This window comes from Ochotona curzoniae, unplaced genomic scaffold (genome assembly GCF_017591425.1).
Source record: "Ochotona curzoniae isolate NIBS_2020 unplaced genomic scaffold, NIBS_Ocur_1.0 scaffold_2453, whole genome shotgun sequence".
Classification (NCBI taxonomy): domain Eukaryota; kingdom Metazoa; phylum Chordata; class Mammalia; order Lagomorpha; family Ochotonidae; genus Ochotona; species Ochotona curzoniae.
Genome location: NW_024467094.1, coordinates 30919578 through 31160555, shown reverse-complemented (window position 1 = coordinate 31160555; position 240978 = coordinate 30919578). Strand labels below are relative to the sequence as shown.

Genomic DNA, 240978 nt, shown 5'->3' with positions numbered 1-240978 from the left:
AGAAAGGCCTGGTATGAGAATAAAAGGAGGGCTGGTGACCCCAAGATATCAGTCAGCTGGGAGCTGTGGCCCCCTGCAACTTCCGCTTCCCCAGGAGTCCACCAGGGCTCATCTGGATCCTGGTCCACTTAGCTGCTTTCTGAAAAGCAAGCAAGTTCATTCCCGGGAGGGAAGTGCCAAGCTTCATCCTCTGTCCTGGGTATTTGCTTCTACTGCCCTCTCCCACTCCTGAAGGGAAACTGGCCCGTGGAACTGCCACCCACAACATGCTGGGTACTCCCTGAACACCTCCAGAGGGCACCACTCCCACAGTCACTGTATATTTCCGTAGTTGTGTAGATTTCCCAGCAAGTGGCAGTTAAGGGTTTTGAGGAAAGTGCCTTTAAAAAAAATTTATTTTATTTTTATTACAAAGTCAGATATACAGAGAGGAGGAGAGACAGAGAGGAAGATCTTCTATCTGATGATTCACTCCCCAAGTGAGCACATCGGGACGGTGCTGTGCCGATCCGAAGCCGGGAGCCAGGAACTTTTCAGGTTTCCCACGCAGATGCAGGGTCCCAAGGCTTTGGGCTGTCCTCGACTGCTTTCCCAGGCCACAGGCAGGGAGCTGGATGGGAAGTGGAGCTGCCGGGATTAGAACCGGCGCCCATATGGGATCCTGGGGCGTTCAAGGCGAGGACTTTAGCCACTAGGCCACGCCGCTGGGCTTGAAAGTGCCTTTTTCTAAGTGGTTCCATGTCCCCGCTTGGGCTAGCTTTTGGGACTGCCCTAGCCCTCAATGACATCCTCTTGGCACCCATATCCCCAGCCCGTGCCCCAGTTCTGCTAGGATTGAGAGGAGCCAGAGAGTAGCACTAGGTGCAGAAACTCATCTCCAAAGGTCTTTCTCAGACCTCCTCACCCAAAAGTTTCTGCTGTCATGCATCTCATCTTAGGATAAGGGCACCTGTCCAGGCATGACCAGTGAGTGATCCACTGTGGACTTGGTTTTTGTTTTTTGTTTTTTTCTTTTCTGGGTTGATAAGCAAAGCTGTGGGGCAGCCAAGCTGAAGTGCAGATCGGAGACCTCCCTTCCTGCTTCTTCTCCCAGGACAGGGGGTCTTTGGGCCTCACAGAGACAGAGCCCACTTTCTGCAACTGGAGGCCACCAGGGTGGTTGGAGGAAGAGCCGGGCAGGAAGCCCTGAGCCATGTCACAGAGCAAAACATTGCAAACGACGGCACCTACTGGCCACCATCAGGACTGCAGGGGGCTGGAGACATGGCCAAGGTCGAGCTCTGGGATTCTCTGCATCCCCTCTGGTGGTCTCAGACAGGTCCCTCCAGCCCTCATCTGCCTTGGAAAAGGGACAGACAGAGCCGGATTCTTCATGTCCCCAGGAGAAGTTCAGCCTGCACCTCATTCAGAAAGTGTCCCCTCAGGCCTTCCCTCTCCTCTGAGGTCGGCCTCCCAGCCTATCCTGTGACCTTGAAACTTAACAGTGTCTGTGAGATGGAGGTACATCAATTGCATCCATCCTGCCTCTTGAAGCTCTTGTGAGAATAAAATGGTACCAAGAAGGATAGTTCCCATCCCTCAATTATCTGGCTTATGTAGGCAACAAACCCAGGAGATGCAAAGGTACAGCAGGAAGGCAGGAGAGGCTGGGCAGAGAGAGCCAAGTGGCACATTTGGAGGAAGGATGAATGCAGGTATGTGTGGACAGCTGAGACAGGGGCTCACACCTCGACTCCCACACCTCCCCAGATCCCCAGTCCAACCTCTGGGAATCTGTCCACCAGGCAGGAGGATGGACAAGAAGAAGCCTTCCAAGTCCCTCCCCAGCATTCAGGCAGCACACATCTGACCAGGCATAAGCTTTGTGCCATACATTGGCGACCTGCGTCTCCTCCGTAGAACTGGAGAGCCCTGGGAGAGCAACTTGGTGCTGCCTGCCCCCAGCTCAGCTGGTAGTATCTGGGAGAGGCTGTAAATAAAAGGCATGGGTCATGGAGTACAGGGACCTGAGTTCAGAGTTGTAGTGCAGCCACTTAGCTGTGCAACCCTGTACCTAACCTTAAATATCTTAGAAGGTCATGTTCTGAGCCCAGCGCAGTAGACTGGTGGCTAATGTCCTCGCCTTACACATGCCAAGATCCCATATGAGTGTTGGTTCTAATCCTGGCAGCCCCGCTTCCCATCCAGCTCCCTGTTTGTGGCCTGGGAAAGCAGTCAAAGATGGCCCAAAGCTTTGGGACCCTGCACCCATGTGGGAGACCCAGAAGAGGCTCCTGGCTTTGGATTGGCTCAGCTCTGGCCATTGTGGCCATTTGGGAAGTGAATCAATGGAGAGATCTTTCTTTCTGTATCTTATTCTCTCTGTATATCTGCCTTTCCAATAAAAGCCAATAAATCCTTTTTTTAAAAAAAAAAAAAAAAAAGTGGTCAAGTACACCTTCTGTAAAACAACTGAGCTAACCCCGCACAGAGGAGCTGAAAGAAAAAAATGAAATCATGAGAAAAGGCAGTGGAGGCCCAGGAGCAAGGTCAAGTGCAGTGTTAGTCATTGGTGTTCCCCACCTGCCTGCTCTCTCCTTACAGAGTTCCAACAGAGAAACCGTCCAGACCAGGATCCTCTCCTCCTTCCCCGCCATGTTTCCCAGCCCGACCAGACAGTAAGAGGGTCCACTCAGCCTCCTGGGTACCCTGGGGGCCCTCCCGGCCTGCCTCTCCCACCCCCCACCCCCCCCGCCTTCATTGGCTTCTTGCTTAGAGTATCCCCAGCACCCTGGTCTCTACCATTTCAGACCTCAGTCGGCCTCCTTAGGGAATAGATAGGAAGAAAGCACTCCATTCCCAGGGAGATGATGCAGACCCAACACCAGGACCAGGTCTGGTAACTCTCCCTAGTGTAAGAGTTACCCCTCACTGCAGTAGACACAATTCTAAGTACCTCATTCTGTATCTTGGGGGAAGTGGGGAGACAAGGGGAGAAGCCACACCTAGCCTCCCAAATATCTCTGCACCCTGGGATGGAGGACAGCCACCCGACACCATCCCAGGGTCCCTGATGTGGGGCATGAGCATTTATTTCTATAAATTTTCCCTATGTAAGTGGAACTTAAATTTTTTCAAGGCAAAAAATAGACATATATATTGTATGTATGTAGTATTTAAAAGAGTGTTAAGTTAGCCTGCCCAGACTGTCCTGCTGGCAGTATTCAGTATGAGTAACCTGTGCCTCACTGTCCTCAGCTTCCTGATTAAGTGAGTCCCATACAGAGTGGCTATCAGGATGAAATGAATCTTGTAAAGTGCTTAAAATGGTGCCTGCCACATATTAAGTACCTAATGATTGTTGGTTATTAGCCATTACCAGCCAAGTGAGAGAGTCCAAGAGCCTGGAGCCAAAATGCCTGCAACTGGATCCTGGATTTGCCTTTCACTGGCTCTGTGACATTGGCAGGAGTGACACTCCCTCTTATCCTCAAAAGCCCTCATTTGTAACAGAGGATGATGCCAGCCTAGGCTGCCAGGGCTGCACAAAAAGAACAAAATATGGCACCTGGCATGGAATGAATGTTCAATATATGTTAGCCATGATGAGCCTACCACTCAGTGCAGTAAAAACACTGGCCTATGGTCACATGCACCTGAATGGTTTACTCCCCAAATGACTGCAACAGCCAGAGCTGAACCCATGTAAAAGCAGGAGCCAGGAGCTTCTTCTGGGTCTCTCACATGGGTACAGGATCCCGAAGCTTTGGGACTACTGCTTTGCTAGGTCACAATCAGAGAGGGAGCTGGATAGGAAGTAGAGCAGCTGGGACATGAACCAGTGCCCATATAGGATCCTGGTGCTTGCAGAGGGTGCCTAACCAATTGAGCCATCATCCCGGGCCCGACATGGTTGTTATGACCCTTTGAGTCTCTTCAGATTCTGTAATGACTGAGAATGGAAGAACAGAGATAAGGGGAAGCAGGGTTAACAAGGGGAAGGTCCAGGAATGGAGGGGCTGAAATACAGAGCAGGACAAAGATGAAATTGTAGAGAAGGATGGATAGATGTGATGGGAGGAAGAGCTGGGGTGGTGAGAGAGCTGTAAAGACGGAGAAGAAAATAAAGATCCCATCATTGAATCCCTTCTCTGTTCATCCAGGCCCAGGTGGTGACATTTTTTAGGTAAAAGAGCAGTTGAGGGGCTCAAGGCAGCAATAAGGATCTGTAGCTAAGAACCCAAAACTCCTGAGCTAATCTCTACATTTAAAGCCAAGGTCTATGGTAGGTCCTAGGGTCCAGTTAATATTAAGAACTTCCAGACCTGGGGCCCGGCAGCGTGGCCTAGCGGCTAAAGAACTTCTGGATCCAGGTCCAGCGTGATGGCTCAATGGATAAATTCCTGCCTTGCAGACACCAGGATCCTATATGGATGCCAGTTCACATTCTGGCTGCTCCCTTTCCCATCCTGAGATAGCCTGGGATATGCCCTGGGATAGCAGAAGAGGATGGCCCAAAGCCATGGAACCCTGTGCCAGCGTGGGAAACCCAGAAGAGGTTCCTGGCTTTGGATTAGCTCAGCTCCAGCCGTTGTGGCCATTTGGGGAGTGAACCAGTGGATAATGGATTTTTCTCTCTTTCCTTCTCACTGGAAATCTGCCTTCCAAATAAAAATGAATGTTAAAAAAAATTTAAGAAGTCTGTGAGTGGTTCACCTGGTGCCCCAGCCCCAAGATCATCATGGGTTCCCTCAGTGACCCCGTGGGCATGTTTCTATACACTCACTCTTCTCCCAACAGGGCTGCCAGGCTTGGCCCCATTAGCTTAGCCTGTAAGAGTTCTTGCCCCTACACACCCCTGCTTCTGTGATCCCCCGTTCCCCCTCCTCCTTCCAGGCACAGCATGGGATGGAACCTTACAATCACCCCTGTTTGCCTGAGATCCCTAAGACCACCCTGCCCCCAAGACCTCAGGGCTGTTACAGTCATGAAGTACACTCAAGACCACTCTGGATACCTAGAGCTTCATAGACCCCAAAGCTAGTCTAACCTTAACCCTGAACAAGTTCCTGGAGCCCAGAAACCAGTGAGGTCTCTGGGCCGGAGTCTCCTCTAGGACAACCGGGCCAGTGGCCACAGATAAGAAGCCTCTGGCCAGCACCTACCACATCTGTCCAAAGCCCTCCTGAATCCTTCCCCAACAACTCCCTTACCTTCACTTTGAGGACTGTTCCTCCTCTTTTATTTCTTCATTTCTCCTTCTCTCTCTCAATCTATCTCTTTATGCCCCCTATATCTTTTGCTATAATGAGTGTTGCTAATGCATAAGACACTGTATGGCTGGAAACAGGCATGTAATAGGTATTCAGCCACCCATCTTGGCTCACCAACCCTGTATCCCACCTCCCCTGGAATCTCCTCCTGAAAGTCTTTCCTCAAGGCTGGAAGTTCATCTCATCCTGTCTTTGACCCACCCCTCTTCCCAATACAGGCTTGCCCAGTGGGAGGAGGCTTGCAGAAACCTCCTGGAACCCTCCAGATCATTGGTAAGGTAATGTCTGCTCTGCTCTCTCCCAGAAAGGGTTAGCATCCTCAGACCAAAGCTCCCTTCCCTTTCTGGCTGTCTTCACCTCTTTTTCTCTCCTCCTCGATGCAGCCTCCTCAAACATGCCTCTCAAATCTCACAGCCACATCCAAGACCACTTCCCTTGGCTTTGAGAAGGCAGTGTTGCAGAAGAGAACACCCGATAGTCTGGGAACTGTACCTTGGCCACGTCACTTCTTATATATCAGCGAGGCCTAGGAGAATGTCTCTCTTTTCATGGGATAAGTAATTCCAGATGTTTCCCCAAACCTCTCTGCGTTCATCTGTGTACTCAAAATTGAGCAATCAGCAATGCCTTGCCATCCCCCTGCCCTTCATTTTCTCTGCTCCTCTAAAAGTTCTCTGGCACCAAGGGATGCTCAACACCCCAACCTTCTGCCTCCAAAAAGCCCCAGGTGCCCTAAGCAGGCAGGCAACTACAGTAAAATCCTGTGACTGCCCTGTCTCTGCTCCCGGAGAGCAGACTTATAATCTGGTCTCCCACCTCTCTGCAGAGTTCAGATGAGACATGTGGATGCAGAGGCATCCATGCCCACTTGACTCCATCCTGAGACATGATCTGGGAATCACAGGACAGATTCCCAAAAAGTAGAAGGAAAAGAAAACTGCCAGAACTCCAGCTACTTCCCAGTTAGGGGCAGGATCCCTCTGCTCTGGTGGAGAATTCTCCTCTCCCTTTCAGCTCAGAGGACATAGCCCTAAGCAGGAGAAGGACCCTGGGACCCTGGCTGCTAACCCTTTTGACCCCCTGTGGGTTTTCCTTCCTGTAGCTCCCTTATTGGGTCTTTGAATCCAGGTATAGATGCTTAGGATAGCCCCAGCGTCCCAAGAACAACCAGTCAGCAGTGGGTAGGGCACCATCCACTGAATCCCCAAGGAATGGAGTAAACAAACTGCAGATGTAGCTCTCACCACCTTCGCGTGGGTCTGAGCAAGGCAGGTGTGAATCTCCTTTGCTTTAGGGATTTACTCTGCCAGCCCCAGGGCCCAGAGTCCTGGCGTCCTCGCACAAGGCGCTTTGCAGCTGGCTATGCTGCCCCCAGGTGGACAAGAATATTAATCGCACCATTCATGCACCAGTGCTGAAGCCCCCACAAGAACAGGCTAATCCTTATCTCCCCAAAAGCTTGAGGCCTAAACAGCGAGACCTTAAGGTAAAGGTACCTCATGAACAGTGAGCAGTGCTATGAGATGGACAGAAGTGCACAAGGTGCCAGGCAGACAGAGCCCAGGTGATAAGGGAGAGCTTCAAAGGGAGGTGACATCAAGTCTGAAGAGGGAACCATGGTGTAGTGGCATACACACTGATCTTCCACCTGAGGTGCTGGCATCCCATATGGGCTCCCGTGAGCATCCTGACTGCTCCACTTTCCCATCCAGCTCTCTGCTTACAGCCTAGGAAGGCACCAGAGAATGGCTCAAGTCCTTGGGTCCCTGCACCCATGTGGGGGACCGGGAACAAGCTCCTGGTTCCTGGCTTCAGATCAGCTCAGCTCTGGCTGTTGTGGTCACTTGGGGGAATGAACCAGTGGGTGGAAGATCCCTCCCTCTGTGTCTTTCCTTCTTTCTGTAGATCTTACTTTCAAATAAGAATAAATACCTCTTGAAAAATAAAGTGGGTGACTTTGAGTCTGAATCTTGAAAGACAGGTTGAAATTCACAATCCTAGGACTAGGACATACTGAATCCCTTTCAGCCTCAGCTGCCTCTAAATTTCTGCCTTTAATTATTTTGTGCAAAAGGTTGTGTATTTTTCCTCTTTCAAGCTCTAGTTAACAACAAAACTAGGAAGATCATATTCATAAAGTGAGAAGAAATCTTGTAGTTCTTTGAGTCCAACATTTACTCTAGAGAGAGATTCCTTGCAACATACCTGGAAAATGGTCATCTAGATTCTTCTTGAACATTCCAGTAATGGGAAACATCCCTATCTCCTAAGAATGTCCATTCTTGGTCCAGTGTCATTAAAAACTGTTTTATGTGGTACTCTCTTAGATGTTCGCCTTACTCATTAATTCTTCCTTCTTATTGTTGGAAGAGCCAACCTTATCTTTTTTCTCCCAACCTTAACTTGAACATTTCGTTCAACAGACTCTAAATGTTCATCTATTAGGTCAAGCGCCCTCTTGGACACCCCGGAAGCTTCATGAAGCTTGATTCCTAAAGTCCTGCAGGCTTCCTGCCCTCGTGGGTAAAGGGCCAACTGTTGCTCCGAGTGATAGTCCTCTGGGCTCTGGGAAACTCGCACCCTTCTGCTCCTGCAGCGTCTCTCCTTTCAGATCAACAGGGAAGACAGAGGAAAGGCGAGCAGTGTTCCACAGCCAGCCTTTGGAAAGCACTGTGATTATCTTCATCATAAACACATGAACATAGATTTTCATTTTATTCAAGCTGCCCTTAGCTGCTCTCCCACTATGCCATAAGGGTGGCCCCTCAGAAGGAAAATTGCAAGTCTTTTTTTTTTTAACATTATAGAAATAATATGTGTCCATAGTATTACATTTTTTAAAACAGGATAAAAGGGAAGATATGAACCATGAGTCTTTGGAGGCATCATTGCTGTGCAGTAGTTAGCCTTGCTACCCTCATTGGCAGCATCTGATCTGTGTCAGGCTGAAGCCAAGAGCTAAGAATTCTAACCTAGTCTCCCACATGGTTGGCAAGAACCTAGGGTCTGAGCACATTATCTGTTGCCTTCCCAGGAACACCAGTAGGAAGCTGGATCAAACCCAGAGAAGTTACAATGCCCACCCCTAAATTAATTATACAGTTTTATTTAACCCAGCATAATAATAATGTTTATACTCTCCTTCACCTTATTTCTTAATAATAATAATACAGCTTAGTGATATTTCCATATCAGAATACTTAGATTGACTTTATTGTCTTCAATAGCTACATTACTATATTCATTTGCTACTAGCTCTTTTCTATTAAAAATAATTTATTTCTTGGGGTGGGCATAAAGTGCAACAGTTAAAAAGACTACTTGTGACACGTACATCTTATATCATATTGCCTGGATGTGAATCCTGAAATTGCTTTTGATCCTAGCTTCCTGGTAATATACACCCTGCGAGGTAGCAGATGGTGGCTCAAGTCCTTGGGTCCCGCCATCCAACTGGGATACCAGGACGGAGTTCCAGGTTCTGGATTTTAGCATGGCCCATCCCTCACCCATACAGGAGAAATCAACAGTTGAGGAGTGAATCAACAGATAGACGATCTCTGTGTCTCTCTTTGTCTTTCAAATAAAAATGACAATTTAATGTTAAATAAAAACCATATTGCAATAACCCCGTGTGTGTGTGTGTATTTATATGTGTGTATATGTATCTTTGCACAACTGGCAAACTGCATCCAATATACCTAGAAACTAATTGCTGAGCTAACTAGTGTGTGCTTTTTTACATACTGCTGAAAGAAATATCTGAACCACTTGGAATGAATCTTTCGGGGACTGAGCTACTCCTGTCCAGCACCTCTCTGGCCCTCCTTTTCCCTCTGTCCTTAGCATTCCCAGTTCATTTGCTGGGAATCACCCAGACACCACACTGTAGCACACTCCAGGTTTTCCAACCCAACACTAGCATTCCTGACAGGAAAACAAACAAACAAAAACAAAACAGACTTACCAAAACCCACTACTTGTCAACCTCAAGGTAAATACAGTCTCTCAGCCCAGCCCTACCCACCTGAGTGCCCTGGCAACTGGCCCCCAAACCTCATATCCGGAGCCACTTGTTTGGTCTGGCCCCCTGCAGCTCAGTCAGCCTGCCAAGGGAAAAGATGCGGCTTTCTCTGGGCACTCCTAATCCGGATAGCATCTTGAAGACCTCCTCTCAGACTGTGATTGGCAGAGTGGGGAAAACATGCAATGCCCTGGAGAAAACAAACAAAAAATGCACCTTGAAAGAGCTCATATGCATATGCTAATACTCTCCACAAAACCCGGAGGAGTTTCTGTTAGAGGCAAGGTATGGAGATCTGGACTGAATTCCTGATTCCCTGCTTCGATGGCAGGCATTTGGGGTCTGAACCTCACGGAAATTCATCCTCTCTGCCTCTCAAATACATTAAAAAAAAAAAATGTGCATGAAAGGGGCCAATGTAATGGCATAGCCTGCTAATCCTCTGCCTGTGGAACCAGCATCAGATAGGGACACTGGTTTGAGTCCTGGTTGTTCCACTTTCAATCCAGTTCTGTGCTAAAGACTTGGGAAAGCAGGGAGCATGGCCCAAGTACATGGGGGCACCGTAAGCAAAAGGGAGACCTGGATGAAGCTCCTGGATCCCATCTTTGGATTGGCTCAGTTTCAGTTGTTGCAGCCATTTTGGGAAATAACCCAGTAGGTGGAAAAAATTTCTGTCTCCCTTTCTTAGTCTGTAACTCAAGTAAAATAAATAAATCTTAAATAAATAAAAAGGCTGTCTCTCAAAGGGATAAATTTTGAAATGATTTAGGAAGAAGGTTTTACAAACGAACAGAAATAATCATTGCTGACAGAATTTCAGTACTTGTTTATTTGCCAGGCAATACTCTAAACCAACACTTTGCTTGTGTTATTTCACCATATGAAGAGACACAGATATTTCCATGATCCCCATTCTAACTTTTGTATTGCACTTTTGTAACAAAATTGTACTTGAGAGACAGAGAGCGAGTCAGCTCTGATCCCCTGATTCACTCTCAAATCCAAGCAGCTGGAAAACTCAACGCAGGTCTCCCATGTGGGTGGTCAGGACCCAGTGACGTTAGCCGTCGCTGCTGTCCCCCAGCACGTGCATTAGCAGCAAGTTGGAATTCAACATAAATGCAAGAATTGAACCCAGAAAATCCAATCTGGAATGCAGGCATTTCAATTTGCATCTTGATGCCTGTCCCATCCCCCTTTCTTCCTCTCCCTCCGACCAATCTCTCTTTTAGATGAAGAAATGAAGATACAGTGAAACCGAGCGACCTGTCCAAAGTCATAACCCGGGATAGCTAGTTCTGAGTAAGGGCCTGAACCAGTTTTCCCCCCACCCACACCACAGCCCTGAGGAAGTGAAACCCACCCTCTTTTTGCTCAGCAGGGTGTAGCTGGCAGGCATCTGGAATTCCCTCTCAAACCCATCTCTCCCAGACTACCTCCTCCTTAAATGATCGCCTGATGTCCTGTAGGTGCCCCCGGGAAAGGGTCAGGCAGGGTGGGAAACGGCTGGAGCCATGAAGAGAAGGAAAAAGTGGAGGCCATCATTCTAGGTGCGCTCTCAATAAACCCTCTGTAGCTTTGCTAAAGGACAATGACACAGGGAAACAAACTGAGAATACTCAGGTCTGTGTGATTCCAAAGTCCTTTGGATGCCACGCTGGTGCTTCTGGATTTTGGGGGGGGGGGGGCACAGATCCAGTCAGGATAAAGTTGACAGGTGAGATTAAAGGTGGAGTGACAGAACCGAGGGTTGGAAGTGGTTATAACTTTCTGTCAGATGAGTCCAGCCGCGGGGGGAGAGGGGCTGAAGTACGGGATGGGAGTAGAGTGGGGGGGACGGCTATAGGGTTTGATGGCCACACTTGGGTAAACCCTGTCTCCCTGGGGACACTTTGGAGACTGGGAGGTTGGCCCTGGAGCCCAGGGGCTGGTCAGCCTTCTGGCTGGGCAGAAGATGCTGGAGAACCCGATGGAAGCACGGGGAAGATTCCTCCCTCAGGATGACCCGCCTGGCAAAGGGACTGAAGGAGTTAGAAATGGCAGGAGGTGGCTCAGGAGTCTTTCCCGCTGATTTCCACCTCCCCCAAAAATATGCTGAAAGGATAATTAAAAACCTTTGGGAGCTAAAGAGGAGCAAGGACATTTTAACGTGCGGCCTGAGAAATACGAATCCACTCAAGCATCCTGGCCCGCGGGGTTCAGAGGGGAGAGCAGCGGGGCGTCCCTCCGCCTGCTGAGGGGACCCAAGTTGATTCTGCCAGCTGCAGACCAAGCCTGCTCCACTCGAACGCAGCTCGCGCTCTCGGTACATCCAAAATCCACACCGACGGAACGTCTGTGTGTTTGGAAACTAAATGCTTGGTGGAGCGGGGACGGGAGGAGGGAGATGCCGCGAAGGGGTCAGGCCGAGGCAGCCACCAGGACGCGTTTAACTCAGGCTGCTGGTCCAGAAATCAAGCGCTAGAGGAATCCCCACTCGCTCGCCAGCGACTTTTATTTCAGCGTTCTGAAATAAGTTATTAGCACCTGAGGAACAACCTCCTCCTCTCACTGAAGTAACGCACCGGCACCTCAGGAAACCCGGCTCCCTCAGCGAGGATCCTCAGGGCTTTCGGCGCCGAGAGGCCAAAAGAACGCTTCTCATTGGCCAGGCTCCCTTTCAGTCTCTGCCATTGCGCTCCCAGAGTGCCTCAGCAGGCCCCTAAGACCCGCCTCCCTCACCTAATTGGTTGATTCGAACACGCCCGGCCTATTTGGCCAGTCAAAGGAGGAAATAAAAGACCAGCTACGATTGGTTCTTATGGAGGGAGTCAATGAGAGCGAGGCGGCGATTGGCTTACTTGGTTTGAGCGGGCTAGAGGCTTGATTCAAAGGAGCCTAGGCAGGTTTCCCCTAACCGCCGCGCGTCTGTGGAGAAGCGGCTCCGTCCCCATCGTCTCGTGGGTCCCCACCGGTTTGGTCGCTTTCGGGGTTCTCGAGCCCCTTGACGGCCGTCACCATGGAGGTGTCACCACTACAGGTACAGCTCGTGAGAGGAACCGGAGCGTGGGTGGAGCTGCCGGTGAGGGGTGTAGGCTGGCCCGCGACGACCCCGGGCGTCCATGTTCCGCGTCGACCCCCATCTCCCGGCCTGGGGTGATCGCTGCGAGGGTGAAGGCCCCTTAACGGCGCTGGCAGTGAACCCATACGGGCCACCCTGACTTCAGGGTGTTGTGTGTCGTTTTGTTGTTTCTGGGGACGTCTCGCCCCGCGGTCAGTCTCTGTCACTTGCTTCCTGCCCTCTGGTTGGAATCGGGATTAGGGGTCGCCCGGCTCGGAGGCTACAGAGCCGGGCCCAGGGTTCCCATCGCTAAGAAGCCGGCCGGCCCTCATGGCTCAGAAAGTGTCTTTTCCGAGTTCAAAACGTGGCCAACGGCTCGGCTGGCAGTGCCGCCGCCGAGCTCCTAGTGCGTGCCTGGCACATCGTGGGCGCCCAGGCACTGTCCCTGCAGCAGGTGACAGAGGTGGCTGACTAACACGGTTGTCCAGGGGGAAGCGGTGTCCACATCAGATACACGTGCTGAGAGAACGCAACTGTCCATTGAAAACAGCCACCCGGGGGAGAGGGCAAGAAGCTAGCCGCCCTGAACTTGACCTTGCCAGGCTGATTCAAAACCAAAAACTGCACCAGTAGCAACCGAAAGATTGCAAATTCAGGCAGGGGGTAGACACTTTTTCATACTTTCTTATAAGCCTAGACTTAACTCTTTTTTTCTTCTTCTAATGGTAGCCCGTCAATGAAAATATGCAAGTGAACAAAATAAAGAAAAATGAAGATGCTAAGAAAAGACTGTCTATTGAAAGGATCTATCAGAAGAAAACGCAACTGGAACATATTTTGCTGCGTCCAGATACCTACATTGGCTCTGTAGAGTTAGTGACCCAGGTAAAACTGAGCTCGCTGAAGGCATTCAACTTAGCAGTTGGAATGTTAGACTTCCCCAGGTTGATTTAAATTTCATAATACTAAGTGGAACTGGAACTGGTTTAAATGGTTGCATATAAAACCAAAAATCAAAAAAAGCTTCACAATGATCCTAATGACAGAATAATAAATATAGGATGAAAAACACTCATTTTCTTTGCCTTCTAGCAAATGTGGGTGTATGATGAAGATGTTGGTATGAACTACAGGGAAGTCACTTTTGTTCCCGGTTTGTACAAAATCTTTGATGAGATTCTCGGTGAGTAACGACTGCGCTGGTCTCATCCTTCTCCGGAGTGCTGTGCCTTCCCCGCCCTCTGAGCTGAGCACCTGTCATTTCAAACCATCAGCTGGCAAAACGGGCAGTCTGCTGAAGTCCAGAAACCTGCTTCCTAGAAACAGATTAAGAATAAAACTTGGAAATTTTTCACTAATCCCATGCTATTTGGGAAATTGTGGGGGTATTTTCCTGTATTTTGAAAAAAAAAAAATGTTTCTTTAAAATGCTTCGATGCTTTGATTTCTTACAGATGTGTATTTTACTTTTCTTTCAGTTAATGCTGCGGACAACAAGCAGAGGGATCCAAAAATGTCTTGCATCAGAGTCACAATTGATCCGTATGTTGCTTGCTTGGGTTTTGGTTATAACCTATTGTTAGTTACAGTAACTTTGGTAAAAACCTATGACATTCACTACATACACCCAACCATTGTCAATATTTTTCCATGTCTGTCGTATCTGTTTTTTCCTGAGTCATTTCAAAGTAAAGACATTAGGACACTAATCTCAGGAAACATATAAAGATTGCTGTATTTTAGGGCTCAGCACAGTAGCCTAGCAGCTAAAGTGCTTGCCTTCCACTTGCCAGGATCCTATGTGGGCACCAGTTCTAATTCTGGAGACAGGCCTGGCATGGTAGCCTAGTGGCTAAGGTCCTTGCCTTGTAAGCACTGGGATCCCATATGGGCGCCGGTTCTAATCCTGGCGGTTCTGCTTCCCATTCAGCTCCTTGTTTGTAACCTGGGAAGGCAGTCGAGGACGGCTCTAAGTCTTGAGACCATGCACCCACATGGGAGACCAAAGAGGCTCTGGGTTCCTGGCTTCAGATCGGCTCAGCTCCTACTTTGGCAGCCACTTGGGGAGTAAATCAGAAGATGGAAAATCTCCATCTGTCTTTCCTCCTCTTTGACTTTTCAATAAAAAAATAAAATAAATGTTAAGGGAAAGTCAAAAAGCAGGAGAGACTGAGGAAGATCTTCCATCTGTTGATTGACCACAACAGCCGGAGCTGAGCCAATCGGGAGCCAGGAGTTTCCTCTGGGTCTCCCGTGTAGGTGCAGGGTCCCAAAGCCCTGGCTATCCTCGACTCCTTTCCCAGGCCACAAGCAGGGAGCTGGATGGGAAGTGGGACTGCTGGGATTAGAACCAGTGCCCACATGGGATCCCGGCATGTGCAAGGTGAGGACTAGTCACTGTGCTACTGCGCTGGGCCCTAAATTTTTTAAAATTGCTGTATTTTGGACACTTCCAACTTTTTCTCACGATGCTGTTCAAATAATAAGCCAGCAGGTGGGAGTAGAGAATATTCTGATCTCACATCTCTTTGTGGATGGGCAGAGTATTGGTGTCACCTCTTAATAGCCTACTCGGTTACAACATGAACTGTACTAGTGACTCTTGCTGGTGTATGTAAGGATTCAGTATCATGAGTTCACAAATACTGGGCTAATTTTAACCTTGTTTATTGATAAGTTTAGGTAGTATTTAGAATAAGAACCATAGCATGTGTCTAGTTGTAGCTAATATATATTATTTTAAATTTTTATTTGTTTGGAAGAGAGAAGCAGAGACTTCTCTTCCATATTTTGGTTCACTCCCCAAAATGCTGCATGAGATCCTGAAAGCTTCTTCCATGATTCCCATGTGAGTGCATTGGCCCAACCACTTAGTCTGTGCTTTCCTTGAGCATGGGGGCCCAGCACCATTGCATAGCATGCTAAGCCTCTACCTGTAAAGCCAGCATACAATATAGGTGCCATGTTGACTCCTGGAGGCTGCACTTCTGATCTAGTTTTCTATTAATGGCCTGGGAAGGCAAAGGAGGAGGACCCAAATCTTTGATCCTCAGCACGCAGGGAGACCTGGAAGAAACTCCTGGCTTTCAACCAGCCTAGTTCTGATTGCTGTAGCCATTTGGGAGTGAACTAGCAAGTGGATGATCACTTTGTCTCTCAATAACTCTGCCTTTCAAATAGAAATAAATTTTTTTTTTTAAGGTTTATTTTGTTTTATTGGAAAAGCGGATATACAGAGAGGAAGATCTTCCATCCTATGATTCACTCCCCAAGTGAGCGCAACGGCCGATGCTATGCCGATCTGAAGCCAGGAGCCTCTTCCAGGTCTCCCACGCAGGTGCAGGGTCCCAAAGCTTTGGGCCATCCTCCACTGCTTTCCCAGGCCACAGGCAGGGAGCTGGATGGGAAGTGGGGCTGCCGGGATTAGAACCGGCGCCCATATGGGATCCTGGGCGTGCAAGGCGAGGACCTTAACCACTGCACCACTGCGCCGGGCCCCTCAAATAGAAATAAATCTTTAAAAACAAAACAAAAAAAAAGATCAGAGGGTCCGGTACAATAGCGTAGCAGTTAAAGTTCTCACTTTGCATGCTCCGGGATCCCATTTGGGCACTGGTTCTAATCCTGGCAGCCCCACTTCCCATCCAGCTCCCTGCTTAGGGCCTGGGAAAGCAGTAGTGGATGGCCCAAAGCTTTGGGACCCTGTACCTATGTGTAGGGTGAGACCAGGGAGAGCTCCTGGCTTGGGCTTCGGATCAGTACAGCTGCAGCCGTTGCGCTCACTTGGAGAGTGAACCATTGGACGGAAGATCTTCCTCTCTGTCTCTCCTCTCCTCTGTCCTCCTCTTCCTATCTGCCTTTCCAATAAAAATAAATAAATCTTAAAAAAAAAAATTGGAGCAGCAGGTGAACCAGTGCCCAAAAAGAATGGCAGCATTGAAAGGTGGAGGCTTAAAACATTGAAAGGTGGATGCTTAAAACATTATGCCACAACGCCAGCCCTAAAATACATTCTAAAAATTAGCTAAAAATAACCAAGAAGTGAGTAAGGCCAAATGAATTTTCAGCACTTCATCGGTGAACAGACCATTTTATTATCGGTAATGAGTGTCATGTTTTCCCAGTTTATATTTGTTTTGGGATGCGCTTTGTTGAGTGAGAAAGCTAAAGGAACTGGGGAGTCATAAATAATGCCCTCAAAAGGTACAGGATGCCATTGCTTCCAAGTTTGTTCTTTTCTTTCCACTGGGCATAGATCTTTTCCCTTTGTTGATACTAACATTTCAAAATTACATCGTTTTTCAATGTTATCAGTGACTTTCAGTTGCTGGAAAAGTTTTTTTTTCCCCTCTTTGCTCCTATTTTAGCAGTATCAAAAACTAATACCTGAATGGTGGGAAAAATTGTTCATGATAAATTTCAGAAGGCTCTGTAAATAAAAAATCAAAGAAATTAGCCTATGAATTTATTTTAGAAAACATATTTAAGTTGTTTTTAAATATTAAACATTACTGTAACATTTGTTTTACAATAAAAATTTTTATTTTCTTTGCCTAGCGAAAACAATTTAATTAGCATATGGAATAATGGCAAAGGTATTCCTGTTGTTGAACACAAAGTTGAGAAGATGTATGTTCCAGCTCTCATATTTGGACAGCTCCTAACTTCTAGTAACTATGATGATGATGAAAAGAAAGTGACAGGTAGAGCATTGGTATTTGTTGCTGTGTCTTGAGGGTTGAAAATACGGAATTGTTATTTAAAAATAGAACTTTCACTGAGATATTAACAATGAAATGGTGTTTCATATTTATTTGCCTAGGTGGTCGAAACGGCTATGGAGCCAAATTGTGTAACATATTCAGTACCAAATTTACTGTGGAAACAGCTAGCAGAGAATATAAGAAAATGTTTAAACAGGTAAGTAAATTGGAATCTTGCGTTTGGTTAGATTATATTATTGTTTATACTAACATAGTTGGTTCAGCTAACATCATTTATAAGCTGGGAAATAATGGGAAATGATTAGATTATTTTCTAGGACTCGTGTGTTGTGTTGCTCGGTGGTTGTTTACCGAAACGACTAGGATTTTTCATTGTTCCTCTTCTTGACTGCTTCAGACGTGGATGGATAACATGGGAAGAGCTGGTGAAATGGAACTCAAGTCCTTTAGTGGAGAAGATTATACGTGTATCACCTTCCAGCCTGATTTGTCCAAGTTTAAAATGCAAAGCCTGGACAAAGATATTGTTGCCCTGATGGTTAGAAGAGCATATGATATTGCTGGATCCACTAAAGATGTCAAAGTCTTCCTTAATGGAAATAGGCTACCAGTAAGTATTTTTCCTAAGGTGTTAAAAGGACTTTGATCATTGTTAAATGCATTTTTTTTTTAAGATTTTTTTTTTTTTTGGAAAGCCAGAATTACAGAAAGATCTCCCATCCACTGGTTTACTCCCCACGTGGCTGCAATCAATGACCAGAGCTGAGCCTATCTGAAGCCTCCAGGAACTTCTTCCTGGTCTTCCATGCAGGGTCCCACGGCTTTGGGCCATCCTCTACAGCTTTCCCAGGCCAAAAGCAGGGAACTGAAAGGGAAGGGGAGCAGTCAGGACAAGGCGAGGATTTTAGTTAGCCACTAGGCTACTGTGCCAGACCCTAACCCCTGTGCTTTTCTTACTGTGTCACAAATATGTTCCTAAAAAGAAAAGTGGTGAAAAAAACAAAATGGTATATCACATTTTTTAAATTGGCTCACTTGAAGTAGGAAAGGAATTTTTTTTAAATAAAACAGCTAGAATACATTTTTAATCCCTTTAATGACCACTCTCTTATGCCCATCATTGAGCGTTATTTCATATAGTTTTGAAAAATCTTTATAGACAGTTATTGACTCTATTTTCAATAACTTTATTACTTCTAATTCCCATTCAGATAAAAGGATTCCGTAGCTATGTGGATATGTATTTGAAGGATAAAGTAGATGAAACTGGCAACCCACTGAAAGTCATACATGAGCAAGTGAACCACAGATGGGAAGTGTGTCTGACAATGAGTGAAAAAGGCTTCCAGCAAATTAGCTTTGTCAACAGCATTGCTACTTCCAAGGTAATTTTAGAAGTGTTCTTGTTGCTTTTAATATAAAATGGATTTGACCATCTGGCTACCTTTATAAAAGGAATCTAAACTAGCTTTCTTTAAGTGTTTGATTACAATGCTGAGGATACTGAGTTTTTGTCTGGTACATTTCCCCATTAGGGTGGCAGACATGTCGATTACGTAGCCGATCAGATTGTGACAAAACTTGCTGATGTTGTAAAGAAGAAGAACAAAGGCGGTGTTGCAGTCAAAGCACACCAGGTATGGCGCCTTCCTCTTTCCAAAGTCAAGGAGCAGAGTAGCTGTAAATAGAACATAAGCACATTTTTAGTAACTATATCATCTTTCATTGCAGGTGAAAAATCACATGTGGATTTTTGTGAATGCCTTAATTGAAAACCCAACCTTTGACTCTCAGACAAAAGAAAACATGACTTTACAAGCCAAGAGCTTTGGGTCCACTTGCCCGTTGAGTGAAAAATTCATGAAAGCTGTGAGTACTTAAGAGAAAATAAAAATAGAAGCACCTTGCTCTTTTTTTCCATTGCTCTTCTCATCTCTGCGGAAACAAAGATTCCTCCCACACAGAACATCTGCACATGAAAAAGAAAAAAAAACAAAGCAAACTTCATTGGCTTCACCAAGGCCTTAATTACCATCTGCAAGCCTGCGTTTCCCAATTACCAAAGCCATTCAATTTATGTCACTTTTTAGTTAATCTGATTACTTAGCAAAGACTTTTTTTTTTTAAGATTTATTGTTATTTGAAAGGCAGATTTATAGAAAGAGAAACAGAGAGAGATTTTCTATCCCTTTCACTCCCCAAATAGCCACAACAGCTGGAGCTGAGTCAGTCCAAAGCCAGGAGCTCCCCTCAGGTCTCCCACATGGGGTGCAGGGTCCCAAGGCTCTGGGCCATCCTCCACTGCAGGGAGCTGGATGGGAAATAGAGCAGGGACAAAAACTGACCCCCACATGGGATCCCAGCACATGCAGGTAGAGAATTAGCCAATTGAGCCATCACACTGGGTCCTCAGAGTTTTCATTTAAAAGCTTAATGTTATTCTCGGTCAGGATATCCAAAATTGGATCAGTAAGATTTCTCTCTGTAGAACTCGCCTTTCAAATAAATGAATGCTTTTTTTTTTTATAAAAAGTCCAAGTGAATAAGAACCATCTCTCAGGCACTTTAGTATCCTTCTACTATTATCCCTTCTAAACCACTATAATAGATTCTTAAACTTCAGTCCTTTGCAATGATTTTTTTCTAAAGATTTACTTATTTTTATTGCAAAGTCAGATATATATAGAGAGGAGGAGACACAGAAATATCTTCTGTCCAATGATTCACTCCCCAAGTGACGACAACGGCCTATGCTGAACTGATCTGAAGCCAGGAGCTTCTTCCTGGTCTCTGACACAGGTGCAGGGTCCCAAGGCTTTGGGCCGTCCTCCACAGCTTTCCCAGGCCTCAAGCAGGAAGCTGGATGGGAAAAGGAGCTGCCTGGATTAGACCCGGTGCCCATACGGGATCCTGACGCACTCAAGGCAAGAACTTTAGCCACTAGGCCACAGTGCTGGGCCCACAGTGATCTTGAGTGACTTTTTCATTTAAGTATTTCATCTGTATGAAATAAATCTCTGTCCACTAGTGCACTCCCCAAATTCCCAAAACAGTCCGGGTTTGGCCAGGCCAAAGCCAGGAACCCGGTATCCATCCACTTGGCCCAAGCACATGATTTGCCATTTGCTACTTCCCAGGAAGCCAATTTGGAAGCTAGGTATCCAAGACTCACACACAGCACCCTCATAAGAGATGTGGGTGTCGTGAGCAGCAGCTTCACCTGTTCCGCACGAAGTCAACTTCTGAGTGAGCATTTTGTGGTGTAAAGCACACATTTGAACTCTTCCGATGACTTCTACTCAGGAAAGTCCTTGTCCCCCTTAGTTCAGCTGTATTATTTAACAAACTTCACCTAATCATGATATTCATCACACTTAGAATCATTTTACTTTTTTCTCATTTTGTCTTAAAGTCTAGGACAAGGACCATGTCTAATTTATTTAACCTCTGTATTTCCGACAAGTAGCAAGAGTACTTATTTAGCACGATATAAATATTATAAGCAATATTTATTGACTGAATGAATAAAAGGAACCAGCTCCCTTAACAGCGATTGTCTGATATGCCTTCCCTCAGCCTATCCTGCATCTTTTCAGCCTTTGCATTGCTTTGATTTTTGTGGGGCCTTACTTGTGTTCTAGATTTTTAACGCAATCCTCCTCATTTCTAGGCAATGGGCTGTGGTATCGTAGAAAGCATACTGAATTGGGTGAAATTTAAGGCTCAAGTCCAGTTAAACAAAAAGTGTTCAGCTGTTAAACATAACAGAATCAAGGGAATTCCCAAGCTGGATGATGCCAATGATGCAGGTACCTATTCTAAATTTTCCCACACTTTAAATCTTGCAATTTATTTGTTTTATATGTTAACAACATAGCATGGAGATTTTCCCCTTGAACAGAATAACTTTGTTAAGGATAAAACCAGTTCTTATTTGCTGAACATTTATTAGGTAATTTCCAAGTATAAGCTATTTTAAATAACGTTAATACTTAATTTGAGTCAAACAGAAAAATTCTGATGTAGCACACCACTGCCTAACAACTGTTGCTGGATTGGGCAGTGTGGCACAGCGGGTCTGCCACATGCCGTTGCGCAGTGCCTGGTTTGAGTCCCAGCTAGTGACTGTGTGCTTCCAGCCCAGCTCCCTGTTCCTGCACCCGGGAGGCTGAAAGTGAAGACTCAGATGCTGAGTCTCTTCCACCCACGTGGAAGATCTAGATGAAGTTCCGGGCTTCCAGTTACATTTATATATCAGGCACAGTGAGATATTAACAGCAATAATGAGTAGTCATACCATATACTGTAATAAAAAACATATAAATGAGGGCCTTTTCTCTCAAAACAGCTTATTGCTCGGTAGTCACACCCTTCTTGTGACAGTGTGAGGTGATGCAGTGTTTACATATGAAATGAAGTGAAGTCAATGACGGGCATTGTAACTAGGTTGCTTGATTATAAGCACTGCAATACTCCAGTCAGCCATCCGATAACCAAAACAGACAACTATTAAATGACTAAAGCACAGGTTACATGTATGGCATAGTTACATTAAACAAAAGAATGAATCATGTGCCAGGCAGCATAGAGTGGAATGGCTAAAAATTTCATTATGCCACTCCAAACACTGCACAATTTAAAGCTTATAAAGTGGGGCTAATGTTTTAGCATAGCAGGTAAGGCCATTATTGCCTGCAGCGCCAGCATCGCTTATGGACTCTAGTTCAAGTCCATTTCTAATCCAGCTTGCTGCTCATCCTGGGAAAAGCAGGGAAAGTTGGACCAGGTACTTGTTTTTTGGTTTTTTGGGTTTTTTTTTTTTTTTAAGAAAAACTTACAGAGTATTCATTTCTGAAATTTTCCCATCTATTTTTGTACCATCATTGACCACTAGTAACTAAAACCAGAAAGTGAAACTGCAGATAGATGACTGCTGTGAACATTTGGAATTTCCGAGACACACAGAAAAACTCCTATTTGCTAGTTGACTCATCCAGTGCCCACAACGGCCCCAGTGGAGCCGAGGACGGACACTGAACCCGGGTCTCCCACATGAGGGACAGGAACCCAAGCATGTGAATGCCACTGCTTTGCACAGTCTGCATTAGGAGGCAGCTGGAACGAGCAGTGGAGAAACGACAAATACACCCGGAGATTTTGATATGGGCTACAGGTATTTTAACCTTTAGGTCAAACACTTACTCCAATATTTTAACATTTTTATGAACTTTGGCTAAAATATATCTTTAATGGTAGCGTTAAACGGCCAGCTTGCGTGTTACAAATCACTTGTTTTACCAACAAGCCTGTTAATAACACATGCGATTCATGTTTGAAGTTGAACTAACTGCAATGTTATTATTTCAGGGAGCCGAAACTCTGCTGAGTGTACACTTATCCTGACGGAGGGAGACTCAGCCAAAACTTTAGCTGTTTCAGGCCTTGGTGTTGTTGGAAGAGACAAATATGGGGTCTTCCCCCTTAGAGGAAAAATACTCAATGTTCGAGAAGCTTCTCATAAGCAGGTAAAATATAAAACTTTCTAGAATCTAAATATAAAATTGCATGCTTAATTTTGCTCCCTCATGGGTACTTTAAAAATAATTTTAGATAAGTTATTAACAAATTTTTTTTGTTTGTTTTTAAGATTTATTTATTTTTATTGGAAAGGCAGATTTGCAGAGAGAAGGAGAGACAGAAAGATCTCCATCTATTGGTTCTCAAGTGGCCACAAGGGCCAGAACTGAGCCGATCCAAAGCCAGGAGCCAGGTGCTTCTTCCAGGTCTCCCACGCAGGTGCAAGATCCCAAGGCTTTGGTCCATCCTCGACTGCTTTCCCAGGCCACAAGCAGGGAGCTGGATGGGAAGTGGAGCAACTGAGATTAGAACTGGCACTCATATGGGATCCTAGCACATGTAAGACGAGGACTGTAACCACAAGGCTACCACGCCAGGCCCAAGAAATTGGGTTTTTATTAGGACATTGTAGCATGTCCTAGTAGATCTTTCTGACTAACTAAATTATCAGTCAATAAATCAAAATATTGAGGCTCAAAAAAATCTAAGTGACATATACTGTTATATTTGTTTGTTTTTTTCAAATTTATTAAATTATTATTTGGGAATATATGTCCATTTCAGATTATGGAAAATGCTGAAATTAACAATATTATCAAGATTGTGGGTCTTCAGTACAAGAAAAACTATGAAGATGAAGATTCATTAAAGACTCTTCGTTATGGAAAGATAATGATTATGACGGATCAGGTCAGATGTGTTATTAAGTATTTTAGATTATTAAACTCAACTAAACATATCTTGTTTTCTTATTGTTTCATCTCATTGCTTTCCTGCTATAAGAAGTTACTTAAGTAGCTGTGCTCAATCAACATCTAATCAGATATTATATCATATGTAAAATAAATATGCAGATTAGATTGAATCCAGATTTGAACAACTCTGATTTAAGCTATTTGATTTTTAAAAAGTATTCTCAGAGAAAAACAATGGAGAAATTGCCAGCGATTCAATTATAATTTTGTTTAGTTTCTAAACGATCATTTTGTGCTTTAACTTTCTAAATATTTCTAGGACCAAGACGGTTCCCATATCAAAGGCTTGCTGATTAATTTCATCCATCACAACTGGCCCTCTCTTCTGCGACATCGTTTTCTGGAGGAATTCATCACTCCTATTGTAAAGGTATACTGATCTTTGAGGTACTAAAGGGAATATTTTAAGGCCCTTTTCTTCAAACCTGGTGTGCATACAGCTCATTCATACATATGGTTTTGTGGGCTGGTCTACAAGGGACTCCACAGTGTACAAGGCAACATCAGTGTGTTCTTTATTACAGGTGTCTAAAAACAAGCAAGAATTGGCATTCTACAGCCTTCCTGAATTTGAAGAATGGAAGAGTTCTACTCCAAATCATAAGAAGTGGAAAGTCAAGTATTACAAAGGTTTGTAATGGAACCATGTAGAAATGCTCGTTTGGTTGTATACCATTGTGCAACATTATATGAGTATTCTTCGCTTTGCAGGTTTGGGTACTAGCACATCAAAGGAAGCTAAAGAATACTTTGCAGATATGAAGAGACATCGTATCCAATTCAAGTACTCTGGTCCTGAGGATGATGCTGCTATTAGCCTTGTGAGTTCATGATTTATGTGTACATTCTCACTTTAGAAGTCATTGCTTTAACTATTCAATTGAAACATGTAAGTTTTTAACTACAAGTGTTGTAAAAGAGATTATTTCCAATAAGTATATTCCACAGAGGGAATCAGATTATTTTAGGTAATAGGATTTTTAGTTTTTGTTTTATGGGGGTTTTTTTTGAGAGAAATTTTAGAACCTATTAGTGCCATTGACACATTTTTCTTGTCTAATTTGTAGGCCTTTAGCAAAAAACAAATAGATGATCGGAAGGAATGGTTAACTCATTTCATGGAGGATAGAAGACAGCGAAAGTTACTTGGCCTTCCTGAGGTAAATATTTTAAATCTGTCCCACAAAATGCACTATTGAAACCTTTTAGGATCGATACTAAACCAAATTAAACTAACTGAATAGTTATTTCAGTAAAAATTTAGTATAATAGGTAACTATGTAAATTATTTCCACTGCTGTGTGAATGTGTGGAGGCCTAAGACAATTTACAACTATTAAATTTAGGTCTTTTTAAAAATACATAAAATACTTCCATATAATTTATATATTTTTGCTTGTTTTTTATATTATATTGGCTTTGTATTTATTAAGACCCTTTTTTAGACTACATAATGCAATATTTTCCTTTTTTCCCTCAGGATTACTTGTATGGACAAAGTACCACATATCTGACATACAATGACTTCATAAACAAAGAACTTATCCTGTTCTCCAATTCTGATAACGAGAGATCTATTCCATCTATGGTAGACGGTAAGTCCAAATTTGATGGCCTGATTTTATTGTAAAGCAAAAGTCAGTGCCCGGAAATGGCTATATAGAGAATACCATTTGCTCTGCTTCATTTTACAGGTTTGAAACCGGGCCAGAGAAAGGTTTTGTTTACTTGTTTCAAACGGAATGACAAGCGAGAAGTGAAGGTTGCCCAGTTGGCTGGGTCGGTGGCAGAAATGTCCTCTTACCATCATGGTGAGGTAAAGTAACAATCCACATTGTTAAAAAGGGTGATAGCCGAAATCTCTGCAAAATCCAAATGTGCTTGGCAGAAATGTTGACTGCTATATCCATAGTACATAACAGTTTGGTAAAACTTACTAAACTGTAAAATGTGCTTGCTTTTTGATCTAACAGTTGTATTTCTATAAATAATATTTCCTACAAGAGTAACCTTTAGTCTGCCAAGTATTTAAAGATATTTAATGATGCTAATTATAACATCATGATGTCAAAATTTGAATTCCAAAGTATTCATTGACTTGAAAATTGTTATACTACAGTGTGACCTGTGCATGCCTGGGAGCTATGACCCACCAGGTGTGAGTGTGCACTGGAGAGTGCCCAGCGTCTGCTGTCACACGGAAAAGCAGAGACAGGAATTATTCTTTTTTTTTTTTTTTCTAAATAAGAAAAGCTTTATTTGTTTGAAATTTAGAGTTACAAAGAAAGAGATCTTCCATCTGCTGATTGACTCCACAAATGGCTACCCCAGCCAAAAGTAAGCCAAGGCAAAGCCAGAAATCTGAAACTTCATCTGGTTATCCCATGTGAGTGCAGGGCCCATGTATTTGGGCCACGTTTTGACCTGCTTTTCCAGGTGCACTAACGGCAGTGGAGCAGCCCAGATAGGAAGTGGCACACACAGGGAATGCTGGCATCAAAGGCAGCAGCTTAACGTACTATACTGCAGTGCCAGCCCCCAAAGCAGAATTCTTAGAGCAAATGTCTCAAAAATAAACTCCAAATTTTTTATCATCTTTGTCCCAGGAAAAAGCGACTTTTTATATCTGACTTGCTTAAACTTTACATTTTATTTCTTTTGTATTTTGTGACTGAATTGCTTCTTTGCAGTTACTATGTGAAACAGTTTTTTAAAGAATTAGATGACCTGTACACGTTTCTAACATAATGATTATCTTGTTGCTTTACATTGAAATATAATGTGGATTCAAATCGGTAAATATTCACCCAACAGATATTTTTTGATTGTCTACTTTGTACAGTATATACATGATAAGTATGTTCTGTCGTCAAATAGAATCACAATGTAGTCAGATGGCCACCACACACTATTGTAGGATGAAAGATAAATGCTAGAATAGAAGTAAGCAGTGTTTTAGCATAAAGATGAAAAGGTTTCACTTTGCTAAGGAACCATGTAACTTATTCACTTAATATACCATAATTATTGGAGGGTAAGAGCCCTGAATTTGGAACCAGAGGTCTTGAATTTAGGTACTACTTCTGCCATCTGTTATCTGGGAAACATCTGAACTCGTAGAACCTTACAGAGTTGTAGTAACTCTGGGGCTGATGTTATGTTATGACCTAGCAGAATAAGCCTCTACCTTAGTAGACACTGAAATCTTGAAGGGTTCCAGTTCAAGTCCTGGCTGCTCCACATCTGATCCAGTACCTGCTAGTGTGCCTGGGAAAGCAGAGGAGGATGGTCCAAGTGCTTGGGCCCTGCATCCATGTGGGAGAGCCGGAGGGAGCTCCAGGGTCCCACCAACAGATGGAAGATTTCTCCTCTCTCTGACTTTCAAATTAAAACATGAATCTTCAAAAAAAAAAGAATCATAGTAAAACTTAAACATAATTACTGTATATTACATAGAATCTATAAGGTGAGATTAACAAATCTTTTTCTTTCTAGATGTCGTTAATGATGACCATTATCAATTTGGCTCAGAATTTTGTGGGTAGCAACAATCTGAACCTCTTGCAGCCCATTGGTCAGTTTGGTACCAGGCTGCATGGTGGCAAGGATTCTGCCAGTCCTCGATACATCTTCACAATGCTTAGGTGAGTGTACTTCTTGAACTTCTAATACATTGCCATTTCCAGTTTGGAAACAATATGAGGCTTAAAATATAAAAATGAATTATAAAATGGTAGCATCTAGTGGTCCAAGGTCAACGGTTTTCACATGGGATGAGATGCCGGCATCATGGGTGACCACTTGAACCTGTTGCACCATCACGCCAAGTCTCTCCCCTTATCTTCTGAGTCTTCCTCATACCTCTCTACTCCAACCACACTGGCCTCCGCCTGTCCCCAAACATTCCAAGCCCCTACCTTCCCGAAGGCTTTTGACTTACTGTTCTCTCTGCCTGAAGCACTTTCCCCAGAGTCACCTGGCTCAGTCTCTTCCTTCTCTGTGTTCACGTATTATCCCATCTGGAAGGGTTCAAGTTCCCTTAGTGCACGTCTCGTCATACTTTAATACTTTTATCCTTTTTTCCTGGCGTTTACACACCACCTTACAAAACAGTGTGTTCATTTTCCTTCTCCCTTCTTGAGAACTGACTCTGTCCCAGTGTCTAACATACAGAAAGTATTCATACCAGTTAAAAAGTAAAGCCAAGATGAATTTGCTGTGTAAGTGTGAGATGACATGTCCTTTCCATGGAAGTGAAGTGTTTGTAAAATAGCATTCTTTTGCTTTCTTTAGTCCTTTGGCTCGGTTATTATTTCCACCAAAAGATGATCATACATTAAAATTTCTGTATGATGACAACCAGCGAGTTGAGCCTGAATGGTACATTCCCATTATACCCATGGTGTTGATAAATGGAGCGGAAGGAATTGGTACTGGGTGGTCCTGCAAAATCCCCAACTTTGACATTCGTGAAGTTGTGAATAACATCAGACGTTTAATGGATGGAGAAGAACCTTTGCCGATGGTAACTATTGGGTGCTGTAGGGGTTCTTGGTTTTCTTCTACTTCAATTGCATAAGCCTATCTGATTAAAGAGGTTGCAAATAGAATTTGTCTCATATTTTACAGTTTTACATTGATCACTATTGTGGATTTTGTCTTTACTATCACATTTAGAAAAAAATGTGTTCTTTTTTTAAATGCCAATCTAGCTTCCGAGTTACAAGAACTTCAAGGGTACTATTGAAGAGCTGGCTCCGAATCAGTATGTTATTAGTGGTGAAGTAGCTATTCTTAATTCTACAACCATTGAAATCTCAGAGCTTCCCATTAGAACATGGACCCAGGTAAGTAATAATAATGTGGGTTTTGGTTTTAGTTTGGTTTGAGATCAGAAGAAAACTGTCCTATTACTGTTGTCTATTCAGGAAGCTCTTTTTTTTTTAGAGAAATATTGCTTTCTCTCTGTAGACGTATAAAGAACAGGTTCTAGAACCCATGTTGAATGGCACCGAGAAGACGCCCCCTCTGATAACGGACTACAGGGAGTATCACACAGACACCACTGTGAGGTTCGTTGTGAAGATGACTGAAGAAAAGCTGGCAGAGGCAGAAAGAGTTGGGTTACACAAAGTCTTCAAACTTCAAACGAGTCTCACCTGTAACTCTATGGTACGTCTTGTTTTGTGAGATATATAGCCCAGTTGACATTGAAGACTAAAGTCCATCTGAAAAGGCTGCCTCGGGCATCTTACAGGGTTTACGAACCATTCATTATTGGCTCTGATCTTGTTTTCCTCTTTCAAGGTGCTTTTTGACCATGTAGGCTGTTTGAAGAAATATGACACAGCGTTGGATATTCTAAGAGACTTCTTTGAACTCAGACTTAAGTATTACGGCTTAAGAAAAGAATGGCTTCTGGGAATGCTTGGTGCTGAATCTGCTAAACTGAACAATCAGGCTCGTTTTATCTTGGAGAAAATAGACGGCAAAATAATCATTGGTATGTTTTTGGAACAATGTCTGTACTAGAACTGTGGTTATAAACATATTTTTGAAAGTAGCATTGGGAAGGGAGCACAAAATCTGTTTGGTTTATCTTGTACAAACATTTCTTGAAGTATCTACATGGCTGTTTATTTATAGTTTCAAAGAGGTAGCTTTAATCAGATTAAGCATCTTGAGAAGTCAAGATTTGGTTGACATTTAGAAGGAAAGAGAATCAAGAGTAGTTGGCCTTGTGTAAACTGATTGATCAACGGAAGAGATAACGGGCTGGCCTTGTGGTCACCATCTGATATAGGCCTCCCATATATACCGGTTCAAGTCTCAGCTGCTCATCTTCCAGTCCAGCTCCCTGCTATTTTGCCTGGGAAAACAGCAGATGACCCAAGTATTAGGGCCCCTTCACTCGCATGAGAAACCTGGAAGAAGTTCCTGACTTCTGCCTCGCCCAGCTCTGGCTGTTGTGGCTATTTGAGGAGTGAACTAGTAGATGACCCTTCTGTCTCTCTCTCTTACTCTCCAATTCTAACTCTGCCTTTCAAATAAATAAGTCTTTAACAAAAAGAAGAGATAGCAAGTCTAAAAAAAGAAGAATCATGAGACAACTTCTATTTTTATTGGAATGGAAGATTTACAGAGAGAAGGATATGCAGAAAGATTGAGAGAAAGATTTTCTGTCTACCATCTCACTCTCCAAGTGGCCACAAGAGCTGAGCTGAATCGATCCAAAGCCAGGGGTCAGGAGCTTCTTCCAGGTCTCCCATGTGGGTGCAGGGTCCCAAGGCTTTGGGCCGTCCTCCACAGCTTTCCCAGGCCTCAAGCAGGAAGCTGGATGGGAAATAGAGCAGCCAAGACATGAACAAGCACCCATTTGGAGTCCTGGCATGTGCAAGACAGGAATTTAGCCACTCAACCATTGTGCTGGGACTGAAGGAATCTTACAAATGTCTCACATTATAAGCACATTATGTTCCCAAGAGTTAAGTTGTAGGCTGTCTGGCTGTTTTAGAACTCCAGAGGAGGGCATTTGACCCTGTGGTTAAGATGCCACTGGGATACCATATCCCAAATGAGGTTCAAGTCCAGGCTCCAGCTCTTTGTTCCAGCTTTCTGCTGATGGTCACCCTGCAAACTGAAGCAGCTGGTGATGGTTCAATTACTCTGGTCTCTGCTAACCCCATGGGAGACCCAGGATGAGACTCTTAGCTTCTGGCTTAAGCTTGACCCAGCCCCGTCTGTTGTGGGCACTTAGGGCTTGAATCAGCAAATGAAAAATAACCATTTCTCTGTCTCTCTGCCTTTCAAATAAATGAAAAAAAATTTAAGACCTTTTTTAAAAAAGAAAAAAAAATCCAAATCAGTTATATCAGAATTTAAATGACCAGGAAGAAAACAGTTTTGACAAAAGCAAAGTCTCAAGTACAGTCGCATAAGTTACTGATAATCAAAGCATAATTTTTCTGATGGTACACAAAAGTGTTTAATAATTCATTTTCATGTAAAATTAAAGAAATTACACAAGCATGATAGCCCCCTCATTCATGGATAACTTGCTTCAGGCAAGACTAAAATGAGTAATAGTAAAGATGATTTGAGAGAATAGGTTGGACTCTAAAACATACTTCAGCTGTGACTCAGTATTCTTTATTCTTTAAAGTGGATTAAACTGACTCCAGAAGACCTCAGAAGAGATTATAGAAAACAGAAACAAATGCATCATGGACAGTCACAGTTAAGAGCATTCGCTCTTTGCTGAGATGGTACAAAAGCTTACCCAATCCAATGATTTTTTTTTTTTTTAGTGAGCTTATTTTTGAATATGTTTTATCATATACTAAGGTTGTTATTCATTTGAAAGGTAGAGTTACAGGGCCCAGCACGATAGCATAGTGGTTAAAGTCCTCACCTTGAACATGCCCGGATCCCATATGGGTGCCAGTTCTAATCCCAGTGGCCCCAATTCCCATCCAGCTCCCTGGGAAAGCAGTGGAGGACTGCCCAAAGCTTTGGGACCCTGCACCCTTGTGGGAGACCCAAAAGAAGCTCCTGGCTCTTGGTTCCTGGCTTCAGATTGGCTCAGCTCCAGCCATTGCGGCCACTTGGGGAGTGAACCATTGGATGGAAAATCTTCCTCTCTGTCTCTCCTCCTCTCTGTATATCTGACTTTCCAATAAAAATAAAATAAATCTTTTTTTAAAAAAAAAAAAAGAAAAAAGTTACCAAGGGAAGATGGGACCTAGTGCAGTAGCCTAGCAGCTAAAGTCCTGGCCTTGAATGTACCGGTCGCTGGTTTGTATTCTGGCATCCCTGCTTCCCATCCAGCTCCCTGCCTGTAGCCTGGCAAAGCAGTCGAGGATGGCCCTACGCCTTGGGACCCTGCACTCACATGGGAGACCCAGAAAAGGCTCCTGGCTTCGAATCAGAGCTCAGCTCTGGCCATTGTGACCGCTCGAGGAGTAAATCAACTGATGGAAGATCTTCCTCTCTGTCTTTCTTCCTCTCTATATATCTGACTTTACAATAAAATAAATCTTTAAAAAAAAAAAAAAAAGAGGTGAAGACAGAGATGGATCATCCATTGCTTCACTCTCCAAATGACTGCAGTGGCCAAGCGGGGACGATCAGGAACCAGAAGCTTCTTCTGGGTCACCCATGCGAGTGCAGGAACTCGGGACCTCTTCGGCTGCCTTCCTTCCCAGGCCATTAGCAGGCGAAGGCATAGCATGCTACACCACATCACTAGCCCCACAGTCAGGTTTTAAAATAAAAACCCAAGGAGTATAATTGAGATAGAAGCTTATTAGAAATAAAGGTTTTGATTCTCTTCTGTTCTTTCAAAGGTTATTAGATCACAACCTCATGTGTGGTTTGACTGCCCCCTTGTGGTAATCTGCATTTGTCGGCGCTTTAAGGAGACGTGTCTGTAGGATGAGGCGTTCAAATGGATACGAGACAGTTTAATTTCTAGTTGTAATCTTCTGACTTAATGTAGTGAAATCTCATCTGTTTCTCAAAATATTTCTAGAAACTGTAATCTCTCCCTGTCACTCATGGAAAAAAAACTTTCCTTTTTTCTTATCTTTGTTTATATTTTCATAGAAAATAAGCCTAAGAAGGAATTAATTAAAGTTCTGATCCAGAGGGGATATGACTCGGACCCAGTGAAGGCCTGGAAAGAAGCTCAGCAAAAGGTACCTTGTTGGCTGGCGCTTTGTTTCCTGCTGCTGAAGACTGCGTTGTGCTCCGCCTTCCCTGGCCTGTTAAACCTGCATGTCGGTTTATACCTCAGGTCCCAGACGAAGAAGAGAACGAAGAGAGCGACACGGAGAAGGAGCCTGAGCGCAGTGACTCCGCGGCCGATTCGGGGCCGACCTTCAACTACCTCCTGGACATGCCTCTCTGGTACCTGACCAAGGAGAAGAAGGATGAGCTGTGCAGACTACGGAATGAAAAAGTGAGCTGTTGACGAGACCTCGGATGCTGCATGTTTCTTAATTTTGCTCTATAATAAGAATAAAACTTGTGTGCTGCATGAAAATGCAATTTGTATACGCACTAACTCAATTGTCTGATTATCTAATGAAGGAGCAAGAGCTGGAAACATTGAAGAGGAAGGGCCCGTCGGATTTGTGGAAGGAAGACCTGGCTGCGTTTATTGAAGAACTGGAGGTAGGTGGCTTGTAAGTTCCCATGTTCACATTTTTATTAGTAAAACAATGTAAGATACTTTTGTTTAAAAAAAAAAATATTTACTTGGTGGGCAGAGCTACAGAGATCTTCCATCCCCTGGCTCACTCCCCAGATGACTGCAACGGCCCGGGCTGGCCCGGTCCACACCCGGGAGCTCCGTGCAGCTCTCCCTCAGGCGGCACAGGGGCTCAAGCACTTGGGCCATCCTGCATGGCCTTCGTAGGCGCATCACAGACAGCCAGGGCATTAGTGCCCACTTTGGACACCAATAAAATAACATAAAAGAATAAATTGTAGGGGCCTGCTCTGTGGCATAGTAGATTTAAGCTACCATCTACCAGCATCTCTGGGTACTGGTTCGACTCCCAGCTTCAGTCCAGCTCCCTGTGGATGCATCTGTGAAGGCAGCAGCAGATGGCCCAAGTGCGTGGACCGTCCTAGGGCGGGACATGATCCTGGTTCCTGGCTCGGAGCTAGCCCTGTCCTGCCTGTTGTAACCACTGTGGGAGTGAATCAGCAAAAGGGAGACTTCTCTGCCCCTGCCTCTCTGTAGCTTTGTTGTTGTTGTTTAATGATTTATTTATTTTTATTGCAAAGTCAGATATGCAGAGAGGAAGATCTTCCATGCAATGATTCACTCCTCAAGTGAGCGTAACGGTCGGTGCTGTTGCCAATCTGGAACCTGGACTCTTCCGGGTATCCCACACGGGTGCAGGGTCCCAAGGCTTTGGGCCGTCCTCAGCTGCTTTCCCAGGCCACAAGCAGGGAGCTGGATGGGAAGCGGGACAGCCCGGATTAAAACCAGCGACCCCCGCGCGTTCAAGGCGAGGACTTTAGCTGCTAGGCCACCACGCCGGGCCCAGCTTCATTTTTTAATTATATATTTTTTTAAATCACTAAATAAATGATGCCAGGAAATAAAGGGAAAGGACAGTAGTTGTTTTTTGCTAAAGAAAAAGACATATTAGACCTAAGAAGATAAAGATCATCATTGTGGAAGTAAGCCTGCACTCTGCTGTGTCCACCTGAAAGGACAGAAGCTTGAGTATAGATCTCTAAATCACCTTAATCATTTATAGGATAAGCTGATTCATTTATTGACTTTTGTTTTTACTATTTATCATTATATTCATTCTTATATTTGAGTTTACAGATAAAAGTATGCATTTTATTCTTAACTCAATTTCCTCTTTACCTTCAGAAAGGTTAAATCACAGAATCAGGAGTAGATCCCCAAAGTGTCCCTACACACCACCTACCTTTTCAAAGTATTCCTTGCTCATCTCTTTACATTGCAGTGTGTGGTGCGGGGGAGAGAAAGCCCCTGTTCTCTAGCTCATGCCCACATAGCTAGGGCTGAGCCGGGCCCGGCGCCAGGAGCTCCCGCCTGCCTGCCTTGGTGCCCGCGACCCAGTTGCTGAACCATCTTCAGTCTTCCTGCATCGGCAGGAAGCTGGAATTAGGAACCTGCTGGGAATCAGAGCCGAGCACCCTGCGGCAGGTGGACGGACGCTTGGTGACCACCCGTCCTCCTACTGCGTGATAAGACACATTAGCACAAATTTACCTTGCGACATAACCAATTGAAGTCAATATAATCTGACATCTTTTAGGTATTGTAATGTCCTTGTTTATAATAAACTTCCTTTCTTATATCCGCTTTCTAGGCCGTTGAAGCCAAGGAAAAACTAGATGAACAAGCAGGACTCCCCGGGAAAGGGGGGAAAGCAAAAGGAAAAAAAGCACAAGTGGCTGAAGTCTTGCCTTCTCCACGGGGACAAAGAGTCATTCCCCGAGTGACCTCAGAGATGAAAGCAGAGGCAGAAAAGAAAATCAGAAAGAAAATCAAGGTAAACCTCTTGAATTTTACACATGTGCTAAGTGCCTTTCTGCTTAAAGTCAAATTGATTAAATTTCTAATCCCACAGTTTAGAAATTTATCCTGTGCCTAGCATTAACTTTCTTATTGTGCCTAGTTGTTGCCTTTACAAACCAACTATGTAAATAAATAAATAAACTTTTATTTAAAAGGCAGAAGTGAGATAGACAAAAAAAAGACAAATTTTCCATCTGTTGGTTCCAGCCCCAGATGGCTCTAGCCAGGAGCCTGGGATTGCAACCAGGCCTCGCAAATGTGTGCAGAGACCAAGAGCACGAGGGCCTGCTTCGCTGCCTTCCCAGGGGCGTTTGCAGGCAGCTCGATTGGAAATCACTCTCATGGGATGCCAGCATCTCCGGCAGCAGCTTAACTCTCTGCACTGCAATGTTAGCGCCTTGTATTGATTTACTTATTTAAAGATTTAATTATTTTTATTGGAAAGGCAGATTTACAGAAAGCAGGAAAGACAGAGAAAGAATCTCTGCAGGCTTACTACCCTAGTGGCCACAACACCCAGAGCTAAGACAACCAGGAGCCAGGAACTTCTTCCAAGTCTCCCACACAGATGCAGAGTCCCAAGGGTTTGGGCCGTCCTCCACTGCTTTCCCAGGCCACAAGCAGGGAGCTGGAAGGGAAGCAGAGGAACTGGTACTCAAGCAAGCACTCCCCCATGTTTTCAGGGGGCAGCGTCTTAAACTCTTGAACCAAGCCATGCCCAATATTTGTTTTTTTCGCTTTCATGTTTAATGATCTTGGGAAAGTCATATATATTTTTTTTAAGATTTATTTATTTTTATTACAAAGTCAGATATACAGAGAGGAGGAGAGATAGAGAGGAAGATTTTCCATCCAACGGTTCACTCCCCAAGTGACCGCAATGGCTGGTGCTGTGCTGATCCAAAGCCAGGAGCCAGAAACCTCCTCTGGGTCTCCCACAGGGGTGCAGGGTCCCAAAGCTTTGGGTCATCCTCAGCTGCTTTCCCAGGCCACAAGCAGGGAGCTGGGTGGGAAGTGGAGCTGCTGGGATTAGAACCGACGCCCATGTGGGATCCCAGTGTGTTCAAGACAAGGACTTTAGCTGCTAGGCCATGGCGCCGGGCCCAAAGTCATATATTTATTACTCTTTGATCATATAAGGGGGCTCCAAAAAGTTGTTAGAAACTGGAATTTAAAATATTGCACATTTTTCATGCTCCTATGTTAAGCTCCATTGCAAATGTTTATATATTTGAATACAGAGCATTCTAAATAATGGAGTGACAGAACTTAACTGTTTTTGTTTCACTTTCTTAGAGTGAAAATACTGAAGGAAGCCCTAAGGAAGATGGTGTGGAAGCAGAAGACTTAAAACAAAGACTAGAGAAGAAACAGAAACGAGAGCCAGGTATGAAGCATTTAGGGAAAGTGGGAGAGTTAAGGCCAACTCATGCTCATGACCTGTACTGCACACAGACGCTTAGAATGCTTGTGTTGACTCGAATCAGCTAACTTGAAGGAAAGCCGAGTTAGACTTCAGCCATTTGTTGGCCTTTGGATTTGATTCATTTTAGAAGAAATTTTCTAATGAAGCAATATATTTTGTAACTTGAATTCTTTAGTTGGGAATTTAAAAAAACAATGATGTCATGTACTGTCCAATTTTACAGTTCTAGGATGTGAAGCTTCTCAAGGGCAGTAACTCCACCTCCCCCCCATCTTCTTGTTTTCTCTTTTGATAAGGTTCTTTTTATTACAAAGGCAGATATAGAGAGGAAGATCTTTTCCAGTGATTCACTCTCCAAGCGGAGCTGTGTCAATCGGGAGCTGGGAGCCAGGAGCTTCTTCCAGGTCTCCCATGTGGATGCAGGGTCCCAAAGCTTTGGGTCGTCCTTGACTGCTTTCCCAGGCCACAAGCAGGGAGCTGGATGGGAAGTGGAGCTGCCGGGATTAGAACCGGTGTCCATATGGGATCCTGGCGTGTTCAAGGCAAGGACTTTAACTGCTATGCTATCGCCACCGGGCCCTAGCCAGAGTCTTGTAACAGTTAGTCACCCAAAAAGAAGCACTTCATCCATTAAATTACTCCTTATTTCCTAAAGCACCTTCTTCTGCTAGACAGTCATTCAAAAGTCTGTCTCTAGAGATACCTATTCAAGGCATTTTTTCATGTTTTCAAGGGTTATCCATGTGGTAATACAGATCATATTTTGGGTTTGTTTTTTTTTTTTTTTTTTTTTTTTTTAAGGCACAGAGTGTTCCATAAATACCCTGTGACATTAACCTCCCATGGAGGTGACAATCCACATGTCTGCACTGTGAGCGCTGCTTCCCTGGGGCCACGCGGGCCAGAAGCCTCCGGGCGTCACTGTTCAACTAGTGGCAATATTTGATACCAGAAGTATTTGAGATTCCAGAGCTTTTCATATTTTGGACATATTTTTCTGTTTTAAGTACTCCTAATCTAAAACCCTGATATGTTCCAAAGCCTGAATGTTTTACTCATAGTGAATTTGTAGCTTTGTTATTCCAGCTCAACATTTGTATCTCGGACGTCTTTCTTGGAGATGCCTCATTTTTATAGATGGCTACCATATACCTTGCATAAGCACGTTGTTTATGAGATTAAATAACCAGGCTGTACATTCCACAAGAACAAAGACGCTGTCCTTCCCTTTTTACTACTGTGGTTCTAGTGCTCAGTAGGGTCTTAATGCTGAAGGGGTGCTGTATGGAGTGAGGCAAAGAATATATATCGCCCCTGCAGGGACCAAGGCAAAGAAACAAACCACACTGCCATTTAAACCAGTGAAAAAAGCAAAGAAGAGAAACCCCTGGTCTGACTCGGAATCCGACATGAGCAGTAACGAAAGTAACTTTGATGTTCCTCCACGAGAAGTCGAGCCACGGAGAGCAGCAGGTGAGGGCCCTGCCGCGCGTGCGTGCTGGGAGATTGAAAGACCAGTGCGTTTCAAGGGTTACTTCCAGAAGTTACCGTGTCCTAAATTTGTGAAGAACCGAAACATCTTCTAGGAGATTAAAATGGAGCTTAAATATTCAAAATATGTAACCTCTGTTAACCAAATGTTTCTTTTCTTACCCTCTCTTGATTCTTTATGTATCTATTTATACTTTTAATAGCGAAAACGAAATTCACTATGGATTTGGATTCAGATGATGATTTCTCAGATTTTAATGAAAAAACTCAAGATGATGATGATTTTGTCTCATCACCTGCTGATCTACCCAAGACCAAAACGTCCCCAAAGTAAGTATTTGATTTAATGTGAAATTCATCATTACATTCAATAGTCTATGACAAAATTTTTGTTTTGTTTTTTCATAGTACATTTTTACAGGTATAGGAACAATTCTTTATAGTTTGACGTATTTAGAATTGATTATCTGGATGTCGTTTTATTCTAGACACACGGACAAGGAACTGAAGCCACAGCAAGGTGCCATGTCAGGTATGTATTCAAGTGCAGAGTGACGTTCCTGCTTTCCTGGGACGCTCAGGTCAGTTACAGACAAGCAGTCGTCCATATGATGCCCAGGACTGGGCACGCCACAGCCAGGTGTCAGGAGCTTCTCCCGTATGAGTAGCAGGATCCAAGCCCTTGGACCATCTTTCACTGCTTTCCTCACACCAACAGCCGGAGCAGAACTGGAAGTGGAACATCTGGGGCACATCCATTAAGGATGCTGGCATTGCAGGCGGTGGCTCTACGCACTATGCCAGCCCCTAATTTTTTTTTTTTTAAGATTTATTTATTTTTATTGGAAAGTCAGACATACAGAGAGGAAGATCTTCTGTCCGATGATTCACTCCCCAAGGGGCCGCAACGGCCGGAGCTGAGCTGATCCGAAGCCAGGAGCTTCTTCCGGGTCTCCTCACATGGGTGCAGGGTCCCAAGGCTTTGGCCCATCCTTGATTGCTTTACCAGGCCACAGCATCCATGTAGGAGACCTGGAAGAAGCTCCTGGCTTCGGATCAGCTCGGCTCTGACCGTTACAGCCACTTTAGGAGTGAAGTAGTGGACAGAAGAGCCTTCTCTCTGTAAAACTGCCTTTCCAAGGAAAATAAATAAATCTTAAGAAAGAAAATAAGAGATTGGCATTGTATGGTGGGTTAGGCAGCTGCTTACAATGCCAGCATCCCAAATCGGAGTGCCAATTGCAGTACCAGCTGCTCCACCTCTATTCCAGCTTCCTGCTAATACATCTGGGAAGGCAACAGAAGATGATGCACGTTCTTACGCCCTGCCAAGCGTGTGTGAGACAAGGAGAGTTCCTGGCTCCTGGCTTCACCTTGGTCCAGACCGGGCAGTTGCAACCAGTTAGAGGTTGAACCAGCAGATGGAGAGCTGTTTCTTTTTGTCACTCAGCCTTTCAAATAAATTGGTTTTGTTTTAAGATTTATTTATTTGTTTGAAAGGCAGAGTTACAGGGAAAGAGATACTCCATCCATCGGCTCACTCCTCAAATGGCTGCAAGAACCAGAGCTGGGCCAGTTCAAAGTCAGGTGCTTCCTCCACATCCCTCGGGTGCTGGGGCTCTAGCACTTGGGCCATCCTCCACTGCCCTTCCAGACACATTAGCTGGGAGCTGGATCAGAAATGGAGCAGCCCAGATTTGAACCAACACCCATATGGAATGCTGGCACTACAAGGTGACGGTTTTGCACACTTCACCACAGTGCCAGCCCCAGAAAAAAATCTGGTTTTAGAAAGTAATCATTGTGCTTGTCAGGTATTACGCTAGGTGCTAGAGACAGGAAAAACTTTTGTTGCTGATGAAGAATTCAGAAATAAGAACAAGATTGTAAAAAGCATTGTTTTAAGTTGGTTTCAGTAGAAATCCATGTGAGGAACAAAGTGTGTTCTTAGTGCTGCTTTCCTTCCCGCGCAGTGGCCCCTCCAGACAGTGATACGGAGGGCAGTGCCCCGCTTGCTGCTGGGGCCCCTGATGAGACTGAAGCTGTGAAGCCGGTACCTAAAACAAACGTGGCAATGAAGAAGACAACAACAAAAAGTACGTTCAGTTGAACATGAGCTGATATTGAGATGAACTGTCTTCAAAAACCAGTTTCAATCTTATATTCTTTTTTTTTTTTTTTAATTACATTGCATTATATGACACCATTTTTTAGGCACTGGATTCCCCCTACCCCTCCCGACCCTCCCCCCATGGTGGGTTCCTCCTCCTTGCTGCATTGCCACAGTTCTCCATCTTGTATTCTTAAAACTGAAAGCTAAGCCTTTTCAACTTAGTCGAAAAATTGTGTTTCTCAAAATGCCAGATATTCTCCAGTGCACTTCTCATCACTTCTCGGCCCCTTAGCTAAGATCACTTATATTCAGTTCATTTCTATGATAGGGATACGGTTTGTACGTAGTTGCAGATGTTTAACATAAATGATTTGTAAAATTGAATTCTTAATAATACTTTGATTTGCTAATGCATCTTCAGCTCTGTTGTCTTTTCCAACGTTAGTTGCACACAGTCATCAGATCGCCAGAGAGAGTTCATAAAGACAAAACTTCATCTATGATTACTGGCCTTGATCAGTGCCTTTGTTGACTTGCAGCTCTGTCTTCCACCTCCATCACGGGTCCCAAGAAAAGGGGGCCGCCAAAAGGAACCAAAAAGAATCCAGCCCCCAAAGCTGACGTCCCGCAGAAGCCCGAGGCCCCCAAAGCGACGAAGAATCCGCGCAAGAGAAAGCCGTCCATGTCCGACGAGTCTGACTCCAACTTCGAGGAAGTTGTCTCCAAAGCAGTCGCAAGCAAGGTGAGTCCAGTTACTCCTTTTGCTTATATGTTTTGAAGCACATTTAAAAATAAGGATATTTTATTTAAATAAATCTTCCAGTTAAGAAATGGAGAATTTGTTGCGTTTACTTAGGATCAGGGTTTGTAAATAATTACCTCTGTCAGACAAATTTACATATGCAGCTCACCCATATTCCCTGTTGGAAACGTTAGTATTTCCACGTCGCAATTCCCAAAAGGTGTTTTAATAAAGCTTCAAAATGTGGTGTCTCTTTTGGCTTGTTTCTCCCTCCAGTCCACCCAGGCCTTATTAAGCTTGCTTCCTATCATCATCATCTCCATCTTCACAGATTTTCTCTAGAATGTTCATTAACCCTTCACTAGGATCTGCTTCCGTATCGTAAGAGGCCTTTTCTTTTTCTCTGCATTCTTTTCCAGCCTGAGTCAGATACTCCCACTGTGTGTTTTCTTCCTTTTTCCTATATATATAGTAAGAACTGTATCCATCTTTGGCTTTTTCTCAACTGCCTTCCACAGAGATGGCTTTCAACAGATTGTTCTCAATCATGACAGAACTCTTGCCATTTAGTTCACAGGACCTTTTGTGAAATGCACTCGCACGTTCTCTGTGGGAACTTGGTGAACTCGGATTAGCGTAATGTAGACCTTCACAGGCTTGTCTGATCCCATCGTAACTGCTGCTTTTCATGGATGTCCTGTGAGCGACCACAGCAGCTGGCTAGTCATGGTCGAGACGTTCCACTTTCTGCTGTGACTTCTGCTGCATCTTGTTGGTTTCTGTCTCAATCTTGGATTTTTCTGCTGTAAGGACGTCATGTGTTTTTCCAAGTAGCCTTTTCTCAGCAATACGTTTACCTCTTCTAGATCTTTCCGCAGCCCTTCCAAAGCTGATGTCATGATCCGGCTGGGTCAGGCCCAAACACCCAAGCTGCAGCCACGCAGGAGAGTGAGCAGGAAACGTCACCCTGGGCGTGCCCCACAGCCCGTGCCTATGCCCAGCCCTGAGCCACACCGCACAGCCTGCCTCACACGCGCAGCCTCACAAGCTCTTGCTCTTAATTTGACCTGGCGGGGTGGCATTTACAAGACAGAGCCTTTATCCTCAGTTCACTTCCCAAATTTGGCCCAGGACCGAAGCCAGGAGGCAGGGACCCAGTCACCCGCGTCGTCACCACTGTCCCCCAGGATCTGTGCCAGTAACGGGCAGGCAGATGAGAGCTGGGGATCCGGATGCCCAGGGCACCTGGACGTCGGACACAGCTATCTTAACCACTATGCTAAATGCAAACTGGAATCTGGCGTATTTTTAAGAAAATAAATTCAAATTTCATAATCCATTAGTCTTTACCATGGATAGTGCAGTGGTGACACAGTGAAACTTGTCACTTATCTCTAGTCACTGAGAGGCGGGTTGGCTGCCTGTGACCCATCTAGTTCTTACTGCTTAGCAGAAGGTGGGAGCTCCTGGAATTGGAATGTGTTTCTCACCGAGCTGCACTGTCGGGGTTGCACTGCCCCAGTTAACTGAGCTTTTCTCCTTCTCAGAAATCTAAAGGGGACAGCGATAACTTCCATCTGGACCTGGACTCCGCCGTGGCTCCTCGGGCAAAATCCAGCCGGGCAAAGAAGCCCATCAAGTACCTGGAAGAGTCAGACGAAGAGGATCTGTTTTAAAGTGCCAGGTGAATTTTTTTAAATAACGAGCCGAAGACTGGTTTTAAAGTTACCTGGAGCTCTTAATTTCCTCCCCAGGTATCTAAAGAGTGACCATCCCATGAACATTATTTTCTTCTACTTTGTCTGTGTTTTAAATTTGTTTTCTTTTGTCCTGGAAATCTCATTTTAAGTTCTGGACTCTAAGCTGGGTATTTCATCACTTCAGTATAAAGTAATCAACTAACCACTCACTGAGCTAAAACTGGAACACTTTGATTTAAAAGTGCCACCCTGCTTCCTTTCCTGTTGTCAGCCACCACGAGACAGAGCATTTTCGTTTTCTAAGTAATTTTCCATCAGATAGAACTTTATGGTGCACAGGCTGTTGAGCCTTTGATGTGCTGAGACGTGGGGACACTGCTCAGTCTTTGTGTTTCCAGAGTATCACTAGGACTAGTCGTGCCTGTGTGGCCTCACCTGGTCAGCAGGACGAAGATGAGGCCGGTGCGTGACTGTCTCGGCGCTGGCCCCGCGCGAGCGTGGAGGCAGCAGAGCCTGTGCGTCAGGCGGATGCCGTGTGTGCGGTAAGGCGTTCAGTCCATCTGAGAAGACTGGCATGTTCTCAACTTGTAAACCTCTTAAGACCTTGCATTGTTTCATGTGTGTGCCTCACGTGATGTTATCCGTGTTTGTAAATATTTACTATGTTTTTCTGTTCAGCTTAACTCCAACAATTTTGTACTTTAATAAAATTTTAGTTCTATACATTGCAACCATTCATTATCCTTTTTTTTTTATTCCAACCCAGACTGTGCCCTGTTCTAAAATACAGCCCCCTGCTTCTCTTCCTTTGGAGAGCTGTCCCAGTGCTCTCAGGGCCTGGCAGCCCCGGGACGTGGTGACAGATCCACAAGGCAGAGGCTGCAACCTCATTATGGCCAAGAAGGGTGTTCTGTTTCTGGGATTTTAGGAATAGGATAAATCCTTCCTCTTTTTTTTTTTTTAAGGATTTTAAAAAATATTTATTGTTATTGGAAAGTCAGATTTACAGAGTCATCTGCTAGATCACTCCCCAGGTGGCCACAGTGGCCACAGCTGAGTCCATCAGGAGCCAGGAGCGTCTTCTGGGTCTCCCACGCAGGTGCAGGCTTTGGGGAGTCCTTGACCAACACAAACTGGTGCCCATATAGGATCTTTGTGCATGTAAGGCGAGGATCTAGCCCCTGAGCCATTGCGGTGGGCCAGCAAGCTACTTTCCAAATTGCCAAAAAAGCCATGGCCAGGCTGGGTAGAAGCCAGGAGCCAGTGGTGGCACCGGGACCACCTGCTGCCTTCCCAGGCACATTAGCAAGAAGCTGAATTGGAGGCCGAGCAGCAGTGCTTGAGCTGGCGTTCCAGGGTAGGAGCCTCGTGCTGCAAGATCAGCCTCTCCCAAATATAACTTACTGATATCCTCAAGGAGCTGACCAGATTATCAAATTATTTGTTCATGGAGGGAATCACTTTTAAAGCGGTGCAACCATCTTAAAACTGTTGAACCAACTGATCAAGTGTGGATAAGATGGAGGACTTGGGCCTGGTACAGTAGCCTCACAGCCAAGTCCTCACCTTACCTGCACTGGGACCCCATGTGGGCGCTGGTTCGTATCCTGGCTGTTCCACTTCCCATCCCGCTCCCTGCCTGTGGCCTGGGAAGGCAGCAGAGGACGGCCCAAGGGAAGGAAGGGAAAGGGTTTTGTTTGCTCAAGCTGAACCAGAATCTCCAAGATGAAAACCACATAGCCTCCCCGGCTGAAGGGCGTGGCCTGCGAGGAGGACAGTCCCCTCCGCCCAATGAGGTCACCTGCTGTCCTGTCCCAGTTTCTGGGGCCTATGGGTCTGCTGGAAGCACCAGGCTCAGGCCTAGGGATAGAAGTGGGGGCGAGCCGGTGACCTGGAGGTCCTGGGTTCAGAGTCCCAGGCTACCTGGAGGGTCGGAAGCCATGCAGCCACGGGGGTCTGCGGAAGGCCATGATGGGGCCACCGCGCCCCCTGTCCTGCTGCAGCGTCCTCCCGGGCCCCTGGGTGAAGCTGGGCCCTGGGAGGCCCCTTGTCTTCAGGCAGGGCCAAGGATGCCACAGGCTCTGGGCAGCGTCAGCGACACCTCCTTCCGAGCTGGCCGGCGGCGCCATCTGGGGAGAGGACGGGGCCCCGGAGATTATGGAGGCCCCTGTGTCTGGCCGCGAGCCACGCGGGGCTCCAGCCCAGCCCCTCTCCCCCACGCCAAAGCCACGAGGGTCAGGTGGATTTTTCCAGGCCGGGCTGTTGTCCTGACGCAGCAGGAGCCCTGGGCAGGGGAGCTGAGGTGTGACCAGGGAGCCCGCGCTTGGGGCTAGTTGAAGGGAACAGCTTTCCGGGGCAGGTGGAGGTCAGCTAAGCCCCCACCCCACATCCTGTTTTTGGACCTGGTGGGGGGTGGGGAGGGCAGGTGCTTTCCCTTTGGTAATTTGCCCCCCACCCATCTCCACTCCCTAGGGACTCCCCCATACCTCCTGCGCTCCCCAGAACGGTTAACATTTTCCACGGTGGGTCAGGCCCCTAAGCCAGGGGGTGAAGGGTGTGCATCCCACCCCTTCCTGTAAGTGGGCCAGGCGGGGGACAGTAACAAATGGAAAATAGTGCGGGTCCCCAGGGAAGTCCAGTGCGCATGCCGGCCCCACACAAGGCCTTCAGCCGTGGGACCGGCGGGGGGGACTGACAGTTCCGGGATGGGCTTACCAGGGGCTGGCGACCCCATGGGGCGCGGGGGCGCGGGGGGGGGGGGGGGGGGGCGTGCGGGGTCAGGGCCGGGGCTGTTTTCCTGGCTGTGGGCAAGCGCCCTCTCGTGGCCGTGCAGGGCTGCACAGCCTGGGCCCAGCAGGTGCACAGGTGTGGAAGGAGTGGGTTGGGATTCAGCAGGCTGCTTGGGAAGGCAGAAGGGACCAGGAGGGTCCCTTTCTTGGACACAGATCCCCACTGGTCACCCATCTCCCTCGGGGCACAGAGCAGCAGCGAGGCGCTCAATCCGGAGCCTTCTGCTGGAAAAGATTTGTTCACTTTGTTTTCCTACTAGGAAAGAACATTGACTATAGAATCTGCAGGTTACGGAAAAGAACACACAGCCACTTTATATATATATTCCAAAAAACTGGAATAGCAGGCTGAGGCCAGGAGGCAGGAGCTCCCAGGTCTCCCACACGGGCGCAGGGACCCACGCCCCGGGGCCGTCAGCTGCCGGGATTCCCGGACTTTCTGCCTCCAGGTTCAGCCCGGACTGTAGCCAGGAGCTGGTTCTTTGCCAGACCTCAAACTGGGACACATACAGCCGACCACCAGTTTTTCCAGGCATGATTTTATTGTTTTGTTCGTTCTCTATAACGTGTTTGGAACCATGTATTAAGGTGTGGAGCTAAGGGTTAAGCTGCCACTTGGAGCCCTGGCATCTCATATGGGCACCACTCAGGTCCCCGCTGCTCGAAGGCAGCAGGAGTTGGTCCGGGTGCTTGGGCCGCTGCAGCATGTGGGAGACCCGGAAGGAGCTCCAGGCTCCTGGCTCTGGCCTGGCACAACCTTGGCCATTTGGGAAGTGAACCAGCAGATGGAAGTTTCTCTCTCGCATGCTTGTTCCTCCTAACTCTGTCTTTCAAATAAACAAAATTAATCTTTAAAAAAAGCAGAGCTAAAAAAGATGTGGAGGTGAGCCGGGCCAGCCTCCTCGAGGGACAAGCCAGCAGGTTCCGGCCAGGAGACCCGAGTGACTGCGAGGTCAAGTGGTGGCCAGGCTGGACCCAGGGGCTCTCGGCTTCCTGCCTCTCCGCTGGCAGCGCCAGCCGATGCCCACCTTCCAAGGGCCCGTCACTCAGCCCAGCTGATCACCCCGGCTCCCTGCACCCCCTTGTTCCCCGAGTAAATCCTGTGGCTCCGGTTAACCCCCTCCCCCATTTGCAGAGGGAAAGAGCTGTGGGATGGGGCGGGGGGAGCGTGGAAAGGGAGAGTTGGCAGAGCCCAGCGAGAGGCGTGGCCTGGATCTGTTCCCAAGGGTAGAGCCAGCCAGCGGGGTCACCCTGTCCCTTTAAGAGAAGGGGGAGAGCTAGCCCCTCGCAGCCATCCCATCCTGTCATCCACCCCAGCCAGACCCAAAAGGGAAAATGAAAGAGGGACCAGGAGCGACAGGTCCCAGCTGGCTCCCGAGGGCCTGCGCTCGGCGCTGAGCTCCTGGCCGCTGCCCCGAGGTGAGAGGGGTCCGGGGGGGCTCTGGGGACCAGGGAGTGTGTGTGTGCTGGGGGGGCTGCCAGGGAAGGGGTGGGAGAGGGCCAGGCCGCAGCCCCTCCACGCTGGGGCAGGAGTGACGGCCGACACCTGGACGCAAGCCCCCCGAGAGGGCTGGGCAGGGGGGGCTCGCTCTGCGTCAGGCCTTGCGAGGACCAGGGCCTGGGGAAGGGGGCCCGCCTTCCGGGGTCCCCTCCCCGCTGCCCCAAGTCCCTCCCGGAGGCCCAGGCTGGGCGCACCCAGCACCCACGGGCCCCCGCTGGAGGCCTGCCTCCCCAAGCGCGAGTCGGGGAGCCCCAGAGGGGTCACAGGCCGGCACCCCGAAGACAGAGTGAACCCCTGGGAGAGAATCCCCTTGTGAGGCCTCACCTGGAGCTCCCCGTCCCCTTCACCCTGCAGACAGACGAGGTCTGGCGGGCGCGGAGGGGCCGGGGTCCCCCCGCCCTGTGTCTGCAGCGCCATGGGCGAGTGGGCCTTCCTGGGCTCGCTGCTGGACGCCGTGCAGCTGCAGTCCCCGCTCGTGGGCCGCCTCTGGCTGGTGGTCATGCTCATCTTCCGCATCCTGGTGCTGGCCACGGTGGGCGGCGCCGTGTTCGACGACGAGCAGGAGGAGTTCGTGTGCAACACGCTGCAGCCCGGCTGCCGCCAGACGTGCTACGACCGCGCCTTCCCCGTCTCGCACTACCGCTTCTGGCTCTTCCACATCCTGCTGCTCTCGGCGCCGCCCGTGCTCTTCGTCATCTACTCCATGCACCGAGCCGGCAAGCAGGCGGGCGGCGCGGAGGAGGCGGCGGCCGGCGCCTGCGGGGGGCCCGACGGCCCGAGCCCGCCCCGCGCCCCGCGCGCCCCCCGCGCGCCCCGCGCCCCCCGCGCCGCGCGCCGCTGCTACCTGCTCAGCGTGGCGCTGCGCCTGCTGGCCGAGCTGGCCTTCCTGGGCGGCCAGGCGCGGCTCTACGGCTTCCGCGTGGCCCCGCACTTCGCGTGCGCCGGCCCGCCCTGCCCGCACACGGTCGACTGCTTCGTGAGCCGACCCACCGAGAAGACGGTCTTCCTGCTCTTCTACTTCGCCGTCGGGCTGCTCTCGGCGCTGCTCAGCCTGGCCGAGCTGGGCCACCTGCTCTGGAAGGGCCGCCCGCGCGCCGGCCAGCGCGACAACCTCTGCAACCGCGCGCACGAGGAGGCGCAGCAGCTGCTGCCGCCCCCGGCGCCCCCGGCCCCGCACGCCCCGCTCGCCCCGCACGCCCCGCGCGCCGACCCCGACCCCTACGCGCCGCCCGCCTACGCGCACCGGGCGCCGGCCGCCCCGGGCCACGAGGGCAGCGCGCGCGGCAAGGCGTCGCTGGGCACCGACCGCCGGGACCTGGCCATCTAGCGGCCGGCGCGCCGGGACGCCGCAGCTCGGGCCCCACCACGCGCGCGGCCGAGAGCGGGGAGCGTCGCGGGGCGCGTGGACGGGGCGCAGACGCTTGCCTGCCGATCCCGGCGGGAAGACAGGAGGGAGGCCCTCCCCGAGAGGAGGAGGAGGGAAGGCACGCCGGTTGATCCGCATGTTTAATTGGGGACCAAAACAGCCGTGACAGCAGCGTCCCTCCCCCCGCGCGTGTGACTGTGCCCGCGAACACGCGTGCTACACTGCGAGCTGCGGTGTGAGGTCTGTGCAATGTGCAGCTCCCACGTGCGTCCCGGGCATGCAGGCGCTCTGAGCTCCTGGGGAGATGGCCCCGCGACAGCCACCGGGCCCCTTCGAGCTCTGCCCTGCCCAGGGGCATCCTGGTGCCACTCCCTCCCCAAGAGGGCCCGGCTAGAAGGCTGAGGGCGGCGGGGCGGGGGCGTGCAGCCCGGGTCCCACCTGGCACTGGCAGGGCCTGGGCGCTGCAGGGGGATAGCTGGGACGTGGGCACGTTGCCTCCCCCCGCCCCGCCCTGGCGCTCAGTTTCCCGCCAGAATGAAGGTGCCCCCGGACCTACCCTGCCCGCCAGCCCCTGCTCCTCGCCCGTCTCCCCCCACCACCTCAGTGTCATAGTTCCTGGGACACTTCCCAGAACCCACGTGATGATGTGACGGAGCAGGGGTCACTGTCTGACCCCTGGCCCCTGCTCTGCCTCACCCTCCCCCAGAGGCTGGGCTCGGTGCCTCCCTGGGGAGAGACCCTGTACCCAACGGCTACGTTCCCTCCCAGCTCCTGGCACCCAGTAGGTGCTTAGTAAGTATGTGGGGGCACACGACTCTGAAGATGCCCCACGCACTGAGTCTGTCACCAGCAGCTCCCCAAGGACAAGCGTGCGCATGTCCACGATGCATGTGCAGCTCACGTGGGCAGTCTCCAGCTTCCCATTAGCCACGTGACGAGACAAACCAAAAGAGGGGCTGGCGTCAGAGCACAGCGCCTTAAGCTGCTGCCTATGACGTCAGCATCTCATTTGAGTCCCGGCAGCCCCACTTCCCGTCCAGCTCCCTGCTGAGTGCTGGGAAAGCAGCAGAGGAAGGGCAAGTGCTCCCTGCACCCGTGCGGGAGACCAGCTGCAGTTTCCGACTCTTAGCTGTTGCAGGTGTTCAAGGAGTGAACCAATGAATGAAGATCTTTCTTTCCCTGACCCTGACAGTAATTCACATTAAAAAGTTCTTTTAGCCCGGCATTGTAGCCTTAGAGGCTAAAGTCCTTGTCTTGTACACGCTGGGATCCCATATGGGCGCCGGTTCTAATCTTGGTGGCCCTGCTTCCCATCCAGCTCCCTGCCTGTGGCCTGGGAAAGCAGTCAAGGACGACCCAAAGCTTTGGGACCCTGCATCTGCATGGGAGACCTGGAAGAAGCTCCTGGCTCCTGGCTTCAGATTGGAGCTCAGCTCCAGCCGTTGTGGCCACTTGGGGAGTAAATCAATGGATGGAAGATCTTCCTCTGTCTCTCCTCTTCTCTGTGTATCTGACTTTCCAATAAAAATAAATTAATCTTCAGAAATACTTTTAAAGGGAAAATAAAATAGATGAAATGCACACCCCCCCTATATTTTCCCTAACACAGTATATGTCGATGTTGCTGTGCCCACATGCCCTCAGCGCCAAGAAGCCTGCCTTGCGCTGTGTCTCGGCCTCCAGGCGGGGAAGCGCACCTCGCCGCAGACAGCCTCGCCTCCAAGGCTCCCGCCGCTGTGGCCAGCAGGGACAGCACCCGGCCCAGGCCACATGGGAAACAGAAAACAGCTACATCAGCAAGTGCTGAGGGCGGTGGGAGAACCCCCGGGGGTGGGCAGGGCCTAGCCAGGAAGCAGTTTCAGGAAGAAGCTGCAAGTAAGTGGAGGGGGCGAGCAGGTGCCTAAGGTGGAAACGCGCAAGGAAGGGCAGGTGGGCGGTGGAGGCCAACAGGAGGCTGCTGAGGGGCCTCGCTGCTGGGCCCTCTGGCTGGTACCTGCATCCGCTCGCTTGCCTCCACCCAGCTGAGCCCCTGTCCGCGCCCAGCTTGCTGTGCCCACTCCTTCAGCCTGTGGCGTCCAGGTTTCCCTTGCCACTCTGCTCCGACCTCCGCCCCGCCACAGCCCCCCCAACCCCGCATGCCTCACTCACCTGCTGTCACTCCTGCCCGCCAGGTCCAGCCCCGGGCCGGCTTTCACTTGAGCCGCTCCCAGCCTGCAGAGCCAAAGTGGAAAATGCTTAAAGCGCTGGGGCAGCTGATGACTTCTGGCCCCAGGAGGCCACTTCTCCCCACGCCCTGACCCGCTCACACTTCTTGCCCTCAGAGTTGCAGCTGAGAGCCACCTCCTCCAGGAAGCCTCCTGGGCTCTGACCCCAGCCTGGTTACAAGCTCTTGAGGCAGCCTCCCGTCGGCCATGGCAGGCAGGACTTGGTCAGTGCCTTCCAGGCTGCACAGTGGGCATTATCTCTGGCCAGGTTCTTCTGGAAAGAACTTATGAGCCACCCATGAGCAGACTCAACAGAAGTTCTCGGGGGACCCAGCACTGTAGCCTCGCAGCTAAAGTCCTTGTTGAACACAGCGCTGGGATCCCATATGGGCACCAGTCCAGGATCCCCTTCTTGGTCTCCACATGGGTGCAGGGTCCCAAGGCTTTGGGTCGTCCTCTACTGCTTTCTCAGGCCACAATCAGGGAGCTGGATGGGAAGTAGAGCTGCCTGGATTAAGAACCGGCGTCCATATGGGATCCTGGTGTGAAGACTTTAGCCGCTAGGCCATGCTGCCGGACCCCAAATAAGGCTTTTTAAAAGAAGAAACTATACATGGAGGTGCCTCCAGCCATGCGCTCTAGCTTGAGTTATGTGAGGAACGGCCGCCACCTGGTGGTTCAAGTAGGAATGGCAATGACCTGCGGTGCAGTCCCCAGTGAGGCTGTTTGGTAATTCTACTGAAGCTACTTCTGAGGCTTCAAACATCCGGGTAAGGTCCCTGGGTTGGCGGTGGGAGCCCCGAGTGCTGGTTCCAGATCAGCCAGCACCCTGCCGCGTGATCCTGGGCAAATCCTCCACCCTTTCTGGGCAGAACTGGCCTGTGAGGGCCATCGGGGGCCTGTCACACAGCCCTCCCAGCTGGCAGCATCCAGGCTGTCTGCCATCTGCCCTCTGCCTCGTGCCCACACAGTGACCTTAATAACAGGGCAAGTGGCATAAGAGCATCTCCAGAAAAGGACGGAAGGTGGCCTGGCCACCTGAGTCCTTGCAAGCTGGTGTTGTTGCCAGCCCTTGACCCCACTCACGCTGTGGAAGCCAAGTCTGTGGTCACTGCCAGGAAGCAGCTCCTAGCGCTAGTTTCCTAAGGGCCAGGGAGCAGGGGCAGAGCTACAGTCCCCGAGGGAAGAGGCCTTTTCTCCCCTGCCGTCCCCACGTCCACACGGGGGCTCCTTGGTATGGGCAGTGGGGAGTCCCAGAGCCAGGGCTCCGCAGAGTGGGCCTGCTCCCCTTCCTCAGGACCCCCAGGGACCACCCCCCAACAAGGCAGGCCCAGGGCAAGTATCACTGGCCAAACCCTCAGCCCCTGGGTGTTCACACTCGACCCCTCTGGGCCGTCACCCCACCCATCCCCAAGTCCCCAACCCAGAGACAGAGAGGGCGGAGGCAGCAGGCCGAGGCACAGGTAGAATAAATAGAACTTTATTCTTTATCCAGTAGATCTCAGTGGAAAGTCCAACAGTAACAGGTGCACCAGCGGGCTCCAGGGGCAGGAGACCCCACTCCCTGGGCGAGGAGGGCAGGGCACAGCCAGCTCCTCCCAGCCCAGGGGTGCAGGGACACGGGGCTGAGGGACCCCCCTGTAGGCCCGTCCTGCGGGGCAAGGAGGGGGCGCAGGTGGGGAGCATGGGGGGCAGGCCAGGGAAATGGAGGAACTCAGGCCAAGGGTGGGCCATTTACTGTCCACAGTGTGTGTGTGTATTGTGTGTGTGTCTGGGGACCCCGTGGGGTGCTGGTGCTGTGAGGGAGGACATGGGGCAGCTCAGGCCTCCCCGACCCCCAGCTGGCCCCTTCACAGTGGGGCAGAGGGGCATGGACACGCTGGGTCCTGAGGGGAGGGGTGTGAGGAGGTCGGCCCAGAGACCACAGGGGGTGCAGCAGGTGCAAGGGCCAGGAGCCCCTCCTGCTCGGGCTGCCCCCACTCAGTGGTTGGGAAGAGGTGGAAGGGGCATGGAGGAGGGGCGCTGGGCCTCGGGAAGCGAGCATTTCACAGTTTTAAGGAGAAAAGGGAGGAGAAAAGGAGGGGGAGGGCTGGGGGGCGTGAGGAGTGGGCGGGAGAGCAGGAGCCCCTGTGAGCCACGCCCCTCCCCCAGGACCCGCACCCCCAGCTCTGGATCCAGCTCCCCCCAATACACAGCACAAATTCCTTCAGTATAAATGTGCTTAAAATGAAAATTCTTATTTAAAAAAAAATCAAAACAAAAAAAATTAAAATAAAAACAAAACCAGCAAGAATTAATACCTGGGGTTGGTATGGTATATACAGGGAAGCCCACCCCGGCCCACCCCACGAGTCCCCGGCCAGGGGGGTGATGATGGCTTTGTGAGCTGGGCGGGCAGGGAGCCAGGTCCGGGTGTTTGCTGGTGATGAACACGTGCGAGGTGGGCAGGCAGCTGTCCCGAGCCACACGAGGCACCCCCATCCTGGGGCCAAGCCCGGGGCTCCACTCAGGTCACAGCTTCGCCCCCGACGTCTGTCCGTCCGGGACACAGGCCTCGGTCTGGTCCGAGGAGTTGCTGCCTTTTTCCTCCTGCCTTCTGGGGAAGGCACCCCAACCCATGCCCCACAGTGGGGGACAGGGCTGGCAGGGGGCGCATGGTCGGTCGGCAGAAAGGCAGAGAGAAGCCGGGGTGGCGTGGGAGCGAGGGCCATGTCCACAGAGCACAGGGGTGGTCACGGGGAGTGGGTGGCCGGGCTGCTCCGGGTGGAACTGGGGCTGAGGCTGGGACTACAGCTGCCGGGCGGGGGCCCCAGGCCGCCCTCGTCCCTTCCAGGGCCGCCCTGCTGGCTGCCCAGAGTGTCCAGGCCCTCCGAGTTCTCCAGCATCTCCTGGATGAGGGGTGGCATGGAGCCCGGGATCTCCATCTTCAGCGTAATCACCCGCTCAGCCCCTGCAGGGAGGGAGGGCGGCTGGAGGTCAGCGAGCGGGTCCCGCTGTGCCCTGGCCTGCTCGGGGCAGCTAAGAGGGATTTGGGGTGGAGGGTAGCACGGGTGGAATCAGGTTGTGGGATCTCAACCTGGTCAGGGGGTGGGGGGCAAGAGGTACTCACCCTTTGCGCTGATGCTTCGCAGGTCTGTGATCTTCATCAGCATCTTGGGGAACATGTGGGGGCGGCTGGGCCTCCGCTTGCGCACGTAGACCTTCAGCGCCTCGAGCAGCGGCTCCTGCAGCATGTCCACCCGGTCTGGCTGCTCCAGGTCCTGTCGGTCTGCGGAGCACAGGGCCGCCCTCCCTGAGCAGCTGCACTTCCACACGCGGACACCGGGGGGCGTGCTGACGCCAGGCCAGAGTCCGGAGCCGCCCTGCAGGGGCTCAGGCAGGGAGGGCTGGGCTGGAGGTCCGGGGGTTGCCAACCCCCGCCCAGGGAATCTCAAAAGTGAGATAAAAAAGCTGCAGGTGGGGGTGGCCCCAGAGTCCTCCCACCAAGTCCCAACACAAGGCGGCACCCTCAGTCCAGCAGTGGAGCTGTCCGGGCCAGCCTCCCACCAGCAGCTACACAGGGCAGAGATGCCAAGAATAACAGCCATGGGGTCTTTCTCTGGGCACCCTTGTTCACCATCTCCTCTGCCCCCCATTTCATCTTCCCATCAATTCCAAGGAGGCCAGCACTGCCCGCATTTTATTGAAACAGAGGCCGAGATGGGACAAGTTTGGCAACCAGCTCAAGGTCACAGGGCCAGCCAGGCTGGAAAGCTGGGTGCCCAGACCTCCAGCCCTCACTCCCAAAACCCACCAGCAGGGGGGCTTCCAGGAAGCACCTGGACCCTGCCCCTCTGGGCCTTGGGGGTCCTTGAGTGCATGATAGCTGAGCCTTCCCAGGGCTGCAGAGCCTGCCTGCACCCCACCCCACCCCGCCCCTGGGCCTGGCCCTTCAGCGCCCACCCTGCCCACCTCCACAGATAAGGCAGATGGCACTGAGCAGCCCGGTCTCGGCATCGTCCATCTCCAGGGGCAGCAGCTGGTTAGCGAAGGCAAAGACCAAGTCGGTGAGGGGTCCGAAGCCAGCGTTGTGCATCTGGGTCCGGTTCAGGGTCAGCCCGTCTGAGAAGGTCATGGTGTCCTGCTCAGGCGTGTACCGCGTGCAGATCCGCAGGATCTGAGGACAGAAGACACACAGGTTTAGGGACACGGGCCTCATTCGGCTCTCCAGGCCCAGGCTCTCCAGATTCCCAAAGGAATCCTCCACTGTGACAGCCACGTGTGGCCAGGCAGCACCTACCTACCGCGTGCTCAACACGACCTAGGAACTAAGTTTGGTGCTAATTCATGTGGTCGTGAACAGTCACACGTGAGAGTGGCGGGCGCCCTGGGCAGTGTGGCCTCCGTGTGGGGAGGCTGTAGGGACCCTGGGGTTTCCAGGAGGTAGGGTCTGTGGCGGGTCTCAGGCTCCAGTTCCCAGGCCCACCTGAACACACACGTGTACCCGAGCACCTGCTTAACCATTACTGCTTCTAGAGCGCAGGGATGAGCGGGGCGGGAGATGCGGGCAGGGGCGGGCAGGCTCCTGCAGAAGCACACACTCCCACCCCACCAGACCTTCCAGGCCAAGCAGAGCACACAGCAGCTTCTTCTAATCCCTCCCCACCGCAGCAGGCAGGCCTCCCGGCAGCAGGCCGTCCACCTCCTGCTCTTCATTCAGGAACTCCCTCCTGCACAAACTGCTTGGTGCTCCTCCTCCAGGACCCCTCAGGCTGGGAGATGATGCCTGGCAGAGGCTATGTACCCCCAGGCACAGGTGGACAGCAGGGCCAGGAGCAGCTGGGGGGACTGGGGGTCCAGGCTCTGCCCCTCACCAGGATGTCCAGGCAGGCCGCCTTGAGGAGCGTGATCTGGTCGGCGATGGTGAGGGTGGTGAAGCCGGGCAGCTGCTTGGCGAACTCCACGGTCTTAATGATGCACTTGGTGGAGAGTTCACTGAACTTGTCCCAGAGGTCAATGTCCAGAGAGACACGTTGTTCTGAGCTGTTGTTCTGGGGGAAGGGGAAGAGTGAGGTCCTCCTTGCCGCACTGCCCACGGCCGCAGCCCCCGCGGGCCAGCCCGCTCGAGGACCCGGGGGCAGGCCGTACCGTAGTGTACTTGCCCAGCTGGCAGAGGGCGGGGAAGGTCTCCTGGTGCGCTTTGCGCACCTTCTCGATGAGCTCCCCGACCTCGGGCGTCAGCGTGTAGCTCTCAGAGCACTCGGGCTTGGGCACCTCCTTCTTTTTCTTGTTCCGGTCGTTCCGCACAGCTGTGGATGGGGGGGTGGGGACAGGGGCCAGGCTGGAGGACAGCTGTGGCAGCGGCCCGGCCCCAGCCCCAACTCTTCTTCCATCGAAGGAGGTCACCGTGGCCGTCCACACACACACACACACACACACACACACACAAGCATATCACAGACACACCATGCACACAGCCAGGTGAGCATCAGCACACATTCCAGCCCCGCACACCCAGCTGACCCACACACACAGCCCTGTCCCAGCGGCCTGAGCTGTCCCCCCAACAAACCTGGAAAGGTGTACCCCACGCAGGACCCTGCTCCTGCCTTCTGGAGCCCTGGGGGATGCCTGGGACGCACTAGGAGAAGTCCCTTGGGCAGGCAGGGAATGGGGCTCCCCAAGCTGAGAGTTGGGGCACAGGGCAGGAGAGTCCCTGGGCCCATTAGCCGGGGAGCTGACAAATCACCAGGGGCGCTGAGCCGCACACACCACTCGGCTTTAAAGAAGCGATGGGGTCGTTACCAGCCGATTATCCCAGACACACAATCACTCACAGGGCCAGTGGTGGCGGCGGCTGCCACGGGAAGAAGGGGGGAGTTGGGGGGGTGCAGGGGCACGGGGAGGGGGGTGGGGGAGGGGGTGCTGGCATAATTTGGAGATCACTCATGTCGATTCTGCAAATTCAATAAAGTGCAGGGGAGAGGAGGCAGAGGGAGAGGGAGAGTGGGGGGATAATTTGGGAAGAGAAAATTGCAGCTGTGACAAGACGTTTATCATTCGGAAGCTTTAATTCTATTGAAATGGCAGCTGCTCAGCTCCGGGGCAGAGAGCAGCCAGCCGGGAGAAGGGGAGGAGGGAGAGAAAAGGGGGGTTGCTGGGGGGGAGGGAGAAGGGTCCCCACCCTGGTCCTTCTGTGATGAAGGGAGTGGAGAGGTGGCAGCAGAGGGAGGAGGAGGTGAAGGCCCTCAAGAAAAGGGTCCCAAGTTGTCACCCACTGGGCATCAGCAAGCCACCGCTTCTGGGGTACGGGACAAGGCACCCTGGTCTCCGGTGGCAGGAGGAAGCGGGATGCTGCAGGATGTTCCACTTCTATGTGAGTCAGAAACCACTTCTGCTCCCTCATGCCCCCACCCCACTTCCTCCTGCACTACCCTCCCCACAAAGGGCTAGGGGGTCCTGCAGACCCCTCCCCCTTCTTCATCCCCCAAGGCTCGGGCTCCATGGCAACGGCCACGCAGACAAGGAGGCGTCTGTCAGCGTCATTTATCTCTGACATCATCAATCACTGGTCACCAAGGCAACACCCATGCTTCAACACAAGAGGGTCTCCCTGTCCAGCCCTTCCTCCTCCCTCCCTCCCTCAGGCCTCAGCTGAGCGCAAACCAGAAAGCCCCATTCCTGGGGGACCTAAGAGGTCCCAATGCAGCCTTCTTCAAATTCCAGATCGCCAGCTTAACCAGATCCCAGGCCCTCCCCACCCCACTCCTGGCCCCCATAACCCATGTATCCTCAGACACTGAGCCAGCACCTCTGGGACTTCAGGCTAGGAAGGGACTCTGAAAGAAAACAACACACGGGTACACACACGTACCAACAGCCCAATGTGCAAACGGGAGCAGTTACACACACACTGGACTCTCCTGTCAGCCTGCACACGCATATGCAGCCAGTGAGGCCCGCTTACACTCAGGGATTCAGGTCCCTGCAGGCACACACACATGCATGCCCAGACAACACATGTGCACACATGGCCACACAGCCCAACTCGCCCGGCCTGCGTGGACACCAAGGGTCCCAGCTGGACCAGCCTGGTCTCTATCCCCACACCACTCACATTCCTTGGACATGCCCACTTCGAAGCACTTCTGCAGCCGGCAGTACTGGCAGCGGTTCCGGGTCACCTTGTTGATGATGCAGTTCTTGTCACGGTGACACGTGTACACCATGTTCTTCTGGATACTGCGGCGGAAGAAGCCCTGGGCAGGGGTGGGAGATGAGGGGTTAGCCAAGTCACCGACACCCAGGGCACGCAGCGCCCGGCCCAGAGGCTCAGCTAGGGGAAGCGGGCCAGGTCAGTAGCTGTTCTTCCAGCCTGTTTCCCAGTACCCACCTGGTGCTGGGGGAGCTAAGCCACCCCTCCCTCACCCCGCCCTGAGAAGTCTGGTCCCTGCCTCAATGCTATGGGGTGGCAGTCTTCTACCAGCCTCCACCTGCACACACCTGCCTCTTCCCCTCGAGGGACAAGGGCCGTGGGCTGCAGGAATGGGAATACATGGGGGGACCAGCTGGGAGAGGTGAGACCCTGGAACGTACAACTGGCATTCAGAATGCAGGAAGCAGAGAGGCCCGGTGCAGGCTGACCAGGGCCAAGGCACCTTGGGAGCCAGGCAGCATGACGTACAGTCACCAGCCAGCCAGATGGGCACCAAGCACTCTGGGGAGGCCTTGGGCTGGGCAGAGGCTCCACACACCAGGCAGAACGAGCCAGGGCCTATGCCTGTACCCCTAACCTGTGCCCCATACCTGGAACAGGGGCAGGGGCAAGGGGAGCTTCCCTAGGCTGCAGGACAGCCCAGAGCCCCAAACTGTATCTAGAAACCAGTAGTGAGGTTCTGTTGCTAGAAAGGAGGAAGAGGAAGATCTGGACTCAGAGCTGCTGGGAGGGCTGGAGCCCGACCCAGGGTGGCAAAATGCAGACGCTGGGGGAGCCCAGAGCCGCAGTACCTGAAGGCAAGGCCAGGGCAGGGTGCCCGCTCCCGCCTGCCGCCTGCCAGGCCGCCATGGTGAGGTTCAGGCAGGGCCGCCGGGGGCAGGCCTCCTGGGTCCCCAGCCAAGAGCCGGTCTGCAGCCAGCTCACCATGGCAACCTGGGCAGCGGTGGCAGAGCAGAGCACGCCCTGCCAGCTGAAGCGTAGAGCCAGGGGAAGAAGCTGAAGCAGGAGAGGACCTTTGGTTCTTGGGGTGGTAGTGGTGGGATGGGGCTGCTCGTCTCTGGGGGGTGTTCTGTTGCTGGCACCCCCTCTCTCCAAGGCCCATGTCCACAAAGAAGCAGGAGTGCTTTCAGGGACAGTCGCTGCCCTCAGCCAGATACTCCTGGCATTTGGTGGCGAGGACACCCCACGGATCACATCTCTTAGAGGGCCCTTCCCAAGGCTTCCCCATCTCACCTTGCAGCCCTCGCAGGCGCTGACCCCATAGTGGTAGCCTGAGGATTTGTCCTGGCAGACAAAGCACGGCTTGTAGATGCGGGGAAGGGGAGGTGGGGAGGGGGGGCTGGGCACGATCTCCTCCGAGCTGCTACTCTGGGTCTCGATGGCTGCAGAGAGAAGAGGGGAGGGGGTGGTTGGGGGGTGCAAGCCCTTGTGTCCTGCTCAGGAAAGGCCCCTGCACCCATCACTCCTGTCTATACACACAGGACTTCATCTCCAACCCAGAAAGCTGGGAGATCATGAACCATCAGACTGTGTGTGTGTGTGTGTGTGTGTGTGTGTGCGCGCGCGCGCGCCCATGCTATGCCAAGGGGTGGTGGGAGGGGGTCATACACCCCCCAAGTTAGGAAGGAGTTAAGGCTGGATGAGGAGGGAGGGAAGACGACACAAGCTAGGGGCAGAGGAAATGGGGGTCAACAGGATATTCAAAGCCAGCTACTCCCTCACCCCCTCTGCTTCCGCCCTCCACCCCTCTGCCAGCAGCCAGAACCCCTCCTCCACTCAAACAATCCCCCAGGCTGCCCTAGCACCCAGGAGGGTGTGCAAAGCAGAATCAGGAAGGCTCGGACCCAGCCAGTGGGGACTTCTCCAAGAGGTAGCAAGACCACCTGAAGACACAGTTATCAGGGGTCCCAGAAGCTGATTGCTCCAAGTGTCCCTGGCTTAGGGGAGGCTGTGTGACAAAGGGGGTCTGTTCCCATCAATGGTCTGTCTGTCTGGCTTCAACACTACATCCGGGTAACCACCCTCTCCCCTCCCAGAGGACAGCCAGGAGGGGTGACCCAGCCAGCAGGAGTTGTCCCCACTGACCAATAGCTCCCCAGGGCCTGGTGCCATGCCATCCCGGGCAGACCAGGGCTCGGTTGGGGTCAGTGGTGCAGTGTGCTAGATGAGAACCATCCAGCCATCTCCAGGGGCCCTTGCCACATCTACCTATCCAAGACCAAGGATGGGCAAGGATGCGACTCTGATGGGCCGCCTCCACACCCCTGTGCACAGCTGCTGGGCCAAACATTCTGCAGACATGTCCCTCAGAGCACCCAGCTCCCAGCTCTGGCAGTCCTGGCATCCCTTGTCTGGTCAGCCTAAGTTAAAAGCTCTGCTGGGGTCCCATATCCCCTTTTCCTGCCAAGAGATAGTGGGTGCCCACCACCACCACTGCTGCTCCCACAAACTCAGCCCTGATCTCCCTAACCTCTGCCCTTCACCCAACACCCAGCTGCCCTGATCCGCCCCCCCACTTCACTCTCCCCAGGCCAGATGAGCAAATCAGACAGGCAGGGAGGCTTGAGGACGAGGGGGCAAGTGGACAGGGGTTGGGGGGTATGGGGGAGGCAGAGGGGTGAGCCACAAAGCAGCTCTTTGTTGTGCTAACTTTTTCCAAGACGTAAAAAAGCAGTAACAATAGACAAGCCAGACTGGTGTGCGTGTGTGTGGGGGGGTTCCAAGGACAAGAGGGTAATGGGGGAGCATGGCCCAGAAGCCTGGTCAGCATTCCAACAAGAGGAAGCAGGCCCTGACCTCCCTCCCCACCTCATCCACCCTTTGCCCTGGCCCCACCTCTGCCCAAGGCCCCACCCCTAAAGTAAGCCAGGCTGGAAAAGGAGGCAGGTCCCTGTCGGGAGGAGGGAGGCACTGGGGCCAGAGCGGAGGCTCCCACACTTTGGGAGCCCAGGCAAAGTCCTGAGGGTGTGTGTGCAACTGGAAGAAAACTGCTTTTGAAAATGGTTCTTGGCAGAGATGACCCCAATTCAGGGGTAACATTTGGCCCAGGGACGGCGCCACTGACTGAAACACCCCAATTTGAGAATGTACCCCACCTGTGTCCCAGGTAACCCAGCTCTAATATTTCTGGCTTTGCCCTTTGAACCCAGAACTGGGGGCCTCAGCCTCCAGCCAGCAGCCTGGGGCGACCAGCGGCAGGACCAAGGCACAAGTGTGTGTGTGGCGGGAGTCGGGGGTGGTGATGCTCCAGGCAGGCCTCTCACCTCTCCTGCACCGAGCTAAAGCTGGAGCTGCCCCCATCTGGCGTTTCCCCTGACCTCACTGCCCACAGGCCCTGGCCCACTGCAGAGGGCTCAGGCTCCAAGTTCCAGAGCCTGATGGAGGGCTGGACGCGGCCCAGGAAGCCAAGAGTTCTGCTCCTCCCTCCTGGGCGGCAGGCCCCCCCCCCCCATTCCCCACGCCCCAGAGCTGTTCGCAGGCTCGCACAAGGGGCCGATTTCCTGGTGGAGATCAGCAGGAAACCAGCCGGGCCCCAGGCCAGCGACTCCCCTCCCAATCCAGCTGGCGCCCGCCCCTCCGCAGCTCCCTTCACAGCCCCTGGGGTGGAGATGGGGGCTCCGGGCCCTTAGCACCGCCCTTCCTCCTCTTAGGGAGAGAGGGTGTGGGTTAGCGGGGCTGGGGCAACAGTCCTGGGTGTAGCCCCAGCGGAAGCAGGCCCCTGGCCCAGCGGCCGCCTGATAAGCATCTCTCCCCTCCCCCCACTACGGGCATCCACGTGCTTCACATTCTTGGACGTCTGGGAGCGGGCGGAGGCGTGAATGTTGCAGACTGGTGGGGGACAGATGGGGAGCCACATCCTGTACACCCCCTGTTCTCGTGCAGCAAGAGGGGGTGCTGAGGGAAGGGGAGGCAAGGTTCCAGGGCTCTGCAAGACCTAGGAGGTCTCCTCCCAGCAGCCAAGCCTCTGTCCTCTCTCCCCACTTTGGCGGGAGGGGTCCGGGTGGGGGTGGGAGGATGGAGGGGTAGAGAATTCTCTGCTAGGGGGCTGCAAGGCAGGGCCAGTCACCAGAGGCCTCCACCCACGCCAAGCAGTCCCTTCTAGTAAGGCTGGTCTTGCCCTTACAAACTCCATAGGCATTTTTCCAGTACCTCAGAGCAGCTTTCTACCCGCTCAGGCTTTGGGCCCTCCTGGGCACCCTGCACCTACCCAGGAACAGGAAGCCCAGGTCTCCAGCTCTACCCTACCCCAAACCCCACTTCCCCATGTCCAGTGGTTGGAGGAGTTCTCGCCTGTTCTGCTCCTCCTCCCCCTCTGGCCAGTGCCAGGAAGAAGTGAGCTGTCCCCATCCTTCAGCTAAGGCAGCCCCAGGGCTGGGATCCCAGCTTCCACCCAGTCTAATGGAGCCAGTAGAGGAAGGGACAGCCCTGCCAGCACAGAAGGGGTGGACCCTTCCCTCCAGTGCTGAGAGAATGGTCCTGGTGTGATACCCCCCCACACACTTCTGTGGCTCCTTTCCCCAAGTCGGCAGAGGGACAGTCACTCTCCCCTGTGTAGCTTCGTGGGCTTTTTCTGCCCTGGGGGTAAAGGTCATGAGGCAGGACCACAGGGAAGGCAGAGGTGAGTGGGTCAGCACACCTCCAGTCCCATCCTAAACCCAGGAGAGAGAGGTGGGGAAGAGGAATCCTTTGCCATTTGACCTTCTTCAATCTCCCAGGGTCACTCTACTCCCTTCCCTAGCCAGCAGGGGGGTGGGAGAAGCTGGGCAAGAGCTGAGCCCAGAGCTGTTAGCAACCTGAGCACCCTACAATAACCTCTCCCCGTGTCTGCTCCCACAGCCCCAGAGCAGGGCAAACACAGGCCCAGATGCACCCGTGGCCTCAGGGCCCCTGGGTGAGCACAGAGTCCCTCCCCCCCGGGGGGGACTCGGGGTGCCAGGGCTCTCTCCTCAGTGCCCCTCTTAGGAAGTGCAGTACCAGCCCTATCCCCAGGTGGAGACAAAAAGGTGGGTAACAAAAGGACACCAGTGCTGGGCTGGGAGGTGAATTCCTTATTTCAGAGCAGTCCTAGACCCACAGGAACAAACTCACCCCCAGAGGGGAAAGAAAAAAAAAACGGATTAGGATTAGAGGGAGGATTTTTTTCCCACTGGACCATTTATAGGACAGAAGCCACCCAGATGCCAAGCAAGTGTCGTCCCAGGACAACCCCAAACAGCCCTCCCCGAGGCCTCTGCACAGTGAGGGTGGCAGAGGGTGTCCGGTGAAGTTGCTCCTTTCTGCCACACCCCACTGTCAACACCACAGACGGGGAGAGCTCCCCAACACCGCTGCGATGACGCAGGCACAGCAGCTGTCACCACCACCCGGGAGGGGGCTCTCCCCCAGGGTTATGCGGGGGGTGGGGTCTGAGCAAGTGGGCCCTCCCCCTAGGAGTAGACAAACCCAAGGCAGGACCCTCACCCAGCCCCCAGCCTGCGGGGAAGCAGCTAGATTCCAGGCCAGGCGGACAGAAACCAGACAGGGGGCTGGGGACTGGGCTCTCCTGTCCCTTGGAATGAGTGGGAGAAAAGCGCGAAGTCTCAAAGTCCATAACTGAAATAGCTGCCGGGATTACGGGAGCAGGGGGAGGGGGTCCGAGGGTCCCGCTGCAAGACAGACAGGGAGGTGAAGGGCAGACACACGACACCCTCGCCCCCACAACTCCAGGACCCACGTCTCCCGACATAGGCACGGGAACGCCCACTGCCCACCCTCGTCCCCGCTTCCTACAATGGCAGAGGGACGGCCGGTACGTACAGTGGTTTGAGCCATTCCAAAGCGGAGTCCGGAGCGGGGTGGAGTAGGGGCCAGGGGCGGGGAGCCCCTTCTCCGGAAGCAAACAGGCCCGGTTCTGGTTATAAAAATCCACCACTAGGAAGGGGTTAGGGGTGGGGGTGAGCCCCCCCACTTCCACACTCTCGTACATCGTCCCCCACGACGAGGGGTCCTTGTGGGAAAGAAGCGCGCGCTGCCTCGCTCACTCAGCCAGTGGAGCCATCCAGGCACAGCAGGTGGGGGCGAGGGGTGCAACACCGTCCCCTCGCCCCGACTGGCCACCTGGGCAGGGGGCGCCCGCTGCCCTGCAGTCCCCGCGCCAGAGTCCGCCAGTCGTCGTGCGCCAGTCCAGGTGAAAAGCGCAGAAGTTGTGCGTGCGGTGGAGGGTGGGGGAGAGGTGAGTCCCTTGGTTCTCCCGGGGAACGCCCGGCACAGGTCTTGCAACCCAGTGGCTTCACCTCGAGGGGCGCTCCGGTCTCCCCAAGTCTCGATGTCCCACACGGAGCACCCCGACTCCCCAAGCCTGCAGCCCTGGGGGCGGGCTCGTCGCACGGTGCGGGGAGGGGGGGTGTCACCCAACACTTCCTCCTGCTGGCCGGGGCTCCCGGGCTTCTCCAAGGCGAGGATTCCGGGTGGGGGTGGGGACCCCGAGGGCTCCGCCTCCGCAGAGCCGGGGGCCGCAGCGGCTCTCTGGGGCTCGGCCGGCGCGCCGCGCCCCCTCCCTCCGCCCCGCCTCGTCCAGGCGCCGCCCCTGCCTTAACCCTTGCCTGGCAGCTCCAGCCGCCGCGGTAAAAAGCACCGAACCAAGCGAAAACCGACATGCGGACAGGCGAATGAGGGAGAGCTTGAGAAGGGGAGGAGAAAAAAGAGGAAGAGAAAAAGGCACCAGAGGGGATGGAGGCAGCGAGTGGGGAGAGGAGGGGGGCGCAGGCGGAGGCAAGGACGGAAGCGGGGTGGGCGTCTTCCCGCATCCCAGTTCCGGCTGCTTGCCTCCCCCGGGATTTGATCGTGTCGGCGAAACGGCGAAGCCTGCGGCTGGGGAGCTAGTGGGGCGGGGAAAAAGGGGGGTGGTCCCGGTGTCCTCTCCCTAACACACCCCGCACCCAGCCCTGGCCTCATTTGCCTAATGCAATGCGGCTGAACTCTCGCTGAACTCGCCTGGCGGCGTCTCACCTCCTGGTGACCCACCCACCACTGCCCGTCACAGCACCCGCTCGCCAGTGCCCGTCCACGGGGGCTGGCTGGCCAAGCCCCCTACCCAGCCGGATCGGGCCAGCTCCCCGGGAAATTTAGAGAGCCTGCTGCAGAAGGCGCAGCGCCGGGGTGCACATGGCCAAGTGTTAATGCCGCGAACGTGGTGCGCCGGGAGTCCCGGGACTGACATTGAGCAGCTTGGGCGCTGTGCCGGCGTGAGACAAGCGTCTCGTGTCCACGTCTGATATCATGTGGGACTGCGGCCGCCGGAACACGCGCGCGTACACACACACAGCAAAGGGGCTCTCCTCCTGACGTGCGGCGTGCTTCCGGCGCGCAAAGCCCCGCCCAGGGTGTCTCCCAGCTAGAGAAGCACTGGCAGCACCGCTCAGCACGGTCCGCCTCCGGAGAGATAAAAAGGAGGCTGGTGCCTTCTAGCTGACCACTTCTTCTCAGATGTCTATCCTATCGGAAGGCAAGCCCAGGCTGGGTAGGTCTCTAGAAGGAGGGGCACAGAGGGAGGAGGGGATATCCTAAGCCTTCGTTCTCTCAAAGCAGAGGGGAGAACCTGCACGCACATGGAGGGCAAAGAGTGGCTATTTGAGCTTTGCTGCCATCCATGCCATGCTTCCATCAAGTTGCGCCCACTCAAGGAAAATGCTCAGAGTGCCTTCCATGGGGACGCCCCTGGGGGCCTGTGCTCCGACGTCTTAGGAGCAGCAATCATAGATACAGGTAACTGCAAGTTGAGGGCAGTGGTGCCATGCACAGAGTGGGCTCTGAAGGAGACTTCACGTACATTCAGGCTAACAGGTCAGAGAAAAAATAAAAACCAAAGTTCTAAAGAAATGGAAACAGAGGAGTCACAGCTGGAAAGCGAAATCATCCCAATGAAAGCAAGCTCAAGCGGGAGGCAGCACTGTGATATATGGGGTTAAGCCACTGCTTGTGATGCTGGCTTCCTATAGTGGGTGCAGGTTAAGAGTCCCAGCTGTGGGGCCAGCGCAGTAGCCCAGTGGTAAAGTCCTCAGCTTGCATACACCAGAATCCCATATGGGTACTAGTTCATGCCCTGGTTGTTCCACTTCCCAACCTGCTCCCTGCTGGTGTCCTGGGAAAGCAGTGGAGGATGGTCCAAGGCCTTGGGACCCTGCACCCACATGGGAGACCAGGGGAAGAAGCTCAGCTCCAGCTGTTGCAGCCACTTGGGGAGTAAGCCAATGGACAGAGGATCTTTCTGTCTCTCCTTCTTTCTGTAAATCTGCCATTCCAATAAAAATAAATAAATCTTTTTTTAATCTTTTTTGCCACTCCCACCTTCTGCCACCATCACCTAAATAAATAAATCCTTTTTTAAGAAAAAAAAAAAAAAAAAGAGCCCAGCTGCTCCACTTTCTGGTCTGGCTTACTACTAATGCCCTGGGAAAAGCCACAGAAAATGGCTGAAGTACCTCGGCCCCTGCCATCCACTTGGGAGCTAGGATGCAATTCCAGGCTCCTGGCTTCAGCCTTGCCCAGTCTTGGCTGTTGTGGCCATTTGCAGAGCAAAACAGCCGATAGAAGATTGATCTCTCTCTCTCTCCCTACCCCCTTATTTATTTATTTTTTTTTACAAAGACTTGCTTATTTTTATTAGAAAGGCAGATCTACACAGAGGAGAGACAGAAAGGTCTTCCATCCGCTGGTTCACTCCCAAAGTGGCCACAATGACCAGAGCTGAGCTCCAATCTGAAGCCAGGAGCTTCTTCTGGGTCTCCCACTCAAGTGCAGGGTCCCAAGGCTTTGAGCCGTCCTCAACTGCTTTCCCAGGCCACAAGCAGGGAGCTGGATGGGAAGTAGAACAGCTGGGACACAAACTGGCACCCATGTGGGATCCCGGCAATTGCACGGTGAGGATTTATCCACTGAGCTAAGATTTACTTTATTTATTTGAAAGGTAGAATTAGAGAGAGGGAGAGAACCTTCCATCTGTTGGTTCACTCCCCAAATGGTAGCAACCATCAGGGCTGGGCCAGGCTGACACCAGGCTCCTGGAGCTCCATCCAGGTCTCCGAAGTGGGTGACAGAGGTGCAAACACTTAGGCCATTATCTGCCGCCCTCCCGGGCCTATTAGCAAGGATCTGGATCAGAGGTGATGCAGCCTGGACATAAACCAGTGCCATATGGGTTTCCAGCACTGAAGACGGCCACTTAATTTGCTGCAGCACAATGCTGGCCCCTAAATAAATCCTTTTCCAAGAAATCTGTGCACAGGTCCTGGAGTTACAGAAGTTGGTTGAGTTCAGTTAAGGAACTGACAGAAGACTGGAATGAATGGAGCATAAAATTCCAGAGGAGAAGGCACACAAAAGCAAGCTCAAAGGGAAGGCTAAAGCAGAGCAGGTGGGCTAGTAGGTCTCAGTAAGGCTTTTGAATTCATCCTAAGTTCAAGGAGAAACCATGGAAAGGTTCCATGCAGAAGACAGGTAAGGCCCAAGTTAGGGCACTGAGAGCCCTTTCCAGAAGCTGCTCCTGCAGCTGGGCTGACAACAGCAGAGTGGCTTATTCTAAGAAACTGGTAGTAGCAGTCAATAGAAGAATGCTGATTCACAAGATAGTCTGAAGGCAGATCAACGGAGCGGGCAAGGAAGTGGTGGAGAGGACTCGCCTGTGGCTTACACAATAGCAGGGGGTCCAAGACTGCAAAGCTACTGGCTGCTGGGGGGTCTGAAGCAAGGGAAGACCTGCAGAGTCTTGACAGTGGCTGAGACCATGAGCAGCATGCCAAGGGCTTCCATGCCCGTGTATTGTTCCCCTCCACCCCCAAGTGACATGGCACCTGGCACATGAGGCATGTGCTTCCAGTCAGCAGGTGCCTAGGGACCCTAGATTCTTCCCCCGTTATAATAAAGGAAAGATCCCTTAAATGATGCACTGGGAAGAACTAACTTTGTGGAAGACAGATGAGTGTTCTAAGAGAAAATATCAGGAGTCACAGGCATCCAAAGGCGGGGGTGGGGTAGGGGCAGGGAACAGCGAAGAAGGGAAACATCTGTGTGAGGGTTTCTGAGATGAGGCAGCAGTCAAGATGTTCCTGGAGGCACAGATAGGATTTCTGGAGCTGGAGTAGGGGAGCTGGGGTCAGATGCCCATTCTGGGCAGTGGCAAGGCCATGGGGAAGGTCAAGGGGGAACACGGTGTCATGGGGGGATGAAGGCCCTGGCCAGAAGCTGGAGCCAGGGAATTTCTGCTGGTGGCTGTGTCTGCAAGCCTGGGGACTGAACACTCACCCTCATTCCCCCCAAACTCTGGGGCTTCGTACTTAGCGAGCCTGCAGCAGGTATGGGCTGAATCAGTCCCTCTGTGCCACGGCCATTCCCAAACCCATCAAGAGCGGGACAATAGCAAGCATGCGGTCTGGGACCTGCTAGAACCTGTGTCCCAGGAGAGGGTGGCAGTTCCCCCAGACTCTTGCCCAGCTCCCTCCAGCCCTCACCACTTCTGCCCTTCAAGGGTGCATGGAGCTCATGGGGGCCACCTCCAGCAAGTGGGTCACTATGCCTGAGGACAATTAAGGAACCTTACTTTAAAGAGGAAGAAACAGATTCAAAGGGAGGCTGGTGGACCTGCCCAAAGCCACGAGGAGAAGCTACCTGACGAGGCTTGAAGAGGCAGGGGATTGTCTTTGGGCTGGTGGAAGTTTCCAGCAGCACAGAAGACAAAATGTAGAGGAAAAACCTCTACTTCTGGCCGAGCCAGAGCTGAGTGGCCTCCAGTCTGTCTCCAGGGTGACCCATCTTGGCTGTACCCCACTATGCCATGGAGGGAGAGAAGGAGGGCGTCACCCTAAAATGATTGACAGAAGACAACCACTTCCTCTTTCTTCGGATGCTACCCTGCAAAGTGCAGTCAACAGGGCCTCCAAGGACAACCATGGCTGGCATGCAATGGACGCAAGGCCTCCGAGAACAGGCTTTCTCCCCCAGGTCCCCTCACCCAGTCCATGCCCAATTCCTGGCCTGAGGGGGGGGTCTGTACTTGATGTATGCTGGGAGATGGCAAGGTGTAGGTACCCATTTTCACAGAAAACTCCCAAGGTTTTTGTCTCTTGGCTGACTGCATTTTGGACCCCAGGAAAGGTTGGGCTTGGCAGCATCCCCTTCCCTTGGGCTGTCCCTCTGGCTGTCCAGGGATACAGTGGAAAGAAGAGAGGGACAGAGGACACACAGACTACACAGGGACAGAAGTGGCAAAGGAAAAGTCTCGCCTCTCGGCTGCATCTCCTGCCAGACTGCACCCCAACCCTCAGGCCACAGCCTGTTCTCTAGGTGCACACAGCTGATGGTTAGATGGGAAAATCTGAGGTTGCTCTTTCCAATCTCTTCTACCATGGCTTCTGGATTCCCTGTCTCCACCACACAGACTGGAGGCTAAGAATGTGGCTTTTACATTCTGTTCCCTCAGGGCCTGTCTGCAGGTGGGGGAAGGGGGCCTGCCGGGCATCCCTCGGGCAGGGCGGGAGAGGTGTGGACAGATTGTATCCACAGCTTCCAGCTCTGGATGCTGATAGGGCCCAGGCCTCTTATCTCTCCCTCAGCCTGCAGGATTCAAAACACAGAGGAGGGGGCGTGGCTTGGGGGTCTTCCCTGTTCCCCTCCCGTGGCAGCGGGCAGAACCTCAGCAATAGGGGAGAGGGGGCCTCTTGGCCTTGGCACTAAACCCTCTCCTGACTGGGCATACCAGGAGCCCCAGGGCAAAACTGCCTATGGGAACAGTGGAAAACAGCCCCCATCAGTCCCCGGCTGCTGCCGCACTTCCCCAGACCTGTTTCCTCTTCGGGGTGAGGTAACGTCCCTCTCCCAGGACTGTAGAAATTAAGGCCTTTAAAACAGAGGACCGGGCCAGGTGCAGTGGCGCAGTGGCACAGTGGTTAAGGTCCTCGCCTTGCACGCCCGGGATCCCATATGGGCGTCGGTTCTATCCCGGCAGCCCCACTTCCCTTCCAGCTCCCCTGCCTGTGACCCGGGAAAGCAGTCGAGGACAGCCCAAGGCTTTGGGACCCTGCACCCACGTGGGAGACCCGGAAGAGACTCCTGGCTTTGGATCGGCATAGTATTGGCCTGTTGCGCTCACTTGGGGAGTGAATCATCGGACGGAAGATCTTCCTCTCTGTCTCTCCTCTCTGTATATCTGCCTTTCCAATAAAAAAATAATAAAAATAAATCTTTAAAAACAGAGGACCCCCTCCCTGCCCTGTTCTCTCCAGCTCCCATCTGCCGAGGGCCTTGGTCCCAGAGTGTACCGCAGTGATGATCTTGCCTAATTGTAAGCTCTTTCGAGCAGCTTCTGTTCATATCCCTGCTTTGCAAATGAGGAAATGGGCCTCTCAGAGGGATTTTCAAGACACAGTAAGGGGTTCAACTGTCCACGTTTGAACCCAAGCTACAATACCTATTCCACAACCCTTCGCCAGACTTTGAAAAAAAAAAAACCAGATTAGTTCTTCCCTCCAGCCAGAGTGATAGGAAATAGAGACACTCAACTGCCAAACTAACAAAGCAAACTGAACACAGCCCCCTCCCTTACAACTTAGGGCCCTAAATCCTGTCCCGCCCTAGGCCGCTCCCAGCTCTAGATCCTCCCCAAACAAGTGGACCCTCTCACCCAACACACACAAGCCATTAACACCCTCCCAACACACACACAGCCTTGACCCCCCCCACCCCTAAAACACACACCTCTCTGACCCTCCCCACAATGCACACAGGATTGCAAACCAGCAAAGTAAACACCAGGCCCTAGAGGCCGTGCTCCAGGGGCTATTGCTGGGGGCACAAATGGCAATCCAGTCCCTTTTCTGGGGCAGGGCAAATACTCCCCCCTTCTCAGGGACAGGAGAACAAGGGCTTTCTGCTGCCCATGTCCTCAGGACAGCTAAGGTGCTATCTCCTTCCCACCTGGGGAGAGGGTGAGGAGGGGGAAGGAGGGACTACTCCCACAAGATGGGGAAGGGTGAGGAGACAGGACTAAAGCACCCCACTCTTCCCTGCAGGGATGAAGGGCGACCCACTTCCACTCTCCCAGGGACTGCCTGAACCCCTGCAAAGAGGAGGCGAGCTGCCCCCATTTCTGTGGCTGGCCTATCCTTCTTTCCTAGAAGTTGAGGGGCCTTGCACAAGAAGGAAGGGAGTGGGTGGACATTGTGATGCAGCACGTTAAGCTGCCGCTTGCAGGGCCTACATCCCATATTCAAGTGCAAGTTCGAAATCCAACCATTTTCTTCCATACACGTCTGGTCTGGTTTATTGCAGGCATATGGAGAGCAAAACAGCACATGGAACATTCAGATCCCCCCACACACCTTTCAAGTAGATGAAAAGAAACTTTTTATTTAGAGAAATTATTCATCTGACATGTGGAGAGAGAAAAGATCTTCCATCTGCTGGTTCACTCCCCAAATGGCTGCAATGGAAGGGTCTGTCCCAGGCTGAAGCCAGGAGGCAAGAGCTCCATCCAGGTCTGCTACGCAGGTGACAAGGTCCCAAGGACTTGGACCACCGTGGGCTGCCTTCCCAAAATGCATTAGCTGGGGGCTTAATCAGAAGCGGATTGGCCAGGACTTGAAACAGTGATCTGGTATATGGGATATAGGCGTTACAAGCAGTGGCTTAACCCACAGCACACACATTCCCTTTTTTCCATTTATTGATTTATTTAACAGGCTGAGTGACAAACTTTTTTTAACTGGAGGGAAGGAGATGCTTGTCTCCCTCAGCATCTCTGGTCCTAGGTCCTCAGAGGCAGATTGTGAGAGTTGTTGTTTACTATGGAGAGGGAGGAGCTCCTAGGGGAAGGGGCCGGAAGGGGCATTGCCTAACCTGGGTGGGGAAAGCCAAGAAGGCTACACTTGCCTGAAATGTGGGCACCCCACCCTTGGGGGGGGTAGAAGGTTACCAGGGTGGGAAGCTCTCTCCACCCAACTCTAGGAAAGAGGAAGAAGTTTGCAACACTCAGGGGAGGGTCATGCATTTGCTCATCTAGCCCAGCAGAGGCGAAGACTGGGGCCAGGTCCTAGCAGTCCCACCCTGCACTGGCCCCAGGTGGGCAGTGTGTGGCAGCTCTGTGTCAGTCACCAGTGGAAGCACGAGTGGTCCACAGGCACCAGGTGGCAGGCTCCGGCTCCTCCCCTGGCAGGAAGCAGATGCCCTTGGGGCTCCAGGACCCCAAGATTGGAATAGGAATCTCAGTCCCTTTAAACGCCATGAGTGAGGATTCCACTCAGATGCTCTCACAAACCTGCACCCCAGCAAACCTGCACCCCAGAGGCTGGTCTCTGCCACCACTAGCCCCAAGTGGGCCCAAGGCAGAGCTCCCAGCCTCCATCAGCCTCACACTCCCAGGTGAGGAGAAGAGCAAACAGATGGAAGGATTGAAACCAGATGGCGGGGGAAATTGAGGCAGCCCCTGCTGTCCCCCCAAAAAATTACCATTACCCAGGAGAAGGGGGTGCATATAGGATGGGAAGCTCATGGAACACAGACATGGAGTTCCTGCTCCTGGCAGCTGGCGGGGCTAGGAGGAAGGGGGCTGCAGCAGAGCCAGAGGCAGAGATCCAGGAAGCAGTGGTGGCGGTGGGCAGGCGGCCAGTGTGGGCAGTGAGGCGCCCGGCCAGGGCCTGCCCCAGGGACAAAGAGACTCCCTGGCTCCGGGGAGGGAGAGCACTGCCCCCGCACCAAGAAGGGGGCACTGACCCAGCCCGACTCAGGGAACACAGGGCAGTGGTGCCAGGCGGCTTGCCAACAGCCATGGGAGGGGGTGGTGGGTGCCCAGGGCAGGGTGTTCAGTCCCTGTTGGCCAGAAGAGGTGGGACATGTTTCACAGGTCAGCAGCTGACCAGCCAGCGGCTGGCCGTTGCCTTTTCGACTGCTTCCACCCCCTCCCGCCCTAAGCCAGGCCCCGGCTCCCTCCTCCCCAGCCCTGGCCTAGAGCCCAGCTGGGCCCTGGGGGCCAGAGTTACTGTAAGCGGCCTGGCAGGCCCCAGGCCTGGACTCTGCCAGCTGGCCATAGCTGCTGCCACCTCCCACTACCTGGCTTGGCCAGCCAGGAAAGGTTATTGAGACCCCCGCCCAGCCAATGGGTGACCCCCATGGCAGCAGGCGGAGGCAGAAAGAAAACACAAACCCTGCCAAGACCATGCGAGCTTCCAAGGACAGAATCCAAGCTGAGCGCCCCCTCCTGGAATGCTCGCAGGGTCCATCAGGCTAAAGGGAAACACATCCTAGCAGTGGGGTGGGGAGTAGGGCTGGCCAAGTAAGGGGTGGGTTTGTGCCGCCTCTGCTGGTGGGGGATGGGGGTGGAAGCCGGAGGCGCACTCCGCAGAGCTGCCATTTCCACCAAATGCTGAGAAGTTTGTTTACTGCTCCCTGGCCTCTGTGTCCAGTGCCTGCAGCTATTTATAAGGCCCTCAACAGCAGAGCCCAAGAGAGGGGCCCCAAGGGGCACCCCGGACTAAAACAGCATACATACTTCCATCTCTCCCTCTACCACCCCACCCCCATCAAACAGGCCGATTGGGAACACAAGCCCCCGCGCTTCCCATTCTTGGGCCCCCAAAGTGATGGTGCTCTCTGTATGGATGAAAGTTACTCGCTACACATGCCGCGGAACACATGTGACTGGAGCCCAAGCCCCCAGTCCTGCTGCCCCCCTCCCTGACCCCGCAACCCCCATGACTTACTGGCTGGGGATGGTGTGCTGTATCCGCTAACTGGAAGCTGGTGCTGAAGAGTGGTTAGAGCGCCTGGTGGAGAGAGGCCCCCCAGCATAGGGGGGAAGAAGAAGGCGTAGGGGGGTACTGGGTACCCATTGAGGTGCCCACCCCCAGGTGTCGGGCAGGAGCTACTATTGCTGGCCATGCCAAGTGGCCACCGTCAGCAAGGCAGGCAAACAGTCCGGTGTAGGCTCTGGCGGGCTTCAGGCCGCCCCTCCTCGGGGCATGGGGCCTGGGCCCGAAGGGGGTTTGGGTGGTCAGCCCACCCCACCCCCTTCTGTCCTGGTCAGCAGGCTAATAATCTCAGTCTTCTGCAGCTCCCTGTCCCCCCGGCTGGGGGCCAGGTGGGTTGGGGATATTCCACAGGCCGGTCCGTTGGTCAAACAGTTCTGAGAGCTTGCCTGGGAAGGTCCAGAGTTGGCTTTCAGGATGCCAAAAGAGAATGCTGGTCCTGAATGGGTCCCGGCTAGGCAGGTGCGGGGGGCATGTCTTGTGACACTGTGAAAAGAGGAAAGACAGGTGAGCAGACTCTGAGAAGCAGGCACTCGGGCATTCCCCATGGAGCTCCCCGACCTCGGCGGCCCAAGAGCCTCCTGTGGCCCCCAGCTGAGCAGACGCCTGGCACCGGGCCTGGCTGGCAGAGTTGGCCCAGCCTGGGAGCAGGGCCCAGACACGGCAGGGGGGTTGCAGGAAAGCACAGCCTGGCTGGGGAGGCAGGACAGAGCCCAGAGCCTTGGAAGGCCTGCTACTCATAAACCTGGGGCAGGGGTCCACGGTGCCACCCTACAGTAGCACGGCCCAAGAAGGCAGCAGCTGGCCTCCTTCCCCCAGTGCAGGTTACCTGAGGTCAAGATGCAGGGAACGTGTGCTTTGCTGGTGGGGAGGGAGGAGGGAGTGGGAGGACAAGCCGCTTCCCTAAAGCACTGGCACTTCTCAGAAAAATGACTGCTAGATGGTGTGGGGGGGTACTTCTTACACCACTTCCCTCCCCCCCCAATCCAAGCCCCAGCACTCAAGATGGGTTGGTCCCACAGGCCTGGGGAGGAAGCCTACGCACACATAGACCAACAGGGAAATGGAGAGCAAGGACTGTCAGGTTATTGCCTCCAAAGCACAACAGCATTCATGGTGCAGAGGCAGCTCCAGGAAGGCTGGGACTTCCCAAGGCAGGGGCCTGCCATCTGCAGGCAAGGACGGAGCCAGAGGGGGTGCTCTCAGAGTTTACTGCACACTTCTGTCAGCAGAAGCAACATGCCCAGCAGGTGAGGAGGTAGGCAGAGACGAAAGGCCAGAAGCCCACCTCAGCATTGCAGACAGCCCTACACCCTATTTCAGCAGACATACTTAACACCAGGAAAGAGAGAGACATGTGAGCCCAGAGACCCCATGGCCCTGAGAACAGGCAGGCAGTGACAAGAGCAAAGGAGCAGATGAGAGTCACAGGAGGAGAGTTCAAATCTGTTCTGAGGCACACGTTCTGCATAAATACACACACACACACACAAAGAAACCCACAAACAAACCCAAACGAGGCGGCACGTCACACACACCGGGATGGTTATAATCAAGAAGACAGGTAGTAAGTACTGGCCAGGAAGTAGGAATGCGGAGTCCTTACCACTGCTGGCGGGAGGGTAAGGCGGTATGGCTGCTCTGGGTGACATGTTGGCAGCACTTCAGAAGGGTCAACTGAGTCCCCACAGGGACCCAGCAAAGTCCACTGGCAGGTGACAGCTCAGACAACAGAACATTGCTGCACATGAAGGGGCACGGCGGCCAGACGGTAGGACAGCCCTAATCTTGCCAGCTGGTGAACAAAGCATCGTCCCAAAGGAATGGTATCGTGTCAGGGAATGAAGTAGTGACACACTACAGCATGGTCAAAACCTAAAAACCCAACGCTAGTTACTGGTGATCAAGCAGAATTCTGTTTACATGACAGGTCCACAGGGAGCAAGTCTAACCCAGACAGAAAGGAGACTCATGTTAGCAGGGGCTTGGGGGAGAGGGCCAAGGGGGAGTGCAAGAAAATGGGAAGAGACTGCTGACACCCTGGGGGCTCTGTCTGGAGTGATAAAAAATGTTCTGAAGTTGATTGTGGGTGGTGGTTGCACAACTCTGTACTAAAACTACTGACTTATTTAGTTCAATGGGTGAGTTTTATGACATGTGAATTACATCTCAATAAGGCTGTTAGAAAACAGGGTCAAAGAGACCCAAAATAAGATATGACCTTTACCAACATCCTCGCCTACCCCACCCTAGCCCGCACCCCAAGCTCAGGACAACACCAGGCTGCAGGCTCAAACCTGGAGCTCAGGGGATCCACACAAGGCCAGCCTGCGGCGGAGGGCTGGGCTGGGACGGTGGGGGAGGAGAGCTCCTGCCCAGGCCACTGTGGAAGAGACCAGAACTCCTGGACTGGGCTGAGTTGAGCTGGGCTAGCCAGCCAGCCAGGCCATGTTGGACTGAGGAAAAAAGGGCAGGTATGGGCCAGTGAAAAGACAGCTGCCTCAGGGCCTTGTTAATGACCATGATGTCCACCGGTATACCCTGACAGCCATGGGGCCTCTCTCCTGAATGAGGTGCCCCTTTCTCTTCCCAACACATTCCTTCCCAGGCTGATGTCAGAGGAACAGGGGCCCCACCCACCAGACCAGTTGCTGTCCTGCCCCCTACACACACACACACACACACACACACACACACACACACACACACACACCTGTGGGGCCCCTCACAATAGGAAATTGAGATGGGAAAGCCAAGCAAAGGAGGGAGGGGACTGGCTGAATCTCATCCATGTTTAGTTGGACACACACACACACACACACACACACACAGAAACTCCCATATGCAGATCTAAAGAAAGCATCTCTGGGTGGGCAAGAGCATGCTTGCAGCCCCAGTCTGTGTGTGTGCAGGCATGCACGTGAGGAGAGGGAACCTGCAGATAGCATCTCTCCACACCTGGGTTCCACACAATGAATACAGCTAAGGGCCTGTGTGTATGGGCCCTTGTCCACAGTCCCCTGCAGACACCTGGCTTGCCACACGGCACAATCCCTCACCCTTGCAGGATGACACTCCAAGGCCATCCCCATGGATCAGCCCACATACAGTGCCCAACAGCACACACCAGGACCCACAAACACTCAGGCGAATGCAAATGTACACACAGTACTGCCTCCTCCTCAGAGGTGAGGCTTAGCAGGGCAGCTGATCCAATACAAGGCCCAGAAAGCCACTCACTCGACCCCAAGCTCCTAACCCAGTTCCTGGTTGGGCTGGGGATGGGCTCAGCCACTCCTGCGTGGCTCCTTTGCAGCTTTACCCCTTGCTCCCAGATAAGAGATAACCACAGCTACCTTAGACTTAACAGCTCAGTTCTGCTCCCAGAGGAGTTTGTAACTGGACCAAACTTCAAGCTCCCCAGCAAATGGACACCTCTGTGCAACAAGTTAGAATACTTTCCCTCCCTCTAGGGAAGCCTCCCCTAGTCTGACCCAGCTAAACCTGCAAGCTTCAGTGCAAAGTTATTGATCTCCTGGGAGGGAGGGTGCAGAGCCTTGAGTGCCAGAGAGGGTAAAGGTCACAGAAATGGGCCAAGGCCCAAGGGTCAGGTTGACCAGAGAACAGGGATGGGCAAAGGCAGGGACAACAGGGCGAGGTAGACAGAACATGGGGCCTGCCTCAGAAACTTGAGAAATTATGACCTTCAGGGACGTACCTGGGCCCCAGTAGCTACACCCCAGGGTGGAGAAGGCCCCGTCAGAGAATTGAAACCAGCACCAAAGAGAGGGAAAATAAATTACCCACATCCCACCTCCACCCTGTGCCAGCCACCTCCACTGCCCGCAGACACCCTCCCTTGATAGTAAACCACAGGCCTGCACCTCCAGCATGCAGAGCCCAGCCCAAGCACAGCAGGAAAAAAAAAAAAAGTGGGGGGCAGGTGTTGGAGGGCCTACCCAGGCGCTGAGCCCTTGTGCCCCAACTTGGCAAGCCTCCCACATCCCTGGAAGATGCCAGGATCCTGTCCCCCAGCTGCCAACTTACACACCTAGAGAGAAAAGTGAGAGCTGCCTGAGGCCTGAGGAGGCTAGCAAACCCAGAGGTGTGAAGGGTCGAATCTCAGCCCTGCCACTCTGGGTGACCTTAGGCAAGTCATTCAACTCTCTAAGCATCTGTTTACTCGCCAGGCAGCCACATACCTCCTCCACAAGCGCAGTGCGACTGCAGATGCAGTCCTGGAAAGCACCTAGTCTGGCTGTGGGAGGCCCCAGGCCATCGGGATCCTTCCCCCTCCCCTCCTCTCCACCTGGGCCTACTGTGGGGCCCCAGCCCAGCTTGCGCTGCTTGCCTCCCCTCCCCCACCAGCACAACCTGCGCTAGCAAAGGTGGGCAGGGCCAGAGGGAGGATTACCCATTTCCCAGGGTCTGCTTCCCCTCAGACAAGCAAAGGGATGTGGGGAGAAGGATACTTGAGGTGTAGGCGGAGATGTGACCACAACCCTTTCCCAAATTCCCTTTTCATTTCACACACCAAAAAAGGGAAACCTTTGGATTTGGGGAGGGGCGAGGGGGAAGAAAAATAAGACCATTTTCTCTTATTCTCAGAGGAGAGGAGCAAGGGGGTTGACACACCCAGCAGGCTTAAACCCCCTCTTCTTCATTCAGGCCTGCCCTATGCTTCCCTCAAACAGTGGTGGTTCCCAAGGAACAGAAGTCAGGCAGTCCTGGAGGGGCTGTGAGAAGGGGACAAAGGACTGGGGACACTCAGAAAAGGGGGAGACGGGGGTTTCCTAAGCAATAGAGACAGTTAGTGAATCATATGCAAATGCCACCCAGAGCACAAGTTTGGGTAAGGACGGACTCTAACCCTGGCAGTAACCAAGACCTGTCCCCGCCTTTGGACCCCTACCCTCCCAGGAGCTGGCCCAGGAGGGCGGGGCAAGACAGATTTCAAACTAGAACAGTGGGCTGGAACTATTTATAAACTTTCCAGGAAAGCAGACTCATGCACACACTAACCACAACCTTGCCCCTCCCCCATGCGCGGCAGATCTGCTGAGATGAGAGAGCAGTGATGACCACTACTAACCCGTTTCTCCCCTTTTTCCAGCCGCCCCCCCCCCCATCGCCCCTGGCTGAGGCTCTCGCTCCTTTCCTCTCTGGCAAGCCCACAACTCTGCCACTCTGCTCTCTGTTTCCCATCTGCTCACCAGGACCAGGACCACAGGAAGGCAGGCAAGCCCAGCCTCATTTTGAAAGAGACCACCCTAGGAGGACTGGAGAAGAATCCCCTGGGAGACGCTGGCACAGGTGGGGGCATCCACCGTGATAGAACCTTGCACCCCCACTCACCTCCACCAGACCTGCCTTGCTGGAACTGGAGCCCATATGAACATCAGCCCCAGCAGGTCTTCAGCCATACCCTCAAAGAGGCCAGGGAAGGCCCCGAAGTCCAGCATCTTGTTTCTGGGTGCTATCGCTGCCCGTGTGTTGAGACACAAAGGCATCTTCTGTTACTCCTCTACCCAGCCCAAGGTTGGACCCCAGTTATACAGAACTATCTGATCCCACATACACCACCATCTTAGAAGTAACTGGACAACTGGAGACAACCCAGGCCCAGGACAGGTCAGGTAACAGGGAGAGGCAATGGGCACTTGTTCTGGGAAGGTACTTTGCCCACCTTCTGTACCCCCAAAGGATGGCATCCCAGAAACCTCTGCTCAAGATGCCCAGAGCTCAGATGGCTCAGGGCAAGGGGAGCGGGGTAGTCCACCCAGAACCACAGCTGAAGCCTTCCACGGGGTCTTGCTTTAGAAGCAAAGAGGAGTAGGTGAAAGGGCATGGGGCAGTCCAGGCCTCAAGGAGGGGGACCAACCCATAGGGAAGGAAGAAAACAGGAAGAGGAAGAGACCAGCCTGCCTAGGCCACAGCCAGACCACAGAAGTGTGCGGACCAAACAGAGGCAGCCGTATGTGTGTGTATGTGTGTGTGTGTAGCGCGTGTTCGCGTGGACGTGGGGAGGAGGAGCAGGGACCAAAGGGGACCCCCCCCAGCTTGGAAATCACCGTTCTCATACTCAGCCTGGCACGGGGCTTTCCCCACCTTCACCTTGGCAGCTGCCTGCCTTACCACTGCCTCCCCTCCTCTGCCAGGCAGAGAGCAGAGCACACCCACAGCAGTGCATGGTGGCCACGGGGGCCCAGGTTGGCCACAGACACCTCCCAGCTGGCCACTCCACCCAGCCCCACACCCCGAGACGGCAGTGCCTTCCCAACAGCCTTCCCAGGGGACCCAAGCTGCAGGGAAGCCAGGAACAATCCCCCCTCCTGCCTCAGGATATCCTTTTGGCTCTCACCCCAGACCGGGCCTGAGTCATACAGTGCCCCTCCCCTACCCCCCAACATACACACCCATCAACCCCCCAGGAACTTCCTACTCCACACACTACTGGGTGGGATGGGGGTGTCTAGAAGCAAGGGGCATCTTTCTCCCTGATCAAGAAAGCCTACACAGTGGGCAGGCTGGGTCACAGAGCCCCATGACCTTCCCCTTAAAGAACAGGGCTTGTGGAATGGGGAAGATGCTGGTTCCAGCTGGGTGTAGTGGGGAGAATGGCATGCACAGCTCCCTACTTCCTCCACACTCCGGCCGGCACCATAGAGAAGCCACCCTCTCTGGTGAGGGTGGTCTCCATCAGGACACGGGACAGGAGCGTGCTCTCCAGCCATCAGAGGAGGACACAAAGTGCGGTGTCTGGGGCCCAGACAGTGAGGACTATGCAGTCAGTCAGATCACAGTCACACGCACAGTCAGGCACAGCCAGACACGGGCACAGTCCCCCAGGCCTCAGTCTGAGGAGGTGGCTGTGACTCACACAGAAGTCTGGATGCCCCCCCCAAGGGATCTAGGGCATCAGAGACCACACACAGCCTGAGAGGGCCCCTGGCCCCCCCCCAACAATTGTGGGCTGTAGGGGGGGAGGGCCGGCTCCAAGAACCAGGGTAGTGCCAACGGTGGTCATCACCATGGCAACCAACAACAAACATCCCTGGAACCACAGTGGGACGGGAAGTGATGACCACGTGACAGGAAGATTTTTTTTTTTTTTTTTTTTTTTGCTTAGTGCTGGGGGGAAGGTGAAGATTATTCTGCAGCCTGAGGAATTGGCTATCTACCTCACTTTTCTCCACTGGAGGGAAGGGGGCCAGTGGGAAGGTGGTCACCCTCCACCTAAGTGGGCTGTTCGTAGGTGGCAGGGCAAATAGGCCCTCCCTCCTCACCTGCCACTCACGGTCCCCCCTCAGCCCCCCTCCTCTCCACTTCCTGCCGTGACTGGAGATCACAGAACTCCCGACCGCAGCTTCCCCTTCTCAAGTCTCGATTCCTGGGCTAAAGGTTTCACTGTGGGGCGAGGGACAGAGGGAAGGAGGGCTGGGGACCTAGGGTAGGAGGAGAGAGACTGGGAGGGAGAGGATGGGAGAAGGGCCAGGAGGAAGCCACTCCAAGGTAGACGGGCACACACAGCAGCGAGTGGGTCATGGTGACACACCACCGGATGGGCGCAGGGACACATGGAGACGGTCTGACCTCAGGCAACACTGGGGGAGAGGGAACAGAGCCAGAGGCACCTGCCTGCACACTCGACTCCTTGTGCTGAGCCTCCGGGTTCATCTCAGGCGCCTAGCCGCCTCCAGGCAGCCAAGGTCCTCCCAGTGCCCAGCCCTTGCCGCCTCACCCCTGCCTTTTGTGCTGAGGAATCCCCCCTCCCTGCTCCAAGGTGCCCGCCCAGAGGAGGGCACCTTGGCCAGAGGTAGGGGGAATGGAACCTCCCTCCGTCTCCCCCTCCCCTTCTCTGCAGATGTCCCAGACTATATTTAGCCCAAACCGGGCGGCCAGCCAGACCTAGACTCCCCACTGGCCTGGAACTGAGCTCCCAGTTTTTATGCAATTAAAACATTAACAGAAAACCACCCCCATCCACACACCCTCACCACCCCTCTCCCCTCCCCCACCTCTAGGGGCAGCAGAGCTCTGCAGCCAATGATGGAGAGTAGGGGGTGGGGAAGTCATCAGACAGGGGAGGGTCATCACCCACGAGATCAGGTGGACTCTGGGGAAGGTGGCAGGGGTGGAGGGGGGCAGGCTTCCTCTCTTGCAAGCCAGAAGAACAAGGCATATGTCGAGGGGCAGGGGTTGCCTGACTGCAGAAATTCCACCTGTCATTTTGCAGCCCCTCTCCCTGGCCAGCTCCAGTTACAGGACTGGAGTTGGCAACAGGTGCTGGTCAGGCTGGCAGCAGCCTAATCCCCCCTCCAGCTCCCCAACTGACAGTGGTGCCTGAAGGTCCAGCAGGGGCCCTGTGGGACATGATGCTAAGCAGGAGGTGGTTTTGCTGTCTGGAGGAATAGGCAGCCCATGGACCTTCTCTAAGAGCTGGCCCCCAGCCCTGGTGATGTGTGCTGGAGGGTCTGAGGAAGCCAGGGAAAACTTAGTTCCATAGCACCTATTTCATTTCCCCACGATGCCAGGCAGGCGGGCTAGAGTGTGGGAGGTCTGTCTGCCTGCCTCTTCCTCCTCCTTTCCAAATTCCAGGAACAGGCAAGGGAGGCTCCAATTGCGGGGAGAGAGGGAGAGTAAGCAGGCGGTCCCAGCTGGGGCGGGAGAAGGGGAGGAGGGAAGGACCAGAACCAGAGCTGGCGGGAGGCGAGATCCAGATGAAGCAAGGAAACTGGGGACAGACCCACCGACGCTGACACATTCTCACACTGTGGGCCAGGTCTCTACATGCCACCCACCCTGCAGGGGACACCCAGACACCCTCAGCCAATCCTGCCAATTCCCAGAACACTCCCGAACACACACGGAGATGCAGGCCCTGCCCCCCACCACCCTGCCTTCCCCCACAAACCCGTGTGGGCTCCAGACAGCAGCCGGAGGGTGGAAAGAGGAGCAGCAGGAGGAAAGACAGCAGGCGTCAGAGAGGATGTGCAGCCAAAGCCCTGGGAGCCTGGGTATCAGTTGCCACACTTCCTTTCCCAAAACCCAGTAAATTAAGACAACCCCAGTCATCTCGCCAAGGGCCATGCCAGCTTCCCACACTCTGAAAATCACCACTACCAGGCAGGGGTGTGGGTGATAGGCGAGTGGAGATTACCCCATTTATAGGATTAACTTGTCTAGATGTCCATCACGTCACATCCCAGACACAGCTTCCAGAAAGATCCCACGAGGTCCCCAGACCACCCACCCTTCCAAGTCCTGCCCCGTTCAACCGTCTTGAGGTACAGGGATCTGCACATGGAAGCTAGGAGGACCAGGCCATCAGAGACCCTACGGTTTGGGCAAGAGGTGACCCAAGGTTGGGAAGGGGGTTCCCAGAAGGCAGAGCCAGTTTCAAAAAGCCAATGGCTTTAGAGGATGGGGAGCTGATTAACTGCAAACTGGGTCACTGTTTCCCAAACAGACCTGAAGGGTCATCCAGACAATGCATCTCCCCCCCACTCCACCAATACACACTAGACTGGGTGGCAGGAACAACAACGTCATGGCACGTGTGGGTGACTGTGCCCACGGGGGAGGCACAGGGTAATCAGGATGGGGCTGCCGACAGCTAGCTTCCTGCCAAGCTGCACCATAGCTAGGAGTAGGAGGGGGGACTATAGGGTGCCATTAGGGGGGCACTGAGGGTCTGACTTAAGGGGCAGAGATCTGGGGCAACCGGAGGGGGTGGCCAAGATGAGCCCATTCCAAACCCAGCATCTTTTCAGAACTGCTGCTACTATGTTCCCTCCTGAGCTTGTCGGTATAAGCCCTGCAGTAGCCACCACGGGCACACTTACTCAGAGTCCCTGCAAATCCAAGTTCCTCAGCTCCCAAGGGCCTACTGGAGCCTGACCCTACTGACCTCTCTGTTTCAGGTCACCACAGGCCAGGATTCCCAAGCAGGACTGAGGTAGTAGCCACTCCCCATGCACCCTGACTCCACAACAATCCTCCCCCCAGCAGAACCACGACCTGCTACTCCAACTACTTTCCTTTGTTCCCTGAACTCATCTCAAACACCCTCCCCTCCAGGGGAAGCCCCAAGGCGCCAAGCCACCCCCCTACTCCAATCTGGGCCTTTTCTGACCCAGCCTCCCCTCCGCCCCTTTCCACTAATCCCTAGGAGGAGTGGCTGAGGCCTGAGCCCCAATTTTCTAGCAAAACCTAGGCGGGGTTCCTTACCAAACCACTTCCCCCACACAATCCTGCCTGATTAAGCCTGAATCTTACCATGAGAAAAAGGGTAAGAGACATCCCTGGATGGCCCCCACTGGTGTGGGGGTGGTCAAGAGCAGAAGCAAGCAAGGGCTGGAGTAAGCAGCAGGGGGTGGGCAGTGGGGGAGTGTTCTCTGGAACAATCTCCTCCAAAAACAGACACAGACACACACACACACACACACGTGCACGTAGCCAGTGGGCAGAAGCCAATCTGGGCTTATGGAAGAAGGAGTCGCACCAGGTGTGGGGAGAGAAGGTACCTTCCCCAGCACATTCAGCATTCTACCAAAGACCTGATGGAGGGTGGAGAGAGACGCTCCAAAGCTGGGGAGCACTTTCAGCTGTGACCTGGAGCCAGCAGCGACTCGCCAAACTAGTATTCAGTGCCCCCCCCCCACATACACATAATACCACTTCCCACCTAACAGACTGGCACCACGGTAGCACCCAAGAAGCAGAGTCCTAGAGAACCAAGCTTGTCTTTTTTTTTTTTTTTTTGCAGCACAACCTACCCCCTCTCCACGTACCCCAGCCCAACACACACATCTGGCTAGCAGCTTCCAAGCCTCGTGGGTGGCACTAGGTCCCAGACACCCTCCGCAGTGCAAGGTCGGACAGTTTGGTCTGTCCTCCCCTCAGCCTCAGCAGCTTCCACAACACTAGGGAGCCCCGAGTCCCGGGGACGTCCCGTTACCCCCGCGGCCCTGGATCCTGCATGCCATCCTGCCCACGGCTCCCTTCACGCCGCCGCCACAGTGGGGGACAGCAGTGAAGCGGCCCCGCCCCCCAGCCGGCTCCGTCTGGTGGGGGTGGACTCCCCAGGCTGGTTCTCCCCCAAACCACAGGGCGGCTCAGATAACAGGAGGGAGTGTGGGAGGGGTCTAGTCCGTTGGGCATCTGATCTCTCCCCAAACAGGTTTGAAAGTCTTTTTTTTTTTTTTTGGCTTTTGCTTGTTTTTCAAAAAGAAAGCAGGAGTTCCGAGCGGCTGGAGCGGCAGGGACAAGCGCAGCAGACGGATCCCCCCACCCCGCCGCCTCCAGGCTGCGCGCGAAGGCGCAGACAGACGCAAAGACGGGGCTCCCCCACTCTGGACGCGCGGTAGTGGTGGTGGCGGCGGCGGCGGGCTGGGAAGCCCAGGAAAGCCCGGGTTCCCTTTGGAACCCGCCCGGAACGCGGTCCCCACCCGCAGCTCCCATCAGGAGCAGGCCACGAGCCCCGATGCATGCAGGACCCAGGGGCTCCCCAAAATCCCCCGAGGAGAGGTTACCTCGCAGCACGGGAACGCCACCCATGCGGGGTTCCCGCGGATACGGTGTCCGCCCTAACCCGGCACCTTGAGGCTGCAGTGTGGCATCAGGGGTGCGGGATCCCAGGAGGGAGGCCGTCCGGGGGGCCGCGGCTCAGGGGCGCGGGGCGACGGCAGCGGCCATGGCGAGTCACGTGCGGAGGCTGAAACTTTACCCGGAGCCCCAGACTGCAGGGGGGCGGAGGGTAGGGAGCACGGGTGGAGGGGGAGGCCCTCTCGGTCGGACCCGCCCCGGCCCGCCCCCTGCCCAATCCCCAGACAGGGGCGTGCTCTGGGGCGCACGCCCGCCCACCTCTCCTTAATAGACCCAGGGAAGGACTAGTCTTAAAGGAGCCGCTCCCGGCTCAAGAGGAGACCGTGGGAATCTGGGATAATTCTTCCCACAAACCCCCAAACAGGAGATTCCAAGCGAGCAGAGGGTTAAGTTTTGGGGAAAAGAATGGAAATAGGACTCGGTAGAGAACAGAGCGCCCTGTGAGATACCCTACACTACTTCCAAGCTCAGGCCAAATCTCACAGGGAATAGGGATCCACCTAAACTTTAACGCGGAAGAACACTGACTCCTACCTGGCGGCCAAGCCCCTATCTGCTGTAATTATAACCTTTCCGGGACCAGTTGGGACTGAGATCTATGTGACCTTGAGCAAGTCACTTCCCTTTTCAGATCTTAATTTTCTGCAAACACACACACACACACACACACAACCTCCCCCACACACATCAGCTCTTTCCGGAAACACCTCTTCAGCTTGAGTATGTTGAAAGAATTTTGCTCCAAACTAACCCCTCAGACCACCCCCACTCACCCTAGGACCCTCCCCTGAAAGGGAAATTAATTGTATCTCCCAATAGTGGCGCTCAGGAGTGACCCTGACTCTCCCAGCTAGAGCTAGAAAATGAGAATTCAAACAGGAAAGCTCCTAGTCCTGGTCCTGCTGCACGGGAGCCAAGCCCCCACACAGCCGGAGCCCTTCCTGGCCTGCTGCTCTGGTTGGGAGGACCAGACCCAGCCCTCAGCAGTCCTGGGCTGGGGCCGCAGAATCACTAAGAACACTCCCCTCCCCCAATCACCCCCCTTCTTCCTTGGCAGAAAAGTGGCCACAAGTGCCCCCACAGGACTTCCTGTGAGAAAGGGAAGTGCCACACTCCCAGGCCTCCACCCCAGTGAGACTTTTGGCTTGACCCTGGGGGCTGAGGCTCCCCACTGTACAGAGACCTGCCAGGAGGCCCCTCGCCTGGGCTCTGGGGTGGGGGGGTTATCCGAGGTCTCACAGGCTGCAGAGCCAAGATCAGAATTGAGGCAGCCCCCACCCACACCCCAATCCATGGATAAGGTGGGTTGGCTGCACACTGTGTCCCGGGCTGCCAGGACCATTTTGCCCTATGCTGGACTCTGGGACAAAGCTTCCCCAGGCCTCTTCCCGCCCGCTGGCCCGGGGCTGTCTCCCGCTCCAGTCTGGGTTTCCGTCCACCGGTGCGAACTGCCCGCCCAGCCCCTCCCGCCCAGTCCCGTCCAGATCCATCCGCAAACATGCGCTCAGCGGGTAGGAATGCGCCAATGGCTCCCAGATGTGGACACCGACGCTTAACCCCTTCTCCCCCAACCCCGCCCCCAAAAGGCCTTCCAGTTTGAGCCAGAGCCAACAGTATGGGGCTCCGCCCAGGTGAGGAGCCCGCCCACTTCCAGCCCCCACAAGGCTCCTCCTGGCCCAGATCCTACCAGTCTTCTCTCCTGGTCCTGTTGAGGTTAGAGGAGGAAAGACTTATGTACACAAAGACCCAAATGTTAATGCACACAGCTATAGGTCTCTTGTGTGGGATGATGCTCTCTGCACCTGCCAGCACATGGATTGAGGTACTTGTCTGCACAGCAAGATGCAGGCACACCCATCTGCATACTCGGGGTACACATAGATGTACCTCCAGGATGCATGTGTGCGCATCCGTGCACCAACAAGCACAGACCAACAGGCATGTCTGCAATGTAAAGGGAAGGAAGCAGGGGAGGGGTAGGGGCACACTTTTGAACAGCCACAGTAGTAGGTTCTGGTGCCTGCAAAGGATGCACCCCCTTTAGAAAGTCACTCATAGGGGACCAGCACCCCCGAGCCTGCACACCTTTAGGCACTACTTCCCACCCAGGGCACTGTTCCACCTGGGCAAAGTCCAGCCCTACCCACGCTGGACTCCAGGGGCAGGAGAGGTCCCTGGCTTGGGATTCACAAGTCTAGTATCCACCAGCAGCTGAATTCCAGCTGTGCTGGCCTCACCCACCACCCCCCTACAAGGGATCCCCAAGCCAAGAAAATTAGCACCCAGAAGGTAGCAAGGGACCAGCAGACAGAGAGAAGCTGTAGGCTCCCTGACACTTCACTCTGTAGCAGACACTCCTATCCTTGCCCAGGACACCAGAGACAGACTGTGGGAGGAGCCTGAGTCACTGGTTTCCCAAGACAAGGAGTCCTCTTCCAACTAGGTAGAAGCCAGAAGAAAGAGGCCAGACAGGTACAGAAGGCAGGCTGCTCTTAGTGGTCAAAGAAGATACAAAACAGCCCTGAGACACACCCTAGGGGGGCTAACTCTCAGCAAAACAAGGCCTCCCTTGCACAGTCTGTGCGAACAGCCCAAGTGAGAGTCTGAGGAGAGGAAGGGAAACAATTGTTCCTCCAAGACCACCTGGCTGCAGGTGGAGTGGGGGATGTCTGCTAGCACCAGCCCAGCCCACTCCCCTGCCTCTCCCAGTTCTCCCAGTTCTCTCCCAGTATGAGCTCCTCCCACAGTTACCGTCCTTGCCTGACCCCATCTGATTCCCACAGTCCTAAAAGAGCAAGGCTCCAGCCTCCACTGCACAGATGAGGAAACTAAGGCTGGGAAAGGATTTTGCTGGGTCTGTCATTGGGTGCTGCTACAGGTGTCCCCGCATATGACAGACACCAATATCCACAGCGGAGTCCAGGCTGCTCCACTGCTGAAGAAGCTCCCTGCTAACATGGCTGGGAAAGCAGCAGGAGATGGCCCAAGTACCTGGGACCCTGGCTTCAGCCTGGCTCAGCACTGGCAGTTGTGGCCATGTTGGACAAAACCAGCGAAAGGAATATATCTCTTTCCCTCTCCCTCCCTCCCTCTCTCTCTGCTTTTCAAATAAATAAACAGATCTTTAAAAAGAGAGAGAGAGAGATTGCTTTGTCCAAGGTCACACAGCTGGCCAATAGCAGAGCTGAGCTGGGATTGTAACCCACAGTTTCCTTGCCAATTCCTCCCTTTCCATTTATTCTAAATCAAGCCTAGTCCACCCCACACTGTACCCTGCTACCTCTTTCGTTCCCTTAACAGAGCCCATGGAAGAAATACTATCCTTGCCTGGCTCTACAAGTTTATGGGTGGGGCCAGGGCATGCCAGAAAGAGATCTGAACAGGCACTGGGGGCTACACACACACACACAGCCCTCCTCTCCCTCCCCCATTACACTGGTGCCCACCTGCCTTGCAGGCATGGGGTGACTCAGCTACATCCGGGGGAGATGCCAGGGCAGTGACTCACCTCCTGAGAAGAGCTGAGCCTGGCACCCTGCCAGCCTCAGGACTGAAGCAACTTAGTCACTACCAGGACCGAGATGCCCTGAAGGCTGGACCCAGAGATCAGGGACAGAGGCAGTGTGTGCCCTCACTGCTTACAGGCACTCTCTGCGGAAGACGGGCTTCAGCATCCCGGGAGAGCAATGGCCATGCTCCCCCTTGCCCCTTCGCTGTGGCCCCCACCTCATCCCCCCCACTCCAGGCCCTGCTCCAGTGCTGACAAGTTTTGTGAGACCCCTGGCTGCCTTACCTCGCGCCACCTCACCCCCTGCAGCCTGCCCCCTGCCCATCACTTACCACCCACTCTCCCACCTGCCGCACCTCCTCCTCCTGCCACCCAGGTTGTACCTAGGTTGTAAGTCTCCTTTAACATGTCCTGGCAGCACCTCCTGCCCCCACAGCCCCTTGCGCCTCCCCTCAACATACACAAACGCACTCATACAGGCTGCTGCCAGCAGCTGCTGAAGCTGTTGAGCAGGAGAGAAATCGGGAGGGTGGGGTGCAGGGATTGAGTTACCAGAGCTGATGGGGTGGGCTGTCACCCAATCCTTTCCTCCTCCCTCGCCCACCTGCCTCCCTCCCCACCTCTGGCTGATAGCCACTGTCCTTTAAGCCCCTCCAACTCCCACTCCACCCAAACTAGAAAATAAATGTTCAAGAGTATTTATCATGCCAAGGCATCCCAGTATATTTGAGAAAATGAGAGAAACAGAGAAAATGAGTGAGAGCGCGTTTCCTGTGCTCAGGACCCTGGCGACAGCACTAGGTGTGTATATTTATGTGTAGGTTGAACTGGAAGAGGACTAAGTAACTGCAAGTCCCACGAGAGCTGATAGGGCCCATAGGGAGTCGACAGGCCGATCAGCCTCAATCCATTTGCACTATTGATTTCTCACACACTGCAGCAGGACTGATGGGGGGGGTGGCATGATAAATCAGTCCCCCCACCCTGACACAGAAACTGAGTGGAGGGAGGGGGAGGGGCACCTGCATCACAGTTGGTGGCCCACTGAGACCTGCTTGGACGGGTGGGGGTAGGCAGTAGGCACTGAAAGGTGGGAGGCAGGGCTGCAGAATGGGGCGCTGGACTAAGCCTGTGTTCTACACCTCCTTCCATCTTGTGCTCAAACTGATTTGAAGAAGGAGGGTGGAGAACAGGTACACCACAGGGTGCCATGTAGTTAGGGCAACTCCAGGGGCACCAGTCACACGATAGCCCATGGAAAGGCTCTCCCTTCGTCTGTAGGACATCATCGTGGTGGCCCTGGAGAAGCTGAGGCAGGAGATAATGCGGACTGCATTCTGAGAGGCGCAACTCTCCACTGAATATTCTCTCCCACGCGGGCCCCAACCTCCCGTAAACACGTGTCTCGGTCTCCGAGCCACAGCAGAAGGCTCCCTTCTGACACTGATCAGAAGCCCGCCAGCCCACTCCTTAGCCCTGCTCTCTTCCTGTGTTGAAGGGGCTGGTCAAACGCCAGCATGAACCACAGGTCTTGGCCATGGCCAGCAGGAGGGCTTACAAAGGGCTCTGCAGAGACTGGAGACCAGCACCTTACTCTTCCATCTTTCCCATTCATCCTGGACTGTGGACAAAGACCTGGCCCTCTATGCATCTCTAAAACAAGTTAGCCAAGCTGGAGCTGACTGTCCCTCCCCCAAGGTACTACAGTGTGCTACAGCTCACCAGCTTCTGAGCCTGCTGGAATGCACCTCAGTCCACAACTGTGGTCACAGGCCATCCAAACAAACTCCAACCCAACCTCCAGCCAGCCTGGCACAGACTCTCCACACGGTGGGAACCTATAAACAAACCAAGTTGGGGTTTACCAGACACCCTGCACAAACAAATAGAAAGGGAAGCAGGCCAGGTGTGCCCAGCCTGAGGTCCTCTTGGTTCCAGTGGGACATGGGAGGGAACGCTAGGAGAAAGAAGTGGTGCAGGATGGCCTGGGTTTCAGGTTGTAATGCAGCCAGTGATTGACCGAGTATCCCAGGGCAGACCACAGCCTTTGCTGCCCCTTCTTAAGGGGAAGGGACTGCTTAGGTGGCCTCAAAAGCTCCTTCCATTCTGAATCCAGATGGCCAAAGGTCAGGGGTGCAGGACTCTTCTGCCACAAGCCCAGGCTAGGCTACCCCCACCTGGGTGAGAGATGGGTCTACGTGGGTCAGACCCCACTCAACAAGGTCCTGTCCCTCTACCCAACATGCTTCTCTCTCCTTCCTTGCTCCTCTGACTGCCTGATTTCCCTCACCTTGGCCAGCCCCTCTTGCCTGCCCCGTGCTTTTCTGCACGTCCCTCCTGCCAGGGGACAGACCAACTAAAAATAGTCCCTGCAGCCTTTCTCGCCCACAGCTGCCCAAAGAGCAGGAAATGAAGGGGGCAGGGAGGCCCACGCCTTGCCCTCCCCCAGCTCAGAACTACGTCCAGCACTCCAGCCTGGGACTGGTGCCAAGTTGGCCATCTCAGGGGCATCCCACACCCCTTCCCTAGGGGGAGGCCTGCCCATAAGTGCCTACAATCACAGAGCTGCCCCTACCCTGTGGGAGGAGAAAGGAGGCAAGCGGTCTAGAGGGAAACCTTTCCAATTTCTGACAAATCAGTGCCAACCACATTGTGGGCACCAAGAGGGCAGGGTCTGGCTCGACTGACTGGTCTTTTGAGGGTAGAGGCAATTGGCATGGGGAAGTTTTGCCAGTTTTCTTCATCCTGGACCAGCTAGAGGGAAGACAAAATAGTGCCCCAGCCTCGGTTATGTTAATCCCTTGCTCTCTAAAATATGTGGGTGCAGACATGGAGATTTCAATGGCCAGCTCCAGATCCTACAGAGAAAAAGGCTAAAAAAGACAAATCTTGATATGAATGTCTGGAGGTAGGAACAGGTCATGCTTGCCAGGCTGGGCATGTGCCACCCCGAAGCTGAGTCAGAGGCCAAGAGGGAGAAACTTAGTACTATGGTGCCAGGGACTGCGGCGATGCCCACCTGGGATTCCTGACACCTGCCAGCCCTGGGGGAAGGCCCTCCCTCCCTCCCCACACAGAAGGAAACAGAGCAGCTTAGTGACTCTCTGGAGGCCTGCAAGGGAGCTCAGCACCGCGAGGCAGGCGGGAAACCCAGAGTCCTGGCGACCAGCCCAGAGAGTGAGTGAGAGAAATACCTCAGAGCAGAGGAAAACAGCCCAGATCCAGGCAGACACATGGCATCCCCAGCAGCTCCCAGATGTGACCCGAAAGGAGGTACTGGCCAAAGGGGTTGAATGGGGAAAGGGAACACACTTTTGAACAGGAGGGAAACTGGAGCCACAGCACTGGGGGAGAGGTGGGCCAGCCTGGCTCACACCTGCTGGGTCAAGAGTCACAGACCCCAGCATGTAAACCGTGGGATATCAACCAGGTCTTCAGGTCTTGGGCATGTTGCCCTCTCCTCAAATCTCCATCCCTCCTCCCCTCTAACCCCTCTATTCTGGAGCTTCCTCTGGCACCCCTTCCCTTGGGGTTGCACCAAGTGAGGAGTCAGCAGACACGGGGTGGTGTTCAGGAGGCGCGGGCAGTGCCAGGGGCAGCCCTCACACTGTCCTCCCACTGGCTTTCCTCCCGCTTCCTCTCAGCCGCCACACATATCTCAGCTGTCGAATCCGATTAGGGTTCCTGCCCAGTGAGCCGGACAAGGAGGCCACTGGGCAGGGGAGAGACAGAGACAAGGACGCCGGGCAGGGCAGGGATGACAGAAGGAAGGTAGAGACAGGGCTCAGGGGACAAGGTGCAAAGCCTTGGAGGAAGGAAAGCCTGGTGGAAGAGCTAGAGGCTCCCCGGCGACAGCTCCAGCTTGTGTTGGGGGAATTCTGCAGTACCCGGGGCAAGTCCTGCCTGGTTTCTCCTTCCCCTACATGGACACGGAGGGGGGAAGGAGACTGAAGGCAGAGACTGACCTAGATTTAGGAAAAGGAACTCATCTACAACATCCCCACTCCCTGCCCAGCCACAACCACCATGGACCCTGGGCTTATAATACATTTTCACATGGGGCCTTTCGTGCATTGTGCCTGTCAGACAAGCAGAGTTCATTGCTAATCGCCATTTTTGCAAGCGAAGAACCTGTGACTTAGAAGGAGATGACACACGCATGTAAAGGACCATGGGCTGGGTCTGAAATCCAGGCCTCTGAATGCCACACTCGGAATCTGCACTTTCCTTTTCCAGTCAAGAGCAATGCTCTTATCCACCACTTCCTGCAAAACCAACTCACGGAGCCACAGAGCACAACCCACACCCACACTGAGTTTCCAGAGGGGCACATGCCACACACTGAGAGCTGGAGGGGTTCCCTCAAACTGTGATCAGTTTCTTCTCTCATGCCCCCACTCTGCCAGGCAAGACACCCACTCACAGTTGCTTGGGCAAGTCACACACCCTTCCTGTCGGCCCACCAGACCAGAACGAGATGCCCTGCATCTTCAGTCTGCAGGGACCGTCAGCCTACCACAAGAGGATAAAATAAGCCACCAGCAGCGGCAGGTGCCAACCAGCTCTTTCTCAGAGCTTTCAGGAGGGCACAAGTGTGGGTACCTTTCAGCTCAAGGTTAAACCAGGACCCTGAGATTCTGGGAGGTAGGTATTCCTGGGCAACCTCCCAGTCTGGTCCATGTTCCTGCCCCAGCCATCTGGACAAAGCATGTCCTACTCTGGGCCACACTGCGGGATCCCTCCCCTCGGATGCTTGAGGTGACCTCAATCCAGACACAGATTTTACAATCCCATAGACACACACACCACACCACACACAAGGGGGGGGGGGGAGGTTTCTGCAATAGGTGCAAATGTTGGCAGAGGTGGGGGCTGCAAGCTCAAAGAACTTGCCCTAGAAAACAAGGCCACCCAAACACCTACTACCTCTCTTCTGCTCCACTCCAGCAAATGGGGGACACATCTCAAAGGGGACATTAGTCAGGAGTAGAGGCAAAGTCCTGGACTCCCTGGATGGGAAGCAGACAGGCAGCAAGGACACAGACCTTCAGGGAAGCCCAGGTTCCCCTCTGGCTCTCCCTTGCCACCCCTCCCCCATCACTTGCCAATTCTTCAGTTTAGGTTGAGGTGGGGGAAGGGGTACTAGGCAATACTGCAAAGGAGGGTGCAAGGGCGTGGGGCCTGGGCAGACTCCCCCCAACCCCATTCTTAGGTAAGGAATGGGGAATGCTCTCAGGGAAAATCAGGAATGGTCCAGGAGGGTGCTGAGGCTCAAAGCTTCTAGACACCCCGCTGTTTCACTGCTCCCACCTCCCAGGACTACAGGGCGAGATGGGGGAGGAGGGATGGGGGAAAGCCTGAACTGGCGAAGAAGGAAACGGCAGGATCCGAAGCAGAGAGGTGGGGGTGAAAGGCGGCAGAGGGAGAATTGGGAAGGGGTGTACAGGATCCTACCTGCTCAGGTGTGCTGGCAGGGGGGCGATGGGGTTCCCAGGAGAACCGGGGAAGCCCTCAGCTCGATTCAGGATTCCCCCCTGCTTCTGGGTTAGGCTGCTGCAAGAGACACGGGTTCCCGTTGGGTCCTAAAGACCTCTGTCTCAATGGTAGACACTCCCCGCCCTCTTCTACCAGCCCTGACTAGGTCAGCGGGTGCACAGCTGACAGCAGAGAAATGCTCGCTGGAGGAGACAGGGGTCTGAGTCACACGCTGGGACCAGACCAGACACAGTCCCCAATCTCAAATATGCAGCGCATGGATGCCTTTAGCGAGGCTGAGGAAATCACTTCTGCTGGCCCTGAGCAGATGAATGTAGTTTTTGGTGCTAAACGAGGTTAGGATCCCTTTCCTTCCTGTTTCTGCTGAGCCATTGAGCATTCTGAGTAAGTAATATTCATTTTGGACAGGTGCTGGTCCCTGGTCTTCCTCAGAGATTAAAGTCTAACCCCTCCCTGTCATGCTTAGGAAACCATCCCACAGGGCTAAGCCCCCGGTGGTTTTCAGCAAATAAAAAAGGGAAGGGGATGCCTTAGGTGGCCAGTGGAAACTGGTAGTTGTACATTCTTAGATTGTAAGATGGGTGCATTTGATGGGAGTATATGGAACATGCAAATCCACAGGCCAGCCTGAGCAGGTAGGGCTGAGGAGTGAAACAGGCTTTGGGTTACACCAATGACAAGAAAGGGCGATTGCCAAGGGAGGAACAGGATGCAGAGCCAGGAGGTGAACCGGCACCCCTTCCTGGCCCTCTGTAGGAGCAAGTGAAAGGCGGGCAGTGCTTCTCCAGGTGCCATTTTGGATAACTACAGGGGACAGAAAGCACTTAACACTACAGATCAGTGTGAAGGTCACTCACTCAAGCTTAGGACACTCAGCCTTTGGAGGCCAGGTGGGCAAGGGGAAAGCAAATAGAGAAGTTCAGAGTGCTGGTGTGAGAACATCTGGCAAGGGAGTCGCAGAACAGGGAAAGCGTCCCGGGGTAAAGGGCCTGGGAAGGCCAGGAGGGACTTGAGGCAAGGGACAGCCAGGCAGCACTGCCTCCACCTCTTGCCGTCTCGCAGGAAGAACCGGGAAAAGGAGAGCTAAGGATGGAGAGCGCCAGGGTGGAGTCCAACAGGGGTGAGCTTAGGTCAAGCCTTTCACCCTGATGTGCCTCAGTTCTCTCCCAGCTGTTAAACAGGGCTCTGGGTTCTTCCCAGGCAGTTAATGAGTGTTTACCAAAGGGCTTGGAGATCCTCAGATCTCAGCTGGGCCACCACTACAGTTAGAAAGCTCCATAAGGGCCGAGTGTTACCTGCCGTGGGGAGGAAGGAAACAGACAACTCTCTGACAGACTGAGGCGAAAACCAAGCCTGGCTGCCACAGGATATCCCTGTGCCCATCGATGGAGGTCACCCTCCCCCCCCACCTCTAACCACCACCAAAGGCTGGCCTCCAGCTAGCTGTAGGCAGAACCCAGACAAGCAGCTGGTCTTCATTAACTGCAGCTTTTTCACCCCCCACTGTGAACCCACAGCTTCTACAGGCCTGGGCTAGAGGGGGCTGCCCTAGCCCGACCTTGCAGCTGACACTGGGGTTTGGGTGTGTGTGTGTGAGGAGGGGAGGACCAAGGCAAAAGCTAAGTTACCAGCTGAAAAGAAAAAGTCCAAGTGAGACGACTCCTTTCTTTTTCCCATTGGGAAGGAGAGAGAAAGAGTGTGGGGGTGAGAGGGTGGAGGTGGGGGAATTTAGGGCAAACAGCAGGCAGTGAAGTCAGTTGGATGGAGGCCCAGAAACCCCCACACCCTGGGGCCAAGTCTTACTCTAGCTTTGCTTTCAGCTTCTTGGCAAGGTCCCAAACTAGGGAAGGCCCTGGCTGCCCCTCTCTGCCTCCCTACCCCCACCCTTATTAAATACACATTTTATCTCTCAGCATCTTCATTATCTTAACTGAAGGAGACAAGCAGTGGATGGCGGCAGCAGAGCGTCAGGAGGGGGGCGGTGCGGGGAGCAGGCGCACCCTTGTTATAAAGTGCTGATCTGGCTCTTTCAGGCAGTGTGGGAAACAGAGGAGGGATCAAAGGCAGCGAGGCTGATTCAGAACTCAATTAGAGCTTTTTAAAAAACGGAGTTGGCTCTCTCCTTTCGCCAGTTTCCAGGCTTTACCCATGCCCCTTGCACCCAATTAGCTTCTACAGCCAATGCCTTGGGGCTGGGGTTGAAAAATCAAGAGGAAGCTGGAGGGCAAGCCTTGCCACCCCCGGCCCCCCAAGAACGCACATTTAAGAGGAAGACCTGCACTGTTCCCGGCTCAAGATTACGTCTTGGAGGGCACCTTGCTTGTTCAGGAGGAATCTGAGGTCACGGCTTTTTCCAAAAGTGAAAAAGTGGGACATCAAAGATGGGCTCTTCCCTCATCCCTGACACAGAGGAGCAGCTTCGGGCCAATCTCCAGGGACACTAGGTGACAGCCACACAGGCAGGAACCTCTTCCCAATGAGCAACATGGAAGTTGCCTTGAGCACAACCACATCAGGAATGACAGGACACACCTGGGAAGACAACAGTTGCCCTTCAACTGTGTCAGGACCCCATTTGGCAAGATGGAGCACCCCTTTTTTGCAGGAGCCTGTTCCACTTCAAGGCAAAAATACCGTTTCTCTCCAGTGAGAAGCATCCCCAGGATGAAAGGAAGGCAGTGTCTTATTTGGTTCACTTATCTGCTCCTGCAAAAGCACTGACTAGCTACCAGTAGCAGTTTACTGAGTGCTGGAGACACACTACTGCTTTGGCCCAGCTCAGCCCTGGCTGCTGCAGCCATCTGGGGGAGTGAATCGGCAAATGAAAGATCCCTCTAACGCCCAATCCTGGCTTTTTCTCCCTTAGTAGTCAAGGTAACACCTCTAAATGGGTATTTCCTAAAGCATGACCTAAGTCATACCTTACCAGTTCTTTTTTTTTTTTTTTAAAAGATTTATTTTTATTATTTTTTCATTGGAAAGGCGGATATACAGAGAGGAGAGAAAGAGAGGAAGATCTTCCGTCCGATGATTCACTCCCCAAGTGAGCGCAACGGGCCAATACTATGCCGGTCCGAAGCCAGGAGCCTCTTCAGGGTCTCCCACGTGGGTGCAGGTTCCCAAAGCTTTGGGCCGTCCTTGACTGCTTTCCCAGGCCACAGGCAGGGAGCTGGAAGGGAAGCGGGGCTGCCGGGATTAGAACCGGCGCCCATATGGGATCCCGGGCGTGCAAGGCGAGGACCTTTAACCACTTGCGCCATCGCACTGGGCCCCGACCTTACCAGTTCTTACTGGTGTCTCCCTTTTTTATATACAAAAGGTAGGGAGGTATGTAGTAAAGGAAGCAATGGGGAAGGAATAGGCTCTGTCAACTTCCTGGATCTCTGGGTAGCTTGGCTCTCATACACTCTTGCAGTTAGCCAACCACAATCTTCATTGAGCCACTTTATTGCATCTTTGCTCCTTCCACAGCCATGTACAACACTCTGAGGAAGCTTGGTTCGCTTCTCTGAAGACAAAAAAAATTAAAAGATAAACCAGAATACAGACACATAGCCCACCACTTTTCAGAGGAAGAATCTAGGTCAGCATCTTTGCCGCTACTCCACCTGTGACCCTGGCAAGGAACTAGATGGTGAACCCAACCCCTCCCCCGTGACTCCACCGCCTTCCTGTAGCTCTTGGTCCCAGTGACAAAAAGCCAGTCAGGAAAGACTTTCTTCCTCCTTTCTTTCCCGGCTGTCTGAGCTACACTTAAGACTTTACTGACGAACATATATCAGCTTTTGCTTCCACAAGGGCAACGGAAGCCAAGCAGGGACTCTTTAAGTCTGCTTCACGCACCATTGACAGAACCAACCCCGTTCCAATTGCTGAAGTCTTAAGAGTAGCAATGACCTAGAAATTGACAGTGGGGGGAGCACTCAAGGAAAGGAAACTACCAAATCGGTGTACAGAAAACCTTATTTCCAAAAACCAGAGGAAGGGGAGAGATTTGCCTCTTGGAGGATGCTGGAAATGCAGTCTTGGCAGAGAGCCAGAGAGGACTCACGGCAGCCCCATTGCCAGTCAAGCCATGGTCCTGACTTGGGCCGTGGAGCCAGGAGGAAGGCGCCAAGCCTCACACACAGCGAGGTGGGGAGGCCACTCCTTTCTGGGCAGGATCCTACTGTGGACACAGAGCAGACAGCAGCTGCCCACAGTGTGGAAACAAACTGTAAAGCAGTCACGTCTCTTAAGGCTGCAGCATCCAATAAAATGTAATTTAAATCAAGCCTCGCATCTGTTCTCAATCCCATTCAGCCTCTGCTTTCCATCAGCCTTCGGACAATCTTCACAATTACGCTTGTTAACCCTTGTAGCCCCAGACACGTTCTGACCTTCTAGGTCCAGAAACTGTGTTCCTCACTTGCAAATTACCCCTGGAGGAAATGGATGCTCTAATACTGGAGTGTGGGGGAAGCAAGATACTCAGACTGCTGTTCACAGCCCGCCCTCGGCTGCACACTCCAGAGGGCAGTGTTCATTTCAGAGGGCTCTCTCTGCTTGCCCTGCTACCCCATACCACCTGCTGTGGCTCAGATCACATTACAAGGAGACAGTGGGCAGAATGAATGAAACAGTGGCCAACAGATCATTTGTAACATATCAAGTTTCCAAACTCAAGGCCAATGTCAGGAAGGCGCAAGGAGACAGCAGAACTCGGGAACAAGCAGAGACTTGATCGTGACTTTTTTAGATGGCTCACATCACATGCTTTGCATTTTGAGCATTTGCTTGGGCTATAAAAATACTGTCTCCCAAACAAACCGAAATTTTAGGTATCTTCCTCCCCTCAAAAACACCCCAGCCCCAAGCCCACAGTTCCAGCCAGTGTTGTGATGGTGCCCTCTGGCGTTGTAGTTACAGATTGCCATTGGCTGCAGTGGAAACCAAACCCGGAAAAAGAGGAACTGTGACTGTGCATTTGGATATATATTCAGATGGAACTCCAACCCAAAGAAGTCATCTTGAAGCATGCGAGGGCAGCCCAGTCTGCGGAACAGTTTGGAAGGAATTTTCACATTGCTTTTTGGAACCTTCAGCTCTCTTCAACTGTGATTGCTTAAACAAAAAAAAAAACCCAAAGACTACAACTTAAAAATAAATAAGATAAATATATTCACAATTTGCAGAGTTACATTCTCTTTACCAGCCTCTCCCGCCCAAGGAAATCATTGAGTCTTTAAAGTGATGGGATGGAATCTCCCCACAAAGAAACTCTTTGATCTAAGTGTCCTCCAAATCACCATGTGGGCTTGCTCTCAGGACCATCTTGATACCCTAACTTCAAAGTTGTTATAAAAAAACATGTATGTTTGAGGAAAATAAGAGGTAAGTAGATGTGCATTCCACCACACAAACACAACTGGTCAGAGGGACAAGTAGCAGAGGTAGTGAATGTAAATGCAGAGGGTCTACTTGGTCACCTTTAGGGACAGAAATAATAAAATCCAAAGACGTTATCCTGTGCTAGCGTTCACAAGTCTACAGACTAAAATTCATTGGTTTCAAGTAAAAAAGGCCATATTTGTTTTCAGACCTGAGCATATAAAGTACTAAAGAGGAAGACTCCTTCGCTCTCTAACTGCCAGCTGAATGCTGTCCGCTGCGCTGGAAGTGTCCAAGTTAAGGCCATCCAGTAGCTAGGATGTTTCCAACTAAAGCTTTGTCTTTCAGAGCATGTTCTATTTCCGTCTCTTCAATCTTCAAAGACACCTGGAAAAAGGAAAGTATTATTTGTCATGAAGAAATCACAAGAAGCGAAGTTACTTCACAAACTCCTACCATATCAAACTCTTCTCACAAGAGGGAAGTGAGGCATCATATATGCACACACACACAACAGCTCACTGATAGCACACATTTGTCCTTTTACACCTAAAACCTTTACCAAGTCCAAAGCAAATGATCTATTGTGGTCATTTTTCTAGTCTTTATTTTAACAAAAATAAACTCTCCAGAGCAAACAAGTAAAAACACTTGCTGGTAAGAAAGTTAGCTTTACCTTTGTGAACCGAGTTTCCTTATTTTTCTTCAATCCTAAAATGCCTCTGGCTTCCAAGAGCCCTGAAAGTGACAAGCATTCTGACTGGTCCACAGCTGCCACCTGCTGTTTGCGACAGACGCTACTATAGGCTTCATACAACTGGAAGGAAACAAGACAGAATGCAGGTTGAGTCACATCCCTGGGCGGGGAGCGGGGGATTGTAACCCTTGCAATATAACCTTCCTTAAAAATATGGATCTGGGCCCAGCACGGTAGCCTAGTGGCCAAAGTCCTCACCTTGCATATGCTGCGATCTGGTTCATGTCCCAGCCGACCTGCCTCCCATCCAGCTCCCTGCTTGTGGCCTGGGAAAGCAGCAGAGGATGACCCAAAGCCTTGGGACCCTGCACCCCCATAGGAGATTTGGAGGAGGCTCCAGTCTCCTGGCTTCAGATGGGTGCAGCTCCAGCCATTTGCAGTCACTTGGGGAGTGAATCAATAAAAGGAAGATCTTTCTCTCTATATATCTGACTTTCCAATAAAATAAAAAATAAATCTTTAAAAAAATATGGACTTGGACTTGCAAAACGTTGTCTGAATATCCTATTTCTTCCAAATAACCTACAATGCAATGTAGGAAAAGTTTGTTTTTGTTTTAAGGAAGATTTACAAACATTTTCCATCCACTGATTTACCGCATCCAAGTGGCCACAACAGCCAGAGCTAAGCTCATCTGAAGCTAGGAGCCAGGAACCTCTGCTAGGTCTCCCACATGGACACAGGGTCCCAAGGCCAAGGGTCATCTTCTGCTGCTTTCCCAGGTTACAAGCAAGGAGTTGGTTAAGAAGTGGAACAGCTAGGACACAAACCAGCGTCCTTATGGGATCTCAGTGCTTGCCAAAGCAAGGATTTAGACACTAGGCCATCAGGCCGGGCCCAGGAAAGGGGTTTTATGTAACTCATGGGGAGCTGTAAAGGGAGAAGGATGGGAAGATCAATGGTTCAAGGATAGCTAGTTAGACAGTATTAGTGTTTATTCTTGCTGTTAAAATCCATTTTCATTTCCATCAGCTGGAGTATGACAGGACTTGAGAGAAGATCACCTCAGCCTCAGCTTCTAGCCCAACTCACCTTCCCCAGAGTGACCTCTTTGATTTTCAGGTGTCTCGTCACGAGCAGCAGAGAGCACACCAAAATCTTCTGCTGAAGAGGGAAGGAATCTTGTGCCCCGTTTCGGCTCAAAGCCATCCTATTCCCATCAACTTCTGAGAGGACTTGGGAGATGTGAGTAAGACCAACTCTCTTGGGAACCGGAGATTCAGAGGACGACTTACCTATAAAGTAAATGAATGAATCAAGCCTAATTCGACTTTTAAAATATTGCATGCTAGTGTGTCTATTCCGGCAGATGATATTACATTTTAGTTAAAGGAAACTCAAGAGTAGTCATGCAGTGGCAATGCTAAAGTTCCAACTAGATGGCAGCCAACGAGACAATGCTGTCCTTAGAAAGATGCCGGAATAATGTGGGATGGCTTGGAAAGTACTTATCCTTTCTCTGGGCAGAGAGGGAGCTATTTTTCTCATGGAATGCAATTTTGTCAAGGAGACAAAATCCACCTCCCGCAAGAGGAAGGATTAGACAGAGAGCCACTGTATTCTACCCTGAGAGTTCCTAATGCCTTGGAGGTAAAGAAGAGAACCCTGGAGCAAAGATGACTGTGCCCGTAATCAGGAAAGAAAAAAAGAAAAAGCAAGCTGGAAACACTTTCTTCCAAATACTAAGTATTTGGAAGCAAATGAGGAGCTAAAATGCGGCCGGTAAAGTCCACTTCACATCCGTCCCCCCCTGCCCCCCGACAGCCTCCACATGTGACTTTAGAGGTTTAGTTCACTCGCCCAAACTGATCCTCAGCAGAGCAACACTTGAGCAAATGTCACTGGATATCCTAACAGATAGCACCATCTCACAAGCCAGAGGCTGGGAAACTGCCAATGCGCTGTGCTGTGCAGGACTATGGCCTCATTGTTCGGAGATGCATAAATCGCAAGACAGAAGAGGGATTTACTCTGTAACAACCTTTGCCCAAAGTTACTTCCTGAAACCATTTGCAGTTGCCGCACAATAATTTGCTTCTATTTCATTACCACAAATAGGATGCTGCAGGAGACTAATGGAGAAACCAGAGATCACAGATCAAGTAACAGAATCTTACAAATTGAAAGGAATGTTAAGGTCTATTCTTAAGTTAGCCTACCTAGTAACTCCCTACCCCCAGCTGAGTCCCCTCTAAAACAATGCCAACATGTGATCATCAGTCCGGCTTTTCTTTAATTATCTCTAAGGGTGTGAGCACACTACATTTCAAAGAAGCCCAATCAGTTGTGCTTATTAGAAAATTTCTTCAAGGCCGGCCAGTGCAATGGTTCAATTGGCTAATCCTCTGAATCTCATATGGGGGCTGGTTCATGTCCCAGCCAGCTGCTCCATCTCCCATGCAGCTCCTTGCTTAAGGCCTGCAAAGGCAACAGAGAATGCCACCCCCTGCCTCCCTGCACCCACATGGGAGGTAGGAGACCTGGAATAATAGCTCCTGGCTTCAGATCAGCTTAGTTCTGGCTGTTGTAGCCATTTAGGGAATGAACCAACAGATGGAAGATTTCTCTCTCTCTTTCTCCCTGTAAATCTACCTTTGCAATAAAAACAAATATTTAAAACAAACAAAAACATTTTCTTATACTCACTTGAAGTCAGTCTCCCTACAGCTTTCTGAAACCATTCAAAGTCAATCTCATACATATCAAAAGGCAGTAATTAAATTAGCCTATAACTCACGGCAGAAATTTACAACTTCCATATATATATACATTGTGTATGCTTTAAAAAAAATATCTGTTTATCTGTAAGAGTGAGGTGAGAGACTGGATATCACTCTCCCATTCATTTTACTTCCCAAGTGGTCACAAGAGTGCACTAAAGGAGCCAGGAACTTCCTCTTGGTCTCCTATGTGAATGAACTAAGGTAAGGCTCTTGGTTTCGGATTGGCTTAGCTCCATCGAACTATTTCAAATTTCTGTGTCTGGGCCTCCTAGATCAATCATTTAAAAACAGAACAAAACCAAAAAGCAACATTGTGGGAGTGAAGAAATAATGAGGTTAGACTGTCCTATTTCCACGAATTAACACTAGACATCCAACAATGACAACATATATAGTTCATGGCCACCTAAGGCAAAAAAAAAAAAAAAAAAAAAAAGAGGGAAAGGAAAATTATTTTTAGCATTTGTGGAAGCCTGCAGTGTATGGAAGCAGCCTTGATCTCTGTATGTCCACCCTTAGACTTTCTTTACGGGTGGAGATATCCGAAGCTGAACTCACGGTTTGGTCAGTTTCCTGATCCGTTTGCCTTAGATCTACAGTCAACATAGGTATCCAGAGAAGAGCTGATCTGACTTTATAGTTCTCATTCCAAGAACCAATTATGTAATAATATCCTGGTGAACTCATTTCCCATTAATACATGGACTGTGGGACTGGCAAGCCAGATTGTAATAAAGTAGATGAAAGTGGCTAAAAACAGACACACATGCAAAAAAAATGGGTGAATGTGGATTTAATTATGCTCATTTCATCTTTCTACCTCTTTTCTCAAAAAAGTTAACCTCCTGGGCCCAGTGTGGTAACCTAGCTGCTGAAGTCCTTGCCTTGCACGTGCCAGGATCCCATATGAGCGCCGGCTTTAATCCCAGCATCCCTGCTTCCCATCCAGCTCCCTGCCTGTGCCCTGGGAAAGCAGTTGAAGATGGTCGAAAGCCTTGAGATCCTGCACCCCATGGGAGACCCGTAAGAGGCTCTGGACTCTTGGTTGGTTTCGTATTGGCTTAGCTCCAGCCATTGCAGCCACTTGAATAGTGAATCATCAGACGGAAGATCTTCCCCTCTGTCTCTCCTCCTCCTCTCTGTATCTCTGACTTTCCAATGAAAATAAATTAATTAATTTAAAAAAAAGTTAAGCTCCCAATTTTAAAGGAAGAAGAAAGGAGATAAACTACTTACATTCAGACAGTGGCTTGAGGATAGTCTGGCTTTTGATATCCGACTCTACAATTTCAATAGCTCTCCTATAAAAAAATTTTTTTTTTTAATTTAGTCTGAGCCAAACAAACCACACCAAACCTTCAAGCTCAAAAGCAGACACATTAAGTAAAAACAACATGATTTGTGATTTTAAAGCCACCAAACAAAACAGAATTATGTCTCAGCGAAAGAGAACTTAATAGCCTTGAAATAATTCATAGACCAGGGATGTGAGAAATTTTTACCACTATATGGTTTCCTTGGAGATGCCAAGTAGGTTGTCCTACATTGAGCCAAAGCTAACATTTTGGATGAGGAGAAAATGTCAAGGGAGGAGAGAAGATATATGGTGTGGGTGACTGATTAAGGGAACCAGCACCATCTACCACACACCAGACCTAAAAGGGAAGTCTGAAGTTTTTTATATATCTAGGTTGGGTGTAGGCTAAACCATGCCAGCCCATGTGACTACTGCTCCTAGCTTTGCAGTCTTTACCCAAGTCATATGTATGCTGCCTAGGGAGAACTTTGAAATTCAGGATCATGCAATCTAGCAAGGCGAAGAGCTTGCTCTCCCACTGCTCTCTCCAAAGCACTTTGCCCACAGGAAGCCAAAAGACAGACCTGGATCTTGTGCATGGCAGCAGGGGGAGGTTGGACCAGCGGGCCAGCACAGCAAGTATCATTTTAATGGACCCAGTGTCCCTACTGAGCAGGAAGAAATTTCATCAGTCAGCACAGTGGCTTTCCTCGGCAGGAGGGGCGGGGGGATGGGAAGGGAGAAAGGACTAGGGCAGCACGGAGAGGGACCACCAACTGGAAGAGGGAAGGGGTGCTCACCAAAGGAAAGGACGGGGAAAACCGTCTAAGGGCAAAGATGGTTCAGCTCCATAAATAAACCTGCTTGAGACCAGCTAATGGAAAAGTAAACTGGAGTCTTTTTTAATACAAATGTAATTAACCAATCTATAATCACCACAGGGAATGCCAGCAACATCTCATTTGTTTCTCCCTCTGTAGGTAATGGACTGATAATGTCTCAGACATTAACACGGTGGAAATCCAGAGCTCCCCACTGAGAAACAAGCCCGCCTTTCTGAGTGTAAAAGTAGCAGAATGGAGCCTCTTAAGTCACATTCACTTGAGTTACATGAGACAATTAACAGCATTTCTTCTTTTTAATAAAAACTGCCAGTAGCGCCATAACTCACCTGCACACATCCAGCGCTTTGCGAACGTCTCCTGAAACAGCAGCAACTTTGCGGGCACAGAACTGGATGGCAGCACTGTCCACAACCTGCTCTCTTGATGCCTTGGGGCAAGACACAGAAGACAGCAGTTTGAAGCGTAAGTCCTTCTCTCTACCACATGGGTCTAATACACATAAATATTTTCACACTGAAGCCTAAACTTGACCAATTGCCCTTTATAGCTAAGAGATCCTTTTAAACACACATGATTAAGAGCTTTCACACCATCTGAAGCATTTTATAGGAATGTGATAGAGGTTCAGAATGAGAAAGCAATTGGAACTTAAATTTAGAAAAACAAACAAACAAACAAAACAAAAAAACAACATCAAAACACACAACACAACAAAAAACCAAAAACCAAGAATCCCCTAGAGTCCCTTTTAAGAGTTTTCCAAAGGCCATTAAGGAAGCACCTGAGTGACTCCTCTAACTGCTGCTTGCATTTCAACACTGAGACAGCCAAGAAATGGGGGCAGGTGTGGAAACCTCCACAAAAATATTCTATGGTACATAGGAACTCCTGCTCCCTTAGGAAAGCAAAACATTTTAACTACTGTTGGGTGTCTGCAACCCAAGCAACCCAAGCAACCCACAACTTGGCACAATGTCTGAGACGCACCTGGCTAAGTCGATCCTGCAGGATGGTGGCTATCTGGTTTCTGGTGTATGGTGGGAAGTTCAACAGCTGAGGTTTGCATTTTTCTCTAGCTTGAAGCCTAGGCAGGATTCTGTCTGTGAGGTCCAGGGTATTAGCAATCCCTGAGGAGAAGATAAATAACATCCATCACCACTGGTCAGACCATCCTAAGAGTACAATGAAACCCTCTGTCATACAAATAAAAGTTCCAGTTTAACTTAGCATTTCAACTGTTGCTTCCTTCTGGCGCCCCTGCCATCTCAACAAGTGTACACCCATTGAGTCAGGTGGACACAGTCATCACAGAATGTCCTTTCAAAATTAGGCTTCAAAGTTTTCAGTGATGAGTAGCGCACCAATTAGTCCCCTAAACTTACCCTTACCATTTCCATTCTGAGTCAACAAAATTGGTTTTAAGATTAATATTTTAAATGTATACTCATGATAGTCATTTTTTTTATTTTGACAAGGCAGAAAGATGATTTAAGATCAAATAAGTGATAAATAAGCTGAAATAGATCGAAGAGCTTTTAATAGTTTCAGTATGATTTGCAGACAGTTCTCAGACCATGATAGTCCCTTCCTCCTGCTCAAGAACACACTTATTTATTTTAAAGATTTGTTTATTTTTACAGGAAAGGCAGACTCACAGAGAGAAGGACAAAGATCTTCCATCTGCCAGTTCATTCCTCAGATGGCCACAATGGCCAGAGCTGAGCTAGGAGCAGGAGCTATTTGCAGGTCTCCCATGTGGGTGCAGGAATCCACGGCTTTGGGCCTTCCTTCACTGTGTTCCTAGGCCATAAGTAAGAAGCTGGATTGGAAGTAGGAGCTGGGACATGAACTGGGACCCTTTGGCACGCCAGCACTCACAGATGGAGGGCTATCCACACCAGCCCCAAGAGCATTTTAGAATCACCATGTAACATTAACTCCTGAGCACTGGGTTGGGGCTTTGATGTAGCAGTTAAAATGCCTGCAACCCATACAGGAGTTCTTGGGTTTGAGTCCCTGCAATTTCCAATTCCAGTTTCCTTGCATAATGGGAGGCAGCAGATGATGGCTCAACTGTGTAGGGTCCTGCCAACCCACATGGGATGCCAGACTGAATTTCTAGCTATTAGTTTCAGCTGATCCAGCCTCAGCTATTGCAGGCATTCAGGGAATGAATCAGCAGACAATTTCTATCTTTGTCCCTGCCTTTCAGATGAAATGAAATGAAGTATATATATATGAAAAAAGAGTACTAACCAATCAGCACCAACCGAGAGTTGCTCAGCCATGGCCATTCAAACAGTGTGTACAACACATCCTGCCCTTTGCTGTCCAGCTGATCCATCTCATCCAGAACCAGCACACTGCAGAGAAAAAGCAATCAACATCACTCTTCACTTGTTTTGTTTTGAAAGGCAGAGGAACAGAGAGGGAGAGATGCAGAGAAAGGGGGATCTTCCATCTATTGGCTCACTCCTCAAGCGGCCACAATAGCTAGGGACTGGCTAGGCTTAGACCAAAGCCAGGAGCCAGGAACACCATCCTGGACTCTGAAATAAGAGTTGTCAAAACTCAATGCAGGCATCCCAAACAGTGGCTTAATCTACTACACAACACTGAGCCCACCATCCACCTTCTTAAGCTCTCAATCTCTTTGATCCAGGCACAATTCAGTTTGCATTCCTAAAGCCTAGACAAGTATGAAGGTCATAATTCGTCCTTCCTATCTTTGTTACAATTAAGATATTTTTACAAGACTTATTTGAAAGGCACAGTTAATCTTCCATCTGCCGGCTCACCCTTCAAATGGCCACAAAGGCCTTAGCTGGGCCAGGCTGAATTCAGGAGCTTCATCAAGTTCTCCCTGCTCTTGGGCCATCTTCTGTAGCTTTCCCAGGTGCATTAGCAGGGAACTGTGAAGCATCCAGGACTCAATTTGCTACCAATATGGAACGGTAGTCCTGCAGGCAGCAGCTTTATCCAACTATGCCACAGTGCCAGTCTATTACATATTCTAAAAAATTCATTTTCTTATTTGCCTGGATTGGGTAGGCTAAAGCCAGGAGCTTCACCCAGGCCTCTCCTATGCATGGCAGAGGCCCAAAGGCTCGGGAGTCTCTGCATTAGCAGGGAGCTGGATTGGAAGGCAAACAACTGGGAATAAAACCAGTGCCTATATGACTGTGAGGTCACACCACTGGAGCCCATCTAGGCATTTTTAAGCAATTAATCAAAAAACATTTTTTTTCCAATTTAAAATTACAAGGTGGGAGAAGTTGATTAGCAGGTATGAAGTTATGGTTAAACAGGATTAAGAAGTTCTGCTGGGATTGGTTGTGTGGGGAAGCAGCAGATGATGGACCAAGTACTAAGTTCTGTCATGTGGCAGACCAGGATGGAGATCATGGCTCCTGGCTTTAGCCTGCCCTAGCAGCTGTAGTTATTTGAGGAGTGAATCAGTGCATGAAATCTCTCCATCTCTGTCACTGTCTTTCAAATAAATATTTCATCTTAAAAACAAAAACAAAAAAGGCAGGTGGCGGGTAGGGTGGGGAAAGACCCAGCATGGTAGCCTGGTGGCTAAAGTCCTAGCCTTCACATGCCAGGATCCCATATCGGTGCCGGTTTGCATCCTGGTTGCTCCACTTCCCATCCCTGTCTGTGGCCTGGCAAAGCAGTCGAGGACAGCGCAAAGCTTTGGCACCCTGCACCTGCATGGAGACCCAGAAGAGCTCCTGGCTCCTGACTGGCTCAGTTCCAGCTGTTGCGGCCACTTGGGGAATGAACCATCAAACGGAAGATCTTCCTATTTGTCTCTCCTCCTCTCTGTATATTCACCTTTCCAATAAAAATAAATAATAAAATCTTTAAAAACAAACAAACTTTCTGTTATCTCCTCTCTGTAAATCTGACTTTCCAATAAAAAAAAAACTTTATTTATTTAGTTATATTGGAAAGGCAAATACATATAAAGATCTTTCACTCAGCCACTTGGGGAGTGAACCAGTGGATGGAAGATCTGCCTTTCCAATTGAAAAGAAAAAAACAAGTTCTTGTGTTCAATTGCACATTAATTTATACATAGCAGTGTACTGTGTATATTTTTCAATAGCAGATTAAAGTACTACTTGGGATACTCACAACCCATATAGGAATGCTACTTCTTAATCCTGGATATGCTGATTTCAACCCAGTTTAGCTACTGACGTATCACGGAAGGCAGCTGATGGCTCAGGTGCTTGGGCCCCTGCCATCATGTGGGAAACCTAGACAAAATTTGTGTTTCTGGCAAGAGCCTGGCCCGGGCCTGGATGTGGCAGGCCCTTGGGGAGTGAATGTTTTCACCACAAAGGAATGACGTTTGAAGAGGTGTGTTTACTTTCATTCAGACATTCTTCAATGTATGTTCGTATATGAAGACATTTTATGGTATCCCATAAGCGTGCTTACTTTTTATACCTATTAAAAACTTTTGTTAAGGAAAATTTTAATTAAAAAATTTAATAATATAACAAAATACGATGTATTTAGTAATAATATTTCAGTGGTACAGGTTTTTCTCCCCCTTTAACTGAGTAACTCGGCACACACGGCAGGGTTGGGTTTGTGGACATCAGAGCTTCTCGATTCTCAGAGCCATGCACAGCAGAGCAGTACTTACATCATGGGGCCCTTCTCTGCAGTCATATGCTTTTCCAGTTTCTTCATCATGTCCTTCCCAGCTGTTCTGGCGACTTCTTCCTGACAAATCTCCTGAGCAATAGCTGGGAACACTGCCTGGGCGCTCCTCAAGGACATGCAATTCAGCATGATAGTTTTAAAGCCTTTCAGTTCCTTCTAAAAAAAAAAAAGCCAACAAGAGTTATTTTGGCCTCAAAGATTTGATGGAATTTGAAATGAAAATGTCTTGGAGAAGCTAACAGAAGGCAAGAGAATAGCCTTCCTTTAATTTGATGTGAACAATGAAACTAGAACTGTCTTATTTTGAGGAAACCCTGAACCTCTTAGATGTTTATTTATTTATTTATTTTTTTAGCCCCGAAAGATCAGGAACTATTTTAGCAAGAGTATTCTAATGTGGCTTGCCAGCACACCTTGAGGTCTTGCAGAATCCGGCTTAGGCAGGCAGTTTTCCCAGTCCCAGGAGCCCCGGAGAGGTAAAGACTTCCAGCTCTCTTCCCACAGATGTGCTCCCTCAGGAAAGTCCTGATGACATCCATCTCCTTCTCCCTGGCAGGCAGCTGATCCGGAACAGCTGTATTCAGGACAAGCTTTGCCTGCTGGTAGCAAGTACCTGCGCCAGACAGAGAAGGGCAATTAGTCGCAGCAGAAGGTGACCCACCAGATTTTACTCAGAGTCATCAGTTCTGTTTACAATGGCTGCATGAGCAGCTGTCCTGTGAGAGAACAAACCTTCTTGCTTGAACAGCCTCATGCATGCAGATTCTTTCTCAGATGAACATCTCTGCTCAGAGGTTGCTGTGACCTCTTGACCTTTCCGAGGCGAGGCAAGTATCTTGTTTTGGGGAGCTCTGGCTGGCTCTCCTTTGCTAGGAGACTTAATTGTCAGTGAATTGTCAAATATTAATCTGCGTCCTTTCGGGGTATGTGAGCGAGGGGGCCCATTCTCCTTCTTGCCTTGCTTGGGTGGTGAACAGGGCAGTAACTGGGGAGTGTTGCAGAGGTTGTCATCACCTGAAACATTCAAATCAAACCCCGGTCATTTGTAGCAGTGGAATCAGAAGACTTGCAAAGACCTCTTCTACCTCGGCCAGAGCCATCCCATGTAGAAGCAAATATTGGCCACCAGAGGGGGCCACTGAATCTTACCAATGTGGAAACCAAAGGAATTTCCAAGATGGTTCCACAACAGTTTCCAACCCTTCGTACCTCTGGCCACTATCTCTCTGGTGTAGAGGGCTGTCAGACACACATTGCAGAAAGTTTAGCAGCACTCCTGGCTTTCAGTCACTGTGCCAACAGCACCCGTTCTGCCAGAACAACAATGTCTCCAGATACAGCCACCACGTCACACCCTCATGTTGAAAATGCTCCAAAACAAAAGGATTACCAACCAATCTCCCAACAATAGGAAAGGACAGAAAATACGAAGTGTCATGTTCTTGTTTCTCTTAATTTTCCAAAGACTTAGGCAATTTTTCAAAAAAGATATGGTAATAAAGCTTCACAAAACTGTCACCATCCTTTGTGCAGGGGCCTTGCTAAATCCTCTCTGCATTGATCCAATTTTAGCATATGTGCTGCCGAAGCAAGCACTCGGCACATTTCTTACCCATGTAACTGCAAAGTCAATGAAAACACTACGCCAACTAAACTCAGTCTTAAGGGGTCCCACAACTAGCCCTATTCAGCAGTTCAGAAAGTTATCTCCATAAGTGGCTTAGCCCTGAAGGTCAGTAAACACCTGGCAAATACTCTGGAAAACACTAGAAGGAATAGCCTTCCTTGAGAAGGCTTCCTTCCAGGACATGCACCCTCCCCCCCACACACCCAAGAGCTGCCCTTATCTCAACTTACCCAGACGTTTTCTGGGGCTCAGAGGCAGAACTTTAAAGGAAGGAGGGGAGGACAGAGACTGGGCACTTGTTGCCTTTTGTCTGACATCACCAGAGTTTTTGCTTTTGTTCACGCTCCCAGGGAGCTTCTTCTTTGGAAAGCTGATTTGACCCTGCGCCTGGGATCGGGTTTGAGGCATGACGGCAACACCGCTGCAGACAGGAAAAAAAAACCAAAAACCCAGATATGTGACAAGGAAGGGAAAACAATCAGGGACTGGCTTATACAGGTGCAAACACTCAGCAGTTTTCCACATCCCGTTCTTCTGCGTAACTATAGCTACCATTTGTTGTCCACCTACTTCGTGTCCAATGCTATCAATCCCTTACACACTAACTCATTGGTGGAGAGCCAGGCCCTATTACCAGCCCTATCTTACAGATGACAGGTGAGGCGCAGAGGCCTACGTGGCTGTAAAGCAGGGACACAGCCCAGGCATTCCGGCCGCAGGGCCCGAGTTCTCCTCCCCAGAGAGGCTGTGCCCGCGGCCTCTCCAAAGCCCTCACACAGCCGCTCCGTCTCTCAGCCCCCCGCTCGCACCCTGCGCTCAGGGGCACACTTCCTTCCCACAGCCTCAGCCCTTGCCCACCTTGCCGCGCCCGATCTCCCGCGATCTCCCTTCTCTTCCCCAGCTCCTCGGTCTCGCAAGAACCACGACCCTCACCGAGTCCCGCTGCCTCCCGTCCAAACCCAAGGTCTCCCAAGGAAGCGTCTCCTTTCTCAGGGCCGCGTCTCGTTGGCGCAAACTCCTCAGTTCCCCTCACACACCTTCCCGAACACACGGAACGAACACACCGAACGAACACCAGCAGGCAGCAAGACCCAAACGCGCTCGCGCCAAATCGGGTCCTCTCAGGAGTTCCCGTCTCCCGCCAAAGCCCGGCCAACACTTCTGATTGGCTGTCGCCGCCGCGCCGCGCTCCTGGGTCTCCGCCTCTTCCTCCGTCGCCGAGCCAGCTGGAAGTCCCTCAGCCAATCAGGGAGCCCCAGGTCTCAGGGCCCACGTGAAGCCACGCCCACTAGGCAGGACGCGCTGTTACATCCGGGGCTTCGGCAGTACGCGCGCTTGCGGCGGGTTGCTTGGCGTCGGGCTGGTTGGCCGCGCCGCAAAGCCCGCCGGGAAACGTAGTCTTTCCCGGGGCGACTCGGCTTCGCGCTGGGCGTGCTGGCGTGGTCACTGTTGCCTTCCGTTTTGGGGACGATGCCGACTGCGCGGCAAGGTGCCTCAGACGCTGCACCCTACAAGGCAAAGCACAAATTATGCGTAGTAGAATATAGGTGTAAGCCTGTAGGCAGCCGGGAAGGGGTCCGAGGGCTGAACGAACACACTGCCTCTTTTGACTTGCGCTTCAGTGGTAATGAATGAAATATACTCCTTGCTTTTATTTTAAAATTTGACTTTCTGCACTACTTAACCAACCTTTCACACATGGTGGGAAGTAGAATTATGGCTTAAGGAGCCTTTTATGGCTAAACACTGGGGTTTCAGGCCCACGGAAGACAATTAGAGAAGAGGCAAGCTGAGCTTCTAATGAAAAATCTAAATTAGAGCAGTAATTTGTAGCCCAGACTTCAAATCTAATAATCCTTCTACACCTCAGGTTCCTTAAAGAACACCCAAATCTAGGTGAAGGTGAACATTTTTTTTTTTTTTTTTGCTTAAAGACATCATGAAAGTGTTTTTTTTTTTAAACATTTATTTTTATTGGAAAGTCATATTTACAGAGAGGAGAGAAAGATCTTTTTAACCGCTTGCTCACTCCCCAAGTTGCAACAACAGCCAGAGCTGAGCCAATGTGAAGCCAGAACCCAGGAGCTTCTTCCAAGTCTTCCACGCAGGTGCAAGGTCCCAAGGCTTTGGGCCATCCTCTACTGCTTTCCCAGGCCACAAGCAGGGAACTGGATGGGAAGTGGGGCCGCGGGGACACGAACCAGTGCACATATGGGAACCCGATGCATGCAAGGTGAGGACTTTAGCTCCTAGGCTATCACGCTGGGCCCAGAAAAGGCTGTTAAAAAGATTTGTAAGGCAGAGCAGGTGACAGATCCATCTTCCATCTGCTGGTTCATTTCCCAAATGGCTTCAACAGACAGGTCTCCCATGTCTTGGGTCATCTCCCACTGCTTTCACATTTAAGCAGGACGCTGTGTTGGAAGCATGCCAGCCAAATCTTGAATCAGTGCTTATATGGGATGCAGCATCGCAGGCACTGCCACATTTCACACACTGTGCCACAAAGCTGCCCCGCCTCTCCCCCCACCCCAACCGGTTTTTATTAGGACAGCAGAAACCAGGAAGTATCCTTTACTGATCCTAATTTTACCATGTGGGCCCCTAAAAATTGCTCTTGACAGATTTGAAATGGTCATGTATGGTCAGCCAGCATTTAAGGGTTGGCAGGTAATGAACAAGAGGACTCAGTGATGGAGGAAAGTGGAGAAATACTTATCATGCATATCCAAATGCACATGGAGGATAGGGCAGTACATTGGAGCCTTCAGAGGATGCCTGGTACCATGGTGGAGGAACGAAGGACAAAACAAATTGATCAACTACTCCAAGCAAGCATTGGCAGTGAATATATGGGCAGACGGAGACTCCAAGGTGGACCATAGCAGCCAGCAGATTCTGGAGAGATTTCATCGCAATTTGAGTGGTGGAATCGAGTGGTGGGACTGCTGAACTACCAAAATCTCTTGAGAACTTCATGGCATTGTAAGTTTCTATTTTTCTTCCTGTTATTTTGACTTGTGGCTTTTCATTTAATAGGATGTATGGTAACTAATGGACACTATCATGTCCAGACGTGAGGATACAATGCACTAGGCATCTCTACTTCTAGATCAAAGATGGATTCCCAATGCAACTGTTAACTGTATCTTGACAATAGGATGTTGGACTCCCTGCCATTGTCCATGCCCGCAATGATGGACATATGACTGTTTATGAAGAACTATACTGTAGTAATAATATAGGGGAACTCAGTGGGGGGGGGGGACTTGAGGTGGGAGTAAGGGAAATCCCAAGGCCTATGGAACTGTATCATAAAAGAATTATAAACAACAACAAAAAAATACTTACCATGCATATCTGATGCTATGAAAATACTAGGAGATGTAGCCCTGATCCAGAAATCCCTGCAAAAGCAAATGACTGCTGACCACAGAATGTGGTCCCTGGAAGCTTTCCCATCCCACCAGTGACGCTGCAGTGACAGGATGTGTACACCACCATACTGCCACTTCAGTGCTTTGTTTCTGATGTTTCCTATATAGGACACCAGTCACCATCCCAAAGAGAGCCTTCTGATGCACTACGCACATTTGTACTCACAGCTGTCCTGAGAGCCATTTGATGAGCTGCTTGCAGACAACAATCATGTCTTGCTCTTCATTTCAGGGTTAAAGTCAAACAATAAACTGCTTTCTGAATCAAGGCGTGGAAAGCGTATTTCTGCCAAGTAGACATCCACCCAGTTCATAAAGTCTTTTTGTGGACATCTAGTGCACATGTAATCCTTCCAGTCTCACCCCCCCTAAACCTACGAGTGGATGAGTTCTGTGTAAAAGGTACAGACTCAGGGAAAGCTGTTCTCTGATGGTTAGGATACTGAAGTTAGGATACCCATCCTCCCCGTCACTTTTTAAAAAGATGAATTTATTGCAAAAACGGCAAGAAACACCTTTCATTAACTGGTTCATTTTTTCTTTTTTTTTTTTTTTAAAGATTTATTTTATCTTTATTGGAAAGGCAGATATACAGAGAGGAGAGACAGAGAGGAAGAACTTCCGTCCGATGATTCACTCCCCAGGCGGCCGCAATGGCTGGAGCGGAGCCAATCTGAAGCCAGGAGCCTCTTCCGGGTCTCCCACGCGGGTGCAGGGTCCCAAAGCTTTGGGCCGTCCTCTGCTGCTTTCCCGGGCCACAGGCGGGGAGCTGGATGGGAAACGGGGCCGCTGGGATCAGAACTGGCGCCCATATGGGATCCTGGGCGTGCAAGGCGAGGACCTTAACCACTGCGCCATCGCACTGGGCCCAACTGGTTCATTTTCTAGATGGCTCCAACAGCACAGGCTGTACCAGGAACTCCATTTGGATCTCCCATGTGGGGTGCAGGAATCTCAGGTCATTGGGCCATCAGCTGCCTTCCAGATATCTTAGCAAGAACCTCAATTGAAAACATAGTAGTCAGGACTCTGGGAGGCACCTCAATACAGGAACCCCAAGGGTCATCTTAACTTGCAACACTGCAACACCTGCCCCAGTGTTTGTTTTTAGCCTGTAAGGAGAATACCATGAGGTAAAAGACAGGCAGCTTCTTCCCAGTGAGTTGCATAGCTGGATTGAGTTGTGAAATATTGTAAACAGCTGTGTCTCAGTAATAATTAGAGCGAGCAAATTAGTGCCCTTATCACCTTCTAGTGCATAGAGTATCACAGAGGAAGCATCAAATCACAGTGGAAGGACCTGTCCGACCTCCTCTCACTTGAGCAATAGCAACCCAATAAGATGCAGGACGAAAGGAATCAAAGTGCTAGAAATCTGAAAGTCATTCAGCTTTGCTTCATTTGCAGGCTACTTAAAGTCAGGATGAACAATCAAACCAATAAATAGGTAGTTTATTAATCATACTAACAATGGTGAGTCAAAAAAAAAATCAAGAATTCAGCCAATCTGGTAAGTATGAATGAAAATAAAAGGAGCCCTTTTTTACCCTCTGTCACCCTCACAGGTTTTTATATCTAAATTATGTGCATGATTCATACACACACCCATTATGATTCAGTATGGGAAATAATTTCAAGACCTTTGCTAGTGACGAAAGTACAAGTTAAGCTTATTAAGCCATAGTGGTTATTGTATCAGCTGGCCACGGTCAGCAGAAAGTGGTTGAATATTTACACATAGTCAAAGTTCATGAAAACCAGCTAAGAGTTCAGCTTAAAAGACAGTAAAGAAAAACAGCCCACACCCACATGCAGATATACTAGACTGTATATCCTGCCCCTACCTTTGCTTCCATTTAACTTGAGCACCTGCCACACAACACAGAAAGAATTGTAAGGAATGCAGGAGAAAGGACACAAGGCCATGAGGCCTCCAGGGCTCCCTGAAATCATGGGGCAAAGGGGAGTGATGGTGGCAAATACAGAATGACGACGTCAGACTCTCCTGGTAAGCATGTGACTTAACTGTGATGGTTTCAAAGTGGCAAGAAAGGGAAGGAAAAACCCCTGGGAAGCTGCAGGTGGGACCATGAGCCACACATTTTCTCCCCGTCTGTGGCATCACTGGAAGCGGTATTCCAGACAAGAGTACACAGTCTTCAAGTTTGTTAGTGTTTTCGTTTGTAAGCAAGGTTTAATTAAACTGCACGACATTCAGAAGAAATGTACCAAGGGTTCCAACCTGAGACCAGATTACATTTTGGGAGAGGGGGGGATAATAGCAATGCCATTTGGGAAGAATACTTTTAATCAGAACTATTAACTCCAAAATAAATCATACAATAAATTATCTTTTAAAAGCAACTGATCCACATGCAGATGGATGGACACACGCACGCACGCACACACGCCAGGCTTTATTCAGTGTTGCCTGTGACACGCCTGTTGGTCAGTAGGAGAGGACAAGGGTTAGACACGGGGAAAGCCAGCATGGTCCCTCTGCTGTCAGGGGAATGAGGCTGAAGACAGAGAAGGAGCTCACCGGGTGGTCAGAGACAAGAGTAGAAGATGAAAACAGTCATTATCAAGGAAGATTTTAATTCAAACAGGGAGAGGAAGAAAGCACAAAAATATAACACAAGTAAAGGCACGATGAACGTGGAGCTGAATGGAACCAAACCCTTCCTTCAGTTAAACAAATTCTTTTTTTCTTAATCTTTTGGTGTGTGGTTCTGAAGGTGATTATAGCTTTCATTTCATTGTTCCTAAGAGATGAGTCTTGAAGGCAGAGTTGTAATGGGCCTCCTTTCTCCCCTCCCATTCCCTAAAGTAGGCTGATTTAACAGAAGGCCACCTCAACCAGGTAGGCAGGGACTGAGGTTCAATAGGGAAAGAAAGACTACAGCTGGAATTTGCAGCTGATTGCAGGTTGGGTTTCCCGAAGGACAGACAGCGCAGTGTCAGTACGTTAGCCCCGTACTCCATCCCTAGAACTTTGCAGAAGGGAAGGCTCCTGGAGTCCCACTGCTCCCCCACTTGCATAAACACTCGACTTACAGATTATTTCAAGTGATCAGGAGAATTAAAACACACCCCAACCCTGAGTTTCTCTGTAGTAAATCTATTTACAATTTCTTCCTCACCCCTCCCCAGGAGGTAAATCTGGGTTTCAAATGGGAAAGCTACAGGGTGAGAGGATTCCCTCCTTGTGAAGGCCAGTGACTGGTCTCCTGGCCTTTGCCAGTCGGGAGGGATAGGAGGAATTCCCAGAGACAGTAGCCTCACATCCATTGGCTGGGGCAGTCTGAGGCTCTTTCTCTGCTGGTCTAGGTTGTGGAAGGGAATGGGCATTGCAGCTGAAGCAAGTTCCCACCACAGAGAAAAAACACACCTGGAATATCAAAGTGCTTTGGTCCAGGTTTGCTGACCAGACAAGAACGGAAAAAGGGGCAGCTAGCTCATTTAAAGACCCGGGGGCCACTGCCCTACTTCCCAGACAGGGCAGCAAGAAATAAGAGTTGAGTTTTTTCGACTAGGAAAAAAAAAATCACAAAATCAAGCCCACACAGGGGCTTTTTAATACAGTTTCCAAATGCTTCACTGGGCAACGTCTCTTCCTTCTGAGGGGACAGGGAGTTAACAGGACTGGGCAACAGCCTCAACATGAGACCACCCAGTCTTCCACTGAAGAGACAACATTCCCACAAGCAGATAATCAGAGCAGTTTAAAAGGTGAGAAGTTTTAGTGCTCTTGTAGCCAGCCCACCTTAAACCTATATTACAAGCTTCTTTTTACAACATACAAAATAAGCCAGTAACTGTGAGGATCACATTTCCATTGTCAATAGGAACTATACACGATAATAAACCTGCTATTAACAGTGAACCAAACAACATAAAAGGCAAAGACATTTAAACAAATGCTGTGTCATTAACATGCACTGAAAAAGAAAACCCACCGACCAGATCTAAACATGGACCTTTTCTCATGAGGCCTAGACAGCGAAAATACAATCAATACCCATGTGACAGTCCAACTGTTGGGGAGCCTGAGGGGCAGCAGGTCACTGGGAGGAAAGTAGCAGCCCCAATAAAAAAGCTGGGGTTTGGCTTTACTTGCGATGCTTATTTTGATGTTCTATGTTTGAGAAAAGGGAAAAGACACTTTGATAACATTGTACAAAAAGGCATTCACTCCCATTTCAAAAATAAATGGGAAGACTTCACAGTCAAAGTTCAGTAACGTGTCAGCATGTACCCTGGAGCCCAGCAGCAGCATCAACCCTGGAACTCTACCTCTGCCCTCCACCAGCGGCCCTCTTCTCCACTCTATTCACTTCGGAATGATGGGGATACTTCTAAGAGGTAACTGCTAACGGATATGAAAAAAAGAACCATTAGGAAATGCTTGGTGAGAGACCTAATCATGGACTGTGTCAGAATCAATGTGGTCCAAGGGATGCAAAGGATAGCAGATCCCATACAAATAAACCAAGCTGGGCTCCCTCACCTAGCACTGGGAAGACCTGGGATGCACCTGACCCCACGCACAGATCCTTATCCTGTGACTCAACAGATCAGAAAAGTCCCCATTTAGCCTGCGGTGCATCTGGTTAAAATTTTAAACTTATTTCTCCAAGCCTTTCCAATAGTCATGGTCTCCTGGCTCTCGTACCAGGCTCTGAGCAGCCTTGGAAGGTGGCAACAGCTGTAGCAAACCAAACCACCTTAGATGTGGGTGCAGGAACCCCACCCTGCTATTGGAGAAAACTAAGTCCTTGTTCCACTGTCCAACCCCAGGGAGAACCTCCATTTTCTCTGTGCTCTCTAATTAAGCCAGGACCTAGAAGACAAAGAAATGACACACTGCTGGCAGCCAAGAAGATCTAATGGACTGAGGCACACCTCAATGGTGTCTTTGTGCAGAAAAAAAAAAAAAATCTCTGAATATCCCCTAAGCTTGTACTCACTTCCACACCCTTCTCTACTTGCTGGGTTAACCCATTCAGTTTTGGGAAGGCAAAGGTAGTAGAGAAAGGAGCAGGAGGAGCCTGCCCAGTGAGATGGGTTCTGAGAGTCAGCATGAGCAGACCACAGAATCCTTTACAGCCACCCCTCTTCAAGTCTGCCCCTTCCATGAGATACTTCATCTTTTCTGTCACTGCAGAACATTCTCCAGGGCCTAAAGCACTCACTGACCACTTCAGGGATGGTCAGAGGAGACAGGATGACTCAAAGCTAAGGTCAAAGCCAAGGTACAGTCCCAGACATTATCTTTCTCTCAACAGGTTTTCTGGGATTTGTTAATGAATGACGACCCTGACTAGCAGTGACTTTTTTCTTGAGAGGATGGGTTGCCTCTCAAGCTGGGAACAGAGGAAGACTACCCCTCAGACTAGCCCCCTGAGGAAATGGGGCAGAGTCCCAGAGACAGAAGTGGCTCCTGGTCCCTCTGCTGCAGAGGACCCAACCAGCAATAAACTGATCCTCAATTTCTTTCACCCTTTCTTTTCGTTACATGCTTAGTTTAACTGATTAGTATTTAGTGTTTACATCCAAAGTATCCATGGCAGGTGAAGGGAGAACAGAGTGAGTATAAAACCAAAATACCCCTAAAAATAAAGCAGACCCATTTCCTTGCCCATTCTCCAAACCTGACTTTTAAAACAGATCACTTCTCTGAAAATTGCTTCCCTCTTGCACAAAAATTGTCCCTCTTCCGCAAAAGTCCTTGCCATGTCAGCCTGCAAAATGATGAAATACATATAATACAAGCTTCTCCACAGCAGGCACAGGAGGTAGGGCTGCCGTTCCCCACCCTGCACCAACAAATCAGCTCATCACAACAAGGCACCTTTCCCCAGGAGGAGAGTAGGAGACACAGAAGCATCTTCCTCGTCTGCCTAGCAAAGCTGGCTAGGGGAGGGACGGCCGCAGGGCCTGAGACCCTACTGCAATATAAAGAGTCCGATCACCGAGTCCAGAGGTGAGATGCATAGATGGAGGTGAGCTGTGAGGATGCTTCGAGTCTAAGGGTCGGCTGCACTGAAGTAACAACGTTAGGAGTTCTCATGCAGGATTCGGGGAAACGGAAGGGACCATCTGAGAAGTGGCCAAGGTCCATCCTTTTCCTGAGAACAGGAGTTAAGCCAGGCTTCACCTGAGAACGGGTGGCAGAGGGGGAGCTCCACGGGCAGCTGAAACACAGAATCAACAGCACACAGACACATTACTCACCAGTCTCTGGACAGGCAGGCTCTTGCAGTTAGGCTTTACATACGGGGTCTTGGGGTGAGGACCTGACTTGCATGTAACCTTCTGGCAAAGACTCCCTTGGAATACCTGGATTCCACACCCGTCACCCACTCCTCCTGCTCTGACTTCTTGCTAACTCTGATCCTGGACGGCAGCAGAACGGCTCAGGTGACTGGATTCCTGCACCCACATGTGACTCAGATTAACTAACTTCATGGTTCCTGCTTTCAGATGCCATTGTTGTGGGCATTTGGGAAGTGAACCAGCAGTTGGGAGCACTATGCTATTTTGTAAATAAATACGTACATTAAAAAGAAATCTAGCTTTTTTTTTTATATAGTTTTAAAGAAGATGAAGGAGTGGGGAAGATGAGTGTTGTGGCACAGCAAGTTAAACAACTGCCTGTGACAACAGCATTCCAATGAGCAAGTCTGAGTCCAAGCAGTTCCACCTCTGACCCAACTCCCTGCTAATACAGGGCTTAGAAAGGCACAGGAAGATGGCTCAAATTCGTGGGTTCCTGACACCCATTGGCACACCCAGACTTGCTGGCTCCTGGTTTTGGCCGGGCCCAGCCATAGCTGTTGTGGCCATTTGGGAAGTAAATCAGCAGATGCAAGGTTTTACTTTGCATTTCCTTCTCTCTCTGTAAATCTGCTTTTCAGATTAAAAACAAAACAAAAAAAAAGTGGAATAGCTGGGACTCAACCTAGCACCTACCTACCTGGGATGTTGGCATTGTAGGAAGTGTTTTTACTTGTCATGCCACAATGCCAGCCTCAAACTCTGCTTTCTTCTTCTTCTTCTTTTTTTTTTTAAAAAGATTTATTTATATTTTTATTGGAAAGTCAGATATAGAGAGAAGAGGCGAGACAAAGAGGAAGATCTTCCGTCCATGGATTCACTCCCCACATGACTGCAAAAACCAGTGCTGAGCTGACCAGGAGCCAGAAGCCTCTTCCTGATATCCCACAGGGGTGCTGGGTTCCAATGTCTTCAAACATCCTCGACTGCTTTCCCAGACCATAAGCAGGGAGTTGGATGGGAAGCAGGGTTGCCAGGATTAGAATTGGCGACAAATATATGGGATCCCGGTGCATTTAAAGCAAGAACCTTAGCAGCTAGGCTACCAAGTCAGGCCCCAAACTGCTTTCAAATAAATTTTTAAAAGGAGGGCTATCATCTAGGGGTCATCAGGTTATCCCATTGCTTGGGATGCCTGCATCCTACGGTGGAGTGCCGGTTCAAATCCCGGATACTCCTCTTCTAACAGTGATCCCTGCTCATACACCTGGGAAGCAGCAGCTGACGTTTCATGTACTTTTGAGTCCCTGCCGCACACACGGGAAGGCCAGCTGAAGAGTCTGGCTCCTGGTTTCTGCCTGGCCCAGTCCTGGCTACTGCAGCCATTTGGAGAATGAACCAGTACATCAAAGACCTATCTCTGGCCTCTTCCTCTATCATTACAAATAAGTTAAGAAAATGAAACAGGTTCTGCACGCTGGGCTAAGCCACTGCTCGGGTTAGCCATATCCCTTATCTGAGTACCAGTTCAACTTTCAGCTACTTCCAACTTCTCAAGGTTCCTGCTAACATGCCTCGGGGAGGGCGACAACACCAACAGCCCAAGGACTTGAGGCCCTGACATCACATAAACATGACACACAAGGATGGCATTCCTGGCTCTTAGCTGCAACCTGGCCCAGCTCTGGCTGTTGCAGGCATTTGGGGAATGAAACAGCAGATGGAGGATCTCTCTCTCTGTCCCTTCCTCTTTTACTTTGCATTGCAAATAAATAAATCTTAAAAAAAAAAAAAAGAAGAACCAAAAACAAACCACTTGGGAGATGTCCCAATTCCAACTTCCAGCTAATGCACACTTTGGGAAGCAACAAGTAATAGTCAAGGAATTGGGTCCCTGAAACCCAAACGGGAGACTGAACTGATCTCTAGGAATCCTAACCTGAGGCTGAGCCAGCCCAGCTACTGCGGGCATTTGGGAAGGAAATCTGCAGAAGGAAGAACTGTCTCTTTGGCCTTTCCGACAGATAAGGTGAATTTGCATTAAACTTTCTCTACTCTTCTTACCTCGGTTTGTCTTGCTGGGGTATATTCTCTGGAAGTGTTTATATTCTTCTGGAGCAGGAAAATCCTCTACTGGATGGAAGGAATATTTTGACTCAAAATCATCTGGGAAAAGAACAGAACATTAATTCCTGTTACATGCCTTGTGCTCCCACAGACTTTGGACCACGTGTAACCCTGTATGACAGTCGGCCTTTCTTCTGATGTGCTGGGGGCTGGCCTTGCCCCCCACACCAGCTTCCTTGGCACGGCTCCCTGTGTGCTTCACAGAAGTTGTGCTCCAAGGGTCTTTACATTTACAAGTCTTTTGAGCTGATTCTGGGAAACCAACTCAACTGACACTACAAGCTGATAGTAATGAACTGAAGTAGGCATATTCACCTGAGAGATCTGGGCAGTCCCCTTCAGCCTAGGAAACCTCATTCAGCTGTGCAACTCAGTTGGCTCAGCCATTTCATGGTCCCACTCCAACTTTCTAGGATCCCTCCACAAGGCGGCCCAAATTTCCTCTAGCTTGTAGTCTGATCACATTTCTAAGGTTTCTACAATAAGAACATACAATCACAGGAAAAACCCTGTTCCACCCAAGATGAGCAGACTGAAATGTAATGAGAGCCTATTGGGGATTGGTGGCATAGCACAGCAGCCTAACTTTCTACATGTGCTACCAGCATCCCACATGGGCACCGGTTTAAGACCCGGCTGCTCCACTTCCAAACCAGCTCCCTGCTAACGACCTGGGAGAAGCAGCAGATGCTAAAACCGTGGGCTCCTACACCACAATGAGACATGGAGGAAGCTACAGGCTCCTGGTTTTAGCTCTGCTAAGCTCTGGCTATTGTGGGCATTTGGATGGTGAATCAGTGGATGGAAGAATGGAAGATTGATCTCTCTCTCTTTATAACTCAACCTACTGAACAAAAACAAAGTAAATCTTAAGGGTCCAGTGCGGTAGCCAAGCACCTAAAATCCTCACCTTGAACGAACCGGGATCCCATATGGGTGCCAGTTCTAATCCCTGCAGTCCTGCTTAAGTAAATAAATAAATCTTGAAATAAATAAATAAATATTAAAAGTGTTAAAATATAAAATATATTAAAATATAAAAATAAAAATATTTTAAAATGAATAAAAATAAATAGATCCTTTAAAAAGATCAATACATTTTAAAAGAAATTCTTAAAAAAAGATTTATTGGAAAGGCAGATATACAGAGAGAAGGAGAGACAGAGAGGAAGATCTTTCGTTTGATGATTCACTCTGCAAAGAGCTGCAATGGCCAGAGCTGCGCCAGTCCAAAGCCAGGAGCCTGGAGTCTCTTTCAGGTCTCCTATGTGAGTGCAGGGTCCCAAGGCTTTAGGCGGTCCTCTACTGCTTTGCCAGGCCAAAAGCAGGGAGCTGGATGGGTAGTGGGGCTGCCGGGATTAGAATCAGAGTCCATGAGTTCCCAGCACGTGCAAGGTGAAGACTTTAACTGCTAGACTACTGCACTGGGCCCATTAATAAGTAAATCTTACAAAAAGGCGGAGAGGGCCCATTAAGGTCTCCGGAGTGCTACGACAGCAAGGGCCCACACAATCTATCCAGGAGTCCTCGGCAGGGCAACAGCAACATCCTCCGGATCACCTCCCACGGGGCTTCATCCCAGGCCTGGTGAACTACAGAAGCTCTTCAGCAGGAGCCTCAGTATCTAAAATCCAGGAAAAATTCATCTACTCTAAATCTTCAATCTAGTTGTTTTACAGAATGACTTCAGGGAATGGCTTTTGATTACGAGAAACACACTGCATAGGAAGACCTGCGCTCATCTTCCAAAGTAACCACGGCTGGACTGCACACAAGGAAAAGCATTCCACAACTGCAGCACGTGTGAGGGTGGGGCTGGGAGCACTGCCCTCAACAAGGGGACTCCATCGACCATTCCCACTGCACACTATCCACGAGGCGGCAGCCAAGGCACTAGAGCTAGTGAGCTCCCGACGGGAGTGAAAGAGCCAGCTACTTACCCAAGAAAGACCGGACAGTGGTGATAGAATCTCTGTGGCCATTCCTCAGAGGTGGTGGCGGAGGAGGGGGTGGCCCAGCTGGTGTCCTTGACGGCGGAGGTGGGGGCTTTCCTCGGCTCAGGGGTTCTGACCCATGCATTCGGTACGGTGGGGGAGGAGGTGGAGCGTCCCTGGCACCATTTCGGATCATGGGTGGGGGAGGTGGGGGAGCTGCAATTAAAATCCCAAGTAATTAGGTTCCAAAATGGAAATGGTAAGAAATATGGGGCTTTGACAGACATCAGATGAGAGCATCTTGGTGCCTTCCAAAACTCAGGCTTCATGAGCCTCTGTGGGTAGCAAGCTAAAATATCACATGCATAGGCCAGCAAGGTGGAATAGTAGACTAAGCCTCCATCTGTGGTGCCAGCATCCCATGTGGGTGCTGGTTCGTGTCCCAGTTATTCTACTTCTAATTCAGCTCCCCTGACATGAACTGAAAAAGCAGGGGAGAATGGCTCAAGTCCTTGGGTTCCTGCACCCATGTGGAAGACCTGCAGGAAGCTTCTGGGTCCCGATTTTAGTCTGGTCCCGCTCCGGCCATTGCAGTCACTCGGTGGGTAAGCCATTAGATGACTTCTCTATTATCGCTCCTCTCTGTAACTTTCTTTTTTTTCTTAAAGATTTATTTATTCTTATTGCAAAGTCAGATATACAGAAAGGCGAGACGGAGAGGAAGATCTTCCGTCCAATGATTCACTCCCCAGGTGACCTCAATGGCTGGAGCTGTGCTGATCCGAAGCTAGGAGCCAGAAGGCTCTTCTGGGTCTCCACGTGGGTGTAGGGTCCCAAGGCTTTGGGCTGTCTTCTACTGCTTTCCCAGATCACAAGTAGGGAACTGGATGGGAAGTGGAGCTGCCAGGACACGAACCAGCACCCAAATGCAAGGCGAGGGCTTTAACCACTAGGCTACCACATTGGGGCCCCTTTCCCTCATTCTTAAACAGCATCACTATTCTTCCAGATACCAAAGTTCACAGCCGATGTATAATATTTTCTCATTTTCCAATTAAGAACTCCATTTATTATTGATATTTTTCCCTGCTGTTCCCATGCCTTCCTCTATAATCCTTCCAAGATCTTTCGTATTTGGCTGTTTTACTTCCAAATGTTCTGGCTTCTAATGTCTTACCAGTCCACTCCATCCTGCATGCCACCTTATTAATCTCCATAAACTACTTCCTCAAAATCGTTCAAGGGCTTTTCCTCTCCTGTATTGTCAAGTTTCATATCGGCTGCTTACATGATAATCTACTCTGTCAGTGCATCTGACCTCAGCACCTCCTCTTCCTACACGCCTCGGCTGCAGGTGGCCCCATCCTGCGTGTGTGCCAGTCTGTGTGCAGCTCTGTCTCTGCAGCATGCCCAGGGCTTGTTGGCTCATCTTCCAGCACACTATGTCCTCCTTAATGGCAGAGCAGCTCCTTCACGAGTTTCTACAGTTCAGTCAAGTGTACTGCACACAGCAGGTCCTCAATAAATGTGGAATAAATCAAATAAACTGTATACTTTCTGTGACTCCCCTCGAAACACTCAGAATCCCCCTTTACTTATCAGCGAATCCTACCTTTCCTAAAAGGCTCAATTCATGTCCCAGCTTCTTACGGCTCTTCCCAAGCACTCACCCCGACTATTCTGAGGGCCACCCCTGCTCCCTTTGTCTCCTACAGCATCTACAGGCCATGTCACTTATCCTGGCATGGTACATAATAGGCTATTTTTAAAATGTATGCATAACAAATTCACCTTGGGAAGTTACCTGTCTCTAGTGAAAATCTCATTCCTCCAAAAAACCACGAACACTCTTTTGGAAGTGCCTCTAAATGCAGTTTACCAGAAATGACCACATATAATGTGACATAATGACCAAATTTTATTTCTGAGGTCATCCTACCACAAAAATATTCACACACACGTCTGACTCTTTTTGCTATTTTCAAGAATCAAATGCAAATATAAAAGACAAAAAAAACCGTCACCATACATGACAGCCAGTTGACTGAGGCCTACAGAAAACTACTACTACAACGTCAAGAGGATGGAGGGCAGAAAAAATTGGACAACTCTCCCGGCCAAGTTTTGGCAGCAAGTATCTGGGAGAGTGTACTGAAGATGGACCATGTCAGCCAATGGAGTTTGGAAAGAGCTCCTCAACCTTGGAGCAACAAAACCAGCAGTGTCTTGGAACTGCTGAAACCAGTTAAGTATTATCCTTGGAACATTCTCTGCATTGGGGATCCTAGGATGACATCAGTGCCTGTTCCCCATCCCTAGGTCCTCATGTGGTTTGGCTGCTGGGAGTGGCCTTCTCTCCTTCTCTGTCTCCCCACCCACCTCACCCCACTTCCACTAGGAAAAAAAAAATTGGAAGCAATTGCCTCATCTACCTCCTCCTGTTCCAATCAGTGGTCCATGTGGGCATACTTCCTTATAAACTATGGAAGCAACATCAAAAGAAATGGCAACACCATTAATTAGGTTATATTGTACTTGAGTTGTATCACTCCTGTGCTTCCCATTAACTGACGATTAATAGCTGCTATAATTCACTGGGTACCCAAAATGTTCCAGGCATTTCCTATTTATGAAATCTTTAAAATTCTTACTCCATCCCTATAAAGCATGATGTATTATCCCCACTCACAAATGAGAAGACTGGGATTTGAATAATCTGTCCAGGGTCACAGATCCAATACAAACAGACCACACTTTATTCATTTAAAAGCAGAGTGCAGACAGGCAGACAGACAGACACACACACACACACACCTCATATCTGAGGGTTCATTCCTCGCATAATTCCAATGCTGGAACGGAACTAAAGTCAGGAGCCTGAACTCCAGTTGAGTCTCCCAGGGGCAGCAGGGACCCAGGTATTCATTGCTTTCCGGAAGCAAGTAGCAATTCAACCACTGCCACAATGCCAGCTACCACCCCAAAACATACACTAGCTTTTCTTAACTATTCCAAATATTACACATCTTATCTCCCCAACCATATTTGCAACCCAGTGATTCAGAAGTGTGTCTTTGGTACCTAAGTCATATGTAACATGTTACCAAAATAGTGTATGGGAAAACTCCTCAGTAGACAGCAGTTCTAATAACACAGTATTATTCCTCCTGAATTGCTTGCTGTAGTACAGTAATGAGATATATTTATGCACATAATCATGGCCTAAACAAGCAGGCCCAATAAATATGTGGGTTTTTTTTTAAAGATTTACTTTTTTATTGCAAAGTGAGATATACAGACAGAAGAGAGAGGAAGATCTTCTGCCTGCTGATTCCCCAAATGACCGCAACAACCAGTGCTGAGCCAATCCAAAGCCAGGAGGCAGGAGCTCTTCCGGGTCTCCTACATGGGTGCAAGATCCCAAGGCTTTGGGCTGTCCTTGACTGCCTTCCCAGGCAATAAGCAGGGAGCTTATGTGAAGCAGGGCCGCCAGGATTAGAACCAGCATCCATATGGGATCCCATGAGATCCCAGCATGTTCAAGGCGAGGACTTTAGTCACTAGGCCACCATGCTGGGCCCAAATGTGTTAAGTTTTATTTCCTCTAAGACACCCTCTTATTAAGATCTCAAAGTATGGCTAGGGCAATGACCGAAGAAAAATCTCATGAATACCGTTTGACAGATCTCTGTGCCATTTTTCATTCCAAACCTACCCAAATGAAAGCTCTTTCAGGTCACTCTGAAAGTATTTCCTAAAACAGCTTTCTTAGGCTCTGAGAGTCTGTGTTTACTCCTTCAGCCAGAGAGGTAAGACAGGGTTAACGAGGTTCAGACTGACACCATGAGACAATGCCAATCTGGACAGGCCAAACAGCTCACAAGGAGCAACCTGCCTGGCTTCCCGGGCTCCTCCCTGAGGACGGGCCACCAAAGCAGTGCTAGCTTCCCATCCAGCTCCCTGCTTGTGGCCTGGGAAAACACTGAGGACAGCCCAAAGTCTTGGGACCCTGCACCTGTGTGGGAGACCTGGGAGAAGCTCCTGGCTCCTGGCTTCAGATCAGAGCATCACCAGTCTTTGTGGTCACTTGGAGAGTGAATCATCAGACGGAAGATCTTCCTCGCTGTCTCTCCTTCTCTCTGTATATCTGTCTTTCCAATAAAACCAAATAAATCTTAAAAAAAAGAAAAAATAAAAAAAAAAGCAAGCAAGGCAGCCAGGATCTAAACCGGTATCCATATGGGATAATGGTACTGCTGTGTCCATGGTTCAATCTGAGTTGCCACAACATTGGTTTCATTACCTAATGCTGTGCTACCAGCTCCTAGGGGTAACATTTCTATGTCTCCAACTAAGTAGCACCACAGGCTAGTGATACAATTTCATAATTCTCTATCTGCAGAGACTACATCTTTTTAATAAGATTTAATTTTTATTTGAAAGGCAGAGTTACAGAGAAAAAAAGGGATCTTCCATCCACTGGTTCACTCATAAGATGGCAGCAATGGAGAGCTCGAATGAGCCAAAGCTGGTAGCCAGGAGCCTCTTCCAAGGCACATCCAGACAGGTGCAAAGGCCAAAGGACTTGGGCCATCCTCTGCTGTTTCCAAGCCATTAGCAGGGAGTTGCTAATTGGAAGTGGATCAGCTTAGATTTGAACCACAGGTGGAGGCCAAGCCTGCTATGCCATGGCACACAGCCCCATAGATTTAACTTTAAAATCCAGAGTGCTCACCATTACACCATGGAACCCTACTTAAAATAAAATCTTAAAAGCCACTTGTGGAAGGTGTAGTTCAAAGTCCAATATGGTCCAATCCCGCCCCCTAAAATTTCAATTATGTTATCCCTTCCATTCCCACAACATGCCTCGAAGATGCCAGTCCTGCTTATCTGCAACCTTACCCTTTAACTTGACACCAGCAAATGCACAGCTACACATACAGCACGTGGATGCAGCCTGCTTCAAGCATATGGCCCAGACAGAACCTCCCGTAGGCCTCTTGTGGGCCGGCTGGCTTTCCCTAATCTATTCTCTCTCCTATACTCCAGATGACCATTTCATGTCTTCCATTTTTTCTCTCCTTCCCTCACCTGGGTCACAGCTGAGGTTCTTGCTTTCTATTCCAGAGATGTAGAAGTAAATTAGAAGCTTTGCCCACGCTCCTGCCAGCATATCTACTCAGCTCCTTACTTGGACCCCTTCACGTTCTGCCTCCCCCGCTCTTCAACTACCTGTGCTCCTATGGAAGGCCACCCCTTACCACAGGCTCATATTCCATCTCCTTGTGCTTCCTCAAAGACATCAGAAATCTGGTCCTTTCTCTTGACTAATTTTTCCTCTCTGTACCTCAGGTTACTCACTTCATCAGCATACAAACACATCTCTCCATGTGGAAGGCAGAAAACGAATCAAAGGCCTCAATCATCGATCCTACCTGCCACCCAGCAACCACTTCATTTACATACACGCTTTACTGCCCATGTGTCACAATAAACTCCTGAGATTTCTATATTGCCATCTCCAACCCCACTTTATTCCTGCATTCTTGAACCCACTCCTATAAAGCGTTCAGCCTCACCCTTCACCACGCCACTGAAGTGACCCTAGTGTCTCTTGGTGCTAAGACCAGTGAGTACTCGGCCTTCCCCTCACCTGAGCCACCTGCAGCACTGCACACCACAGAACCCTGGGTCGGCCTGGCGGTCCGGCCATCACTCTAGCTTTGGCTGCTCCCTTCCTGTCTCTAGGCTTTCCTTGGCGCCCTCTGCTGGGTGAGCTTCATCTCACTGGGCTCCAGTGAGGGAGGCCCAAGCCTGTTTTCTTCCTAAGTGATCTTATCCACCATGAGGTTTTTAAAACTCCATTCATATTTACCTCTAGCTCACACATTTCCCCTAGACTTGAGTTTGACAGCCAATCACCAACTCATTTTCTCCTCTTGAATGTCTAATGGCAAGTCATATTTAACTTGTCCAAAATTGAACATCTATCTTCTACCAAACTGGTGTGGTCTTAACCACCTCTGTCTCTCCTCCTCCTCTATGTGTATCTGACTTTGTAATAAAAATAAATAAACCTTAAAAATTTTTTTACTTTTATTGGATAGTCAGATATACAGAGGAGACAGAGAGTTAGATCTTCCATCTGATGATTCACTCCCCAAGTGGCTGCAATCACTGTAGATGAGTACATCTGAAGCCAGGAACCAGGAGCCTCTTCTGCATCTCCCACGCAGTGTCCCAAGGCTTTGGGTCAGCTTCGACTGCTTTCCCAAGCCACAAATAGGGAGCTGGATGAGTAGAGGGGGGGTCACTGGGATTAGCACCAGCGCCCACATGGGATCTCGGCACGTGTAAGACGAGGATTTTAGCAGCTAGGCTACTGTGCTGGGTCCCATTCTTCCCCTTAGTCTTAGCATTGCCACCATTGTGGTCTCCTTGCTACTTCTAAGATGTGTCAAGGATACTCATCCCTTTGGTGGCCACTACGGTGGCACAGTAGGTTAAGCCTCTGTCTGAAATGCCAGCATCCCTGAGGGTTCCAGTTCAAGTCCTGGCTGTTCCACTTCTAATCCAGCACCCTGTAAATGGCTCGAGATAAAACAGTAGATGTCCCAAATGCCTAGCTTCTGCCACCCCAGTGGGAAAGTCTGATATAGTTCCAGCTCCTGGCTTTGGTCTTGTCCTGCCCTGGCTATCGTGGCCTTCTGGGGGAGTGAATCAGTGGATAGAAGATCTCTCCAACTCGGCATCTCTGTAACTCTTTCAAAAAAACCAACAAACTCCTCACTCACAGTCACTGCTTTCTGCACTCCTACTGCCTGTAGCTATTCCGCCGGATAACTACTTCCGTTACTCACCACTCTTTTCAAATAACTAGTTGTCACCAGAAGATTAAGCCCCTTCCTGATGCTATCCCGCAGCACCAACAGCACTTTAAACTATCATTTCCAGAGTGGGGTTTGGGCTGGTAGGTAAACGTCTACACCGCACACATCCCAGAGCCTGGTTCCACTGCCCACTCAGGCTCCTGCCTCCAGCTCTCAGCAGCTCAGTTTCTGCTTTGCCTCCCAATGAAACAGTCTCATTTCGCACCTCTACCCCAGTACTTCTGCAAAGTATACTACGTGCTACGTATTTTCAGATTTTACTAGTATGTTTGCTACCCAGAACAGGAAAGTTCTTTTATAATTTATGGCTGTTTCCCTAACAAGTGAGTCTGATACAAGAAGGCATTTAATAAACCAGTGAATGAATGAACCTTTTATCTTCTCCAATTACTAAAAGGGTGCTTTGGGAAAAGGCTAAATAGAAAAGCTAAACTCAAGTCAGAGCATGACAGGGGTAAGAAAAGGCTTCCAAGCACTTACCTGCTCCCCGACTGGGTGGGTCTCGTGCTGGGGGAGGTGGCCTGTTACTCATTAAAGAAGGGGAGGCTGCAGAGGGTGGAGGAGGTGCTAGGCCTCTGACAGGCCCAGGGGTCTTCCTATGCAAAGAATTGTGTCTCTGTGGAAGCTCAGGGGCAGACTCGTTAGTGGGACTGGAGGGTCCGTTGGGGACCCCGGGAGGCTGGCGGTAAGGCGGCGGAGGAGGAGCCAGAGCCTGGCTGCTTGGTCCCGTTCTGACGTTCACAGGGGAAGGAGGTGGTTTGACAGGGGGTGGTGCAGGAGGGCCCTCTCGGCCAGGGTGAAGCCTCTGTCCAGGTGTCGGTGGCAAGGGCTTCTCTCGGTTGTAGGCTGGGGCCTTGTTGCTGTGCACCGGCAGAGGCGTAGGGGGGGCGTTGGCGCGCCGCCCTGGAGGGGGTGGGGGCGGGGCGGAGGAGCTGTGCTTCATGCCGGTACTGCTGGTGGTGGTGGGCCGAGAGAGGTCCGGCAAGGAGGGTCTCTGCGTCCGCGGCAGCTCTGGGAGCGAGGCTCGACTGCTGTCGGTGTCATCCTGAGGACGCGCGCTGGCTGCAGACCCCGGATGCCTAGGGGCAGCAGCTCGAGAACTGGGAACTTGTAGGGCCGGCTTACCAGCTGCATTCTCTACAAATACACCAGATGACAACACTGGGTCAACAGAGCTCGGCATGTCTTAGCACCTCCACTTCACCCAGCCTGCTTCGGGCAAGCTGTACAACAGCAAGGACAGTTCTGCCGTAACCTGGGCTCAGGCTCATGGCCTGCTAACAAACACGGCTGGTACAAGTTACAGACATTTTCACTTACTCCCTATTTCAGAAATTTTACTTCTAATTGACAAATGAAAATTATATATATCCATGGGATATAACATTACATGCATATACCACTGAATGATTTAAATCATGCTGATTAGCATGTTTGTTACTTCACATGCTTTGTGGTGAAAACATTTAAAATCTATCCCCTTGACCCCAGGGAAGCCCCCAGAAATCATTTCATGTATGTCAAACAAGCCTTCAGTTACTACAACTGCTCCCGTGCTTTGTGCTACATCACTAAACTTGAATCCCCCCATCTAACTGAAGCTCTGTGCCCTTTCAGTCTCTCTCCTTGCCAGTCTCTGCCTCCCCGCCGCCCAGCCTCTGACAACCACCATCCTACTCTCTACTGACTTCAACTGTCTGCACTCCCATGAAAAACTGAAATCACGCAGAGCTGACCGGTTTGTGTCTGGCTCATTTCTATGAGTATGAAGTCCTACAGGTTTATCCATGTTAACAAAAATGACAGACTTTTCTTCTTACATATCTATACTTACCCTTTTTTTTTAAATAGAGGTTGGATACATCTTGATTGAATTCCTCAGTTTTTGCTTTTGATTATAAATTCCTCCCCTGCTCCCACTCCTCCTTCCTCCCACCTCAACCGTAATGACCCACTCAATGCACCAAAGCATCCATCAGGTACCTGACGCATCCTTGGCTCCCACAGGTCTGAGTTTCGGAACGCCTCCTTGGAAAAGCCCTCCCATGGGCTGCAGGGCAGCTGCTCCGCCGCCATAGCCACCGCTGCTCCCTTTTGGCTCTGGAAGCATACCATTACAGTTTTCACTTCACAGGCTCTGAGGTGGTACAAAGTTAGTCCTGAGAAGAAACTTCTGCCTTACCAAGGCTTTAATTTGCAAAAAACAAACAAACAAACAAAAAAACACCATCTTGGTTTTGCCCTTCAATTTTTTTTAAAAGATGTATTTATTTTTAGTGGAAAGGCAGATATACAAAGAGGAGAGAGGAAGATCTTCCTTCCCACGGTTCACTCCCCAAGCAGCCGCAACGGCTGGAGCTTAGCCAGTCTAAAGCTGCCAGGATTAGAACCAGCACCCATATGGAATCCTGGCACATTCAAGACGAGGAATTTAACCACTAAGCTATCTCGCTGGGCCCTTGCCCTTCAATTTTAAAAAGTTAACTTGGGGCAGGTGTTTAGCGTAATGGTCAGGATGGCTGCAGCCCAAATCAAAGTGCCTGTGTTCAGTGACCAACTCTGGCTCCAAACTTGGGTTTTTCGGCTGCAGCCCCAGAGAGGCAGGGGTAGTGGCCCAAGTAGCCAGGCTCCTCTGTCTAACCACGAGAGGGGCCACAGTTCCTGCATCCCAGTTTCAGCCTGGTCTGCCCATGGCTACTGTGGACAATTAAGAAGGAAAAAAGTAGGGGCTGTCGCGATGGTGTGTCAGGTTAAACCTCTGCCTATAGCACTGGCATCTAATATGGCCACGGGTTCATGTCCTAGCGGCACCACTTCCAATCCAGCTCCCTGCTTATGGCCTTGGAAAGCAGCAAACCATGACCCAAATGCTTGGTCTCCTGCACCCATGTGGGAGACCCAGAAAAAGCTCGTAGCTTTAGATCAGCTCAGCTCTGGCCATTGTGTCCATTTGGGGGATGAACCAGCAGATCCCTCTCTTCTCTCTCCCATCTCTCCCTGTCTCTCTAATTCTGCCTTCAAATTAAAAAAAAAAAAAAAAAAAAAAAAGTTGGTGTCAGCATTGTGACAACCAGTACAGGTGCTGCTTGTGAGGCTGGCATCCCATATGGGCAGAAGTTTGAGTCTCAGCTGCTCCACTTCTTATCCAACTCGCTACTACTAGCCTGTGAAAAGCAGCAGCACAACACAGCCCAAGTACTTGGGCCCAGGAGAGACTCTCAGATGAAGTGCCTGGGCTCTGTCCTGACCCAGCACTGGCCACAGCACCTATCTGCAGAGTAAATCGGCTTACACAAAATCTCCCTCCCTTCCACGGAAGTCTGATTCTCAAATAAATAAATAAATAAATCTTAAAAAAATGAAACATGTTGGGCCTCTGCTCTGTAGCTTCATGCTGTCAAACTGCTGTGACAAAACACAGCACCAAGCAGTCACTCTCGCTGTACTTAGAGAAAACTGGGGTGCCTGGGTTCAAGTCTCTGTTCCACTTTCACTTCCAGCATCCTACGGATGTGTACTCTGACAGGCAGCAGGTGTCTTGGGAAGCTGGGTCCCTGCCACCCACACGAGACACCAGAAACTAGACTGAGTTTTTGGCCTGACCCAGGCCTGGCTGTTGTGGGCATGTGGGGAGTGAACCAGCAGATGAACGGTTTACTTTTTCTCTCTCTGCCTCCCCTCTCCCCAAATATAATTTTAAACATTTTAAAAGTGATAGCCCAACCAGTCTCTGAGTCCACCTTGGGATCCTGGGGGTTGACTGAGAAACAAAGCCGAGACTCACTTTCCAGGATGGGTGCACTCCGGTCATTAATGTTGGTCACCTTCTTGAGTTTGGTCCCTTTGCAGATGTCCTGTAAGAGGGCGCCTCGACCCCGCTGCTCATCTCGACTCAGCTTGGGCGGTTCTGTGTTTGCCTGAAGGAAGAAGGAAATGTTAAGTTTACCCCAATGGCTACCACCTTCAGCAATCAAGGATAATAATCTTAGGCGAACTGGATTTCAAGAGATGTCTGTCTAACCCAGGAGGAAGGAACCTTTTTTCCACCTAGAGCCATATGGACAATTAAAACATCATTTGAAGGCTATATGAAATTATTAAATTAAAAATCAGCCTAGTATAATGCATTGAATTTCAAGTCGCTCCCACAGGTGCCTTGACAGAGCCAGACTGAATGATTTCCTGATTCATAAAAGGCTGAACGTTCCCCACTCCATTCCAACCGAGCCGGATATTTGTACCAAATAACACTAGCAGCACGTATTCTCGTTCCCAGTCTCCCTCTCTATGTGCTCTACATTCTGTGACGGGTTCAGGTCTCCCTCCTCTTTAAGTGTTTCTCATGGGAAGTCTGCACTGGCACTGAGTAGCCACATAAGGCACAGTTTTTTGTGTGAGAGCCCTTAAACACATCTGCACCTTGAAGGCGAACACTAGGCTTCCTCAAGCATGGTGCCAAGTACATTACTTGCATTATCTCAATTGATTCTTGCAATGAGAAAGGTATTATTAACATTTTCTGAAATTGGGGGACAAAGATGAACTACATATAGTTCAATATTTTCTGTTACTGATGCTAATTTTTCCACATGCATGATTTTCAGTATAGTTAAAGTCCTAACACATTTAATGACAATGACAAGCCATTCATGATACATTAATGCATAGGGAAAACAACTTAGAGATCAATTTGCATATGGAAAGTTCCCTTCATTTTTTAAAACACAAAAACAAGGAAAGAAGACGACAAACCTCTGGGAATGGCTGAATTACAGGTAATTTGTTCCTTTTAATCTCCTCTTTTCTCATTATCATATATCTGTCACCAAACTCTTACAAGATTTTACTTTCTGAATATCGCTGTTCTCACCCTTCATCCTCATTGCTTTAGCCGAAACTCTGTTTTCAATGACAACAGCCTTCTCAATCTCCAGTCTATTTTCCATACTGTTAAAAAGTGACATTTTGGGGCCTGGCGGCGTGGCCTAGTGGCTAAGGTCCTCGCCTTGAACACGCCAGGATCCCATATGGGCGCCGGTTCTAATCCCGGCAGCTCCACTTTCCATCCAGCTACCTCATCAGAGGCTCAAAGGCTGGACAGCATATCCAGGTGCACATGGAGGACATGGCAGTCCATAGGTACCTGCAGAGGACACCTGGTACCACAACAGAGGACAGAGGACAGAACAACCACCCCAGCCATGTGTTGGCAGAGAAACTGGGCAAACAGAGACTCTAAGGTGGACTATGTCACCAGTGCATTCTGCAGCAATTTCATTGTACTTGGAATGGCAAGACTGGCAGCAATTCATAATTGCTGAATTATCAAAACCACTTGAGCAAGACCCTTGGAGAATGTTCCACATCAGAGACCTGGGATGAGTGGGAGACTGGGTAGGGCTTCTTCCTTTATCTCGCAATTTAACCCAGATACAGGGGGAAAAAAGCAATAATATAGAAGCAATAGTCATACCCACTTTCCATAGCCCAGATCCTCATCTGTAACCTAATCAATTATGTAAAGATTGACAAAAAAAAAAAAGGGGAGGGGGTGTCGGTTTGTGTCCTGGCTGCTCTACTTTTGATCAAGTTCCATGTTTGTGGCCTGGGAGAACAGCTGAGGGTGGCCCAAAGTTTTGAGCTCTGCATCCATATGGGAGACCTGGAAGAAGTTCCTGGCTTGAGATAGACTCAGCTCTGGTCACTACAGCCAATTGGGGAGTGGACCAGTGGATAAAAAAAAAATCTGTGTTTCCCTCCCTCTGTAAATTCCTCCCCAAAAAGATAAATACCTCTGGGCCTGGAACAGTGGCCTAGCAGCTGGAGTCCTTGCCTTGAGCACGCCGGGATCCCATATAGGCGCTAGTCTAACTCCAGCAGCTCCACTTCCCATCCAGCTCCCTGCCTGTGGCCTGGTCAGCAGTTGAGGATGGCCCAAAGCCCTGGGACCCTGCACCCACATGAAAGACCTGGGGGAAGTTGCTGGCTCCTGGCTTTATATCGGCTTAGCACCAGCCATTGCGGTCACTTGGGGAATAAATCATCAGACAGAAAATATTTCTCTGTCTCTCCTCCTCTCTATATATACCTGACTTTTCAATAAAAATAAATACATCTTTAAAAAAATAAAGATAGGCCCCGGCGCGGTGGCGCAAGTGGTTAAGGTGCTCGCCTTGCACGCCCAGGATCCCATATGGGCGCCGGTTCTATCCCGGCGGCCCCACTTCCCTTCCAGCTCCCCGCCTGTGGCCTGGGAAAGCAGCAGAGGACGGCCCAAAGCTTTGGGACCCTGCACCTGCGTGGGAGACCCGGAAGAGGCTCCTGGCTTCGGATCGGCATAGCATCGGCTGTTGTGCTCACTTGGGGAGTGAGCCATCGGATGGAGGATCTTCCTCTCTGTCTCTCCTCTCTGTATATCTGCCTTTCCAATAAAAAAAAATAATAAAAATCTTTAAAAATAAAATAAAATAAAAAGATAAGTGCATCTTTAAAAAAAAAACACAAAAACAAACAAAAAAATACGCAATGTGAGGCTGGCCCAGTGGCATGGCACACTTATCCTCCATCTAGCATCCCAAATGGGTACTGGTTCATAAAAGCTGCTCCACTTCCCATTCAGATCCCTGCTTGTGTCCTGGGAAAGCAGTGGAGGGATGGCCCAAGCCCTTGGGCTCCTCCACAAAACATATGGGAGACCCGAAAGAAGCTATGAGCTTCCAATTTCTGTTTCTCTCTTCTCCCTGCTCCCCATCCTGTGTCACTCCTCTGTGTAGCTGTCTTTCAAACAAAAATTTTAAAAAGAGCCTTGCACAGTAGCCTAGCGGCTAAAGTCCTAGCGTTCCATGTGCCAAGATCCCATATAGGTGCCAGTTCTGATCCCGGCAGCTCCGCTTCCCAACCAGCTCCCTGCTTGAGGCCTGAGGAGGCAGTCGAGAACGGCCCAAAGCCTTGGGATCCTGCACCCACCTGGGAGACCTGGAGGAAGTTCCTGGCTCTTGGCTTCAGACTGGTGTAGCACTGGCTATTGCGGCTGCTTGGCGAGTAAGTCACTGGATGGAGGCTCTTCCTCTCTGTCTCTCTCCCTCTCTGTATATCTGACGTTGCAATAAAAATAAATAAATAAATCTTAAAAAAAAAACCCTACAATTTGGGGTGAAAAAATGAACCAGGAGGGGCCCGGCGCGGTGGCGCAAGTGGTTAAGGTCCTCGCCTTGCACGCCCGGGATCCCATATGGGCGTCGGTTCTAATCCCGGCAGCCCTGCTTCCCTTCCAGCTCCCTGCTGTGGCCCGGGAAAGCAGCAGAGGACAGCCCAAAGCTTTGGGACCCTGCACCCGCGTGGGAGACCCGGATGAGGCTCCTGGCTTCGGATTGGCATAGCATCGGCTGTTGCGCTCACTTGGGGAGTGAATCATTGGACGGAGGATCTTCCTCTCTGTCTCTCCTCTCTGTATATCTGCCTTTCCAATAAAAAAATAATAAAAATAAATCTTAAAAAAAATATGAACCAGGAGAAGGACACAGGACATCCATTAAGTCCAGATAGAACATCTCAAGAACCAACTGCTTGTACTGCCCACTGTGGTCCATTTGCACCAGTCCTGTTGGCCATATTCCGAGGGTTGGTAGGCACCCTGCAACCCCTGGTACAGGCCACGTGGTGCCTACTGGTGCCTGTGGTGGATGTGAAGCGACCCTTTCTGTGCCAACAGTTGCTGGGTAGCCAGACCTGGGCCAGCCTTTGGTCATCTCCGTGGGTCTTAATGTGCCTGCCTCTATTCATTATACCCATGCAGATGTCAAAGTGCCTGACTTCTCTATCCACACTATGAAGGTTCAGATAATACAAAGTCTTTAAAAGACAGCAACAAGCTAGAAAAGGTTTCTCAGATTTGGTAAAGGCAACAGTTATTGTGGGTGTCACATACGCTGCCAAGAATGTTGTCTCCCAATCTGTTTCCAGCAGCAGTGCTTCAGCGGATGTGTCGGCCATGTCCAAAACTGAAATCAAGTCATCTGATATTCCAGAAGGCAAGAACATGGCTTTCAAAAGGAGAGGCAAACCCCTCCTTGTGTGCCACGGAACCCAAAAGGAAACTAACCAGGAAGCTGCGGCTGAAATGTCTCAGTTGAGGGACCCACAGCACAATTTAGACATAGTGAAGAAACTGGAAAGGGTTATCCTGATAGGAGTCTGCACTCATCTTGGTTGTGCACCCACTACAAATGCAGGAGATGTGGTGCCCCGGCCATGGGGCACACCGTGATGCTTCTGGCAGGATCAGGACGCGGCCTGCATCCCTCAACCTTGAAGTTCCCCCATAAAGGTCACTAGTGATGACTTAGTGTTGGATGAAGACGGACTGGCTTCTTTCAGTCTTTGTATCACTTCAAAAGAGTTGAGAACAATTCTTACGTATCACAAGTTGGTTGCTTTGAAATGTTAAGGGATGCTAATAATATATTTGCAAACATCAGTGGAAATGTAATATGAAATTCTTTAAAGCATTCAATTAAAGCCACGGTCAAAATTCAAGCTGTAGACCTGAAAGATACAATGTCTTTCACAGCTAATTCTAACTAAAAATGAATATCTGAAATCATCAACTAGTTGAGAATTTGTTTAGTTTTTTGTTTTAAGCTTTTTTTTTTTTTTTAAGATTTATTTATTTATTTTTTTCATTGGAAAGGTGGATATACAGAGAGCAGAGACAGAGAGGAAGATCTTCCGTCCAATGATTCACTCCCCAAGTGAGCCGCAACGGGCCGATACTATGCTGATCCGAAGCCAGGAGCCTCTTCCGGGTCTCCCACGTGGGTGCAGGGTCCCAAAGCTTTGGGCTGTCCTCGACTGCTTTCCCAGGCCACAGGCAGGGAGCTGGAAGGGAAGCGGGGCTGCCAGGATTAGAACCGGCGCCCATATGGGATCCCGGGCGTGCAAGGCGAGGACCTTTAACCACTTGCGCCACCGCGCCGGGCCCTTAAGCTTTATTTTTATCAGAAGGCAGATACACAGAGAAAGGAGAGACACAGAGAAAGATCGTCTGTCTGCTGGCTCACTACTCAAGTGGCCATAATGGCCAGAGCGAAGCTGATGTGAAGCTAGAAGCCAGGAGCCTCTTCCGCGTCTCCCATCTGGGTGCAGAGTCCCAAGGCGTTGGGCAGTCCTTAACTGCTTTCCCAGGCCACAAACAGGGATATGGATGGGAAGTGGAGCAGCTGGACGTAAACCGGCGCCCATATGGGATCCCAGTGCAAGCAAGGCCAGAATGCCGGGCCCTACAGACTTGTTCATTTGCCAGCTTCCTAGACCACATATCTTATATATGGAAGTCTTAATACTCATTGGTGAATATTAGGGTTAACAATCTGGGATGTTAAAAACAATTAAAGGGCTGGTTCGGAATAAAAATGCTACAGCTAGAAACATCCACAATTTTCAGAGACAAAGTAAAAAAGAAGTATGTGAGAGGACTGCGTCCATTTCCTCAAAGGTTTTCAGACAGTTTGGACTACATACCTGATTAAAAGTGGGAGGGGGAGGAGGACCAGGCGGGGGTGGTGGGGGAGGAGGAATTGGCATCCTTGCCCTGCTCCCAGTTGGCACTGCTCTCGCCCCGTCTTTATTTGCAGCTTTGGGTCACTCATATACCTGTAAATGAAACACAAATTTGTAAGAACAACTTTATCTTTAAAGACACTGAGAACCCAGGAGGGCAGAGCATGGCACCAGAGGTAGTAACTACTGCCCCTCCTTACTCCACTGAGGTACAGTTCAGGGACTGACGAACTTCCTGCACATGTTTTTAGAATTAGGTATGACGTAAGGACTTCTGTTACCTATTGTTCTTTGTTTTGCTAACCTCTGAGTTTTATGAATGAATTTTATTTTTTAGAGTAGTTTTAGATTTACAGAAAAACTGAACAAAAAATACAAAGGGTCCTCTTAGCCCCGTCCCTACACATGCCAACATCATGCAGCACATCATACGCTGCTACAACTCAGGGCTTTCCAGCAGCACTTCAGGAGCTCCTGCATCCCACAGCCCACACGAGGGCTCACCTTCGCTACTGTCTGTGCTACAGGCCTTCACAAACATACGATGTAAGCACCACTGCAGTAGCAACACAACAGTTTCACTGCCCCAAATCCTTCTGTGCCCTGCCTATTCATCGTTCCTGTCCCTCAACTCTGAGCCACCACAGAGCTTCATAATGCCTTCATAGTTTTCCTTTTCCAAATGTCACACAGTTGAAATCACACATGGAGCCCGGCGGCGTGACCTAACAGCTAAAGTCCTCGCCTTGAACGCGCAGGATCCCATATGGGCGCCAGTTCTAAATTCGAACTGCTCCACTTCCCATCCAGCTCCCTGCTTGTAGCCTGGGAAAGCAGTTGAGGACTGCCCAAAGCCTTGGGACCCTGGACCCATGTGGGAGACCTGGAGGATTCCTGATTCCGGATCAGCACAGCACCGACTGTTGCGGTCACTTGGGGAGTGAATCATCGGACGGAAGATCTTCCTGTCTCTCCTCCTCTCTGTATATCTGACTTTGTAAAAAATAAATAAATCTTAAAAAAAAAAAAAGAAAGAAAGAAAGAAACAAAAGAAAAAAGAAATCACACACAAGTTAGCATTTTCAGATTGGTTTCTTACATTTAGTAATGTGCACTTACATTTCCTTTATGCCTTGATAGCTCTTTTTTGTTTTTTTTTGGTTTTTTTTTTTTAAAGATTTATTTATTTTTATTGGAAAGACGGATATACAGAGAGGATAGACAGAGAGGAAGCTCTTCCGTCCGATGATTCACTCCCCAAGTGACTGCAACGGCAGTGGCCGATGCTATGCCGATCCAAAGCCAGGATCCAGGAACTTCTTCCGGGTATCCAACATGGGTGCAGGGTCCCAAGGCTTTGGATCATCTTCGACTGCTTTCCCAGGCCACAAGCAGGGAGCTGGATGGGAAGTGGAGCTGCCGGGATTAGAACTGGCGCCCGGGGCATTCAAGGCGAGGACTTTAGCCACTAGGCCATGCTGCCAGGCAGTTTTGGGCCATTCTTCACTGCTTTCCCAGGCCATAAGCAGCAGAAAGCTGGATCAGAAATGCAGCAGCCATGAAGCAGTGCCCATATGGATCGCAGGGATTTATAGGTGAAGGATTAACCTACTGAGCCATCATGCCAGCCCCCTGACAGTTCTTTTCTTATTTTCAAACCCATTTCTTGTTAGCACTGAATAGAATCCAACTGTCCAGATATACTGCAGTCTGCTTACTCACTCACCTACTGAAGGATGTATCTTGCTTGCTTCCAAGTTTAGTAATTACATATAAATCTGCTACAGGTTGATACGGGTAGACAAAAAGACCTAAGTTTCCATCGTAAATGGGTAAGTACCAAGGAGTCTAAGTGCTGAATCACATGGTAAGAATATGTTAAGTTCTATTTGGAACTACCAAACATCTTCCACAGTGACTGAATCACTCCCCAGCCCCATCAGTAATTCCTAAGGTTCCTACCGCTCTGCGTCCTCACCAGCATTCGATGTAACTAGTATGTTGGATTTTGTCCATTCTAATAGGTGTGTAATAATATCTTTGTTAAATTTTCTTTCCCTGATGACTTATGTTGAGCATCTTTTCATCTGCTCATTGTCCATCTGTTCATCATCTTTGGTGAGGTATCTGTTATAAGCCTGCCCATTTTAAAATCAGGCTGCTTGTTTTCTTATGGTTGAATTTTAAGATCTCTATGTATTTTGGGTAACACTGTTCTGTAACTATTTTCCCCCAGAATATAGTCTGCTTCTCATTCTCTTCACTTCTGCAACTTTTCCAAAATTTAAAAAAAATCTATCTTACTTAGTGAGCCATTCAAAAACATGCTAAGAGGCCGATGTGGTTCATGAGCTACAGTTTACTGAGCCCTGGTTCAGTCTTAACCCTGGAATGTGACCACAGCATCAACACCACAGTCACTTAACAGGTCACAAAATACTGAATATTCAAACATTACACAGCCATCCCACTATTACAGTCTGTAGGAAATCCTCATTTTACTGACTACACTAAAACCAGGGGCTTACCCTAAGACATCAAAGAGCAAATGGCAAACCAGACTTCAAGGACAGCAACCAGCACCAATCAGCTGTCCTAAGCAAATTCTACTTCCTGATCCTCCAAAAATGGAAGTCAAAATAATTCAGCCGCCATGACAAGAAAGCCGAAGACAATTTCATCAATCAATCCAAGGATGAGCTGCTTCCAAGCGAAGTGATTAATGGAATTAGGACACAGGTGTGTGCCTAGCTAAGCCTGAAAACTAAACCAGTATAGCAACCCAGAGGCAGGCCTTGTTCGAAATTCTTTATGGGGATGGTCAAAAATCTCTGTGAATGGAGGAGCAGCTTAAGCACTTCTCTCAATTCCCAGGGATTGCTAAAAGGGAAAGAAAGTATTCTATGAAACCAGAAACTCTTACGTGAAACCAGGATTTAATCAGAAATGTCCTGAAAAACTTTAAGGCTCCAACTCCTGCCAGGGCAATGGTAGCATAGGGTGGCTACTCAACAGAGCTGTACACTTTAAGCACAAAGAACTGAACACTGTTCTAGCGAGGCAGTTCCCCAGGGGCATGGCATCTGAACTCAGTTCAAAACCAAGCAGGCAGCTCACGTCCAGGGCAAACACCTTCTCATTTCTGGTTTCAAAGCTATTAGTTTTTCTTTGCTAGAGATCTAACGCACTAAGGCTTTAAAAATTGATCAAAACAGTAAATCCTATAAACAGAACATCTGTCCCCAGGGGATAAGCTTAAAAGAAAAGAAACACAACACAAAATAGGAAAAAGAAAAAAAAAAAACCTCCTCTCTCACTTGAGTTTACTATGACCTCCACTCCAAAGCCCCTGCAGCATTTTCAAAGAAAATTGGCAGAAAACAAATTCAGAAACATATTCAACTAATTCCAACTACCCCACCTCCTATCTTTTCCAGATTACTAATTTCACTGACCACTGGACATTGCCAAGGCTGGAATGGTCTCCCAGAATTAGCTTACCAAAAAAAAAAAAAAAAGATTATAAAAACTTGTCCCTAGATCTTACTATACCCCCAGATGGTGCAATTTTCATGCTATAACATAAGAAATGACTTAAAGAAACAACCTTATCTCTAATGGTAAACTCTACTTCTTTAGGTAAGGCAATAATTCTTTACCAAGACAACCCTTGTTCTAAAGCCATCCACTGGAAAAGACCACCAACCAACTACACAATTAAAGATATTGTGTTAAAATAAACAAAATTCCGGGATCCCATATGGGCGCCGGTTCTAATCCCGGCAGCTCCACTTCCCATCCAGCTCCCTGCTTGTGGCCTGGGAAGGCAGTTGAGGATGGCCCAAAGCTTTGGGACCCTGTACCAGTGGGAGACCGGGAGGGGGTTCCTGGTTCCCGGCTTCAGATCGGCACAGCACTGGCTGTTGTGCTCACTTGGGGAGTGAATTATCGGAAGGAGGATCTTTCTCTCTTTCCTCCTCTCTTTATATCTGACTTTGTAATAAAAATAAACAAATCTTAAAAAAAAAAAAGATATTATGTTAAAATAAACAAAATTCCTGGCCCGGTGGGGTGGTTTAGTGGTAAAGTCCTTGCCTTGAATGCGCTGGGATCCCATAAAGGTATTGGTTCTAATCCTGGCAGCCCTGCTCTCCATCTTAGCTCCCTGCTTGTGGCCTGGGAAAGTAGTCAAGGACTACTTTGTGAGACGAGGAGGAAGTTCCTGGCTCCTGGTTTTGGACTGGCGCAGCTATGGCTGTTGCAGTCACAGGGGATACCAGTGCATGCAGGCAGAGGATCAGCCCACTACACCACTGTGCCAGTGGTGGAACCACTTCCGATCCAGCTCCTTGCTAACAAATCTGGGAAGGCAGCAGAGGATGGTCCAACTCGTTGGGTCCCTACATTCACGTGGAAGACCCAGAAAAAGCTTCAGGCTTTTACTTCTGGATCAGCCCAGTTCCAGCTTCAGCCATCGTAGCCACTGCAGCCATCTGTGGAATAAAACAGCAGAAGGAAGATCTAATGCCCTCTCTGTAAATTTGTCTTTCAAATATTGGAGAGTTAGATATACAGAGAGGAGGAGAGGCAGAGAGGAAGATCTTTCTGTCCTCTGATTCACTCTCCAAGCGGCCACAATGAATCAAAAGTCACTCTCAAAGTAAACCTGAAATTCAATTATTTCACTAACCCTCCAGATCACCCTTGACCTCTGACTTAAGTGCGGCTCTAGATGTGGGCTCTGACTAGAAGCCTTCCAGGGTTAAAAGTCACCTGGTGATGCCTGCCTGTCTACCTGCCCTTCAACCTTGCTCCTGAAAAGCATAAATGGGGTCAGCGCTGTGGCATAGCACATAAAGCCTCCACTTAGGGTGCCAGTATCCCATATGGACTCCAGTTTCCACAGATACCAGTCTGAATCCTGCTGCTCCCCTTCTGGCCCAGATCTCTGCCAATGTGCCTGGGAACACAACACATGATGATCCACTTTATGTAGTTGGGTCCTTGCCCCCACATGGAAGACCTGGAAGCAGTTCCTGGTTCCTGGCTTCAGCTCAGCCTAGCTCAGGCTATTGCACCCATCTGGGTGGGAGTGAACCAGCAGATCAAAGATACATCTATCAACCTCTGTCTCTCTCAGTAACTCTACCTTGCAAACAAATAAATAAATCTTTAATAGGAAAGAAAGAAGAAAGGAAAGAAGAAGGAAGGGAAGGGAGAAGAAAAGATAAGCAAAGTACTACAGTATGGGGAGTGGGGGCTGGCACATGGTGTAAGCATCGAGTCCCCAGGCTGGAGAACAGCCAGGAGCTGCCTAAGAGTCTGCAGGCGTTACCAGAGGAGATTGACCAACAGCAAGCAGAAGCCAAACAGATTCCTTGTAATTACTTTGGGATCTAAGGTCCACACAAACTAAGAACACACCTCCTGTGTTCTAAGACAGAATATAGATAGAGGATTGACACTGAAGTATTTCAGGCTTCTCTAAAATACAAGAAAAGAGATCAGAGTAAGTTTCACATCATCAATTTGCCACAACTCAAAAAAAAAAAAAAAGAAGAAAGAAAGAAAAGAGGCTTTATATAGTTCACAGCTCTCTTCTCTCAATGGAACAGGTGTTACTCCTCTTTGAAATGTAATTCCATCAAATTTCTGGTGAAACAAACTTCTATCATGTACTGAAAGGAAATTAAAATTCTAAGGTTACTTCATGAAGGGAAAAATTTTTTTCCCCTACTTTAAGAATTCTTCATCATGGAAATTCAAATGCATATGCAGCAAATATGATTGATCTCAAAGTAATTTTAAAAGTTACATCTATCTAGGACAATCTTTAGACTAATCATTTTCCACTGTTACACGCAGCCTACAACCCTGAAAAAGAACATGAAGAAGGCCAAAGACACAGAACTAAATGGCAAAATTTCTTCAGATCAGGCAGTTAGCCTAGCAGATAAAATGCTCAGATTCCCCCATCCATAGCAGGTGGGTTCCATCCTCAGGTCCGGCTCCCAGCTAGCTTCCTGACAACACACACCCTGGGCTCAGGTACCAGGCTCCCTGCCTCCAGTGTCAGCGCAGCCCAGCCACTCCAGGCATGTGATGAGTGAATCAGCAGACACAGGGGTATTCATCTGCTGGCTCACTCTGCCTCACAAATAAATATTTTCTCTAATAAGGTTCCTGGTTCCCAGCTTAGGATCAGCTCAGCTCTGACTGTTGTGGTCATCTGTGAAAAGTGAACCAGCAGACGGAAGAACTTTCTCTCTGTTCTCCTCTCTGAAAAAAAAACTCTACCTTTCAAAATTAAAAACAAAAAATCAATAAATTTTAAAATTCATTTATTTGAAAGGTAGAAAGGAAAGAGACAGAATTCCACCTGCTGGGTTACTTGTCAAATGTCTACAACAACTAGGATTGTGTCAGTCCAAAGCCAGAAGCCAGGAACTCAATGCAGGTCTTCCACAGGGTGGCAGGCCCCAACCACTTGAGCCATCACTGCTGCCACCCAGGGTGCCCATCAATGCAAAGGTGGAATCAGTGGCCTGGTGCAATGGTTCAATTGGCTAATCCTCCCCCTTACGTGCCCGAATTCCATATGCACACCAGTTTGTGTCCCAACTGCTCCACTTCCCATCCTGCTTGTGATTTGCGAAAACAGAGGAAGGTGGCCCAAAGCCTTGGAACCCTGCACCAGTGTGGGAGACCCAGAAGCAGCTCCTGGCTCCTGGCTCCAGATCAGATCAGCTCCGGCTACTGTGGCTACTTGGGACGTGAACCAGCAGATAGAAGATATTTCTCTGTGTCTCTCCTCTCTGTAGATCCGCCTTCCCAAAAAATAAACAAAGTTTGGAAAAAAAAAAAAAAAAGAGGGCCCGGCACGGTGGGCTAGCAACTAAAGTCCTTGGCTCGGATGCCCCGGGATCCCATACGGGAGCTGATTCATGTTCCGGCAGCCCACTTTCCATCCAGCTCCCTGCTTGTGACCTTGCAAAGCAGTCGAGGATAGCCCAAAACCTTGGGACCCTGCACCTATGTGGAAGACCTGGAAGAAGCTCCTGGCTCCTGGCATCGGATCGGCACAGCCGTTGAGGTCACTCGGAGAGTGAATCATCGGACGGAAGATTTTCCTCTCTGTCTCTCCTCCTCTCTGTATATCTGATTTTGCAATAAAAATAAAATAAATCTTATATATATATATATATACACACACACACATATATGAATATATATTAAAAAAAAAAAAAGAAAGCGAGCTGTAACTGGGAGCGGTGCTGGGACGTGAACCAGGCCCTCCAGGTGGCATCCTATTCACTGCAACAAATACCCATCTCTGGATCGGAAGTACTCAAAATGTAAATGCAGCAGTCCACTTAGTCACATATTGCTTTATGTGGTAAACTTAAATATCAACCCAGTAGTCAAATCCCTCTCATCTAAAATGATGACAAATCAACGAGATGTCTACTTTTCCGCTCAGTTAAATAACCACAGCTGCAGAGTGGCTTCATCCAAAAAAAAAAAAAAAAAGACTAAAGATAACAGCTATAAATTTAATGTCTGAAAAATCACACAAAACAGAGATCAGCAATGACCTCACCACACATCCGATGTCTACATCTTCAGTACCCCCGGTTGGGAGGGAGGGGATCATGTGCAGAAAATACTGCACTTGGAGCTGGTGTCGCAGCACAGTGGGGTTTATCACACTGCCTGCGACACTGGCCTCCCATACTGGAAAGGTCGGTTCCAGTTCTGGGTGCTTTGAATTCAGCCCCCTGCTAACGCACTTGGGATGACAGTGGAAGGCGGCCCACGTTCTTGTATCCCTGTCATCCACACGGGAGACCAAAAGTGAAAGCAATGTCAGGCAGGAAACACAGACCACTCTGCTGCACATTCGCATTTTTTGATAGAACACTGTTTGTCTGACTTTGTTCACCAAGATCGCTCCAGCAGAAGCTGTAAACTGTGTCAGAACTGTTTCTACAGAGCTGTTCCAGACGAGCAGTAAGGCACACACCTGCTTTTCATTTCTTGGCCTAGGGAATCTACAACCCAATACAAAAAGGAAAGGAAAAGAGACCCTCTCATAATGCCCAAATTAAAAACAAACTTCGAATCGCTGCTTAACATCTTCAGAAGCAACGCTGCATTAATCCAAGGCAGACAGTTAGTACATGTGTTCTCAAGACAGATTCCTAGATCCGGACAATGACACGGAGAGCAGCTCAGCGTTCATTACAAGCCATTTCCTCCCACCTACACATCCCCTGACCAGGCCAAAAAGGTAACACCACTAGCCCATCTTTACACCTAGAGAGGAGTTCAGAAGATGGGAAGCATGTATTTTAATTTAGAAATACAGCCCGAAGCTAGAGTGAAACACATTCCGACTACAAAAGCCTTACCATGCAGACATGCGATGGTTTACACAGAACTCCTCTAAAGCAGGGCTTCTAAAACGGCCTGGGTAAGATACACTTAGGGTACTTGTTTAAAATACACACACACACACACACACACACACTCTCTCTCTCTCTCTCTCTCTCTCTCTCTCTCTCTCTCTCTCTCTCTCTTAGGGTGTTGTGGCACAGTGGATAAACCTACTCCTTAGGAATTCCACAGTTTACATCCGAGTCCCACTTTGAGTCCTGGCTACTTGACTTCCAATCCAATCCTCTACTTCCCTATCTGGAAAGCAGCAGATGATGATGGCTCAAGCACTTACGTCCCTTGCCAGCCACAGGAAAAACAGCAATTAAACCCAATGAATAAAGCACAATTCCAAAAAATGTGCTAAAATACCTGAGTTTCACTCTCTGGATAATCAGGCTTTTTAGAAGGAGAAAGGGGAACAATGACCCAGAAAGGAAATGCCTTATCCATCCAGGTGAAGCTCTCAGGACACACGGATGGAAGCTTCCAGACTGCAAAGGCTCACAAAGCCTGACCGGATGAATCATTCTTCTTATTAACTTTATTATTTATATAAAATGAGATCTCAAATACTTCACCATTTAGAAACACAGGCACTCCTCTCTGCCTCTTCCCTTCCTATTCCCCACCTTTCCCCTAAGCTTCATTACTACCAGCTTAACACTCCAACAGATCAATCTACCAACGCACAGCAAGTGCGTGCAGGAGACAGAAATCCTACTGTTACTGAGGAGTACCGACACAGGCCGCACACAGTAACCACGTCCCAGGACGTTAATCTCACTTATAAAGACTGCATTTTGTACACGTGTGTTTTGGGTATTAGTTGTCCCAAATCAGAGAAAATATCAGATTTGTCTTTCTGGGATTCACTTATTTTACTAAGCATAATAGTTGACCTTCAATACAACCACATGCAGACAGTATCACCATATTTACAACACCAGAGACAAAATCCTAAAATCTTCCAGAGAAAAATATAGTTGCCATATAATCAGAATCAGAATCCCATTACAACACCACCGTTGATAGAAGACAACAAAGCAAGGGCTTATGACTTTAATATGTTTGGATTTTGCTGTTGTTGCTTCTTAAAGATTTACCTATTCAGGCCTAGTGCGATAGCCTAGCAGCTAAAGTCCTTACTTTGCACGTGCTGGGATCCCATATGGGCACCAGTTCTAACCCCAGGTGCCCCGCTTCCAATCCAGCTCCCTACCTGTGGGCTGGGAAAGCGGTTGAGGACGGCCCAAAGCCTTGGGACCCTGCACCCACGTAGGAGATTCAAAAGAGGTTCCTGGCTCCTGGTGTCGGATTGGTTCAGCTCTGGCTATTGCGGCTGCTTGGGGAGTAAACCAACAGGTGGAAGATCTTCCTTAAAAAAAAAAAAAAAACCTATTTAAAAGGAAAAGCAGGATGACAGAGAAAAGGCGGAAGACAGATATTTTCCATTCACAGATTAATTTCCCTAAATGGCTGCAATAGGACTAGGCCAGGCTGAAATCAAAACCCAAAAACTCCATCTGGATCCGCTGTGTGGACGGCAGGAACAAAGTACTCGAGCCATCAATTACCACCTTCTGGATCAGAACCATGGACCAGGCACCCAACACAAGACGCAGACCTCCCAAGCAGTGGCTTAGCTGGCTGAGCCACAACTCCCGCCCCACACTCCTTGGATGTCTTGCAGATTCAGGCTATTATCCTGCCAGATGTGAGGTCTGAATGAGTGATTTTAAACAGTCAAGGAAAAAAAGAACTGGAGGTGAGGGAAGAAAACAGTAATTACGGTATAGACGGGGACCATAAACAGAAGCCAACGTGATCTCTGCACACTTGGTCCCTAGACTGAGTGCTGATATTTTTCTTCTTTTGGGAACATTCACTTCTATTCCTTTCTGAACTCACTTGGGACTGGAGGCTAGGTGCTTAGAAACATTTCCCAAAATCTTTCACTTAAATTCTGTTAACAGGGGCACAGCGTGGTAGCCTAGTAGCTAGAGTCCTTGCCTTGCATGCACTGGGCTGCTCCACTTCCCTTCCAGCTCCCTGCTTGTGGCCTGGGAAAGCAGTCGAGAACAGCTCAAGGCCCTGAGACCCTGTACCAGCATGGGAGACCTGGAACAAACTCCTGGCTTCAGACGGGCTCAGCTGCGGCCATTGTGGTCACTTGGACAGTGAATCAATGGACAGAGGATCTTTCTCTGTGTAAATTTGCCTTTCCAATAATAGTAAATAAATTAAAAAAAAAAAAGTCTCTTCTCCAAATACCATCACACTGAGGACTTAAACAAATAAACAAACACCTGGGCCCAGCGCCGTAGCCTAGCGGCTAAAGTCCTCGCCTTGGATGCTCGGTTCATGTTCCCGGCAGCTCCACTTCCCACCCAGCCCCCTGCTTGTTGCCTGGGAAAGCAATCGAGGATGGCCCAAGGCCTTGAGACCCAGCATCCGCATGGGAGACCTGGAGGAAGTTCCTGGCTCCTGGCTTTGGATCGGCTCAGCTCCAGCCGTTGGGATCACTTGGGGAGTGAATCACCGGACGGAAGATCTTCCTCTCTGTCTCTCCTCATCTCAACATATCTGACTTTGTAATAAAAATTAATAAATCTTTAAAAAAAATACCACCAACAGGAGTCATTCATTCAAAACTGGATGGAGACTGATGCATCACTTCCAACCACTGCTTGTGACATCAGCATCTGATTCGGAAGTGCTGGTTCCTGTCTCTGCTGGTCTGCTTCCAAACCAGCTTCCTGCTAACACGCTGAGAAGGCAGTAGCAGATGTCCCCTGGTGCCCATGTGGGAGCCCAGTATAGGGCTTCTCGCTTCAGCCTAGCCCAGACCTGGCTGCTGCAACCATCTGGGGAATAAATCTACTCCTGTCTGTCTGTCTCTTTTCTCTCCCTACCTCTGTGTGTATGTGTTTCTGTTATTTCGCCTTTCAAATAATCTTTAAAAAAAATGGTGAAGCTGGGGAACTTAGCTGTGGCATGACAGCTTAAGCTGCCACATGCAGGGCCAACATCCCCACCAACAGAGCACCCATTTGAGTCCAGTTGTCCTGCTTCCAATGCAGCTCCCTGCTACTGTGCCTTAAAGCAGAAAGTTCGAGCACTGGGACCCCCAACATCCACACGAGAGATCCAGATGGAGTTTCAGGCTCCTGGCTTCAGCTTGGCCCAGCCCCAACCTTAACTTCCATTTAGGTAGTGAACCAACACTTGGAAGACCCCTCTGTCCTCTCTGTAAAATCTGCTTTTTAAATAAAAATAGTCTTTTTTAAAAGATACTTATCTATGACTGTAAAATCAAGAATAACAATATAGGCACACATTAGAAACAGGGAGAGATAATCCACAGCAAGAAAAAATAATAGAAATATTAAAAGTAGTTGAGGACAAAAAAATGGAACAACTGCTTTGTTTTTATCTTTGTTTTATTATGATTGTGTGCTTTCTATTGACAACTAGTAAAATCAAAAAGCTTAACAATGCATAAGCAAAGCCACCATATAATAAGCTACATTTCGGGGGTGGGGGGGAAGGCCAATACATGATTTCTGATCAACATGGTTAAGGAAAACAGAAAACTTGAAAATGAGGGCTGGTGTTATGGCACAGCAGGTAAAACTGCGGCCAGCAATGCTGGCATCCCATATGCATGTTGTTTCATGTCCTAGTCACTCCACCTCTGTTCTAGCTCTCTGTTAATGGCCAATGGCCAGGGAAAAGCAGCAGCAAGCGTATGGGTTCAAGTGTGTGGGTCCCTGCCACCCATGTAGCTGACCAAAATGAAACACCTGGCTTACAGATTTGGCTTGACATAGCCCTGGCCACTGAGCCATCTTAGGAGTAAACCAGTGAATGGAGGATCTCTCTTCTCTCTCTCTCTCTCTGTATGTAGCCCTGATTTTCAAATAAAATAAGCAAATCTTATTAAAGAAAAATTAGACCAAAAAATTTAAAGGGCCATTAGCCCCAATTCTAGAACCTGCCACTTGACTGGAGACAAGCTGTCTAACGTGACCTGGATCTCAGCCACTGCTTGGGTGTAACCACACAGTAAATACCAACCCCAGGGCTGATTCTAACAGAGGTCAAATAGCACAGTGAGCAACTTCCAGGCCTCTAGAAGCAAACCAAGATCAAAAGCACTTGCCAAGCACAACAACAGAGGGATAAATCTTAAAATCAATTACTTTTTATACCTTGCTTTCAATTTAATTTACTGTAGGGAAAAACAAAAAGCAACTGACACCTGTTGTCAAAATATCTTTAGAAGTTCTAAGAAACTTCATTAGCTAAAAAGGCTGTTATTACAAGACAGACCAAAACCTGATCCCTGGTGGCATAAAATGGCTCTTAACACTCCAAAACAACCATATCTCATCTTCCGAGCCTTGCGTCTCCAGGAGCCATTCATTTGCAGTCTCCAACCTAAATGCAGGAAGAGCACACACAGAGAACAATCACTAGGAAAATCCAGTGATGACAGCCTCCATTAAGAAAAGGCCTGAAAGGAAACTTCAGCAGATGCTCCATAAAATGCTGATCCAGACTTCACGGGGAGAGACGCATCATGCCTCATTTCAAAGATAATATATGAAGCCCCAAGTCACCAGATAATCTAACAAAGCGGTGACTTTCACCGTCGAGGAGTCTCTGTTCTCCCCTAAGCCATCCACAACACAGATGCTCCTTGCTGAAATGCTAGGAGAAATCTGCACATTTTTAATCCCTTGATCACTAGTGATAGGCTGCTAAATGAAGACTCCAAGTCATGGAACAGGGCAAGCTGATCCAATTACATAAGAAAGGTACTAAATCAAACAGGACCATCTGGGCTTTGAATACTGTGATTTCTGAACAAAAGCCAACATACTTGCAGATAAAAATGTGTTCACGTGGTCAGAGTTACAATGACTCTAGATAAAAACACTTTCATGTATTCAAAGTTATAATGACCCTTGGGCTACCGATTCATGTTCACATCCAACAAGACTTTTGTGTCACTTTAAGACATACAGCCTACATGACAGGCATGACAGAATATACACTCACTAGTTTATAGTGAGAACATCTGTTCTCTAACATCATGAGGATAACACAACAGTCAATATTCCCAAGAAGTAAACACATTTCTGTGTCTTAAGTAGCAAATCTGGCAAGCTAACAATCCCAATATCCCTCATAATCTAAGAACTGTCCCACAAAAATTCTCATTTCCAAACCAAGTTCCAGGATCTTAAAAAGTTGCAGGTCTAGGCGCCAGCATTGTGACACAGCAGCTGCAGGCCCAGATGCTCCACTTCTGATCCAGCTCCCTTACTAAACGAGGATGGCCCAAGTGTCCAGGCTCCTGCCACTCAGGTAAGAGCCCCAGATGAAGTTCTTGCCTTCCGGTCGTAGCCTGACCCAGCACTGTCCCTTGCAGCCAGCCATCTAGGGAGCGAACCAGCAAATAGAACCCTCTCTGATTCTCCCTTCCTCTCTGTTAACACTGACTTTCAAAATAAATAAATAGGGCCCAGAACAATGATTCATTGGCTAAAATCTATGGGCGCCAGTTAGTATCCAGTTGCTCCACTTCCTGCCCAGCTCTGCATGGCCTGGGAAAGCAGTTGAGGATGCTCCAAAGCCTTAGACCCCGCAACTGCCTGGAAGACCTGAAAGATGCTCCACAGCTCTGGTTCTCTCCTCTCCATATATCTGTCTTCCCAATAAAATAAATCTTCAAAATAAACAAGCAATAAATAAATATTACCAAAAGAGAAAAACAAAAAAAAGTTATGGCCTAATCTAGCCAGTCAGCCAAATTTAATTTGAAAGGTCTAAGAGAAATCAAGACTAAAACAACAGGATTTGCCCAGGGAAGTTCTCAGAGAAGTTGTGCTCCTCTGAGAGGCACCAGCCTTCATCAACACTGGTGAACTAACACTGCGGAAAGAACTAGCCAAAACTCCCAAAACTCTGTGAGCTCATGTCACAGCGCTAGTCACCTGCCTGAGGAAGAGCCCACACCCGGAAGCCTGGCCTCTCGCCTCTTTTCACCTCACTTCCTAAGCTCCAGCCACATTGAAACTTCTCTCATTTCCTCAAAACGTCCACCTTGTTTCCCTCCCCAGGGCCTTTACCAATGCTATCGCCTCTACCTAGAATAATCTTGTCCTCCCTTAATCTTTACAGTTCAGCTTTAAAAAGTCAATTCCTCAGAGACACCCCCCCCCCCTGCAACTACAGTTCTTCCCAAACTTGGATGGGCTTCCCATTAAGTATCTCCACAGGACTGAATACTGAATAAATTCTATTTAGTTTACTTACATGAAAGAGAGAAATCTTCCACCAAGTGATTCACTCTCCAGATGCCCTTAATGGTGGAGCTGGGCTAAGCCACAGGGGAGAGCCTGCAGTTCCATCCAGGTCTCCCACATGGGTGACAGGATACAAGCACCTGGGTCATCATCTGCTGCTTCCCAAGATGCGTATTAGCAGGAAGATGGAGAGGAAGTAGAGCCAAGACTTGCACCCAGGGACTCTGATACGGAATACATGCATCCAGCGCAGTGGCCCAAACACTGCACCAAACGCCCACTTCACACCATTCATGGGTGTCTTCCACCAGAACAGAACTGCCACAAGGACTCAGACCATTGGCTGCTCTATCAGCTGAACCTAGCACAGTCCTTGGCACGTCAGGAGCTCAGAAACATTTTGGATAAATGAACTACAACCAAAAAAAATCAGTTTCAGCAATTCTTTTTCTAATAATTTATCTACAGTCACACATGCCAAGTCAAATACTTACAGTTACTCACTAGGGCAGTTTTTAGCAGCAAAAGACCGGAAAGAGTTTAAATGTCTATCAGCATAGGGCAAGTGCCAATCTCATTACTGCTGCTAGGCAATAATTAACTAAAAGCCAGAGACCAGCATAGTGACACAGTAGGTTAAGCTGCCACTTGCAACACCAGCATCTCATATCTGAGTTCAAGTTGGAGAAGTTACCTGGGAAGGCAGCAGAAGATGGCCCAATTGGGGTCCTGTTACCCACCTGGGAACCCAGGGAGCTCCTGGCTTCTGCCTGGCCCAGCCGCAGCCCTGCCTCGTATTCGCTACCTTATTCTGCCTTCCAAGTAAGGTTTTAAAAATAAATCTTTTGGACACAGCATGGTGGCCTAGCAGCTAAAGTCCTTGCCTTGAACGTGCCGGGATCCCATATGGGCACCAGTTCTAATCCCGGCAGCTCCACTTCCCATCCAGCTCGCTGCTTGTGGCCTGGGAATGCAATCGAGGACAGCCCAAAGCCTTGGCACCCTATACCTGTGTGGGAGACCTGGAAGAAGTTCCTGGCTCCTGGCTCCTGGCTCCAGATTGGCACAGCACTGACTGTTGCGCTCACTTTGGGAGTGAATCATCGGACGGAAGATCTTCCTCTATGTCTCTCCTCCTCTCTGTATATCTGACATACTTGTTTCAACAAAGAAGAAATATATACTGATTTTGTGTGTATCTGGAATCTTTGCAAAGGACCTTATAATGGCAGTATTAGCTGCCTGGCTGCTTCTGAAAGATGCTAACAACATTCCTGTTTCTACTTTCAAGGCAGTGATATAAAGAATCCAATGTCTCACCTTAGATGACAAATATCCTGCTTACTGGCTGAGCACTGTGAAAGAGGAAGCGGAAAGAAACACCCACTCATCCACAATACCCCGCCCCAGAACAGGCAACTTCAGAAGAAAATTCTTTTTTTACATTCAACTGTTCCAATATATCTGTTTTCAAATATCTAAAGATAAGTAAAGAACATTTTCACAATCAGAAGGGATTAAAAAGGATTACTGGATTCATGTTTCTCTCTAAGCATCGAAAGCAGTTCAGTGAATTTCTACTGCGCACATGCACGCGCACGCGCGCACACACACACACACACACACACACACACACTCCGAGAGGACTCACCTGAGGGTGATCGCCAGTGTCACAAGGCCCCCTGTCATAATGATCATCATAATGCACCTCAAGACCTATCGGAGACGAGGGGAGCCCCAGTTTTTATCCTCTGCAGAACAAAAGGGCACCTACTCTGTGGAATGTAATGTTTGAAAGGCACTGGAAACTGCAGTGAGTGTGCCAAGCCTCAGAAGCAAGCTGGGAATCAACTCTACCTAGTAGCTGACATACGCTGACAGGCTCTTTCTGCTCTTTCTGCTTGCAAGACCATCACCTGAAGGCATCGAAGCTAGCATAAACATTAGTAAACCTATCACCTTTTCCCTACTAATTTTATTTTTTTCTAAAAAAGCTTTCAGAAATTTAAAAGTATCCAACCAAGGACCCAGTGTGATGGACCCTTCCCACATGGGAAGAAGTCCCAGGCTCCTGGCTTCAGATTGGCTCAGCTCCAACCACTGAAGTGAAGTAAAATAAAAATAAATAAATAGAAAATCTAATAATATGAATCAATATCATTATATAAACTGAATAAATAAAATAAATAAATATTTTATTTATTTACTTATTTTTAAATATTTATTTATTTTTATTGGCAAGTCAGTAATATAGAGAGGAGGAAAGACAGAGAGGAAGATCTTGCATCCGATGATTCATTCTCCAAGCTACCGCAAAGGCCGGTGCTAAGCCAATCTGAAGCCAGGAGACAGGAACTTCCTCCAGGTCTCCCATGCGGATGCAGGGTCCCAAGGCTTTGAGCAGTCCTCGGCTGCCTTCCCAGGTCAAAGCAGTGAACTGGATGGGAAGTGGGGCTGCCGGAAGATGAACTGGCACCCATATGGCATCACGCCGCATTCAAGGCGAGGCCTTTAGTACTACTAGGCCACCTCACCAGGCCGAAAAATAAATCGTAAAAGAAAAAAAAATACTCTAAAGAAAAATACCCAACCAAAGACAACATGAAGAAATGTTCTTATTCAGTTTTGTGGTGCAGTGCGATAACCCACTACTTTGCAATGTCAGCATATTCTATCAGGGCACCAGTTCAAGTCCAGGCTGCTCTGTTTTTGATCCAGCTTCCCACTAATTCTTGGGGCCCAAGTACTTGGGCATCTGGTACCCAAGGGGAGACTAGGCCAGAGTTCCTGGCCTTGGCGTGGCCCAGTCCCGGCTGTTGCAGCTATCTGATAGTGAGTCAGAGGTGTCATATATGTATGTGTTGATGTATGTATGTATGGCTGTAAGTATCTCTCAATCTTCTTGTCAAACTTTAAAATAAACAAATAAATTGGGGAGGGGAGAGAGAAATAAAAAATGCTCTCTACACTGAGCCTGTGATCCCTCAGGTTCAAAGGCACAGGAGGGCTGGGAGGAAGGAAGCAAGGAGGAAACACTGTCTTGCTTCCTCAATGTCCTGGACCTCCAAGGGCAACGGTTTTGCTATGAATCACCAGAAAAGAGTAAAACAGATTTGAATTTAGCAGAAAAATAAAGGATTCAGGCCCATTTGCTAAAGCCCATTTCTCTGGGGCACAGAGCTCAGCATCTGCCAATGAACCAACCCCATTTTGACACGGAATGCCCCATCCGCTCTAATCCAGTCCATACCCCTGAGAGTCAGTGAACCGGAACACTGCCAACTCCTGCTTGGGAGCTGTGTGCAGAGCCGCAGCAACAAGAGCCTACTTTGAGAAGGAGATCAACAATCACGCTCAAGAAGAAAAGAAGTTACTTGGCAAAACGATGCATGTTGCCAAAATGCTAGTCCCTGCTTTGAGGGCCCGTGGGTGTCCCTACAGCCATTCTGTGCCGTGACAATCTATTCTGCGGGCCAGGAAACGCGGCCCAGCTTCTGTCACCCTCCCCAGCTGAAACAGTCAAGAGTCCTTTCAACTTGTTGATATCAAACTGTGACACAGACAAGATGTCCAGCAGACTGAAAAGGAGCGGGGCGGGCGGCAGGGATGTGAAACGGGCTATTTCCCACTTCAAACTGCTCCAGGAGCGCAGTGGGAAGCCATGACAGGACAGGAACTGACAAGCACTGCTATAGAAGCAGCAGGCCATACCAAAATCCTGCTCCAGGAGCTCCCAGCTTCCCTAAGAAATCTCAGAACTTTCTTAACAAACCAAAAAAGGTACACTGCAGATAGCAATACCCGCAGTAGATGAGGCAGATTTGGCCCCTACCTAACTGCATATACTTTGTAGCCTTCAGTTCTTCAAGAGGCTGGTGTGCTGGCCTCAGCCAACAGTTCTGATTTCCAGAATTAACTCACAGCAACAGGAAGGCATACTCCAGGGCACCAGGGTACCTTTCAGAAAACCCAAGAGGAAAAGCTCAGTAACTCCATGTTTCAAAGCGCAGGACTCTCTGCCCTTCCCACACTTGGGAACTCCACCGTTGCCGACACCTCCAAGCCCTCCGTGCGCTTCACCTTTGTGCGGACATCGCATAACTAATCACCAGCAAGAAGGGCAAACACCACTGATACCCAGTGAGGCAGCGTTGGAACCTGCCCCTTCCTTAGCAAATCCACATCAGACCTCAGAAATGCCAAGACTTTTAGGAACACTTCTTAAGATTTAAAAAAGAAAAAACACACTTCTCCCATGGGCAAAGTATTAAGAGTATGAGGCCTCCAAAGAAGTTAGGAGTCAGAATTTCAAAGGAAGGGGTGAAGCGTACTGTAGCAGGGCAAAGCCAACAAGCAAGTGCCAACTGCTCTCCTTCCGACCCTGCTGAGGTTCAGAGGACAGCCCAGCAGCCCCGTCACCCACAGGGGAGAGCCAGATGGAGCTGTGGACTCCTGACTCAGCCCTGGCCAACTCCTGCCTGCTGCTGGCATGCACGGGGAAGTGAACCTGAGGATGGAAGATTCCATGCACGTTCTCTCTCATTCTGCTTTTCAAATAAATAAGTTAAAAAGAAAAACAGTAATAAGGGAGTGAAAACTGTCCACATGCACAGTAGTCACCAACTGACAAGAAGTCTACGGTGTCTGGACCAAAAACAAACTGTCTAAAATACTATTTCTTAGTAAATTCTCAAGGAGCTCACAAGGGAATTTTTAAAAATTATTTATTTATTTATTTATTTATATTTATTGGAAAGTCAGATTTACAAAGAGAAGGAGACAGAGAGCAAGCTCTTTCATCTGCTGATTCTATCTGCAGTGGCTGCAACAGCCAGAGCACAGCCAACCTGAAGCCAGGAGCCAAGAGCTTCTTCCAGGTCTCCCTTGAGGGCATAGGGTCCCAAGGCCCTGGGCTGTCTTTCACTGCTTTCTCAGGCCACAAGCAGGTATGGGAAGTGGAGCAGCGGGAACACGAACCAGCATCCTTATATGATCCTAACACATGCCAGGAGAGAACTTTAGCAACCACTGTGCTGGGCCACATGAAGAAAACTTTCTAGAGTGAAATGCTTAGGGTTGGCATTAAGGTGTGGAGACTTATACTTGCACCAACAATGTAAGCATCCTATGCGAGTGCCCAGTTCAAGTTTCAGCTATTCCGCTTCCAACTCGACTGCATGCTAACAGCCCAGGAAAAGCAACAGAGGATGGACCAAGTGCCACCATGTGGGAGATGAAGCTCCCAGCTCCTCACTTCCGCGTGGCCAAGCCCCAACCATCAGAGCCCTCTGCGAAGTGAACCAGCAGATGGAAAATCTGTCTCTCCCTCTCTCTCCTAGTAACTCAAGACTTTCAAATTAAATAGAATAAATCTTTATTTATGGCCCCATGACTGGATCCTTGCATTATTTAAACACACACACACAGGGCTGGCACTGTAGCACAGCACAGCCTACTGCACTGGCATCCCATGGGATGCCTGCTCCAGTCCAGCTGCTCCACTTCTGACCCAGCTCCCTGCTAATGCGCTGGAGAAGGCAGCAGGGGATGCCACAAATCCTTCAGCCCCTGCTGCCACGTGGAAGATCTGAAGCAGCTCCTAGCTCCCAACTTTGGTCTGGCCCAGCCCCGGTCGTTGCAGTCATCTAGAGTGAACCAGCAAAGGAAAGACCTCTCTGTCTGGGTCTCTCCATCTCTGTGTAACGCTGCCTTTCAAATAAATGGTTTTTTAAAAAACCACAAAATTCCTTTATGGCACACACATACACACACACACAGCTGAGCGGAAGACACTCAGAAACACATCATCTAAACACTGGTAGCTCAAGCTGGCTTTGGAGAACATGTCTTTGCAACCACTCCCAAGATCTCACTTGGTTAAAACAATCTGTTACAGGCAAAAGGGGCCAGCCCTATACTTCAAAAAGGAAAAAGAGAGCTTAAAATTTTGCTTCCACCTTGGTCAATCTATAGGTGGGTTAACTCAGTCCTTACTCCTCGAAGTTCTTTTTTAGTTTATGTAAAAAAAAGGGAGGGGGATGGGGGAGAAGACCAACCAAAGCCAATCAGTAGGTTATCTAGAAACCAAAACAGTAAAACAAAAAGAAAGTGGAGAGTCCAAAGCAGCTTACTCAATCCTCTTTAAAATTATGCATTCCAGGACACAGAATTTTCCTTCCTCTTTGGTCACTCCACTTACACTCCACTGCCCCTGGGTAACGAAGCTTTCCACTCTCCCAGCCCGCCACCCCACTCCCACAGTTGCCCCCAGCCCTCCGCCAGCTCAACCCTGCTCATCCAAGCTCCCATTCCCTCTCGACTGCCCTTCGAGCGGCTTCACCCTCCCCGATCCCCAACATGTCACCCGGACAAGCATCCCAACAGGTCCTTCCCGGGCCATCTCCCACCTCTGCACGCCCTCACCCCGAGATGCCGCCTTGCTCACCTCACCCAGCCCTTCCAAATCTCCGATTTCCTGTCTTCCCACTCATTTTCACAGTGCGCGCTCGCCCACAGCAGTCCCCGACCACTCCTCCCTGCTCAGGATTCCCCGCTCTCCCTCTCTCCTCTCCTCCAGGCTCTCCGGACCCAGCCCTCCCCCACCGCCCCCCGACCCTGCTCCCTTCCAGGTCCCTCCTCCAAACACCCCCGCACCCCATAAACCCCGCCTCCCATCCCCATCCCCCGGCGCTGCCTCGCACTCAGGTCTGCAGGTCACCTCGGCGAAGGACCCAGGAGCCCCAGCCTCCTTCCAGCCTGGCCGCAACCGCTCCGGGAGCGAAGCCTCCACCACCTCTGCTCCGGTTTCGACCCGTCCCGCTCGGCCCTCCGCAAGCTCTTCCTCACCACCGCCGCCGCCCCTTTTGCCAACCCGGAAATGGAAATACTCCCACCGTCCCCAGCGTTCGCGAACAAAATGGAGGCGGGGGTGAGGGGGTGGGGAGAGGAGGAGGGCGCAGGGAGCGAAGAGACGCCAGGCGCATGCGCTGCTGCAAAGCCCGCCCCTTGCCGGAGCACGTAAAGGCGGAAGCGAGCGTGTTGACCACCATCTTGGTGAGGTCGCCAGAGTTCCACTAAACAGCTGAAAGCTGGATTGGCAATTTTGTTTGTAATTGGAATCACCTGGAAAGCTTTGCCTAGCCTGTAATGCCTGGATTCACGTGTAAGCATCGTGACTTTGAAAATTGCACACGCGGTTCTAACGTGTTGCCTAGAAGAACCAGTGAAGTCATTCTTGCATGTATTTCATTTTCGTCTTTATTCCACTGAACACGCACAATTCCTCCACCACAAATGCCCTTAAAATACTTCAGTCAACCTAGCAAAGACTCAAGTAGTCAGGTTCCGTTTGTCATAGCGATGGAGAGGCCAGCTGGGAGCTAACGTCTTTCTTGACTTCACCTGGGCCACCAGACCCCAACACCTGTCTCTCCTTCCTGGTGGTGGGGGGTCCCCGACCTCCAAGGCTAGGGTATGGTGATGCTTGGGCCAGGGAAGAGGGTTGTTGTCCCTCCCAGCTCCATTCCAAACGCAGACTCCAAAGGACAGGGGTAGGCTCTGGATCCAGTTCTCACTACTGGCTAAGCTGTGTGCCCTCCATGCTGCTCCTGTCGGGTAAGGAGTGGGAAAACCACGTGATAGGCCACAGGTTGTTATTATTTCTTTTTTGCTTCTGTTCTGCCTCCAGGAATACTGGGCACCGCCCACTCCAAGTAAATGTCACATTGCTTGCCTGCTGTGGGCATGGCACCGGGAGGCAGTCAGAGGAGTGATTCAGATAGAACCTTGCCCCCAGGAAACTGCTAGTAGCAAGTCAACAAGCTAGCTGAGTTACAAATCAGCAGGTGACTAACGCCGCGGGGACACACAGGCTGTGGGGTGGCCAACAAGGAAGTGATTAATTCCTGAGATTTCACAAATGATTTTGAACTGGGCCTTAGGGGATGAGTAGGATCTTACCAGTAATCAGAGCAGGCAAGACACATTCCAGGCCTGGGCATTCGTGGGCGTGGAGGTCAGGTTGTCCAGTGCCTGTAGTTTGTGTGCCTGTGGGTGGGGAGACGGCCGGGGACTTGGGGATCTCCCTGCTCTGCAGCCTCTTCTGCTCCCCCCAGCTTGGCTTCACGAAGACAGTGACTGAGATCCATTAGCTGCTCGCTGTCCATTTACCCCATGGGTAGCTGGGAATTGGCCAGGAAAGGAAAGGCGTGTTTCAGGGGACGTACATGGGAAACCAGAAGCACTGCTGTGTGTGCCTAGACTTGAAAGCATTCTGACATGATTTGAGCTAGAACGGGTGGGGGGGGGTGGGAGAAGCAGTAGATCTGATCGCAGGAGGAACGGTAAGCTCTTACACTAACATTTACCGGGTACTAGAGACAGGCATAGTAATTCACAGGCTGTAACTCACTGACTGGAGTAGGGGTTATCCTCCCGCCCCCCCTCTTATAGAGGCACAATCTAAGATGTAGCAGGGTTAACTATCTTTCCCAAAGTGACCTAACCACGAAGTAGTAGGGAGGTCCCCAACTGTTGTTCTCAATATCTATATTATGACTCTACTCCCATCAAACCTAGTACTCTTTTTTTTAGCTTTATTTATTTATTTATTTGAAAAACAGAGTGTTGGGCCAGTATCATTGTGCAGTAGGTTAAGCCGCTGCTGCAGCACCAATATTGATTGGAATCCCAGCTGCTCTGCTTCCAATTGAGCTCCCTGCTAATGACCCAGGAAAGCAGTGGAAGATGGCGTGGGTACTTGGACCTCTGCCACTCATGAAGGAGACCCAGATAGAGGCGCATGCTCGTGGCTACAACCTGGTTGTGACCACGTGAAGAATGAATTAGGCAATGAAATATCTGTCTCCCTCTCTCTGTGACTGCCTTTTATTTTTTTTGGTGACTGCCTTTCAAATAAATATTTTTTTAAACTCACAAAAATAATTACTAGACAGCTTATATTTATTTTTTTTAAGATTTATTTATTTTTATTGGAAAGATAAATTTACAGAGAGAAGGAGATACGGAGAGAGAAATCTTTCATCTGTTGGTCCGCTCCTTAAGTAGCCACGAAAGGCGCTCCAGAGCTGAGATGATCCAAAGCCAGAAGACAGGAGCTGTCTCTAAGTCACCCACGCATGTGCAGGGTCCCAAGGCTTTGGACCATCCTTGATTGCATTCCCAAGCCACAAGCAGGGAGCTGAATGGGAAGGGGAGTGCCCAGAGTATGAACTAGCACCCATATGGGATTCTGGCGCATACAAGGTAAGGACTGTAGGCACTAGGCTACTGCTCTGGGCACATTAGGTAACTTTTTTTAAAAAATTTATTTATTTTCATTGCAAAGTCAGAGATAGAGAGAGGAGGAAAGATAGAGAAGAAGGTCTTCTGTCCAATGATTCACTCCTCAAGTAACCGCAATGGCTGGAGCTGAGCCGATCTGAAGCCAGGAACCTATGTGGGGGCAGGGTCCCAAAGCTTTGAGCTGTCCTTCTTTCCCAGGCCACAAGCAGAGAGCTAGATGGGAAGCAGGGCTGCCACGATTAGAACCAGTGCCCATATGAGATCCTGGCGCATGCAAAGCAAGGACTTTAGCGGCTAGGCTACTGCGCCAGTCCCCAATTAGGTAAGTTTTATTTATTTATTTATTTATTTGTATTGGAAAGTCAGATATACAAAGAAGAGGAGAGACAGAGAGGAAGATCTTCTGTCTGATGATTCACTCAAGTGACCTCAGTGGCCAGTGCTGTGCCAATCTGAAGCTAGGAGCCAGGAACTTCTTCCAGGTCTCCCACACAGGTGCAGGGTCCCAAGGCTCTGGGCTTCCTAGACTGCTTTCCCAGGCCACGAGCAGGGAGCTGGATGGGAAGTGGAGCTGCTGGGATTAGAACTGGTGCCCATATGGAATCCCGGCGCATTCAAGGCAAGGACTTTAGCCACTAGGCCATGCCTCTGGGCCCTTTTTTTTTTTAAGATTTACTTTTAGGGCCTGGTGCAGTAGCCTAGTGATTAAACTCCTTGCCTTGAACACGCCAGGATCCCATATGGGTGCCAGTTCTAATCCCAGCTGTTCCATTGCCCATCCAGCTCCCTGTTTGTGGCCTGGGAAAGCAGTACTGGATGGCCCAAAGCCTTGTGACACTGCATTCACATGGGAGACCTGGATGAAGTTTCTGGCTCCTAGTTTTGGATCAGCTCAGCTCTGGCCAATGTAGCCACTTGTGGAGTAAATTATTGGACAGAAGGTCTTCCTCTCTCTCTTCATTTCTGTGTAGCTGACTCTACAATAAAAATAAATAAATAAATAAATAAATCTTTTTTAAAAAAAGATTAATTTTTATTGGAAAGGCAGATTTAGAGAGAAGAAGAGACAGACAGAAAGATCTTCCATTCTCTGGTTGACATCCCCAACTGACCACAGTGGCCAGAGCTGAGCCAATCAAAAGTCAGGAGCCAGAAGCCTCCTTTGGGTCTCCCACACTGACGCAGGGTCCCAATGACTTGGGCCATCCTCCACTGCTTTCCCAAGCCATAAACAGGGAGCTGGATGGGAAGTGGAGCTGCTGGGTCATAAACCAGCACCCAGATGAAATCGCAGTTCTTGAAGGGGACGATTAGCCAACTGAGTCATTGTGCCAGGCTGGAGACCTGGTAATTCCTTCTGGGTTCCCCCATGTGGGTGAAAGTGATAGATATAAGTAGCTGAACCATCACTTGCTATCTACTAGGGTGTACATTTAGCAGGACGCTGGGGGCCTAAGCTGAAGCCAGAACTGGAACCAAAGCATACTGCTGTGGCTGCAGGTTATTTGGAGCAGTGTCCTCACTGCCTAGTCAATGACTGCCCCAGTTCTCCCAACGACCAAAGAGGGTGAGGCTTTGGAAATTACCCAACCTCAGTCAGCCTCAAGCCTCCCATCCACAGAGTGGTGGAGTGGGAATAAGACAACATGGAATGCATCCCAAGTGTTGACACCTGGGAAAGCCTCCAGGCATCTCAGCCACCATCATTATCAGGGAGTCAGCCACGGAGATGGACACAAGTCATTCTGGAGATATTCCAGAAATGCAATGTGACACTACGCTAAAGAGGGGGAGGCGCCATGGACAACCGCGGGCTGCTGGCATGGATGCGTGTGTTGGAGATAATGCTCAGATTTAGCTGCCCTGAGTTTTAGAGGAAGTAGGAGTGCAGAGGGAGAGGGTAGCTGAGTACTTCAGTGGGATACCAGGAAATGGGCGGGGAGGGCAGGGGAAACCTAATCTGCTGGATGTTTGGGATACGGATGAGGAATCTTGGCCATCTGAGGCTCAAACCAGGGCAGCTATTCCCTGAAGACCTGTTCTCCTGATGAACCAGGGCACCTGGTGGCCACTGAAGCTGGGCAACCCTGGGACTGGCAGAAGTGAGGCTGTTCCAGGTCCAGAAGGCCTGGCCAGGCAGCCGGCCATCAGACGTTGCTCAGGAAGCTGCAACGCCACATCCGTGAGCCTAGATTTGAGCCCCGACTCCAGCTTCTTGCTAATGGGCTCCTTGAGAGAGAAAAAAAAAATGGGTCCCTGCCACCCACATGGTAGGCTCAGACTCAATTCCAGACCTCTGGTTTGGGCCTAAAAGAAGACCTGGCAGCTTCCACTGATGGGGACCCTGAAGATTCCATGTGAGAAATCAGCTACTCTATTGCAGCTACTCTATTGTAGGGGAGTTTGAGAGGGGCCCAGCCATCCCCAGCAGCCCACGGTTCGGTTCCACCCAAGTGCAGGACATAGTGAGTCAGCTTGCTTGGCCATTCTAGCTCCAGTCAACTGATCTCATGACAGACTGTACACAAGACGACAGGGTTCCCAGCTGAGCCCCCATCAGCCTTACAATCACGAAGGCTATCCAAGAGTGGGTAACTTGTAGCAACAGATTCTCAAAGATGATGTTGATATTGAGACCCAGAATACCCATGGACAAGGACTAGGCTGAGGGACAGGACCAGCAAGAGAGATGAAGAAAGAGGGGACAGAGGGAAATCAGCAGAGCGTGGCACTCTGGGAGCAGCATCCAGTGTTCAAGGAGGAAGAATAGGGGAACTTATCTGGTCTGGTAGTTAAGGCAGCCACATCTCATGTTCCGGGTCAGCTCTGGCTCCTGGCTTGTTTCTTGCTAATGCAGGAATGTCTTGAGCACAGTGTGGTGGCCTAGCAGCTAAGGTCCTCACCTTGAATGCACTGGGATCCCATATGGATGCCAGTTCTAATCCCGGCGGCCCTGCTTTTCATTCAGCTCTCTGCTTGTGGCCTGGCAAAGCAGTTGAGGACGGCCCAAAGCCTTGGGACCTTGCACCTGCGTGGGAGACCTGGAAGAAGCTCCTAGCTCCTGGCTTTGGATTGACTCAGCATTGGCGTTGTAGCCACTTGGGGAGTGAATCAATGGATGGAAGATTTTTCTCTCTGTCTCTCCTCCTCGCTGTATATCTGACTTTGCAATAAAAATAAATAAATCTAAAAAATAAAACAAACAAACAAAAAGCCCACAATGTCCTGAAATAGCAAATACCAATGAAAGGAAGAGAAGTGTCCTTTGATTTGGTAACAAGGAGTCCTCGGTGGCCTTGACCAGGGCAGTTTCAGTCGGTGATGAAAAGGGAAGCCAGATACTGGATTAAAGCATGAAAGAGAAACAGAGTAACAAAGCAAGGACACTAGAACTCCACACACTGACCTGGATGGATTCATAGCAATGATGTTGAGTGGGGTAAGGGGAAGTTGCTGAACACCACTGGAAACACTGAACATCACTTAAAAACACTACTGCATTTTTAACTTTTTTTTAACTCCTCTATTGGGACACAGTCCCTGCATGTGAGCACAAGAACTATAATAGGGAGCAGCCCAGACCAGGCCCAGTAATGGTACCCTCTGGCATACATTTGGTGCAGATTGGAGGCGAACCAGGCTGGACCAATTCATAACACCTGCTGGCAAATCAGCACCAGAATGGAGTATGGGTTGGGCCAGGTTGGGTCACAACACAAACCAGTTTGCATGAGGGCCAGGCCTGGGGGCAGCTGGGCTGGGTTAGGCTGTAGCCCCCACCAGCATGAACTAGAATTGGGGGGGACCAGGCCCAGCCAGGCTACAGCACACACTGGCAGATGTTGAGGTGAGGCAGGTCATGCCAGACTGGGCTGCAGCACCCAACCAGCACATGTGAGACCTAGGGGAGAGTGGGCAAAATTGTTAGGCAAGCTGTGGATGGCTCCCCTGCTGGACCACCATTCCCACTGGAGAGCATGAGTTGGGATGGGGGCAGATCAGGCCTGGCAGGGCTATAACACCTGTTGGCCTCATATGAGCTGGATCAGGGGAAGGTCAGATTGGGATGACTGTTCCTGCTGGTGCATGCATAATTGTGGGTTGGTTGCATTTTGCTGTAGCATCAGCTGGCAGATGCGGCACAGGGGACAAATTTTGTCCAGTGAAACTGCAGAACCACCTGGAGAATACATGATCCGGGAGTGGGACAAGTAGGGAAACAGCAGGCACCTCCCTCTTGGGGTGTCACTCCCATTAGTGAGAATGAGAACCAGGACTGGGGCAGACATGGCGAGACAGAGAATGGCAGCATGTATATGGGCTGGATAGTGGGGCTGCTTGGGGTTGAACTAGGCTTCAATGCCCATTGTCATATATGAAAGCTGAATGGGATATGGGACAGACTGGACCAGTCTACTATACATACTGGCAAGTATGGGAACCAGGGCAGAGGGCGAACCTGGTAGAGGTTATTCCAGGTCACTCCAACTAGGCTGCAGCTCCCATTAGTGTATTTGAAGGCCAAGTATGTGGTGGGCAGGATCATGCTGGGCTGCAACACCCATTGGTTTATGTAAGACAGGGCTGGAGACAGAACTGACCCAGCATTTGCAACCACCAGCATGTGCATAAGCTGACTGGAGTGATGGACCTTTCTAGACTGTCTTGGCCAGCACACACAAGAATCAGATCTGGGATCACCTCAGATGAAATTTCTTTGGGGATTCCCCCCAGCTGAATCTCTGGACTCAGAACCTCAACCATGGAGAGAATTGCAGGTTCCATGGTCTGACTGTGGAGGGCATGTGTCAGAGCTGGGCCTCCTCAGTGGCTCAGATGGAGCAGTGGACAGCAAAATCAGATGCACATGGAGGATATAGTGGTACATTGGAGTCTGCAGAGGACACCAAGTACCACAACAGAGGACGGAGGACAAAACAAATTGATCAACTACCCCAGCCAAGTGTTGGCTTTGAATAAAGTGGGCAAATGGAGTCTCTAAGGTGGACTATGTCAACCAGTGGATTCTGGAGAGTTTCATTGTGCATGGAGTGGCAAGATTGGCGGTAAATCAGAACTAAAAAAAAAAAAAAAAAAAAAAGATTTATTTGTATTGCAAAGTCAGAGATACAGAGAGGAGGAGATTCAGAGAAGAAGATCTTCTGTCCGATGATTCTCCCGAAGTGACACTAATGGTCGGAGCTGAGCCAATCTGAAGCCAGGAGCCCAGAGCCTCTTCCAAGTTTCTCACATGGGTGCAGGGTCCCAAGACTTTGGGACAACCTCAACTGCTTCCCCAGGCCGCAGGCAGAGAACTGGATGGGAAGTGGGGCTGCCGGGATTAGAACCGGTGCCCATATGGGACCTTAGCCGCTAAGCCACTTACGGAACTGGGTCCAAATAAGATATTTTTTTAAATGAGTTTGGGTGAACCTGTGTCACAACCGTACCAGTGCACCAGTGTGAGTTCCAGACCTGTTCTTTCCCATCCAGCTTCCTGTTCATGTGTGTGGAAAGGCAATAGATCACAGCCAAGTGCTTGGACCCCTGCCACTCTGTGGGAGACCCTGATGAAGTGCTTGGTTCCTGGCTTTATGCTGGTTCATCCACTCTTCTGGGGCCCAAGCATGGACTGTTCCAGGCTTCTGGATTCCCCAAGGGGCACTAAGTCCCTCTGGTCTCAGGATCGTTTTCAAGGCCAGGAAGGAGTAATATGGTGACACCTAGTGGAGCAAATAATTATTACCTTAATCTGTTCCTCCACCCTCTGCCACTTCGGAGGTGGCTGACCACGCCAGCCTTCCAACCACAGAGATTATTTTTCCCTTTTGCTCCTGGTTTCTTCTTCATGATCCACAGGGCCTTTTTCCCCACTCTAAGTGGGGTCCCTGAACACAGGGAAAGAGAAGGAAGGGGTAGGAAAAGATGTTCCCTCAGCTGTAGCCAGGTGACCCCAGCGTTTGGAGCACAGGCAGGCATTTCTCAGTAGCTCCTGGAATTCACAGAGCTGGAGCTGTGTGCACTGTGGGCTATGAATCCTGGCTAGGGTTGGATCCAGGCCTGAGAACTCGGCTTCTGCATGTCCTCTAGAAAATGGAGCTCACAGAACCAACCTCAGGGATCACAGGGAAGATACCCTGAGAGAAGGCATGGAGAGCCAAGTGCAGTCTACAGCGAGGTCCTCCCACGGTGACAGGAGTGAAGGTGGCTGGCAGAGGGGACGTGTCCTGGGTCAGATAGCCATGATCCTGCTGTCCTTGAAGATGGACAAACCTTTCAGCTCCTGCACTTCTGCATGGCCAGGGCCCTGTCCAATGAAGCAGGAACAACTCTGTACAAACTGGGGCTCCACCTCTAAGTCCCTACCACTGCCTCACCCTCTCTCCTGCACTTCAGACATCAAGCCCTACCCCTGCTTTGAGGCCTGGGTCATCTCATCCAAGAAATACTCTTTTCTACTTTTTTAATGGTTGACTTGTGTTTATTTAAAAGGCAAAGATACAGAGAGGAGAGGTATAGAAAACGAGAGATCTTCTCTCTGCTGGTTCCCAGAAGCCAGAAGCTTCTTCCAGGTCTCTTCTGTGGGTAGCAGGTGGTGCCCAAGAACTTGAGCTATTCTCCACTTCTGCCCCAGGCCGTAAGCAGGGAGCTGCATCAGAAATAAAGCAGCTGGGACTCAAACCAGACTCCTTATGAAATGCTGGTGCCAAAGTGGAGCTACACAGCATTAGCCCTAAGAGATATTCCCCTATTCTCCTTCACCACCTTCCCCGCACCCCCAGAGCAGTCGTGGCTCCCCTTAGTTGAATGTCTAGAGCACTTTTCATCCTATGTCTGATTCTACTCTTACAGCTCCTGTTTCAACTGTCCTAATTTATTCATTCCACAAATATGTATCAAATGTCTTTTCCAGGCTAGGATTCCAGACTCTGGCTGGTGAATGAGACAGGCTTGTGGAGCTGTTCCTTTGTGGAGCTGATGTTTTGTGCTAGAGGCAAGCACTAAGCAAACACATAGGGAAATAGTGTGTGGGATCGGGGGAGGCAATGGCTGGAAGAAAATAAAGGAAGATCTTGTGGTCAGCGTGGACAGCAGAGGCTCAGGGAGCAATAAAGGGAAAATCTCTGGGCCGAGAAATAGTGACCCAACCTACAGTAGAAGTACAGTGGTCAGTGTAGCTGTGTGGGAGAGAGCAAGGACAAGGGAGCAGAACATGTGGCTAAGGAGGAACAAGTCTACTTTTTTATTATTATTACATATTTTGCGTTTTTATTTTTTAAAAGATGTATTTATTTATGGGAAAGACAGATAGACATACAGAGAGGAGGAGAGTCAGAGAAGATGACCTTCTGTCCAATGACTCACTCCCCAAGTGGCTGCAACGGCTGGAGCTGTGCCAACCCGAAACCAGGAGCCAGGAGCTTCTTCCAGGTCTCCCATGCAGGTGCAAGGTCCCAAGGCTCTGGGCCATCCTCGACTGCTTTCCCAGGCCACAAGCAGGGAACTAGATGGGAAGTGGGCCTGCTGGATTTGGAACCAGTACCCACATGGGATCCAAGCGCGTTCAAGGTGAGGATTTTAGCTGCTAGGCTATCATGCCAGGCCCTGCATTTTAATTTATTTTCCATTTAAAAAGCAAAGAGAGAGAAAGACAGACCTTTAATTTACTCCCTAAATGCCCACAACAGCCAGGGCTGGGCCATACTAAAGACAGAACATAAAAACTTAATCTGGGGCCCGGCGCAGTGGTTAAGGTCCTCACCTTGCACGCCCAGGATCCCATATGGGCACTGGTTCTATCCCGGCAGCCCCGCTTCCCTTCCAGCTCCCTGCCTGTGGCCCAGGAAAGCAGTCGAGGACGGCCCAAGGCTTTGGGACCCTGCACCCGCGTGGGAGACCCAGAAGAATTTCCTGGCTTCGGATCAGCATAGCATCGGCCGTTGCGCTCACTTGGGGAGTGAGTCATCGGACGGAAGATCTTCCTCTCTGTCTCTCCTCTCTATATCCGCCTTTCCAATAAAAAAAACTCAATCTGAATTTCCCACAGGGGTGGCAGGGATCCTGCGACTTGAGGCATTATCTACTGTCTCCCAGGGTTTAAGCCAGCAGGAAGCTGGAATCAAAAGTGGGGCTGGGATTCCAAGCCAGGCAGTTCCACATGGGATGCAGGTTCCCAAGTGACATCTTGACCACCACACCAAATGCCCACCCTCACACTACATCCTTTAATTTCCATTGTAATTAGGTGTACTCATGGGGACAGTGTGGCATTTTAACACATGTATACCATGTGCTACACGCATACATGTGGATTCATGCATACACTGTGATTGGATCAGGATAATAAGTATATGTACTGCTCAGATATATATCATTTGTTCAAAATAAAGCAATCTGATTTTTTTCCATTTTTTAAAAAAGATTTATATTATTATTTCTATTACTGGAAAGTCAGATTTACAGATAGGAGAGACAGAAGAATCTTCTGTCTGGTGGTTCACTCCCCAAGTGAAAAGGTCTAAATTTGGGAACCAGTTCGGACTCATCTGGTTGAACCACTGTTGTGACACAGCATCCCATAATAGTACCTCTCCAATAAATAACTACTTGAGCCGGGCGCGGTAGCCTAGCAGTTAAAGTCCTTGCCTTGCATGTGCGGGGATCTCATATGGTCACTGGTTCCAATCCCAGCAACCCTTGGGACCCTGCACCCGCATGGGAGACCTGGAAGAAGCTCCTGGTTCCTGGCTTCAGATTGGCTCAGCTTCAGCCGTTGCGGTCACTTGGGGAGTGAATCATTGGACAGAAGGTCTCCTCTCTATCTCTCCTCCTCTCTGTATATCTGACTTTGTAACCAATCAATAAATCAATCAATAATGTAAAAAATAACTGCCTTTCAAATAATTAAATAATTTTCAAAAGATTTTGATTATATTTGAAAGACAAAGTTGCAGATAGAGGGAGAGGCAGAGGGAAATCTTTCACCTGCTAGTTCACTCACCCAAAGGCTACCACAGCCTGGGCTGGACCAGGCAGAGGGCAGGAGCCAGCTGCTTCATCCAAGCCTCCCACATGGGTGGCAAGGGCCCAAGGACATCAACTGACTCTTGCTGCTTTCCTGAGTGTTTCAATAGGGAGCTGGACCAGAAGTAGAGAAGGCAGGACTCAAGCCAGTGAGCTGATATAGGAAGCTGGCATGGCAGGTGGTGGTTTAATCAACTGCAGAACAACCCTGGCCCCTAGAGCCATGCCAACACCCCAGAGGACTGCCTCATGCCACTTCCTGCCAATTCCTCTCCCACACTGCGGAGTAGTTGTTATTTTCATTTATCTTAAAAAAGATTTATTTATTTTTATTAGAAAGTCAAATATACAGAAAGGAGGAGAAACAGAGAATGATCTTCCGTCCGATGATTCACTCCCCAAACAGCCGCCACAGTCAAGGCTGAGGCCAATCTGAAACCACAAGCCCAGAGCCTCTTTCAGGTCTCCCACCCAGGTGCAGTCCTTGATTGCTTTCTCAGTCCACAAATAGGGAGCTGGATGAGAAGTGGGGCTGCAGGGATTAGAACCAATGACCATATTCATGCAAGGTGAGGACATTAGGCACTAGGCCACTGCACTGGGACCTATTTCCTTTTTCTTTAATATGTATATTTAATTTATTTGAAAGGCAGAGCAACAGAGAGAGAGAGAGAGAGAGAGAGACCTTCCAGCAGCTGCTTCATGCCTCATATACCTGAAACAGCCAGGGCTGGGCCTGGTCAACTCCAGGAGCCAGGAATGCCACCAAGCTCTCCCACATGGGTGGCAGGGGTCCAGGTACTTGAACCATCTTCCATTTTTTTCCCAGTCCCATTAGCAAGGAATTGGATGAGGAGCAGAACAGCCAGAATGTGAATCATATGGGATGTTGGTAGCTTAACCCAGAGTGTCAAGATGCCAGCCCCATATCTTTTTTATTTTAATATTTATTTGAGAGGTAATAAGATAGGGAAATCTAAATGGATGGACAGACAGGAAACTTCCCCTCTACTGGTTCACTACCCAAATGCCAACTGCAGTCAAACATAATCCAGGTCTCCCACGTGGGTGGGCAGGTGCCAGGAATCCAGTGATTTGGACTGTCACCACTGCCTCCAGTGTCTGCATCGGCAGGAAGCTGAAGGCAGGCTAAACCTAGCTGCTTTGATAAGAAATATGAATGCCTGAACTTTTAGGCCAACTGTCCACTGCTCACCAGCCTGGCTGCGGTTTGGTACTGAAGAGGTCTGGTGGCAGAGAGGGGCAGCTGGGAGACGAGAGTGGTCATCCAGGGAATGCAGGAAGGTTTGGGTGAAGTGGTCATTGGGCAGTCACAGAGACATGAACCAATCAGGAAATGATGTAGAATTGTAGGCAATGGGATTGGCTAATACCATCAGTGAAGGGGCTAGGCGGGGGGCATGGGGAGAGGCATTCAGGGAAATCTAGGTGGATAATTGCTTCAGAGGCAGAACCCGGGAAGATCAAGGGCTCCCAGGTAGCTGTTTGATCTCTGACATCTCCGGAGCTTAAGCTGCTATTAGCGTCTAATGCTAGGTTCCCTGCACCCCATATCTTCCTGGAAATGACATTGGTTGTGGGAATCTGCATGCTGTCTACAGCAGACAGACCTGGTCAGGGTACCAGATTTGCTCCTTTCTTCTGTCTCACCCTAAGTTAGAATGTAAAGGATCTCATATTTATGCAACCTGGAAACAATAGCATCCACTCTGCTCAGTTCCAGGTCCTCTGGGAAGCATCCTGTGATGCTTTTTTCCCAACACCTTGCCAAAGTCATTCCAGAAGAGCTCTGTGGGGGGGCCCTGAGCAATGCTGCAAGGCCATCTCCTCTCCTGTTGCTTGCCCCGTCCCCAACCTCAAAGAAACAGAATGGAGAACAGCAGGTGGGTTGATCCATGGGCTTTATCAGCTTTCCCCCCAGCCGGAAATGTCGGCAAAGACAACCTGTACAACACACACAGTGCACTCTGGTAAAGTTTCAGAGGCAAAGGATGGGGTGAAGAGGGGGGCCAAGGAGGCAGCGGGATAGTGCTTCAAGGCTGGGGGCACGCAGTAGCCAAGACCGGGCTGGCAGGTTACAAGATTCAAGGAGGTTTAGGAGAGTAGGAGTGAGAAGCAATAAAGTGCTGTGAGGGGTCAGAACCAAGGGCAGAACATCTGGAGCTGCTGGGAGAGATGGTGCACCTGCAGGCACGCAGAAAAGAGCAGGAGGGCACCAGGCTTGCTGGAAGGGCTGTACCCAGACTGCTTTTTTTTTTGGCCACAGGAACCAGACTGCTGTATAAAAGGGACTGTACAAGGTACCCTATGATACAATTTTTTTTTTTTACATATAATACAAGGCTCTTTCCCTCTTTGAGGTTTAAAAAATAAATGTACAATTCCAGAGCTTTGGATACAAAATATATACAACCCTCAGAATGGAGCCTCAGTTGCTGCTGCTGCTGCCGCTTTCAGAGGGAAAGAGACGGTGCCAGGAAGGAAGGTGAGGCTGGGCCAGGAACCTCACCTAGGAGCTGCTGCTGGGGAGCCCCTGCACCTCAACCCTAGAGGCCCACGATGGGAGCAGGAGGGGAGACTGCGAGGTAACCAAGCCCTGGTCAGAGTCCAGTGTTCTTCAGGGTCTCTCCCATCCGCCCCCCACTGCGGTGGTGTGTATATGGGTGGTGGGCTGTCCCAGGTGCATGGGTCCACCCCTTTCCCACTCCTTAGGGAGGGCCAAGGGGGAGTGTGAGAAGGGGCAGGTACAGTAACCACATTGCTGACATTGGACATAAATGTACAACTCTCTCCCTCAAAAAAATAGGAGGGCAACAGGTACCCCAAATCCTTGTACTGCTGCACCCCTCCTCCCTTTTCCCTCCCCACCAGGCAGAGGGAGGGTCCTCCAGGCAGCTTCAGCCTATGCTTCCCTGAGCATCTTTTACCCACTCAGGGACCTTCAGGAGGCCTGAGGGGGGGACTCGCAAGGGCTGATGGGTAGCCCCTCCCACCTGCTGTTTGCTCTGTGCCCTGGGGAGCAGCCTGCCCCACAAGACTGGGTATGTGGGGCAGCAGGAGCCCAGCAGGGAGGGATGGGGCTGCGGGGGGAGGAAGGGCATGGGAGGCAAGGGTAGCACCGAACAGAAGGAACTCTCTCCCCACAAGCTCACACAGCACGCACCCTCAGGTACCAGAAGCTCCGTACAAGGACACACCACACACACATATACACACATCACACACATGGTTACACAGTATTCCAGGGGCTCCCAGCCCTGGCCAGTGCTCAGGTCTCAAACAGTGCTGTTCTGAGAGACAGAGCCTGGATTGTCCTTCTAGCTGATAGTCCTTTGAGGGAGGGGACAGAGGAAGGGGGTGTGTGGCACCTCCCTCAGGGAGGGCTGGAGTCAGCAAGTGTGGGGTGGGCCTGGCAGAGGCAGGCCACCCAGATCCAAAGCCCTCAGCAGGGATCTGGGGGCAGGTGGTTCATCCAGCCAGCTAGTCCCACAGGGATGGGACTGCGTGTGCCAGGTGCCCATGGAGCCCGCTGGGAGCCCACACAGCATCTCGGGCCTCACTGACTATTAGTCTCCAGCTTGTAGGAGAGCTCGAAGAGAAGGTTCTGGTTGTCTATCACCTGGAACTGGCGCACATAGGCTTTGGTCTGCAGGTGATGGGGGGAAGCTTCCATGTCCAGGCCTGGGGGCAGGGAGAAAGAGGCCGTTAGGTCCCTGGCCACCCTGTTTCCCCTGTAAACCCTCTGAGCAAGGGCCTGGGCTGCAAAAGGTTAGGCTGGAGAGCCTCCAGGAGGCCAAGGGGAGAAGAAGGAAGTCCACGCAGGGAGAACTCTCCCTTACTCCACACCCTATCCTTCCACCCTCGCCAGGCCCACCTTCCCCATAACTCACAGAGGGGCCGGCTCCGGTATCTGCGGATTGTCCTTACTTTTTCGGCCACTGAGTGCTGGCAGATGAAAAGGAACGGGTTGATTTTATCCCCTGCAGCCCCAGTTGCGAAAGGACCCAGGGAGAAGGTGGAATGGGGTGCCAGGTGCACAGGCAGGTGAAGCTGCCCCCAGTGGCCTGTCGGCGTTGCCACCGTGGGTGGATGGGGTGCCACACAGATGCCACCAGGAAGGGGGCAGGAAGGGCAGTTTGGCAAACTGGCCACCCTGGAGGCAGGCTGCTACTTATCGGGGAGGGGCAACCTCTCCCCCCCAGGACGAGGCCCACTCACCAGCTTCTCCACATTCACCAAACCGTCCACGAGGGTCTTACTGCCCTCGTGCAGAAAGGTCAGGTCTAGTGGATGGAGACAGAGCCAAAGGTAAGAGAGGCGGCCATGTCTCCCCCCGACACCCTAGGCCCTCTCCTCCCCCACCCTGGAGCACATGCAGGGGCTGGATGGAAAGGGGGTTCTGGGTGTGGGAGGATGGTGTGAGCCAAAGGTGGTATGTCTGGGAGCCCTGGGAGCCTTGGTCTCACCTTTGAGGATCAGAGGCACAAAGGGAATGACAGGTGGCTTCATCTTGGAGATGACTTCTCGGTAGCTTTTGTGGTTCCGGCAGGGGTCCTGGCATTCCACAGGGCATGGGTCAAGGAGCAGGTAGGCATCCTGCATCCCAGGATGTTCCCCATTCCCTCCCTCCTCCTGGCCCCACACAGGAGTGTGGACAAGGGTGTGGACAGGGGTGCGGTGGGGAAGGCTTGCCAAGATAGTAATCCTTCCACTGGAGGCTGGGAAGGGGAGCAGGCTCCCCCCAGGCACTTACAGAGGAAGCTAATAGGTCAGTGTGTGTGTGTGTGTGTGTGTGTGTGAGAGAGAGAGAGAGAGAGAAAGTGAGAGAGAGAGAGAAAGAGTCAGAGTCCAAAGCCACTCACCGTGAGGTTCTCGAATTTGCGGAACAAGTTCTTGAATTTCCCTGGCAGCTTCTGCAGGGGGTGGGAAGAAGGGGAAAGCCTGTCAGAGTGGGGTCCCTAGAGCAAGGGCCTGTGTATCTGGGAGGGGCTGGGGGGTGAGGCTGGCAGGTGGCAAGGCAGTCTGACCTTGGCCCTTGGCAGGAAGAAGCCCATTGGAACGAATTCCTCCCCGGCAACCCAGATCTTTCCAGATCTCAGGGAAGGCAGGCGTAGCTCAGCTACCTGCAGGCACGCCTGCCACCTGGGCAGGAGCCCCCTGCGCCCAGCTCTTTCCCCACAGAGGCAGGATCGCCCCCCTCCTCTAGAAGGGCAGCTGCCAGAAAAGGGAGACTCTCTTGCCTGAGGCAGTCCCAGGAGATCCCCGAAGTGCCAGGGGGAAGACAGGACAGAGAGCAGGCCCCCCCCTCACCTCCCAGGTGAGTCGCAAGCGGCTGACGGCAGCATTGTCCAGCCCCATGACCACCGCATAGAAGGAGAGCAGGTCCTGGTTCTGCTTGCAGCTGCGAGGGCGGGAGAAGGCATCAGGCAGGTGGCTTTGGCGAAGGCCCTCCCCGCCTCCGCCTCGTGGCCGTCCTCCCCACGCTCCCCACGCACTCACATGGCGGCAATCTTAATGAACTTCTTGAGCAGCTGAGCGCGCTTGCCTGGGGCCTCGCAAAGCAGCACCTCAGTGGCCACCCAGTGCGCGACCTCGCTGCAGCGCTGCAGCAGCAGCTCCAGGTTAGCTGTCTCCCGGCGGCCGCGCTCCCCATGGAACACATAGTCCACGAACTCCAGCTACAGCCGAGGTGGAGGTCAACGAGGGTGCGCGGTGGGTGGGAACACGGCGGCGCAGAGCCGGGAGGAGAGCCAGGCGGGGACAGGATGCAACGGAGAACAGCCAGCATGAATGATCTTCTCTTCCTCCCGGGAGGAGGCAGGCATCGCTAGAGCCTCAAGGCAACCTTCTGGCCCACAGCATTTCTACTGCCTTCTTTGTATTTTCTTAATAGTGAGTACTTGCGCCCAGCATGGTGAAGACACAATCCTCTGTGGGCTGACCCTGAGCCAGGTCCTGTGTAAAGAGCACTCTGCCCCCAAAGCCCTTTGCCATGTTTTTCAGAAGAGCAACCGAGGCTCAGAGGTCAAGGCTGGCTGTGCATTGGTCACAGGCGTGCCCCTGAGGAACCTTCTAACGTCCCCACAGTTACCGCATCCACTGGAGTATTTCTTCCTCCAGCCCCTTCATCCCCACTCTCTCTCCCACAGCACCTGCCTCCCTCTGTCCCCACCTCGTGCACACAGCGGAACAGCTCCCAGTGGAAGGCAGTCAGGTGGTTGGCAACATCCTCGGGCTCCAGCCGGTGGATCTCTGTCTCTCCAGGGGACCCCTGGATCTCTTCGGGGAGGGGAACCTGGTGGCAGGCAGGGTCTCAGGGGTGAGAGATCGTACAGAGCAGCCCCCACCCTCAGCTCTTGCTTACCAGGGCCTCATAGCTGTCCCGGGTACAGGCAAACAGGTGACTGTTGATGCCCAGCGTGGTAAAGACACAGTCCTCAGTGGGCTGGAGGAGGACTTTTTCTGCAGGAGAGCCGGCTGCTCAGTGGCTGTGCTGGCACCTGCACCGCCCCCTCCGCACCCTCAGCCAGCACAGCCAGAAATTCTGAGTCCAGTCCTCACACCTTGAAATGAGGGGGACTCGGGTGATCCCCATGTGTCATGTGTGCCTGAGGTATCTGGAATTTGTCCAAGGAGGATTTCTTTTGCATTTGTAACTCTTTTTTAAAAAGGCTTATTTTTTATTGGAAAGGCAGATTTACAGAAAAGAGAGACAGAAAGAAAGATCTATCCACTGGTTCATTTCCCAAATGGCTGCAATGGCTGGAGCTGAGCAGATCTAAAGCCAGGAGCTTCTTCCAGGCTTCCCATGTGAGTTCAGGGTCCCAAGGCTTTGGGCCATCTTCCACTGCTTTCCCTGGCCACAAGCAGGGAGCTGGATGTCAAATGGAGCAGCCAGGACACAAACTAGTGCCCATATGGGATCCCAGCAGTCACAAGGTAAGGATTTTGCTACTAGGCCACTGAGCTGGGCACAACATTTTCTTTAGCCACCAATATTTTTACACAGCTTTTTCTCATTCTATCATCCCTGGGTCATGGAAAAGGCAGGACTTTTTTGTCTTTCCACAGGGATTTCAGGCCTGCTCAGTGTCTTTAACTTGAAAAATGCAGCCTTGTGGCACAAGAGGTCAAGCCACTGCCTGGGATGCCTGCAATGCAGCAACTCCACTTCTGATTCAGCTTCCTGCTAACACCTACAAAGGGAACACAAGATGGCCAAGTGCTTGGGCCTCTGTTAGCCATGTGAGAGACAGGGTAGAGTTCCCTGGTTCCCAGCTTCGATTTGGCCCAGCCCTGGTCATTGCAGCCAATGAGGGAGTGAGCCAGTGAATACAAAATCTTTGTGTCTCCATGTCTTTGTGTCCCTCTGCTTTTTGAATAAATTAATCTAGAAAGGAAGGAAGAAAGGAAGGAAGGAAGGAAAGAAGGAAGGAAGAAAGAAAGAAAGAAAGAAAAAAGAAAAGCAAGCAAAACAAGGAAGGAAGACAAAGAATGAAAGAAGCAAAAGAAGGAAGGAAGGAAGAAAAGAAAGAAGGAAGGAAGAAAGAAAACCAGTGTCTTACGTGTTGGAAGATTGTAAGCCAGTCCCCTCCCCAGGAGGGTGAGGCAGCATTGAGCTTAGGACCAGTGTTTCCTGAAGTACAGCGTGCATAGAAATCCTTCAAGAGCCTTGTTCAAACTCAGGTTGTGCTCTAACAGGTGCAGTGTGTGGATCAGAGATGCTGTGTTTTTAACAAGCTACCAGTTGTTGCACCTGAGGGCCACACTTGGCGTAGCAAGGGCCTAGAATTCAGCCTTTATCCAAAATGCTGGGCTTGTGAGCTTGTCTCCTTTGGCCACACAATGGCCACCCCTACTCCACCCAGGCCAGCTCTTCCTGATCCTCACCTCCCGAGGAGGCCACGGCTACCAGGATGAGGGACTCCTCTCGCTCTGTGGGCTCATCTGAGTACTGCAGCTTTTCCGTCACGGAGCCCAGGATGTCCTGTACGGAGGCTGAGAGGCGGCTGCGGATGGTCACGTAAGAGTGGTCAGGCATGTAGACCCGGCAAAAAACTGGGCAGGGACAGGAAAGTGGCTTTTCAACAGAGGACAGGGTGGACGTACCAGTGCAGTCCCCTGCAACCTGCTTCTGCTCCTCACCAGGACGACCACCCAGGAGACCCCACCGGGGGTGCCCAAGACCCCCTCCAGGACACTTCCATATGTCCCCCTGCCCTATGCCAATCAGAAAGCCCTTCCCCTCTTCATGCCCACACTCACTCTCATCAGAGCCCCGGAAAGCCACTCGGGTCTGCAGACAGGAGTCTATCCGGCGGAAGTGACGGAAGAGGGGCTTCACCTGCTTGCTGGGTGGCTGGCTGTCCTCTGAAACCCTGGCATGGACACAGCCGGGTATCAGCACGCCCTGCCAAGTAGGCATGGCACCAGGCAGGTGACATCAAGCAGGAACCTTGGAACTGGGTCAAAGATACAGCTCCAGTTTCAGAAGGGAGTTAAAAGGGGTCACAAGAGCATTGGCCAGCGTGGGACAAAGTCTAAGTGACCCACACCAAATGCCACCTTTCCCATGAATTTCGCTCTGACACTCTCTTTCTTGCTAGCAAATATCACTCTATTGCCTCAATTGTTGTAGAACTTTGGGTAGTATGTGCCCATATTCCTGTCTTCTCAGGCACAAGAATATTGGAAGACTGGGATTGGTTCTTACTGAATTTGTTTTTTCAGCATCCATGACCCACAGTGCTGGACACATGGTAAGTGGTAGGTCATGAGTTGTTTGTTGAATTTTGCTAACGAGGATCTCACAGTCTGAGAGGGAGACAGATACATACATAGCTACATCTAACACAAGGCAGGAGGTGTTGGTGATCCAGCAAAGGAGCGAGGAGGTGATGCTGATGTTGGGGAAGGACAAAGTTATCCCTAAAAGGGGAGTTCTGGGAAATTTTCATTGGAAAAGATGGCACTTGACCTGGACCTTGAAGGATGGCAAGAAGAAAGAGGGTGGACCATTGGAGCAGAACCAGCAGCAAGATGCTGGAGATGCAGAAGAGATGCGAGGGGAGGGGGCAGGCAGGCAGGAAGTGTCATAGGTGGGGTGGGCAAGGACTGGGGAAGTTCAGCAGAAGACAGAGAGGGAAGAAAAGATGAACTTGGCAGTGGGCAGCATGGATGGAAGCTCTGGGAACAGGAATGTGATGGTGTCGCTTAGGCAAGTTTGCAAGATCTCTCTCCTGGCAGCCCAGAGAAGAGAAAGGAGAAAAGCATACAGGACCCCAAGCTGGAGCCATGACTGAGGCTGTGACCATGACACTTCAGGGGAGTCATGAGGCCTACATGAAGGTTCTGGCAATGGGCACAGGGAGGAAGGAAACAATTCGGGTAGAAGGGATAGATTGGTGAGTGGAATGATGGGGTGATGGATGGATGGATGGATGCAGTGAAGGAGGGGTGGATGGATGGAGGGAGGATGGAAGGGAGTGGTGAATGAATGGAGGGAGGGATAGTTGGATGGATGGAGGGAGTGAGGGATGGATAGATGGATGGACAGAGGGAGGGATGAATGAATGGAAGGAGTGATGGACAGATGGAAGGAGGGATGAGCAGATCCAAAGATGCACTGGTGTCCTGAGGCCAGTTCACATTGGCTCATAATGTGGGAATTTTGCCAACTATTTCTTAAAATATAACCATGCCAAAAATTTTGTTTTATAGACTTATGGTCAAATAGATTCTTATGGAAGAATATTTTTCCTAATCATTTTCCTGTTCTCTGTGTTCTTGAGGCTACTTCGAGCATCATATATGTATGGTGGAAATCCAGGTTAACAGCTCAGTACTGCACATCCCTTCCTGACTCCACATTCAGTAATGTCATCCTGGTTGCCTGAAATCAGCTACTGGGAGAGTTTACAGCTCGGCTGTCAGCAGAAGCTACACCTCAGGGCTCTTTTTCTCACAGTGCTGGGTGTTAAATATTTACTAGGACACCAATGGATTGCCAGACATGCGAAGAGCAGAATGGAAAAAAAAAAAAAAAGACAAACGACACAGTGCTTCATGTCACCCTTCCATAAAAAAAAGGGGCTGAAATATAAGCACATTGCAGCCAGTAGGCCAGAGGCACCCTGGGTAATAACAGAATACTGGGGGCATTCCCCTCTTGTTCCCTCCCTCAACCCATTCCTCCTCACTTTAACTCCACTGTCTCCACGAGCTGGTGTAGCCTCAGAGTATCCTCTCGGAGGTCCTGGTAAAGAGACTCGTCCTTCATAATCAGCAGGTACAGATCCTGAGCAGAGGAGGGCAGAGAAAATGACAGTAGGGATCGGGACAGGATCTCTCCCTGTCTTGGAGCCTGAAAGAGCCACATCAGCCAAGTCCCCCTGGCATCTTTTTCTTCCAAGGAGGTGATCAGTTTGAGAAGGATAGCTGCTTCCAAAGGCCTCCCTCCTGTGCTCCACTACTTCCAGGGCTTGTTCTCCCACCACTTCTCTTCCCCCAGGCTCACCTTTATGATGTGGCCAGCCCCCTCTTCCTCTTGCAGCAGACCCTGGTAGGTGTCCAAGAAATGGAGAAGCATAGCTAGGCAGGCCTGTTTCTGGCCCAGCCCCTCACGACCCTCCATGGCGCCTGCCTGAACAAAGCTGACCCGTAAGTTAAGAAAAAGTGTTGGCAGGTGACAGATAGACCTGAAGGAGAAGGAAGATAGGTGAAACTGCCCCTAAACATTCTTGAGATCTGCAATCAGGAAAATCACTTCAGGGGTCCCGGAGCAGAGACTTGCTCCTGTCCTGGCTCAGGTTGCAAGGACAACCCCCTCAATCCCTTCCAGTCCTGCCTGGGGAACTCTGCCAGAATCTACCTAACCTCTGGCCGACCCATACAGCCTGGACTTCCGCTGTGGAACTGTAAAAGGTTGATGGAGCTGACAACAACCCTGACTCCATCTCGCCCTAAGGTCTGATGTTTCTACAAGAGCCTGTGGCACTCTCCTCCATGGTCTGCCTTTTACAGGGAGTTCCCAAAATAACTGCGAGAGGCCCTGGGCTTCTAGGAGACCCTATGAATAGCCCAGACAGTGGCCTGAGTGAAGCACAGCTGTGACTTGATGTTCATATCAGACCCTGGAATGACTTCCTGGGCAAGCAGATGTGCAGAGCCATCATTGGGTAGGGAGACACGTGCCCTTGATGGCCTCTCAGCACCTTACGTTTGCACAGAACCCTGCAGTTCAAGAGCCTTCTCACATCCTCTCTTGGGTTCCTCAAGGCAGTTCCAGTGGTAGGACAGGGGCTATTCCCTCCGCTTTTAAATGGAAACTGAGGCCCCAGGAGGTCAGGTGACAGGAGCAGAGGAAGTGAATGCTTTCTAGAGAAGCGCCAAAGCTCTGGTGTCCCCTGTGGGGCACAGAAGATGGACTCCCTCCCCCTTGCACCTACCCACCAAAGGATATTACTGGTGTAGCTCCTGCAGAAATTTCTCCGTGGGGAGGAAGAGCGAGTGAGTGAGGACAATGTCATCCAGCAGGATATCTGCGGAGACCAATGGCACCATTATGCACGTCAGAAGCCCCCTTTCAGGGCCACACATGGGAAGCTCTGCCTCACAGGGTGAGCTCTCTGTAGCCAGGCCAGAGTGCCAGCCACCTGCCCTGTCACGCACGGCACACGCATGCGCACACACGCACACACGTGCATGCGCATGTGTGAGAGTTCTGGGCAGCCGCTGCGGGGGTGGGGTTGACAGCTGCCAAGGCAGCTGGAGGGAGAGGGGCCGCTTTTGATGGCCAAGAGCACTTGCCTTCAGGATCTGTGGGAAGTTGGTCTGACAACCTCCCACACTTGTGAAATCTGCCTGAAAAAGGTGGCCCATAGAATGAGGCCTCTAGACAAAGACAAACTTGCAAACACTGTGGTTAGGGTCAGCATGCATGCATGTGTGTGTATGTGCATGTGCACATGTGTGCCTATCCACGCGTGTCCCTTCTTCCTCCTCTCCTTACTCCCTACCTAACATGCAGGTGGGATTGGAGCCCCCATTAAAAGGGAGTGACTGTCAACTCTTTGATCCCCAAAATCTGGAAATAGAAGCCCTGGGTCCTGTGGGTACCCAGACGTGGAAGGGTTAATGATGGCACTGCAGAGGGGAGGGCATTCACTCATCTTCCCTTTCCCCTCCACACCCCTGTCTGGGCCTGGCTTAGCTAGTCAGCCAGGTACAAGGTCGCCCTGACTTGCAGCCAGCCCTGGGGTGGGGCAGGGCTGCCTGGCACACAGAGACAGGCAGGGCACAGGGGGAGTGAGCCAGCCAGGTGGCTTCCCCAGGACAGGTTAGGGCCAGGTCTCCAGGCGCATGCTGCTCCAGGAGAAACCCAGGGCTCCTGACTGCACTTAGCTCCACACCATCCCCCTACCCTGACCCAGCTGCCAACTCTAGGCATAAACTAGCCATAAAAGTGGAAGGGGAAGGAGAAGCCATTCAGGAGTGACCTATGTCAATTATTTCATTTCACAAGTGAGAAACAGCCTGGAGCTGGGAGGCACCTGGCTGGAGACGGACTGCACACCTGGGCGCCTGCATCTTTGTACTTCCCTCAAGGTGCTAGGGTACACACCAGCAAGCAGCAGGGGCCTGCTGGAGCCTTAGAGAGGCTTTGGCTGGGATGGCACCCTCTCTTCCCACATACCCTGGACAAAACCAAGGTGGCTTGAGAACAGGGAGAATGGGACTGGGGGGTAAGTGTGGCAGGTCAGGATGGGTGGCATTCACTCTGGGACTGGTTTGAGGTCCCCCCAAACCAGTTACTCTGGGGATTTTGCTTGCCAGGCCAGATAATAAGGGTGATGATGAATTCAGGAATCTTACCCCAGGGGAGATTGAGCAGCCTGTGGCTCCAAGCCCCCAGAGAAGTGGGGAGAGGATGAACAGCGCCCCCCTTGCCCCACCATTCCTCTCTTTGCTCAGCTACACTGCTGAGTTCTTCAAGTGAGTCAGGGAGCTTCTAGCCCTGACCCTCCCCCCCCCCCCGCAACCCCCAGATCCGGGGATGGGGACTGGGAACAGGATGCCTGCCATCCTTTCTAGAACATTTTCTCTCCTAGGAGGAGAGAGAAGCCGAGCAGAGGAAGAGGAACATGGGGCAGAGTGGGGGAGAGGCTGCTATGGGGGCTACAGTTTGGCATCTGTTTCTCCCAAGGCAGGCTCTGGTCCAACGCACAGCCTCCCTGGGGAATGTGTCATAGAGACATGGGGTGTGTGGCGTAGGCGGCAAGTTATGGTTAGGAGAGCTCTGTGTGTGTGTGTCTGATATTTTTTCTAATTAAATCCAAAAGGTGTCAGCTCCCCCAGGGCAACTCCAGCCTGCCCAAGGGACAGGGCCTAGGTCCTGGGAAAACTCCTGGAGTGTAATGCCCTACTCCTCACACTTGGGCTGTGGTTCCCCATAGATGTCTGAGGGCAAAGTGGGGGACCACCCATCTTTAGGGTCCTGCCTCAGACACACACACACACACACACACACACACACACACACACACACACACACACACACCCTGGGCTTAGTGCAATGCCTGGAGCTAGATCTGAAGATTCTAGGTCTTAGGTACGAATCTGGGGCCTCGGTTCCTCCAAGGCCCTTCCTTTAGCAGGGATGCTGGTGGCAAGTGTTGAGAGAGCATCCGCGTTGAGGGATTCATCCTCTTAGGGTGTGGCAATTATTTTTTAAACAGGCCTGCACCCACCAGAAAGGTAGCATTCAGAGAAGTTACACCCCTCTGGTCACTCTTTCCCTCATTGACAGCTGAGTCCCCCAGGAGGTGAACCCCCCCATCACTCCCTCAAACTGCTAAGGACAATGGCATCACACTGCTGCTCAACCCCAAAAGGCAACCAGGGTCCCTCCCCCTCCACACCCTCCACTGAGCCAGCCCAGGTTCTGGGGCTTATGGGAAGAGTTGGGGACTCCAGATGGGGTTCTCAGGCTGGGCCACCCCTGCAGGGTGGCACAGGCTGGGCTACGCGGCTTCCATCTTAGTATGTCAGGCCCTAATTCTGGGTCACAGGAGGAGGTAGTCAACATCAGAGAGCCACGGGAGCCTGGGGCTGAGAGGTCCAAGGGGCAGGGGAGAGTGGTTCCGCGGCTTCTCCCTCAACAGGGAGGTAGGTGGGTGGCACAACGGCCACCTCCCCAGCCTCCGCCATGGGGTTATCAGCTAGGTCCACTCGAGCCCAGGCTCCGGCACAGCACCACCCCGGCTCTCCAAGGGCAAGGCAGAGGAACCCCGGGCAAACCCTCTGCTCCCCGGCCCACTCCTTACCTGAAGCGCCGCTGTCCCTGGTGGCCCCTCCGGCCAGCCGCTCCAGAACCCGGTGCAGAAGATGCTCAGGCCGCTCGGGGGCGCCCAGGGGGGCCCAGGGCGGCGGAGTTAGGGGCTCGCCGGGGGACAGCTCATCTGAGGAGTACGAGGACGGGGAACGCAGGGGACCCCCGCCCCCGAGCGAGCCCGGCCCCGACACCTCCTCGAGCTGCAGCCAACAGGGTCCCCCGCTGCCCGGTTCCTCCGTGACCCCCGCCAGTTCGGCTGCTTCCTCCTCCGTTGGTGGATCCAACCCCGGTTCGGCCGGGGGCTCCCTGAGGAAAGCTGGGAGCAGCAGACGCGACACGCTCTGCCGCCGCTGCAGTGGCCGCGGTCCCCCAACCAGACTGCTGCCCCCGCCGGGTCCCCCACCTCCTCCGGGCCCGCTGCAGCTCCCTAGACCCCCGCCGGGACCTCCCGACACCGTTCGCCCTGCCAGTTGCGATGTCTGTTTCTTCAAAAATTTCTCCAGTGGCTTCATGCCACCCCCCCGCCCGCCCCTCTAATAGGGGCCGCCGGGGGACCCAGGTGTCCCGGGCGCGGGCGGGGGGGGCGGAGACACGATGCTCAGAGCCAGAGGAACAGCTCCGAGGGCCGTGCCAAGCGCCGGACTGGGGGTGGGGGTGGGGGTCAGAGGTGCCCGAGGCTCTCTGGCCTAAGGCCAGTAGCCAGTGGCCGTGGCTGGTGCCAGAGGGGAGGAGCGCCTGCTCTCAGCAGCCCCCCATGTCGCCGTGGCCAGCCGAAGGGTTGGCAGGCTGAGGGGCCGGTGTCCCCGGCTCTGCCTTTCTGGGCCGGGCTGCGGCGGCAAAGGCAGCTCGAGCAGCGCAAGGCTGAGAGGACGCGGCGGCGGCGGCAACGGCGGCTGCGCTCCTGGCCCCGGGGAAGGTGGCAGAATGCAGACCGCGCCCCCTCCCCGGGTCTCCGCCCAGTCTCCGCCCCGTCCCTTCCTGGGCCCGCCCTCCGGGCCGCGCGAGGCTTGAACTTGGGCGCCGGTGGCTGACCGCGAAGGAAACCTTAAAGGGCTTGGGGTGGGTCACAAAAATGAAGGGTCTAAGTGAGGGAGTGACTTAACCAACGGAGAGAGTGTTCCTTGCTCCGGGGATTCCTGGGTCGATTAGCCTCATTTCAAAGAATCGGGACAGGTCTTGTGGTCTGCACAACTACCTCGGCTACCTGTACCAGGTGAGGCCTACAAAATCTGTTGGACCCCAAGAGTGTGCACCTTTGTGAGGAGGGCTGAGAGAGCCTCTTGGGTGCACTGGCACTGGGCGCGGTGCCCATCTGCCCTCTCGGGTAGAGCTCAATGGGTGGTGCCAGCCTGGCCTGTGAGGCAGGTACTGACAGGCAGGGAGGAGCCAGGTAGGGCACAGCAGGTTGTAGCAGGTCTGCCTGGGGTGAGAAGAGATAGTGGGCAGGGAGGAGACCAGAAGAGCACTTGAGCCCAGTTGACAGCAGAAGCAAACAGGGTCATGGGGATGGTAAGTCCCAGAACTGCCAACATCACTGAGCCCAGACTGTACGCAGTCATGGAGTGCGAGAAGTGGTGCCAAATGAGCATTCCACAGATTCCTCTTGATTCCTGGGTCATGGGCCTTCTGTCCTTAAGGGCACTGCCCCAGAGAAGAGCACACTTGCAGTGTGAACACACCCGATGAGGCTTACAAGCAGAGGGAGTGGCACCCGGTTCTGGATGGGTTGTGGCCCCTTGGATAGGGCCCCACCCCTGTTTACTGCGCCCCAGCCAGGCAAGCACAGGAATGCTAATGGCTTGGGAGTGGTGGTGGAACTGAACAGGGTGTGTTACGCATGTGTCACTGTGTGTGCATGCCTGGTCACGTGTGTGCTAGAGCATGTGTTCACAGAAATAAGGCTTTGCACACCCATCTGTTTGTGGGTCTGTAGAGGGTACAGTAAAAAGAACGCAATTCTGGTTAAGGAGCTGGATTAAAGGTCTAGGCACAAGCTTCCAGGGCTCCCTTTACTGAACACTAGCCCTTGTTGGGTGGGGAAGGTGGGAGAGGGAGGGACACTGGCTGAAGTGGCTTGGAACTCTCCAGATAGCATTTTATGAACCAAATGGGAAGAGAGGAAGAGTTTCTCGCCCAGCACATGCCACAGTTACCAGATTAAGCTGGTTGCCTTGGTAACCTCCTCTCAGAGTAGGATTTGGGATTGTTGGTTAGGAAGGGCGAATTGGGGAGTGTGGAGGATGTGCGGGCTGGAAACAAAATGGGCTGACAGACTTTTTGTGAACTACAATCTGGGTAACACAGCCCAAGCACTCTTCCAACTACTTGAGAGCATCAGACAGGGACTAAGACCCTGAATGAAATAATGGAGCCAGCATCAAGTCACAGTCCTTGCAGAGGAGAGCTTTCCACTCTACTACACGCTAGAATCACACAGAAGCTCCAGCGATCCCCAGGCACACTCAGGGTCACAGATTGCTGAGGTAGGGCCAAGGCCACTTATGTGTTTTGTTTTTTTTTTTTTAATTTTTCTTGGTTTTATCCAGGTCTCCCACATGGGTACAGAGGTCCAATACTTGGACCACCCTTCACTGCCTTCCCAGGTCCACTAGCCGGGAGCTGCACTGCAGTGGAGCATCTGGGTCTTGAACTGGTGCCCCTATCAAATGCCAGTACTGCCAAGAGGCAGCTTAAACTCACTGTGCCACAGCAATGGCCCCTTGTATTTATGAACCAGTGTAATTTTGAACCAGATGATTCAAATAATCAAGGCTCAAAAGTCACTGCCCAGACAACCCGAGAGGGCCCTACAAATGCTTGGATGACTTTGGGATTTTCCAACCTTGCTTTTTAAGTTACTGCCGATATGATAAAGACTTTGTGTTGATTTCAAGGGTGGGGGGAGGAAGGGTGGCAAGGTATTTGCATACTACAAAGGGAAGGAGAGGAAGGCAGAGTGGTATGGGTAACTATGGGCAGATGGGGCCTTCAACAGCTTGAGACCATCTCCATGGGTTTCTAGAAGGGGGACTGGCAGGCTCCCTGAGGTTCGTCTGCCCCTCAAACTCTCCCACTTCTTTCTGCCCATCAGGAGGCAGGCTGAGAGGGCAGGGAACCTGGGGGCTTTGCTGAGCTCCAGTTTCTTCTTGCTGAGTCAGTTACCAGGGCAACAGAGACAGCAATGGGACCTAGCTGCAGGACTAGAGCAGGAGGCAGGGGTGAGGGGAAGCATCCTAACACTTTCATTCCTCCTGCCAGGAACAGCCTCAAGGCTGGCTGGCATTCTCTGCTTGACCCCAGGCAGTCAGGTCTGCAACTCCATCGCCCTGTAGGGGTAGAAGGGAAGCAAACTGACAAGATTTCTAAGGAAAAGTTACGGTCCTATAGCTGTAGCAGCAACTAAGGCTGTGGGGAGCCCATCTGTCAGTTTATGATGTGTCTTTTTCTGTGAGGATTTCTGTTGAACTCAAGAAGAATCAAAGTGAGATTCCCTAGTAAGTTCAACTGCTCACCTTGATTCAAGTAGAGCCTCCATGGTAAACTTTCATCCCACTCAACCATAAGCAAGGAGCTTGGTTAGCTGGTGGTTGACGTGCTCATTCCACACTGGAGTGCCTGCTTTGAGTCCCAGCTACAGTAGATGATGGCCCAAATACTTGAGCCCCTACCACTCATGTGGGATAGCCAGTGGAGTTTCTGACACCAACATTTGTCTAGACCCAGGCTTGGGTGCTAGTGTATTTTGGAGTGAACTAGAAGATGGAAGCACTCTCCATGGCACTTTTAAATAAACAAAGGGATGAGAACAGGCAATTCAAGGAGATGTCGTATTCCCTATTAGGTGCCCAATTTGAGTCCTGTCTTCATATCCTGCTCTTTTCAAAATATTTAACCTTAGTATATGTAATACAACTTTTAAAAAAAAAGATTTGTTTTTATTGGAAGGCAGACCGATTTATGAAGAGGAGACAAAGATCTTCCATCTGATGGGTCTCTCTCCATGTGGTCCAAGTGGCCAGAGCTGAGCTGATCCAAAGCCAGGAGTCAGGAGCTTCTTCTGAGTCTCTCGCATGGTTGTAGGGTCCCAAAGCCATGGGCCATCCTGTTGCTTTCCCAGGCAATAAACAGCTGGATGGGAAGGGGAGTGGCCTGGACATGAGCTGACACATATATGGGATCCCAGTGGTTGCAGGGTGAGGATTTAGCTAGTTGAGCCATTATGCAGGTCTCATATTCTGCACTTTCAATTCATCTTTCTTCTAATGTGCTTGGGAACCAACTGATGATGGTCTAAATACCTGCATCCTTGTCATCCATAACAGAAACCCAGTTCCTGGCTTTGTCCTGGTTCAGTTGAGTATTTGAGGATCAAACCAGGAGATGGAAGAGGCTCTCAAAAAAAAAAAATTTTTTTTTTAAAAAGACATCTACCTAGGGACCCGGCATGGTGGCCTAGCGGCTAAAACTCCTTGCCTTGAATGCACCAGGATCCTGGCAGCCCCGCTTCCCATGCAGCTCCCTGCTTGTATCCTGGGAAGCAGTAGAGGATGGCCCAAAGCCTTGGGACCCTGCACCACTGTGAGGAGACCTGGAGGAAGTTCCTGGCTTCTGGCTTTGGATCGGCACAGCACCGGCTGTTGTGGTCACTTGGGGAGTTAACCATCAGGTAGAAGATCTTCCTCTCTGTATATCTGCCTTTCCAATAAAAATAAATAAATCCTTAAAATCTACTGGGCCTGGTGTAACAGCCTAGCAGTTAAATCTTCACCTTGCATGCACTAGGATTTCATGTGGGCATTGGTTCTAATCCCAGCTGCTCCACTTCCCATTCAGCTCCCTGCTTCTAGCCTGGGAAGGCAGTAGAGAACAGACCCAAGCCTTGGGACTCTGCATCCGCATGGGAGAACTCAAAGTTCCTCCTTCTGGCTTCGCATTGGAGAAGCTACAGCTATTGGTACCATTTCAGAAGTGAATCAGTGGATAGATCTGTCTCTCCTTCTGTCAATCTAACTTTCCAATAAAAATAAATCTTTTAAAAAGTTATTCAAAACTGAGAACTGCCCTTCATGAATGGACATAGGACCCTGCAGTGGGTGGCCTTTTGATTTTCCTTTCCTTTAGCTGTACTAACAGGAAGCTATCACTTTGACTCCAGTCCTTAACACCCTAGCAACTTTTAGATATTAAAATCAATATTAGGGCCCGGCAGCGTGGCCTAATGGCTAAGATCCTTGCCTTGAACACGCCGGGATCCCATATGGTCGCTGTTTCTAATCCCAGCAGCTCCACCTCCTCTCTCTCCTCCTCTCTGTATATGTGACTTTGTAATAAAAATAAACGAAAAAAAAAATTTCAATATTAAAAACACTTAGGGAGAGGGATAAACACAAAGCTCTTCCATCTGCTGGTTCGCTTCCCATATGGCTCCAGCAGCCAGAGACAGGCTAAGCCAAAACCAGAGGCCAGGAGCTTCATCTAAGTCTCTAACAGGACTGGCCGAGCCTCAACACCTGGGCCATCTGCTGCAGGTCTCCCCAGGCCGTTAGAAGGGAGCAGGATCAGCAGAGAGGCCAAACAGAAACCAGCACTCATGAGATACCATGACAGTAGGTTTGGCTTTTACTACATCACCCTGACAGTCCTGGCATCTTTACTTTTTTTCCAATTTAAAAAAATCATTTATTGTCATTGGAAAATTAGATGGACATAGAGAGGAGGACACAAAAGCTCTTCCATCCAAAGATTCATTCCCCAAGTGGCCACAACAGCTGGAACTGAGCCGGCCAGGAGCCAGGAGCCTCTTCTGGGTCTCCCATGTGTGTGCAGGATTCCAAGGTTTTGGGCCTTCCTCCACTGACTTCCCAGACCACAAGGAGATCTGGAAGGGAAGTGGAACAGCCAGGACATGAATGTATGCCAAATGGGATCCCGGTACATGCAAGGCAAAGGCTTTAGTCACTAGGCTACTGCACCAGGCTTGGACCTTTATTTTTTTTTTTTTAAAGATTTATTTTTATTATTTTTTCATTGGAAAGGCATATATACAGAGAGGAGAGACAGAGAGGAAGATCTTCCATCCGATGATTCACTCCCCAAGTGAGCGCAACAGGCCGATACTATGCCGATCCGAAGCCAGGAGCCTCTTTCCGGGTCTCCCACGTGGGTGCAGGTTCCCAAAGCTTTGGGCCGTCCTCGACTGCTTTCCCAGGCCACAGGCAGGGAGCTGGAAGGGAAGTGGGGCTGCCGGGATTAGAACCGGCGCCCATATGGGATCCCGGGCGTGCAAGGCGAGGACTTAACCACTTGCGCCACCGCGCCGGGCCCGGACCTTTATTTTTTAAGAAGGATCTGTGCCACGTGACAATTCTGAGGTGGTTTGAGATATGACTGTGACTTTGTAAGGATTTAGGGAATCCTCCTTTCCACCCAAATAAACACTCAAGAACATACTGGCAAAAAAAAAAAAAAAAAAAAAATTTGTAGTCTAAATTTTATTATCTCCAAGTCACAATGCAGATCATAAATGTGCACCCTTCAAAACTGTAACAACAAAAAAACCACAACAACACATAGGGAGAAATCCTTGCAACTGAACACAGTGGACCAACAGAGACAACTGTCACAGTGTCATAAGGTCTGGGGATCTGGGCATGCTGCCCACAGGCTTGAGGAGACATCTTCAGGTTTAAGGCAAAGGGAAGCCTACAAAAGGCACAATCACCAGCTACCCCTAGGAGAATATAGTTTCCTCCTGGTGGTGGTGGTAAGGCGGGGAGTTACAGCTTTAAGTGTCCCTCCCGCCCCCCACCCCACACCTGTGACTCTGCTGGAGGAAAAGAGTAACAACAGACAGTGACACTATTGGGGAAGAGATACAGACATCAAGGACAGTGGCCAAAACACCCCAGGCAGACACAAGTGGTCCAGTCACAGGAATCTTTTCTGTAGAGGCAGCAGGGGAGTGGTTCAGTGCCATGGACAGGAGGGAGCCCTAGCCCAGGTGGTGACTGGCTTCCTTAAACCTTAAAGCCCAGGTGTAGTACTTGCTTACAAGATCAGGAGCACATCTAGGACATGTGTAGCAGGAAAGACATGGAGAAGAGCAAAGAATGGCAATGGACAAGATAAGTTACTTGCTGGGTAATATTTGCCTCTCAGAGAGATGCACTGGTCCACAGCAACTTGAAAGGGGATGCAGGACAAAAGAGAAGCAGGGCCCTCTGATCTCACTTACCTCCAAGATGGAGCCCTGAGCACTGTGCAAACAGATACCCCTAAAGTGCAAAGGTTCACCCCGCCCTCTCTTGCTTACAAATGCATCTGGCTGGTCATCTCCCACAGTACAGACTTTGCCCTAAACAGAGGACCAAAGCCCACCAGATTACAGGTACTAACAGAGGCTCAGACTTGTAGAAAAACTAAGCCAAAAAGAAAGGGTCCTACTCACTCCCTCTGAGCTTTCTTGACCATGGGATGCACTATATAGACAACTTTGCTTATATGGGGTTAGAGGAGCTAAAAATCCAAGTTTACAAGTGAACAGCCAAGGCTAAAAAAAAAAAACAAAAAACAAAAAAAAACGCCAGCTGAGATTTGGGAAAGCCTGGCTGATTTGTTCTCCATTATCTGGGCTGCAGGGAAGAATTAAAAAGGAGCCTGAAGCGGTAAGCAAACCAGAACAAATTTGGTTCATTTGCAGGGAAGAAAAAGAGAGCAACAGACAAGCAAAACAACCTAAAGAAATAGAATATTAACTTAAGAACAGCAAGCTAGACTTTAAAAATGAATATATCCGAAAACAAAACAAAACAAAACAAAAACAGGAAGGAACTTCCCTGGGAACAGAAGACACTTGAATTTCCCAGGACAAAGTCAAGCAGAAAGATGTGGAGTTCTGGATGTAGACTCGGAAGCCTGGGCTGCCTGGATCTCCGCTCCCCTGAGTACAGCCGCCTCAAGTAAAGAGCGCAGGTGGGAGGAAGTCCATCGTTTCTCCCCCTCTCCAATGAGCCTGTCCTCAGAGGAAGGCGTGGGTCTTCCTCCTTCAGCTGTCGCTGGTAGGAGCCACCCTGTACTTTGGTAGCCCACCTGGAGTGGACAGCCAGTTGTATTTCTCTTCTGAGTTCTCACCTTTATGTTCTGACAGGGTGTGAGAAAAGGGAACAATCGCTGAAATGTTAGTGGATCTTGAGATTATTTACAAACTGTTTTCAAAAGTATGATATCTCTAAACAAAACACTACTACCACCCCACCAAAACAAAAATAAAAATGCCCGACAAAAACACCACCACCTCCACACACAATCTCCCCTCCCCCGCCAATACAAACAAAATCAACCCAAACCAGACCAAATGAAATACCCCCAAAAACCTCTTATATGGGTTTTAGAACTGGTCCTTTGCGCTGCCAAAGTTAGACTGCCCTTTTCCTTCATCAAGCTTAGACTACACTTCAGTACTTCTTCCTTGACACTTTCCAAATGAAATCATCAGGTTAACAAGGGTTTCTATTTCAACTCTGCCTAATGCACCTGTCACTCCTTAAGCCTCCTGAGTGGTCCCATGGTTATAGCTTCAAACAGTAATTGATTTTGTTTTTTGATTAAACACGTAAGCAAAAGCACTGGTTTTGAGGAGTTGTGTACTTACTTTTATATGATGTTAGTTTTAAAATATTCAGAAACTTAATATTAACTGGAACCCCTGCTTACAACCTGAAATAATAAAAGTTGAAATTTGTTATCAGGCTATATAAAAGATCTTTTTTTCCCCCTGTAGAAACACACTAAGAAAATGAAAGCACACCAATGCCGTATGTTCCTAAAGTACAGGGAGGAGCTCTCATACCTCAGGTGGAGGGGGCTTGATGGTGACGGGCTGGGGGGTTCTCCGTGGTGGGGAGGGCTTTGGCTGCACCTGTTGCTGGGCTGGGTTATAGTAGGTCACTCCCCCATACACCTGTGATGGGGCCTGGAGGCCCACAAGTCAAAAGAAATAGGAATTAATTCATTTAACTCATGATGAACAGGAAATATTCAGCCACAGAAATAAAAGCAGTGGAAAATTCACACTTTTTTAAATCTCTCAGATGCCCCCTAAAAAATAAAGTGACTATTATTTCTGTCTTAAAGTGTCATTATTATACTGTGGTTCCTACTTCTTCAATGTATACCCATCCCCTAGCCTTTTCTGATTCTTATCATCTGCTGACAAATGAAAAGGCTGAGCCCAGTGGTGACACTCCAGACAGCAAGTGGTAGTAACCCGCCAGGAGTCCAGCAGGACACAGGTAGGCCTGGTAATGAGCAGGAAACAGCTTCTCTCTCCAGCTGAACGAACAGCAGATGTGATCGCCTACGATGCACCAAAAACACTTGACTAACATCATTTAAAAACCCCAAGAGAATAAACAGATGATGGGCACTATATGACTGCATTTCCAGCTCCTGACCACCAAGAGGCATCCCAGCTCCACATACAAATCAGTGCCCCTGAAAAGCTCTTTCAAATCCCTTCAGCCTTCTCCCAATCCATATTGCTATCTGATTAGAACAATCTGCTCCTTAGATGTCTTACCTGCGTATTAGGATACAGATGAGGAGGAGGTGGTGGAGGGGGCAGTGCCCCTGGAGCATAAGGATAACTGGGATTACCAAAGTTCATGACCCCTGGGGCAGAAAAGTAAGTGGGAGCAAGCAACTGTTGAGGCGGTGGCTGTCCTGGAGACATGGACACTGGTGGGGGATAGAGGCCCGGATTGGGCAGAGGCGCTGGTGTCTGGTGGGGATGTAAACCTAGGCGAGGAGAAAACAGAAAGTAAAAAAAAAAAAAGTTATTTTCAAGGGATGGCCAGGCTAGACTGTTGAACAGACTGAGATCGAAGTTCTCAGGATGGACCCAAGAGGAGTTTGCTGCTCAAGTAGCCAGGGCGAGAACCATTAGTGAGTGGCAGATATCTCAAGAAGGTAGAGTTTGTGGAACCCCAACACCCCTCCTTATATAACACAAGAATACAGACAGAGCTGCAAGGCTCACCTGGGTGGGGAAGGTGCATTTCTGGCTGCACAATCATGCCTTGTGGAGGCAGTGGGGCAGGGCTGTCACCATGGGTATAGATTGGTCCCTGGAACTGCACTGTAAAATATCACATTAAGAGTCTCGTAACCCTCACTTCACAAATGCACATTTTTTCTTTACCTCCACACCCTTAAAAGATGCTCAATTTATATGTACAACAAACAAACAAAAAACAAAAACAGCAACCAGATAATCTTAGTTCATTTCACCTTGCCTAGAGTTAGCCCAACAATAAGAAAAATCTCACGTGGGTCATAGTAATGTCCTTCCATGATGCTGATGTGCACAGGGGGAGCAGGGGGCTCTGGAACAGGTCTCTGTCTCTGAGATGAATACCGTTTGGCTCGACCACCCTGAACACCCTGCGAGACAAAGAGAGAGGCCTAAAAAAGAGACACCTACCAGAGGGCTGACGTTCAAGAGCTACCCTCCATTAGGTGCTACAAAACACCTGCTACCCAACAGACTTCTATTACTTATTTGCATCATGTACTTGCAAAATGCAAAATTTATGAAAAGCATTAATATTTGAACTTAAACTTTCTATCCTATCTTTCTGAGATGGAAATTTAAGCAAGAAAGATTGATGGAAAGACTAACTTTAAGATTTTCTCATTTTCAGTGTACAAGTTGTTAACTATAAGCCCCCTCTGTATCCCTGTTTGCCTTTTCATACCATTTCTTCCATCCGGTTAAACTGAGGTGGAGGTCCTGCTCCCATGTGTATGTGGTTGGGCATACCTGTAATATAAAAAAGTCAGTGCTGAAGAACAGACATATGTGAGTGCTACTCAAAGATGCCATCAAGAACACGACAGGCGGGAGCCTACATGGGGAATGTCTTTCCTCTTTTCCTTTTAAAGTATCAGGGCTGAACTGAGCTGGGCTGAGGATGGGGGCCAGGAGTTCCTGCCAGGGCTCCCATATGGCTGCAGGAATCCAAACATGTGGACCATCCTTTGATGCTTGCCCAGCTGTCTTACTGGAGCACCAGGGTCTGACACTCAATCCAGGTCTTCCAACTTAATACCAATGTAGAATCAGGAAGACATCAGTGTGGCTCAATTAACTGCATTCCTATACACATGTGGCAAACCTAGACTGAGTTACTGAGTTCCAGCTTTGTCCCAACCCAACCCCAGCCATTCAAGTAAGCAAAAAAAAAAATAATAATAAAACAAAAACAACTTATAAAAATTCACCTATATCAAAATTACCAAACCTAGACTTTATCTGGTTTGGGGAAAACAAAGCCAGTCGGGTAAAAGAGGTGACAGGCCCTATTGGTCTACTTTCTAGAATTAGGCTGACCAATATGATACTCATTCAATATGATACTCATTAACCATATGTGCTATTTTCAATAATAAAAATTCTAAGTTCAGTTCACCCCTTTAGCCTCATTTAAAAAAAAAAAAAAGATTTATTTTATTTACTTGAAAGGCAGAGTTACAGAGGATGCAAACAGAGAGGGACCCTCTATCTACTGATTCACCATCAAATGGCTGCAATGGCTAGGAGTCAGCTAAACCAAAGCCAGGACTCTGGAGATTCACCTTGGCCTCCCATGAGTGTCGGGACGCAAGAACCTGGATCATCTTTTGATGCTTTCTCAGCACTTCAGCAGGGAGTTGATCACAAGATATATATTATCATTTTAACTTGAAAGGCAGAGGTAGAAAGAGTTCTTCCATCTGCTGGTTCACAATCTATACAGGGCTGGCCCACAAGTTCAGAAGCCAGGAGCTAGGAAGCAATCTGGGTCTCCCATGTGGGTGGCAGAAACTCAAACACTTGCACCATCATCTGCTGCTTCCAAGGCTGTTACATAAGCAGGAAGCTGGAGCAGGCACAGAGCAGCTCGGCCCTCTATCCAGCCAGCCTCTCTGATTCTGAAGTTCTGTATCTATGGATTTAGCCAGCCACACATAAACAAAGGCTTGAGAAGGTGAGCACTATGATTCAGCAGGTGAAACTGCCACCTGGGATGCCCTAAATCCCATACTAGAATGCTGGTTCATGTCCCGGTAAACGTGCTTCTGACCCAGCCTCCTAATACAATGCTGTGGATGATGCTTCCAGAACCCGGGCCCTGCTACCCTCCCAGGAGACCTGACCCAGGTCACGACTCCAAGACTATTGTGGTCATTTCAGAAAAGAACCAGCAGATGAAAGATAGCACTCTCTTCTCTCTACATTTCACTAAATATCTTAAATAACCTTTAAGTGATTTAAAGTATAAGGGAGAATTTGCGTGGTTTATATGGAAGGACAGCATTTTATGTAAGGGACTTTAGCATTCACAGATTTTGAAATACACGATGGTCCTGGGACTGTATCTAAAAGCACCATCATCACACAAAGTCTGGTGGATAGTCTGCCTCCGTAAGATTAGGAAAACTGGAGAGGTTTGTTTTCAAACAGGTTAGAAAAGACCCCAATCCAAATTCAAATGTCTAGGTTTCTGCCTTCAAAGATTTAATTATTAGCTTAAATAAGAATATTGTCTTCTTCCATTCTAGAGCAGAAAAGGAAGGTTAAAAATTATCAATTAAAAAAAATTACCAGTTAATAGTAGGCAAAGTAGGGTCTAGCGCGGTAACCTAATAATCAAAGTCCTGCGTTGCATGCGCTGGAATCCCATATGGGCGCCAGTTCTAATCCCAACAGCCCTGTTTCCCATCCAGCTCCCTGCTCATGGCCTGGGAAGACAGTCAAGGAAGGCCCAAAGCCTTGGGTCCCTACACCAGCGTGGGAGACTCGGAAGAGGCTCCAGGCTCCTGGCTTTAGATTAATTCAGGTCTGGCTGTTGCAGCCACTTGGGGAATGAATCAATGGGCGGAGGATCTTCCTCTGTGTCTCTCCTCCTCTCAGTGTGTCTGACTTTCCAATAAAAATAAAGTAAAATTTAAAAAGTAGGCAAAGTAGCAGCACAGTAATTAGTAACTAAACAAACTACTGTGAAGACTGGTTATTTGTCTGATAACAAATCCCTGAGAAATTCAAGACCCATGCTCCTCAACCCAAGGCCGCAAAGGGAAACAAGCTGCCACCGTCCCAGAGACACGCACCTCGAAGCTCCCGGGGCGGCACGAATGAAGGCTGGCCTGGATTCCAACTCTGCTCTGCTATATTTAATTGTGCTACATCTTGTTCCAGTCCGCTGGTAGAATCCACGGGAGCCTCCCAGTTTCCAGTCTTAGCAGGTGGAGGAGGGGTGGTCTCTGGAACTGCAGGAGCTGGGGGCAGCCCTTCAGGTGGAGGGGGCACCTCCTCTGCAATTTTGCCAGCATCTCCTACTTTGGTGCGGGTTCTTCTCGCCCGGGAGTAGGATTTCTTCTCGACAGGTCTGTCAGGAGCCGGTGGTACAGGTTCAGGAGCCGTGGCTGGTGTCTCAGAGGCTGCCTCCTCCTTCTCAGGACCACCAAGCTCTGGGGTATCTGCTTCGGGAGACGGATCCCTCACGGGAGTCTGCTCCAGGCGCCGGGACCGGTAACCAGTTTCATGCTTAGCAGTCTCACCAGACCGGCCTCCATGCTGCCCCCCAGCCTCCATAGGCCGAAAGCCAGCACGACCTTCTTTGAAGCCCCCAGATCGAGAGTAATTCCTGGGTGCAGACATGCGGCCAGTACCTGCAGCGTTCCTGTTAATAAATGTCCTTGGCGGTAGAGTGCCCCCAGGACCTTGGTGGCGGTGGGACTTATTGGACCGCTCACCAATCCAGTTTGGATCTCTTTGCGGAGGGCTTCCATATCTAGTAAAAATGGAACAGAGAGACTGCTATGAAAAAAAACAACAAAAGGGATCATGAGCGATACAAACTAGTCAGGAAGCATTCCCATAGCTCTCTCCCACTCACTGGCTAGAAAGACATTCAGGAAAACAACGGAATTCTTTCTAAAACACAATATTTATGGCTCCAAAATGTCCTCACCTGGGTTTCCGGATTCTTCGAGGTTTAATGTCATCAGGGTTATGAGCTGAGCGGATATCATAGCCATAAAGAGCAATGAGCTCCTGGCGGGACTTCGGGGCCTGCTCATCTTCCCGAAACTTGTCATGCTCCCAGCGGCCCTCATCCTTCCATAGCTTCCGCTGACGCCCCTTGGGTCTAGACAAAACCAAGGAAAAGTGACTTAGGTTTGCAGTGTCTGTGAAGCAGATGGTTGTGAAACAAATGGGTTCAGGCAGGGAGATGGTAGGAACTTCATGTAGGCTGTGCACATGCCTCAGCAGATGACACAAGAGTAAATGGCAACACCTCAGGGCCTGTTCAAATGTAACAGGAATAGAAATGAGGGGACTTCACTTGAAGCTACTCAGTGGCTCTGAAACTTCACTTTCTTCAAAGGCAGCCTATGCAATTACCTTGTATCCTAGAGGATCTGAGCTCCTGATGCAGAAAATCAGGAGAATGAGAACCAAGAACACAAAGACAGCCTGCCCTCTGCAGGTGCGGACCTCTACCCCTCTATCCAAGGTTCCCAAACGGAATATTCTAAACCTCACTTTCCTCCTTTGTATAATAAGGATAATTGTAACACTTAGATTCAATCTGTTCATCAAGTGAAAACAACACAGTTCAAGCAAAGTACTCAGTAAAGTATGTGGCTACGGTGAGCCCTAAACATCCGCTCAGCAGCAGCAGCAGCAGCAGCAGCAGCAGCAGCAGCAGCAAGCGGATGTTACCTGACTTCTTCCTCCTGAGTTTGGCCTCGAAGATCATGCTCAAAGAAGAGCCCTTTCCGGGGTATGTACGCTGGATTCTTCCTGTCTTCATCATCATCCAAATGCTTGGGACCCTTTTTACCCATTTTATTCTCCACAGGCTCTGTGCTCTCCTGGAGGACAGACAGAGGGCTCCTTACTCCTCACTCCTTCACGGCTGAGTGTCCTTATTGCAGCCCCCAGAACGGAGGACCCTGCTGGGTACTGACCTGTCCATCCCCACTTTGCCTCTCTCCAGTCACAGTGCCTTTGGTGTCATGCTTGTCTTCCCCCTTCTCTTCTTTTGTTGAATTAACAGCATCATTAGCTTCTGACTTCAACTCCACTTTGGAGTTTTCCTCTTCACTGTATTCCTCTTCACCCTGAAGAAAGGTTTCAGAAAATAAGATCTCAATGATGGATTTTTATTTCCCATTCTTCATCTGCCGATAAACAACTCTTTACAACCCAAGAATTAAAAGCAGGGCTGGCAGAGTGATGCGATGTAAGACTGTTTATTGCCTGCTATGCCGGCATCCCCTGGGATGGAGACCCAGATATTCCACTCTGATTCAACTCCCTCTGATGTGCCTGGAAAGCAGAAGATGGCCCAGGGATTTGGACCCCTGCCATCCAAATACGAGAACTGGACACAGCTCCAGGTTCCTGACTTTAGCAGGGACATCAACAGCTGTAGCTATTTGAGGAATGAACCAATGGATGGAAGATCTTTGTCATTCTGACATACACATAAAAGCATCTTTAGAAAAAAAAAATATGGGCCCGGTGTGATAGAGTAGTTGTCAAAGTCCTCGCCTTGCATGTGCCAGAACCCCATATGGTCACTAGTTCTAATCTTGGTGGACCTGCTTCCCATTTAGCTCCCTACTTGAAAGCAGTCGAGGACAGCCCAAAGCTTTGGGACCCTGCACCCGAGTGGGAGACCCGGAAGAGCTCCTGGCTCCTGGCTTCGGATTGGCTCAGTTCCAGCCGTTGCGCTCACTTGGGGAGTGAACCATCGGATGGAAGATCTTCCTCTCTGTCTCTCCTCCCCTCTGTATATCCGGCTTTCCAATAAAAATAAATCTTAAAAAAAAAAAATGAGGCTATTGACTCTTTCTACCCTAATCAACTATGTTAAGATTATCAAAATAAAACAATAAATTAAAAAAATTTAAAGCAAACATGCCACAGCAGGCATTTGGCCTAGCGGCTAAGATGTTGACTGGGCTGCTCACATCCCTGGATTCAACACCCGTCTGCTGCTCCTGGTTCCAGCTTCCTTTCAAGGCAAACCCTGGCCGGCAGCAATCCTGACAAACTGTAGATTTCCTGCCACCCATGTGGGAGACCTGGACTAAGTTTTTGGCTTCCAGCTTCACCCCCAATCCAGTCCCAGCTGTTGCAGGTATTTGGGAAGCAAACTTTCATACAGTCTTAGAATAAAGGAAAAAACCTACATGTTTACTGAGAAATAAGATTAGGTAGGCTCTATGTCATCAACAAACCTGAGCTTCTCAGTCAAAAGGATTTCACCTGCATCACTAGAACCTCTCAGACCCATTCACATCTCATCAATCTTACTATTGGGCCCTTCTTTCCTTTTATATTTTTATTGGAAAGGCAGATTTACAGAGAAGGAGAGACAGAGAAAGATCTGTCTACTGGTTCATTCCCCACCAAGTGGTCACAATGGCTAGAGTTGAGTCGATCCAAAGCCAAGAGCTTCTTCCTGTTCTCCCACAGGTACAGGGTCCCAAAGCTTTGGCCTGTCCTCCACTGCACTCCCAAGCTACAAGCAGAGAGCTGGAAGGGAAGTGCAGCAAACAGCACGGACCAGCTCCCGTATGGGATCCCAGTGCATGCAAGGTGAGGATTTTAGCCACTATACTACCATGCACTCTGTCCCCAAATCAATCTTTAAAATAACAAATAAATAAAATTGAAATCTACTCCTAGATTTAAAACATTCTTATGCTTTTTCACTTACTTAGAACAAAATCCAAACAGTTGTGTGTGTCTTCCTTCTTATTATAGAAGCAGAGAGGCAGGGGAAGAGACAGAACACTCCCCACTGACTGATGCACTCCCCAAACACCCGCAACAGTCCCAGTTCCAACTCTAATCGTTTATTTGAAAAGTGGACAGAGCCCCAGAGAGAGAGAGTTCAAGAGAAAGCACACTTCCATCTGCTGACTCACTCCCAAAAGGCCACCAAAGCAGTAAGGGACAGGCTGATGCTAGGAACTCCCCCCTGGTTTCCCATATGAGTGGCAGAGGCCCATTTACTTGGGTCCTTACCTGCTGACTTCCAGGCTCAGGAGCCAGGAGGTGGCTTGGAAGTGGAGCAGCTGGGGAAGAAACTACATTTCTATATGGAGTGGTAGTGTCACAAGTTGCAGTTTAACCACACCACCATTTCCTGCCCCAATTACTTAAGCCATCACCTCTACCCTGGTCCCAAGATCTGTACTGCCAGGAAGCTAAAATCAAGAGCAGGAGCTAGAAATCCAATCCAGACACTCCAAAGCAGGATGCAAACACCTTAACCAACCTAACACACTGTAACCTTGCTTATGAGGTACTTTTGAGATCTGGCTTCAGCTCATCTGTCAGTACTTCATTTCTTATGCTCTAGTCATATTAAACATTTTACACATGGCTTGGGCCCCTGCACTCATGTAGGAGACCCAGATGAAGCTCCTGGCTTTTGAGTGGCTCAGCTATGGCAACTGCAACCATTTTGGGAGTGAACCAAGAGATGAAAGACTTCATTTTCTCTGTGTATAGCTTTCAAATAAAATCAAGTAAATAAAAAAAAAAATTCACATATGGGTGGGTATCACTCTGAGATGCCTCATCCCAAAATAAAGTGCTGGTTTGAGTCCTGGCTGCTCCACTTGCCTACCCAGCTTCCTGATAATGTGCCTAGGAAAGCGGCAGATGAAGCCTTAAGTACCTGGGGCCTAGTCACCCACATGGGCGATAGGGCTCTTGGCTCCAACCTGGCCCCAGTTCTTGGGAGATGAACAGATGAAAGATGTGCTTCTGCCTCTGTCTCGTCTCTAACAATATCTTTCAGATAAATAAATTTTTAATCATTTCACATCTTTCCAAGTCATTATGCAACCCATGCCTTCAAGATCTTCTTTTCACATTGTGCTTCCTCTGCTTAGGTAACTATATGGTCACGTCATACTCATTCTTTCAGCCCTCCATTTATATAAACATCTTGTTTCCTAAATGTTGTGGCATAGCAAGTTAAGCAACTGTTTGTGATGCTAGCACTGGTTCATCTCCCAGCTGTTCACTTTTAATCCAGTTTCCCGCTTCTGTGCCTGAGAAAAGTAGCAGATATAGCACAAGTAGTTGGACCGAGCTGGAGTTGCCAGGTGCAGTTAGCTATTAGGACTGGAGAATGTGCCAGAGGATGAAAAAAAAATCTCTGCCTTTCAAAAGAGTAATCCATTAAAACAAACAAAAAATACAAACATAAATACTCTAAATCAAATTAGTTTCCCCTGCTATGATTCCTAAATCACTGTATAACTCCAGTACTAAGACACTTTTCAAACATTATTGCAATTACTTGCTTAACTACCTCTTGCCCTCTCCAACCCAGAATGTGAACTCCACAGAGGAAGAACCGTAGGTTTTTTTATCCAGTGCCCATTATAAACCTGGCACTGAGCAGGTACGAAAGAGAAATAACAGGTAAGTCCCTTTACAATACAACCCCTGCTACCAGTCTGCCTTATTTCTTTTTCTTTCTTTCTTTTTAAAAGCTCTATTTTTATTGCAAAGTCAGATATACAGAGGAGGAGAAACAGAGGACCGATGATTCACTCCCCAAACAGCTATAATGGTCAGAGCTGAGCTGATTTGAAGCCAGGAGCCAGGAGCTTCTCCCAGGTCTCCCAAGTAGGTGCAGGGTCCTAAGGTATTGGGCTGTCTTCAACTGCTTTCTCAGGCCATAAACAAGGAGCTAGATGGGAAGGGGACTACCTGGATTAGAACAGGTGCTCATTTAGGATCCCAGTGCATGCAAGGTGAGGACTTTAGCCACTAGGCTACCACACCAGGCCCCCTCTTTTCTTTTTTTATTATTTATTTACTTTTATTGGAAGGCAGATTTACAGAAAGAAAAAGATCTTCCATCAACTTGTGATGCATTCTAGAGGCCAGAACAGCCCAGAGCTGAACTTGGATTGCAAAGCCAAGAGTCAGGAACTTCTTCCAGGTCTTCTATGCGCGTACAGGGTCCCGAGGCTTTGGGGTCATCCTCTATTGCTTTCCCAGGCCACAAGCAGGGAGCTGGACAGAAGTGGAGCAGCTGGGACATGAACCAGTGCCCATATGGAATCCTGGCACTTGCCAATGAGAGGATTTAGCCACGAGTTTGTTGTGCTGAGCCCAAATCTGCCTTCAATTCTGGCACCCAGCCTGTCCCAACAACCCCAAATTCCCTGCAGTCCTCTCGTGCTCCATCTCACTTCCTATGTCCTGGCTTTCTTGTCTGCTGTTCCTTTCTTCCAGAACATGTTTTACTTAGTTAACTCTTACTCTTTCCTGACTGTGCAATTTGGTTTCAGTACCCAGCCACACTTAATCTGGTGAAAAACGCAACAGTCATCACCAAGCTGCAAGAGCTACTCAGATGTCTTATTTTGACTTTGAGCTGCAAGGACTCAATAGTCTAGGATGCAATATGGCCATACATAATGCTTACAAGGAAAACTTCTGTCTGACAATCCAATTCTCCCCGTATCCCCATCAGATATCCTAACGAGCCAGGATGCCACTCAACAACAAGCCACCATTCTGCTGACATCTTTTCGTTGACCTAATCAAAACAAGCACACTAAAGTCTCCCTTCACGAAACTTTCTCCTACACAGTCCAACTATCCAATGAGGGCTACTTTTAAAACAAGGTACAATCCTACCCTTCAAAACTTTCAGAATCTGGGAAGGGGAGTAAAAAAAAAATCCAGCCTGTTGGCTTGTCAAGTTCAGGAGCAGGAAATGACCTGCTCTCTCTGTGTGAAGAACTTGCAGAATGTCCTCAATCTCTCAGAAGCTTATTTTCCTTAAATATGGAGAAGAGACAACAGCGCTGTGTCCAAGCTGCCCTCACTGCTACTGAACGAGACGTGCTGTAACACTTTCTAGAGCAATATCAGTGAGGAAAGGCACAAGGGAAGAAACACGTAGGTTGTGTGAGTTTTACATGATGGATACGTACATTTTAAACACACATTTTCTGCCTAAATCATAGGAAAAAGAACCCGTCACACTCACTTCTGAGTCTTCAGCACTTTCATAATCTGAGAGAACAGCTGAAAAGAAAAGTGAAACATATGAGGATGGAGGCGGGTGGGGGGGGAGCAATTTACAATCTACGATTACATTTTCTCACTGCTTATTGTGAGTCAAGGTAAAGCTAATTCCCTAACATTAACCCATGATGGGGATAAAATTACAGTCCCCAGTTACCGTTGGGGAAACATTTGGGGAGTGACTTCCCCAAGAAGCAGCACACACACACACACATAGCTGATCTGATGCTCCAGCCCCTTTGAGAGAGTCGCCCCATCGGTTCTTCCTGCAAACCCAGGCCAGGATGAGCTTAGACACACACACACACACTGCTAAACCGATGCTCCAGCTCCTCCATTGATAGATTCCTCCCACGGGCTCCTCCTACAAACCCAGGCCAGGGTGAGCTGAGTCAACTGTTAGATGACCCGCGCTTATGTGAGAACACTCGACCCGGCCAGGTCAAAGCCGCTACTCACCATCGCCCTCGATGCCATCTTCACTCTCCTGAAGGAAACCAGAGGACATGGGTTAGCGCTGTGATTTCCAGGGATGGGTGTCTTAAGACTCAACACAAAATGGTTCGATCGGAAGATGGGGAAAGGACAATCTTGCAGCCAACAGCATCGGGAGGAGGTGCAGCTTCTGCACCCGCAGCCCCAACGCGTGAATAAACCTGCCCTCGCTCCTCGCAGCAGCCCCTCTGGCCTCCCCAGGCTCCGAGGACACGCAAGCCCGGCTGCCCGGCCCCCGCCCCCGCCGCGCGCACTCACACACTCCGACTCCTCGGCGCTCTGGGCGCCCCCGCTCTCCACCCGCCGCAGATGCAGGGCCCCGGCTCGGCCGCCGCGCTGCGAAGGCAGGGAGCCGCTGCCGCTGCCGCTGCCGCTGCCGCCGCCGCCGCCGCGCGCCGGGGAGCCGCCGCTGTCCGAGCCCGAAGCCCCCGACTCCTCATCCTCCGTGTCCTGCGAGGCGCGCTGCCGCCGCCGGTCCGCCATCTTACACAGAACGGCCGCCGCCGGCCAGCTCCCGACGCACCACGCCCGTCGCACAGGCTGCCGGGAAGCCTGAGCAGCAGTCCCGGCATGCTCGACAGGTCCCGTCGCGGGCGGGGCGGGGCAGGGGGCGGGGCCTGCGCCCTGCGGCACGGCTGCGGATGGTGACGTCACCGGCGCCGCGAGGGGGCGTGGTCCGGCCATCTTAGGCTGTCGGGGTTCGTGGTTTGCTTTTTTCATGTCTAGCTGCATTCGTTTGCTTGGTAAAATCCGCAATAAGCAACCACTCTAGAGCTACATCAGGCTTGTCACACCAGCGCACTTTTAGGGAAAGGGCCAAGGAGAAACCGATCGTCCGCAGTCAAGCCAGAGGATGTTCGTGTTGCATTTCTCCTCTGTCATTTTTTCTTCCCCCTCCCAAAACAGAGGGTGGCAGAATGTTGTCTTATCAGGATTCTACAACTGGATTGACAAGATAAGCAGATATTGGCTTAAAGTCCTGACAAGATTCCCTTCTCGTTCAGGGTTACTAGAAGAAAATGGCTTGATTTGGCAAGGCCATGAAAGAAATCGGTGTATTTTCTTCGGATCTTAAGTCAGATATACAAGATGTCATTAGTGCATCTACGGGGTTGTACATCAGTAAGTGCAGATAAACGTCACTACAAAGCACAGGATTCTGCACTGTAATTTTTTCGTAGGTGCTATCCATGGTTAAGGATCCTGATGCTGATCAAGTTTAAAATTTCAACCTAGAGTTCTGAAAGCCCTGGAATTGAATCAAGACCCAATAATTTCAGGACTTCTGAGTCCAACTTCAGAAACTAACCGCCTCAGTTCAAAATGGAAGGTGTAGGCTTTAATGTTGAAACCACAGGCTAAATGGGTGCAAACACAGCGGTCAAGAAAGGGAAAATTGGGCCTGGTACAGCCTTGCTCGCACCAGGATCTCATATGGACGTTGGTTCATATCCTGGCTGCTCCACTTCCCATCCAGCTCCCTGCCTGTGGCCTGGGAAAGCAGTCAAGGATGGCCCAAAGCTTTGGGACCCTACACCCGTGTGAGAGACCGGGAAGAAGCTCCTGGCTCCAGATTGACTCAGCTCTGGCCATTGAGGCCACACGGGGAGCGAATCTGTGGGTGGAAGATATTCCCATCTTTCCTCCTCTCTGTATATCTGACTTTCCAATAAAAATAAAACAAATCTTGGAAAAGGTGGGGGAAATTTGCCACTTTGTCCTTTAATGGTCTGGTTCAGTTACTAAATGGACATGGGTAAATTGTCGATTTAACCAGAGGGATCCAAAAACTTACAATCTTTTTTATTTTTTGAGGTAAAGATTCTTAATATTTAAGATGAAGGAAAGACCTGGGATAGCCATAGCAAATCACACTGAGCATAGGAAAAGGGGGTTTGGGTGTATTTTTCATTAACCTGGAAGAATCAATGGGTTCAAGTTACAAGAAGTCAGACTCTTGTCAATGAGGAAGTTCAAACATTTGGAATAATGGAAGAGGGAACATTCTGAGGATGCAGAAGCTGGACTTCCTTGGTCTGAAATGCTGTCCAAAAGAAGTCACGTCTTGAGGGTTAAACTAGACAACCGTTAAGGTCTTCCCAACCAGGAGACGTCACTGAGACAGCAGGCACCAAGCAGCCAACAGTCTCTTGTTGTTGAAGTCTCCAATTCCGTGTTAAGGCAGGACAACAGACATAGAAGGAAGAAACAGATGTACTCATACACAAAAGGAAGTGAGTACCTTAAATAGAAGATAACCTTTTGGTCTATTTACAGTCTTTCAAATGTACAAGCAGACTGGTTTCTTGATAAATCTAATAAACTGAATGAAGCAGAAGTTCAAAAATTAACAGCCACAATAGTTTATTTACAATTCAACTCTTTATAAGATATTTACAAGACAACCAATTTTACACATCAGAAATGGTATCAAAAGTATGAATTACAACACAGACAACAATATGAAATGGGCATAAAACAAAGCTGAAGTAGACAGACAAGCAATTTTTTTTTTTAATTTATTAACACTAGCTTAAACTTTGTTAAAGAAAGAAACAAAGGACTATGTTTTAGGAGAACTGCAGGGCTTTCAGTTGAAGACTGGATTTCACAGTGTTGTATCCCATGTAGGGAAAAATAAGACAAATTTTCCCCTCACACACTAACACACTGTAATTTTGCTCTTACTTTGCTTCAACCTCCTCAACAGACCTCAACAATATTCAAAATCAAAGCAGAACTGATCTAGACGAGGGGACACTAAAACAAGAGGTCCTTAGGGGGATGCAGAACCAAGGAAACGGAATCCACGTAAGTCTGGCCAGATAGCACCTCATGGATTCCTCTCAGCCTAGCTCAAGTACAGTATCTGGGGAGTCCCCTGCATAGGACACAAACAGGTTAAATTCGCTAGCCCACAGCCAATACTCAGAATCTGACAAACGCTTAAACCAAGCAAAAACAGAGGGATCAAGGAACAAAATAAAGACACTGATTGGGGTGTTTTTTCTTTCTGGGCATGTTATGAAGGAACATAACAACTTAGGTAAGAGTAGGAGAGTTAATCAGCTTGCCACGTTAAAATGATGGAGAACAAAGAAAAGCTGGCCCAGTTTTTCTAGAAATCTCCTCAAGGTGTGAGATGAGAGCCCCTAGTGGAGTAAGTCCTATTTCTCTCTATATCCTTGCTGTGATGAAGTTTACAGCAGGTTCCCTTATAGAGACCCCACTCTCCTAAGCAAATGGAGTTAACAAATGAAAACCCATAGCCAAACACACATATTCACACACACACACATACTGAGAGAGAGAAATAAAAGCAACAAGATCATCCAATACTACATGTGCTGCCAGAATACTTTCTTTCAAAGTCAAACACAGGGAGCACAGATCAGCATCTCACAAAAAGCTTAAGCAGTGGGAAGCCCCTGAGGAACTTCTCTTCCCACAATGGTGTCCCATCCTCTGTCACGCTCCACTCGTGGGCCAAACACACACCCTACATACCTTGGCTTCTCCTCTAAAAGTGCTAATACTCTGGGGACATACTCTGCAAGGATAAAAGTCCCTATCTTCTAGGAGATTAGACCTCCTCATTTTCACACAGTTGTCCTGAAGACTAGTGAAAGGCATTTCCTATGTATTTGAGACCATAACCCTTGGCTCTGTTTTCCTTCTAGATAGTTAACAGGGATCTTTCAGAGACCAAAGTGGCCTGGGAGTGCTGTCCTGAAATTGTTTCTTAAACAAAATGGGGGCAGGGAAGGGGGACCAAAATGGCACACTTACAAAATCATTTTTCCAAAGTGAATGGAGAAGTGTGTTAGGTACATTTGCTTCAAAACAGACATTTGCCAGCCAAAGGACCAATGTTTCCTCCTCCCTCTCAACCTGTCTCACCACCCAGAGCTCTGAAAATGATAATCCTTGAGAAGCGATGTGACACATGGACACCTACCTACACAGGTTCTGTGGCATGCATTTCTGAGTGCCAACTGCCCGTTTAGCACTATAACCTTTCTGAGACTAATCATCCCCACTGTATTCTCCAAAAATTTTATTTTCTGAAAGGTGGAGAAATAATTCAGTTATCCATTAACTAAGAAAATAATCACAAACACCCCTTCCCACATGGGTATATCAGAGAATAATCTTCAGAGAAAACCTGGCTTTTCAGATATTCATCTAACAACAATCTCCTTTCTACTCTGAAGACTAACTTTCTTCATCACTTCAGCTGTTACTCCTGATCTGGTCCTAAAGCTCATGGTGAGGTTCTTTTGTTTCGTTTTATTTTAGGGTAAAAACTACTATATCCCAACGATGAGGTAAGCATTCCAAGGTGAAGAGTGCCACGCAGGCACACTCCAGCAGCAAGGGTTGCTTCATCTTTGATGTGTTCCCTGGAGACAGCCACTCTACCGCTTCAACAAATGTAAAGAAGCAGACCCTGAAACTTCCAAATCTGCTATTATGCAAATTTTACTTGAGAGTTCATTTTCCCACAAAGGGAAAAGAAATCCCAATCATCTTCCATAATTCACAATTAGTCCAATGAAAGTTCTGGTGAAATCAGAGTGACGAAAAAACAAAACAAACTCAAGGGGGTATGGAAGGGCATTACCAGCGAATGACAACGCATAGGACACAGGTCACATACACAGGTCTCTGCCACTCTCTGGGAATGGCATGCTACAACTATCTGAAGACAGGGCTCGTTCTTGCCAGCACAGCTATTTCCTACACGTCCGGTGAGGTGTTTGCTTCTTCTGGATCTCCAACCTGCATCGACTACGCTCATCCAACCAGGGCAGCTCAAAATTCCTGGCAAAAAAAAAAAAAAAAAAAAAAAGACGAGGAAATCAACTTGTAAGACTAAAAGAGACTCGGTGTGAATGTTAACTGTGACTCCACAAAACTCACCATTACTAATCCCTGATTCCCAAGTTCCCAGTTTGGAGGGTCTTTTCTGCCTCTAAGTCAAACCACAGTCAATAATTTAGAAACAAAGCAAAATAATTATCTATCTGTAATCTAAACAAAACAAAACAAAAAAATCCTAATTCCTAGAATGGGAATCTTAGCACCAAAACTGATCACCCAGGTAGCTTCATTCTGTCAAAGAATCAAGGCTACCTCTAAGCCACTTGGTTCCAATTAGTATCTAGACTTTTGTGAAATCTAAAAGGGAGGTTCCTGTTACCTGAAAAGAGCAGAAAATAACTCATACTTACTGTGGAGTTAATTTTGGTAATGGTCGTCCAAATGCTACAACAGGCAAGAAGGGGGTAATCATCAAACTTTCAACTATGGAAGAAAGTCAAAGGGGACCTTGTTAGTGATACAGATGGGAAATGTCCAGTAATTACAGCACCCCAATTCATTCAGAGAAAACTGTATCCTGGAGCCGGTATGTATGCTTTTTTTTTTTTTAAATCCACTTTTTAAGTAGGCAAAACTTACCATCATCTGGCTCAGGGAAAAATGAGGTAACCTCAGGCTCAGATTCCTGAATTCCTTTCTTTTTATACATTCTGAGCTGCAGTCGCTGTAAAATTCTTTGTTCCCTGATCCTCTGAATATCCCATCTGGGGAAAACCAGACAAAGAAAACAAATCCAATATTACTGCTTACCCAAAACCTGTCCCATAAAACCAACTCACACAATCCAGACTCCTCTGGAAAGGGTAACAAAAACTGACTTGCTGGTTAGGGCAGAGCTGCTCAGGTGCAGCAGTCCAGATCCAACGTGGGTAGTTCCACATGGAGTGGAAGCAAGGAAACGCACAAATGAGGAAAAAGAGATCAAATATCTCTACCTACAGCAAATATCAACCAACGGAGAAGTAGTTGACTTAAGAGCTCTGGGATTCTCCACAAGATGGAAACGGGCTGTTGTTCCCAGGATGGAGGGACATTTTTAGCCTCACCTTTTCCTTCTCTTCTCATCCAACTCCAGTTTTGCATGCCTCTTTGAAAACACACTGTCATCCAGGTTCTGTGTAAAGAATAGCAGATCATAAACTATTTATCACTGTTTGCCCACATTCACTAACTGCGAGCTCCCAGAAATGTAAAAGTTTTCACCTTCAGATTCTGAGTCTGGTGGTTCCTTGGGTATCTTAATTTTTGAGTAACAGAATCAACAAAAAACATGCTCCTTTCACCACTCCCACCCTCTAAGAATCTTCAAATTCAAAATAATTTCCAAGGTGAAAGATCAAACAGAAATAATCTTGGCATTTACTATAAACCATTGCTATTTTCATATTTTCGGAAAAAACGATTGTAAAATAAAACACACACCTTTTAAGAGTCAAATGAGTTTGGAACATATAACTATGTTGCTGAATGGCATACACTAACTTTTCTACTTACAAGAGACTGACCTGTTTTGAACACTACCACTACCTGATTATTATTTCAACCATTTAACCGTTCCAGATCTGAGTTTTCTCCCATATAAAATGAAGGTAGCTGGCAGTCTAGTAATTAAGACATCTATGTCCCCATCAGAGTACTTGGATTTAATACCTGACTCTGCCTTCTGACTCCAGCCTCTGCAAATACAGACCCCAAGGAGCTGGGTCCCTGCAATTCATGTGGTAGACTTGGATTGTGTTCCTGGCTTCAGCCCCGACTGGGGACTACTGTAGGCATTGGGGGAGTGAACCAATAGATGGATGAGATTATTCTCTCTTCCTCTCTCTCTTAAATAAATAAATAAAAACCAGTTGGATTAGATAATCAAGTTGCTTGCTGGCCTCAAAGTTGCATTTAACCTGTCCACAGGATCCTGTTATTTTCCAGTCACACACCCCTCTATTCTATTCAATTTCTCATTCCCTTCCATTGATATCTTTTGGATACCTACCTCCAGAAGGTCTGAAGGATTTGGGTCCCTTAGAGGCTCTACTGGGTGGTCCCTCCAAGAAGGAACTGAAAAAAAGAGAAAAAGAACAAGAGAGGGAGGAGGGGGTGGAGCCACCTTTAAATCCAAAGTTGAACAACCTTCCAGCTATTCACTAGGTCAAGAGGTCTCTCCCCAGAAAGACAGAGTTACCAAGTGAAATGAATCCAATCTATGGCCTCACCTGAAGCCATTTTCAGTGTCCTTGCTATGGTATTAAACAACCTAAAATGCCACTGAAGTCTGCCAAACTCAGGATCGCAAAAAAAAAAAAGCCCTAAGCCAATACCTGACAATTCATAAATGGATGCTATTGAAGTTCCTGAAAAACAACTGAAATGTGTTGTCATTTGGAAGGCTATGGGAGTGTCATTGATCACTCACTCTCCCACATCCATCCAGCGGATGGGGAATGCAGCTCCCAACCGTCCGCCATCCCACCTACCCCCATCCCAGGCCCAGCCAGCACAGCTCCTATTCTACTCACCAGCCAAGACTGAAGTTTCTCCTGCAACACTTGATGGCATCAGACACCCTAAATAATGCAGGAAAGAAGAATCATCTCAGTGTAAAAAAGAAAAAAAGCCCATACCCAAAATGGAGGAAAGGATCATCATTGAAGTTCTCACTAGGAAGCCATTTTGTTTTTTGAGTCCTTCTATTGAGAATTTCTCTCTGGGGGGAGGGGCAGAGGGAACAACAGACAAAAGAAAAGAAAATAAGCCCACCACATTTTTTTTTTTACACTGAGACGACTTCTTTTCTTCATTATTTAGGGTGGTTTCCCTGCAACAGCTGATGGCCAAGGATATCAAACCTTAAACTCAGAACATGGCAGGTGAGTAAAAGTTGACCCTATTTTTCAAATAAAATATCAGTGTTCTCAAAACTTACATATGAAGTCTTCTTTAACAGCTCCCTCCTCCCTCCAAACAAACTACCTTGCTGGTCCAGCCTGAACAACATGCACAAAGACTTTGGCTTCCTTAGACTAAGCCATTAAGATTTCCTCTTGAGATAGGGGCATCAAGAATTAGGATCCACACGTTCATCCACAACTCAGGCTCCACAAGGGGCTGGGTGCTACCCAGTCAGACTCATTCGGACAATTATGCCCACAAATCTCAGAGGTATTTGGAATTTTCTGTGCTAGGGCAGACAGTTTTCAAAAACAGCCAGTCACACAGAACAGGTCTGGACCAAGCCATTTCCCAATCCCGGATGGGAAGTTGCTTCATGGTTTCTCTCAAGATGTTACACAGCATTGCCATGGCAGCAAAAAGGTTAAGCACATGAAGGATGAACTTGTTCAAATGACTGAACCAACAAAAAATCTGAATATAGATCAGGATCCTGGTCTATCTCATGTACTCAAAGGTGAGGCCAGATGAATCTTAGATAATTAAGAAGAGTAATCTATCTCTGCCACTTAGTTGTATCACCAGAAGAGCCAAACAAAGCCTGGAAAATGCTCTTGTCTTATTGGAATGGATTCCCATCCCTGTTAAGGCAAGACACAGTGATAGAAACGTGGGGCTGCAGCTCGATCCAAGAAGGCTTTCCCCATTAGCCCAGAACACCCACAGTGACTGTCATAGACTAATAGATGATGGAAGGCACACTCCAGTTACGGGTTGATGTAGGAGATAGGGGAGCATCTCTGTGTAGAAGCCATAAAGAAAAAAAAAAAAAGAAAAAAAAAGGTGGGGGAGAAATGACCAAGGTCCCACACCCCATACCCTCCCCAAGCAGCTCAGATATCCCAAGATAGTCCTTATTGTTTGAAAAATAGTTTGTAGACCATTTTATTTAAATATATGAACAACCAATGGGCTACTGCAATCCAAGTGAACTCTCCACATTTTAGAACCTGTGTGAAGTATAGGAAGATAAAGTAAGACTGTTGGTCTTTGGCAGATTCCTCCTGCCCCCCAGACCGGGACATAGAGATACAGATAAATGTTTATATAGTTAAAGAGCGGAGGCCCAAGTGAACTTCCCCACCCGAAGCTGGCTCCCCAACCCAAAAATAATCATTGGCCCCTGAGAACACCCAAAGACCACCCTCCCAGGTTTCACACAGTATCAATTGCAGGAACAGTCGTGCACGGCAAAGTGTAAGTTCTATGCATTTCATAGCACAGAAAACCCTTCTTTCAGAGGGCATGCAAGTTGCCGGAGAATACACACCCCCCCAAGTCTGGTGCTCTTGTGATGAGCAACTTACTGGCAAACACATCTCCCAGTGTTGTAAGCAGGCAAAACACATTGAGCACATTTTGCTGTAATTCCATCTATTTGCAATGCCTGCACAGTGTCTGTCTCTGGCTGTTAACTTACTCATTCTTGACAGAACTCTGCTTTATTGATTGCACTTTTTAAAAATGCCAAAGGCATTTTCACACTTGTTAGCTTGACCGCCACCACTAGGGTATAAGAGCAAGTGTTCTCTATGCCTTACTTGCTACAGTCTCCTCCTTCTTTGGAGAGGATTCCCGTAATGGTAACGGTGATGGGGGAGGCTGGTGCCAACGACACAAATACATTTCTGTGGTGGAAAGGTACGGCAAATCTTCTATCTCACTTGAGAAGGCTTTCTCCTTGGGATGGGCGCTGGATCCCTTCTGGGGAGTGGAGAGTCTTGGTGGGGTGTCCACTGAAGACCGGGGCTTTTCTGGGGTTTCTTGGCTCCTCAATTCACGTCTACAAACAGTTTCTGATAAGGAACCACAGGGTTCCTCTTTAATGGGAGAGTGCTTAGGAGTTTTTGTTTTGACTTTTGAAAATTCAGGAGCCAGCTTTTTAACAGGAGTCTTTCTTTCTGTACTTCCAAATGGGGATTTCCTATTAGATAGGGAAGAAAACATTATAAAAACTTATTCACTCTTACACAAAACCTGATATGAGTACATTTAAGGACAAGAGGGCTGATTCGCTCTCTTGTTCCACATTAGTAGTATTCAGATACCTGAAATAAGCGGTGCTCATCTGGAAATCATCAGACAGCTCATGCTCAAGAGTGTTCAGAATACGACCTTCTTAGTCAACATTTGCTGAATCGATTTCCATGCTTAAGAATCCCTAGCAGTATTTGTAGTTTGCTAGATTTAAAGATTCCTGTTGTATTCAACACTTTAACCAACACCACTCTGTGCCACCTATTTCACTGTCAGCCGGACATCGCTCTAGTTTGCCTCCCACCTTTGTACCATGCTAGTTACAACCTCCTAGCTGCCTGCTGCTGACTCTCCTGCCTCTGCCCAGATACCACCTCCTTGCCACCCCACCAACCTAAATTCTATGACTGTTTTTCAAGATCCCTCTCTTTCTTAAAATTTCACAGTACTAACAATATTTTTTAATATCCCTGAATCTTACAAAATTCCATTTGCACCTGTGTCATGTATCTGCATGTCTCAATGCTTTTGAATTCTGAGTTTTCAAAACTTAATGCCCATCCTTACAGTCTAACTTCTTTCATTTCAAATTCTGTATTTTTCTACTGGTGCCTACCACAGCACTTCATATCTCCTAACTTGAAGCAAACTGCTCTGGTCTGAAACTCGGTCACATTTGTTGCCCATTCTTTTCATGATGTATTCCACATTCTATAAACACTATTGTGACCAAGCTGTTAGTTCCTAACAGACTTTTATAGGCTGCTCAAGAATTCTCAGATGAATGAGAATTTGTAATTCAGGCTATGGTCACTATAAAATCCAATCCTAAGTCCCAGGCCCTTCCTTGCAATCATCAGTAACCAGTGTCCACAGTGTAACAGTCATCAGCACACCTTTTGTGTCCCTTTCCACTCCGCCCGCATGAGAAGGGCTTGGGAGGCAGAGTCTGGGATGTCTCAGAAAGCTCCGGCTGGCACTCCAGTTTAATTTTCTCAGATAGCTCTGCTTCCTCTCTCTCTTCAGTCTCATAGCCCTGAAACAGCTTGTGCCTTTCTTTCTCGTTATCCTTCTTTACCAGCTGCATCCGCCTTTCCATGCGTTCAATCCGAGCAAGGAGCTAAAAGAGAGTGGCAAAATGTAAACTTAAAACACAAAAAATTAAATGTAGGTACTTGGCCCCATTTAATATAATCAGTACAGTCCTCCGTCTCTCTGTGGATTACATTAACCCAACTCATTTCTTACTGGCAGACTTTAGGCTGAAAATCTTTACTTTAAATATACTGGGGAAAACAAGGTACATCTTTTAAACCTAGATGGCAAGGGACAATATTGGGGAATGAGTTTCTTCTGAAAGATTCTCTCCACCAAGAGGGCCCATACAGAAATTTTAAGGACAGCATCTCTGCTACTGCTAACATGTGGGAGCTGGGAGTTTCCAGAATTAACCTTACATACCCTGCATACTTTTTTGAGAGTCCCTAGGGCTGTCCAAATCCTAACCTCTCTACTTCTATTCAAAAACTATACATGATCGTGACAAGGTCAAAACAGTATACCAGGAGGTAATCAAGAGTTCCTACAGTAACATTACGAATGGCAGTGTTATTTTAAAGGGTTGTATGTGCGCAGGCATGGTGGGGTTACTTCCGAAACAATGAGCATCCATTTGAAAAATGGCCCACAAACCTCAACAATCATGACATATACCTATCCCTTCACGTTTTAGATAACAGAAAAACTTATACCTATTTGTTTAAATATTAATGAAAATCGAAGTCCTTTAATTCTAATTAAAAGGGAGGGCTACCTAATGAAACAGAAAATGGAGGTCTAATATGGAAAACTTCAGAATTAATTTAGTTTTGAGGAAAGGTGCCAATTGTGCTACTTGGACTCTACAAGAGTTCTATCTGGGTTAGGCAGTGATATTAATGCTGCCTTAATTACATGTATTACATAGATTTCAGTTGAGACCAAACAACCGGAATAAGAGAAAACAAGTAAGCAACACTTAAGCCTGCAATACACAACACAAGCAGTGAATGCCAAGTTCACCCTGACACACCATCCTTCACTCACCCCAGTTTTCTTACCCAGAAAAGCCTGCCAAAAGGGGCATGACCTCAAGAACTGAACAGAAGCCTCCACATTGAGCAGAGACGTCTCTGTCAGCCATCCTCTCGCTTCATCTCCTTACATCTGGTTTGATTCACAGTCTTAGCACTATTTCACCACGGGCTGTGGTTGACATTTCCTTGATTTCTTCTCCTTTACTGGTCTCACCCCTCAACACCATGTATGGAGGTGATCTGTTGTAATTACAGTACCCTCGCTCCCCCAGACTGCAGTACAGTAGCTGAGCAGGGCACCTCCATGTTGAGTAACTTCCACAAATCAACACCCTGACATATTTTCAGGAGCCCTTCTCCAGGTCCCAGCCCACCTTGCTGAACGGATTTGCCAGGAAAACAGCCACCTGATGCGATTCATTTAAAAAGCAAACACAGTGAATAAACCTCAGCTCCCTTGCTCAGTCCTTGACAAGAGAGAGAGAGAAAGACAGAGAAAGATATCGCTGCAGCCTGAATACAATTGTAGAAACCGAGTTTATTTTTAGGCAGCTGTAAGGTAGGAAAGCACAAATAATAACCCACCACCTCAGCGTCCCTGATATCCAAAGGAACATGTCTTCACGCAGAGGTGCCCTTAACCACCGCTGCAGCACAACACAAGCCTGCGGATTCACACTCCTCAGAAGTAGACAAAATAAGAAACAACCTCCACACTACCTCAGGATTCTAAAGCAAGGATTTGGTGTGTGCTGCGGGGAGCTTGTACTTAACACATTCGATAAACCGACTTTCCCCACAGTCCTTAAAAAAAAAAAAAACCTTCCCGCTTCACACTCTGAGGCACCTGCATATGTTTTCCACCTTAGATGACTACTAGAAACTGTCAGGGAGCCAAGACAGCGCTCTTACAGCACTAAATTGCCATTCCACAGCCATCACCTCCATCCTTCCGCCCGCCACAAGGCCTCCGGCCCTCCTAGCTGAAGATGTTGCAGCGGCGCCTACAGCAACAGCTGCTAAGCCCCTCTCCTCCACAAGGAATTTCCAACACAACAGCTCTTGAACCATTCCACAAAGCTACCACCGAGGCACAGCACCCTTGCATTTTTGAACCTCTCGCACACCAGGTCGTCTTCTACGCTATACAGTCTTTCCCAGAAGTCTCGAGCTGTCATTTTAAATTAACCCTTTGGCCCCTGGGCCTCCCCTCCCCCACCCCACCCTCTCGCTGGGAGCTTGCCCTTTAACCCTTCCCTCCAAGCCAACGAGTGGGCGAGCCGGGCTCCCAACGACCCAGCACCTATGACACCCCTAGGCTGGGAGCCAAGCTCCCCTGACCCCTTAACCGAGGGGGTACACCTGGGCTTCCTCCAGCAACCCCCCCCCCTCCTTCGTCCGGGCATGCGCACAACTCGCTCCTCGTCCCGAAAGCAGATTAACCCCTCCCGTACCGTGTCTCTCTCGGCCTTGAGCTCCTCGATCTCCTTTTCCTTGGCCTGCAGCTGCTGCTGCTGCTGCTCAATGAGGTCCAATTGCAGTAGAAGGATCTGTTTGAGGCAGGCGGCCTGACTGGAGGCTCCCGAGCCGCCGCCACCTCCGAGAGGGCTCTTCCTCACACTCTTCCATCGGCCCTCGCTGGCCGCCAGGCTCCCGGCGGTGGCGGTGGGTGCCAGAGGTGGAGGCCCGGGCAGAGGTAGTGGGGGGGGTCCCGTCGGGTCCGAGGCGGTGGCAGCTGGAGAAGCCGCCCCACCCTTGTCCCCAGCCCAGGGCGTAGGCTCTTTGGCCGCCGCCACGAGAGAGCCCGTCTGAATGGGCAAGACTGCCTGATACTTGGGCCGGGGGCTGCAGCCGCCTCCGGCCGCGGCTGGCTCCCCGCCAATGCCGGCTTGCTTGGTGGCTGGGGGCGGACAGGGCAAGGGCACCGAACCGCCCCAGCTCTCTTCCTGCTGCCCAGGGGCCGCCCCGGCCGGCAGTAACAAGCCCCGGCCCTTGCCGCCGCAGCCGGCCGGGGAGGGCGCGGGACTCCCGCCCTGGGCGGAGGCCAGCGGGGGCCCCGGCTCCTTGAGCTTACGGTGCCGGGGGAGGAAGTGGGCTTCGGCCGCCCCGGGCTCGTCCTCGGGGCCGCCCAGCGCCGCAGCCCGCTCGTAGTCCAGTCGCTGCTCAGGGTTGCCGCCGGCGGGCGCCGCGGCCGCCTTGAACACTGCGGATCTCATGGTCATAGTGGTCCGGAGCAGCGCCGGGGACCGAGACGGAGTAGGGGGTGGGGAAGGGGCGAGGTGCGGGGGGTCGAGGACGGAGGAGGGGGAGGGGAGTTTGGCGGGCTCGCCTCAGCAGCGCGGCAGCAGGCCTCCGCTAGCGCGGCTCCTCCGGGGCCTGGGCGCCATCCCGCCGGCGTGCGGAGAAGTGGAGGCCGCGGCTGAGGCCCGCCGCCGGCCCATGGGGGCCTCGCCGCCGCCTCTGCTGCCGCCGCCGCCTTCGCCTCAGAGGCAGGAGCTCGCACCCAGCCGCCCCCGAGCTCATCCCCGGAGCTCGCTTTCGGCCCCCCCTGGCCCGGCCGGGCCCGCCTCGTCTCCCCACCCCACACCCCCCTTCCCCGCCCCGGCCCCCCGCCCCGGAGCTCGCCTCAGCCGCCCCGAGCCTCCATTTTTCCCCCCCTTTCCTCCTCAGAAGGGGGTGGGAGGGATGAGTCCGCCCAAAGCCCTCCTACTCCGGGAGGGGGCCCCTCTGTCGCCACCCCTGGGGGGGGTCTCTGCAGCTCGGGGTCCCCCTCCCCCACAGTCACCCCCAGTGCTTCAGCGTTTCCCTTTAAAAAAACGGAGCCGCTCGGAGCCGCCACCGCCGCAGCCGCCGCCGGCCGGAGAGCGCACGCGCCACGAGGGAAGCGGGCGGGAGCGCCCCGGGAGCGGCGAGGAGGGAGGCGGGCCGCGCTATTGTGAAAGGGGCTGCGGCCGCCTCGTGGGGGGCGGGGAAGGGGCCTGGGGGCCGGCGAGGGGAGGCGGGAGACGAGGGGGCAAGGACCGAGGAGCGCGCGCGGAGGAGCGGGGTGAAGGTGGGCTGCCGAGGGAGGGGCGAGCGGGAGAGGGTCAGGAAGAAACAAGGGCGAGGGCGGCCGAGGGGAGCTGGGGAATGCGGAGGCGCCCCGGGAGACAGCCGCGGGAGAGCAGGGGGTAGGGAGGGAGGGAGGGAGGAAGGGAGGAAGAAGGCTGCAGAAGGCAGAGGCGCCCTTGGTGGCAGCCCTTTCTGGAGCACCTTGGCCACGCACGCGGCCCGCGCCGGCCCCGGCTCCCCGCACGCCTCCTGGACCAGTCAGGATCCTGGCTGCCCTGACTGGCTCTGGTGGCATAGAATTCTGACCCCGCCACCTCAGTGCTCCCCGCAGCCCCACACTGGCGTGGGAGAGAATGAAGTTCTTTGTCTCTGAGGATCTGGACCAGAAACTAGGAACTTGTAGTCCCCGGAGCGGGGCAGACCCGCCGAGTCTGCTGCCCAGGGAGTTGTTGCCACAGCCTCCTTGGCAGGAGGTGGTGCCAACTGCACAGAGTTCCCTCCTGCAGGCTGTCCGCCAGCTACTCGAGGCCTGTTCTGGAAGGGGTTCATGGAGGAAATCTCTGGAAGTTGGAGGGACTTCGGTCTTTGCAGGGGAATAGGAATACTTCAGGCCATTCTCTGCAGAGCATTTCCTCCTATTGTTCCGTGTTCATTTTATGGCCCAGCAACTTTAGCCAACAAGTGCTCACTGAATTTCTCCCTCAAAGAAGTTTGAGTTAAGCCTTAATTGTTTTTCTTTTCTGTCCGAGGTGTGTTTTTGTAAAACAAATGGAGATGGAGAAGACCAACATTCTGTGGTCCGGTGTAAAAAACTTATAATTAAAACTGTGTCTCTATCTTCAACAAAATGGGTGTTAGTGTATGCAGAAGCCAAGAGGACTCCAGCCCTCTTCCATCCACTGTTCACTCCCTACAGCAGCTGGGGCTAGGGCTGGGCCAGTTCAAAGCATGGACCTTCCTGTGGGGTCTCCCATGTGGGTACAGGGGGCCCAAGCACTTGGCCAGATACACCAGGGAGTTGGATTGGAGTGTGGCAGTATGGCATATCAGGCAGAGGTTTAGCTCCATATTGCCAACTCCCAAATTTTAAATCCTTCCTGAACTCAACCCAATTCCAAAGTTTCCAATTGCTGAGCATTCAGATGCAACTGGACATCTAAAAAGTCTTTTTTTCAAACTTATAAAATTGTCCCCACCCAAATCCTACTTCTACTTCTTTCCCTGCCACCCTATAACCTGTTCATGCATCCTACTGTCCTTCACTATGTCTATGGGAAATCCTACGCATGGCCAACACCACAACTTCCACTTTAGTGTAAGACACATTTAAATTGCAGTTCCCTTGTAATTGGGCTCTATGTTTCAACCTTTGTGATCTACTTAAGTTGGCTCTCAGCGGCCATATGGATTGGGTGAAATGTGCACGATGTGATCAGATGCTCTGCTCAAAACCCCTTACTGGCTTCCCGAGAGTCCTGGGAATGACCTGTAGGATCCACCCCATCCACCAGCGCTGCTGTGACGCCTGGGCCTCCAGCTCCTGCCTCAGGCCCCACTGTCTTTGTGTCCTCATGCATGTGTCTGCTTGGGGCCTTCCACATGTTCTCCCCTCCACTTGGATTCTTTTTCAAACTTAATATATCCACCGAACTTTCCCCCTCATTTCTGAATGCTCTTTTCTAAAATGTCATCCTTTCAGTGATACGATTTGGTCACACCAATGGAAGAAGCTCTCAACCCCTTCCAAATTCTCTTCCCCTTTTTGGCTTTATCTTTCTCCATGGAATTCACTACTGACTCAGCAGTTCACTTTGTTCATGGTCCTTCCCAACTAGAGTCCTATTTTGCTTTAATGCTCTGGCCTCATTTTCTAAAACCACACAGTGGCATCAAGCTGGCATCTGTTAAGTACTCACGATTGAAAGACAAATGAGGACCTGCTACAATAGTTCAACAGCTAAATCCTCACCTTGCAAGCACCAGCATTCCATATGGATGTCCATTCGTGTCCCAGCTACCTCACTTCTCATCTAGCTCCCTCCTTGTGGCCTGGGAAAGCAGAAGATGGCCCAAAACCTTGGCACCTCTGCACCCCCATTGGAAACGTAGAGAAAGCTCCTGGTTTTGGACCAACTTAGCTCCGGCCACCACTGTGGCCATTTAGGAAGTGAATCAGTGGATGGAAGATCTTTGTCTCTCCTTATCTCTGCAAATCAATCTTTCCAATAAAAAAAGAAATTTTAAGTAAATTAATCTTTAAAAAGACTAAATGAGCTATCCAGCTATAGTAAAAAAGCATCTACCCTCAACCTTTAGCTTGGTTGAGGTTGGCAGCCATGTAATACTAATGGTATATATTTTTAAAAAATAGTGAAACCTGGGCCCAGCACAGTGGCCTTGCAAGCGCCAGAATCCCATATGGCCGCTGCATCATGTCCAACTACTCCACTGCCCATCTAGCTCCCTGCTTGTGGCCTGGAAAATCAGTGGAGGACAGCCCAAACCCTGGGGACCCTACACCTGTGTGGGAGACCCAGGGGAAGCTCCTGGCTCCCACGGCAGCCATTTGGGGAGTGAACAAGTGGATAGAAAATCTGTCTCTCCTTCCACCATATGAACCATCCTTGACTACTTTCCGAGGCCCTTGGCAGGGATCTGGATGGGAAGCAGGGCCTCCAGGATTAGAACCGGCACCCATATGGAATCCTGCCACATGCAAGGTGAGGATTTTAGCTACTAGGCTACTGTGCTGGACCTGAAATACATTTTTTCAAATTTCAAAGTATTTAAACATTTTTTGGCTTACGGGACATACAAACAAGCTGTTGGACTTCAAGTTTGTCAAGCCCCAGTCTAAAGACTGAGCCCAAATTGGAGAGTCTAGGACAAAATTAACTGTAAAAAAAAAAAAAAAAAAGCCACCATATAGTACTCAGGTGAGTCCCTAGAAGGTGGCTGTGGACTGTTATTAATTCTGAGCTTACAAATTTCTATTTGTGGTCCCGGCGGCGTGGCCTAGCAGCTAAAGTCCTTGCCTTGAACACCCCAGGATCCCATACGGGCGCCGGTTCTAATCCTGGCAGCTCCACTTCCCATCCAGCTCCCTGTTTGTGGCTTGGGAAAGCAGCCGAGAACAGCCCAAAGCCTTGGGACCCTGCACCCATGTGGGAGACCAGGAAGAAGCTCCTGGATCCTGGCTTCGGATCAGCATAGCATTGGCCGTTGCGCTCACTTGGGGAGTGAATCATCGGATGGAAGATCTTCCTCTCTGTCTCTCCTCCTCTCTGTATATCTGACTTTCCAATAAATAAATAAATCTTTAAAAAAAAAACAAAACGAATTCTTATTTGTGCATATCAAAGCCTTATTTTGTGAAAATGGCAGTGACAGTTAACAGCATTTGGTAGTAATAGTTTTTAAATGTGCTTACTAGCAAAATTAAAAGCTGGCAGTTTCATCAGTCCACACACTCTCCCCCTTGGCAAATTGACAGCGCAGGGATCCCACTACTAGGATCTCACTACTTCAGACTAAGTAAACACAGTTTTCTCCCCCCATGAGACAAGGCTGGAATTGAGTTGAAGGTCTCATCTTGATCTTAGTTCACAAGGTAAACCACCAGAAAACCCACACTTGAGATCTTCTAAGAAGGAAAGAAAATTCTTGCTTCCCAACCATTAGGTTGTAAACTCTGGTGATCCAGGATGGTATCTGGGGTGAGGGCCAAGCAGAAGGTAGAGTTGCTAGCTGTGAAGGAACCTAGGGGGCAAAAAAAAAAAAAAAAAAAAACACCAGGATGCATAAATCAAGTCCCAAACAGTTGTCTGCTTTGTCCTTAGTGGGATAACGACCCGATCCTTTTGCAAGGGTACAGAGTTAAGCACTCACCGTGCCTCCACTGCTGACTAGGAGGGGCAGAATTTCATTTCCATAACACAAAGCCCACGGTATGGGAAGGGAAGCTGCAAGCCTTTTCACCGGGTCCCCTCCAGCTCCCTGTGCAGCAGCTTTTCCCCCACTAACCTTGGCACAGAACTAGGTAAGATAGCTCTTCTGGCTTCTCCCCCCAGAGGAAGGGCTCGTGGGGGCGGATGCTTAAGGCTAGGACTCGCCCGGATCCACGTGGCACGGAAAGCAGAGCTCCCCATGGCCCCAGCCGACCGCGGGACAGAGCCCTCCAAAGCCCCCCATGGTCCGGAGCCGACCGCGGGGCAGAGGCCTCTTCCCCACGGCTGCGGGCGATGGCTTCCGGCCCTCAAGCCCTGGGCCGGACCGGCCTGCGTTCCTCGCCGCTAGCGGAGCGCCCCAAGCCACTGGCCTCCTCCGCCGGAGGGAGGTAGGACACACCCTCCCTGCTGCCTTTTTTTTTTTTTTCTTTGTCCCTCCTCATCAATAAAACCACTGCTCAAATTTGGATCTTTCGGTCCGCCAGCCCCGCCAAAACTTCCAGCGTGCCCCGCCCACTCCACGTGGACCTCCCTTCCCGGTCCCGGCAGCCCCTGCGAGCACCCCTCCCCCGCCCCGCAGCACGTGACCGACTGTTGTGTTTCCTTCCTGGGGTTCTGGCACCAGCAAAAGACTGGACCAAAGCTCCCCCTTCAGGCTGAGTGTGGCACAGCAAGACAGGGAAATGTGGCTGCTAATGCTTGTAATGTCCAGGCCACATGGCTGCTTAATGACTAAGGAGTGCCCAAGTAAAAACGCAGACAAATTAAAAATGGATCTCTTCAGAAGAAGCTGCTTTGGGGGTGGAATTAGGTAAACTTCTCAAACCAAGGCTGCAAAGTACGATAATGCCACTTCAGCTGCGTTTCCACTAGAACTGTTGGTGATGTTAGCACGATGATCTGATCTCATGCCAAGCAAGAACTAACAGCTCCCTGATGGGACCCGTGTTGTGGTGTAGCAAGTAAAAGTACTGCCTTCAGGGCTGGAGCGGTAGCCTAGCCGCTAAAGCCCTCGCACACGCCGGGATCCTGCATGGGCTGGTTCTAATCCCGGCAGCTACGCTTCCCATCCAGACCTTTGTTTGTGACCTGAGAAGGCAGTAAACAATGGCCCAAAGTTTTGGAAAACCTTCACCTGCCTGGGAGACCTAGAAGAAGCTCCTGGCTCCTGGCTTTGGAGTGGCTCAGCTTTGGCCACTGCGGCCGCCTAGGGAGTGAACCAACAGATGGAAGATCTTTCTGTTTCTCCTTCTCTCTGTAAATCTGACTTTCAAATAAAAAAAAATAAATAAAGTATTTTTTTTTTAAAAAGAAATAAAAAAATCTCTTGGTTTTGGTTCAGTTCAGCTCTGGTCTTTGTGGCCAGTTTCAGAGTGAACCAGCAGGTAAAACATCTTTGTCTTTCCTCTGTAAATCTGCTTTTCCAATAAACACAAATAAATATTTTTAAAAATAAATCTTAAAAAATAAAATGAATGAAGCTGCTAGGACTCGAACTGACACCTGTGTGGCATGAGTGTGCTGTACTGAGTGCTGGCCGTAATAAATAAATCTTATTTTAAAAAGCTCCCTGTCAGGCCCAGCACTGTGGCTAAAGTCCTCGCCTTAAACCTGCTGGGATCCCTTATGGGCACTGGTTCTAATCCCGGCAGCTCCACTTCCTATCCAGCTCCCTGTTTGTGGCTTGGGAAAGTAGTCGAGGATGGCCCAATGCTTTGGGACCCTGCACCCACGTGGGAGACCTGGAGGATGTTCCTGTCTCCTGGCTTCAGATCGGCACAGCACCGGCCGTTGTGGTCACTTGGGGAGTGAATCATCGGATGGAAGATCTTCCTCTCTGTCTCTCCTCTCTGTATATATCTGACTTTGTAATGAAAATAAAATAAATCTTTTAAAAAAATAAAAAGTTCCCTGTGTGTGGCCACCAACGGATGGAAAATCTTTCCCTCTGTTTCTCCTCTTCGTAAATTTGACTTTCCAATAAAGAATAAATCATACCCACCCCCCCCAAAAAAAAAGTTCCCTGGGAGTCTGGCACGTAGCCTAGCAGCTAAAGTCCTCAACTTGCTCCTACCAGGATCCCATATGGGCACCAGTTCTATCCTGGCAACCCCGCTTCTCATCCACTTCCCTGTTTGTGGCTTGAGAAAGCAGTCGAGGATGGCACAAAACCTTGGGACCTTGCACCTGTGTGGGAGACCTGGAAGAAGTTCCTGGATCCTGGTTTTGGACCGGCGCAGCAGTAGCTGTTGTGGTCACTTGGAGAGTGAATCATCGGACGGAAGGTCTTCTTCTCTGTCTCTCCTTCCCTGTATATATATAAATACATAATATATATTTTTATAAAACTCTGCAATAAAAATAAATAAATCTTAAAAAAAAAAAAAAAAGGTCAAGCGAAGCCAAAACCAGAATCAGTTTCTTTAGGAAAAATTCTGACCTGGGCTTTTCCCCACACTCAAGATGGAGAGTCAATTGGCTTGGGGTGGCTGACTGGGACAAAGAGTCGTGGGCAATGCTCAGAGAAGTAGGGCACCGTTGTGTGTACAAGGAATGGTCAGTCTGAAATTAGAATTGTTGTGACAAGGTGCCATTTTCCTCCAAGGTCATAGGGGTCATGACTCATAATAACAAGGTGAGACATTTACAAGGCATGGACCCTAACAGGGATCTCGCTGTAGTCAAACACACTGCCTTGAAACGTACTAAGCAGCCATCCACTGAGTGGGAGGAGCACCTACTTTCAAGGCCGGAGGACCAAAATCAATCAAGCTAGACCGTTGAGGCCTGTGTCCAGGACACTTATTCTCCTCTAACTCGGCATCTGTCCGCGCTCCCATTACCAGGTGCTATTTCCAGAGTCCTCGGGCTGGGGGAGGAAGTGGGAGGAGCGGAAGTGGAGAGGCAGAGGGAAACCCAGTGGGCTCCTCCCCCACCACAGCTGCAGTTCTCGCTTTTAGCCACTCAGAGGCTCCCGAGCTCAACCGCAGCCCTTGAGTAAAGGGGAGAGACAGCAAGCCAGTGAACCGCCAGGGGACTGACTGCCGGATACTTCAGGAATGACCCTGAACGCAGAGGTGACCCAGGGGTCACTACTCTGGGGATGCAAACGTTGCTCGTGGCTGTTCCGGAAGGCATCCAGCCTCGGGAGATGTGTGGCACTGGGTAATAGCCGGCACCTATTGTCCTCATCCTCCTCTCTGGGGTCATTTCCTCCTTTCCCTCCCCCCACCGCAGGGTGACAGTCATTCCCAGGCCTGTGGGAGTCCCAAGGAATGGTGTCAGCTTGTCTGGGTATCAAGCTGTGGACTTCCTGGGCTTTGGGGTGGAACTTGGCTAGGGAGAAGCCCTTTGGACCGGAGAACCACCCAGTCCTGTGGAGCCTGCCCTTTTTCTGTGCTAAGCAAAAGGCCCATCTATCATTCCCTGTCTCCGACACCTAACTTCCTTCTCCCACAATGGGATTTCCTTGCCAGAACAAAACATGCACAATCGGGGGTGGGGGGGGCAGTGGTCATCCTGAACATATGGCTTCTATCGGGTGATTAGGGGAAAGCACCTATTTCAGAAATTGCCTTCTCCGTTCCAAAAGGCAAGATTCTGGAAGGAGGAATTCAATTGCTGGGATCCCAAGGTCAAGGGCTATAAATGGCAATCCTCCCCGGGGAGTTCTCAGAACCCTGGAAGCTAAAGAAACTGCAGATCTTCATACAGAGTTAAGCCTGGAAGTTCATGGGTTTCTGCATAGCTAACCCCAGCTCAGCCTCCATTTCCCTCCAATAAATCAGCTGAAGTCTGAACTCACTCCTCCACTTCAAGACCAAGAAACTCCTTCCAGCCCACTGCAGCAGACAGCTGGGTTCAGCGTGGGGAGCAGGCCAAAATCACTCCCAAATCTCCGAGATAGAGAGCAGGCCTGTCAGGGCTCTGGCTCCTCTCCAAGGGATCACTGCTTAAAAGCATGTCTGCATTTGAAGAATCTTCTGGTACTTCCCACTCTCAGGCCCCCCCAACTGAGAGTGAGCATTCAGTGCTGTGGTGCCCCCTGCCTCTCATCCCCTCCACGCCACTTTCGCAGCCTCTTCTGCCTGACATCATTCTCGCCAGAGCTGTGCCAGATTCCCAAGTTCCTGTCTTGAAACCTCAGCCCCCACACCCAGGGCCTAGGGGAAGCCCATGTAGGTCACTGCTGCTGAGCCTGCAGGGCTGTTGGCTGCTTCAGCCCAGAGCCTTTCAAGAAGGGAGAGGAGAGCTTGCAAAGACGCCAAAGAAAAAGGTGCCGTGAGAATCAGAGCAAAGCGTAGTGCAAGGAGGCAAGGAGAGGCCAAGAGTCACCCGGCCTGATTTGAGCCCCGCTGTGCAGAGTGAGGGAGGGAAAGAGGGAGGGCCAGGGCCTTCCTCCCTCCTCCCCATCCTCTCCTCTGTGCCATGTTCGTTTTTGTCTCTGCAAAAGGGAGCCCTTTGGAGCTTGCTGTGCGACCGCCCCCCCCCCCCCCATCTCCAACCCCTCTGCAAGCTCAGGAGCCTTTGGGACTGGCCTTAGAGACCCTCTGCATCCTCTGGCCACAAGCCTGTGTGTCTCCGGAAGCTGGAGCAGGCTTGACTGGCTCCGCCCTTCTCTATTGAGACTTTTCCTGCTTGTTATCTGTGAAAGTCCTTTGGCCCTGGGAACTTCCAATCCTCTAGAGCCTTGTTCCTTCACTCGGCTGAGATAGGAAGGCGTATGCCTGTTCGCGGTACTAGTTTAGTTGTTCCTGGCTATAGGCAGCTTGGGGGTCCCCATGGCCAACAAAAAATAAATAAGGGAACTGATGTCTACTTCAGTCACAATGAGTTGTTCTAACAGGAGCCCCCAGGATGGGAAGAGCACTAGATTAAGACAGAGGAAAGATCAACAATGAATATTCTAGCCTTTTTAATTTTATTTTATATTCTAGCCTTTTCTCTTCCCCCCAACAGCTCATTCTCCCACCCTTGGTGTGCCTCTTGTCCCCATTTCTAGAATCCTCACACAAGAAGCACTCAGGAAATATTTTTTTATGCTGAGTCAGAGTAAACTTGGCTATGCTCTCCAGCTGAACTTTGTTGTGTGTGTGTGTGTGTGTTTCTTCTTTCAGGATGGTTTTAAATGTACAAAACAAACATTGTGAAGTAGAAAGTGTTAGATTCGCCGCTTGCCAAAATGTTAGATTCTCTGACCACCAGGAAAATAATAACTCAGCCAAATATATGAAAATAATTTAGATGGCCTTTATTTCAGGAAATACGGTCACGAGCTTCCCTTCCCCAAGCAGCAGAGAGATAGCTGTGAAGGAGTGAGCTGCAGAGGAAGAAGTGTGCGGAAGAGACAGGGAAGGGGCCCTGTTAAATGCTCCTTGACATGGAAGCCAAGACTGGGGTCGCCTCAGCCCTTATTGGTGGGGGAACATGGGTCTGTGCCCCTCATTAGTGCAACGGTGGCCTCAAAGCCTGATGGGCCTGCCAGAATTCCACTATCCATTCCGGGTTTGTTTGGAGGCAAACTCCATTCTTCTCCTACTACCGTGGTAGCCATCAGAAAAGAGTTCCCAAAAAGACTCTCATCCATCTCCCCCTGTTGTTAACATTTTATCTTTTTTTTTTTTTAGATTTATTGATTTATATTTGGAAGATAGATTTCCAGAGAGAAGGAGAGACAGAGAAGAGACAGGTCTTCCATCTGCTGGTTCACTCCCAAATGGCCACAATGGCTGGAGCTGCACTGATTGAAACCAGGAGCCAGGAGCTTTTTCTAGGTCTCCGACGTGGGTGTAGAGTCCCAAGGTTTTGGGCCATCTTTTACTGCTTTCCCAGGCCACCAGCAGGAAATGGAGCATTGGGACATGGACTGACACCCATATAGAATTCTGGCACTTGGAGGTGGAGGATTAGCCAGTTGAGCTATTGTGCTGGGCCTTAGCATTTTATCTTATATGATCTATTTGTTATATTTAATGAATTGTACCCAGCTCCTTTTCCCAAGTAGCTGCAACAGCCAGAGCTAAGCCAATTCGAAGTCAGCAATCATAAGCCTCTTCTCGGTCTTGCGTGTGGGTGCTAGGTCCCAAGGCTTTGCACTGTCCTTTACTGCTTTTCCAGGCCACAGCAGGGAGCTGGGGGAGAAGTGGAGCTGGGATACAAACCAGCACCCATATAGGATCCTGGTGCATGTGAGGTGAGGACTTTAGCCACTGAACTATATTGCTCCACACCCCTAACCCTGGGTTTTTAAATCTAAATCTTCATTCGACCCATCCTTCCGTGCAGTGACTGTTCTGTGTTCATATGGAGCCTCCATCTTGATTGGTGAAGTCTAAAAGATTGGGACTGAGGTTTATTATGACTTGAGATTACTTAGATAAGCATCTTGGGTTTTTTACTCTATAAGTTGTCAGAGAGGGGCCTCCCATATTTGAGTCAGCAGCTGAACCATGGCAGGACTGTTTCAGCTAAGGGATCCCTGTCACGGACTGCAGGATTTCCATGCAGTGCCAATGGCTGCGTCCTAAACCATCTCCATCTTTATTCTGTTGTTGGCATCTTTGCAAAGTTGACAGTAACGTAAGTGGGTGAATCATGCAACACCTGCCCCAGAGCCAGGTAGCACCCACAGGTTCTGGTCCCTGAGATCTGAGATCTCCACAGTAGGTACCAGACTTCAGCATGTATCAGAATCACTTGAGGGCTTGTGAGACTGCCAGGTCAGCCTAACTTCAGGCCTGAGAGCGTACATTTCTAGCAGGTTCCCAAGGTGATGCTGGAGTTGTCTTAGAGAACCCCCAGCCCCTGACCGCCAGTGTTCACCAGGTAGACTTAGATGGGTTGCTGTTTGGTATGATTTAGGAGGAAAAGAACAGGTGAGGCTCGTGAGCCGGTGACTCCCGCTCAGTCTCCCATCTCCAGAATATGTATCCAGGGATTCGAGAAAGATGGGGCCAGGGCAAGTGTGAACTGGTCTCAGGCTGCCTTTGTTTAAATGGTCCGGTTGACTCTATCCTTATTGAAAGTCACTTCCCAAAAAACATGTTTTGCAGCGGGCGGCGGAGGGAGCACTAGGAATTTCCTGTGGCGCGGCAGCCCCAGCGCGGAGAGGGGTGGAGGCAGTGCTGAGCGAGCACCTTCCCTTGGCTCGGGCAGGGCCACGTGCCCCACCCCCTCGCTCGCACATGTCTCCACCGCCACCGCCGCAGCAGCCGGGCTGTTTATGAGCGAGTTGTTGTGGTAGAAATGGAGCAGGCTGCACATGCCCAGGCCATGTGACCCTGGCAGCCCGCGTGAGCCTCGCGCCCGCACAAACACACTCGGCCCTGTCCTCCACGGGCCGGGCAAACAGGAGGCAAGAAGGGGGAAGGAGGGAAAAGGGCATTTGGGCTCGTGGCTCTGCCTGTTTCTTCGGCCTGGGTGGTTGGGCTGGCCCGAGCCGCCAGGCGAGCAAACACACAGCATAGAATTGCTGCTCCCAGACAACCCGGTTTCCTTTGCACCACTCAGGGATCTATGCCCCCTAAGAACGAAGGGAGATCCCTATGCCAAGAACACAGACCGGCCCGCCCCAGCCCAACTAGGCCACCCAACCCCCTCTTTCTCTGAGAAGGGGGGTGCCTGGCCCCCTTCCGTGCCCCCTGCCGCGAAGGCAGCAACGGCCCATTCCAAGATCAAAACAAGAATTCAGGGATTTGTGGGGTCAGGGACACGAACCGAGGGTTCTTCTGCAGCAGTGGTCTGTAAGGAGGCGGGTCCAGGAAGGGGACAGCCCCTCTGCAGATTGATTGTGGGTGGGGAGGAGCCCAGAGCTGGGGAAGACCCAACAAAGCTTTCGTGCTAACCCTTGCCTTGCTGGAGAACAAACTGGAGCGCTAGGCACAACAGGTTCAGCATCCATACCTCCTTTAAATGTCCTCCCCATACCACCCCTGACCCCACCTAGCACCCTAACCTCTCCGCCCCCTCCCCGGGCTTTGCTCCCGCTCCCTGCCCCCACAGCCTGTGACCTTGTTTTGTGCGCAATGCCTCTTGCTGGGATATGAGACAGTGCTGGAGTCAGGCGGACAGTAGGTTAGCAGGAACAAGTGAATGAAATGAGCACGACCCACATTTCCTCATCGCACCAAAACTTCGCAGATCCTGCATTGCAGAGCTAGCGCTTTTTCCCCCCCTCCTCTTTCTCTCTTCCTAATCTCTGCTAGGCCCCTACACACGTCTGCATTTTTGCAACCAGCACAGATTTTTTTTCTACAGGGTGCAAACTGCGCATTCTAATGAGCCAGAGCTTCTTCCTGCCGCATTGAAAAGCTCTTTGGCAAACTGCTTATTTCCCTTCCCCCCCCTTCATTTAGAAGAGGGGGAGGGATCCCAAGTTTGCAAAATCTCATCCTCTCCAACCTCCTCCCTTCCTCCCTCCCCCAAGAAACTGCAGTCTTTCCAGCCCAACAGCTGCAGACCAGAGGAGAAGGGTGGGAGGAGGGAAAGTGAGCCCTGCTCTGCCGCCTTTCTCTGCAGCCTGGGCTGGCAGCCCACTGCACACACACACCCCCCTTTTCCTCCTCACCCCAGTCAGTGTTTATGTAAGTCTCCCAGAAGCTACACATGGCCCCTAATGCCTGCCCAGGCCACGGCCTACTCACGAGGACTGTCATGAGTCTCTGGCCTCCCCCAGGCAGCTGCATGTAGAAGTCCAAGGAATGGAGAGATGCCAGATAAGGAGAGGGCTGGTGATGGAGCTTGGGGTAAGAGGTGGGGATGAAAACAGAACACAGGTACTCATCCCCCACCACACACACATACACTGTGTGTGCACAGGCAGATGCACACACACACACACACACACACACACCCCTGCCTCAAGGACAGCTGGTGGGCAGGTGCAAGGGCTTGTAAGATGACATCACCAGTGGGCTCCAGGAGCAGCAGGGCAAACGCTGGGAAAGAGGCGTTGGCATTGCATGACCTGGATGCCACTGCCCCCTGCTCACAAGGAGGCTCCCGAGGATAGAAGAAGCTATGCCTGAGGCGCAGTTGCCCTCAACAGGGTCTTGTGGTGTGGGAGATGGCTGGATTCTGAAAGCAGAGCCCTCCGTGGAGCTTCCCAGAGCATCTGCTGGAGCAGCATTAGGTCAGGAAGGGCTAGTTCTAGCAGGGTATGCTGTTGAAACAGGCACATAGAAGGTTAGATGCTTCCTTACAACTTTTCACACCGTCGGCACCCATACAGGATGCAGGCATTGCAGATTGAAAGCCTCAGTCTGCTGTGCCATCATGCCGGCTCCCATATGGGACAGTTTTGTTTATTGGTTTTGCTTGTTTAAAATGAATTGACTTAAAAAATTTTTTTAAAGATTTATTTAATTTTTATTGGAAAGTCAGATTTTAGAGAGAGAGGGAGAGATGGAAAGATTTTCTGTCTGCTGATTCACTCCCCAAATGGCCATAATGGCAGGAACTGAGCTGATTCAAAGCCAGGAGAGCCAGAAGCTTCTTCTGGGTCTCAGAAATGGGTACAGGGTCCCAAGGTCTTAGATCGTTCTCCACTGCTTTTCCAGGCCACAGGCAGGGAGCTGGATGGTAAGTGGAGCAGCCAGGACCTGGATGGGTGTCCATACGGGATCCCAGCACATGCAAGGTGAGGACTTTAGCCACTAGCCTACCATGCTGAGCCCAATTTATTGATCTTTTTAAAGATCTTTTTTATTGATCTTTTATTCATTTTGGGAATGACACGTAGCACAGCAGGTTTTCTGATTTTTTTTTTAAATAAATGTATTTGAAAGACAGAGTTAGAGAAATTAGAAAGAAATTGTTGGTTTAATCCCTAAATGATTTCAACAGTCAAGGTTGGGCCAGGTTGAAGCCAGGAGCTGGGAATTCCAGATTATGACTTTGGATGAATGGTAGACACCCAACCATTCCAGCCATCATTTATTGCTTTCACCCCAGGGCATTAGCAGGGAGCAGGGGCCGAAGCAAAGCAATCAGGGCTTTAACCAGCACTCGTGTGGCATGCCAGCATCACAGCAGCTTCACTCTCCATGCCACCATGCTAGCCTCTGTAGGCTTGCTTTTTGTACCCTACCCAGGCTTCCTTTCCCTTGTACAGTCAGAAGAGGGGAATGTGGGTTGGAAAGAGAGACGAATTTAAAGGCAGAAAAAGTGTGGCATGAATAGAGGTTTTGAGAGCAGAGGGCACTTCAGGCTCCTGTTCTCCATGATCCAGCTTGCTACCAACCAGGTACCATCCTCACTTGGGAAATTCCAGAATCTGACATCACATGGGGCCGTTACTAGGGAGGGTAGCTGTGGATTGTGGAAAGTTTCCTCTTTAGGACCCTGGGATTGAGTCTCCCACCCTGCACCTTCACTGTGACATTGATAATGATACTTTCGAAAGGTATTGGTGTAGGCAGGAGGCGGGAAGAGCTTCAGCCTTTCCAATCACCTCCACCAATCCGGCCATTCCTTGAGGCGACATCTTCTCCATCTTCAGGAATGTGCTTTGTGCTGCTTCAAGATGAATGCCTAGGTTCTGGCATCCTGAGCAAGTTCATAGACATCTCTAAGAGTGTTTCCCCATCTCTAAAATAAGAATGCAGACCCACAGCATGGGATGACTGTGAATATTAAGTGAGAGAATGTGTGTAAAGCCCTTAGCACAATGCTTGGCATACAGTTAGTGCTGAATACATATTTATTATTTCCCTTCCTTGGAAAGAGCCAAAAATGAGGATGAGATAGACTCTGAGGCAAAATGCTTCTGTGGAACCCAGGCCTGGGTCATGCCTTTCTCCCCTAAGATCAAGTGAGTTCAACCTTGCCCCTCCTTGTGCAATGTTCTCTCCAAGACCTGGAGGTTTGGGGTGAGGCTGAGGAAAGCAACCCAGTCTTTCAGGAGAAGGATCCAAGAGGCCAGGGGATGAGGCTCCCCAAACACATGGCTGCTTCTTTGGTTCAAGGGCATCCCCAGGGTTTCTGTCCCAGGTTTGCCTCACCTGGGCAAACAGGTTTTTTACTTTGGGTAAGGATTCCTTGGTGAGAAAGGAGGGGGATGGGAAGGCACCTCCCAAAGCGAAGCATGACCTGTTTTCTACAAGGATCCGCCCTCAGTCAGTAAGGGAAGCAGTGGGCCCTAGATGTAGGACACTCTGGACTGGCACAGGGCGTTGCCCTGTTACCTAAAACAACCTACTGACAAGGAGAAAAGATCATGGGTCAAATGCACACACCCATGTATATGCGTAGCATTTGCACTCACACTGACACGCAGCCCACGCTCACAATCCAACACTCTTTCTCTTTTTATTTTTCTCTCTGTCACACACAGTGGCCAGAGCATACAGTTGCTCACTCAATCCTTCTTCTACTAGGTCTCTGCTGTCTTAGTCCAAAGAATCCAGCATGAAATACACATTTGGAAACATACACCAAGGAGCCAACACTGCCCTGCCATAATGAGCTCAGTCCCCAGAATACCTTGGGATTCGGGTAGAATCTCATAGCACACCTTGCTGTGCCAAATCTCGGGTATGCATCTGTTCTATGCAGACCCAAGCTGAGCGTTGTGATCACAAATGCAGTACTGGAGCTGGTGCCACAGCATAGCAGACTAATCCTCCCCCTGTGGTATGAACAAGCCATTTGGGCACTGATTTGAATTCAGGCTTTTCTGTGTTCAATTCAGCTCCCTGATATGTCTGGGAAAGCAGGGAAAGATAGTCCAGTTCCTTGTGTCATCCCTGGTACCCACATGAGAGATCTGGAAGAAATCACTGGCTCCTGGCTTTGGACTGGCCCAGTTCTGGCCATTTCAGCCATCTGAGGAATGAAACAGCAAATGGAGATATCTCTCTCTGTCTCTGCTTCACTTTGTAACTCTTTTACATTAAAATAAAAATGGCCCAGTGTGGTGGCCTAGTGGCTAAAGTCCTCGTCTTGAACATGCCAGGATCCCATATGGGCACAAGTTCTAATCCTGGCAGTTCCACTTCCCCATCCAGCTCTCTGCTTGTGTCCTGGGAGAACAATAGAGGATGGCCCAAAGTGTTGGGACCCTGCACCCATGTGGGAGATCCTGAAGAAGCTCCTAGCTCCTGGCTTTGGGTTGGCTCAGCTCTGGCCATTTTGGCTACTTAGGGAATGAACCAGCCAACAGAAGGTCTTTCTCTTTGTATCTCCTTCTCTCTGTATATCTGCCTTTTCAATAAAGAAAAAAAAAAACTTTAAAAATAATAATAAAATATAAAAATAGAGTCCAGCTCAGCCTGTGCATTTGGTGCATACTGCTTAGGAGGCTTACATCTCAGAGTATCTGGGCTCAAGTTCTGGCTCAGCTCCCAATTCCAGCTTCCTGCAGACACGCACCCTGGGAAACAGCAAGTGATGGTTCAGGTAACTTGAGTCTCTGCCACCCATATAGGAGACACAGATTGAGTTCTTAGCTTCTGGCTTCAGTCTGGCCCAGTACCAGCTGTTGTGGGCATTCAGAGAATTAGCCAGTAGATGGGAGATTTCAGTCTTTGCCTTTCAAATAATTTTTTTCAAAAGTATTTATTTTATTTCACAGGCAGATTCGCAGAGAGGAGGAAAAAACAAAGAAAGAAAGAGGATCTGCTGGCTTATTCTCTAAATGACTGCAGTGTCCAGAGATGAACTGATTGGAAACCAGGAGCTAGGAGCCTTTTCCAGATATCCCATGTGGGTTGCAGGGCCATTCTCTGCTGCCTTCCCAGGCCACAAGCAGGGAACTAGATGGGAGGTGGAGCATCTGGGGCACAGACTGGCACCCATATGGGTTCCTGGCATTTGCAAGGTGAGGATTTAGCCATTGAGCCATCGTGCCAGGCCCCCATCAAATGAATTTTTAAAAAAGACTTAACCATTTTTATTGGAAAGGTAGATACACAGAGAGGAGGAGAGACAGAGAAGAAGATCCTTCATCATAAGATTCATTCCCCAAGGGGCCACAATGGCTGGAGCTGAGCTGATCTGAAGCTAGGAGCCCGGAGCCTCTTCCGAGTCTCCCAAGTGGGTGCAGGGTCCCAAAGCCTTGGACGATCCTCAACTGCTTCCCCAGGCCACAAGCAGGGAGTTAGATTAGAAGTGGGGTGTCCAGGATTAGAACTGGCTTCCATATGGGATCCAGGCACGTTCAAGATGAGG

General features: G+C 49.9%; 8 protein-coding genes, 2 long non-coding RNA genes, 1 other non-coding gene and 2 pseudogenes across 21 annotated transcripts; 3 read left to right on the top strand and 10 right to left on the bottom strand.

The window, feature by feature from the left end:
* Positions 1-12176: 12176 nt before the first annotated feature.
* Positions 12177-42783, top strand: TOP2A (DNA topoisomerase II alpha). 2 transcript variants are annotated; one of them, XM_041000761.1, is made up of 35 exons: positions 12177-12298; positions 13049-13204; positions 13412-13502; positions 13798-13861; positions 16877-17022; positions 17142-17239; positions 17441-17653; positions 18255-18428; positions 18579-18680; positions 18775-18912; positions 20714-20852; positions 22411-22568; positions 23185-23310; positions 23635-23745; positions 23900-24005; positions 24087-24196; positions 24443-24535; positions 24856-24970; positions 25070-25191; positions 26871-27019; positions 27669-27900; positions 28088-28222; positions 28347-28547; positions 28683-28878; positions 31980-32071; positions 32170-32334; positions 32466-32549; positions 34238-34420; positions 35743-35833; positions 37193-37345; positions 37567-37693; positions 37852-37895; positions 39337-39459; positions 40016-40218; positions 41766-42783. In XM_041000761.1, the coding sequence occupies exons 1-35, from the start codon at positions 12278-12280 to the stop codon at positions 41892-41894; spliced, it is 4590 nt and encodes a 1529-aa protein (XP_040856695.1). In that variant the 5' UTR covers positions 12177-12277; the 3' UTR covers positions 41895-42783. The 2 variants fall into 2 exon arrangements, with proteins under 2 accessions (XP_040856695.1, XP_040856696.1); XM_041000762.1 differs by having other exon boundaries at positions 12181-12298; positions 37852-37914; positions 39353-39459.
* Positions 40108-41496, bottom strand: LOC121169919 (annotated as a pseudogene).
* A 3840-nt stretch (positions 42784-46623) lies between the features above and the next one.
* GJD3 (gap junction protein delta 3) lies at positions 46624-47535 on the top strand. Its single transcript, XM_041000763.1, has one exon. The coding sequence runs from the start codon at positions 46624-46626 to the stop codon at positions 47533-47535; it is 912 nt and encodes a 303-aa protein (XP_040856697.1).
* Positions 47536-51242: 3707 nt separating this feature from the next.
* Positions 51243-93401, bottom strand: RARA (retinoic acid receptor alpha). Of its 5 annotated transcripts, none has more exons than XM_041001440.1 (9): positions 93313-93401; positions 72699-73229; positions 58207-58355; positions 56875-57016; positions 54906-55066; positions 54632-54808; positions 53730-53934; positions 52888-53046; positions 51243-52728 (listed from the first exon to the last, which is right to left on the bottom strand). In XM_041001440.1, the coding sequence occupies exons 2-9, from the start codon at positions 72874-72876 to the stop codon at positions 52511-52513; spliced, it is 1389 nt and encodes a 462-aa protein (XP_040857374.1). In that variant the 5' UTR covers positions 72877-73229; positions 93313-93401; the 3' UTR covers positions 51243-52510. The 5 variants fall into 5 exon arrangements, with proteins under 5 accessions (XP_040857374.1, XP_040857373.1, XP_040857376.1 ...); XM_041001439.1 differs by lacking the exon at positions 93313-93401 and adding an exon at positions 84278-84473; XM_041001442.1 differs by lacking the exon at positions 93313-93401 and adding an exon at positions 81658-82574.
* LOC121170341 lies at positions 57017-58192 on the bottom strand. The gene is made up of 2 exons (XR_005885948.1): positions 57448-58192; positions 57017-57415 (listed from the first exon to the last, which is right to left on the bottom strand). It is a non-coding gene; the product is annotated as an uncharacterized LOC121170341 (long non-coding RNA).
* A 4914-nt stretch (positions 93402-98315) lies between the features above and the next one.
* Positions 98316-111729, bottom strand: CDC6 (cell division cycle 6). 2 transcript variants are annotated; one of them, XM_041000416.1, is made up of 12 exons: positions 111587-111729; positions 110884-111074; positions 109759-110040; positions 109440-109639; positions 109007-109182; positions 106603-106709; positions 105334-105473; positions 104673-104773; positions 103441-103505; positions 100514-100716; positions 99401-99541; positions 98316-99111 (listed from the first exon to the last, which is right to left on the bottom strand). In XM_041000416.1, the coding sequence occupies exons 2-12, from the start codon at positions 111059-111061 to the stop codon at positions 99022-99024; spliced, it is 1683 nt and encodes a 560-aa protein (XP_040856350.1). In that variant the 5' UTR covers positions 111062-111074; positions 111587-111729; the 3' UTR covers positions 98316-99021. The 2 variants fall into 2 exon arrangements, with proteins under 2 accessions (XP_040856350.1, XP_040856352.1); XM_041000418.1 differs by having other exon boundaries at positions 109007-109179.
* LOC121170547 lies at positions 110511-110622 on the bottom strand. Its single transcript, XR_005885978.1, has one exon. It is a non-coding gene; the product is annotated as a U6 spliceosomal RNA (small nuclear RNA).
* Positions 111730-116258: 4529 nt separating the features above from the next.
* On the bottom strand, positions 116259-162468 carry WIPF2 (WAS/WASL interacting protein family member 2). Of its 2 annotated transcripts, XM_041000220.1 has the most exons (8): positions 162336-162468; positions 140843-140974; positions 135108-135240; positions 133307-133423; positions 131804-132460; positions 124437-124646; positions 122434-122535; positions 116259-120287 (listed from the first exon to the last, which is right to left on the bottom strand). In XM_041000220.1, the coding sequence occupies exons 2-8, from the start codon at positions 140903-140905 to the stop codon at positions 120247-120249; spliced, it is 1323 nt and encodes a 440-aa protein (XP_040856154.1). In that variant the 5' UTR covers positions 140906-140974; positions 162336-162468; the 3' UTR covers positions 116259-120246. The 2 variants fall into 2 exon arrangements, with proteins under 2 accessions (XP_040856154.1, XP_040856155.1); XM_041000221.1 differs by lacking the exon at positions 162336-162468 and having other exon boundaries at positions 140843-141649.
* On the top strand, positions 138825-139769 carry LOC121169927 (annotated as a pseudogene).
* Positions 162469-177538: 15070 nt separating the features above from the next.
* Positions 177539-188826, bottom strand: RAPGEFL1 (Rap guanine nucleotide exchange factor like 1). Its single transcript, XM_041001195.1, has 15 exons — positions 188307-188826; positions 185444-185522; positions 184499-184634; positions 184182-184279; positions 182248-182360; positions 181873-182040; positions 180347-180444; positions 180155-180277; positions 179482-179660; positions 179293-179383; positions 178845-178895; positions 178449-178536; positions 178201-178265; positions 177873-177927; positions 177539-177663 (listed from the first exon to the last, which is right to left on the bottom strand). The coding sequence occupies exons 1-15, from the start codon at positions 188824-188826 to the stop codon at positions 177539-177541; spliced, it is 1989 nt and encodes a 662-aa protein (XP_040857129.1).
* Positions 188827-194667: 5841 nt separating this feature from the next.
* CASC3 (CASC3 exon junction complex subunit) lies at positions 194668-209438 on the bottom strand. Of its 2 annotated transcripts, none has more exons than XM_041000544.1 (14): positions 209190-209438; positions 208896-208923; positions 208399-208436; positions 203330-203482; positions 203082-203233; positions 202327-202503; positions 201464-202146; positions 199069-199133; positions 198640-198754; positions 198351-198449; positions 197892-198109; positions 197163-197285; positions 196965-197029; positions 194668-196453 (listed from the first exon to the last, which is right to left on the bottom strand). In XM_041000544.1, the coding sequence occupies exons 1-13, from the start codon at positions 209412-209414 to the stop codon at positions 197006-197008; spliced, it is 2100 nt and encodes a 699-aa protein (XP_040856478.1). In that variant the 5' UTR covers positions 209415-209438; the 3' UTR covers positions 194668-196453; positions 196965-197005. The 2 variants fall into 2 exon arrangements, with proteins under 2 accessions (XP_040856478.1, XP_040856479.1); XM_041000545.1 differs by having other exon boundaries at positions 194668-196444.
* A 1840-nt stretch (positions 209439-211278) lies between these two features.
* Positions 211279-223683, bottom strand: MSL1 (MSL complex subunit 1). 3 transcript variants are annotated; one of them, XM_041001876.1, is made up of 9 exons: positions 222268-223683; positions 219635-219858; positions 218303-218685; positions 216329-216376; positions 215806-215870; positions 214862-214929; positions 214395-214519; positions 214166-214238; positions 211279-213755 (listed from the first exon to the last, which is right to left on the bottom strand). In XM_041001876.1, exons 1-9 carry the CDS (start codon positions 223033-223035, stop codon positions 213665-213667), a joined length of 1845 nt encoding a protein of 614 aa, XP_040857810.1. In that variant the 5' UTR covers positions 223036-223683; the 3' UTR covers positions 211279-213664. The 3 variants fall into 3 exon arrangements, with proteins under 3 accessions (XP_040857810.1, XP_040857812.1, XP_040857811.1); XM_041001878.1 differs by lacking the exon at positions 222268-223683 and adding an exon at positions 220838-221109; XM_041001877.1 differs by lacking the exon at positions 216329-216376.
* A 3825-nt stretch (positions 223684-227508) lies between these two features.
* On the bottom strand, positions 227509-228049 carry LOC121170289. The gene is made up of 2 exons (XR_005885940.1): positions 227888-228049; positions 227509-227623 (listed from the first exon to the last, which is right to left on the bottom strand). It is a non-coding gene; the product is annotated as an uncharacterized LOC121170289 (long non-coding RNA).
* Between the last annotated feature and the right edge of the window lie 12929 nt (positions 228050-240978).

Excerpts from the sequence above, each read along its gene's own strand:
- TOP2A (XM_041000762.1), top strand. The coding sequence starts at position 12,278 with ATGGAGGTGTCACCACTACAG. Across the intron at positions 17,023-17,141 it reads TGATGAAAAGAAAGTGACAG|GTGGTCGAAACGGCTATGGA; the intron begins GTAGAGCATTGG and ends TTATTTGCCTAG. Across the intron at positions 34,421-35,742 it reads AAATCAGAAAGAAAATCAAG|AGTGAAAATACTGAAGGAAG; the intron begins GTAAACCTCTTG and ends TCACTTTCTTAG.
- GJD3 (XM_041000763.1), top strand. The coding sequence starts at position 46,624 with ATGGGCGAGTGGGCCTTCCTGGGCTCGCTGCTGGACGCCGTGCAGCTG.
- RARA (XM_041001440.1), bottom strand. The coding sequence starts at position 72,876 with ATGGCCAGCAATAGTAGCTCCTGCCCGACACCTGGGGGTGGGCACCTC. Across the intron at positions 57,017-58,206 it reads GCGCCTGCGAGGGCTGCAAG|GGCTTCTTCCGCCGCAGTAT; the intron begins GTGAGATGGGGA and ends ACCCCTGCCCAG. Across the intron at positions 53,935-54,631 it reads CGGCCTGCCTGGACATCCTG|ATCCTGCGGATCTGCACGCG; the intron begins GTGAGGGGCAGA and ends TTCTGTCCTCAG.
- CDC6 (XM_041000416.1), bottom strand. The coding sequence starts at position 111,061 with ATGCCTCAAACCCGATCCCAGGCGCAGGGTCAAATCAGCTTTCCAAAG. Across the intron at positions 109,183-109,439 it reads GGATTCTGCAAGACCTCAAG|AAGGAACTGAAAGGCTTTAA; the intron begins GTGTGCTGGCAA and ends TTTTTTTTTTAG. Across the intron at positions 99,112-99,400 it reads AGGAAACTCGGTTCACAAAG|GTGTCTTTGAAGATTGAAGA; the intron begins GTAAAGCTAACT and ends TCCTTTTTCCAG.
- WIPF2 (XM_041000220.1), bottom strand. The coding sequence starts at position 140,905 with ATGCCAATTCCTCCTCCCCCACCACCCCCGCCTGGTCCTCCTCCCCCT. Across the intron at positions 132,461-133,306 it reads GGGAGCCAAGGATGCGTCAG|AGAATGCAGCTGGTAAGCCG; the intron begins GTACCTGATGGA and ends GTGTATTTGTAG. Across the intron at positions 124,647-131,803 it reads CCCACCCAGTCGGGGAGCAG|CTCCCCCACCTCCCCCACCC; the intron begins GTAAGTGCTTGG and ends TTTTAATTGCAG.
- RAPGEFL1 (XM_041001195.1), bottom strand. The coding sequence starts at position 188,826 with ATGAAGCCACTGGAGAAATTTTTGAAGAAACAGACATCGCAACTGGCA. Across the intron at positions 182,041-182,247 it reads TTTCCGGGGCTCTGATGAGA|TTTTTTGCCGGGTCTACATG; the intron begins GTGAGTGTGGGC and ends GTCCCTGCCCAG. Across the intron at positions 179,661-180,154 it reads TGTTCCGCTGTGTGCACGAG|CTGGAGTTCGTGGACTATGT; the intron begins GTGGGGACAGAG and ends CCTCGGCTGTAG.
- CASC3 (XM_041000544.1), bottom strand. The coding sequence starts at position 209,414 with ATGGCGGACCGGCGGCGGCAGCGCGCCTCGCAGGACACGGAGGATGAG. Across the intron at positions 208,437-208,895 it reads AGATGGCATCGAGGGCGATG|CTGTTCTCTCAGATTATGAA; the intron begins GTGAGTAGCGGC and ends TTTTCTTTTCAG. Across the intron at positions 202,147-202,326 it reads CGAAGAATCCGGAAACCCAG|ATATGGAAGCCCTCCGCAAA; the intron begins GTGAGGACATTT and ends CATTTTTACTAG.
- MSL1 (XM_041001876.1), bottom strand. The coding sequence starts at position 223,035 with ATGACCATGAGATCCGCAGTGTTCAAGGCGGCCGCGGCGCCCGCCGGC. Across the intron at positions 218,686-219,634 it reads AGTGGAAAGGGACACAAAAG|GAAATCCCCATTTGGAAGTA; the intron begins GTGTGCTGATGA and ends CCTATCTAATAG. Across the intron at positions 216,377-218,302 it reads GAAGGAGGAGACTGTAGCAA|GGTGTCTGATGCCATCAAGT; the intron begins GTAAGGCATAGA and ends TGCATTATTTAG.